The 245,361-nt window shown below is 41.3% G+C and overlaps 1 protein-coding gene and 1 long non-coding RNA gene across 2 annotated transcripts; one reads left to right on the top strand and one right to left on the bottom strand.

Annotated features, from left to right (window-relative positions):
• Nucleotides 1-50,976: 50,976 nt before the first annotated feature.
• On the bottom strand, nt 50,977-92,653 carry LOC308559601. Its single transcript, XR_013999181.1, has 6 exons — nt 92,068-92,653; nt 87,788-87,928; nt 81,299-81,469; nt 68,917-69,020; nt 54,906-55,018; nt 50,977-53,304 (listed from the first exon to the last, which is right to left on the bottom strand). It is a non-coding gene; the product is annotated as an uncharacterized lncRNA (long non-coding RNA).
• A 90-nt stretch (nt 92,654-92,743) lies between these two features.
• Nucleotides 92,744-206,734, top strand: LYPD6 (LY6/PLAUR domain containing 6). Its single transcript, XM_081142502.1, has 5 exons — nt 92,744-93,002; nt 181,457-181,645; nt 189,093-189,191; nt 201,707-201,837; nt 203,829-206,734. Exons 2-5 carry the CDS (start codon nt 181,528-181,530, stop codon nt 203,994-203,996), a joined length of 516 nt encoding a protein of 171 aa, XP_080998628.1. The 5' UTR covers nt 92,744-93,002; nt 181,457-181,527; the 3' UTR covers nt 203,997-206,734.
• The last annotated feature ends 38,627 nt before the right edge of the window (nt 206,735-245,361 follow it).

Below are 245,361 nucleotides of genomic sequence, written 5' to 3'. Positions count from 1 at the left end.
TTTAAAGAAGACAGCGTTGTCACATATGCTGCTTTTGGGGTATTCTGAGATGAAAATGCCAATTCTTTCATTAATATGCTTACTTTTTACTTCTTTTTTAAAAGATTTTTTTTTTAAATGTATTTTTATCATTGATAGTATTACAGATGTCCCCCGTTTTCCCCTCTTTGCCTGCCTCCACCTGGTCCCACCCCAGGCCTTCACTGCACTATTGTCTGTGTCCATGGGCTATGCATACACACATATAACTTGTTTGGTTAGTCTCTTCCCACCCCTTCCCCCTTCTCTCTGAGGTCTGTCAGTCTGTTCCATGCCCACATGTCTCTGGACCCATTTTATTTGTCAGTTTATTTTGTTCATTAGATTCCACATATAAGTGAGATGTGATATTTGTCTTTCTCTGCCTGGCTTATTTCACTTAGGGTAATACTCTCCAGGTCCCTCCATACTGTCACAAAGGGTAAGATATCCTTTTTCACAGCTGCGTAGTATTCCACGGTGTAAATGTACCACAGCTTTTTTATCCACTCATCTACTGATGAGCACTTGGGCTGTTTATAGGTCTTAGCTATTGTAAATAATGCTACTATAAGCATAAGGGTTGTTTGTTTTTTAATTGAGTGTTCACTATTAGGACACTGAGTGCTCCATAGAATCCATTAATGATGCTATCCTTGCTGTGCACTCACCTACAATGGAGGTTGGCAAGTTAGGACCCAAGGGCCAAATATGTCTCACTGTTCTTAATCTGCTAGACTGCTGTAACAAATATACTATTGATTGAATGGCTGAAACAAAAACATTTAATTCTCACAGTTCTGGGAGCTAGGAAGTCCAAGATCAAGGTGCTGGCAGATTGGTATCTGGTGAGGGCCCTCATCCTGGTTTGCAGAACACCATCTATTCATATCCTCACAGGGCAGAGAGCAGGAAGAGAGCTCCATCCCCTTCATGAGGGCTCTATATTCATGACCTAATTCTCTCTCAAAGGTCCTATATCCAAATACAATGATATTAGGAATTTAGGCTTCAGCATAAGAATTGGAGTCAGGGGGCACAAACATTTAGTCCATAGAACCAGCTATTTTTGTGAACAAAGTTTTATTGGAACACAGCCACGTCTTTTCGTTTACATCTTGTCTACAGCTGCTTTCATGCTACAACAGGAAGGATGAGTAGATAGATGCAGCAGAGCGTGCATGGCTACAGAGTCTAAAAGATTTACTGCCTTGTCCTTTGCAGGAAAAATGCTGACCTCTAACCTGTGAAATGGTCCAAGCGTGTGGGGAGAACGCTGCTTGCTTTGCAGACACTGCTGCTCGTGGTGGTTACTCCGCCTGGGAAGGGTTTGCCAGATCACGTCCCTTATTTTCTTCATCTTTTGCATCAGTGGATCCTCCTCTGTTTTGTTCGTTCCACTCATTTGATTCTATCTCTTGGTCGCTCTGTGCTGCTGGCAGGGGCTGGGCTGTGTGTTGCTCCTCTGACGCTGGGAGCGCCTGAGCGTGGGCCCCTCGGCTTCCAGTGAAACGCGGAGCCGGCGACATCGCTACCTCCCTGCCTCCGGTTGAGCCTGACTCACCTGGAAGCACTGTTTCGAAGCCCGATAGAGATTTATCCCCCCTTTCACTCAGCACCTTGTAGTAGTTGAGTCTCCGTAGCTGTGCTTGTTTGAAATTAATTATGGATGGCTTCACTTGGAGCAGTTTAATAGCATCTTTGCTGTCTTTTTACTCCTCAGGGTGTCTTTTGACTGTGTAATTGACGAATCGTCTGGTAAAAACCATTAGCAGACATTTTCTTTCTGGTTTTGTTTCTGCTGTCTAGATTAATGAATTTCCCTTTGTGTGTGTGTTTTCTTTCCTGAGGAAACATCTTAATTTTCTCTTCTTCATCCGCATGGGCTTCACTCCTCACCGCCACGCCCGTAAGCATTTGAACTAGGGCTGTGTTGAGGGACATTATGAAAGGGGATGCGCAGAGGAAAGGAACTCCTGGCAAAGATAATCTAGTAAGTAGAGGTGCCAGATTTCCAAATAAAGACATGGAACAAGCCACTGAATCTGAATTTTAGAGAAACAACAAATACTTTTTTCGTAGAATTTTTTTGTGAACTCATAAGTCTGGCTAGTCTAAGGCAATGCTTTCAAGTCTTTGTAATAAATCAGAATCTTCTGCATAACTTCAGAACAATAAAATTCCCAGGGCATCCTGGGGATGTTGATTCAGTAGATCTGGGGTGAAGTGCAAGCCTAACCTCAATAATTGAATGTTAAAACAACTCTCAGGTGATTGTGATGTTCAGCCAGGTGTGTTACCCTGCTCCTAAGAGGCTACTCCTGCCTCTGAAGCCCAGTCCTTGGCCACATAACAGAAATGCTAATGATAATAAACATGTGCACAAGTAACCTGGGTTGCAGCCTGTGGTTCTCAAAGTATGGCCCAGACCAGCAGGATCAGTGTTACCTAAAAACTTGTTAGAAATGCAAATTCTCCATTTCAGACATTGAATCAGAAACTCTGGGGGTTCAATCTGTAGTTTACTAAGTAAGGCCTCCAGGTGCTTCTGATGCCCAGGCAAGCTCAAGAACCACTGGACCACTGGAACAGAGCCATGCTTCCCAGTCTCTTTGGTAAATGGGTCCCTGGTGGCTGCATGAGAATCACTCAGGGAGCTTTTAAGAAAATAAAGAAGAAAAGAAAAAGAAAAAAAGAGAAAGAGAAAGAAAAGTAAAGAAAAAAAGAAAATGGAACTCCAGAGAGTTAGATTTGTTATGTTTGAGTTGTCAGAAAATCTGCATTTAAAATATATATATATATCTTTATTGATTTCAGAGAGAGGAAGGGAGAGGGAGAGAGAAACATCAGTGATGAAAGAGTCATTGATTGGCTGCCTCCTGCACACCCCCAGCTGAGGACTGAGCTGGCAACTTGGGCATGTGCCCTGACCAGGAATCGAACCATGATCTCCTGGATTCCTAGGTCAATGCTCAACTGCTGAGCCACGCCCAGCCGGGCAGAAAATCTGCATTTTTAACAAACTCCTCAATTAATTCTGATATTTAGCCAATTTGGGAGCCATTAAACCTAGAGAGTAAGAGACAGGCGTAATGTTGGTGACCAGAAGGCCCAGATGCCAACACCTGATGTTTGAATTCTAATATGAACATCCTATGCATTATAAGTTGACTCTTTGTGGTGTTGCCAATGTAATTTACAAAAGATAAATCTAGTCATTAGAGTCTGTTACATGATTTTTTTTTAGCCCATTGCACAGGGACCTGGGATGGCCAAGTACCCCAGGCCTCAGACCAATTTAATTTGCCTCTAGTGAGCAAGAAATGAAAACTACTTTGTCGTCCAAATGTCCAGTGAGAACTGGGTAGTGGGGGCAGGAGAGGAGGGGAATTTGTGGATTTGTTGTTATAAAAAGACAAGGGGATTAGCTATGAATATGAGGAGGGTCTGAGGAATTGACCGTCCAAGGACCATTTTGAATAGATCTGCATTCCAGAATAAACTTTGAATTCCCATCCATCAATTATTTTCTAAACAAACAAATGAAAAAATGGTACCAAAAACATTTTTCCCCCAGCATATATAAACTCTCCTTAAACCTAGCTCAGGGAAGTTAGCCATCAGCAATTACAGGTATTTTCCATACAACCTGCATTCTGTCATGTCAGTCACTGTAAAACATATTTCATAAGAAGAGGGAAGGTTGGTTTCACTTTCTCCCTGGGAAAGAACTTATAAAGCCCTGCAAAGCATGAACTGGTCTGGACTTGGGAGGTGAGGAGTGGAATCAGAAAAATATATTTCACATTTGTGAAATTACTAACTAGTACACACAATTTTGTGATCATACTAGTAGATTGCCATTTTATAAAACCTTGCTCTGACCTTTGGGGTTTGGACGTTTTATTTTTGACTGAGACCCTGTGATTTGCGGAGGGTTCCATTGTGATGCTGGGTGTGCCTAGGTACAGATTAGGCCAGAAGACAAAGGCTGGTAGTGGATGCACACTGGAGAATGCTGTAGAAATGAAAGCAAATGGCTGTGAGAATTTGAGTCTGCCTTTAGGCATAGCTCCACTACTGTGAGCCCAAAACATCTCTCTGTCACACTTTCCTCTTTTCCCTTCTCCTTCATAATTCCGCCTTTTTCCCAGCCCCACTCCCTCATTGCCTTGGCGTCTGAGCTGGTTTTGGAGTAATCCAGATTGGGAGATAAGGGATTAGGCTGTGAAAAATAGGGCTTTCAAAGCCTGATCTGAATTTGAAGTTTTAACAAGCATCTGATCACAATACTGGTGATTCTGATACTGGTAGTCTTGGGGCATCATTTTAGAAACTGTGAAGCAGGGCCTCAGCATGAGGCTGGAGATGCTCAAGCTGAGAGAATCACACAATTCCTAACCCTCCGCACATGCTCTTTTCTTCTGGTCTATGAACATTGGTCCCAGCTGAGGGGCTGGGAGCACCTGGAGGACACTGGCTTGGCAGAGCTGCCATGCTAGGAATTGTCCTGGGAAGCCAGGGACATGTGGGAACTGTGGGAAACCTAGGGGCTCTCCCAGGCAAGCAGGATGCCCAGGGTTCCAACCATCGACTGGGTTCCCTGCGAGTCATGGCTGAGTGAGGCAGTGAAGAGCAAGGCAAAGGCAAGGTAAGCCCATCCACAGGGGCTAAGCAGACTAAAAATATTCTCCATAGAGGGTAAGCAGCTTGGGGCAAAGAGTTTCTGGAGATAGATTCTGACAAAGTTGTCAAGGGTCTACAGGGAGGGGACCTTTTATAGAGTGTGGTATCTATCAGGATGACATCAGCTATAAGTGACAGGTGCCCCGATCACAGTGGCGTAAATAAATGAACTGCCTCACATAACTGGGAGTCCAGAGGGAGCGTGGGTTCTAGGGTGGACTTAATCCGGTGGTTTCAGCTCCATTCTCTACTATTCTTCTGGCTCTCACCTCCCTCCCCCATGTCCTCTGGTGCGGAGATGGCCACAGCTGTCGTCTACTGCCCACCCAGCGTCCAGGGGAGCAGACGGAGGGATACTACTGGGCACTCGCAGGAAGAGAAGGTCTTCATCCAGGCTCCCAGGGAATCGCAAACAAGATGTGGTCACCCTCAGCTTAGTACAGCTAAAGGGAGCTCAGTGTCCCCTGAGGCATGTGCGGTGTATGTCCGCAGGTAGATATCTGAACAAAACAGGAACTGAAAAGGAGGAAGGAGGAAGGAAGAAGCAGTTCTGGGTGCGCAGTCAGAAAGGTCTGCTCCAGTTTCCTATAGTCAGAGGCTTTGTTGGGAGGCAGTTGCTTGCTAAGGTAGCTGAGAAAATGCTCTCACATTAGAGATAAGGGAGCCAAGCCCTCCGGAGCTGTGCAGACTTGTCCTAACCACAGCTAGCCAGAAGCAGACCCAGCCCGGGGATCTCCCCTGCCTCCTGCAATTCCTACCAGCCTTTCTTTTGATTAATGTTCATCGTAAATCCACAAGGAGTGGAGAGTTTGCAGCACTTCCCGTCTATTCCACAAGGGCGGCTTTTCTTCCCCCAGCATCTGGGTTCCACAGAACACGCCTGTGTAGCCAGCACCGCTTTCCAAGTGTAGAGGAGCATGAAGGCCTCATGAAGAACGTGCGGGTGGGGAAGACACCGGCTCCTAGAACTCGCGGCACATCCCAGGTACCTGATGGCTGTGCGGAGCGCATGAACTCGAACCCTTCAGAGACACCCGCTTCTCCAAGATCTTGGGCTCCATCCTGAACAGGCCTGTTTCCACCATCGTTAGGTGAGGCAGAAACTAAGAGAAACTGCCTCAACATGGGGCAGCTTCAGTGCCTTTTTTGTTGTTTTTGTAATTGTTGTTCTTATATTTGTTCACTTATTCAGTGTCGTAAACTGATTTTAATCCCACTCATGGCATTTTCCTCTAGGAAAATCGCTCCTTAGGACTCAACTACAGACCAATCAAGACGACAGTGTTTTCCGGGAATGTTTTCTTGTTTGTTCCCTTTCCATATGATCCTCTGAAGAATTACCAGGAGTAGTTAGTCATTTGGTATTTCTAAATATTTTTGCATGTATTATGAAATTAATCTTGAGTCAGAGATGAGTCCTGACTATTAAGTATTTATTCTCATTTTTAACTGATGAACTTAGGCCAGAATTCATTAATGACTGAAGATGCCTTTTTTGTCAGAGGTGTGGACAGATTCTTTTTTTTTTTTTTAAATTTTATTTTTATTTAAAATATTACAGATTCCCTTTTTCTCCCAATGACCCATTCCCCCCCGTTCCTTCCTCTCCCCAGTCCCTCTCCCCATCATTGTCCATGTCCTTGGGTTGTGCATATATGCATGTAAATTCTTTGGTTACTCTCTGCCCCACCCACCTGCCCTCCTCCATCCCTCTGACATTCATCAGTCTCATCTATGCTTCCATGTCATTGAATCTATTCTGTTCATCAGTTTATTAAGTTCTTTAGATTCCACATATAAGTGAGATCATGTGATATTTGTCTTTCGCTGCCTGGCTTATTTCACTTAGCATAATACTCTCCAGGACCATCCATACTGTCCCAAAGGGTACGAGATTCTTCTTCTTTACAGCTGCGTAGTATTCCATGGTGTGAATGTCCCACAGCTTTTTTATCCACTCACCTACTGATGGGCACTTGGGCTGTTTCCAGATCTTAGCTATTTTAAACTGCGCTGCTATGAACATACGGGTGCATATATTCTTTCTGATGAATGTTTCAGGATTCTTAGGATACATTCCTAGGAGTAGAATCATTGGGTCAAATGGCAGCTCCATTTCTAATTTTTTGAGGAACATCCATATGGTTTCCATAGTGGCTGCACCGGTCTGCATTCCCACCAACAATGTACTACGGTTCCCCTTTCTCCACACCCTCGCCAGCACATGTCATTTGTTTATTTGTTGATGGAGCCATTCTGACAGGTGTGAAGTGATACCTCATTGTGGTTTTAATTTGCATCCCTCTGATGATTAGCGACGTTGAGCATTTTCTCATGTGTTCCTTGGCCATTCCTACGTCCTCTTTGGAGAAGTGTCTATTCAAGTCCTTTGCCCATTTCTTAATTGGGTTGTTTGTCTTCCTCTTGCTGAGTAATATGAGTTCTTTGTACACTTTGGAAATTAGCCCCTTATCAGATACATCCTTGGCAAATATGTTTTCCCAGACCGTGGGGTTCCTTTGTATTTTGAGGCTGTTTTCTTTTGCTGTGCAGAAGCTTTTTAGTTTGATGTAGTCCCATATGTTTATTTTTTCCTTTGTTTCTCTTGCCCTAGGAGTTGTATCAGTGAAAAGTCCACTACGTAGGATGTCTGTGACTTTACTGCCTATGTTTTCTTCCAGGATTTTTATGGTTTCTTGACTTACATTTAAGTCTTTTATCCATTTTGAGTTTATTTTTGTGTATGGTGAAAGTTGGTGGTCTAGTTTCATTCTTTTGCATGTATCTGTCCAATTTTCCCAGCACCACTTATTGAAGAGACCAGAGGTGTGGACAGATTCTTAAGGAAAGTCCTTCTATAGCTCTTCCAACAAAGGAAACTGAAGATATAGCTAAGTTGACAGGGTAAAGGAATGACACAGTATTTTGCCTAATGTAGGCAAACCCACATTTCTTTTGGTGGGTCTTTCCTTGTAACTAATCAGAAATCCAAAGGTCTAACATTGATTTTGGAATATATTTTCTCAGCACTATTCAGCATCTGGCTCTTTCATACCTACCTGGCCTTAAAAATTCTGGAATTTGAAGAAAGACAAGAGAAGGATTTGATCATAGTTGTAACACTGTTTCATCTTTAACTACCTGGGGGCAGGGAGCAATTATTTGACTGATTTATAACAGATTAGTGAAATAATTCTACATGACATCAGTATTTTTCTTTTTTAATGCAATGTTTCAAAGTGAAAAGTGAGTTTAATTAAGTGGAAAGATAATCCATGATTTAATAAGATAATTATAATGAAGCACATATTGCAAGTAAAGGAACAAGGCAAAAACATGGAGTTTATGGTTAGGGAGAAAACAGTTAAATAGTTTGAGGCAAAACTTTGATTACTAAAAAAAAAAAAGGCAAGAATGCTAGATCATATCTACTTTTTGAGCAAGGGAGGAGGCAAAGGCAAATCTTTCCCATTTCTATATCAACTGCTCTGGAAATGCAATTACCTGAAGTGGTTTGAAGTCCCTTGTCAGACCCTTGTCAGACATGGATAAGTGTTTGTGCTAACGACGCAAGGACTGCACCGAAGTATGTGGGTGCAGTTAGCTCTCAGGGCGCACGTGCAGAATCCTAATAAGTATTTAATTTTTTTCCTCAAGCCTGCCTGCCGTGCCCGGAGGGGATGCGTAATCTGAGATTTGCACAGACAAGTAGGAAAACCACTCGTGCAGAGGGGCTTCGCAGCGCCTGCTCTCTTGGGGTCTCTGCTGGGTTCGGTAGCACTACCTCCGATTCAGGGGGCCAGCCTGGCCTGCCAGGCTACCCTGGAGGAGCTTCGGCCATCGCAGCTCTGCTCGGAGAGTTTAGCTTTATAAGCAGCCAGGGTTTAGGATGCCCTAGCATCCTCAGCCACTCGGGACCAGGTTAGGCATGAGGGTGGCTTTTACCCCTGTGGCTCCCCTGGATGGGGAGTGGGTGAATCACCTTGTGGGGTCACTAGGTGTGAAGGTGAGTTATTTATAAGACGGAAGGGGGAAATGGTTTTGCAATGTAATACCTGATCCTGTTTGAGAGTCTGGTTCTTCCCACCCCTGTTTCGCTCCATGTAACTGAACTCCTGCCTGATTTTTATGATAAATTCCGACGACTCTGAAACTGTACAACCTTGGATGTATTCATCCGTCATAGGGAGCAGTTAGAAACCACCCTCTGGTAGAAGAATCTTCAATAAAAATGAACAGGCAAGAAGGAATGGAAAATAACCAAAGAGCCTAAGCACAGAGCCTAGCAGTGCTCAAAGCAGCGTGACTTAGCCCTCAAAGAACTGCATGTGTCCCAGCATGTGACAAAAGAGGTATGATTATCAATTTTAAAAAAATCTGGGCACAGGAGGTCCTCAACTCTCTGTCCCCATCACCTCCCACTATGCCCAACGTTGATTCCTGTAACAGGGCCATGGGCGGGCAAGCCAGAGCTTTGCCCAATAAGAAATACCTGTTAAAATGAACCATGGAACACTTTTCACAAAGTCTTTAACCTCACCAACATTTGCTGTCCCATTTGTGCATATTATCTATCCCCCATCCACCTCCTAGTCATTGCAGAAGAATTACACAATGGCCCCCAAGCACTGGTAGTCAGCAAGTGCTGCAAATAAATATGAACTTGTATTACCTCCATTTCATTTGAAGTAATCAGCTGTATGTTCTGTGCTACCCTTTATATTTTCGGTGCCTTTGAAGTCATTAAGATGCCCCTTCTGCACCCATCAAATTGACTTCATTGTATTGACAGAGGGAGTCTCATTTCGTTTTCATTAACTGGTTAGATTTCATCAAACTTCAAATGCCTCCTTTTTTCAAAACAATAGAAAGTATGTGCTTTATATTAGGTAATGTGGAGGGCTTCTGTTTCATGCATTGTTTGGCTAAAAGCAAATTAATTTATATAAGCCATTAATACCAATTATTAATGCGTTTCATTTTGTTGGTTTCAGCAATCTTTGCACAACACATACTGCAACAAAATGGAAATGATTTCACCAAGTTTGGCAGCACTGCGGTGTTTTGTAACCTTTGCAACCATGCTTATTTGAAAAGCTGAGTTTAATTATCCTTTTTTTTTTTTTTTTTTTTGCCTGCTTCTCAAGATGCTGATGGTAACAGTTCTATTGCACTTGACAGTTACAAGTAAATTCATCTTGAGTGTTCCTACACTGCCCTTGATTCTTGTCGCATAAGGAGACTTTAATATGCCCACCAGAAAAACATCAGCCTAGCTCCTCTGCATCTTAGTTTCCACATGTGCAGAAAACTGAGCAAGTATCTCAGCTACAAGGCAGCAGAAGCGTGTGCTCAGGCAGAACAGAACCTGACCTGGTCAGTTCTCACTGGGACAGGGGTTAAAGGCCCACTGGATTCACAGCCCTTGGAAAGCAGGAGAGCTTTGGTCTTCTCTGTACTGCAGTGCCTTTAACGGGACTTTCCAATTATACCTCTTTCCGGTGTCTTCTCATTTCATCCGCCTTCCTGAGAACTGGCTCCCTGACCCTCTCGCTCACATTGGAGTCCTCTGTGACTCTGGCTTTCTGGACCCGTGTCCCTTTTCTACCTGCTTTTACTTCTATGGCACAATCCGAGTTGCTCGGTGCTCTGTTGCTCTGGAAGTCATTTCCACACCTGGCCCCCACATGGCCCCGGGTCCAGGTTAGAGGTTGGTTACCTCTGGTCCAGGGGAATAGGGCCCAGTAGCGGGAGGAAGAGCATGGCTCACAGGCGAGCAGGCCCGGCTGCCGGACGCGCCCCTCTGTAGGGCAGCCAGGCCGGGCTGTCTCCTTTATAAGTAGTGACAGGTGGGCTAGGTGCTATGACCTGTTGGGACTCCAAATAACATGTGAGAATACACCTTTGAGACTCTTTTTAAAGCTAACTGTAACAATATAGGGACATATTTCTCTCTTGGACTCTCTTTTCCACATCCTAACCTTTCCCAATGTCAAATTTATTTCATCAGCATTTGAATTTCAATTAACAAGACCATGTCTTGCCAGCGATCACATTTCAGTGGTATAAAATTTTGAGGCTAAGTGGTGTGGGAAACATTTTGTGATCCAGTGTTCTGGACAGTGAGGGCTCTGTTTATAAAATGATAGAATCTACAGAGACACATAGAAGGTGACAGAGGTGACAGCCCAGAATGGTTGTTTTTCCTTTGGGCCTGTTTTATTAGTTGCTCTCAGTTTTCAGATCAACACCTGGTCATGCAGCAGAGCAAGAGGCTGCAAGTCAAGGGTTCCTCTGACTGGGACCGGGAATTAGGACGTGTGAGATTATTTCTATGTAGAGCATTTAATTAAATCTCATAGAGGTGAAGTCCACCGTGAGTGCATTCGAGCTGTAACTCACTGCACGTTTGCTGGTGTTACTGTTGTGATAATTGTTATAACATTCATCAGTCTCTCCGAGTAGTCGCACTAAATCAGGACACAGATGTGACTCCACTTTCGGAGACTTATGATCTAAATATCTTATTGTAGCATTTCCAATTTCCTGCTAATCTTGCTGGTAGGTCTGCCAGACAGAACAGAAGCCAGGCTGATAAGGTGTGTGCTTTAAGAAAGAACATTAAAGAATAAGTGAGCTAGCTTTCCTTGATCAATATTCAATTAGTCCCTTTTGTCTTCATCCTGAATTTTTAGATGGTGAGGTTGCATTTCTTTCTTATGCTCAAGTAGGATGTAGTTTTCCTGGGGAAAAGTTCTGAGAAACGTCTGACACTGACAGATAACCAGATTTTTTAAGAACAAGCCATAACAATAAAGGCGTTTAGTAAAATGATGGAAATAATGGAAACAAAAACCTGATTAAAAATGTACATTCTTGCCTCTGCCCGATGCTGTGGTTTAAGCTTCAGTAAAGCTTCAGGACAAGAAACAGCCTGGAGGCTGGAAGCCAAGTCTGCATCAGAAACAATCTAAGCAGCATTTCTCATTTCTGGGGGCGTGGCCTCCCCCCCCCCCCCCCCCAACCATGACATTACAAGGTCTCTGTATCACTAAAACTGGGCATGCTTGGCTGGTCCTCTCTCCTCCTTCTGCTGTCCCTCCTCCCCCTTGTAATGGGTGAGGGTCTTCCCTGCTCTTTGGATTTGCCAGTGGGTATGGGAGGGGTGGCAGTTCAAGTGGAGGTCTCTTATCATTCCAGTTTTCCAGATCATTTGATTTATTTAAGTACCTACAATGCCAAGACCCCTGGGCATTCATCCAATGAACCGCTTATGTTTCCATAAATAATGTCAGCTCTGGGACTCACCAGAATTAGGCCAAAGGCTGGCTACAGGGTCATCTCTCCTGCTCCCTAAAGGCCAAGAGATTGGGACTATCAGTGTACAAAAGCATTTTCAGAAGAGTACTCCCAGATCAGCATTTTATAAACAGCCTCACTCAATATTCAAATCTCAATGCATTTCAGTAATCTATGTGTGGGTTTTGTTTTGGTTGGTGTAAAAAGTGAGCCCTAGAAATTGAATTAGAATTTAACACCTATCGATTAACCCTAACAGATTTGCATTGAAGAGGCAAAGTCTAACAAACTGATGTCCAAATGGGAGTCAAGAATTCACAGACTGATGAATTACAGGATTTAATGCTAAGGTCAAAGAGAAATTCAACTAGATGTCTGAAAATTCAAATTCCTTAATATTTGTTCCTGGATCCTAATGATCAATATAAATGCATCATACTAGTTAAAATGAACAAATCATTAACCTTGGTCCTTGCTGTGAACTGGCAACATAATCAATAAATGATATTTGTTTTTTCCTGCCAAGTAGTTGGGACATAAGTGTCTGGACAATACTCGCGATAGATACTCAAGAGAGGGAGCAGTGCCTTCTAGCTGGCTTAGAGGGATTCTCTTGGGCACAGTGATGCCCACATCACCATGTAGAACATAGATGTAACCAAGATATCCACGAAATGCTCAGCATGCCCGCTCTGAGGAGGAGCAGCGACCAACAATGGAAGAGTGATTCTAGTTATTTCTAAAAACTCCCTCAAAGTGCCATTTTCTGTAGCAACTGGTTGTCTAAATCCTTCTGCTCTATTTCTCCCCACCTAAGAAGACAAATTGCTTTCTGCTTGTCTTCTGCCTGCTCCTAACACCACTTATAGGGCAGGGTGTGGCCTCCCCGGCATTAACCCTTTCCTTAAGCCTCCCTACTGCCACCTTTGAACAAAACTCCACGGAAAGTTGGGCGATCTTGGAGAGGTAATACAACACGGAATGACTGACCACTGAACTGGGAGTGGCTGCACAGGGTCACTCCACAGGGCCCGGATGCACCCCTGGCCTGCCTCCCTGTGCCAGCCGCTGCCCCATTGCCGCTATTCATCTCTTACCTGGCCCACACCATCTCCAACCACCAGAACTCCACTGGGCATCTGAAAGCTTTAATTATTTGAGGATCCATCTGTGCCTTGCACAGAGAAAGATAAGGTGATTCTTCCCCCTTTTGGTTTATAGTATGTCTCCCAGGCCTCTGATCGTATCCCAGAAGCTGCCTCATCACAGGATGACTGCACAGGAATATCTGCTTCACTCAGGAGTCCCCACCCCCAATTCGTATGGTACATTATGGCCCAATGACCTCAAAAATAATTCTAGAAAAAATACTGTTAGCGGAGAGTTAAAAATCAAGGATATACTGATGTTAGACCATTCTTCAACCTATTACAGATGTGGTAGAAAGAGATAGAAAGATGCAAAAATTAGGGGAGGAGGAAGGCATAGACATTACATTAGAAGCTATTTGACTGCCTTTCAGGACTGTCTTGGATATTCCTCCACTCTCACAGCAGCTAGTCAATTAAGAGGGCAGGCACTACCTGCTGGGTTGTTCAGTGTTTAACACTTTCTCTAAGTGTGTTTGACCAGCCTGGATGGGCTTTGCTGAATGTTTTACATGGAATGAAAAGGTGGTGTTGCCTTGTGTAGTGCTGGGAGAAGCCATGTGCATGTGTGTGCATGTGTGTGTGTGTGTGTGTGTGTGTGTGTGTGTGATGGGTAGCCCTCACCTTTGGTAGGCCTAGGCTGTGAGGTAATCTTTGTTTCTTATTATGATCAAAGCTAAGTGGACATCTTTTTTAGAACTAGGTACCACTTTTTGGTGGTTACAATAATTGTCACCAGTTTGTTTTTACCCAATAAACTGAGCATGTTGCTTATAAGAAGGAAAGTGTCACAGCTTAAATGGACATTTTCAGGTACCCAATCTTTTATTCAGCAAATATTTAAGTATCTGAAAAATATCAGGATATGGAAGGTGCCAGAAAGGCAAACATATTCCTTTTCCCCAAGGTGCTGAGACTAGTGGAGGGCCAGACTTGCAGAAAGGCACATCCCTCTTCACACTTTACACTTGTTTTAATTTTCATTCCCCAAAAGCAGACCCTGAAAAAAGGATTTGGGTGCAAGTCATTCTCTCTCCCTCTCTCTCCATGCCTCCCACCAAGATCGTCCCAGGAGACACTGGGAGGGAGTGGGGAAGCCACTGAGAACACGAATGAGCAGGTTACCGCTCATGGGCAACTGGGACCTTGTGAGAGACCCTGTGGATCTCACCTCAGAGCTGTCTCCTTGTGGAGTGAAGAGGCTGAGGCGTTTTCCCACCCGTTCCTGGGTGCGAACACCCTGCCCTTCTGGGCTGCGCTGACGGGACATGCTCTGGCTCCTTCCAGAGAAAGCTGCTCGAAGCTCTGCTGGGTGCAGGAAGTATCTGCTGTGACCCTGGGTTGGCCAGCACCTATAGGGAGGACAGTGAGAGCTTCAGCTCAGGGCATAAAACAACTCACTACTTTTAATATTCACATTAAATGTCACGGAGTCTCATTCCATCTGTCACAAATAATATCGATCTCCTCCTCTCCCTCTCTGTCTTTCCTAGGATTTCTCCAAGAACTCCAGCACTGTTCACTGTGCCCCAGAATCGAGGCCTAATTTAATAATCTATTGACAGAAGTCCAGGAAACATGCTCAGTCTACCAGCAGTCCTGTTATTTTGGAGTAGTTGTTGCTGCCTGGATGCCATTGCAACACTGATGATCAAGCTCCCCAGTCCTAGGCCAGCTGTTGCTGGAAGCTACAGTGTTATGGCGACAGGATGGCTCTCAAGTTCAATGCCTGGCAGCCTGGAGTGAGGTGTGCCCACTAACGAAGAGGTCATCATATCACTGGTCCTGGGTTAGAGATGATAAGTCTTTATTTTTAATTGTTTTATTCATTTAAAGTCACAGTAAGCCTCCCCAGAACTGGGCTCCCAAAGTTACCGGCTCTGTTGGGTTTTAAGTACAATAGTCCCCCCTTAGCTGAGGTTTCGCTTTCCATGATTTCAGTTACCCATCATCAACCACGATGCAAAACTATTAAATGGAAAACTCCAGAAATAAAAATGTGTAAATTTTAAATTCTGTGGCGTTGAGTGTCGTCATGAAATCTCACACTGTCCACTCCGTCCTTCATGGGATGTGACTCATCCCTCTGTCCAGTGTCTCTGTGCTGTATATGCTCCCACCCATGAGTCACTTATTAGCCCTCTTCACTATCACATCAGTTATGAGAGAGGGAGAGAGGGAAAGAGAGAGGGCACATTCACATAACTCTTATTATAGTATATTGTTATGATTGCTCTCTTTTATTATTAGTTATTCTTAATCTCTTACCATGCTTAATTTATAAATTAAGCTTTACCATAGGTATGTATTATGGGGAAAAGCATAGTATGTGTATGGCTCAGGACCAGCCACAGTTTCAGGAGCCTCTGGGGTCTGTAATGTATCCACCGTGGATGGAGGGCCACTACCATACACACGTTCCCCTGGCATTCGTTTGGCGCCCTGGCAGGAAGACGGGTCTGGGCAGTTTGGGCTACATACCACATTCTTGATCTCTGTATCCCAGCCCTCGAGATCAGATGTGATCTTTTCTTTTCAGTTCCAAGCCTGACATTCTTTCCCTGCCCCAGGGGAATGACATTATTTTAAAGCTAACCCACCATTTCTCACAGGGTTTTATATCTCCCAGGAATGCACTGAGGAAGGTGGCAGCTGAAGTAAGCACTCACCCAAAGCTCATTTTTGCTGATCCTTCTGCATGAATGCTTTTCCCTGTACCCAACAAAGTTCTAAGATTACAAGAGAGCTAGGGATTTAAGGGCGAAGGTGAGAGTGTGGTAGGAAATAAGGATAGAGACATATGAATTGAAACAACCCCTTTGGAGACTTAAATAAAAAGAAAGATGAAAAAAAAAGCTGGAAAAACAGACAAGGAAAGGCAGAGACACAGAAGAAATGGAAGAGAAAGTGGAAGCACATTGCCTTCTGTTGCAAATCTTTACTATGAGAAAAATAGGACTCACCTGTGTGAAAATACCTTAATGTCCCCCGAAAAGATGCATAAGTGAGTGCAGAGTGCTCTGGCTGCGGGGGCCGCGCACAGAAGTGCTCGTGCATACAGGCGCGTGGCGGGGCGCAGGAAAGGGGTTACTGTCGCTCAGTGTAGCCGTGTCATTTTTGGAGGCAAAATCTGGGTGTTGTCCTTTAAAATTGCTGCCACTGTGATTTTTATAAATCAAATATATTGCCAATTCACAACACATTTCTTTTTTAAAATGTATGCTTCTATGCCAGCTTTCTCCGCGAACCTTTTTTGTTCTCTGCGAAGCAAGTGGAAAGCTGTTGGTGCGTGTGGACCAAGCCAAATAGCAGCCGTGAGGAGGGGACTGTGCCAGAGACTCCCAGTGGTCCGGCCAGCACCAACTGGGACACACCGGCTTGATGAGGGTGGAGTCCTCGTGAGCCAGCCTAGTGCCCTTATAAAAGGACCCCGGAGAACTCAGTCTCCTTCTGCCATGTGAGATACAGTGAGAAGGTGGTGGTCTGCAATCCCTAAGGCGGCTCACCAGTGCTTGGCCACCCCGGCACCCTGATCTTGCACCGCCAGGCTCCAGAACTGTGAGGAATACGTTTCTATTATTTATAAGCCACCCAGTCTGTGGTGTTTTGTTATAGCACCTCGAACTAACTAAAACAGAGACCAACCATCAAACGCCTCCATATTTCTACAAATGCTTCATGAACTTTTATAAGCTTTTGATCTAGTCAGTTCCTTAGCCCATGTTGGTGAGCCAGTAAATTGTTATTTTCTTTGTCCTGGAAGCATTAAGACTCTCTTTTTCAGGGTGGTGCTATTCAAAACTTAGTTTTAAGAGTGAGTCTTGTCGTTTTTCTTATGCATGGCATTATTTTAACTCTTACTTTTCATGAGAAACAGATGGAGAAGATGAACTACCATTTTGTCACAGATTTTGGATTCAAGAGTTTACAGCTTTATTTTTCTTACTAGGCTACATCAGTTGTCTCCTCTTGCCTGCCTACACCCATTCACTCAACAGGTCCTTTTTGACTACCTGCTGTATGTCAGACACTGAGGGCGTAACAAGGTTTTATTGGTCTTTGTAACAACAGGTCCTACCCCGAGAGCAGCGGGGAAGGACAAAAGGAGAGAGATATAAAAATTCACACTGTCGCCCAGCCAGGCGTGGCTCAGTGGTTGAAAGTCGACCTAGGATCCAGGCGATCGGAGTTCAATTCCCGGCCAGGGCACATGCCTGGGTTGCGGGCTCGATCCCCAGCAGGGGACGTGCAGGAGGCAGCCGATCAATGACTCTCTCATCATTGATATTTCTATCTCTCTCTCTCCCTCTCCTTTCTTCTCTCTGAAATCAATAAAGATATATTTTTTAAAAATTCACATTGTCAAAAGTCAGAGTACGTGGAAGGAGCATCTACAGTGTTATAAATGGGACTGGCTTCACCTTCAGAGGGTCCTTTGGGAAAATGTATATGAGATTATCATCTTACGGTGCTACCTTTGTGTAACTATGATATTTTTCTTTAAAACCATGCTTCAGGTTGCTTGTCTAGCTTACAAGCATGAAGGAGGCTGGCCTGCTTGCTTAAGGAGCTGTGCTGGACATGTTGAGTTCAAGTTCTAACATATGTGCTCCTCTTCTCCATTACTTCATTTGGTCCAAAATATGAAGAGTACAGAAAGTTTTTCCAGACTACGTTTGTAGACCACATTTGAGTGTGATAATCCCATTGCAAAAGGGCCTCTGGGTACATGCTGATGATTTGTTCCTGAACAAACTCAGATGCATGCTGATTGATAAAAATAGTTAAGACTAATTTCTCCTTTAAATTGAAAAATGTCTTCATCTGTATAGTTATTAAAGTTATTATGTTGACCTGGTTTAGGCATACATGGGGAACTTCAAAGCTAGATATATGACATGAGTTTAAAAAAAACTCTTTTGGCAGATTAGATATTGCCACTGAGGTAAGAGTTTATCCTCAGCCTACCCAAGCCTATGTTGGAGACCTTCAGAAGAATTGTTCATAGTTTTCACAAATCGTTTTGCTGTCAGAACAAACATTTTTGTTTTTGAGCTGTAAAGAGCTAAATACTCAGGTCCATAATTCTAGAATTAAGTTCTCACCCTTTAAGGGACCTTCAAAATTTATCCCGGTTTATTTCACATCCTTCCAAAAGCGAGAGCACTTTCCCAAGTATCCATCGTTGCCTAGACTCTTGGCTCCATGCTGCTCGGTATCTCATTTCTCTCCTCCTTCCAGTGTCCTTCTACTATACCCAGTTTACTTTTGGCTCATAGAATTTCTCACCTCCTTAAGCCCTATTATCCATTTGACACCCTAGCATCTCAGTTCCTTGACCTCCTCCACCATAAACTCCTCTCATATTCATAGCTTAAATGTTTGTTCACTAGAAACTGTACCAAATTTAAATTCTCAGATTTAAACATCTCATCCTTTCATCACTCCCAACCCTACATAGGCTTCTTGGTGCCTCTACCCTCCCTACCCTCAGACTCATCATGATCTTCACTTCAGTGATCTCAACACTTTCTCACAAGTGGTCAGTTCCCTTGTGTCTCCACTTTGCTCTCTGTGCATCTTTTTGTTCATACCCAAACTGAGTATGAAGGGCATTTAAACCCTTTGCCATGCTCTACTTCTCTCTCACCTGTCTGCAAAACTTCCAATGATCTCTGTCCATGTAGTTCAATATTGTGAGAAAATCATGAAACAATAAACCCTGTTCATTTCCCTAATAAAGAAGATATTTGAAGATAATGCCTTACCATCTTCTGTTTCCTTAAGATTCTCCCTTATTTTCCAGTTGACAACATACTTCATATTTCACTGAGAAATCAGAAGCTATCAAACAGTTCTGAAATCTCCTCATGATAGAATCTAAAAGTCGATCTTCATCTGCACTTGTCTTCTCCTTTTCCTCACTTTCACAATGGAATTGCTCGAGGTAAATCTCTCTCTCTGTTTTTTGTTTGTTTGTTTTACTAGATCTCATTTCCTTTCTCTTCTGCACCATCTATCTCCCCTTCTATACTATATGAAAATCTAGAACTAAAAAGTATGATAACTAAGATGAAAATTCACTGGGTCTACTTACTAACAGATTGAAGATGGCAGAATAGAGAGTCAGTGAAATTGAATACAGATCGATAAAAAGTATTCATTCTGGAGAACACTGAGAAAAAAGATTGAAGAAAAATAAACAGAGCCATGGGGGACCTATAGAACATATTAAGTGGTATAATAAATGTGTAATTGGACTCCAAGAAAGAGAAGAGAGCATGCGGTAGAAAAAAATTGGAAGACATACTCATCTAATTTTTTAATTTGATGAAAAACATCACCATAAATATTCCTAGAACTCAGTGATCCCCAAGAAGATAAATACAAAGAAAACCACACCTAACCTCATGGTCAAACTGCTGAACTCCAAAGATAAAGGGATCATCTTGAAGGCAGCCAGAGGAAAATGTCAGGTTACAGATGAAAATGATGATATGAATGGTGGCCGGATTCTGTCAAAAACAATGGGGAACAAAAGACAGTGAAATGGCATCTTGAATGTGCTGCAAGTGAGAGGAAAAATCCCACACTTTTATGTTCTGTATTTTATACCTAGTGAATATATTTCTTAAAATCGTGGGTGGAATAAAGACTTTTTTCAGGGCAATGGAAGCTGAAAGAATAAGTAACCAGCAAATTGTACCATAGGAAAAGCTAAATGCCTCTGGTTGAAGGGAAATGAAACTACATGGAAACTTGGATCTACAGAAAGAAATAAGAAGCACAAAAACCGGTAGATGTGTAAACAGAAACAGATGTGGTTTCTCCCTTCTAATTTTCGTAAGATGTTTGACTCTGCAAAACAAAAAGAATAACAGTTTAACGTAGAGTTTATGGCGAACATTGAAATAAAAGATGGGACAACAATGGCGTGAAGGATGAGGGCGGGCAGATAGAATTACACAGGTAAAAAGTTTGACATTCACGAGTGGGAGATAGAAGGTGTGAGGTGAGAAGTGTGAAATAGGAAATATGAGGAAAATGTGTGAAATATCAGAGTTGAGATCTAGGTTGATATGACAGTAACTCTAATGAGCAGCTGATTGAAAAGCACTGATCTAGACTTTCTCTTAGATGGTTTAACCTGTTTGCAAAGCTTTCACAGTCATCTCTAGGCTGCTGTATCTCAGATTCCAACTGTCCTTTAGATCTCTCCTCCAAAATCTAAACTCATCATTTCCAGTTGTCTAATTGATATAGTATATGGCTCAGTGGCATTTGAAACACAGACCAACCAAAAGAAAACTCTTGATTTACACACTTTCCTCCAATTCGCTCCATCTTTAGTCCTTTCTAGCTCAGTAAGTGACACACCATCCACTCAGCTCAAACCAGAAATGAGGATCCACTGTAGTTCCCTCCTCCCCCATTCTCTCCATCCTGTGGCATCCATAAGCCTTGTTTCTATCTCCAAGATATATTTCCGCCACACGTACCTAGGGCAACCCCTATCTGAGCTCCTCCCTAGTCACCCCCCTTCTGCTCTTGCACCCATAGTGTGAATGAACCTTTTAACATGCCAACAAACACTTGCTGCACTGTTGCTTAAGTCATCTCAACGACTTCCCGTGGCCCCAGGAATAAAACCTGTACTTCTACAATGGCCTCACGATTTGGCCCCTGTTTCCCTCTCCTACTGTTCTTCTCTCACTTACTACGCTCCAGTCACACTGTCCTGCTTCTGTTTCTCACTTTCAGGGCTGGGACTAGTGCGAGGTGAATGGCTCACAGAACATCAAAAATGGAAAACTAGGATTAGTTTCAGTTACACTGGAGATTGAAACAAAAGGAGAAGTCCAAAATAATACCAAATCTGCCCTTATTGGAAATATTGATATTTTGTTCATCAAGGGGTTTTTTCATTGAATTTGATTTAGAAAATATTGCATTAAAACATTGTTTATCTGATTACTGAGGTTTTTTATCTCTCTGCGCCCCCTTGACTTTTGCACCCTTGGTGAGTGTGTCATGCTAGTCCCAGTGCTATTCAAACTATCAGGTTTATTCCTACGTCACGACCTTATTTTTTTCTCCCTGCCTGGACTCTGCTTTCCAGCAGATCACTGCTTGGGTGGTTTCCTTCTGTCCTCCAGGTCTCAGCCTATAGGACACCTCCCTAGGGAAGGTGATCATCCTGTCTTAATACGAATCCCACCCTGCCTCTTCACTCTTTATAATAGCACTCCACTTTGTTTTCTTAAAAGTGTTTTTCACAAGCTATAATTACTTGGTTTGCTTATCTATTTATCCGTCCAATGTCCCCCACTAGCACACACTCTATATGAGGTAAGGAGTTTAGAATTATGCTCAGATCGTAGGAGTCATTCACTACATACTTTTTTTTTTTTTTTAATATCTGTATTGATTTCAGAGGGAGAGGAGGGGAGACGAAGGGAGAGAGAGAGAGAAAAACATCAATGATGAAAGAGAGTCATTGATCGGCTGCCTCCTGCACGCCCTGACTGGATCGAGCCCGCAACCCAGGCCTGTGCCCTGACTGGGAATTGAACCTTGATCTCCTGGATTCTAGGTCAATGCTCAATTGCTGAGCTACGCCCGGCTGGGCTCACTACATACTTTTAAATACATACTTTTAAAGTAAATGAATGTGCCCTAGCCACTTCTGCTCAGTGGTTAGAGCATCAGCCCTCGAACTGAAGGGTTCTGGGTTCGATTGCGGCCAAGGGCATGTGCCTTTGTTGCAGGTTTGATCCTCCGCCCTGGTTGGGGCATGTGCAGTAGGCAACCAGTCAACGTCTCTCTCTCCCTTCCACTCTCTCTAAGAAGCAACGGAAAAAATATCCTCCGGTGAGGATTAATAAATAAATAAATAAATAAATAAATAAATAAATAAATAAAGTAAATTAATGAGCAGGCTGAGCCCACATAGACTAATGTTCTTCCCTCTCTTCCTGGTCTTTGGTTTCCCCTCTGTTATGATCTCCTCTCTATCCTATGAGAGATGAAACAAATACCCTTGGAGTTTTGTCTAAAAACAAAACAAAACACACCAAAGGTTCCATGGAAACCAAAGCAACTTACAAGAGGGAAAAGGTGGACCAGGGTTCTCTTGGGTCTGCCCCAGACTTTTAGTTGTTCAGGATTTATGAATTAGTAGTTATTTCCATGATTGCACAAAGGCTTACAGCTATAACTGCTGAATCCAATTAGCTGCTGAGGCTATTTGGTACATTCAATAGTTTTTTTTAAAAATTCGATCCTAGGAAGAAACTCTTATTTAAAATTTTCAATATATAGAACCTGGTTTCTAGTTTTTCCCTTTGCTTCTAAGATAATAAATCTAGCAATAGTTTATTCACTCAATAAGTATTTATTGACTGTCCACTATGCCGAGCAGTGCTCTCAGGCGCCGGGCATACAGCAATGAACAAGTCAGTCTTTGCGTTATGGAATTTATCTTCTACAGGGAGACAGTAAGCAAGCGAACAATGCGGGAGAGATGTTGCTAGGAAGGAAACTAAAACAGTGTGAAAGGAAAGAAGAACCCTGGTGAGGGTGTGCTGATGGAAGGGACCTGTCTAAGGAGGGAGGCAGGCAGTGAGGGTGTAAAGATGTGACATTTGCACAGAGGCCACTTTGGGGGTACATGCTCTTGATCAGGATCAACACCTATGAAAGGAAGGAAGGGGGAGGCAGATTTTGGCAGAGGGAGATATTGAAGTGTCATGTCTTGGCTCACCTGTGTCTATCACAAAGGCCTTCTTACAAAAGCATTTTCTTGTTAAAGCTTTGTTCATCCAAAAGTAAAACAATCAATACACTGTTAAGTGAGTCATTGAATGAATATTTAATAAATATCAACTATGTACTAAGCACTCTGAGTAAGACTGAGTGGGAAGGAGAGGCAAGTGCTCTGCCCTCATGGAGCCCTCATGTCTGGAGTGATAGACGTGTATGTGAATAATTTCAATCCAATGTGGAAACTGTATTTAAAAGAGGCTCTTGGAGTGCATTGGAGGGCATGGTTAAATGATTTACCTGCAAGTTCATTTTGTAGCTAACTGACCTGGCAGGCTTATTGGTATGCAGCCTTCCTCAAAATCAAGTATTCTACTGGAATAATATTACAGTGATATTTTGGGAGAGGCAGAAGGTTGATAAACCCTGCCCTCAGAATCTCCCAAATCTAGAACAGCTCTTCCACACTTTATAATTCAGGACTCTTGGGCTTCAGCTGATTAGTTTTTGCAACATTTGCACAGATAATGAATAAATAAAACTGTCTTTTAGGTAGGAGAAAAGGTCTTATATTATTTTTCCACTTAAGCCTTCATAGTTACCCCTGCACACAATGCATAGATAAATAATTTCCAACCCTTGAGACATTTCTCTATAAAGGAGAAGTACATAGATGCTTGGAAGATATTCATATGTTACCACCGTATATATGACCAAAGAGACAGCCCTTTCCAACCTAACAGAAATCTGGAAGTTCTAAAGAAATGAAAAATAGTGAAATAAGAAGTTGAATAGAAAATAAACCTACTGAAGGGAACTGCATAAAATTTGCATTTAGAAAAATCCAGGAGCTTTATTTTTGAAAGAGACTATATCAACCATATAGTCTTTTGTGACTTTGTTTTTCATGCACTTATTTTTCTTTCTGCAAATAACGTACTCACTGAAGAATTCTAGGAATAGTTGAAGAATAGAAATGTAAATACTACCCATAGTTTTACAACCGAGAAGAACTACCCTTGTCTTCCAGTCTTATTTCTATGTGTCATATTTTTCCACTGAATTTGTAAATCTAGGGTCTTTTTGTGTCACTCAGTGATACAGAGGTGAAAGGGCAACTCAGGTTCTAGAAGAAAGAGTCATGTAGCTGCAGAGAAGCTATTTTGACACCCGTCAGTTTCAAGGGCCACCTGGCTGTGGAGGTCTTCCATTAAATGTCGGCATTGCTACCTCCAGGCACCCCAGTCTCTGTTTAGTCTTTAATCCTGTAGGAGGGACTTGATTTATATCTAGAAGAGGACAGGGTGAGCTCATGCGTGGAGAACAGCTGCACTTATTTAGGGATTTTAGTTTTTAATCGAAGAGTACAATCTGGGAAACAAAACCTTGTTATTGGGATTGTTTTATCTTCGATGCCTTGGTCCTCAGCTGCCTTCCTGGGTTAGACTTGCCTTTACTGAGAGCCCCTAGGCAAATCGTCCATTGTCTGACAAAATTGCCCTCAAACTAAAATAATATGCCCATTCTCATGAAGCAACACAGTAAGTCCTCACTTAGTCACCCATTGGTTCTTGGAAATTGCACCTTTAAAAGAAACAATGTATAATGAAACCAATTTTACCATAGGCTAATTAACACAAACAGGAGTTTAGTTCCTAAGGCATATTTCTGGACACAAAAACATCACCAAACTTCTAAATGAAGGCCCCAAACACTTCTAATAGTAAGCATTTAAATAAAAGTGAGCTGTACATACATTTAAGAAAGATAATACAAACAAGTGAGAAAATGATTTTCCAATTGGGCCACAGGGGGAGGGGGGCTGAAGCCCATCCCGGCACCGTGGGGCCCACCCTGGACAGGACGCCCTTCCATAGCGGGGCACACTCACCCACACTCACACTCTCTCAGTCTGGGACAGTTTATGTGCCTGTACCTCACGTGCACATCTTTGGGATGTGGGAGGAAACTGGATTCCCCAGAGAAAACCCAAGCAGACATGGAGAAAATGTTTAAACTCTACATAGACTGGCCCAGCCTGAAACCCATTTTTTCCCCCTCATCAATTATAACAAATGATGTTGAATGAAACATTATCCAAGGGCCTGCTATTTTAGACAAGATAAATGGGGCATGGTAAAAGCACACACACAGAACATATATCTGTGGCTTTTAGAGACGATAATTGAAGAAAAGAAAGATTTTACCTGCAAGTATGTTTGACTGTTTGTCAACCCTCTAATATTCTTGGACAGAATCCAACACCTAAATATTCACTTCTGTATATTTCTGGGATGACATGTTTGATATGTGGTTTTTGCATGAGAAACTGCAAAGCACAGAAATCGACAAGGATTTCCAAGGTGGAAGGTGGACTTCATGTGGTGACATTAAGGTTCAATCTGAGAATTTAGAGAGAGATAGTAACAAATTTACTTAGTAATGTGCCAAATGAAAATCCTTTTATCTGATAGTTACAAAGCCGCTCTCCCCACCCCTCATTAGCAATTATTTAAGTCCAGAAAATAACTTTCCCTGGAAAATACCTTCCTAGTTAATACATTTCCCTATGACATCAATTCTTTGTTGCTACATGAAAAAGGTCAACCTTGCCTGACTGGAATGGCTCAGTGGTTGAGCATCAACCTATGATCCTGGAGATGGAGATCGAGGTTCAATTCCCGGTCAGGGCACACGCCAGGGTTGGGGGCTTAATCCCCACCAGGGGGTGTGCAGGAGGCAGCCAATCAATGACTTGTCATTGATGTTTCTGTCTCTCCCTCTCCCTTCCTCTCTCTGAAATCAGTAAGAAAATATATTTTAAAAGAAAAGGAAAGAAAAAGTCAGCCTTAAAGGGAATCACTATAAAGTCAGCTTTGCCCTTGTCTTCATTACACAAGGAACAGAATGTTTTTTAGTGTTTGAGTTGATTTTTTGTTGTTTTTGAACAAGTTCAAAGTGGACCAAAATGATGAAATACAAAAGATTCGGTTAAAATAGACTAGATTGATTAGAGTCTATACACTATCATTTGGGAAGGACATTTTTAAAAAATTTATCTTTATTGTTGAAAGTATTACAGATGTCCCCTTTTTCCCCCCATTGACCCCCTCCACCTGACACCCCCCTAGGCCTTCACCACACTATTGTCTGTGTCCGTGGGTTATGCATATATGCATATATGTTCTTTATAAGAGCACCAATCCTCCTTGGTAAACAGTCACTGGAGCCAATGTCTAAAATATAGTTGGGTCTCTCTCTTCTTTGAGCATGTTATACATTCATGAAAAGGGACATGTTTCTCTAACAGACTCTAAAAACAGAGTAGAAGCCAGGACTTTGGAGTGATGGGATTATAATTATGCTAAAACCCATGAAGCTTGTCTGATTTCCACTGACTTCTACTTAATTAGGGATTTTCAATATTTCACAAACTGAGAGGGCCAGCAGTTGACATATAGGTTAATTTCCTGTCCTCAGGCATTTCGGAAATGATGCTCTGGGAGGTGTGGAGATTGGGTCTAATTCTCTCTGAGTGATCAGCATCATTTCCCCAACATCTGCAAGTGCAAGTGCACACATCCTACATCAGTCTCCACAAGCCCACTGGCCCCAGCAGCTTAAGTCGGCCATCAAACTTAGGTGAATGTAAAAAAGCTTCTCTTCATCTCTCCTCTCCACTTTCAATTATTCCAGATAGAAATGAAGATTTAAGAATGGAAATATAATAAGGGTTTAAAAGTATTTTTTTCATGCTGTATATCAAAGCCTTGGTTTTTGGATCTTAACTCTCACACTGTATATATGGAAAGGAAAGTCTAAATCTGACAGTATTTCCCCTTTGGTTGCAAAAATATTGAACTCAAACTAGGTCAGCACCCCCAGAATTCACAGTTTTTAAGTCATATGACATATATGTTCCTACCATAAGAAACAAAGGCTTAAAACAGAATGTTGATTTTATGTTTTCAGATGCTGCCAAAAAAGATAACAAAGATCTTAATTGCACGTCTGTTAGACTACTTGCCAACCTTCTGAATAACCTCAGGACTTTATGGTGTTTTGGTTTAAAGGTGCATGAAATTATTTTTAAAATGGGGTAGTTAGAGATTACATGAGGTAGTACTTCATCGTTATGACTTGGAGAATGAAACTAGAATAAAGTCTCAAGGTGTTTATCCTGGAATTTTCAACTTTGAGAATATCAATACCGTTCAACCTGACACTCAGGCTGAAATATGCCTCATGGCATGAGCATCCTGGCCTCCATGTGCCTGCTTATGCTTTGGGCTAAAGAACATTCACTCATGGAAAAACCAGTTGTAGGCTCATGCTAAGTATAGAGTGTTGCTCTATGCACTTTGAGAACACGAACTCAATGGAACAGTACAGAGTTTTGCCTCTAATACTGGGATTTGTGAGGATTTAAGTCTGGAGGAAGGAGTGTTACCACCGTGACAGCTCTACCTCCTGCTGTAGGTTTGTTTTCAGAAAAGCAGGCCCCCTTCTCTCTTTCTAGGACTTGAAGCAGGAGTTCGACTTTATTGTCACAGATTGGATTGAGGGCTGGGATTACGGCAGATATAGTATGTTGCCTTCTCAACAGCTAACCCATCTTCTTCCTTGCTAACAGAAGCCCATAGGAGAAGCAACATGCTCAGGGAGGGGGAGCCCCTTCCAAAGCCTCAGGGCTTCTGGGAAACGCCTTTGTGTCTAATAAGCAGGGCCAACATATAGCCCAGTTTTCCCAAGATAGTGATGGTTTATGTGTATTTCTGGTTAAAGTTACTAATAGTGCCCTCTTTCACTTAAAAAAAAGTTCTAGTTTCTAATGACAAATTATATGATCTTCTTGTGAATATGAGAGAAATCACTGCCCTACCTTCGTTTCTGCCTCTGACAATCTGAAGTGAAGCTATGATGCTTGGAGCTGACACAGCCGTTTTATGCTTATGAGATTAAGAGCCAAGAGAGAACCAGAGATTTAGATCCAACTGATTCTGGAACTGCAATGCCTCTGGATTTGACAGTACAAGTGAAGGTTTGCCTTTCATACCTAAGACACTTAGGGAAATAGTCTGTTACTTGCGAGGAAGGGTATGGAGGAAAGGAGAAACAAGGAGGAGGTCATTCCATGGAAAGGATTTTGAATTTTGGGAAGGTAATATTCCTCAGCTATATTTAGTATTGTTTTCTCTATTCCTATTTAGGAATTCTGGAAATTACATCTGGTTGAGAGGTAATGGTAGAAGACAGAAGGACCCTGGTCTGCTGCTCAGTGAAGTGGGGTGGTAATTGAAAAGAAGACACTTTTTCTCACCCCCTACTGTGGGCCCCCCTTTGGGACCAGTGGAAATAAATGGCAATATGTCCAGGGATAAAAGTTCTCATTTTCCACAATCGAACCACCATGACCCTTGCCCATTTGTCACTAGCTAGCTCTGGGGACTCACAGTTTGGCTTTTACATCGCCAAAACGGCTATGTTCAGAATCTACACTTTCTTTATAGTCATGACATTCCTTCTGTGCTATTTCAGAGGACATTTAGTTGAGAAACTCTGAAAGCTGCTTTTGATTCTTTAAAAAATGTATAGAAAAGAGAATATATTTCCCTCTACTTACTTGAAATCACTTTAGGAAAATAACGACTGAAACACAAAAATTCCATATGGCTTTGACAAACGACTCATTATTAAACTAACCTATGTTCATGCAAAGCAAACTGAAAGATTGTTTTACTTAATACCAAACACCGTATCACCATATTGTTCAGGTCTCCTCCAGTACACACACACAAACACGTAAAATAATAACTTCTAAAGCAAAGCTACTCACTTTCAAGGGAGAAACATACAGGGAAAGGACCAAAATACATAGTCTCTAGCACTACGCCTGGCACCTAGTTCCATGGGGCATTTCCTTTCTTACCATCTTCCTTACTGTATTATCAGATAATGATGTGATTCTGTGGTTTTGGGGCTTGGTAAGGCCTGGATGCTTACGGGATAATTTTCTTTTTGCTTTGGATAGTACATCCTGCCTCTTAAAGAGGACAACGCTCTTTTTATTTCTTCATCTCCAGAAGTCCTTGGAGACTTTCTTTAAGTCAGTTGAGGAGTAGCGGGTCTGTCCTTGGGAACTGATCTGTCTGAATGAGTTCAATATTTTTAAATGTCTGTGGTGATCTGCGGCAACTAAGGAATTAGTCTTCCCAGCACAATTTCCCATCTCATTATGTTGGGTCCTATGCCATCTTGGGTTTACCTCTGTGGCAGGACAGACATCACAACTGACAGCCCACTTCATGTAAGACTACATGGGCTGAAGAGAATGTCTAGTATTTGACACTTTTACTAGCAGCATGTAAAAGTGCTCATTTCACTGTACATGTGCACAAATGGATATTGCTTCTTGTATCCAAGTGGCAAGGATTTTTAAAAACCAGTATCTCATTACTATTTTAAATGTATTTCTTTACTATAGAGGGTATATTTTTGCGACTTCTTGATTTTAAATTGCTCTGCCTTCTTACTTTCTATCAGAGTAATGTATATTTTTTCTTTTCAGCTTAAATTTCGCATAAGCAAACTTGTGTGCATGTGTGCGTGTGTATGCGTGCACATGCACGTGCGTGTGCTAAATTGGGCTTAGGCTTGAGAGAGTATTGTCAGCAGCACCTGCCTCCATGTCAATATATCTGACTGGGGAAAAGAGACCCAGGTAATATTTTGAAAAAGGAAGATATTATGATACCCCAGTTAATTAATTATCTAATCAATCAGTTTACCCATTTGTCTTTCCACAGATATATTTTGAGTGCTTACTGTGGTAGGCATTCTAGAAGCTGGAGGAACAGCTGCAGTAATATGACACCCGGCCTGCATTGGAGCTGCTTACATTGCTGTTGACAACCAGCAAATAGATGGCTGATATATGCTAATTTCCACTCTGGGTAAGCATTGTGAAGAAACTTTAGCAGCCTAAAAGGATCAAATGTGACAGTATTGGGGATATTTTAGACACCACGCTCTTAGCCTCACCATAAATATTATGCTGCCTTTTGGACAAAGAAGGAAGACTTGCCATGTCTCCGTGGTCCCTCCATTCTTCTCTTGGTCCTGCCTTCCTTTGCCCCTTCTTTCCCTCCTCCTTTCGCAGCTGCAGTTAGGGCAGGTCAGGCAGGCAGGCCCAGTGGGGAGATCTAGGGTTATTATTTTCTTTATCTTCATGGACAATCTTATTCCTGCTGAATAGTTTATTATTCAAGGAGTTAGTTCAGTCTTGGCGAAACTGGCTTATACTTGGGATGAATAAATACCTTCCAGGTCCCATCAGCCCTCTTTCTTCATCGCCCAACTCCCAAAGGTGGCGGAGGTTCGCACTGAGCATTGCATGACCTCGGAGCTTTTGCATTAACACCCTCAGCTAATGAGCCTTTTCTTGGGCTGTCTGTATCGGCTCATCTCCATTTTTGAATCGATGTGTAATTAATTTTCAAGTGTTCTTTTTGATTTAGTCACAGAGCTAATGATGTCGAGGATAAAAATATTTCTTTTACAGTGAAATTCATGCCAGTTCACTTCTGTCCGACAGTTCTTCACCATCAGGCTTTTTCTTGCAGCTCCTTTCAAACTCAGTCATTTAAAATATCTTTGTCCTCATTTGAGCCTGTTTTAAAGGAGTAACTTAGAGGCACACTTTGATAGTGACCCTAACTTATTTACCTGTTAAGTTCAAAGCATTCAATTAAGTGGACTCTGCTTATATGTATTTATATACATTAGCATAATGTTCTCAATGAATCCTTGACCCTTAACTTTTTTTTAAATGCCTTTTTTAAAAATTAATTTATCTTTATTGTTGAAAGTATTACAGATATCCTCTTTTTCATCCCCCATTGTTTCCCTCCACGCCACATCCAGCCCACCCCCAGGCTTCCCCCATACCAATGTCTGTGTCCATGGGTTATGCATATAAGCATGTAAGTTCTCTGATTAATTTCTCCCCACCCACTCCACCTGCTTTCCCTCTGAGACCCCTCAGTCTGTTCCATGTTTCTACGTCTCTGGATCTATTTTTTTCATCAGCTTATTTTGTTTATTATATCCTACATGAGTGAAATCATGTGGTACTTGTCTTTCTCTAACTGGCTTATTTCACTTAGCATAATACTCTCCAGTTCTATCTACGCTGTCCCAAAAGGTAAGAGATCCTTCTTTTTTACAACTGCATAGTATTCCATTGTGTAAATGTACCAGAGCTTTTTTATCCACTCATCTGTTGATTGTCACTTGGGCTGTTTCCAGATCTTAGCTATTGTAAATTGGGCTGCTATATGTCTTTATTGATTTCAAAGAGAGGAAGTGAGAAGGAGAGTGAGAGAAACATCAATGATGAGAGAGTCATTGATCTGCTGCCTCTTGCTTGTCCCCTACTGAGGATCCAGCCTGCAACCCACATATGTGCCCTGACCCGGAATGAAATTTCGATCTCCTGAGTCACCGATCGATGCTCAGCAGCTGAGCCAGGTAGGCTAGGCAGCCCTTAATGTTTTTAAGCTTAAACAGTTAGACAGCCAGATTGAATAGACAGCCAGATATTTCTCTGGCAAAATGGGTTTATTCAGGAACAAAAAAAAATTGCAACTGAGCACACAGGCGGGGTATAGTGGCAAAACCACATGCAAGTCCAGAGAAACAAGGAGAGGAACCCTCTTTTATAAACTTGGGAGGCCTATTGTAAACAAATAGTCCATTGGAGGAAACTGAAAGTTCCAAGTGTAGTGACTTCTCATTGGCTGAATTACGACACTCTCCCATTGGCTGAGCTGTTACTGGGCAAGGAGGAAGCTTTTCCTCCCTCCAAAGTAGTGCAGTAACATCACTTCTTGACAGAGATGCAAGGTATGGCTCTTTCTATTGGGGTCAGTAGTTGTGTTGAATGACATGTGTGTGAGAGTTGTCTCTTTTCGCCTCCCAACTTCATTTTTAAATGAAGTTTCTGTTTATATAAATTCTCCCAATTTTTTCTCTAAAAGTTTATTTACTGCTTCCTTGAGATAGCTGCAGAGTGGTATATGGGCATTTATCCTAATTCTTTAAAATTAAAGTACAATTTATACAATCCACATTAAACACGTGGCTGGTGCACTAATCCCATTATCTTCTTACTTGAGAATAGAGAACAATAGCAAAACATAAAGTAACAAACATAACTGAAGATACCTAATACTCCTGCCTACATATTTGTTTGTTGGAGTTACCTTGGGTGCAACATCAGCTTGCAGCAGTGAAATCAGAAAAAAAAGGGTATTCTTTTCTGTTCCTTTGTGGTACCCAAACTTTGAGCCTAGTATTGTTTTCAACTACTCTTTAAATTGTTACTATTTACATTCAAACCTTGATTGCCAGTGCTAATGGTGGCAGATAATTTAAGAGTGTCCCTAATCCAAAAATAACTAAAATTTAGCTTTAAAATGCATTTTGGTGCTTTAATTTTAATGTGGGATAATTGTGATTAATAATATTTCACACAACATGGTGTACCTAGTTCTATTATTTAAGGAAATTAAATAAACTAAAGTGTGAAATGAGTTAAATGAGTTAGAGTGTGAACAGTATCAAGCATATCTGAATTCACATCAAGGCTCTGCAATTGGAGAGATAGGGCACCTCAGCCAGTTGTTAAACTTGGAATGGTGATAATACTTACCTTATGGGATATTTGAAGGTGTTAAAAGAGATAAAAGCATGTAATCACTTAACAAGGTCTTCAGTACATGATAAGCTCCAATGTTAGTTATTATTATTATTGACATCATTTGGATAAGTGTCAAGTCGACTACTGGATGTATGTATTGGATTTTCAAATGGTCATAGAGGTTTCATATCAAAATTTTAAAAAATATAGACTTTGGAAAATATATTACCAAGGATAAGAAACTAGAGTAATGTCAGGAAAGGTAAACTAAGAATTATATTTACATATATTTCTCTGGGTCAGCAAGGCTAAATGTAGGGTCATACTGGAGCTGATGCTGGGCTCATGCATTTTTCAATGGTTAATAATTGTTTTGAAAGCAGGAATGTACATTGATGTCAACTTTGCAAAGAGAATCAAGAAACTCTAGGAATCTCTAGTACCATTCATTTTTAGAAACTTAATGGAAAGCTCTGTGAGTGGTCCAAAACTGAGGTACATAGACCAGTTTTCATGCGGTAAATACAAATAATGTATTTCTCATTAACATATTTGAAAAGTGAGCTAAAATCTTTCACTCTGGCCAGCCAGAGAGGGCAGTTGTCATCTTCCCTAAAACTGCCCAAAAGGCACAGAAATCTGGGCATGGGAGGAAGGGATGCTTAGGCAGTGCAGAGCTCACCTGCTTCACTTACTGCACACTGAAACCTTAAGAAAGACATAATGAATGCAGAGTAGGTCCAAAGAGAGCAACTAAAATGTCAAAAGCCAGAAGCATGTGAAAAAAAAGAAACTTCAAATCTGAGGTTCTATCAACAGAGCTTAAAATCTTAGAACTGTTGAATTTAGAAGTAAGAATGTGGAAAGACTATACTAAACACATTGACAAAATAATGATATATAAAAGTGGGCTTACTGATTAAATTTTGGTGTACTAGGATGGGTGAGATACACCTTGAGACTTAAAAAAGATAATTTAATACACAGAAGAAAATATTTTTCATAGCAGTAATGAATATATGAAACTGGTTAAATCAAATAAATAAAAATAACATAACTTTAAAAAAGGTAATATTGGATTATTAAAGTAGAGACTCAGAACAGGTTATTTGGATAAAGATGTTTCAGCTAAGCCAGGGAAATGGGGACTAAAGCCTGGGGTGGAAAGGGAAAGCATGCTCTCAGAGTCAGAGAGGAGCTGGCTTATATAGACAGAAGTCCCTGCCCTTGCTCCCTGATTGGTCTGTCCTCATGCACATGAGGACTCCAAATCCTTGCAGTTTGATTAGTTCAAAAGGCATTGTACTGATTGGTCAGAATAGAGCTGCTCTGGTTGGTTGGAGCTGCATAGCTGCCGTTGGGTGGGTAAAGCCTCAGTCCTCTTGGTTGAAATAGAATTCCAGGAACTTTATAAGGGCCGGCTCAGATGGCGAAAGCACAGTGCAGGCAAGCAGCTCAGTGCAGGCCTCTCCCTGAAGTGAGGTTTGCATGAGAGCCTCTGTGTAGAAATGGCTGCTAGACTCTGTTCTTGCTTGTGTTTTGTTTTTAATTTGAACCTAGATAGCCACCAGGACCCCTTCTTTGTAAGTGTCTTCTTTCTTAGGGTTTACAGTATACTCACGAGGCAGAGTGGGTTTAGAGTAGGATGTATGGGTGCCATGTTGTTAGTGACTATTTAAATGCAACTGAAGTAGTACTTTTTAAAAAAGTTAACATGCTTTAAAAAGGATTGATTTGGCACTCTCTAGTTGGGGATGTCTGACTCCCACGAGATTGGTATATCTTGAGCATTCCGTTGCAAGTTCACTTAGCGTTAATACTGTGAGTGCTTAAGATATAGGAACTTACTGCCAAATTTAATCTTGTATCTGATTTTTGAGCACATGCTCAGTGTTTCATAGGTAATCTCATTTAATTTTCTAAGCAACCCTATGAGTCAGATGCTACTGTTATCTCTTCTTATAGATGGGCCAGTGGAGACTTACAGAGGTTATGTATACTTCCCAATGCTAAGTAAGTAGCACCAGTTGATGGCAGTATCAGAATTCAAACCCAAGTTCTACAGACTGCTACTGAAATTGTGAACCACTTTGTACACACTCTCCCTGCTCTTGGTTTCCTACCCTCCTGTTTTGGTCCTTCACTTGTGATAAATCTAGTCTTGCTTCTTGGTTAATAGCTTGGCAGCATTTAGGACTCTCTCATGGGACTGTCATGCACCACCTTCGTCCTTTCTGGCTTCCTCAAGGCATTGCCTCAGAATTCTCTCAGCCAAGCAGGTTGATGCTGCCTCTGTTCCCAATTTCGTCGGATTATAGTTGGGCACTTTTGCGCAAGGGCATATCTAGCACATAGGTTCATCTCTAAAGGTTTCTGTTTATTGGTCGATATTTTAAGACTTGGGCCTATTCCGGGAAGATGCCACACACAACAGCATGTTAATGGTTTGCAGGAATAGAGTATTTTACATGTTATGTTAACATCTGAGAATGAAGGGTATGATGTTAAGTAAAAATCAAAACAAGCCCAGCCGGGCGTGGCTCAGCGGTTGAGCGTCGACCTGGGATCCAGGCCATCAGGGTTCGATTCCCGGTCAGGACACATGCCCGGGTTGCGGGCTCAATCAGTGACTCTCTCATCATTGATATTTCTGTCTCTCTCTCTCCTTCTCCTTTCCTCTCTCTGAAATCAATAAAGATATATTTAAAGAAAAAAATCAAAACATAAAGTGGTATGCAATAGTTAATTCCAATGTAGAGTTGTGTGCCTGCACATTAATAGAGATTGGAAGATAATTTGCACAAGGCTGGTATTGTTTATTATATTCTTTGTGTGTGCTAAGTTGCTAAAGTTAGTAGAACTAATAAATAACAGATTGACTTGGAAAAGTGATGTAAAAAGAATGAAAGGAAAACATAAACCAAGGATCCGAAGTGGAATTACATTAACTACCTTTTTTGGATATCACTTTACAGTTTATAAAATGTATTTGCATGTATTTTCTTATTTGAACATTGTACCAATATGCGGAATTAGGGAGTAAGTGTTTTCTGCCTCATGTTACAAAACTAGGTTTGCAGTTTTTAGCTAGAATGGCAAAAAGGAAGGTGCAGACTTGTGGAGGTAGTGGCTGAAACTGCACAGGTCTGGAGTTGGATTACGGGAGCGGGGAGGCAGGAGCAGTGCTGTCTTTTAGGAAGGTGGTTGCTCCTACGGAGATGTATCTGTCAAGTCCAACCAGAAAAGCAGAAATCATTGTGAGCATTTAAAACAGAGGGAATTTAGTTCAGGGAATTGGTTTCACAGGAGATGGAAGGGGCTGAAAACCTAACCAGAAAACATATTTCAACCCAGAGTGCTGACTGAAGCAGAAAAGTAGGGAGAAAACAGTCCAAAGCAGAAAGGAAAGGAGAGAAACAAGCTGGCTTCTCCCTTCCTCCAGCCAGGTCTCCCGATGGCCAAACCCAGCCAGAAGCCACTGGCCTGGGAACTTGGGAAACAGAGCCATGGGGTGGGGGTGGGGCAGGGAATAAATCTAAGACAGGCCCAGGAGGGCAAGGTGTACTTGGGACAAGGGTGCTGTGCGGGATACTAACAATCCCCTTCTGCTTTATTTGGACGATTTCAGCTATTTTTGTGCATGTCATCTGCTGGGCTTGGCAGTGCCCCTTGAGTGCTGCTGACTAGGCTTCAGTTGGAAAGGATAAGACTTGACGTCAGGTTTGTCCTGAAGTCAAGGCTGTGAACATCTGGGACTAGAGCAGCTAGTACAGATGGACGACAAGGGAGGGGCAAGCACCCAGTGGCCAAGCTCATGACTGTGGCTGAACGGCGCAGCCCAGTAATTCATGGAAAAAGCTTGGCTTGTTGGTTTGGGACGGTCAAGAGCAGGGTGCCTTCTGACAGCGCATCCAAGGAAGGCAGGGTGGGGGATTTCAATATTACAACATTTTGAAATAACTTTCTTCTGCACACAATGAGGATTCATCTTATTTTTCATTTTAAGTCTTTATGTATATATTTCCTTATATATAGCCCTTCGATAGAGTGGGCCACAATGACTTACAGAAAAACACTGAAAAGTCAACATTATACTTCTAAGACATTACAGGGAGTGGGCAGAGGTGATAAGGCGGGAAACTGAGGAGAAAGGGAAAACAGCAAGGAAAAGAAGTGCACGGGGGGAGAGCAAGGTAGTTTAAGAGAAGAGGGAAGAGGTACTGAGAGTCGAGGCAGTGTGCGGAAGATAAATGATAGGAAACGAGAGAGAGTCAAAAGAGAGGGGAAAGGGAGTTAAAGAAAGGCAGAGGAATTTTGAAGGTCAATTATCAAGTATATTAAACTGGGCACTTAAAACTGTGTACACACCTTTAATTTTCACAACTCTGGTCCCTCTAGCCACTCACTTCTTACAACCAGCTGGGATGAGCTAGGATAGTGGTGGGAGCTGTTAAAATACTGATGTAGCAAATGGTCCCAGCTCTGAGGTATCCCGCCCCCCACTACTTTCTCCCTGAAGTCCCAGCCCCATCTTTGGGGACCATGCTGAACCACTCACCACCCAGTAACTGAAGAGCTTCAGATCCCTGCTCCAAGGTTTCATGCCAACTGATTGGCAAACATTTTGAATATCATCTTATTTTATTGGGATTGTCACTGGACACAGCAAAGAACGAATTTTAGCTGTACCGATCAAAATATTGTCATTCCACAGGCTGGAAGAAGTTAGAACAAGGAATAGATGTGATCTGAAACCCAGCCATCTGACTCTGGCCTACATGAAAGAGAAAAGTTCAGCCAATAATACAGATCATTGCCAGATATTAGCTTGACTTTGGTGTTAGATTGATATGCTCTTCTGGGGCACGTTGCCTACTAAAGAACAAGGTTGAGACAAGTAGTTCAGCTGAGCATAGAATGTGGACAGCTCTGAACAGCACCTTCACCCCACCTTATCCCGTGATTTGTTCTCTTCAAAGAATTCAAGCTATTGATCAATCACTCAAGCAGAATTTTACTCAATAGAGTTTTATATCAATAAAAGCATATACTAAGAGTTACGCCATAGGTTGGCTCTGTGTTTCAAAGCCCTGACCAAGTTAAAGCATCTTTGATGTGTGTGTGGTTGCTTTGGCCAGTCACCACTTCCCTTTGATAGTTGTATATTATGAGTAGAAATTCACAGTGACCGGTAGTTCAGTAGAATCAAAACCTACCATTTTGATACGGTGACACCTCCCAGTACTAGGGTGTTTGGATCTTAAATTTGGACTTTAATCCTTTTGTTCCCCCTAGGAAGTTATCACTCCTTACATGACTGCCCAAAGTTCACTTTAAGTATAAAATTCACTCACTACAAAAAAAAATAATCTGTCAATAGTCACATATTACCTAATTTTTCATTTATCTACTTTTTTTCCCCTTTAATATGGCCTCTTTTCCCCTGAATGAGCAGTTCTTTTTCTGTCTGTGCTATGGTGGTAGGAGAGAAATCTTGAATTATGTTCTCTTGAACAGAAAAAGTGACTTTCCTATCGGGGTGTCAGCTGAAATTGGCCTTTTCGCCCCAGCATGGAAACAACCTTTCTGGAGAACCCTGGTGAGAGCAGCAGTTTAGGGCTATTTCCCACCCACTGCTCCGTGGGTTTCATTTACACAGGTAAAGAAGAAATTCCAAGAGCACAGTCGGACCTGGCCACTGTTATGCTGTTCCCATGCTATTTACTTGAGGGCCTTCTGTCTCAGTCTCATTGCCCAACCTTCGTGACTATTTGCTGAGCCTTTCTTTAAAGAACGAGCTGATTGAAAAGTCACCTTGTTCTGTTCTCCTGCAAGGAGATTTCTAGAGAGACAAATTGAGAGACTCTCAACCACGAATTTAACCGATATACAACCTGAGCCTGCCTCCTGCCGATTGCATTATTTTTTCTGGAAAGAGAGTGAGAGCAGAACGACCTTAGCAGCCTGAAAATGACAAAGCAACCAAGAGTCCCTGGGAGATCCTACTGTGGAAATGGCTCTGACTGTGTGTTTCGCTGCGCCTGTCTCAGATTAGCAGGTTTCAGTGGTTTCTCTGAGGCCTGGGCTTTCTGCGGAGGAGGCCCTGCTGAGACAGCAGCTGAAGTTTGCCTTCAAGATCAGAAAGCAAGCTTGTTTAGGTTAAGGTTTCAAAGTACTAGCTTTTATTACATTTTAATGATCAGAGTCATATTTTATTCATGGGGCTCACGCTGAGCTCCCTAGAGTTAGTAAAACACGAGGTTTCCATTTTACACTCAGGCCAGCCTATGAAAAAGTTTGAACTGGAGGGAAAATTTGGGGATTGGGCATCCTCATTAAAAATGAACATAAAGGATTTGCTGAACACTGACAATAAAATATGTGGAGTAATATACTTATGAAGTTTTTGATAGTTTATGTTGAATATGTCAATAAGGTACATCTAGTTTGTTAGAGACCTCACTTCTCATGAACTTACTTGTATTTCCAGACCTTCACTATATACCTCTAGTATAAATAGAACTCTCCCTGCAATTCCTCTCTAACTTTAAAAGTTTTAGAGCAGTCTGGGTTTTACCTTTTTCTTTTTGAAAAGAGGGAGGGAGCAGGCACCGAGTTGTGCTGTGTTTCTACATATAATGTGGAAAAGATTGAATGAGGTTCTAATTCATTTTGTAGGAAAGAATGAAGAAAAATTTAATTTTCTCTTTACTCTGCTGCTAGATGCAAGTAATGATAGGGGGTGATTAACTTTTATGTTTCTGAAGCATTTTCACATGAAAGTCATTTTCAAAGAAACAGCAAGTAATCCTGGTAATTTAGGGTTTGTTTGAGGCACTTTCAAAGTGACCTCTGTATTATGGGGAAGATTAAGATAACACCCATGGGAGGTGAGACTAAGATGTATAATTGGCATCCAGTTGTGATTTATCTGTAAATCCACCTTGAACTCTTTGGCCAAAAGTCAAAGCCCTGAGTGTGGCCAATGTTGAGACCCCACCCTCTCCTTCACTTTTTACAGCTGTACTTAAAAATCAAAGGATGCCTCTGGAAGGAGACCCTAGGTTAATGGTGATAACAGATGTTCAACATCAATTCAGCATCCTCAGTTTTGCATGATATGCCTCAATTCAGGGCCCAATTTCTGTGTATTAAGCAGGTTCCCTGTAATTGTGGGGTGAATGCATAGAAGAGAAGGGAATATGAATGAAATACTTCTTAATAGCAGATAACCCCAAAGCCATTTTCTTGACATTGCAAAGCAGTGTTTTTTGTTTTTTTTTTCTGTTGTGGATTTACTTCCTTAATTACATTTTCCTTGGGTTAATAAAATTCATGTCTTTTAGTATTTTCACTCTAATTATGTGAATTTAAATGCCTCAAGGGTGCTGAATAGCAAGGAGACATCAAGAGTAAACAAAAAATGTTCTGGTGCTAATTCTTAAATAGGTAACTCACTTAATTTTTCTTACATGCCAGCATATGGTACCTATGTGTTTCACCAACTGCTATCACCTCCTAAATATCTGGACTTCAGTGGAAGGAGATACTGTATGTGTATGGTTTGCACATCGCCAATGCTTTGCCTGAAAAAAAAGGAGGGGTTTAATTTCAAATGCTTTCAAACTATTTTCTATAGACTCCTTTATTTTTGAAACCGCAATTCTGGAGATTCATCTATATAGAGAACAATAGGTCTCATTCTTAAGTTTCAGTTTTCTTATTTGTAAAATGGGAATAAGCAGGTTATTGAGAGGATTAAAGGAAATAATCCTCATAAAAAGATTTGGACAGTTCTTGGCTTACTAAATGCCCAAAACTAGTGGGTGTCATTATTACTCTGTTACATGTTCTGTAGAGTAAATTAGCATTGATTTTGGCTTTCCAATGAAATTGTTAGTGATGAGGATACCTTCATTGATACTAAACACACGTGCTAGTGGTTTTCCAACTTTTCATCACTAAAGAGCTCTCCATGCTTTGTAGTAAACGAAATGAACATTTTTTATTAGGTGATTTAAAAAACTAATCAAAGATGCTTAACTGCCAATTGGAGCTTCTGATTGATGTGACATGATCAGAGCTATAATAAATTGATATAGCCATATTTAAAGACCCTGATTTACCTGCTGTTTTATATTTCCTTAGGGTAGAACATTGGACAGAAAGAGGTATAGCAATTAGTAGTTCAATGACTTTATTTAACAGATGGGGAAACTGAGGTCCAGAGCGGTCATGTGATTTCTAATGTCCCAGTCAGAATTGGGACAAGGGTTAGATCTTCCAGTGTCAAGGGCTATATTTTTCCTAAGGTACCACACGAATGTCCACTAAAGCATCCTGTGAGATCTTAGCACGTTTTTATTCCAAAAGGAGAGAATTAAGGTGTGGCTTCCCCCCCCCCCCCATAATAAAGATAATAGCCAACAATTACTAGGAGCTTCTAAGTAGCAGTCATAATGCTAAGTGCTTTACAGGCATAATGTCATTAAATATTCCTGGCAACTTTATAAGGTAAGTACAATTGTTATTCTTATTTGGGAAAGCTATCCCAGTTGGGAGAGTAAGGCTCAGAGAGGTTCAGAACTCTGTAAATTGTAAATTATGAGCCAAGGACTCCAATGGGGCAGCCAGGGCTCCAGAGCAGCCCAGACCCTCCTCTTTGGCGCCCCACTGAGCCGCCTCAGTGCACAGGATCCCCGCGCGGAAGGGATGGAGCACTGTGCCTGTGGCTGCCAACCTCAGGAACTTAGGACAGCTATGTAAGTAAACACAGAGCCATGAATTCCAGGCTGCGAAAGCCAAAGAATTTTTCTTTCCCATGTTCGCAGTTTGCATTCTTAGCCGAGGCTCTTTATCTTGTAAGTGTAAGTCTCAGCTTAATGGAAGCCCAGTGAAAAGCCTTCTCTACTCATGTGCTTTTAACTGCCAAACTTAACCAACAACCAAGAATGGGGACTGGGGAAACCATAAAATTACCCAAATAGCAGCCCTAAAGCCTATGTCCATGTATCTCTTTATTTAGGAGAGTTCCTCTAATTCTTTACTCTTGGCAGACGCATTTTTCTCTATAAATTGCTTTTCATGTTCTTTGTCCATTTTTCATTTGTGTGATTTTTAAATTGCTTTGCAGGAACTCTTTACATACTGAGCATATCAATTTTGGGGCTGTCATAAATGTACAGCTATTTTTCTGTTGATTGCTTTATAATTTTATTCATTCTTTACATGTAAATTATTATAGTTTTATGTAGTCAAATCAATCAAGCCTTTTCTTTATTATTTCTTCTTTGAGTATTATAGAAAGTAGACCCCATCGTCTGGCCACTATGCTATACATCTGAAACTAATACAGAATAAAATCACATGTAAACTATGATTGAAAAATAAGAAACAGAAAATATACCCCCATGCCAAGAATACGTTAATATTCACATATATTTCTTCTATTGTTTTTTTGTACTTTTAAAACTTTAATCAAATTGGAAGTACTTTTGGCATTTGGTATAAATAGGGATACTTTATTTTCCTCAAATTTTTAATCTTTTAACCAACTATTTGGTGAAATGCACTTGAAATATTCTAATTTCTGATGTATATAATTTTTTCCTGTAATTTCTATGGTATTTCATTAATACATTTTGCATCAGTGTTTTACTAATTTCAGTTATTGTTAGGTATGCACTTAATTTACACTTATTTATGCAACGCTGGACTAGGTCTCTAGTTTCCTAAACCTTAGCAAATTGCAACAAGCAACCTCAAGGCTTTTAAAGGGAACATGAGCACATCAAAAAATGACTGTCATTAGCTTGACTAAAAGGTGGGAAGTAGAAAAAACTACAACATATTCTTTAAAACTCACTCAAAGTTATTTGGGAGTATTTAATATAAGTTAAAAGTCCTTCAAGATCTCAAAAACCTCTGAGACTTTCACTAAGTGATTGATATTCATAAAGAACTCAAGTTATAAAAAATAAATATTCACATATTCATAGAGTCAAAGCCAATTTCTTGGACTGAACTGGGTCACAGTGAAGTATGGAGGAAACTCAGACCCTGCCTGCTCTGCCAGCTGCATGTTATGTAATAGGTTTCAGTTCCTACTTATGATCTGTGCAAAATATAGAAGACATAAACTGGAGTTAAAATTTAAATCGGCTCACAAATAATTGAATCAGTTACTTGGCAAGTGTGTATTTTTCTTTTTGGAAAACTAATTATGAAAACATGCAAATTTTATAAAGATTACAGAATGCATCACTACATAAACCAGGTTATTTTAACCTTGAGTTCAATTGGGTCAGCTGAAATTCTGGAAAAAATAACTCAGCTATGACATGTGCATAACAACCAATTCTACCTTTTCTAGAATTTCTTCCCTTTTCTTCCCTCCATGCTCTCTCATAAATGTGAGGCCTGAGAGTGGGTATAAACACCTAACAGGGCTTGGGAGGTTCACACTCAGCTTGCGTGCTTTTTGATTGTTCTGAGTCTTGTGATAGTGTTGGGACAACAGTGAGCTATCTGTTCACATGGAAAAGGAAGTGACTGACCATGGCTAGTTTTATAGTTTTATTTTAAAATTAAAAAGTCTTCATTCCATAAAACATATAGATCTTAAGTGAAGAGTTTGATGAGTTTTGACAATATGTATACCCATGTAACCAACATCCAAATCAAGATACAGAACACTTCTGTCACCCCAGGGAATTCCCTCATATCATATACAGATTTAGTACAGAATTAATCTTTAGTTACTTGCAAAATACATCATATTTCCAAACAATGCTGCAAAACAAGGAATCATATGCATTATCAATATGGTGACATAGGTGCTAATATTAAAGCACATGCCGCATGCTTAGGACTTTGCATGCATGAAACTCATCTAATCCTCACAATACTACATATGAGACAGACTATGATACTATAAGAATATACATGTAGGAACTTGAAGCTTAAAGAGGTTAAGTAATATGACAGCTATGCCCATGTATTTCCTCAGAAGCATCATACTGAAAATAAACTTCCTCTGAATTCCTAACGCCGAATGCACTGTCATTGGATCTTAAAACCTCTCCCAAGTTAGAATATGGCCAGACCTAGACTGGTTAAGGCTATTGTTGAGGATTTAGCATTTGCTGCCAAGCTTCTGACCCCAACTTCCCCCTACCAGAGAAAATGTTGTGTAATAATATGAGCAGCAACTTTAGGGTTACCTTGCTACCATCCAACAACTCCAAAAGGAAAATCCCCTTGGTACTCTGGTGCCCATAGGAAGATTAATTACTACACAGATCTGTAACTCACACATAATTGGAAAAGATGCATGAGTTTCAAGAAAGAGAAAGGGAAAACTCCCAAAGACATGGTTTTAGTCTAGTTATGCTACCTTTAGGATTTATAATAAAGCCCCCCCAACACACACACACTCACACACACACAGGGATAAGTTGCAGATAAGCCTAGAAACAGTTCCTGGAATTACAAGAAAGATGTCGGTCACGGTGAGATTAAGCAGATGTGCCCTCTGGGAAAGGGGTTCATCTCATGCTCTGGTCCTTTGGAAGCTGCTCAGCCACTCCTGGGAGTTTTGGTGCTGTGATGCTCTATTTGGTACCCTGATATTACCATTTTCTGATCTTTGCAGCCCTGAGTTACTTTGCTCACAGGTATGGGAATTCCTCTCTTCAAAATCTGTAAATCTTCTGCTTCCACAAGAAAATATTAGAAACCTCTCCCATGGGTTCATTGACTTCTGATGATCTTGAATTTCTTCCCCAAATCCCAGAAATTGGCTCATGCTTTATTTCCCCAAGACTCAGTTTCTCTCTTTCTCTCACGCCAGTAACTGTAACACTGATTTAACCCATTTTCCATCCACTCCGTCCCTTCTTTCCCCATCTCTCCTAGGTTCGTTGCTGAAATGCAGTTCCTGTGGCAGCACAGTTCCACTTTCTCGGGCCTTCTTCGGGTCACCTGGGGCCTGTTGGGTGCTCGGGTTCTGGCTGTCCACCGGCAGGTGGTCCCATCACACGCACATTCAGTCGGGAAACATGAGCGGGGGCTGGAGGTGGAGAGGGCCCCAGGGCAGGCTGCCCCACAGCCAGAGCTCAGGGCTGGGACTCAGGCCGCGCGGCACAGGCTCGTGCGGGGCCCAGATCACCACCGGCTGCATCGGAGGACGGCTTTGCGCGGGGGAATAGCAGGAACGAGCCGGTGGGGCAGGGCTTGATGTTACAGGCCTCCGCAGTTAGCTGAGGAATTTTTAAATTTTTTTTTTTATGAAATAGGCAGAACCATTGGAAATGCTTGTGCAAGGGGGTAAAAGGATGAAAGCAGAGCTTTAAAAGATTAGTCTGGCTCTTGTGGTATGTCGGATGGATTGGAGGCAGAGAGACTGCGTTTAGGAAGGTTTTAGAGCAACAAAAGAATGCAAAGCCATGGATCACACTTATGAGAATGAACAGAAAGAGGAAAAACCAAGGAATTCATTGACAGAAGTACGAACAAGAGATGGTGACGGCATCTGTATTCATAATGCTAAATGGCTGGGAGAAAACGGAGACATGGAGCTGAAATCCAGATGTTTTCAAATACATATTAATGTTAGATGAGCCATACATCCAAATTTTAAAAATGGTTTTTGTTTTCAGTTTTCTGATGGTTGATGGCTATTTTATAGAAACAAACATGCTATGTGTACTTGGAGCCAACAATGTTCCAGAACAAGCTAATACATTTAAACTAAATCCAGGAGTTAGTGATGGCACTAAATTGTAAAGATAGTTTGGATAGAGGTCTAAGTAAACTTTAGGAATTAAAAATAGAATGATTTTATAAAGCCTTTTTATCATGAATATTCATGGAATGACTTGCTTGCCCCCACTCGCCTGGGAATAATACGTGGCAGGCCATTAACAAAGAATGTGAATTTTATTTATTATTCTGGCTTGGATGGCGAGGGGGTGGTGGGCCTTGTTCTTCTGTTTCTTGAAACTAGAATTGGTTTAGGGACAGAATTGTAGACAAAATAACTGTTTTGAAAGTCCGTAGAAATGAAATTTCATCTGCCTTGGGCACTAATTCCATCTCTGCTATTTAGCAACTATGTAATTTGGGCAAACTTGTGAGGTGGTCCATTTGTTATTGCAAAATAAGGATGTAATGCATGAGGCTGTTTGCAACACTTAAATAAGTCAACGTGGTATTAATGACAGAGGCAAGGAAAGCACTCAGGAAATGTTAGTTCCCCTCCTTGAAAAACTTCGAGAAAGGCTCAGTTGCTTAGCTAAGTTATCTTGATTAAACCTGAGAGAACTAGCACAGAATTTATTGGGGGTTGGAAAAATGTATGTGTAACCAATGCTATCTGACTCTTATGAAATTGCTGTGGGGTGTTGACTCTGGTAGACAAGCAAGGACAAGGAGATGGTCTGTAAGCTCATCCTCTGCTCTTAGAAAAGTGAGAAACTAATCAAGAAGTCAAATGAAGGGATACATTATAATTCCATTTCAAGTTTGGGCAGATTTATTTCCATTTTTGAAGCAAAGTAATTGTATCAGTGAATAGATGGAAGGGTCAGTAACACAAAGATGAAGAAGGGGCCAAATCATCGTAATGGGGCAATAAATCCAGCACTTCTGAGGAAGCCAAAAACGAAATATAAAAATCAACAAAAGTAATATGTCTGACTTTGGTTTTGGAGGCAGATGTTATTGTGGATAGATGGCAAATCCTTGGCACAGCGTGAATGATTGTGTCTCTTGCTGCCTAGGAAACGCTGATTTAGTATTTGGGAGGTTTTTATTAAGAAATTTAATCTAAGGTTGGTAGGAAACAAGAATGAGTGATTAATAATCAAACTGAAGAATGAAAAAGTGTCAAAACAAGTTTGAATAAAGGAAGAAAAATGAGGCAAAAACTTATTTAAAGAATCCAGGCTAAATTATGTCCTTCAAGCCTGCATAAGTAGCTTCGAAAAGGGATAGCAATTAGTGAGCAATGGCCTCGCATTTAGAAAACAAATAACTTTTCTTTTGTGTGTGTCCTGGATGTAGACATACCAGCCCAATGATATAAAATTATTAGTTGTTAAAATGGAATGAATGTTACATCAAAATAAGGGCAAATGAAATAGCCAAATATCTATATTGCATTGTATCATTTAATTTGTTCATAAACCCAGCTTGAGAGAAAGGAATAAACATACTAAATGACTGTGGGAAGTTTGTGAAAAGATAAAGAAGCACATAAAAGTGTTTGTGGGAGATATTAATCAAAGAACTATCTGTGTATATGCACAACCCATGGACACAGACCATAGTATGGGGAAGGCCTGGGGGTGGGGCTGATACAGGGTGGAGGGGATCAATGGGGGAAAAAAAGGGGACATCTGTAATACTTTCAACAATAAATTTAAAAAAAAGAGAAAAAAGTGAAGACTGTAGAGATTTAAGAGGAAACCTTTCTTTGGAGACATTTTAATACTAAGAAGAGAATTTCTGACTTCATACAGACCAAGGGAGAAAGCCAAAATCACTCTTTGGAATGGCAAATGAAGGCCAAGAAATGGAAGAGACTGATTTTTGAAGACAGTTTGATGGAAAATTGTTCAATTTTGTGTTCCTTGAGAGTGAAGACCATGTCTCTTTAACATGTATGTATCAGTCATGTGTTTGGGATGCTCATTTGGTGTTTTCTGAATGATCCTAATCCCAGAATTTGAAACCTGAAAGGAGATGGTACTGATTTGAAGAAATTCCAGTTCTCTATTATTTGAATAATGCTCTTTATGATGCCAACTATGAAATTAAGCCAAGTCTTAGGAACTCAATTCTTTGCTATTGGTATGTTTTTCTTTCCATGTCTGTCCACTTGAGACGGAAGAATGATTAAGAGGATCACTATGTAGACAAAGACCTGTGGATTTGTCCACAAAGAGTGTCATATCTATAACAAGTTTTATTTTCAGAATTTAAATATGCAATTAGTAAGGGGAAAGATCTGGAAAATACTAAGGAGTTAATTATAAATGGACTTCGTGAATGTTGAAGGAATGGCCATCAATATCTGCCCTAGGAATGCCATAGGAAAGGGCATTGAGTGACAGGCACACTCACCAACCTCCAGTACCCTTGCACTTTAATCCCTCCCCCCCATCTCCCCTCCTGCCGATGTTTGATGGGCTGGCCCACAGGCAAGTAGCAAGTAGGGAGTAGCCACAGGTGAACCCCTCTCAGGTAACCGAGAATTGACTTTAACAATGACTCAGTTTCTAGCTCACCAAGTTTATGGATATGAACCCAGTTTGAGACCCAACCTTCAAAAGAACTTAGCTGAAATCATCTCATAAATCTTTTAAGATAAGTTAGGAAGCCAGATCTGAAGAGGTTTCACGGTGAACAATAAAATAACAGGCGCCTGCACTGCGTGCCCCTAAGGAAAGCAAGTGAAAGACGCGGAATGCGAACCAAACGCTGTGTGCACTTCAAGGGCAACAGCGAGCTCACCCCACAAACTCTGCAGTCGCTGCTGCTTTTACTGGCTTGTTTATGGGGTTACAGGGCCAGTCCTGTTTACTCTGTCCCACAGTTAGTTATCATTATATACAGAAACTCAGCCAATGAATTCTTCCAGTGAGGAAACAAACTTCCTCGTTGTAATGGGGTAGCAGTTTTGCTTGTCATCGGGTTACTGAAACCAATCATTATTTGGGGGGACTGCTGAAATTATTTAGGAATCCCTTGTCCCTGGGCAGACAGACCCGAAGTTTTCGGCTGACCTTCACTGCTTCTGCCATTAGAGCTGTAAATCTCCCTGGGAGGCAGACAGCCCTTGGGTAATTGCAGAGAGGGCAAGGCACAGAATTATAGGTTGTCTGGGAAGGGCTGAAAGATTAGACCTCGAGAGGGGAAAAAATAAAATGAATCATCATGAAGGGCAACTACTACTTAGGGTCAAAGTTTAAATGTCTGTAACCCATGTTTTTGTTTGACTTGCTGCTCGGATAATTAATGCTCTTAGGTCTTAGAATAATTGAAAGTAAAGCAGTACATTTAGAACAGATGAATTCATTTCAGAAAACAAAAAGGACATCCATTTTAAAAAATCTATAAGTCATTGAACACATGAAGACAAATACAAATGATCTAACTTTACTTTTCTAAAATGAGTAATTTCCTTTTTTTAGACTATACAAGGATATGACAGGTCTCTTTAGAATAAAAATGGTGGCATAATATTAGGGTAGATCCTCAACTTCTTTTTGTTGTTGTTTTTTGTTTTTTAAATATGTCTTTATTGATTTCAGAGAGAGGAAGGGAGTGGGAGAGAGAGAGAAACATCAATGATGAGAGTCATTGATCGGCTGCCTCCTGCATGCTCCTTACTGGGGGTCAAGCCTGCAACCTGGGCATGTGCCCTGACGGGGAATCGAACTTCAATCTCCTGGATCATAAGTCAATGCTCAACCGCTGATATGCCGGCTGGGCTCAACTTCTGTTTTTGAAGGTGTATCTCTGCATGTAGCTTAATTCGTATACTCTTTAAAACTTTGATATAGAGCCAGGGAGGATTTTGGAAGGAGTTAGAGGCCTCTGTCCTGCTGTCTACGGAGGTGGTTGCAGACCCTGAACTTGAGGCAACATATCAGAAACGTCTGCCATGTGCTGTCTCGTGCACACATGGCATAACCAACCAAGGTGGTCCCTTAAAGTTGCCTTTCTCCTCAGCAGCAAGAAGGTTTACACTGCATGTTTAACCATCCACTTAGACAGATTTTAAATATTTCTAGTTTTAAAAAATTTAATACAATGTCTGATAACTGAAGAACTAAATATAAAGTATTTTGTTATATTAGGAAAAAAAAAGATTTTTCTGGTCCATCAATAATATGGGTATTTGGATCCTAGTCTTATCTATTAGTCTGAGTTATACTGGAAAGAAAGATTTAGCATTAAGGCTTGGAAATGGGAAACTTTAAAAATTCAAATATTCCAGATATTCCTAATTCTCTAAGTATTTGAAATCAACTTGATAATGTATAAATAAAAAGCATGAAGTGGAAATCCATGGCAAAAGAAGGTGGTGGTAATTCATAGATTTGCAAACATGGTTGTTATTTTCAGGTGTTTGCTGAGAATCATTTTAATTGAACAGTGAGCATCTTTGTGGGTGACTAATCCCAAACACCTCTGCTGACAAGTATGTGACTGCTGACAAGTATGCACCTGGGATGGATGACTCTGATTCTGGGCAAATAATTCTTCAGCTCTGCCTCAGTTTCCCCATTGTGCAACATCTCAGAGTAGTTATGCCTTTCAAATGTCATGTGGGAAAACGCAGTGGAAATGAAATCTCTTGTTATCACATCTCTCCATGGGGCTGCTATTGCTCCTTTTAAGCCAGGAGAGCCGAGGGAATGTATGGCCTTGATCATGGTCAAAGTAACTGCAGGTACCTGTATCAACCTTGGGTTATAATGAGATCCCCGTGGACCTTGAAAAGGGGCCCTAATGTCTAGTCTGTCCCAATCAAGACCTAGCAGATTCAATCAAAAGCAATTATGCAGATAAAGCTAAAAAAACAAAAATCCTCCAAGAAACCAACAAACACACTCCTCATTTCTGCCATCTAATTTCATCAGACATCTTGAAAGAAAATATTTTAAAAAAAATTCTCCAATATCGCTATATATCTCAGTTCTTTGCTTCACTTGTTTTCACACTTTTCATGAAGAAAAGCTCTCTGCTATCTCCACATTTAGTAGCCAAAGTGGAGTTTTATGGAGGCCAGAGAGAGAGCTGCCTGTTTGCTCGTGTGAAGACCCATCTCTGGGGGAAGACTTGGCCAACCCAGGGACCCAAACCCAGCTGTAAGGAAACAGCCAGACGATGGCCGTGATCTCAGTTCATCCGTAGGCTTAAACCATTCCTTGAATGTGTCCAATAGGTAGGAAAGTAGTCAAATTTTGTTGACTGGGGCTCCACGTGTTACTCGTTTCATTCCACATCTTTCTTCATCTTGTTATTATACTAACTTTCCAAAGAGAGTTGTGCCCTCTGAGAATCTAACAAATCTCCAACTCTGAGTGACCTGATCGACCTGAAAGTTACGTTTGCTTGCAGCTTGCAGAGGTAAACCTTCTGTGCTCATTAGAGCTAATTGTGCAGGGATACTCTCTCGTGTGCTGCCTGAAGCCCCATGCCAGGTACAGGATGGTATTTAAATCCTCTGATAACATGATTATTGAGTATTAAAAAGTAATTAAAATGGCTGCTTGTGACAATCAGTTTCATCAGCAACACTGAAGGAAGCCTGCCTGTGTTCTTAAAGGTGTAGACTGTGCTGATGTTTAGAGATTTGCTAGAATGAATAAACCAGCTCCCTTCCCAGGGTAGCAGGTAATGTCATTTGGCTGCGAGTGGGTCTTTAATTATGGTGAGACTGCTCAGTGCACCCCAATGGCCTTACTGCTTGCTCTTTCCCATTAATTTTGAAGTTGTAACCCAAGTCCAAAGCTGTCTCAGTGTGACCCTGAGGTTACTTGAGTTTCCCATTTGAGTCTAAGTAAATAATTGTGATCAGTAATTTCCCTCTGGAACCCTTAGAGTGAACCCTTAGAGTATGGCAATTACATGAAATTTGCTTGGCTCTTTCATGCATGCCCAGAGTTAGAAATAAGTGCATAAGGCATTTGGAATGATAATTTCCAAGATATGCCTGAGTCCCTCAATAGCTCTGTGTTCCCTCTCTGGCTCATCAATATCCCATTGTCACTTTTAACTGCACAAACTCAAGGAGATAAGGCAAATGGAGGGTATATTCTTTTAAGCCACAGAAAAGAGATATTTCTATTCTCTTCTACTAAGCTGAAACCATATATTTGTTCCAAGTATAAAAGCTAATGCTCGGGGCAATATTTTTTGTTTGACTTTTTTTTTTTTTTTTTGGCTGAAAAAATATATTGCTATTTTAAAGTAAACTATGCCGTAGTTGTCTAGGAGATGGCTGGGTTTGGGAAATGAATTAAATAAAGTGTTATGTCTGAGAGTACACATTTAGAAGAGTATTCACATTCTCAACAGATCTAAAGGAAAGGCAATACATAATCAATAATGATGTATTGTTCGGTTTCTCTGAAAACCAAACCCTCTGTATAGTGACTGCACACTTTTCTGAGAAATCAATGGACATTAATTTTGCAGAACCACAAGTCAAATTTACAAGTGGAGAGAAATAAAAATCTTGACACATCTACTTCATAGAAATTGGGTAAATGTTTAATTATGCAGCTTATTTTGTTACCTTGTAGAATTTCTAGAAAGTCTTGTGTTCTAAAATACAAATAGTACTACAGAGCTTCACAATGACTAAACCATAAACTGATGTTATAATCTCCAATAATTTAAGAAATGACAAAACATAATAAAGTGGATAAAACACAATAAAGTAGAAAGGCTCTAAATTTGCTAATGAAAAACCCCACAATTATGTGTCAAATCTTTACTATGCAACTTAAAACCTTCACTATGCAACTTATTAGATATTGAGGAAGTCCCTTAATATCTTCTAACTTCAGTTTCTTCATACATAAAACAGAGATCCCAATAGTATGCTCAGGTCACAGGGTTGCTGTGAAGATAAATGAAATATTTATGACAGTGAATTATAAACCATAATGTGCAATGCAAATGTTATTCTACCAACAGTTAATATCACATGGCAAAAGCTCTTTAAGGATTGTAACCTTTGTTAGCTCTTTAAAGACCTCACTAGGATGCTGGTCTTGGAAGCTCACATTTTTAATTATCTCCACAGATATTTATGCTTATAATTTGGATCGATGGTTGTAGTATGATAGTGGTGATTAATCATCTAAATAGCTTAGCTTCTCATAGATGTGGATAACAGAAAGAGTTAAATCAATAAGCTTTTCTATACATATATTCCATACATTCTTTTTGAAAACAAATAGAAATGGAAAACTATTAAATTAGCTAATGTAATAGATTTCAGCAAGGCACATGGGAAGGCCGGTGCACAGCATAGTAAAGAGGCTGAGGATGCCTTGGCTGCTCTGTCATTAACTTGCTGTGTGATTTCTTCTAAATCCCTTCTGATTCCCAGTTTCCTGTGTATCTGGATAAAGACAGGGGATCGCAGCTATGGAAGTGCTCTATAGGAAAAATTTATTAAGGAGGGAGTGAAGGGGGAAACGTAGGCCAGGATGTGGCCTCTGGTAAAGCTGAGCCTCAGGGCTCCTGTCTCTGGCATAATCCACTGCCCCTTGGTGTCGGGAGGTGTTGGGAGGCTATTGGGAGGTGTAGGAAGGGGCGGTGGTGAGCTTTTAGCAGGCCACACTCACAGCACTGGGTGGCATGCCCCAGCCCAGTAAAGGGCATCAAGGTGGGGCACCCAACAGCATCTCTGACAGCTGGCCACGTACTTTCTTACAACAGAAATTCTGACAGAAATTTATCTAACAGAAATTGGGGTAAATGTGTCTGATGAACAAATTCTCCCTAAAAGTGACTTGCTTCCTTTCGTCTCATGTTTGTCAAGCCGCTGTAGACGCTGCCTTTAAAACCCGGTGTGCTTTTCTTCCTCATATACATCCGCCACGTGGCCATGTCAGTCACAGAGTCACCTTGCCTTACAGGGCAGATTCCAAGAAAAAGCCGACACTGCAAGAAAAATGCTGAGTTGATTTAAGTGGCTTTGAGAACTAAGATATTGCTTCTCATTTTTCAAGTTTTCTTCCAATTATCCATTTTCCATAAATCTGATGTTTTACTCTCTGATTGACTGTGGATGGCCAGAGGGAAGAAAAACTCTCATCAAAAACTAAGCATCAGGCATTTAATTATGTAAATTTCAGACCAAAATTATGTAACCAATAGTAAAAACAAAAACAAACAACCAAAAACAAGAACAAAAAAAATCCCAAAACCCCAACTTAAAGTGGTTTCTCTCAAAGAGCCCTTTTCTCCCTAAAAAATTTCCAGAAACAAAGGTTTCCGAAGCTAGATAATTTTTGTTCGGGACATGCTGCGTGTTTACCCTCATCTGAGAACTTCGTCACAAACACTGTGTAATGAATTAGTTGTATTGACGTACTGTTTATTGTCTGCTCTCCACTTGGCTGCAAGTATAAGTATAGGGGTCTGTCCTGTTCACCGTAGTATCCCCAACACCCAGCCCAGTGCCTGGCTCATCAGAATTCTCAACCTTAACATATCACAGCTTTGAAAATTCCTGGAGTGGTGAAGCCCATTTAAATGTGTTAATCCAGTGTTTCCCAAATAAATTTATGCACAGACCTCCCTCCTCACAAACCCACACAGCCCCCATCTGGAAAATATTTGGGAAAATACTACTTTCAACCAAGAAAAGACAATTCAGTAGAGGTTGGCATTTGGACTGGGTCTCTAGATGGTGACTGCTGATCATTTACCTTTTACACTTCCCCAAACCCATTCTCCATCTCCCTCTATCCTGACCTTATAGGCTGTATTACCTGGGCTTCATTGACCTCTGGTTTCTGGTTGGATTGGGCCAATGTGAGGCAACTCAGATGGTCAAAGGGCAGGAGAAAAGAGAGATTTAGAGCATCTCACCCCCCTGCCCCCACCCCCACTCCCTCTGCTTCAGCACTGACATTCTGTTCCTGGCTGCATCCATTCAGGACAATTGCTCCTCTGCAGTGGACTCCCATTGATTCTTTCAGCTCATCCAGGCTTCAATTACATGTTCCCTCCCTCCTCCTGCCAGTTGTCAGGGTGATAATGACTTTCCCGGTGCTATACTTGGGAGCCTCAACTTTTCCTATAGGATTCCTTAATCATCTCCCAGCCTCCGTAAAGAGTCCTTTCCATTCATTCTCTCCAGAATCCCTCCAGAGCATGCCTTTTGTTTTCTGTGGGCCCCTAACGACTACAGTGATAGCCTCTTCAGCCTGGCAGGGACTGCCAGGAAGGAATCGAACACCCTCCTGGCAGAGTCGGAGCTTCACACAGTGGTTTTGTTATTTTGACTGAGGTTTTATGAATTCTCAAAATTTCAGCCACACCTGTAGAGGGGAGTACAAAAATAAATCCCAGAACCAAAGTAAAGTACTCCTGTGAGTTATCCATTTTTCTAGTTCACAGCTGGGAGGTGAACTATGTACTAGATGGTTTTAATCTATTCCTTATACAGATTCTGAACTTCAAAGGAAATAGGAACTTATTCCTTGGGGTCATCACTCCTCATTTTTAATATAGGTCTGGACACTGTAGGTACTCACTGCACATTAATTTAATTCATATATTCATTTATATGATGGCCACAGCTGCTGAGAATAGACGAAGTGGAGGCATTATCCATTAGCTTCAGAATAGAGGGTAACATTTGGGAGCACTGTGAACAAAAGGAAAGAGGGACACAGTTGTGAAAAGAAGGTACCAAATCCCTAGGTGTAATGTTTAGCATCTTTTTGTGTGATATAACTATAGACTAATATACTTACCTTTTATTATAACAGATTTGGCAATAATTAGGATCAGTCCAGTGGTGGTAGAGTGTCCTTTGGGCCCAAGAACATATGCTCTATAGATGGGATAATTTTGTCACTGCATGAACTATTGGCTTTCTAACTAGCTTTAGTATGTATGTTTGCCTTGGAAATCAATGGATATAGGATACAGCAAATCAAATAATATTGCAAAACAAAATTCCCTAAAATGTGTGGAGAGAAAACTTCCCATTCTGATGGTGGGGCTGTAGAAACCCAATGCCATATGAAGGCCCCCACTGTATCTCATGAGCGGTAATGGGGGGTTATGACTAGGGAGGCAGACTTGGCCCTCCAAACAAGTGCCTGGGGCAGGAATCATTTAGTAAAGACACAGCATCCACCATAGTTGCTGTGGTTGAGGCTACTACTTGATTACTTTTATGGTGGACCTTCATAATTTGCCATAACCTACTTGGATTTTTCAAGGACTACATGAGTATATTAAATGCAGAAATCAGTGTAGTAAACACAGAAAATACCCTGCATATTTATAAAACACCTCATGAAGCCTCCTGCAGCATTAATATAAATAAGTGACCATCTCACTTAGCACCAGTCTGCATTCCCACCAACAGTGCACGCAGGCTCCCTGTTCTCTACTTCCTCACCCCCACTTGTTGTTTGTTGGTACATTGATAATATTCATACTGACAGAAAGACAGGTGCCGTATGATTTTGCTCATGTGGAATCTAATGAACAAAATAAACTAATAAGCAAAATAGAGACATAGATAGAGAGCAGGCTGACAGCTGTCAGGGAGTGAGGGAGCTGGGTGGGAGGGGTGGAGGGATTGAGAAAAAACAGAAGGAAAAAACTCATGACCATAGGCAACAGTGTGGTGATTTCCTGGGGGAGGAGGAATGGGGGAGGTGGAGAAGGCTATTAGGAGCATAAATGGTGATGGACGGAGACTTGACTTGGAGTAGTGAACACACAATACAGTGTACAGATGATGTGTTGTAGCATTGTGCACCTGAAACCTGTGTAATTTTGTTAACCAGGGTCACCCCAATAAGTTCAATAAAAAAGATAAATAAATAAATAAATAAATAAATAAATAAATAAATAAATAAATGCATGACCATCAGTTATAGTGGGTCTTTCCCATCAAAGATTTTTAGAGGAGTAAACCCCACATGACCACTGCTTCTGTTTTTATCTCTTTTGCTGATTTCTTATCTTAGACCTTAGCTTCTTTCTTGTTGGCCTGCTTTCCATTACCTTGGAAATTATTTTGCAGGATCAAATGGTTGCTTTCTAGTTGTGTGTGTCTTTGAAATGGGTTGTTGTGTCTCCTTTCGGTGGAACTGGTTCATAGGATTTTGGGCTACAGCTATTTGGGCAGCTAAACTTGTAATGAAAATAATGACACCCTAGTTCTCCTATTCTTGCTTATAATTACTTATTTTAATAATCATTTGTTTATATGCTTATCTCCTTCTCAAAGTATTAGTTCCTTGAAAACCTGTCTCTTTGGTCTTTATCTTGTCTTAGCAGCTGACTCTTCCTAGGATGACTGAAAGTAGAAATGACATGTGTCCCCCCACCCTACCCCAGGGAGAGCCCTGACCCTGGCTTTTTATCTCTACCAGAAAGATGACATCAGAAACCACAAGTATATCCCCCAAAGTCTTAGCTATTCAGTCTTAACGCCAAGTGTAGGACATGAACAGTCAAGATTAAGCATTATCTAGCCTGCTCTGGAGGTGACTGCCATTATTCCTCCTGAGTGAGATTAGGATCTAGGCTTGTCCTATTCTCGCTTCACACTTTGAGGTCCCAGCTCCATATATCTTCAGTGTTTTCTGGTTCTGACATAGGTAACTGTTTAACAGTTTAGCAACATATAGCCAGAGAATCTCAAAACCCTTATTTCTCGTATAACCCTTATTTCACTTGCATAAACCAATAGTCATTTCAGGTGTTTTTTCCAAAGCAAAATGATAGAATGCTGCAGAGTAGATCCAAGTCTCTAACTCTTGCCAGTTGAAAGAAACTTTGTTTTCCATTCCTACTATCTCCATTAAAATTTTAAATATTATGTAGGCAAGCTTCAGATAGAACACAAACCCAGAGTATTCATTCCATGTGCTTCCCACACTGGTTTCTGCATTTAATATACCAGTGTAGTCCTTGAAAAATCCAGGTAGATCATGGCAAATTATGGAGGACTACCATAGACTTGATTAAATAGTAGCCTCAAGCAACTGTGCTGACTGCAGTATCATTACTAGAACAGCACAGCCTCTCGTACTTGGTATGTGACCATTTATTAGCACATAAATTCTTCAGGCTGCATCAGAAAGTAAAAATAAAAAATATAGGTGAACCTTAAACAACACGAGTTTGAACTGTGAGGGTCCCTTTAGAGGCGAATTTTTTATCAATACAGACCTGCACTGTCTTCAATTTGCGGTTGGGAGTTCATGGGTTCAGAGGGCCAACTGCTACCCCATTATATAGGGGACTTGAGGATTCATGGATTTTCATATCTGCAGGGGATCCTGGAAACCAATTCCCCATGATACCAAAGGACAGCAAAGTTTTGGGGGCACCAAAAGTTATATGCAGATTTTTGACTGAGTGGGGGTCATCACCCCTAACCCCCGCATTGTTCAAGCATCAGTTGTAGTTTCCATCCGTCTGGGATGAGGCAGCTGCCTCAGGGCTAAGTTAACTGTCCACCTCTCTGACAGACTGTAATTCCAAAAGTTTTCAGTAATTTTGATATTCCACAGCACGTCACACAAATCCACTGCTGCCTAGTTATTTTGGGCTCCACATTCCAGGAGTCTTGCAGGTAAAAAAGGAGTTACTAGTGTTTCCTACTGACACTGACATCTGGAGGGGAGGGTATTTGAAACACTGGGGAAGCTTCCCTACACCTGACACCATGAAAGGATGTTCCTCCGCATGTTCCCGGGGAACTCAGCGTTCCCTTATGCGAAGGCCTGCAGGTTCTGCTGTAAGGCCTGCTGCTTTCCGTCCGAGGGTGGTCCTGGCTGAAACATTATCGGCCCATGCACCGGGCAGGCTGAAATGCCAGAGCATCCTTTGGTGGATAAATACCCCAGCTGCTCCCCTCTCGAGAGGGGGCCAAATATTGCTTTCGACAGGTGATTGTTATATAAATTTAGAGAGAGAATGACCGCAATGGGCTGGATGTAAAAGGCTTCATGGAAGAGGCGGAATGTGACCTCCTAAAAGAAAGACCAGGTTTTGACCAGTGGCCAAGTGGATGGAGGATGTTAGGGTGGAGGAATGACGTGGGCAAGGTCTAGGAGTGTAATTGCTTTATCTTATTCCAAGCAGGTTAAGCTAGTGTTCCTCTCTTATATGTACCAAGCACTGTGCTAGGTTACTTACCTACTGTACTAGGAAAGAAGCAGATCGATCTGACTGAGACAGAGTAGAGGGGCGTTCAAAATGTACTAAGATCCGGCCTGAAACTTTGGATTCCAGCAACAGGAGTTTGAGGTGTATTGGTGGGATTTGAAGATGAAACATACAACATTTGAGAAGCTAATTAGGAAGTGTAAATAGCAAAGACTAGATTAAAATGATATTGGAGGGAAGACCAGTTGAGAGACCTTTGCCATAGACCAGATAAGGTGTGACCTGAGCCTCATTAGGATGAAGGCCGTGTGGAGTGGGCAGGAATCTTCAGACACGAGGCTGCCAAAGGTGTGCGTTAGGGAAAGGGATCGGTCAAGGACAACCCGGAGGTTTCCTACCTGCTGGTGGAGGGGGGCAGATATGAAATAACAGACAAGGACTGGTAAGTCTGGAGAGTGAAAGAAATCATTAACTTGCTTTACCGCACACCTCTCTCTTTCTGCAAATCCTTGCCCCTGGGAGCTTCTGAAACCTAATACCAAATTCAGTTCTTGTGGACTGGAGTCACTGAGGGAGGAAGTGTTGAACCCGATTCTAAGCCTCTCTGAGCTCCTTCCTTTTGTATTTTTCATGTATCATAATATTTAATGGAAAGGGAATTGTACTTTCTAATTCCCATTCCAATTTGCCATCCTTATGGAGAATCTTATTTTCACAACACCAGGGGTTGGAGACTTTCTAAATTTGGAATTTCCCGGCTCCCATCAGGATAAGTGATACTTTTAATGTTTCTTAAATATAGTGTTTGGGCATTTAATTATATTATGCAAAATTAGTAAACAGCTATTTCCAGACAGGGCTGATTAAAATGAATCTGCAAGGTGTGGTATTTATTAGTATTTTGTTTTCAGGACCAAGTGATATAGTGGCCTAGCTCTTGAAGTTGAAAGATGAGTGGCGCCTAGAAAATGATATAACAGTGATGACAGCTGGTGTTTAAGTTTCAATGAAATAGTTGTTTTGATGATTTCTTATGGAACCGATTAGTCCCCTGAGGGGTGGGTGAGAGACACCTGTACGCCCCATTTTTCCTTTCTATTACTCAGCCCTGAGGATGCTCCTCACCTATTTGATTTTTTGCTCTTTTTCACATGGCTAGATGTCGTGTCAGCTGAAAGAGTTGCTGACCAGGGAGAATCCAGCACTGTAGATGCTGTAGATGAGATGGCTATAGATAAGGGACTGGGGGATTGTGGAGGAAAGATGATGAAAGAAAATGTTGTAAATAATATACATCTTCCCATTGGTCCTTCAGCTAAAGCCATGGTGAGCACCCTTCTATCACATGATTATTTGTCAGCAGAGTCCCATGGCTGCCATGTATCTTAGGGAATTCAATGTCTGTTGCTATGTTAAGTTCTTTCTTTGCGAAAATAAGGTTTTAGTTGTAATATATTCTAAAATACATATTTTTTCATTCTCTGTATGCCCCTCCCTGTTTGTATGCCCTTTCTTATTTTTAAGGGATTCTGAAGTGAAGAAACCTACATGCTTGCTACTGGATGGTTTCTAGTCTATGAAATCTGCCTTAATTCTAGATGCCTCTCTGTAACAGGATTCCACAGCCAAGCTGCTGTTCCAGAGACTGACTGGCGAGATACCGGTTTTGGATCTGATTGAAAACCTTTGGTGAGATTTCACGAGACTATGTCTCAAGATCATCACCAATATGGAGATTTTTTCTTTGTGTTTTGGCCATGCTGGATATTACATGCAAACACTATGTAAGGCTGATCATATGTAGATCCCACTGGTAGCCTGCTTCCATAAAGTGACCACTGTTGGCCCATGTCCCTTTCCCAGAGATCCTATGAACATTTTAAAATACGGATATTCTGCATAGAAATTTAATTTTTAGGAAATAATAGAAGACACATCTAAAATCTGTGAATTTCTTATGTACACTTTCCCTCTTTTTAACTCAGATTCCAGTCTGTAAAAAGCCTTCATTTTTCCTTTGGGACTGAAGGGGGTGAAGCCTTGGCCTGTGTAGCCCAGGGCCTCAGCTCTGGGAATCATTTCTATACTTTCCAGAAACAGTGGGTGCCTACATTGTCTATGAAGGCATATTTGCAATTGTGTGGTTGGTTCTTTGGTTATTTTGGAATCAGCACAGTTTTACCCTTTTCTGTTTTTTGTTTTTTTAAAATATATCTTTATTGATTTCAGGGAGAGAAAAGAAGAGCGAGAGAGAGAGATAAAAACATCAATGATGAGAGAGTCATTGATCGAGCCCACAACCTGGGCATGTGCCCTGACCAGGAATCGAACCCCGATCTCCTGGATCCTAGGTCGACGCTCAACCACTGAGCCACTCCCGGCCGGGCCCTTTTCTGTTTTTTATCATCCTAGGATTTTCCTTCTTTCTAGTCATTCCTCTGCACCCCTTGTATCTGTACATCTGTGTATCATTTCCATTTCCCACTGGTAAAAGCCTTCGATTAAATTATCAACTGATTATGTGTTCTTCACTAAAAGGGACATAAGTTACTTTTTGTCATTTGGGCCTCTTTTCCTTTAGGAACTAGCTGCCCTTCCCCTATTTGGTGGGGCTGACGGATCATGTGGTCTCACTCTAGTACCCAGCTCTGGCGTCCAAAATATCCCACCCTTTTAGCCTAAACCCTGATTGGCTCAGGTATGGCCATGTGACCTAAGCCATGCCAATCATAGTTCTCTCTAGAATTTTTGTGATAGCTTTCCGGAAAGTGACCCTTTCTTATGTTTTCTTAGTGATTATTAGCTGTAAGGAGAGTAAAACTTAGGACTCATAAGGACTATCTTTGCCACAGCATGGGGGAGTCTATCTAAGAATGAAACCAACACTTCACTCTTAGGTAGACTCCCAAGCAAATCCAGGAGAGGGGGGGTTCTGCATTGAACCCTTAAGACATGGTTGAACCCCAGGCTTCTAGCCAGTACTTTTCAGATACATGGACCAACAAGTTCCCTTTTTTGCATGCACCAGTTCGAGTTGGGTTTCTGTCACATCATCTGAAAGATTTCTGACTAAAACACAAGTACAAAATGCCAGTAATAAGTCAAGAAATATCACCTTAAACAAGAAAAGGTTCTCACAAGCCTATGACTAGAAATATAATTTCACATATATTAAGTAATATATTATGAATGAGAAGGGCTAGATTCTTGTCATACAGAAGGTGGGGACAAGAATCCGAAGAGTGCCGGTTATGTCAGGTCCTTTGGGGTGCTGTCTAACCAGTGCTCAGAACCGGGTCCCTCCCAGAGGCCCCAGCATTCTTTGTTCCTTGCCCTGCTGCTGCCCCACTGCTTCTGACACCGTTTTAAAGCCCAGGACTCTTGTCTCTTTCAGACCAGCATCAAACACCCATCTTGCTTGTGAGGTCTGGGGCTGCTCTTCCCTTTTTCAGTCCTTCTCAAACCTGAGAGAAGATCCTTCTCTCCACCTGGACCCCGTAACTGTGAGCAGAGCACAATTTCACCACCATGTTTAGATTGGCCATACTCAGAGCCCAGGCCCGGATGCTTCCTGCTTGGCTCTCAGCCTGGCCACAGGTCTCCACGTGTGTCCAGCTCTCAGAACCAAGGCTCAGGGAAGGGATGAGCTTTTTAGTTCCTCCAGCCTAAGACCCTCCTCTCCAAACCTTCTTTCCTATTCCAAAAGCAACTTACTTCTTAGAAACATGACAAGGGAAATGCCTTTTCCATTAAGGGAAAACCTACCCCACCCTCAAGAGTATGGTCTTGCTCACCGGCCCCTGTGGCATGGTGACTCAGTACATATTGAGCAACACTGGGCTTTCAGCCTTCAGTGACACCCTGCGTGGGAGAGCGCCAGGCCAGACCAGTCCTGTGGAGGTGCTTCCTCCGGTGCCTTTCTCCCGGCAAGAGGTGAAGGTCGCTCCTTAGCACATGGCACTCTGCTTGATGGTGCCTAGTTAAGCCCACCCCTTAACACTGCCTAGAATTAACTTTGACTTCTGCTTCTGCTGCTAAGTAGCTGCATCACATTTCAAAGTCACCCCAATAAGCCTCCATTTTCTTCACATGTAAAATGGAGACAAAGATAGTACTCACAGGTCAAAAGATTAACTGATTTTATATATATATATGTCACTTGCTTGAGAACTGAGATATATATATATCTCAGTTCTCAAGCAAGTGCCTGCCTAGTGGTAAGTTCTTGATAATGATAGCCTCTGCTTTGCTTGCTTCAGTTAGCTTTTACATGCGAAAGAATGAACCACACCTTTGAAGGAGTAAGAGACAATGGCAGGCTAAGTGCCTATGGAGTCTGCACGATAAAACCCTGTTTCCTAATCCACAAAAGGAGAGGGCAATAATGTTGGCAGTTGGCAGAGATATCACTGTGCCATGATTATACTCAGTGGGTCAGATCACCTGGAGCACTAAGTATTGAGACTAAAACATCTGCTGTTACGTCAATGATGACTTCAAAGTCTTCCCAAAGAGCACTTGGTTGGAACTTGCTTTTTGAAACATGAAAGTAAAGAGCCCCTTCTAATTGTGCTCCCAAATCAGAAAAACTACCTTCCCCAGAGATTCAAAGCACTCTTCTACCTTTTGAGAAACAGGTAATTTCTTGCATATTTTAAGACATTTTCTCCAGCTTCTTGTCCCAGTTTTAAAAGTCTTTACTAGGGCCGTTATTGGTGAACACACAGTGATAAGCAGTCCTTTTTCATTAGAGGAATGGAGGTAGTTTGATGGGTGAGCCTGTTTATTGTGCATCTACTCTGCCTGGCATTGTGTGAGGCACTGGATTTATGCTGGGGATAGAGAGGGCCACCTCTCTTCCCTGTTGTATCAGTTGGGGAAAGGCAAATGGTGACTCAGAAGAATGAGAAAGGCCGAGGGAATAGAGTTCCTAAGAAGAAATAAAGAGGAGTGCTTTTCAAACATTAGTGTACAAGTGCACATAAAAATGCTGGGGAGCTTGTTAAATGGCGGATTCTGAGTCAGCAAGTCTGGGGTGGGGCTCAAGGGTCCACATTTCTAACAGTTGCCCAGGTGATGTTGGAACTGCTGGTCCAGACACCACTTTGAACTGCAAGGGTAGAGCGAGGAGGGCTATGCTTTTAATTAAAGCAATAACATTTTATTTTTCAGGTTTAACATTTCCCCCCTAGTTTAAACCCAGAGAACATGAACAGCTGCAGAGGCTGGAAGGGATTACTATCTGAAAATTTTTAGTTTCTTAGTAAATTATAAGAATGAGGGAGGAGAAGTTTGAATGGGAAATTTCAGGAGAGAAAAGAGAGCATAAAAGTCATCTCCGAGAGTGGAAAAGTGAGCCCTAAAGAGACGTAGTTAGATTTTTTTTGGCAGGCTTGAGGGCCCATTTGAGATTTGCCAGCATAAACTTAATGTGAAATCAGTCTACAATATTTAGCAACTTTGGGATCCACAAAGGAAAGGGGGGTGTTTGGATTTCTTTGTTGTTGGGGTTTTGCCAATTGAATATGACAGAGGGAGTAGGGGTTAGAGAGGAGAAGATCTTTTCAAAACTGATTGTAATGATGGCCGTGAAATCTAAGCTGGACAAGAATAGTGGACTTATTGTTCCTGCCAAATGTATGCCAGTTGAGATAGCAACATTAATTTCAGTGAAGAGACGTGTCAAGGTCATTCTGGAAAAAAGTACTGGCTCATTATATGAGCACATGCTATTATCTTTAAAAGGCATGATTCTATAGAAAAATGAGAGGTATGGAATAGCTGTGGGTTTTCTGTGATTCCTGTGTATTAGTTAAGCATGCTACTAGTAGCTAAATAACATCTACTATAACAGGAAATCTAGAGATGCTCTTTTAATTGCTCAGGAATGCCATCTTGGACCCAGTCTCTAGGTGTCTTTTTTGTCCTCAAAGTTATTGCCTCCTACTTACAAGACGGCTGCTGCTGCTCCAGATAGCCCTTCCATGTCCCAGTCAGGAAGAAAGGCAGATGGGATGACGCCAATTGCAAATGTTTTTTTTTTAATGCAAAAGCTTTCTCAGAAACCCCTTAGCAGACTTCCACTTACATTACGCTGGTCAGAATCTCATCACCCATTCGGCAAGGGAAGTGGGTAAAGTGAATTTAACTTTCTGACTTTCCAGGATAATTGAGAAGAGTTAAAGGGGCGAGAGTGAGTGTTGGTTCAGCCAATTTACAACATCTGTCTCATTCAGGGCTGGCTGTAGAGTTTACCTAAGTATCTCTGTTTTAGAGTAATCAGTCCACCAATAAGATCCTATCATGTTAAATGTACTGTGCTCAATAAGAAGAACTGTCTCCTCTTTCCCTTGCTAGCATGAAGGCCTCAGTTTGAGAAGGAATATGGAACATACCAAGAGACCTGTTATTCTCTGGCTTGCCACCACTCTTACCTGGCTCATGTTTCCATGCTAATCCAGTGGTTGCTTAAAGGAAAGACAGAATGAAGACTATCAACTGTATTTAATTCTAGGGAGCAGTCAATTCTGGATCATCTAGCAGCTGATGATTTGTTTAAGGATTTTGACATTGAGAAGGAAAATTTACTTCCTTCAACTAAGTCATGTGTTTTCTTTTTCTTTTTTAATCCTCACCTGAGGATATTTTTTCCATTGCTTTTCAGAGAGAGTAGAAGGGAGAGAGAAAGACACAGTCAGAGAGAAGCATCAGTGAGAGAGAGAGACATCGAGTGGTTGCCTCCTGCATGCCAACCGGGTCAGGGATCGAGCCTGAAGCCGAGGTACGTGCCCTTGGCAGGAATTGAACTTCAGTCTGCGGCCAACGCTCTAACGACTGAGCAAGACTGGCTAGGGCTGTCTGTGTTTTCAATCCTAAGAGTAATTCATGGGGCTTCTCAGCAGAGCACAGAGAGAGTTCTATTACTTCCTAACCAGGTTATTTGAAAGCTTTATTTTGTTGTTTTTTGTTTTGTTTTTTTAAAATATATCTTTATTGATTTCAGAGAGAGGAAAGAAGAGCGAGAGAGAGAGATAGAAACATCAATGATGAGAGAGTCATTGATCGAGCCCACAACCCGGGCATGTGCCCTGACAGGGAATCGAACCCCGATCACCTGGATCCTAGGACGATGCTCAACTGCTGAGCCACGCCTGGCCGGGTGAAAGCTTTATTTTGTAATTCAGTGAGAGGGCAATGCTTTTCATCTAAGGCCATGATAAGATGAGATTCTGAGGAATTCTGAGAAAATCAGCAGAAAAACCACATACATAATTGGCAGCCTTTGGGATGGGCCTCACTGTAATTGGCAGCCTTTGGGATGGGCCTCTGGCTCTAGGACATGAGGCTCCCCTGACAGCCTCCCCAGCTGCAGCTCCTGCCTCTGCCTCTTGAGCTCCTCCTCCAGCCATTTGAACTAGTGGCAGTTTCTGAAATGAGCTGTGTCATTTCACATCTCCTTTGCATACACTATCCCCTATGCTCAGAATACTATACCACATAGGGTCCCATTGGGGAGCCAGTGGACTGGAAAAGGTGATAGAAGACAGATCAAGAGACTCTTTTATAGAGGTTTGGGCAGCAGAGGAAGGTAACTACCCGGGGGCTAGGAACAGTGGGAAGCTGCAAAATTTGCCCCTTCTGGTAACTGTTCCCTCCTCTCACTGGAATGTAGGAGGGCTTTGTAGCCTTGGACGGAGGAACACAGCTACTGCTGAACCCGAGCTGGGCAGAGAGGGGGAGCTGGAGAAATAAACACTTCTCTCTCCTCCTGTCCTGCAGGCATCTCCTCTTAGCAATTCAAACCTGAAAGACAGAGAACAAGGGAAGATACAGTCCACAGAAGTTAAACTTCCAGGCTATAGAGCAGAGAGAAGGACCTTAGAGATCACGCTGGGCATTCTCCATTTGCTCCCACAGATCCAGTGGCTTTCCATTTGATGTTCCATCAAATGCGTTGTCACCTCTTTAGACCTGTGTAGCATGTCTACTGTGCTGCCTTCCTTAACTTTCCCCAGGCCCTTCCTTTGCTTCTACGTACACATAGCCCCACCTCTCCTGTGACACTTACTGCTGATCAACGTGTTCATTATTTAATAAGCCAGCTCCCTACTAAACTGTGAGAGTATTGAGGTCAGAGACTATATCATATATATGTTTTATTTTGTTTTCTCAACTCTTGTCCTACTGTCTGGCACACAATCAATATTCAAATAATGTTTGACAAATTAAGAAAGATGGAAGAGTATGAATTTAAGAGATCCCTCAAAGGTCTGTCTACGGAAACACAGCTCTGTTAACACTTCCTTGGACATCCATTTGGACTAAGATTCAGATATTCGATATGTAATTTGTAAGTCCCAGGCTTCACACAGTGATGATTGTCCGTGTATCACATTTGTATAAATAATTTAAATCTCAAAGCTCCAAAGCCTCTGCCTGCCTAGCTAACAAGATGTATGATTTCCTCCTATGATCTTCTTTCCCGTAGTAGTCAAGAATCTCTAAATGTGCTTATAAGTGTCACACGAGTGTCCCTAGTCCCCTCCTTTCTCCTTCTCTAGGACTTAAGGATCAAAAATGAAGTCACTCTTCCAGAAATTCCAGGTAGGGATTCATCTCACAGATGATCAGGGTCACTGCTTGCAGATTTGCAGCCCCTCTTCTGCGTTTACCACTTTCAGGTTTCTGCTGTCGCTTGGTCACCCCTTGGGCATTGCCCTTGCTGTTGCCTGTATTGATGCCAGTTCCTCTCTGGACTGACTACATCTACACCACCACCGGGAGCTGGGACTATGCCACTGACCATGCCCCACCTGCCCCAGAGACCACTGACCTCCACCCTGCCCACAGGTTCCTGTTCACCCAGCTCCTGACTTCCTCGAACTCGCCAATCGCCATCGCTTGTCTTCCCTGCCATCCGCTGGGGAAGCACTTTCTGCTTTGCCTGACCAGGTGTTTCGGAAGGGCTTCCTATACCAGAGCTGTAGGGCTCTATGGACGAAGCTCTCTATTCCCCACCCCCATCCTTCACAGAGCTCCCAGGCATTCTGGGGTCGAGACGGATTGTATATAGGTATGTGAGGATCTTAACCCCCACCCAGAACCGAAGTGTCAGTCCCTCTTGCTTAGTTGCTTACACTTGACAGGCTTCTTCCCTCAAGGTGATTTTTCTCCAAAGGTTCAATTTCCATTTCCTGTACCTTGCTGCTTCTTCTTTTTTTTTTTTTTTTTAAATATGTCTTTATTGATTTGAGAGAGAGAGAGAGGCAGGGAAAGGGATAGGGAGATAGAAACATCTATGAGAGAGAAACATTGACTGGCTGCCTTCTGCATGCCCCCTACTGGGGATCCAGCCCCCAACCCCGGGGCATGTGCCCTTACCAGGAATTGAACCAGTGACCTCTTGGTTCATGGGTCAGTGCTCAACCACTGAGTCACACCAGTCGGGCTAGCTTGTTTCTTTTTGAGGATGTCTAGCCCATCCTGTGAGACTGTAATGTCTGAGCTCTAACTGTACATAGGATTCAAGTTCTTTGATGTGGGTCTACAGGGTTCCATCAAAATCAAGGAGAATTAGTGGGCATTTGTTTTAAATATCTTCAAATACTGTAGGTTAAGTAAGAAAATCACTGAACACCTATGACAGGAGGCATTCTGTCCAGAAAACCCAAAAGACTTTTAGGGACTGATGTTGTTTAAAGCCATAGTCTACCAAAATAGTCTTACACCCAGCCCAGACAAGACACCCAGTGACATCTGGAAGGGATAACACTTTCTAATCTTACACACATGATATGATTTTGTTTGACAGGGCCAGGCCTGCTGCAGGCCCAGTGACACATTTAGTGATAGAACTCAGAGGTAGGACTGGGGCAGCAAGAAACCCCTTACGTGGTCATAGGATGGCCCTTACATGCATACCTGGCCTGCTCCAGGGCACTGCTGTGTAACACGTCTGCAAGCCTGTGAGTCCTGGGCCTCCAGCTTCACAGAGTCCTAATGCCAGCTGGACCACTGGTTTTCACAGAAGGAATTCAGTCTGCTCTTTTTTTTTAAATCCTCACCCCAGGATATTTTTTTCCCTTGCTTTTCAGATTGGAAGGAAAAGGGAGAAGGAGAGGGAGAGGGAGAGGGGGAGGGGGAGGGGGAGGGGGAGGGGGAGGGGGAGGGGGAGGGGGAGAAGGAGATTGGTTGCCTCCCACAGGCGCCCAACCAGGCTTGGGAAACAAGCCTGCAACTGAGGTACGTGCACGTGGCCGGAATCAAACCCTTCAGTCCCCTGGCCAATGCTCTAACCTCTGAGCCAAACCAACTAGGGCTCAGAATGCTCTTATGCTTGTGTACGTTATTTGTACTTTTCTTATTTGCTGGTTTGGTAGGAAAGAGAAGTGGAAACCAACTTACAATGAGGCAAATTTGTTATTCTTGTCCAGCTTCATAACTGGCTCAGGCCTTCTGGTGTGACCTGTCTTTGCTGTTTTCTGTTGGTTTCAGTCAAGTCATCAAAGCTGTGGTGCATTTTGACAAGTGGAAGAGATCATAAATATTCAGACATTTGGATGCTTCCAAATAGGCCAGAGCTCACTGGAAAACCACAGGGCTTGGAGTGCATAAGTCCCGAACCTACCACATGTCATTTAGTGATATATGAAATAGTAAGAGCAGCATTTGCCCTTTGTCTACCTTTCAGGCTTTAGATGACTGATGGTCAATAAGTGAAAAGTTATATTTATGCTTTGCAAAATATATACACAGGTGTAAGGATCATCAGGGAACATTAAGAGTATAATGGGAGGAAGTTGGAGACAGGGATCCATGGCACCAATAATACTAAACAGAAGCATTAATGAGCAACTTTGACCACCTCCTAATCTTAACCAATATTGACAATCTAGGGGAGTATTAAAAACATGGACTTACTCTTTAAGTGAGATGGGTCATAACTGTTCCTTATTAGTTATAGGTCTGTGAACAAATTAATTACTTCATTTAATCTTCAGTTTTTTCATTGATTAAAAAGTGTTTCTATTGATACCCTGGAGGCTATGCATCTATGGCGACAAGGGGTATATGAGGAATCTTGTGTGTCTTCCTCTCAATTTTGCTGTGAACCTAAAGCTGCTCTAGTGCAATGATTTTAAAAAATAAGTAAATCAGTGATTAAAAAAATAAATCAGTTTTAAAAATTGACTCTAAAAAAATAAAGTCTTAATTTTTAAAAATCTACCTGGAAAGATTCATTTTTAATTAATGATATTGGTGACATAAAGTATCTAACAAATACAGTGGTCCCTCGGTTTCTGAATGTCATCTGTTCCAGAAGACAGTTCGGGTTCTGAAAAGTTTGAAAACCGAGGGATCCTCAGCCGACAGCTGGGCCTCAGGGTCTCGCCCTCAGCGGAAGCTGTGGGGCGTGTTCGACTTCTGAGGTGTATTCGAAACCGAAGAATTTACTCCCGGGTTTATGGCATCCATAAACCAAAATGTTCCTCAATGGAGACGTTTGAAAACCGAGGTACCACTGTAATTGGTATTCAATGAATGATTTGGGAGGAAAAGTTGCAGTCATCTGTGTTTCTCATGTACACATTGTTCAGAGTCCTTTATTAAGTTCCAAAAGGGTGACGGGCTTTGAAAGCTGCAGGAACAGAAGAAATTCTCTTTTGCAGTATAGCTAAAAGGATGAATGAACATATACAGATAAAGCCCAAAGGCAGCACACATAAAGCAAATATGCCAAAAGCTCAGATTCAGGAGCGAGTCTTCCTGGGTTCAAATCTCAGTTCTGTTACTTGCTAGATATGTGACTTTGATCAAATTACTTAACCTCTATGTGCCTCAGTTTCCACATCTGTAAGTTGGAAATAATATTCATATCTTTCCTACAGTGTTGTTTAGATAACTGAATTACTTAATACATATTAATATATGTAAAGAGATTACTGCAGTGTGTGGCCCTTAGTAAATGCTATGTAAGTGTTTGCTATTATTATTATTATTATTATTATTACTCTATCTATACTTTTTAAATGACTAGACAGTGTCTTGGACATGAAAGGCATTCAATAAGCATTTGTTGAAATGTTTCTTGAAGGAAAAAAGATGAGATAGTTAGATGGTAAATGACAAGACTTGTGGTATCTATTAACATGATACTAATTTTTAGCCCAAGGAACAAGATTAACTAAGAAACTGGTACATGAAGACAGAAAGAATGGCTTGCCCTCTTAGATGATAGGCTCCTGTATTCAGAGAAATTAAACCCTTGTGTTGCCACTTGCTGGATCACTAAAACCCTCTAGAGTGGTGACTTTTCTGCCTCTAACCCTGTACCTGTGTGGAAGCTGTTTGGGCTGCTACTGTGGGGAGAGGAAGCCCTGTTCATGGGACCCGAACTCAGCCAGGGCAGCTCCACTGTCAGCTGCTTTAAAGAGGGTTTTTTTTTGTTTGTTTGCTTTTTAAATCACTGCACTAGATGAATCAAGAAAAGGTAATATGCAGCTATCTTTCAGGATTTCTAGTTCAGGCCACCCAGACCCAGCACATCATGCCATTCCTGAGCTCTGAGCTGAAAACGAAGCACACCACATGCTTGTCTAAAGACCTTTCTTCCTGTCTTCTCCTCACTTTCTATTTCTTACTGTCTCTTTGTGCACCAGTTATGCTCTGCATTTTCTTTTTGTATTTTTATGGCTGCTGGGGTTGCTCTCAGGGGGATACCGTAAGAGCGGGGAAATTCATGCATCAAAAGACCTCAAGCAGAAAAATCCATCTGACCTGGTGACAGTTGGTAAGTATTAGAGAAAATCTCATTTACTTGAAAACCATAAGTTTGGCAATTTCATTTCGGCTTAGCTTCGCTGTCCTTCCCAAAGCCCGGGTTCAATCAAAGAGGGGAGGAAAAAGCAGCGTCACCGAATTTGGTCGGAGAGAAACTTTGAAGCTCGCAGCGAGGCTGTTTATGTAAGAAACATATCTCATTGTTGGTCCAAGCCCGACTGCCTGGTGCCCTATTGCATTTTAATGAAAACTTTAAGCCATGTCCCAGATTTTCCTTTCCAGCTGATGGATGGGGAGTATTGCTCCATGAGGCATACATTTTTTCCGCCCTCTCCTACTTCCAGCTGCTTTATTGGTGCTTTATCTCAACCATTTACAATTGTTTTATGATGAAGGCTGCATTCCAGCTCATCTTGAAGTGGAATGTGCTCTTCCACGTGGGCAGGGCCCAGGAAGAGTGGAGGAAGAGTGGAATTTGTCAGTGATGCAAACCAGACAGGAAGGGAAGGAAGGGAACTCTGGCTATTCACAAAAGGATTGTAAGACAATGAAAAGTGAGCCTGACAAGTTTCCATCAGCAACTGAGGTCATCTGCCTGCAATTCGGTGATCTTGTCTCTAATCACAGAGCAGATAGGACCAGGGCCTGCATAGGGCCGCACACACTCTGGGCTTTGAAGGTAGTGACAGACACTGAGGGTTTCATCAGGCAGAGTGATGGCGCCTCTTTCTTGGGAAGACCTTTGACCTGGGTCATGTTCTTTGTATCTTTAGTCTCCCACCTGCCCCAGACTTAACTCTTCCAGACAAGCCTGAGAAATGTTTCCACCTTTTTCAATCTAATCCATCCAATTTAGGAACTCAAACTAAAACTGAAACATTCCATTTGTACGAGAAAGTCCATTGCAGCTTTGCTCTTCTCTGATGTCACCATTTTTCTGGGGCATTGTACTTTCCTGAGCAATGTTTTCTAAAAAAGACTTTTAAAAGCAAAAAAAAAGAAAAATGATTTCACAACAAATAAATAATCTATTGTGCAGTACCTCTAAGGTTATATCTAATTGGGGGGGAGGGGGGACTAAGAGCCCAGTTTTGTTTACTTTTAATGTGTGGTTTAAACTTGAGTCAATTAATTATCCATTGTATACTTGTGTAGCTATAAGGTACTTAGGCCTAGTTTAGTTTTTATTGTATGCCAAAGAGTTTCAACACTTTTTGTTCACAAAAAGTTTAAAATTTACTGCTGGAAACAAAACAATCTCAAATAGCAATTAGTGGGGAGACAGTGTGATAATTAACTATATTTTATACTGCCAAAATAAAGTGCTAAAGAGTCGGGTACTATAGAGAACAGAGTTGGATAGAATGAGGTGTTAATTGCATGGTATAGATTAAAAAGCAAAAGCAGTTACAGAGAGTTGACTACAGTGCAGCTTTGTTAAGAAACTACTGAGGAGGCAGCTCATGCAATGTTTAAAAAATATTTTTCTTGGTTGTATGGCATTGCTCTGAGTAGTTTATGATTCTTAATAAGTAGTTTATGATTCTTATCAGATCCTCTTAGTTACCCTAATGTCTGGAAGAAAAGGAGTATACTAATGCTTCTATGTGCTAGGCTGAATTTGAGTGCTACTGGGGAGCTTTACCATGGGGAAAAGAGGCGCTAATTTAAGCTTTTACCAGATAGCTTTTACCCCACTAACTAAATGAATCCTTTTCTCTTAAAAATGTTTCCTAGCTTTTCCTAAAATAGCTAACAATGTTCATGAGGACCAGTGACAGGAAGCTTTTAAAAGGAGTAGATTTTATTATGTGATTTCCTTTACCATCAGCAACGTTTCTTCTTTAAGTGGCATAACGCTGGGCTCTTCACCTTACACACTCAAAGCCCTGAGGTGTGTTACCCTTCCTCTGGAGTAATAAGGATTCTTCTTCACTCTAGAGAGTGTTTTGCACTCTATTTATGGAGGAAGTTGAAGAAAAAATGATAGCAATCTGAATGATATCGCTTCAGGAGATCTTCCAGACTTTCAGAAGGGTTCTCATTAGTTACTGCTCGGTGTTACCAAAAAGACCACCAAGGATTTATCTCTTATACTAGTCTTTCCTTAGACTATGTCGCAACTCATTCCCTTTGTCATCTATTTGATCAGGGGCTTCTTAGTAAGCTTGGGTTCGTTATAAGGATCTATGCAGTTTCTTTAAAAGTCTTAATTAACCTTACATTTCCAATTTGTGAACTGGGTGGGAACAAAGTTTCTTGGATGCTTTGTTGGATCTGAAACTGTTAAAGCACATGCAGATTATTTGATGCGCTACCAGGGACCACCAACGTTCTTTGGATCCCACTACGGGAAACACTGCTCTAGGTCCAGCTGAGGAATGGGATGCCTTGTTTGAATGGGAACAAATGGAGAATTGCCGCTCTGTGGATGGAAGATGAATGAAGCCTGGGCATGAGGTGTGGTTAGTTTTCCTGAAACTAGGCAAAGGATTGAGGTGGCAGCAATATAATGTTCTAGAGATGGCAGAACCTCAGATGGGAAAGACTGTGCTGTGGAACTAGGAGCCAAGCAGCATAGACTTGGGAGCCCCAGTAGATTTCCCTTAGCTGAGCTTGGTGAGGGTGTGAAGGATTGTTCAAGGGCCTATAAGCAGTACTATTTTTTTTTAATCCTTAAAGGCCTGTGAAATAAGGGGGAAAAACGCCTCCATTTTCCTGGATGACATAAGCTTGGGGTTCTGGTAAGATCCAAGAGTGGCAATGAAGCCCTGATAATCAAACTTCTCATCAACCTTGTGGAAGGAGAGTTAAAAGAAAATTTAATTTTGTTTAGCAAAATTAAGAAATATAAACGTTATTGCATTCCAGAAGTCATGGGCAATTCAGATCTGTTAACAAGTCTGCAACAGATCACTGCAAAAAGACCTACTTCTGTTGGTATGTAGATTTCTCTGATTTAACAGACAAAACAATTTTGTTTTAAATCCTCACCCAAGGACATGTTTATTGATATTAGAGAGAGGAAGAAGGAGAGAGAGAGAGAGAGAGAGAGAGAGAGAGAGAGAGAGAGAGAGAGAGAGAAATCAATGTGAGAGAGAAACATCTATTGTGGTTGCCTCTCACACGTGCCCCAACTAGGGACTGAACCAAAATCTAGGTATGTGCCCTGAGTGGGAATTGAACCTGCAACCTTTAGCGTATGGGACAATACTCAACCAACTGAGCCATAACCGGCCAGGGCTTAACAGACAAAGCAGATTGAACAAACAAAAATGCAAGGCAATTAGGAATTGCCTAAGCCACAGTCCCACTTGGTAAAATGGAAAAAGAAAACCTTAATTAAACGTGTATTTAGTAGAATTCATCACTATTTCTAAGCAAAGGTGACCAGCAGCACTGCCTACTTCTCTGAATTTTCAATAACTGAATATCTGGCATTTTAAAGACCCTTAGTGGACCTGAGCACTCTTGTAGACTCCCCACTTATATCATATCAAGCACATTAAAATGAACTGACAACCCACATTTAATTAAATGCATACAGAGATAGAGTTGAGTTGTAGTCACATGTTACCAAATTGCGTTTTAAAAAATACTAGTTTTAACTTTATGATTATTGTTTTTATACTTGGAACCAATAAATTTCTTTTCAACATCTAAAATATTTCCACAGGCTCTTGGAAATCTTGAAGGTCCCACATGATTGTACTTACGGTTCTTAAAGGATTGAAGGTCTTGACCAGATGAAAAAAGAATGATCAGATGTATGCTTCCTGTGGCAACTGACTTTTCCTCCTGTTCCTCATAGAACAGCAGGGAGGTGACCTTAAGCCAGTGTCAGAGTTTATTACTTCACATGACACAATACTTTCCTTTCCAGATGAACTATAAACATATTTCATTACAGTAGAAGGCATACAAGCAATTTTGTCTCTAAAGTGTCTATAAAGAGGTTAAAAAAACTTTTTATAATGGTACAAATAAATAAAACCAGTGACTGTTCTTTATGGCTTCAAATGCAAAGGCATTACTATTTGATCAGTTATATTTTATAAGAATATGAAATGTTTCCTTTTAATTGGCAGGTTTGAGATAGCTTGAAACAGTGACATATTGACAAGAATGCTGTACATTGTGACAGGGAAATGAATTTTGTTTTATTTTTCACACAAAGGAATTGTATGAACTTCACAGCATCTTTTGTCCTGTGTAGGCCTCAGTTACTTCTGTTGTGTCGGGAACGATTTTGTAGTGGGCAGATTATTTTCTAAACTTCAGTCATTTCCAAAACACTTTCATGATATTAAATAACTTGTGATACTTTTCTTTATATAAATTTCCTTCTTTACTTTAAAAATGTATTTGAGGAGACTTGTGCTTCTGGTCAAGATGGAATAACAGGGTGCTGATTTACCCTCCCATCTGAAACAACTGACTACATCAACAAATTACATAAGGCAAGCATTGTGAAGACACCGACAGTGAAGGCCAGTGACATCTGAGAGAGAGTATACAAATGAGGTCAACCCTGCACTTGCCCCAGGTTATTGCCTAGAAAGTGTTTCCAGATCTGGAAGAGGGAAGGAGAACCCCAGCAGAGTGTGGCAGTCCTCTTGAGTTGAGTCAGGGGAGACCAGCGTACTGGAGAGGAAACAGCTGCACACAGAGTAAACTAAAGATCTGATGAAGTTTCCCTCCTGCATTCAGCTTAGTACTGATCAGTGCTTGAAGCTGAGAAAAGAACCATCTTAGCAGGAATAATCAGTAAGGATCATAAAGGGCTGGGAATAGTGCCTATTCCTACCAGTCAGACCTCATAATTCCCAGAAAATCAAGTATTCAGAAAGGTATTGTCTTAGTCATGGGAAAAGTTAACCCTAGGTTAAACTCCACTCTGGTCTCACCTAAAAAAGCTTAAAAGCAAAACCTGATAGGATCAAACTGTTCCCAGGTAACTTAACTGTGTCTCAGAGCAAAGTTCAAGAATTTTTATTAAAAAACCAAAATATTCAACATAAACAAAGTAAATTCCAATTTCTGGTACCCATTCAAAAATTACCAGACATGCAAAGAGAGATAATGAGGAAGAAGAAAAAAAATAATCCAGAACTGACACATATTGTAAAGTATACCGACAAGGACTTTAAATCAGTTATTATAACGATAATCTGCATGTTCATAATGCTATAGGAAAGACTAAAAATTGTTAGTAGAAAAAGGAAAGATACAAAAAAGATGCAAATTGAACTTCTAAAGATGAAAACTAGAATGTTTGAGGTGAGAAATATACTGAGTAGAATTAATGGCAGATTAAACATTACAGGAGAAAAGAATAATGGACCTGAATACATAGGAATAATAATTATCTAAATGAAACAGAGGAGGAAAGAAAATAAAATAATGAACAGAGTTTCAGTGGGTTATGGAAAAAGTTCAAGCATTCTAATACTTGTGAAATTGTAGTCCCTGAAGGGGTAGTTGAGAGGAGACAGAAAAAATATTGAGTGATAATACATGAAAATTTTCCAAATTTTGTGAAAACTATGAAGCCACAGATGCAAATAGCTCAAAGAATCAAAAGCACAAGAAAAAGAAATAGAGCTTCACTAAATACATAATAATCAAACTGCTCAAAACCTGTGCTAAAGATAAAATCTTAGAAACAGCCAAGCAATAAAGACATATTACATACAGAGGAACAAGGAGAGGATGACAACAGATTTCTCATAGGAAACAATGCAAGTGAAATGACAGTGGAGAAATATTCTTAAAGTACTAACAGAAAAATTGCCCACCTAAGATTCTCTACATGATAAAAAATATCTTTCAAAAAGAAAGGATTTTCCTCCCAGTCATACAAAGGTGGAAAGAATTTAGTTGTAGACTACCAGTAGAACCGCAGTACAACAGGTATTAAGGAAAGTCTTTTTGATAGAAGGAAAATGATACTAGGTAGACATATGCATCTACACAAAGGAATGATAAGCCCCAGAATTGGTAACTACATGGGTAAAATATACAATATTTTTCTTATTATTTATGTATCTTTAATAAATAATTGACTACTTAGACAAAAACTAATAATGTAATCTGGGGTTTTAAATACAGATAGAAGTACAAAATATGAGAACAACAGCACAAAGCCTGGAAGGGGAAAAAAATAAAACTATGATGTTTTTAAGGTTTTTAAATGTGAAATGGTATTATAGCAATTCAAGGTAGACTTTGATAAGTTAAAGATGTATACTATAAACACTAAAGAAGCTTCTTACAAAATGAAACAAAGATTTATTTAAATAAATGAACAGAAGAGATAAAGTGGGATCATAAAACATAATCCAAGAGAAGACAGGAAAAGATGAAAAAGGGACAAGTAGAAAACAAATAATAAGATGGTAGATTTTAAACCTAACCATATTTATCATCACCTTAAATAAAAATAAACTAAACATTCTGATTAAAATGTAGAGATGATCAGATTGGCAAAACAAGCAAGACCCAACTACATGCTGTCTCTAAAAAAACACACTTTAAAAATAAAGACAAATAGGTTAAGAGAAAAAGGGTAGAAAGAGATGCCACGTCAATATTAGTTAAAAGAAAGCTGATCTGACTGTATTAATATTAGACAAAGTAGATATCACAACAAACAATATTACCAAAGATTTTTAAATGTCCATTTCTTAATGATAAAGGGGTTAATTTAACAAGAAAATATATCAATCTTAAACACTTATACACCTAATAACAGAACTTCCTTCAAAATATATGAAGCCAAAATGGATAGAACTACAAGAAGAAATAGACAAACACATAATTATCATTGCAGATTTCACCACCCTTCTCTCAATAATTGATAGATCAAGTGGGCAGAAAATCAACAAGAAAACTTTACCACCACTCCAAACCCACTTGGCCTGATGGACACATATAGAACATTCCATCCAGCTATAGCAGAATATGCATTCTTCTCAAGGACACATAGAACATTTGCCATGAAAGACCATATTCTGGGCTATAAAGCTAGTGTCAATAAATTAAAAAGGATTCAAGTCATACACAGTGTGTTCTCTGACCACAAAGGAATTAAAATAAAAATCAGTAACAGGGTGATGTTTGGACAATTTCCAAATATTTGGAAAATAAATAACACCCTTCTGCATTACCCATGGGCCAAAGAAGAATTCCAAAGAGAAATTAGAAAGTGTTTTGACTTGAATGAAAATGAAAACAAAACATATTATAATTTTTGGAATTCCTCTAAAGCAGTACTTGGGAGGAAATTTGTAGTGCTAAACTCGTATATTAAAATAAAACAAAGATCTCAAATCAATGACGTCAGCTTCTACCTAAGAAACTAGAAAAAGAAGGAGTTAAACTCTAAATAAGCTAAAGAAAAGATTGGGTTTTATTCTGGCAACAGTTAGCTGTGTGACCTTGGGAAGCATTGTTCTCTCTGACCTGCCTGGTTTCATCATTTGAAAAATGAGGACTGTAAACAATATCAGGGCTCACCAACTGCTGGGTCTGCAGCCCAGGAATCACAAGGGAGCTCCTTAGAAACACTAATTTCTAAGCCCTGACCCAGATCTAGGGAATCAAAATTTCTGGGTAGAGCCTGTGCACCTGTGCATTTAAAACACAGAAGTGAGAGGACTGTTCTGAGAGTGGTAAAATCAGTGTCCTCCTCTTTGCTGTCATGCTGTTCAGTGACATGACTTCTGAGGGGACACAAGCTAGGAAGACTCAACCTTAGACAGGGGGGCTCTCAGCTAATGCATGATCCCCTCCCCCTGTAACTCAAGTAACGAAGTCATCATGGGAAACTGTAGGACCCTGATACTGAAGATATTAGCAATGCCCAGGATGGGCTAATGATAGAGATCTTCCATTCATCTTATAATGTTATGGAAGCCTCAGAGATTTTTGGTTGCTTCCCCAAATAAGTGAAAGAGTTGATTATGACCAAGGTTGGATTCCCAGCCCTTCTAGCCACATGGGAACTCAGGAAGTAATTTAATTTGTTTCATTTTCATTTCATTTCTTCCTGGTTCTGTTCCATAATTTACTTCTTTAGTCATAAATGTCTTTATATATGTCTTTGAACAACCTCAACAAATTTATGCTGGCATCTTTTCAGACTGTTTTCTAAAATGAATTTCATTTGGAGTGAATTGTTCTTCTGAGTCTTTTGTTTCTTGGCTGTCCTTCCAGAAATCAGACCTTCTTCCTATGCTTTGGAATTTTGGTTTGCAGACTCATTTCAAGTGTCCCCTCCAAACATTTCCCTCCCTCACAGTTTGGTGGTTCTCTCTACCACACCCAGTCCTTCTACTCTTAAACCAGAACCAGGTTTTACAATTCAGCTGGGGGTGCACTGTCCCTAGGGGCCACCGAACCATGTGGCAGGTCCTCTTACAGAGTGTAGGCAGTTGGCTCAGTTCCTGCAGCGTAGCACTTAGTCTTTTCCCTTTGTCTTCCCAGGCTTACAGCTTCATCTGTAGCCATAGTCCCAGTAGAGTAGAGAGCCCTGTCTGCCTCTGGCATCAAACAGGAAGCCTGGCTCTGCTCCAAGTCTCCTTTACATTTAGAACCCCTTGTCCCACAGGGACCAAGTTGCCAGTCACCGGTGCCTACTTCCATAGCCCAGACAACCCACAATTTACACCTTCCTTTTGTGTCTGGTCCATGGAGGTTTTATCTTGTACCTGAGCCTGGCTGTATCTTCCTGGTTTTCTTTCTTTTCTTTCTTCCTTCTTCCCTCCCTTCCTCTCTCCTCCTGCCTTTTAAATATTTCATCTGTCATTGCTATGTGTTCAGAGCAGAAAGGTGAACTCACTGCCTTCTGATCATTATAAAAGTCTGAATGAATTCATTTGAAATGGTAAACAAGTGACATTTCTTCCAACACCAAGTCTCAGGAGTAAGATCTACATTCTCTACCATGATTGACTCTTATTGTTTCTCCACTTGACAGAGCCTGAGCATTTATGTCTTTTGTTAACACTGTGGTATGTTTTACAAGTTGGTACTTATTGATTTGTTGGAAATGTTATGTGAATATGTCCTGTTCGCCAAGATAATCTGCTAACTGCTTAAAAGCAGGGACCATGACATATCCTTAAAGTATTCCCCAAATCACACATTCTCTGGCGGTCAAACACCAAAAGCCTCAATAAATATGAATCATCAGATTGATTTCCTCCCCTCATCTCAAATTTCCTTAATTCCTCCATCAAGCGCCCTATGCTGCTTAATAAAAATATTTATATATCCAAACGTAATGTTGAAATATAAAAATGGACAACTGTATATAATTTACAAATATGTACATATTTGACATTTTCAAGCTTTTTTCTTTTCCTGCTACGTGCTTTGAATGTTAGTGCCTACTGCCCTTTCAACTTGAAAAATATTGTACAGTTGTCTACTATCCATTTCCCAGTGATGGAGAGAGAGACATTCCCCATGGAAGGGCCTCCGGTCCTGCCCATCAGGAAGTCAGCTACCTGTGACCAGACAGCTAGTACATTCTTTCTTGGAGCAGGTGTTAACCCAGCCCAGCTAGTTAAGAGCCTGCAGGGTTTCTACTTTTGGGAATTAAAGAAACAGCCTGTGTGGGGTCCCTTCTCCACCCCCACAGACCCATTTGTTACTGGGGATACACGCCCTCCAGGAATCTTTCAGTGCTCTTCAAACAGTGGGCACGCACAATGCACCTGACCTCGTTCAAAGACAGGGGCTGCACTGCCCCAGGCAGAGAGTGCAGAAATACAGAAAATTACATCTTTCTCCAGGCTTTTTTACTTCCTTGCATGCAAAGGCTCCTGTGTCTGTAGACCAAAACACTTATTATTTCTCCCTTTTTCCTCTTCAGTACATTAACTAATGCCCAGCATCAGTTGTTAATGATTCAGCAATAAGAATCTTTGCTTTGATAAGAGGCAGCCAGTGGGAAAAATGCAAATCTTTGTATCCTTTATTTTTCAGATCATTTATTTACCTTGGAGAAGAATGTTTTTCATGCCCCCTCACTGAATCAGGAATGGACTTTGTGCGAAGCATGTTTTATCCTGCAGCAAGGCTCTTCGGAGAGGGCCGTCGGCTCAAAGGGAACAAATGCCTGCAGGATATTCTCACGGAGGTGGAGGTGGCTGGTGACAAGATGTGACATCTGCAGAGGAAATATAGTCAAGCACTTTAGCCACCTGGTACTTCCCAATAGACACAGGACTCACAAAGCTGCAGTAGAAATTTGGCTCATGTTGGAAGGCTATTTTCTCAGAATTCTACCCACCCAATGGCACTTGCCTTTTAATTATAAAATGAAGAGAAAGATGTGAAATCTGTGAGGCCACCACTGCCACCATGTACTCATGCACACACACGAAATTCCTGGCCTAGAGTGGCAAAGACTGCCATTAAAGAAATCCATTATAAGACATGTGTGTCCACATATTTGTGTGAGAAAATGAAGGATACTTAACAAAATAGGTAATTTGCTAAGTAATTGAAATGTTATCTTTATACTTTGGTTTCCTTTCAAGTTTCAGCTTAGGCTTAAAAAGACAAACTAGAAAGTGACTACATTCCTAAATCCCTGTAAAATGAACTAAAAACCTGATTGGCACATTTTAAAGACTTGTGTGAGTTGGGGGTGGAACACTAGGAAATGCTTTAATGTTTTTTTTCAAGTACATACTCAAGGTGAAATATATTAATGTGAGTGAGAGTAGTCACAGAAAAGAGTACTGTTGAATATGTTTGCCCAGAGATTTAGATTAAAAAAAATAGAAAACTTGAAAGGCAGGGCACCAGCTCTGTTTGGCCTGGAAGGAGCTTGGACTAATTCAGTGAAGCCCACCACCCAGTCTCCTAGAACAGGGAGTGTTATGTGTTGAATTATGTCCTGAAAAAAATATGTTGAAGTTCTGACCCCTGGGATCCCAGAATGTGACCTTATTTTGAATTAAGGTCTTTGTAGTTGGTTATAATTAGGGTATCAGGATGAGCCCTAATCCAGTGACTGGTGTCCTGTTTTTCTAAGAAGAGAAAACAGAGGAAACAGAAGACACACAGGGAGGAAGCCATGGTTACGATGGAGGCAGAAATTGTATTGACACATTGACAAGCCCAGGAATAGCAAGGATTGCTAGCAACCACCAGAAGCCAGGAGAGAGGCATGGAATGGACTCTCCTTCAGAGCTCTCTAGGAGGAAGCCTTGGTTTTGGACTTCTACCCTCTGTAGAATAAGTTTATGTTATTTTAAGCCAACCAATTTGGGGTACATTGTTATGGAAGCCCAAGAAAACCAATACAAGGTCATGTGTCTACTAGGCTTCTGATACATGAGGGGGAAAAGGGCTGAGATTTCAGCTTCAGAATACAGATTCTCACTGAACCCCTTGTTTTCAGCATGACAGATTTTGCTTTGCTTACCTTTCAGTACTTCAAAGGAGTGAGGTGATGAGGACATGGCAGGAGGGGTGATCAGGATATTATTATAAGTTTGTATATGAGTAAACTTTTTATAACAAAGTTAAATTAATAGATGTCCAAAGAGAACTGGGAATTACTGTATCTGTGTAACAAAAACAAGCTACCGTAAAATCAGAACAAAGGACTTAAAAGAGCTCTTAGAAATGAAAAAGAAGTTGGCAGAAGTTTTAAAATATGATAAAAGGATTGAAAAATAAAGTTGAAGAAATTTCTCTGAAACTAGAACAAAGAGAGAGATTGAAAATAGGAGAGAAGATATACGAAAATTAAGGGATAGATTTAGAAGGTCCAACATCTAGTAGGCATACTGTGAAGAAATAACATAAAAAATAGAGTATGGGAAGATTTCACACCAATCAAATTTTCCCAAACTGAAAAACATGTTCCCAGATTGAGGTCTCACCACTCTCACCACTGTTAGGAAGCACAGCATAGTGAATGGAAAAAGATGAACACCAAGGCATCATTGTTGTGGTTTTAAAACGTGTTCTCAGATTCTTTGACACTTCTCTCATTGAATAACGGAATCTAGTGATATGCCTTGAAGCAGTAAATTTTGGCAAAAGTGATGCTGCATGGCTCCTGAAGCTAAGTTACAAAGGGCAGTAAGTCACAAAGGGCTTCTACCTGGCTCTCTCTTGGGGCTCCCCATTCATAGCCAGCCACCACACTGTGAGGGAGCCAAGCAGGCCCTCAGGCGTAGGTATTAGGGACCCAGCTGAGGTCACAGAGGGCAGCCATCGAGTGGACGCGTGAGGAAGTGGGCCTTCAGATGATTCCAGTTGCCAGCTCTCCTTCCAGTTGCCCCTGCTGATGCCAAGAGGAGCAGAGACAAGCTGTCACTGCTTTGCCCTGCTATGTTTACCATTTATTTTTGCATATATTGCAAGGAAAAAAGTGAGGAGAACAGGATGCGCCGTGAAAGAGTTTTCATCTATTCAGAAAAACAGAATATATAATCTCATAGAAAAACCTGGAATATTTAATATCTGTTATTTTCCTCCATTGGCCTCTGTACTTAGTCTTGGGTTGCTGTACAGTGATTTATTTGAAGAGCTTTTAAGATAGCAGAGTTAACTTGACATCTTTCCAGGAATTTATGTTTAGTTTCTGGATTTTTCTAGGCCTTGTCATGGTTTTTTTCATCCATCTGTCATGTTAATATTTTTTAGTATCTCCTTGGAATGTGAATTATTTTCTTTAAGTTGCTTCATTTCAAGGTCATTAGGGTTTTCATTTGGGTTTGTAAAAATAATGTCTTTAATCCTTTGGGTTACTTAAGCAACTTGATGAAGTAGGCACAGTTTCAATTTGTTTTTCTCTCTATTCCTCCCAAATTACAATTTTTACAACACGTTCAAACTACACATTTCTTGGCTTCCACTTGCCTGTTGGATTTAGGTAAAACTTAGTCTAAACTCTAAGAATGTATAATTTCTGAGAAAAAGTAACCACACCTTGGTGAGTTGCGCTGATTTGGGTGAAGCCAGCGGCTGTTCTCTGGCAGGACCACTGCACTGCACCAAATGCCCATTTTCCCCATTACTCACAGGACTGCTGCCCATCTTCCACCAAGAAATACCGCAAATTTTACTTAAAACTAGGAATAAGGGGAAAAGGTTGGCAGCACATCCTTTCAGGGCCACACAAGGGTAAAGCCACCCAAAAGTTATGTGAGGAAATGAACTTAGTTGCATTCAGCGTTTATTACTGATTTAAGTTCTCACGTTAGCTTACGGATTTTTGTCCGGTAGGAAGATGAATAACTTCTGTGCAGTGAAAAAGATAACCCTTAATTTATAGTTTATGGTTTATGAACCAGTTTTGTATCCAACTATCTTATTCCAGTATTTCTTTATTAAATTGCGCACACACACACACACTCCCACCCAAATGCTCTTTGGGTTACTTTTACTGTCTTACTTCTCCCTTAATAACTAATAAGTTGAATAAGATATTTGATACATATTAATTTTATGTTTGTGTCGGTAATTTAAAAAAATATATGTTTTTATTGATTTCAGAGAGAGGAAGAGAGAGGGAGAGAGAGATAGAAACATCAATGATGAGAGAGTCATTGATCGGTTGCCTCCTGCACACCCCCTACTGGGGATCGAGCCTGCAACCCGGGCATGTGCCCTGACCAGGAATCAAAGCGTGATCTCCTGGATCCTAGGTGGAGGCTCAACTACTGAGCCACGCCAGACGGGCTGTATTAGTCATTTTTTAACCTTTTGAGAATTATACTTTAGCAAAACTTGCAATGTCTGAACCAAAGACAGCCTTGGTGAGCTACCTCCAGAAGGTCAAGGCCTCCAAGTTTGCTGGGTACAACAAGGATTTTATGAACTGCAATTCCTTCTCCTAAAGGGTTTTAGGGAAAGAGTGGTATTAAAGAGAGAGATCAAGAAGACATCCATAGGGTCACTGTCATTTAATAAGCCAAGTCTTAAAGTACTTTCATAGGTGGATCAGGGACTGATTGACTGCAATTTTCAACTTCCCATATGAATTCACGTGAGAGCTACCTGATCCTTTAATAGTGGATTTTATACACAACTATCAAAGCCCTATGATTTTTTTCTGGGGGTTACTGGTTATATAGTGGCCCTATCCATACTCTCCCCCCCAAACTAACACACATATTGTGGAGGTTCTAGATGAGACAAGAATAGAGGGACAACTCCACACCCATCCCATATTGATAGCTAGAGACACATCTATCATTAAGCAGTGTATAAACCCAAGAACCAAGACCTTGTTGCCAGGTTGTCATCAAAGTTAGCAAGGAAGAGATGACTTGTCACACCTGGAATCCTTAGAGATTTGAAACCAGCACAAGGAGAGCTGACATCGCAGAGAGGCCAGTCTTTCATCATCTCATAGACCCTGATCTTCACCCTCTCCCACTAGCGAAGCCTCATACATAACCCTTCCTGGTGCATACATCCTGGAAATAAGGTCTAGCCCCGCACTTCTACTCTTCCAGAGTAAACAGCACCGGGCAGGTCCCCATGAAAATCTGGCAAATAACATTTTCTTCATTTCATCAAACCTTATAAAGCTCGATGGAGTTGATGTAGACCGTTTATTGCAAAGACAAAAAAACCCATTTGAATAGAAAGGCAAGAAGAAACATGGGGAAGAAATGAGCTCAGTCAGTGAAACAGAAGAGGATTGCTGGGATATAAGAACCAGAGGGCATGGGAGGGAGAAGGCACCCTGCCTGCCAGTTAGGAGCACTGGGCATTTGATGAGCATTTCCCAGTCCCTGGGGCCACCTGGTACCTTTGAGGGGCACACGAAGCACCAAAGCCTGTGGCATGGCCCAGCCCTCCCTACAGAAAGCCTGGGGAGCTCCTATTGTTATTCCTCCAGGGAACAGAAACATTTCTACAATGTTTCCATTGGGGAATCTTTATGTAAAAACTTTATATAGTTCCTCCTCCTCTACTTTCTTTTTAAATTTTAAAAAGTATAGGGGTTGTAAGTAAAAGAATCTTACTTGTACATTTTCTTCCTGTTTCTTACTATCAAAAGAAAATGATGTAAGCTGCAGGACAGAGGTTATCCTTTTAAAATGACTGGAAGGAGAGAAAGGTGACGAACGTTGTTACTTTGAAGATGACACACTTCACATCTATTGACCTTGTTTGACCTTTGCAGGGAAAGGGCCCATAGCTGCTATCTCTTTAGGATGATTTAGTTCACTCCCCTAAAGTACCATTAGGTCGGTTGGAAATGTGGTTTACAGGTTGGAAATGTGGCTTATAAGATTAGCCGCAGTTAACAACTCTTGCGTGATACTGAATGAGCGTGGTCTTAATTTGCTTTAACTCAGCTTTCAGAGTCACCACTTCACCTCTCCATTGTGACTGTTGCTTTTGGAGCATGGCATTCTCAGGCCCACTACACACACACACACACATTATAGGGCCCCACTCTCCAGCACTATGGTGAAATAGTCTAGTAGCAACTCTCAGCACAGTGTTCAGCAGCAAACTGCTATGAACTGTCCTTGCATACAACTCCTGGGAATAACATAGAAGTGTCTATTTAGTTGATTTGGTTCCAAAGCACTTCTCACATCTCATTTAATCCTTACAACCACCCTATGACGTGGGCACTTCTTTTAGCACTATTTTAAAGGGGAAGAAATTAAAATTCAGAGATGTTAAATTATTTCCACAAATTCAAGGAGGGAGAGTTGGAAGCTTGGACTAAGATTTTCTTGTTTATTTTTAGTTATTATTTATGTATAATTATATACATCACATATTATTTATTTTTATTTTATTCAACTGGTTATCATCTTTTGCTATTATTACTTATTTTAATGTTCAAATTGTTCCAAATTTGCCAGTGGCAGCCCCTTTCAGCTGACCCCCGTGTCCTTTTGACATGGCCCTTTTATTTTTTCAGGCTTTATGTACTTTCTATCACAACACAATGTTTCAGGCTCCCCTTGTCCTTTCCATGCCCAGTCCAGGAATCAGGCATTTTTCTAAGGAGCCCTGGGAACTTTTGTGCAGGATAGAACTTAGAAACCAAAATCTGGTGCTAGGGTGCTCACTGTCCTTAGATGTGATTGCTTCCAGGCCCTCGGTGAATAGGATTAAAGGGAAAAGTTTGCAATATTGGTATGCATATCTGTATCTATATCTGTATCTAAAAACAAACATATAGCCATCTACATATATATATATATATATATATATATATATACACACATATACTTTTTATATTTCTATCTAAATTTAAAAATCAGTTCATATCAGTACCTCAAGTGCTAATTAATTTCCTCAGAGTGCAATTCTACTCTTCTTTCCATATTTGTAAATCCCATCCACAACAATGGGGAACCTGGCAAATAGTCATTATGTTGTGGTTAATATATCCTGTCCCTATCTTCCTCCATTCCTCTCTTGAACTTCCAACATTTTCATTGTCAGATGGTCATTAAGAGAGAGCTTTAATTATGTGAAGACTTACAGTGTTGATTCCATGTAGGATGGTATCTGAGTCTATGTGAAAATGCTCCCCGATAGAAACAAGGTGTAAAGCTCAATGATGTCATAACACAACTGAGAGTGTCTCTGCTGCAGCCAGGGTTACTGTTTTCTAGTAGAAAACCTGGTAGAGAAAATTGAGTTCCTATAATAAATTTCGTAACAGCAACTTAGCTGTAAATGATTTTTAAAAATTCACTTGATTGTGCAAACTGGTTAGAGCAAAAATATGTTAATGATATTTCAAGAGCTTAATGTCAACCATTGGTGTCCAATAAATGAAAATGACTTTTAGTGATACATCTGGAAATACGATGTTTTTTTGAGCCAAAATCTCATAAGGTTTACATAAAATATGAATTTTTATTTTTACCATGCGCCTGTTATATCAACTTCTGATATTTGGGACAGAAGAAAATAAAATGAATTAGATACTACTTGAGACATTGAAAAATGAGTAAAATGTTAAGACATTAAATTTATTGCTTGCTCATTGAGAGAAAGGAAGTGAATATTTAAGGAAAACAATTTTTCTTAAGGACAGGGCAATGTTTTGATAAGGAAAAAGGGGGAAGAGAATATATTTTGATATTTATATCAGCATCACTGGAATAAAAAATGTAATGTGCCAAAGTAACTATTTTGAAGGGGAAAACCCTCATCTGAATGGAAAATTCTGTTACGTTTCTGTAAGATCCCAACTCTATCTTCATTCTCATGTTTATTCATTTCACTAATATTTACTGAGTGCCCACTCTGCGTCCTACATTTTATGAGGCATTGGTGATATGTCAGTAAATAAGGTAACCACAGTTTCTTCTTTCATGAAAGCTACATTTAGTTGAACTGTCATTAGCTGATTAATTCATGCACTCATTATATTAGGTAAAATGAGTTTAGCTCTGTGTGACAGGAAACTTGAAATAACAGGGGTTTAAACAATTGCCTCATGTAAAAATAGATCATCTAGACCTCAAATTGACTCCATCATTCTGGAAAACCTTAACTTTTATCTTGCTGCTCTGCCATTCTTTTTTTTTGAAGTTATTCCATACACTTAAGTTTAATAAAGTTCTAAATATATAGAATCACTACCTGTGCACATTAAGTAAATGCTCTGCCATTCTTAACTAGTGTATGCATGTAGCCTTTTGAGTCTGCTTCCTTTAACTTAGCATAAAGCATTGAGATACAGAATGTTTGTATCAACAGTTCATTCCTTTTATCTCTGAGTAGCATTGCATTCTACGGAGGTATTCAATTTGTTTATTTATTCTCCAGTGGAGAGACTTTTGGGCTGTTTCAGGATTTCAGCTATAAAGTTGCTATAAATATTTGTTAACAGGTTTTTGAGTGAACATAGGCCTTTTATTTTACTTGGGTAGATATCTAGGAATGAGAATATTGGGTCATAGGGTTAAGTGCATATTGAACTTTACAGAATCTGTGAAATTATTTTTAGAGTGGCTGTTCCACTTTGCATTCTCACCAGCAATGTATGAGAGTTCCGGGGGCTCTGCACTCTCAGCAGAGTTTGCTATTATCATTTTTTAGCCATTCTATTAAGTGTATAGTAGTATCTCATCGTTTAATTAGCATTTCACTAATTACTAATCATAATGAGCATTTTTTTCATGTGCTATTTGTCATCTGTATATCTTTTTTGGTAAAATGTTCAAGTTTTCTGCTCATTGTAAAATTTTGGTTGTTTTCTTATTGGTGAGTTTTGAGAGTTCTTTATATATATTGGCTACAAGTCCTGTGTCAGATATATGATTTGCAAATATTTTCTTCCAGTCTGTATTTGCCTTTCCATTCGCTCAACAATGTTGTTTGCAGAGCAAACATTTTTAGTTTTCGTAAAGTCCATTATATATTGTTTTATGGATTGTCCTTTGTGTCTTAAAATTGGATTTTTATATGTTAAAAAGCAAATTTATTTAAAAAGACTAAATTCCTCCTAGCAACAATAGATTATCTACAAATAACACATTAGCTATATTTCCTAAATGTGACATCAAACAGGAAGAAATTAGATAATTTATGCCAGAAGAACCAAATTATTGTTATAAGGATCTAATACTATTCATTTTAAAAACAGATTAAAGTGTTTCAGATTTTGTACAAAAGTAGCATGTCAATACATGAAAAAAAATGCTTCATCAGCATTTCAAATGCATTCACTTATTCACCTATTTATTTATTTAAAAAATTTTATCAAGCACCTAATATGAACCAGACACTGTGTTCTAGATGGGGGTACACAGATAAATATTACGGGATACAGAACCTTTGGACAAGTAAATCAACAGATTTTAACATAATATTATAAGAACTATGGTTGGCATATGTTCAAAGTAAACCATATTTTTCCCATATTTAGTAGTGGTTTCATTACACTCATCTCAGTTTACAATTACTTATTTGTGTGACTTGATTTAATGTTTGTCTCTCCCATGGTGTGCTCCAGGAGTATAAACATGATGCATATTTTCTTCATTGTGGGTTGCACATAATAGGAGTTTGGTTAATTGTTGAATAAACAAAGTGGTTGCTATTGGAGTACAGAGAGGAGGAGTTGCTAATTCTGGCCCTGTCAGTTTTGAAGATTTCATTAAAAAGGTGATATTTTCAGCAGAGGTAGGAATTGCTAGTGGGCGTGGGGCTAGTAAGGAAGAGAAAGGTGGCATCCCAGTACTCTGCAGTCTTAACCATGGACATGTGAGGTCACATAATACATGTGCAAAGAACAAAAAGTTGCAGTGGGGCAGGATCACCCTGTGGAGGGAAGTGTGAAGGCAGGAGGTGAGGACAACAGGGAAGGCTGAGGTCAGGCTGGGAACGAAAGGCCTTGCCAACCAGGTACCAGGCTTGAACTTCAAAGCAATGCTGTTGGGGAGACTGAACGATTTTAAGTTTTCAGTGACATAATCACCTTTGTCATTCTTAGGGAGATATGACAGCATTGTGGCTGACTAGACAGTAGAACAGTCAAGGCTGTTGCTGAAACCTGGGTAAGAAACGATGAAATTGAGGCAGTGATAGTACAGATATAGAGGAGGGAGAGCTCTGAAAGCTATTCTAGGAGACGGAATTCAAGAGACATGGTGATTGATAAGATGCAAAGGGTAAAGTAGGAGGGAATTTAATATTTTAGCTCCTCTGATGGATACCTGAAGAGTATTGTATGTTTGAACATATTTTTTAAAATTTCCTGAATAATGTTACATGTTCTTTAGAAAATATGGTAAAGAATAAAGAAGAAAACAAAAAAAATCATCTATTATCCTGCCATACAGAGATAACCCCTGCTGATATTTAGAGTGTTAATCTTTCTATCATTAAAAAAATAACATTTTTAAAAAGAGGTCCTAAGGATTCTATCTCCACCAGAAACTGACTTCCATAAACTGCAGTGATATATTGAACTTCATTTTGAACCCAAATATTAAGTTTTTACTAAACTATGAGCTGAACCAATTAAAAAAAAAAAAATCAAGAGAACTAGGTACATGGACAGAACTTCAGAAGAAGGAATTTCTTCCCTGGAAATAAATAAGCGTCAGCGCTCTTCAGTACCAGGTCCTAACTCACAGGGTCACTGAGAGAGAGTTCCAGGTTCATTTTGATTAATTCATGTTCAATCCATTTAGCCCCGCAGGGAGTCAGCCCCGCAGTGAACACCTCGCGTGTCCAAAGGTCTAAAGCAGGGCTGCTATTTTCCCACTCGAACCCTGAGCTTGTGTTTATAAACCTGTGCACATAAACTAAGTAAGAGAAAAACCTTCCGAAGGCCAGAGGTCTCAACCAAAATATATGTTATCCGAGGCACTTCCAAACAGAGGGAATGGAAAGGGTGTTTTTAGTTTTAAAGTGATATTTTTATGTTGAGAGGGAGCAGGTGATGGGGAAGGGCAGAGGCAGGAAGTTTCGGAGGAGGCTGCCCCAAAAGCAGCTCCAAGCACAGAAAGTCCAAGGAGGAGATGGAGGGGCCTCCAATTTGTATCAGTGTAGCCACTGGGGGGCTACCTGGCGGAGGTGGGGCGGTCCCCAGGCCCTGGCTCCCAGGCGGACCCGCCGAGTCCTAGCTCCAGGCCCCCCCCCGCCCCCCCGGGTCCCTTCCCTAGTCACCCCTCCCCCGCCAGCGCTCGGCGGTGCTCGGCGGGGAGGCGGTTAGGAACGTGCTCCGCTTCCCCTCTGAGGCTCCGGGTTGAAAAGTCCAGGAGAGTCAAACATGATTTATAACAAGAGAAAAATCAATACCTCGTGAGAGGCTGGGAGGAAGAGAAGGGCTTCACTTGGGGGAAAGGGTTCGGCAGAGCGTGGGAGAATCAGGCTCACCAAGACCCACACCCGGATTCCCCCTTCCTCACGCAGACCTGCCTCGCAGCCTCTCCTTCCCCTTCGCGGTTCGACCCGCGGTCTAGATGCTCTACTGCAAACGTCAAATGGTCTAGGTCTGCCCGGGTTCGGCGCTCACTAGCTTTCGGAGCGGGTTCCCGGGGCACCGGGCTCCGCGCGGCGTGGGTGTGGCGGGGGTAAGGGCTGGCTGGGCCGTTTCCCACGGCCGGGCTTCCCGTCGCCAGCCCGGGTGAGCCGAGCGGCGCAGGGGTCGCTCGCAGGAAGGAATCGCTGCAACCTGAGCAAACACTGCTCGTTTCGGACGCTCACTGGGAACGGGAGCCACGGGCAGGTCTCAAGCCCTCCCGGTTCCGCCCGCCGGCCGCGGCCACTCACCCCGCCAGCCGAGCGCAGAGCCGAGCGCAGAGCCGGGCGCCCCGCGGGTTCCCGGCGGGCCGGTCCCGCGGGCCGGAGTTTGCAGACTTGGCGCTCGGGCGGACACTCCGGAGTTGGGTCGCGCGCGCCGGGCCAATGAGCGTGCCCCGCGGAGGGCTCGGCTCCCCCCGCACGCGCTGATTGGTCCCGCGGCCTGTGAGACCGGGCTGGCCAGCGGCGGCCGCAGCCCGCAGCGAGTGCCCGGCGCGAGTGGGAGTGGCGCGCGCCCCTCGCCGCCCCCCGCCCCTCCCCGCTGCGTTGCCTTTCCCTCCTTCCTCCCCCCTCCCCGGCTCCCTCCCCGCACTCCCCGGCTCCGGCCGCGCGCTGGCGGGGCTCCGCATTGCACACGCCGGGGGCGCCGCAGTGTTCGTGGGATGGGGCAGAGGGCTGCCGCTGGCGGCCGGAACCTGCACGCAGCCTGGGTGAGTAGAGGCGGGCTTCCCGGGAGAGCACAAAAGGACACGGGCTTGGTGCCAGCGGCCCGAAGTAATGCGAAACCGGGGCCAGGCGGGGAGTGGGAATAGCCCGTGCAGCCGCCCGGTGCTCAGACGGCCCCGGTCCTCGGCTCTGCACCCCGCTCCGCCGCGGGCCCGGAGTGGGCAGCCGGCGCTGCGCGCAGCCTGGCAGGTCCGGGGGGGCGTGTGTGCCTGCGTGCAGTGCGGGCGCGCAGCGGGTGGCATGGGAATGTCAGGAGCTGCCAAGTTCAGCGCTGGAGAAATCTTCCCCAAGAGTAATTCCGCACCTTCCCAGGGCCAAGCGTATGTCCACCAGGAACTCCAGTCGGAGGGAGTTCCCGGGCGGTGGAGTGGCAGCGCCCCACATGTTGCTGCCTGGAGGGCGGGGGTGGGGGTGGGGGTGGGGGTGGGCGGCGGCGGCCCGTGGCCTGGCTGCTCCCCTCCAGAGCCTCTGCCCGAGGTGCTGTGAGCTGGGGCGCCTCCAGCCATTGCGAGGGCTCACCAGGCCCTTCGACCACCCATCCGGTCGACTCCGCGAGGGGCTGTCCACCTACCCAGCCAGGGCGTCCCCTGGCCTTGACTTGGCGACTTTCTTTTCTCTTCGGTAACAGCAGTTAGATTGATTTACACTTGGCTAACCAGTCGGTGTTAGCCTGAAGCTCTCTGTGGGTGTTTCTGACTCGCTCTGACCCCCACTACGTTCTCACTAGCCCCCCTCCCCTCCCCACTCCCCCCCCCCCCCCCCCAGGATCGATCCTGCTCCTCGCTGAGCGATTCAAAACTTGATGTTTGAACATGATTATATCCGGTCTGGTCCCTGGCATCTTAAGTATCACAATCATTTTTCATTTCCTCGGGGACTACAAGGACTTGTTATAATTTTTTGGTGGGGGATGTGTGTGTGTGGAGGGTGGGAGCAGCTCTTTGGTAGCGATTTGTTGGTAGAATGGCATTGACCTCCCTAAGCGTAAGACAAGAAGAATGTTAAGCTTCTCCCTCTGGTAACCTACCCAAGGTGTGACCTCCAAAATTCAATTTTCTTTGTGGGAGGCTAGGGAGTTTTGATTCTCCAGGGGGAAGCTTATTTCTTGTTAAATTGACTTACTGTGACATACTCTCGGTTTTGCTCTGCTCTGGCCAGCCATTGCAGATGCCATGACATTATTAGAGCAATTCCCTTAAAGCCATTACATTTTCTTTCAAGTGAGAGGACTCGAGGTAGCTGCTTAAAATTTTGGATCTGCACCTTATTTCTCTAGAAGACATTAATGGTTACTGTATATGTGCTCACGTGTACCAAGTTTGCAGAAGATATTTGTGCAATCGTCCATGAAATGGCTTAATGCACATTTATGTTAAACCCATTTAAATGTAAAACATCTATCTGTTTTCAATTTTAGTTTCCACCTTGACCAAAGGCACCAGATTGAAACAGGACTTAAAAGAGGCTTTCTTGTTTAAATAGAGGTTTTACAGAACTCTAGTCCATAGAGCACACAGTAAGCTTCCTGAGCTTGTAGGCACACAAAGGCTGTTAAATTTGTGAATTGGTTCCTTGGGTTAAAAATATCAGAAATGCTTCCAGACCAAAAAAAAAAAAAAAAAAGTAGCTATGATTCATGGGTCTATATTTTGAAGCTGTTGACAGTCTTTGTAAGATGAATGTTTATTTCACAGAATGCATAAATGGTCTGATTACAAGCAAATAATGCTGAGCAAAACACCACACTATATGTTGCATTGTGCTGTGCAGTTTACATGGCACATTGAGATCTGCTATTAAAGTGTCTGTGAGGAAGTCATGTTTTATCCCCATTTTATAGGTGGAGCAACTGAGGCTCTCAGAGATTAAGTGACCTTTTCAAGGTGAATAGCAGAGTTCTAGGCAAGTTTTTTTCCCTATTTCCTCTGTCCCCTGCCCTTCGCCCATCTCTCTCTCCCTCTATGCTGGGCTACTTTTTTGGTGTCTCTACTTCTAATTTCTGCACCCCTTTTTACTATTCAACCCATGGCTTCAGGACCATTATGTGCCATTTTCAAAAGGCTTTGTTCTCTGCTAAATATCACTTAGCTCCTACTAAGGTGTGGGCTAATAAAGATTTAAGGAGAAAGCTAATAATGGTTTTAAGGAATTACCTTTTTCAAAGGGGTATATTATTTTTATTAATGAGTTGTTAAATATACAAGTAATCAAAACCCTAAAGAATGATGTACTAGTAGTGATATTTCTGGAAATCAGGTGACTAGCAGTGGCAAAGATGTTTGAGAGACATGTAAGTCTCCACTTTATAAGCAGATTACTCATAAACTCTATAGACAATTATAACGAAGCCCCAATAAACGATTATTTTATTAGGGCCATTCTTATTTTAAAAATAATCAACAAAACAGATTACTTAGGCCCGGCCAGCGTGGTTCAGCAGTTGAGCATCAACCTATGATCCAGGAGATTGCGGTTTGAATCCTGGTCAGGGCGCATGCCCGGGTTCGGGCTCCATCCCCAGTGGGGAGCATGCAGGAGGCAACTAATCAATGACTCTCTCATCATTAATGTTTCTATCTCTCTCTCTCCTTCTCCCTTCCTCTCTCTGAAATCAATAAAGATATATTTTTTAAAAACACAACAGATTACTTATATAAACCCAGAACTGCTCGGGGAGGGGAGGGAGACCACTCACTTATTAAAAGTCCTGAAATCCTCATTACCTAGTGTACAAATGCAACAGTAGACATTGATGAATGAGAAATCATGTTTTTAACTTGCATAGTTAGCAAGGAGCTTACAGATATCTATCTATCTGATTACTGTAGTTCCCTCTTATCTGCAGGGTATATATTTCAGGACCCCCAGTGGATGCCTGAAATCATGGATAGTACCAAACCCTATATATACTCTGTTTTACCCTATACATACATATCTATGATAAAGTTTAATTTATAAGTTAGGCATAGTTAACAACAATAACTAATAATAAAATAGAATAATTATAACAATATACTATATTAGAAGTTAAGTGAATGACTTTGGGGCCATTACTATATAAAATAAGGGCTACTTGAATACAAGTACTGCAATATTGAGGCAATTGATCGATCTGATAGTTAAGAGAACTACTAAGTGACTAATAATAGGCAGGGAGTGTATACAGTGTGGATTCGCTGGAAACAGGGATGATTCATGTCCCAGATGGGACAGAGCAGGACTGAGAGAGATTTCATCACACTACTCAAAATGGCATGCAATATAAAACTTATGAAATGTTTACTTATGGAATTTTCTATTTAATGTTTCAAACTGCGGGTAACTGAAACCAAGAAAAATGAAGCTGCGGACGAAGGGAAGGGGTACTGTATTTATTAAAAACTCATCATTTGCACATATTTTCTTGGAAAATCATTGCTCACAATATTTATTCTTGACGTTGCTTACTATTTATTAAGATGAATATAATTAATTTTGTTTGAACTAATATAGGTAGGTATTGAGTTTACTAGTAATAAATCCTGGTTAAGTATGTGGGCTTTGGATCAAGTCCTGGCTTCACATATACTAACCATGGGACTTCAGAAAGTGAGTGAACCTCTCTATGCTTCAGTTTCCTTAGGTGTAAAGCATGAATAACATTGGCATCTAACTCATGCAGATTTTCAGTTTATTCAGGCAGCAATAATTAGTGAGCACCTACTATATGCCAGCATTGCTCTAGGTGCTAGGAATACATAGACAAACTCCTTGCCAATGAGGTGTGCAGTCTAGAGCCTGAAAGTTAATGATGTGATGCATGTAAAGTGCTTAGCATGGAACATGACACCTGGTAAATGTGCCATGATTGTTAACTCTTGGTATTGAACGTTCAGGAAATGTTCACTGAGTGCCTAGCAGATGCAATGCAGATGGGAGCATATACTGATTCCATTCCATGCCATTCCATTCCATTCCATTCCATTCCATTCCATTCCATTCCATTCCATTCCATTCCATTCCATTCCATATTCTAATGGGAGAGAGCACTCCAAAGACAGACATGAAGTACATAATCAGTTCTCTAAAAGAGAATTCAAATTCAGACATGTAAGGGGGAAAAATGGAAAGAAATACTTAAATCAAATTACCCATAAGAAAGTGAGGAGTATGTGAATTTCCTTATGGGGGCTTATAAGAAAAAGAAAGGTCTTGTATTCAAGCTCTTGGAAAACATATAGGAAAAAATTAAGGAAAGAAAAAGAATGCTTACTTAGACACATGTAATGAAAAATAAATATTTGAAGGGTCAGGTTATTAAATTGAGCCCATGAAGAGCATCAGACCCCAGGCACGCTAAAAATGAGATAGCCAAAATGAATTTGAGAAAATCCTTGCAATGGATTTCCAAGACAATAACGAAAGACTCTTAAATACTGTGAAATGAGAATTGTATGAGCACTTGGCTTGCATTGTACCAAACATATACTCAGAGATAAAAAGAATATACAGTGTAAATGAATTCTGTGCTTCTGATTTTGCTGAGTAATAATTCGCAACCAGACTTTCTCACGCAATAAACACATTGGAGGTAATAGATCAGGAAATGGCAAGTGCTCAAGATATTCCAGACCTAATCTATGGACTAGATGCAGATAAATCATCAAGACTAGATGGCTACCACCCAGGTGTGTTGAAGACACTTAGTGTGTAAGTGATAGCTCTCGGGGGCATTGGCTGGCATCCTTGGGGGCTCCTGTCAGGGAAGGGTTTCAGGGAGGACCCTGGAGCCATCAACCAGATCTACACATCCCCCTCTCCCCCGTGGACAGTGGGAGATCAGTATTCAAACTTAGATTACAGCAAATACCACTTACTTTGTAGAAAAGGGGAATAATGTGTTAAAGTTAAAAGACAAAATATATTTGCAGCTCCAGAAAATGTGATATTTTTAAACTTTCAAAAAGCCTGACCAGGTTTGAAATCCCGTTGCTTCCCTATTCATGACCTTTTAGCTGGCGGAGAAAGGAGAAACAAAGAGTGGCGATAGACACTTCTCTGAGTGGACAAATAGGCTCTTCCAGGAGGTAGTTTGGGGATGGTTTTCATTTAATTTTATAAATGTTTACAGAAGGTGTGCAGTTCTTATGCATAAGTGAAAACCAAGCTGATGAAGCTGAACCATAGGAATAACTTGAAGGACAACCTAAATGGGAAGAAAAATAATGGAAGATTGGAGATAAGTATACTTGGGAAAAGCCATGTCAAGCACATTTGTAGGAGATGGTTTTAAACTGTTTCCATCAGCAGTTAACATGGCTGGATAATATTCTCTCAGCTCTTTAAAAAAAGTGTGTCCACAAGTTAAAGTCAATATTAAGAAAACAGTAGGCAATAAAATTCTATACTAGAGAAATACCATTTAAGACTGAGTAGTTGATGTAAATCTTCTCTACTTATCTGTTCATCTATATAGAAAGAAATGTCAACATATTAACAGTGACTATCTCTAGGTATTAAGGGGTTGCAAATGTTTTTATTATCTTACTACAGTATTTCCCAAATTTTCTGCAATGAACATGTATTGATCTTATAAGAAAAAGGGCTAGGAAAATAAGATGTAGTATTATAACCTCAGATTTCATATAGTCTAACTATAAGAAAAGCTCATTTGCTTATAATTTCTATGTCTTCTACAGATCTGTAGTGGAAAATTTTGCTTGTGCTTTCCCCTGAATTTCCTATATATATAAAAGGCAGCATGTTTAAATACTTTTTATTAAGTATTACATTATATTTGGTATTAGGAAAAAGTATGCTTTCTTTAGATAGTAAGAACTGAGAAATCGAAAGGTGTTTTATTTTTTTCCATATCTATCAGGATATGAAGTACCAAGTTTCTGGAAGGATTGCTGAGTTCTTTCTAGTGTGTAAGCCCCATGAGGTCAGGGACCAAGTCTGTTTCTTTCCTTTCTGACTCCATAATGCTTGCCTTGGTGCCTGGCAGGTAGCAGTCTCCCAATACATACGTTGAATGTTTTTTGAATTGAACGAAAGGACTGAAAGCTCCCATAGACTTACAGAGATTTGAAATAAGACCCTCAGGCCCATTTTTTCCTTCTGAAGTCCTGTGACTCATTTAAGTCTTAATTTAGTTGTGATCTGTAAGTCATTGTGACATTCCTTGTACCATGTAACTGGTAGGCCACAAAAATGGTTTGTGTTGGTCATCTAGGATCCTCTAGCTTATTCTTGAATTTTGATCCAGGTCCTGCCACTTGCTTCCATCTCTTATTTCATGTTCTTGTGTTTTTGGACTGGTGTATGCATGAATGCTTAACACCTAATGGGTTGCTGGGTGAAATGAAAGTATTGGGTGTGAACTCTTCATCTTTTGATAAACCTTTTAGAAGCCATAGATGTAAGAATTCATAAACTCAGGATTATCCTACTATCTCTGTCATTTTTATTTGAAATCATGATTGTTACTTGAATTATCAAAACAAATATCTTTAAGCATTCAAATGGTTAAATAACAATATAGTTAATGTGTTTGGGTGGTAGGATTTGAGGTGAACATTTAAAAAATATTCCTTGTAAAGCAGGAAGAATAAAGATTGGATTATTCTTGGTTCATTTGTTTTCCTTTTCCAGTAGCAAATAGTGTAACAAATTAGCAAATATATACATTATTTAAGTTTCCATCAAGACATCTAGAAATACTAGTTCTTTTCTGCCATTAAAGCAATTTTGATAATGTATAAACTTACTTGCACTTATAATAGTAGCATTTATTACCCTCTCCTTTTTATACATATGGCTTTTCATCTACAGGACCCTACTTGCTTGTGAGGGATTCTGTTCATTTTTTATTGGCAGAGAGAAAGTACAGAGTAAAGGTTAAAGGCCTGGGATATCCTGTGTTATAATTCTGGCCCCACCAGTTGCCAACTGCGTGACCTTGGGCAAGTTATTTATTTTCCTTTAGTTTAACTGGTTACCATTAACTAGCTGGGTGACCTTTAGCAAATTAGTCACCCACTGTCTGGGCTTCATTTGCTTGAACTATAAATAAAGGGACTGCCCTAATTAAACTTTAAATTCCCAGATGAGTCGGAACCAACATATATTTTTTGACATTTAAAAGTGCCCATTAATGCTGATCTAATAAAATAGTTTTGAACAACTGAAAGTGTCGCATAATATTGGTATTTAGACCAAACTAAGTTAAACAGATGGAGTCCTTGGTTTCTAAGACCATGAGATCTGTAATAAATAATTTAAAAGATCCAGCACCTCTCCCTTGAATTCGTTCTCTTCTTGCTGTGCTGTTCTTTGACTTATTTCTCCATGCAGAATACATTTAATGTCTTAGAAGTTTTTCATCTTGATGATGCAAAACTTTACTTTCAAGTGTTATAAAAATATTACCACTTAAAAATACTGACTTTAATAAAAATACTCTTCTGTATTTATGCAGTGTCTTTTTGTACAAGATCAAAGGAATAGTATTAGAAGTGCATGATTTTTCTTTTATGTATAACTTTAGAGAAGAATTTTCTTTTATGGAACTCTTTTAATTCCTATTTCCAGTCACCCACCCAAGTGAATTCACAGAAACTTTTGCAGCAATTCCGACTTGTTCTTGGTCAAACATGTCCTTGGCCAGGAGTGTCCTCCCATCTATCATTTCTCAGTTGACAGTCCTTTTTATTCTTCAAGACCTGGTTCCAATGCTATTTCCCCAAAGAAGCCCTTTCTCCCGATTCCCCCATTAGTGTAAATTTTGCACTTTTACTTATACTTGCATTTTTTACTGACACGGTGTCTTTTTACAGTCTAGCTTATTATTTATATACTGTCTTATTTCTCTGGAATGCCAGCATGAGCATACTGTCTTGCACAGAGCAAGCCCCCATTAAATACAGAATTACAACTCTCATAGAGAAAAGGCTGTAGAGATTGGGGAGAAGGTGGCAAGTCACAAAAGAATGGTTGAAATGGAAGGAATAGATTTTGTATTTTATGACAACTGCCACCTAATTTGAGTCTCTCCATCCACAAAGAACAAGTAAGTTCCACATGCTGGGACCTTTTCCCCGTTTCCTCCGAGACACTGCCTTGCTGTTGTTTCTTAGAAACAGACTATCTTCTAGGTGAGCCCATAATCACCGGGCCTAGGGCTTGGGAAAGTTAGGAATGCCATCCTCGCCGGCGGAAGTCAAAAGCTGGCTTCTTTACACTTCCACGGTAAGCGCACTGTGCTCTTGAAAGTGTGTACATAATTTCTATTAAACAGAACACAGAAAATCTCAAGGAAGAAAAGAACCATTCCCTTTCCCGTCACCCAGATTTAATTAGTCATATGTAATATCTTTCTGCCTTAGTGGTATCTTTTTCTCAGGGTTACATGGTGGCTACCTATCAAGGTATATGGCATCTGCTCAACGTTCTTGACCCTTTATTCTAATAGAATGAAATACAGGAAAGTATATCAAACTGGGTGCATATAGGTGAAGATATACAAAGTGCTTCTATGCTGTGGAAAAAACCATCAATTGTCTAGTAGAAGAGAACAGCACATGGAGCTAAGGCTGGCACTTCTTAAACTGAGAGCTACACAGGCTAGATCTGTTCAATGCCTAATAGCCGGTGTTCTTCCCGTTCCCCTCGCGCAGGTTGGAGTCACACCAGCTGGCTCGCAGTGTTTTGAGGTGTTTTGAGGAGCACCGGGTGAGATGCGGCTGGCTCAGCATCAACCCCACCCAGCTCTGAGAAACAACTCAGGGGTCATCGGCTACTGTTGCCAGTGTTGTTGGTCTTAGGTGCAGGCAGCCCGGCAAGTGGATCAACAGGATGGAAAAGATATTCTCCCCGCCAAAGCTATGCAGAAGCTGAACTTTCTAAAGGAAGGGCAATACTACCGTATAATGGAAAAGCATTTTAAAGAAAGATACTCTTTGTAATGGTACTTTCTTCTTGGCTTGGGAGCTATATAGGAGAGACCTTTGCTAGAAGGGGTAATTTTCAGCTAGGTCACTCACACTGAAGAAATGTGCAGTGCTATCGCACCCAGAAGACATTGAAGACGGGGGAGGGGGTGTAAACTCATTTCTTATAGCTTCTGGGCAGTGGTGACATTGCGTAAGGGTTTCGGATCTTTCCAGGAGAAGCAGTGTACTGAATAAGATTGAACACGGACAATGAAAAGGAAAAGAGTGCAGCAAAGAGGAGCTAAAGGACTTCCAGTAAAGACAAGGTCACCACTTTATAATCGGTTTAAGAAAACTTTCTGATCCTGTCTGATTCTGATCTTATCTGTGAAGCCCTAAAATAAACAGAAATAAATTTGAAGAGAACCACCAAGCTCTAGCTGTCTTAATTACGGGCTGTGTTCCTGCCCTGGCCTCCATTAAAGCCACTCCTTTGGTTAGTCATCATCTCAACCCTAGAGTCTGAAAGATCACAGGTTTCCCAGAGGGGATGGACATGCTTGCTAATGAATGAATCCAAGCTGGTTAATAGCCATATACATTGGTCAAGTAGGCAAGTAAAGGTTGAGGGGATATAAGGATCCAAGGCGACTGAGACAGACACACAGAAGAGGCAACTACGTTGCAGTGGGGTGAGAGTAGAAAGGAAAGATGTTGGGATATTTGCTTATTTTTATTTCCCACTTTTAATATAAACTCTCTTCATGCTATTTGCTGAATTATCAACCGGTAATTAGTTACCAGATTTTGGCCAAGCCAGTTAACTTCTGTGAACATCAGTTTTCTCATTTATAAAGTGATTGTATAAGATCGGCATTTCTAGAGCAGGATCTGCAAGAGAAGATACTGTTGTGTGGGATGATGCAGGGGAAAAAGTATGATGGTCGAATATGTCTGGAAACAATGGGCCAAATAATGTTTTTTAATTGCAATGTTTAACTGTTAGAAAATTTCTGCATCTATTTTAAGAGAACAGCACTGTTGAGATAATGCAAACCTGCAAGCTATGCATTTCCCCCTCTACTTTTATATTTATTTAGATTACGGAAAGTCACAGGACTTTATAGCACCTGAATGATCCACTCTAAGTATCTGAAAGGAGATGTACCATTCAGTGAATCCCAAACCTGTTGACAGTGGAACTCATTTTGAAGGCTCATCTTGAGGGTCAGGTGTCCTGTACAACACCAAATATTGGACTAGCGGTGTCTGAGGCCCTTCTGGTTTTGAAGTTCTAAGAATCCACAATTAGCTCGTCTCTCCTCCTGTTTATTTCCTGGCTAGCCTTGCCTCTTCTCTAGAAGAGTTTGTGTTGCCTATAAACCTTCAAAGATGTGCTCTGTTAGAAAATTTCTGCATCTACTTTAAGAGAACATTACTGTTGAGATAATGCAAACCTGCAAGCTACGCATTTTCCCCTCTACTTTTATATTTATTTAGATTACGTAAAGTCACAGGCAGTCAAAATACAAATAGTAAATTCCCGAACACACATACATACACCCTAACAAAAGTATTGAACCATTTATATTAATAGAGGGGATAATATTTCAGAAAAGAGCAGTTTATAAAAGACCCAGATTTTATTCTGACAGAGGCATTTCTGAGCAAAGCAATGCAATTAATCACAGAGCTGTAACATGAAGATGAAAGACGAACCTGAACACATACAAATGTACACTGTTCTTCCCTTCATCTTCAGGATCACAGATGTTTTCCCACGTCGTCCCACCAGTACTAATCTTGGATTTCCTGTTTGGCTTCTGCCAGACTCACCCGTGCTCGATGAGGAACTGGTGAAAGCTGGGGTGCTCGGGGTAGGGGAGCAGAGGCAAGTGTAGAGGTCCAGGGCACAGCACGCCTAGGACTGGACTGCGCCTTCTTCTACTAAAGCAGATCCATTTCTGGAGGTTGTTGGGGTGGGAGAGTACAAGGTCGTCCTCTGTAATCTCTTGGGTTAGAAAGAATAAGAATTCACAATGGCTGTTTTTCATATTGTAATCACTGTAGTTTGTGAATTCTCTAAAATTAGAGTAATCTGCATCTCTATAGATAACCTATAGATAATCTACAGCAGACAATTTACAGTGGGCTTTGAGTTTGGTTTCCTTTATATGCTTTTAAGAAATAGATAATTAGGTAACCTTAGGATACAGAAGCCAAAATGAGAGACTAATTTCTCTTTATAAATACAGTTTACATGTTGTTCTGTTTCTAAGGTTTGGTTGTCTATTTCCACCTGTATTTAAAATTTTTAAGACTCTTTGGGAAAAGTTCTGTTAACTGAATCAAGCTTATCTCTGAGACATCAGTATTCTTATTTCATTTTTCTTGTCTTGTTAAAAATTGGAATTAGTTATATACATTTATTATATTTTTAAACTCTAAATTGAATTTTGAAATTTGGTGAACAATTGATAGCTATTTTTTCCAAGTGATAAAAGACGTATTATATTATTGGCTTGATTCAGAGGTCTCGTGGTTTCTCACCTCCTTGAGTTGTCTCAGTGAGGGTTCCAAACCATGCTGTGCTCCAGTTTTTTAATTCAGCACTCTCATTTTTAGGGCCACTTTTTCTACTCCCTTAAACATATGAACAGTGCATGAGTTCATCACTCATTGCAGGCCCTCGCACAGAGTAGATGCTCAGTGGGTAGGTATTTGATGAGAGAGATTCTCCTCACTCAACCAGTGTTTGCTGAAAAAATGAACAGATTAGTTAATGAGCAGTGCTTCCTATAATTGTCTCCACTGTCACGCCAATAATGTAACCATCACTGGCATACAACACTATTTTTAACAATTAAAAGTAACTTTTTATAACCCACAAACATGATGCTAACTAGCATTTAAATGTTTATTTTCCTGTTTTTATAAAAATACACAGACAAAAGAATTCTATAGAAATTTTTATACAGATTTCACAAAACAGAACAGATGTAGCCATATAGCTGGCTCTGTACTCCTCGAATGAGATGTTCTCCATGGGACTGAACTATGGGAATTATGGGACTAAGTGCTGTAAAATCACGAGGTAGGGTTTGTTTTGGCGTGTTACAGCATTCATCCTTTGGAACGCTCAGTCATTTATGGACGAAGTATTCTATAAAGCTTTCTGCATAACCTTTTCATATGAAAAAGAATCTAGTTTGCATTTGGTCTGTACTTGATTGCTGGTGTTTTATAGGCAACACTCTGGGTGTGTAGAAAGAGTCTTCTCAGCTATTTCTCAGACTTTTTCACTAGTAAGTCTTCCCAGTTAAAGATGAGTTGTTTGGGAGATGACAGTGCATACACCCTTGTCTTTTCAGACAGTGGAGGGGAAAGGCTCCTCTCTTTTCCGTTGTATTCCCTAGATTTCCATGATTCCCTAACGGTTTGTCTAGGTCATCACCAACATTACCACTTGCCAAAGTGGAGTTGATTTATTGAAAGCACTTGTCCATTTTCATAATCATCCTATCCGCACAAGAACCCAAATGACTTGTTTTGTGGCTTGGCATTGACACTGATTTTATTTGCTGTAATTTACCCATTACATGATAGTATTGAAGTTTCCTTTCCCATCTTTATTGGGTAGGTATTTGTCATTTTTTTTTGGAACACTTAAGAAACTGTCTCTTAGGGTGATTTTGAGAACTGTTCATACTTGAATAGAGATTATGGGCTTAAGTTTAAATAGCTTTGAAATGTTTTAAAAATAATTGCATATTTTAATATTGCATCAACACTGTCTACATTTAACAAGTCCAACAATTTGAATGACCTAATATTTTTACATTTGCCAATGCAAACATGGCAATAATTAGGCAACAAGTACTTTTTTCTGGGCCCTACCCAATGATATAAAAAGGAAGGATAAGACATGGCATCTGTTCTTATGAAACTTGGAATTGGCTTCTCTTTTTGTCTCTCTTTAAATGTTTGAGGACCAACTCATGCCAATCATAGTTCAAGGTGGAAACACAGTAGTGAATGAAATAGGCAGAAGTCTCTGGAGATAAAGCAGTGAATAAAACTCATAAAAATTCATAGAGGAGTGGAGGAAGAAAATAAGGAAATAAATAAGAAAATATGTAGTGTGTTAGATGGTAATAAGTGCTATGGAGAAACCAAAGTGAGGATGAGGGAGAGGGAATATCAGAAGGGGTGGAAGACAGTTGGTAACTTTAAATATGGTGGCCATGGAAGACCCCACTGCGAAGGTGTCACATGGACCAGGTAAGGGGGAGAGCCATGGGGACCTCAGGCAGAAATACAAAGGTGCTGTGGTGGCATCATCTCTGGCTTACTCTGAAGACCACGGAGACCAGTGGCAGGAGTGGAGTAAGCCACGGGGAGAGTAGTAAAAGGTCACAAGGGGGCAGGCCATCCATCACACTGGCCTTAGAGGTTATTACAAAGATCCCTCCCTCCCTCCCTCCCTCCCTCCCTCCCTCCCTCCCTCCCTCCCTCCCTCCCTCCCTCCCTCCCTCCCTTCTAAGTTGGGGAGCCATTGAAAGAATTTGTACTGAGGAATGACCTGATAAAATATATGATGTAAAAGATCACTGGCTACCTTGAGAATAAATAATAGGAGGGAGGGGGCAAGATTGGAAGGAGGCTGTTGCGACAATCCAGATGATGTTGGCTTAGATCCAGGTGGTTACAGTGGAAGTGGTGAAAGGGGGCATTCCTTGTCTATTTGGAAAGAGTGGAGGAGATAGGATTTACCAAAGGGCAGGAGGTGACACATGAATGAGAAAGCGGAGTCAGAGATGGTTTTAAGCATTGGGGTCTGACAACTGGAAGGGTCAGGTGTCATTTATAGAGATGGGAAGGCTGAGTGGGGGCAGGTTTGGAAGCGGATCAGCTCAGCTTTGGACACCTGACATTTGAGATGTTTATTAGGCTTCCAGATGGAGCTATGGAGAAGGTGATTGGCAATATGTATGTGAGTTCAGGTAAGGGAACTGGGCTGGTAGATAATTTTGGGAGCTTCGTTATGTCTGTATAGGCCATGAAACAAGAGCAGAACCATAGGCAAGAGGAGAGGGGTTTCAGCAGGCAGAGCAGAGGGAGGACAGTCAAGTGTCAGTTGTGGGGTCCTTTAATGTTTGCTGTAGGTGCAGAGAAGTAGGGATTCGTGGGCTAGAAGAGATGAAGCCACTTTCATGGAAAGTGAGAGTTGAACTGGTCCTTGCAGATGGGTAATATTTGGAGGGTATAGAAATAACAAAGGGAGGGCGTTTTGGTTAAAAGGTACCAGGATTAAACACATGGCAGTCCCTTAGTAGGGAGGTGGTAGGGAAAATGTACCAAGTTCATGGTAAGTTTCTCACACGTGGAAGAGGAAGGACTTCCAGTCTCAGGTCCATCTGTTTCCTAGGATCGAGATGTGCAAATGGTAGCGAGACCTGGGTCCCATTAAAATCTCGAGCATTTTCCAACACTTTGCTAACAGCTTTTTCTCCTAATCCTTGCAGCTGGTGCTGCCTTATATTTTATAGTAACTTGAAACTGACATGTGGGGAATTTTAAACACATATGTTATCAAAACAGATGTTTCGCAGACTTTATAGATGCAAGAGGTCATCTCATCTTTCAGGAAGCAGCCTGGAATTTGAATTTAGTTCCCCTCGTAATTTTATGTTCTCCAACGTAACTCGGTGGGAAATTTAAAATTTATTAGCAACTTTCTCTTATTCTGGGATTTTAGAGGAATGGCAAGTTCAGTAAACCTGAGCAAAATTATATGCTGTGTTACCTAGAGGCGGATTGTTGAAAAGCTTGACCTGCCTGGTGATAAATCTAAGGCACGGAAGTATGCTATCCCTGGAACTCTGGGGTCATATTTTATAAAGAAAAAAACAACCCTATTTTTTTTTCCTGATGCAAAGTGATAATTAAAGCAAAACTTAATAAAATAATACAAAGGATGCCAACTTCAGAATGGAGAAATTTTGCCGTTTGTTCCCTCTCCCCCTATTTTTTTTGCTAGAATCTAGACAAGAATCAAGCCCTGTTTTTATTCTGTGTAAAAGTTTCTCATGGGGTTGCAAAAGCTGTGGACTTTGGCAGAACTCCCTGAGGTGAGAGCAAGTTATGTATTTCCTTGTTCATTTTATGTAAAGAATGCCTTTAAAACAATGTGGTGTCGATCGTTGGGCATAACCAGGTGTGGCAGTGCCGTGTTCCCATTTTTCTTCGCGCTTCAAGGAGATACGGAGTACAACCCCTGCAGCCTCGGCTGTTTAGGGGTCAAGCCCACTAGGCTTTGGGTGCAGAGCAGTACGGTGAACCCCGTAGCACTGCTGGTAGAACTTTCTAGTCTCTTCTGTGGTGATAGAAATATTCTCTATCTGCATTAGCCAAATGGTAAGCACTAGCTGCATGTGGCTACTGAGTTCTTGATATGTAGCTAGTAAAGTCTAGGAACTGGATTTTTAATTTTACTTAATTTTAATTTACTTAAATTTAAGGGGTGACATGTGGCTAGTGCCTGCTGTATTGGACAGTGCAGCTTGAGCTGATGGCTTACCTTGCATTTTCTGGGGCACGGGGTGGGCAGATGTCCACCCTGCCCTTGCTGGGGCCTCCCCACCACCCTGGTGAGAGTCCACAAACATATCTTTCATGTATAGACACAAGGCCTGTGCTCACTTGTAGTGATTGGGGGTAGTGCGGGAATTTGTGAAATGTCTCCCTCCTGTCCTTTGCTGGAGTGGGGGGAAGCAATACAAACAGGTAGAATGACAATAAATGAGATGGGGGGATTGTTATGGTCTTAAAGATCTTTGATATAAAAAAAAACAACATGATATTCAAAATAGCCGATTTAAATATTTGAATATTTAATTACTGATTGTGAAAGAGAATAATCCTGAGGAGCAGGCTTTAGAGGTGACATTTTGAGATACTCATTTTACTAGTGTCCTGATAGTGGGGATTCTGTGAGGGACCAGTTTCTGAGCCTGAGGACAATTGCTTATTTATAAGAAGCACTCTTGAGGATTTTATTAATTTTTGAAATTTAAGAATGGATTGTTGAAGGCCTACTGTGTGCGTTCACATAAATGCCAGCGGTATGTGTGGTGCTGTGCTCTGGGGTGGGGATTATTAAGGAGAAGGATACAAAGCGCGGGATAGTAAAGTGACTATTGTAGGGCTGCTGAACCGCAAGGAGGAAGGTTGAGTGTGTGACAGGGACAGACCATGGGCCTAGCCTCAGAGTTCTCAGCTGGAAAGCTGGTGTTACGGAGAATCCACATTAAAATTATATTCCAGGATCCTGGTGGGTGGTCAGAAGAGACGCCTTTGTCTCTGCGTGATCAGTTTTACACCTGAAGAAGTTTGACAGGCTCCCAGTCTCAGTCTCACTGGTGCTATGAGGAGCTGTCCACCCCCTGTATCAGGAGCAGTCCCTCTTGAATTCTTGGAGAAAGATGTTTAAAAAGATTGGTTGGTGGATATTTCTGCGGTCATTCTGCCACTCTCACCATAAAACTGAATGGAGCTTATGTGCCAGGGACTATGCTTCGCTTGCCATCTAAACGAGGAGGGCAAACATGAGTAAGTGGGAGAAGAAAACACACAATAAAAACACCGCGGGATGGATCCCAGATGAGTGGTGCAGACAGTGAGCGCCGCATCCCACAGTTGTCTGCAAGCACATAAAGGGCCCTCAGGTCCAAGGGGTATTACACATACTCTCTGGGGCTCCAGAAGGCAAACGGGTGTTATTTTCTGTAATAAAAGAAATGGTTTGGAAGGACCATTTATGAGAGCACTCTGGGGAGGGATAATGATTTATGAGAGGACGGGGCGAGTGGAAGATGAAGATGTGACAGTGGTGACAAGTTGCTGGGAGATTCATTTCAGTAAAAAGAAGGGAAAGCTCCAGAAAACAGAAGAGGCTGCTAGGAGTGGGTTAGGCCTGCTCACTGGTGGTGATCCCAAAGAGACTCCCAGGACACTGAGTGGGAAAGAGGGGACACATGCAGGGAGAGCAAGGGTCAGCAAATTGTTGACCAGGGGCCAAATCTAGCTTCCTGCCTCCTTTTATAAATAAAGTTTTATTGGAATCCAGCTGTGCCCTTTTGTTGGAAACCCGTGCATGGCTGCTTGCACACTGTAATGGCAGAGGTGAGTAGTTGTGAGGAGACCTTGGGGCCCACAAAGCCTAACTTATTTATTGTCTGTCCTTTTATAGAAAAAGTTGTCTGGGTCCTGCAGAGGATTGGATCCAATGATATGTAAAATCCTTTCTAATTCTCTGAATGAAAGGGATTCCAAAATGAGAAAAGCCTCTTAGGAAATATGGAAATGGGTCCCTCTGAGAGACAGCCTTTCAGTTGGACACTGAAGGAAACCCTGGCTGGTCCTAGCAGAGAGGTAATTTTACATGACCACTTGGGCATATCCCAAGGGGATTAAGTCAGTGTTTCTTGGATGCAGTGTACAGACTCATTCCAACATTGATTCATTCATTTGTTCATTTATTCATTCATTCATTCATTCATTTATACCGTACGCCTCCAGCACATGGTTGGCCAATGTAGATTGTAAATACAAAACACTTCTCTGCCTTGATAAAGTAAGCACAAACTCTGGCATGAGCTGTTGGCATTTTGATAATAACTTTGCTACTATGGAAATGCTCATTACGTTCAGTGTTTATAATTAAGTTTTATGGAGTTATTTTATTTTAAGTATAATGGTCTCACCTAGACACAACTTAGAATTTATTCACGTGTTTGGCTTAATTGTCGGATGTAAGAAATGATTGTTCCAAAGTGAAAACCTGACCGTATTGGCAGGAGATGCAGCTCGCAGTGTTAAGGATAGGATGTACATTACTATTCATGCCTTTTTAATTGATTAGCCTTTAAGGCTTCTGAAAGCCTTTAAAAGTTGTTTTGTCAACATTAGACCAGCTGCTGTGTAATTATGGTAGCTCTTCTTGCAGTTAAATTCTTTTAATAACGTGTTCAATCTGCCGATGCCAAAGTGCTTTGAACCTGTGATATATACTACAGAGAGCTTTTGTTTTTACTTACAGATGGTTGGTGCCATTTTCCGGGCAACTCTGTAGACTTTTCACAGAAATTTAAAAGATAAATTACTTCAAAATGGGAGGAGAATGAATTTGAACATCAGGTTACTCCTCCCCCTATAAAAATTGTGTATATGTGACTTGAATTTTGAACTTGACTCATAGCAACCTAAATATGCTCATTAAAAAAAGAATTCTCCACCTTGAAGCCTTTGTAAGGCTCTGTTCTCTGACTCTTTAGCTTGTAAATGAAAACTTTTGGGCCCCAGTCAAATGATGGTGAAAACAGTGAGTCTGTGATGAAGATCATTGCTTAACAAGGAAGCGGGCTCAGTGGTTCTGCCTTCTAAGCCAAGGATGTGCTTAGAAATTTGAATGTATTTTGCTATCTTTTGAAGGAGTTTTATTCTAAGTCTGGCATGAGAAGGTATAACTAGGAATGGGAACTGTTGTCAGAAAGAGGCAAACAGAAGGTCTTGGGCTTATTCCCTCTGGTCGCCACGGCCCCCTTGCTCCCCTCCGCTTTATGCAGTATTACTGTGGACAGGTTGCACTGGTGCTTAAGGCAGGTCAGAGGTGGACAGTGATGATGGGGGCTGTGGCGGTTGCTCCTTGTAGCTCAGGCCATCTAGGGTAACTTTTTTGCTATAGCATATTGATAAAGACAAAGCCATTTGAACTAGAGGCACAGCTCTCCAGCATCTGGAGGAACAAGAGACTAGACAGGGCTACAGCTGGCTCCTTCTGGCCCCGTCGTTTCGTTTGTATTGAGGAATGCATCTGTGTTATTGGGAAACTGAAGTGAGTCCCTCAACCACCTGTGCTCACCCTTTCCCTTCACTTTGTGTTGTAAGGAGGCTCGGAGAGAAGTTGGCCTTTAACTGTATGAGACAGCCAACCTGCTTCGTGTTTGAATAGAAGTTCAGGAATATGAGTGATCTGCAAAATCTGGAGAAGCAGCTGACCTTGACAGTCAGGGCTTACATTACGGCAGGGCTAGTTGGAAATTGTGCCTCTGTGCTCACTCACTGGGATGTGCAGATTTCTTCGCCTTGGTGCTCTTGAGCCCTGAGAATGGAGGCATTTGGGAGGTGTGAGGGAGCATGGATGTGTAGGTGTAGAGTACTTGTGTGTTATGAAGTAGCTGTTGAGATGCTGTTATAAAGAGAACTAGAAGGTATTTAATTGAAAGCTGCCTAAATTAATTATATTTCTCTCCTGTGGGACAAAACTTGTTTCTGGTAAATGACTTCATCTTTTTAAAGTCATATTACATGTCAATTCAGAGTGTTTTTAATATTTCAGGTTGGTAGAATAATCTATCCATATGTGACCAAGAAACCTAGCATGAATCTTAGTGTTCTCTCTCTAAATATCAAAACTTTTTAATATCATTATACATATTTTGGTGACATCACCTTTTGCTAAGTTACATAGTTTACATTGATATGATCAGAATTAAGTCTGCCTTCAAGTGTCAATTCTAATTGCTTGCATGACACCTGCTCTTCTAATCAATTCTACCATGTAAACATTTTATATGCTTTCATGTATAATGTTTATCACATTAACATTTTATATGCTTTCTAAAGCCTGTGTATACTTTTAGAAAATTATAAACTTTCAAAACTTTTCTGAGGGCTGCAAAATTGTTTTCGTTACTCTCCTATAATAATCTCACATTATCTTGAGACTGCATTGAATCAGGGAGAGAAGATGTTGACTTTAACCTTTGGTGCTAAGAAAAGCCCTTATATTCATAAATCTACGCACATATTTCCATACATATGAGTTATCAGTTCCCAAAGAACCCCACTATCAGCAAGACAAAGGGCTTGTGCAAATGTCATGGAGGTCTTTGCTTGTCAAACTAATCATTCTTCTAAGTCTTCTATTATATTCGAAGATACTCAAGGATAACATTTTTTTAGATATATCTTTATTGATTTCAGAGAGAGGGAGGGAGAGGGGGAGAGAGAGAGATAGAAACATCAATGATGAGAGAGTCATTGATCGCTTGCATCCTGCATGCCCCCAACTGGGCATGGAGCCCGCAACCTGGGCATGTGCCCCAACTAGGAATTGAACAGCAATCTCCTGGATCCTAGGTCCATGCTCAACCACTGAGCCACACCCGGCCGGCAGGAATAACATTTTTTTAATCAAATATTTAAATCATTGTACATAAGGAGCAAAAACCCAACTCAAATTAACTTAGGAAAATTTGTTTTTAAAGGATTGTTATGCATGGAGCAGAATGGATCTTTTTCTTGCCTTTAGTTCATTTTCTTTAGACTCTGCAAGGATGTAAGGATTGGCCTTTGCATTCTGGGTCTGTGCTTAACTCACAGGACTGCACCACTGCTTCCATAGATGATTAAGGGTACAATAATTGAGTGAAGAATCAGGCAGGGAATCTGTGGGAAGACCAGGGCTATAGATGGGCCTTGAATGCATTTAATACTCTGTCTTCATCTCTTGATTTTTCTGAACTTGTTGGTTCATTCTTTCTCACTGCAACCAGGTACAGAGAAGGCGGGAAAGATTTCCTCGGTGCTTCTGAGAAGTACACATCTCACAGTGTATGCATGCTTCCATGTACGACTGGCTCATGCTCTCTTTGGTCCCGGAATCAACAATCCTAGGAAAGAGAGCTTATTGGCTCAGCCTGGGACAGGTATCAACTTGGACCAATCAACTGCTGCTGGGGGTAGGACCACATTGTACTTGTTGCCGGTGGCCCCTTTCCTGTGTGTGAGGAGAATCAATGTGAGCTGGAAAAGCTTCATTCATATGAGATGTTTTCCTTCGCCACACGACACATCACTTCTCCTCAACCAGGACTACCTGGCCTCTTCCAGACACTTTCTTTTTGCCTTTCACTTCTGCCTTGCATGCCGTTACTTTTCATGGTTTGGTAAAGAACATGGGGCACAGTATGGACAGGAGGAGAGCACCTGGGTCAGTAATTGAGAGCAGATCTCTTCTGGACTTTTCTCTGGAGCCCAGTGATGCTCATCTTCCTTTTCATAACGCAGGGAGAAGAGGCCACTTGGGAGAAGGCAAATGAAAAGGTCAGATGATGAAGCCCAAATCTGCTTTTGGCCCAGGAGACAATGCCCTTTTCTAAAGGCTAAATGTTTTCTCAGGATGAATGGATCAATCATGAGTTCAGAATTTCATGACCACCTTAGGAGATATTTGATTCTTTATTGGATGTATAACATGGATAAAAATGTTCTTTTGATTTTTCTTCATTTCCTAATTGGTTTTCATCATCCGAATTCATTTGTGCAAACTTTTTAGCCTAAGGAAGTTTCCCAAACCCATTTAACATGTATCTTCAAAACTGTACTGGTTTTCTATGTGTATTCACTTAAATAGGAGTCATTCTTTCTCCCCCAAGTTAATGGTGCTAACTCATTTACGTTCTGCCTCTGACAGCCATTCAGTAGTAATGCATTTCCAAAGGAATTACAGTTGATTTCTAAATCTTCTATTTTCAGCTGCTGCCTACTTATCCTACCCTGATTGGCATTTAACCATTGAATTAGATTTTTCTGCTATTAAAGAGAGCTTTATGAGCTTTAACTTCAAGTGCCTGTATCACAGCCTGACACCGAGTAAGCACTTTTTGCTGGAAAAGGCATTGTCTCCTAGGACTGAGGGAGGATTTGGATATACAGTTACCTGACATTCTTTCTCAGGGTTCAGTTTAGTGTGCTTTGGGGTGGCTCTGTAGATGAACACATAATTAATGACCTCACCTGGCACATGTGTGCATGCTTGCTTTATTTCTGCCATCAGTGGTGACCATAGTCCCCGAGAGCCGTTTCTCTGTGCTTGTTGACTGATATGGCGCCATAAATACACCCCTGAAGGGTAAAGCTGTAACTGTTTAGCACAGATGGAACAAAAATAAATGTTCACTGTTTTAGTATTACAAATTATAATCTTACTGCAACACACAATTCAAGGTGTTGATAGTTCAATTTCTATTCTTTTTTTAAAATATGATGGCCAAGTAAATAGAATTTTAAACATTTTAATCAAACAAGTTTTGTGGACCATGTTGTGTGCATGGTTCATTCTTTGCTCCCTAAATTGTGGAGTACGTCATATTTTAAAAACACTACCTTTAGAAGTTCTCATCTTTAGTTATTGATAGTAAATAAACAAAAACTGGTTCCTGGACCTCTAAATGAATTTTGAGGACAGGAATATATGTTTGCCTTAGAGAGACCAAATAATGTGCTTGTTATGTCTTCCTCTGTTATATTCATTCAATCGGCGAACATCCTGGCCTGTTCTACCTCTGGAAACTTCAAACTCAGTAGGGAGGTTTACGATAAGGAGTCACAGAAATCATGGTAGAAGGTGCAGTGGGACACAAAGGAGGAGTGGTCAGTTGAGAGCAGGGAAGGCTTCAGTAGAAGATGACAGCTGAAGCAGGCCTCCTGAGCCAGGCGGCCCTCAGACAAGAAGAAAAGGAAAGAAGGTGAACCAAGTCACAGAGCGTAAAGCAGTGTGGCAACTGCGGGAAGGCAGGAGCTGGAACAAGATTAGGGGGAAGGCTGCGAGGGGGGGGTGTAACCAGAAGCGGGCAGGATAGGGGCCTAACCACATATATATAATACATATATATTTTAGTTGGACACGCACATGTATATGGGTATATATACATACACATGCATACACACATGTACACATATGTGTGTGTGTGTATCCAACTAAGGAATATTTTATTTCAGATGTCAGTATTTTTTAGTTTTCTTTGTTGTTCATTCCTAATTTTAAGAGGAGGATGACTGCTCCTGGATTCATTCTGGGGAAATCTAAGAATCTTGTGGGATGGAGGAAAGGGGTGCATTAATAATTTGAAAAATCTGCAAGGTGATTGTGCTGTCTCTGTGTCCATGCCACTGAGAATTATAGCTAAACTTAAAGTCTCTAAAGAGTGTTATCTGGAGACTTAAATTGTCTTTTAATATCAGCGAACTCACTAGAGTACTATCTCAATTTATTCTTCTTTAAATAAAATACTCTAAAAATTACTGACTTGCCTCTTCCCTCTCTAGGCCTTCATGATTCCCCCCTGTAAATTTTTAGTACCCAGTAAGAAAATTCATTTGTTGGCATGAACCTTTTAAAAGTCTAATAGGAAAGGAGTATTTGGGGATAGAACATTAAAAAAACACACAGCAGTTGAAAAAGAAAATGGAAGATATTATTTGTGGCTTCACACCTTTGATTTCCATGATGCAAGTCATTTCCAGGACCGTGTGGGGAGTGTCCAGGCCAAGTGGGAGAACAGTGGGAGGAGAGTATTCTGGCATTGTGCCTGGTACATAGTAGGTCTGCAGTGGTTGTTAGTGCCCTTGTCTTCCCCTTTCAAGCTCTAGCTCATTTTTTGACAATCAGGACCCATCAGATTTTCTGTTAGTGGCTAATGTTGAGAGTGATTGAGAGAAGGGGTTGAAACTGAGAAGAAAATAATGACTCAGATATTGGGCCCCTATAATGTTAGAATGAGAAGAGAATTTAGATTATCTAATACTTCTCACCTCAGAGACAGGGAAACCAAGGAGAGATTGAGCAACTTGTCCAAAAGTCACAAAGCTAATAAATGTCAGAAAATGACCAAAGCCCAGGTCCTCTGACTCCAAATACTAGATCTTTCCAGATTCTGAGACGTCAATGTCATTTCTACATGGTTTTTCTTTTGACTAAACAATCAGAGTTAGCCCGATTGGAAGTTCTCATCAGCTCCTCTGAAACGTATCCCTCCATGAGCTGCCACCTCTTTCTCTGCTCGTGGGATCCCTTAGTGGCATCAATATCTAGTCACTTTAGCATCACTCTTGGCTCCCTCTTGTACTCAGTTGGCCACTTGGTGGTGTTAATCTCACTTTAGAAATGTGTCTGAAATCTTTGTTTTCATTCCCTGCATTCCTTCCTTCACTTTATCTTTTTTCCTTTTTTCTCTAGACTATTAAAGTAGCTCTTAAATTAGTTTCTGCCTTCTGCAATCCACTCTCTTCACTGCCTCTGGAGTTTTCTTTGTAAAACATAAATCTGAGCGACTGGCGCAACAGCCTTCGATGACTTTTCTTTCTGTAAAGTTCCTCTGCTGGGCAGTGGCCCTTCCCAATATGGCTTAACATCTGTCCTCAACATTTTCTTGTGTCTGTTTTCTCCCCCCTTGTTCCCCAGGCTCCAGTCACACCAGCCCATTCAGCATTCTGAGCTTTTCCATGTTCTGTCCTGGGAACCCTTGATCATCACAAGTTTAAGTACATACCATTGCCCAATTCTGTGCAGGAATCACCTTATCACGAGGCCTTCTCTTCTTTTCTTGGTTGAGATAAACGGATCCACCCTGTTACCCCAGAGTACTTTGTTTACACTTCTTTGATAGCCCCGTGTTATGTAGTCTGATGTGCATTAGTGTTCATTTTCTTAAAACAAAAAGTTTGTTTTACTCAATAGCTGTGACCTGCTTGAGCTTAGCAGTTGGACCGAATTCATTCTTGTATCCTTGGGACCTGTGATAGACTGAATAATGGTCCCCCAAAGATGTCCACATCCTAATCCTTGGAACCTGTTAATGTTACCTTATGTGGCAAAAGGGATTTTGTAAATGTGATTAAGTTAAGGATCCGGGGTGGTTATCCTGATTATCACGGTGGGCCCAATGTATTATAGGATCTTTATAAGAGGGAGGCAGAAGGATCAGGGACAGAGAATATGATATGATCAGGGAAACGGGGGGAAGAGAAGATAGTCAACAGAAGCAGAGGGTGGAATGATGCTCTTTGAAGATGAAGGAAGCATCCACAAGCCAAGGAATGCGGGTGGCCAGTGGAAACTAGAAAAGGCAAGGAAACGGATTCTCTCCTAGAGCACCCAGAAGGAACACAGCTCTGCTGGCACTTGGTTTTAGCCAGTAAGACCCATTTCAGACTTCTGACCTTCAGAACTGTGAGACCATACGTTTGTGTCATTTTAAGCTACTCAGTTTGTGGTAATTTGTTATAACAATAATAGGAAACTAATACAGCACCTAACACACACCTGATAGGCAGAAGGACTCAGTCTGTTTGCATCTTATCTTGATTAAGCAGAGAATTGTTCCTGATCCTCAATCACTGACTCTCATAATTATGGTAGGTTACATTTATTGAACCTTTTGCTGTGTACCGGTCACTGGGCTCAGCACTTTATACATGATCCTTATAATCACCCTATGGCTAAGTGTATTATTATCCCCACTTGGCAGATGAGGAAGCTGATGCAGAGAGTGTATTAATAATTTACCTAACTTAAAACTACCCATAGGTGATGGCACTGGGACTTAAGGTGAGCATGTGGCTCCTGTGTCTTGGTTCCATCAGTTTATTTTGTCTAATCATGTGCTCATATCGCATATGTAGAATTTATGTATGCTGTCTTAGTGTGATAATGGTGGAAAGAAACCTGGAAGAGCTAGCTTTGAATATTTTTAAAAAATATTTTTATTGATTTTTGGAGAGAGAAAAAGGGAGAGAGAGAGAAAGAGTGAGAGAGAGAGAGAGAAACATCCATTGAGAGCTGAACACTGATTGGCTGCCTCCTGCACTTCCCCTACCGGGGATCAAGACTACAGGCCGGCATGTGTCCTGCCCAGGAATCGAACCAGCAACTTCCTGGTGCACGGGACTCTGCTCAACCAACTGAGCCACACCAGGCAGGGCTAAGTATTGATATTTTCAATAATTAATTGGATCTGTAAATGTAGGCATGTCAGCTAACCTAGGTCTGGGTGCCCATCTTTGTTAAATCTTTCTTTTTCTGTTTACCTTATGGGGTTAATGTGAGGACTGAATCATAAATCATTACCTGATGCTTTAGGAGTATCAGGCACTATACATATGCTATTTATCGCTATCTATTTGGTTGTGTGTGTATTTTCCACAGATGCCCCTGTACCAGGGTTACCTGGCTGGTTAGCTATGATGTCTGACTGATCTGGTAAGCAGATGCTTGATAGTACTTTGTAAATGCTTTTGATAAAAAAGCTGTTTTACTCCCTTGGTTATCATTCTCATATTTTGGATCATTGATACTAAAAACACGAGAGCTCACAATTTAAATTTAGTCTCCTGCATAGAACTTCAAATTTTTTCTTTTAAAATTGAATCCTGATTGCACTCCTGAGAGAATATTTGTATCTCCTAACCCACAGGAAGATAAGACTTATAGAAGACTTGCAGTGAATTCAGCAGCTTTTCAGTGTTTTTGGGGGGGGGGGGGATACGGGAATAATTAATCCTTAGAGAATGCTTGTCATTTGTGGTAGAGAATCTTAGTTGGTGATGAGTTGCAAATCCTGGGGAGTCCTGACTCAAGAAGATTGGGAGTTTAAAAAGAAAGTCGGTAAAGTGAATTTTATTCTCTTTTCCACTGGGCCGCCTTAGCCTGCAACATTACCTGTTCCTTCAAGATGCTTTAATTGCTAATTGTTTGCCATTTGATTTTGAGATTAGTGGAGATCACCAGGATGGTGGAAGGCAGACCTGACCTGACCGGACCTGCACTGATTGGCAGGGTCTCAACTTTTTGAAATATTAATGAGTTGCAGGGCTGCTGGTTTTGATTGAGATGACATCTGACTCTTTACACCTTGTTTTGATTTATTGTTTCTTTTATTTACCTGTCAGATATTCCCGCCTGTAACATGGAGTCTGCAGAGCACAAGTGTTTTATGCAGGTTTGAAACAACTCAAGCTATTATCAATGGTATATGGAGAACATCCAAATATAAAATCATACTGTAATAGGCATCCTTATGTATACATTTTTTGTACTTCTCTTTGATATTTTCCTTTGGGTTGGATTCTTAGACATAGAATTATTAGACCAACTGTATGAACTTAAAGCCAAAACAAAATTAAAACCGAACTAAACAAAAAAGTTTTTGACATTGCTTTCTCTAAAGACTATACTAATGTACACTCCCACCAGCAGTGTATGAGAATGCTGATCCCACTGCAACCTTAGCAAGCTCACTTATTCAATAAATATTTGTGGACGTCTCACAATCTTCCAGGTTCAGACATTTTCAAAGGTTTTCAAAAGTGTCCCTGGTGATTCCAGGACCACTGGTTTAGTTGATGGGGGAAAGCTAAGTAATTTTTTAAAAAATATATTTTTTATTGATTTTACAGAAAACGAAGGTGGTGGGGGAAGAGAGAGAGAGAGAGAGAGAGACATAAATTTGTTGTTCCACTTATTTATGCATTCATTGGTTGCTTCTTGTATGTGCCCTAACCAGGGATCAAATCCCCAACTTTAGCATGTCAGGACTACATCCTAACCAAATGAGCTATCCAGCCAGGGCTAATGTTTTCTCTCATCACTTCTCTGTGTGCTGAATATCTCCTACTATCCTCTTAAAATAGGCTAGATCAGTCTCATTAGGTCATTCCTGTTTTTGTTTTATGTTTTGTTTATTTTAAATAGGACATGCTATTTCTAAACAGCAGCCTCTTCACACTCAGCCTAACACCACCTTGAAGCAATAATTCACAGTAGTGTCAACTGTAGGCTTATCAATACAGCCCTCTGCCAGTGCAGGCTTTCCAACATTCAGATAATTCTGCTGGATGGTGTTGCCTTTCAACTGAACAGCCAAATGTTTTATCAGTATTATCTCATTTAACTATTGCCATAACCTTGTGAATCTGATATTTTTATTCTTTTTACAGAAAAGGAAAAATAATGCAAATAATAAGTCACTTTTCTTCAAGGTGGCACAATTAGTAATCACGTGTTAGGAGCTGACTTCAAGGCAGGAGTTTCTAATGCTGTGTTACAACCTGCCTTTGGGATTTCTCTACTTCTGCTCCTGTTTTAATACACAAATGGATGTGGTTACTAGATTTTATTAGGGTTATTTTGTTTAGTGTCTGCAGGTTTTACCCTGCCCTCCTTATGCTCGGTTTCTTCTCTACATGCTCATCTAGAATTCTAGGCATTTAGAGTGGTATTTCTCAACTTCTTTTTTCATAGTCTCCCCCTCACCCAGGGAAAAAAATAAACTTAGTTTAAATTCTTCCTAATGAGAGAAATTAAATACTAAGGAATAAGATCTTGTTGAGTAGCAGTGAGTTTTGGAGGGCCACAAACTATTGTTATGTGTAAAGTGGTGGTTGTTTTTTTGTTTTTTGTTTTTGCCTCCTAACAACCAACTTTTATCTTCATGGAGAGCTCACAAGTGCTGTTAATGGAAAAACCAATTTAGATAAGCTTAACCCTGGTTTTTGGGACAGAGAGGAGGTTGTAGGACTTACAGATGGAGCTGGCATATATGTGTGACTGGTGGGACATGTATAAAACTGACATTACCCTTTAGCTGAAGGCTGTTTGGAAAACTACAAACCAACCAATTACTTACAAAGAAGCAGTGCTTTAGTGTGAATTGCTAATTATTTAAAAATACATTCTGCATGATCAAACCACCTGGAATTTCCAACTTGCCATTCTTTTCAGATACGTATAGGTCATATAGATCCTGTCTCCCCCTCCACCCAGTGCATGCTTTTTTATAAGTTATGTATGGGCTTTTGTCTACTTGTCTCAGTTTGGGGCTGAACTTTTAGGTTTATTATTTTCAGATTTGTGGCAGTTATATATGTTTCTATTGAAAGTTTTAAAGAAATAAAAGCTGGCATGTTCAGAGGCAGAAAAACACTGCATTGGTAGATAAGGGCTGTCTAATGCTGGGCTTGACTGGCTGCCACCAACCCTGACATCCTCTGACCCTTGGCAGGGAAAGAATGTAAATGAGGTGGAATCAAAGGCCTCAGGTAGCTTCTGTTTGTTTTTGCAAGCGAACCAGATCTGAGTGATTTGAGTGGATGCCAGCTTTATAAATGCAGAGCCAAAGTAAAGAACACGGGTGGCAGGGAGGGGCCCAGGAATTGGGGGAGATGTACTTGCAGGGGTGTAGTAGGTGGTGGCAAATGAGGCTTTCATTCATTTCTATGGGTAGAAATTTTAAGATTAATATGCTAATTTCTTTATTGAAGTCGACCAAGGTTTTAAGTCATTTATCAGGGCTCAAAGAGTGCCTATTTATAGAAGTCAGAATAAAACTAAATGAACCACGAATGCTAACAAGCATCAAGCAAATTTAATAACATTTAAAAGTTAAAGAAACCAGTGGAGCCTTCAGTTTTCTCCAAAGCCCTTTTACAAGTTTTAACCATATTTCCTTTCTTTCCCCCTTCATTTTACACAGTGTCTTGTGTGGATTCTTTTAGCCTCAGCTTTTAGAATACTGAAACAATTTACAAGCTTGTTTTGAGAAGGAATTTCATTCTTAGTTAAATATTTAGTTGATGGTGGCTTTTTTCTTTCAATCTACTGAAAAATGGAAGATTTTTTTCTTCAGTAGAGATAAAGTAAATTGTTCGTTATCTTTTGTTGCATAAAGAACTGCCCCAAGTGGGCAACTTAAGACAACACTTATTGATCTCACATTGTGGGCTATGGCTTGGATGGGTTTTTGTTTCAAGGTCTCTTCCAAGGCTGCCATCAATTGTTAGCCAGGGCTGGGATCTCATGGGAAGGCTCAGCTTGGGAAGAACCCACTTCTAAGCTCAGGTGGTTGCTACATAATTCAGTTTTTCGAGGGCTTTTAGACTGAGTGCCTCAGTTCCTAGCTGCTTTGGAGGCTGCCCTCAATTCTTTATTATGTGGGCCTCCCAGACTTTGCAACTTGCTTCATCCAAACTAGCCCGAGATGCAGGCAGCTATGAAGAGATCCCATCACCCTTGCCATATTTTGTTGGTTAGCAGCAAGTCACATGGCCAGCACATACTAAAGGGGAGGAGATTGCACAGGGCATTAATACCAGGAGGGGCTACCCTAGAATACTGTGCCAAATAGATATAGGCTCCATTCCAACAAACCTTTAAGTCTTGTGTTCTTTAAGGGATGGGACCTTGTCTTTTCTGAGTTAAACAATTTACTAGGTGGGGGCCAGTACTTTCTGCTGGGCTGGGTTCTGCAGCCCTGAGCTGGCACTGCTCAGGGCATTGTGTGGCCACTCTGGAAATAAGTACACAGAGAGAACCTCCTCAAGATGTCTCAAGCAAAAGAAAGCAAGAGCCTCAGAGCTCTAACAGAACAATGGCAGAGAACACACCCTCATTTTTTCTTTTCCAGTTTCAAAGCCGGAACAGAAGGGAGAGAGCCTCACTTTTTTCTCTCATTAATTTCCTGTTGGGTGCTCCCAGAAAAGATATCCAGAAAGCCTGCTTTGAGTGGCAGGTCCTGCGAATACAAATAAAAGAAAGGCATCATTTCTTCCCTTAAGGAACTTCCAGTCTTGTGGAAGAGACACAAATGAAAGTGGACGATTATGAAATAGAATCAGAGGCCTGTGCAAAAGTTATGCAAAAGGGACTGTGGGAACACAGAGACGGTACAACCTAATCCTGAAGTGTAGGTGAGTGAGCTTTAGGTGACATTCAAGGAGGACTTCTTAGAAGAGGTGATGCTGAGTTGAATTAGTTGAGTTAACCTTTGAAGAAATGCGGACAGGCTTTGCAGAGAGGGTGGGGCATCAGGTGTCAAGGCTTATAGGCAGGGGAAAGTTTGGGATCTTAGGAAACTGCAAGTTGTTCGGTGTGGACAGGGTTTCAGGGCCCACTGGGAGGTGATAAAAGTTGTGGCTGGCAAGGTAGGCAGGAGTCTAATCATCAGAGTTCTTGGATATTGTTCCAAGGAGTTTGGACTTTACCTTGAAAGAATCAGGGGATAATTCAGTCAGGTTTGTGCTTTAGAGAGGGGTGTTAGGAGATAAGAAGGCCAAGTAAGATCAAGTGATGGGGTCTAAAATACAGTGAAGTCAGAATGGAGAGGAGAGGATGCCGCCAGGAAGTCCTAAGGATGCAGAATCATGAAGACACAGAGACTGAATTGACTGTGGAGGGTGAGGCAGAGGGAGAAGTGGTGTCTCTGACTTAGGTGAACGGTTAGATGGTGGGGAGGCTCATTAGCCTAGAAAGTATTGGGAAAGCAGTAGGTTTGAATTCAGTTTTGTAATTACTCAATTTAAGGGGCTTGTGGACATCCAGGCAGAAATGAGCAGTGTTCCAGGGTACACTGGTCAGTAGTCTGAAAAGAGATCTGGCCCAGTGCCTTAAATTTCAGTGATCTGCCCAGAGGTGGTAGTTACAGCAGGGTGCATGAAGGATACTAAGAGAGACTATACAAGGCAGAAGAGAAAAGAGCTAGGGTGGGGTCCCATGACACCTGCAACTAGGAGGAAGAGGAAGCCGTGAGAGAGGAGATGGTGTAGTAATCCAAGTTCCTGTGGTTGAAGGTCACAGAAACCTGCACAGCTACTCACACAAGAAAATAAGTTTCCAGAATTTATTGGAAGGCTGAGGAAGTATTTGAGGCACTTGGGGTTCTGGATCTGGGGACCACAGGGCCACTAGGAGCACGGCAGAACTCTGTCATTCTGTTTATCACATCTCAGCAAGGGCTGTGTCCGCCTCTGCTGCTCTGTGCAGGTGACACACCCCATAACTCCTGAGTTTGAACCTCTCTCAGTAACATCACCAGTCTGATCGGCTGCCCCTCTACCCGGGGAGAGTCACTCTAGTTTTCCTGTCTTGGGAAGGTGCCCGTGAGGCCATGAAGTACAAATATGGCTAACAGGGGCCTCTCCTGCTGGGGTAAGCCTCTAGAGAAAGAGGGGTGTGGAAAGAATCATATATGTACTGTGATCTGCCCCAAGACAGGAGGACAACTAGTAGAGGGTGGGGTCAGGAGGGACAGCAAGGAGGGAGTGTCAAGGGGGAGGAAGTGGTCCATGGCGTTAGATGCCACTGGAGATGGAGTTAAGAAATGGAGGACAGTGAGGTGATGACTGACTTAGCTAGCTCTGTGAAAATGAGAGGGAAGGCTTCTGGTTGGCTTTAATTTACAGTGGGAAGAGGTGAATATGCCTACCTGTAGAGGAAGGGGAAGGAAGCCATTCAGCTGGAACTGAACGCGTCATTGAGGGATGAGGCTCCTGAGGATGTGGGAGGGTCGCGGGTGGAGGGGTGAGCTCGGGAGAAGGGGCCATCGCTCTCCCCAGAGCAGGAGGGGAAGAAGGGTGCAATGTAGATCATTTCAATGGTGGGGCAAGGGGATGGGCAGCCAAGAAATTACGTCCAGGTCCTCATACCAGGAATTACTCATACTCTACAAAACCCCAGCTTCTTCTCTCAGTCCTTAAGTACAGTGAATGTCTTTGCCAACAAAAGTATTATGTGTCCCGTACGCTAGGGGATTGACACGGAGAGCTGCAGCCAGGACTGAGTGTCCTTATACGACTTCCCAGTGGGACCCAGGGTCCCTGTCCAATGCTAATGCCTCTACATTCCTAAGTATGCCCCAGAGCATCCTGTGAAGAGCAAACACAAAAAATGTGAGTGCAGGTAACAAAAATACGGATCGAGGGCAGGTTGCAGCTGTACATGTTAAAAAACGTGCCTTTCTCCTACTTCACCATGGTTTTTCCTCTCACTGGGCTGCCGCTTGGCTGCAAGAGGACAGTATAAGGCTGGGATCCTGTCTTAGGTGGGCTTACCTCAGGTTCCACAACAATCATTGCTAAAAGAGCGTCGCTGAGGATGCCTGGCTCTACCTGGGGCTTGCACTCCCAACCATTGATTTATTTACCGGAGGATCTGGAAAGCTTTCCCATGCATCTTATGCCAGGTTAAATGAAATTTACTACCATAGGGTCCAGGGGAAATTTAAATACAGAAAGGAAGAGAAAGTGGATTTATGATATATGTCATTCCACATTCTAAAGAAATACATAGTTTTTTCCGGTAGGTAGTGCTCTGGCTTAGTTCATCAAAAAGGATGGGTGATGGTAATTTTACCCAAATTACTTTCTTATCCTCTGCTTCCCTCCACCCTCCTGACACTTCAGACCAAAAAGAAAGCAATTCTTTTTCTCTTTCATGTTCAGGAAGCAAAACTGGTTTGTGGGAATTTCTTCATGGTAACAGTCACCAGTGTTTTTTGAGTGCCTTCCATGTGTCGGGAATTGTGCCATCAAAACCCATCCTGCCACTTGGCTGGCTCCAGCAGGTCTCACCAGCTGATATGCTCAGCAGATGTCTAACTGTGGTGCCAAAGGGTGCAGAGCACAAGACCCTCCGGTAGAGGGATGCTTGGCAAGACTTACTCTGTCAATTCTTCCAGGCTTTAGTCAAGTCTCCAAAATGCTCTCAGTCAATCCTAATTTTAACTTTAGGATTTCTCTTCTTGATCCCAGGGAGGGGTATTTGGCCATCAGGGGAGCAAAAACAAGTCCCTGTGCCTCTACTTCTGCCCTCCCACCCAAGCTTCGGAAATTCCAAACCCAGGGGAGAGGTCTCTTTGGATTCGGGTGCTGTAATAAGCTCTCAGGAGAGACTGCTGTGTTCCAGGATTCCCTGTTGTTTATTGGAATTGGCCAGGGGGACAAACCAGGGACTGCACCTTGAAAGTAGAGATTTGATAGCCTTCCTCTGGGTGAAATTTTAATGGTGAATGAGTGCAGGTGAGGCTTCATTTGGCTTTAAGGTGCCTCACCACAGCCCATCCTCATTAATTCCTAATACTTGTAACACAACTCTCCCGGTAGGACTTGGCCTAATAAAGTCCCATTCATCTATTTAGACTGTAACTGTACACTTTGCTCATGTGTCACATTTTTGTCACTTTGAAGTCTCTGTTTGAATTGAAAGAGTTCTTCTCTTTGGCTGAATTTGCCTAGCAGATTAGCTATCCAGACTGGCTCAAAGCCCATGAGTAGAAGTAATAGTCCCTGTGTCATCCTAAATACTGAAGGACAATTCTGTACTTAATCTGGAGTGCTATGTGGATTTCATTCTCACTTGTTAATTAACAAACTGTTTGGGGGAGTTGAGACTTTAGAGCTAACACCTGACTTCAGGTGACTTCAAGATGTTTTTGTTTTAAAGCTAATCGTTAATTTGCAGGAGCATTTGAAGAGTTTAGTTAACAAATTTCATGTCTGTTAGCCACCTTATATGATGTTCAAGAATACCCCAAACTAATCCATTGTAATAAAGGCCAGAATACGGATTACCTCTGCAGAGGGTGGGGACAGGGCAGGGACATGAGTTTTCCAGAGTGCTGGGAATGCTGTGTCTTGCTCTGGGTGGTAGTTCCAACGGGGCATATATATGTAAAAATTCATCAGTGAGAGAGGAAAAATATTCTCATCCAGGAGTTTATTCCATCATTCTCCAAGGTCATAGGCTTTGTCATAGATCCTCAGTACAAACTTTTGGAAGGTGTTAATATTGTACAGGGAGTCCCACAATCGGATTTGTTCTTTGAAGAACTCTCTGCTTGTTGGAGAAAGGATGGGAGAGAACAAAATTGAAAGCAGTGGTAATGGCTTGGGCTGCTGATGCAATTCAACAAGTGACAGTGGGCTCTTGGGTCAGGTGGTGGTGGGGGAGAGGAGAGGGAGGGATGAGTGGGCTGAGTGAGAAGGAAGCATCGACGGTGACTCCCAAGATTCGGGAGTAGTGTGGATGGAGGGCCATTGCCTAGAGATCAAGAATTCAGCTGGAGACATGTTAAGTTTCAGATGCCTGTGAGCCAACCTTAGAGATGACAAACAGGTAATTAAATTAATGAGTCTGGAGTCAGAAAATAGGTCTGGGATGAAGTTATAAATTTGAGAGTTGCTGGTGTGGTATTTAGAGCAATGTGAACGCACGAGATCACTTTGCAGACAGCAGAGTTGGAAGAAGAGATTCCAGGACTCTGCCCTGGGGGATTGCCACATGTAGAGGTCAGGCGGGGGAGGAGTCGGAGCCAGAGGTTAAAAAGGCGAGGTGGAAGGATACTAAGGAGACTGCGATGCACCGCATTCAAGGAAAGAATGTGTCTAGAAGCTAAGGGAGATCAACTGAATGGTGTTGAAAGTCAAGTAAGTTGAGGACTGAAATTCTCATTTAGATTTAGTAGCAGGGACCCCATAGGTCCCCTCAGCATGAATTGTTTATGTGGAGCTGTGATGGTAGAAGCCGCACTAGAGTGAAGCAAAGATGGATTTTTTTCTTCTGGCAGTATATTTATTGCTTTAGCTATATATTCAAAACATCAATCGCTTATGTAACATTTAATTGTGCAATAACAATTAAATTGAAGTTTAATTCTACAGCACAATGTAAAAGGGACTAATTGGGGTCCCAGTTTCTCAGTTGTTTTAGTCAAAGAAATTGAATTTAGAAATTGCGGTGGGAAATTATTTTCGAGTCCATATATTTACTCAGTAAGATTTTTAAAGAGATCATTTTCACGGTCCATTCCCGCCCCCGCACAGAAGTGAACTGCATGAGGCTTGATTCATTTTGCTTTAAAGGGCAAAGTACTGAGCGAACTTTCTTGGGAAATTTAGAGTTTCTCTACCTGATATTGAAGCTAAGTATCCCCCTGGGCTAAATGACCAGCATCCTTTCTTAAACTTATTTCAGAAGTCTCAATACTGGAAAGAAACCAGGGCAGTCGGTGCTGATGCGCATCATTTCAGAAGTCAAGCATACTGTTTTGTTGACCTAAATACATAGGTTGAAAAAAAAGGAAAAAACTATTATGTCTTGGTCTTCAGTGTAGGAAGTGATTTGTGAATATGATGTGTTGTATTGATTTGGTCAATAATATTGAAAAGTGCAGAGAGTCTGGTGACACCTGGCCTTGGACCTGCTTGCTCCACAATCCTGGGAATGATGGCAATGACTTGAATATTACCTTGAGCCCAGGAAGTAGTGGATGCCCAAGGGATATTAAATCTTGAATAATATTACACAGAATAGAATATATGTCCCTGCCAATCTTTTTTCTCTTACTTTCTTTCCAAGTCTCAGGCCCTTAAGAGAAATGATTTGTATTAAATTTTGTATTATTCAACTTCGGAAGTTCTGCTGAGAATTGCAAAGCCAAATCGACAGTGAGGCTCTTTATATACCAGTGTTGGGGAGAGAGTAAACATCCTGCTTAATGGGAAGGTGGCACATATTAGGTTTTCACTATACATAGTTAATATTTTTAGGATGAAATTTGATTTTATAGAATAGTCATATATACAAAATATTATGTATTTTATATATATACAGATATAGGTATAGATATAACCTTATATTTTTGTATGCTTTTTATTTTTTGCATCTTATCCTGAGATGACCTAGGAGAGAAAATGGCAAAAGAAACTGCCTCACTCCTACTATTGGCAGAGCTTACTTGGTTTTGGCACTGTGCCAAGGTTTCAAGGGAGGTTGGGTGTCCACCTTGATCCAGGCGAATGAGTCTTCAAGGATATAGGGAGACTTAGGGTCGTTTCCATGACCCATCAGAGGAGCTGTTTCACAGACCTCTGGGTTTGCTTTAGATTAGAATCACAGGATCTTTGCACATCCTTCTTAGATGGGGTTGGAGTACTTGTGGATTTATTTTGGAGGTGGTCAAAACAAGACTTGCCTTGATTTCTTGAGGATTTTTCATCAGCATGAAAGAGCCTTGCAAGAAAGTGCCCTTGTGTGTGGTGCTGTGAATTTTGACATACAGGGTAGCATCAAACCAAAGTACTCCAGGACTTGGAGAGGTTGAATCATGGAGCTGTTGGAGGCACATATGGGTTTGAGTGGGGAGGACCTTAGGTGAGAGACTTCTTTTCCTTTGATAGTAAGTTGACAAGAATGATGTCTCCTGCTTTTTGATCACCTGCTAACGATGTGGTCCTGCTCTCTGTCTTGGCATGATGAAAGTAAAGCCCAGGAAATGCAGGTGTTCTTGGACCAATGATCTCAGACAAGATTTAGAAAGTATCTTTTCCTAAACAGAATCAGGAAAGTGGAGTTCTGCTCTTCTACCTTTGCACACTTTTTTGTTTCCTACCCTTCCCATCACGCTTTCTTGTGGGCCCATTGCTATGACTGGTACCAAGACATTAGAAATTCCCTCCTAAGTGCCAAGAAGGGACCATTTTTTTATTATTATAGCTCTTGTTGGTCTTTAGTATTGCAAAGAGTTAAGGAGTTGAGTTTGACAGATGGAAGTGGGTGGGGTGGGACTCAACAACAGACCGTGGCTGGGATAAAGGGGAGCCCTAGGACTGAGATAGGAAAGAGTTATACAGGATATTACTAACGAGAACAATGTCATAAATATGCAAAGCATACAGAATTGGGCATCTAGTTCCAAAAACGCTACCACTGCAGAATTACAACTGCAGCATTTTCTCAGTACACAAGCCAAGTGTTATTTTAGCCCGAGTGGAGGCAGCTGAACTGGAGATAGTGAACACACCTAAACAAACGTGGCTCAGGATAGAGCTGCAAAAACACAAAAGGGCTGCACGCTGGCATGGAAACCGCCTCGGGGCTGAAACAACAGAAGCTGGAGCCCAGCAGTGTCTGCCTGAAATGTGTGGTTTGCTCTGGGTCTGTTTTGGAGACCTTGGGAAAACAGCCCAACAGATAGACTCTTCAGATTCGCAATCTAAAACCGGTACAAAAAACCCAGCTCTCTCTAACTAGGCAACACGGAAGCGCTTTCTGGCTGTTGACTCACATTATGCAATCTATTTGTATGCCCCTCAGTTCATCTGAACACTATTAAAATAAATAAGGATAGCAGTCTCCCACCAACCACACTGACCCAGCACTTTTTTCCTCATTGCTCAGCAAGTGGGCCCCTTCTAATCTGGAAAACCCACTGGAAGAATGGTTAAGAACACAGGTTCGAGCCAGGTAAGCCTGAACCCCCGTCTGAAAAATGCTGCTAATAATAATTACTTGGCAGGGTTGTTATGCTAATTAAATGCAATTAATTGTATTATTCAAATGTAATGCAAAAATGTGTTCTCATTAGATGCCATGTATCTGTAAAAGATCTAATAACAATACATTGCCAGGTGCTCACCATGGCTCCCGCCACACACACTGCCCTGCTTTGGCTTTCTATGCAGTATCTCATTTGGGGTAAACAACTTAATCCAGGATCACACAGCTCATAGGGAACAGAACTGAGATTTGAGTGTGATAGGTGCGGTGCTGACTAACTGCATTTAATTAAATACAGAACAGTCCAAAGTTGTGTGTTCTTCTTTCTTGGTTTCTTACAGATTGTACACAGTGCAGTCCCCAAACACCGGGCCTTCCTGTCTCCTTTGTCACTCTGGTGCCAGGAGATGGCATGAAATCAGACTTCTACTGCACGTGGTCATGCATATATGAGCCATCCACTGCAGGGTCCCACTGTCTTAACTGCGTTTAGGTCACTACTGCGAAGAAAATTGATGACCCTGGTTTAGGACTTTGTCTGCAAAAGGGATGAAGTCTATTCTACTTTGAATTAAGCAACTGATTTTCTCCTGTGGCAAAGTAGATAACTTTCTTCCTTTTTTGAGAAACTTGCTGAATAATGTGGTCTCTTGGGTCTTTTAGCAGGTTTTGGTGCAAGGAGATCAGGCAGGAGTCTGCCTGCTTTGCTTAATGATGTGAGAAAACTGTAATTGCTGAACAGGTCCCAGGTTGTGGGGCACCGTGCACAGGAGCTGCTGTATCAGACCGTGAGGGGTGCTGCCGGAGACCAGAGCTCTCTCCCAGATGCGGGCTCTGGCCTGGTGAAGGCACAATGACTCTCACAGGCCCAGTAATAATGTAAGTGTAGAAAGGCAGAGCAAGGGAAACTATGTTAGGGCCCCTCTGATCCTTTCTTTCGGTCTGGTATCATCATCTTTGTTCACTGGCTTTGTCATTGTTCTTGCTCTGGAGCCGCCCTCAGCCTCTGCATTCATTCATCACACAGGCCGGCAGCGTCTCCCATGCACAGTGCCCAGGGCCGCACCCTGGGAATCCAGTGGACACAATTCATGTCTACATTTTCCTCTTGTTTTTGTTATGTGCCTTCTAAAGCTGGTGATGCCTAGTTTCACCCGTTTCCGGTAACGACTCTCCTAGCTATATCTGATTCACGGTAAGTGTCAACAGAGCTGACATGATCAAATTTTAATAATAGTATTAAATAGTATTTGTCACTTCGATTAAGTTTTCTTGTTTTTAAGTGGTCAGGTTAGCAGCAATATTTTAACTTATTGTAATCTTCATTAATTTATTTACAAGCATTTTTGAATGCCTTTTATCTTCGAGGTATAATATGGGTCCTGTTTTTGATGAGTGGTTATGTTGATTTGCTCGGATCTTAAATGAGAGTTTGCGGAAGTTACCAGGGAAGTCTCGCACTCAGCAGTTTGCCTTGCATTTAGTGAGCCAGCCACCTTATTTCTTTTCCTCCAGTGACATAGCCCTTGGGTCACACTGCAGTTGCTGCATGAAACCTTCTCTGACAGCCCTGCAGTTGCCATCTCCATCACCCAAGCCCGCTCTTCCTCTGTTTCCAGGGCATTTCTCGCCCACCTTTGCAGTGTTTTGTCTTGCAATGTATGTCTTACGGCCCCACCCAGGAATCTCGTGCCTACATCTTTATTTTCTCCACAGTGTTTTGCAAAGTGTCTTGTAGAGAATATAAATACACAAAAAGTACTGATTGTGTAATTAGCTGAATTTTGTAGGACAGTGATTCTATTTGAGGATACTAAGTATTAGGAACCGTTTTAATGATCATCTTGGGCTAGTTGGAGAAGATACTCATTTACTGAATTAACAGAAATCCGCTCTCCAAGGGGCATTTTTATAAACCAGAGTTTGGGTTGAGCAGGTCGCAGGGTGTGTATATGTGATACAGGGGCTCCCTCGACTCGGGGGCAAAGAAACATCATCAGAGAGTAAATTTAGGCCACAGCCGGTTTGGCCTCAGATGAGCAGCCGTAAAATGGGAGCCAGTGGGGACTGAAGGACTTGAGCCCAAGGGCAGGAGGGAGGTAGCTGAAGCAGAGCCTTCAGCGACCACCGGGACCTTTGCATCAGCATCCTCCTTGGGCTTTCTGTACAAAACCGGTAAGCCACCAGGAGCCCAATCTTTACAAACCACTCACCTTAAACATTTAATGGTAAAATTATGGGAATAAAAAATATCTTACCAAAGGATGCCCTGTGTGGAATAGACCTCCATTTAAAAATTAATATTTGAAAAAATTCTGGATCAACCTTCTGTGAGGTTCAACCAAAATCAGCAGAAGGGGAATTGATCCTTGTGCTCGGGATAAAGCTCATCTGTGCTTCAGGTATGTGTCTTCCCTGTTTCAGGAGAAGCCCGGAGCAGGCCCTGCTCTGAGCTCTGCTATGTCCCATGCCAGCATGTACCTTTAGGTTTGAGGTGTGGCATGGCTTTTTTAGGGTCAGCTGTGTTTTAGAAAAAGGGACGCTGTCTTCTTACTTGCTTCAAAGTAAGGGACTTGACTAGATCTCTGAGATCCTTTATGACTAATTCCATAATTACTTCATTATGATTTATTAATGAGTGATTCTATAATTTAATTCATTAATTCAACAAGTATTTATGAGGCATAACCTACTAAGTGCCAGGTATACAGCAGGGAACAGCAGACAGAATCCCCACCCTTGGGAAGCTTACCTGTGCAAGATCGGGGGAGGCAGCAAGCAAAACAAACCAGCACATGATATTGTATGTTGGGAGGTGAAAATTAAGTACTGTGGAGAACTACCTAGAAATCAGGCAGAGTAGGAGGATGGGGAGAGATTTGCTGTTTGCCATAAGGCCAGGGAAAGCTTCACAAGAAAGGTGGCTTTGAACAAAAACTTCACGGAGGTGAGGAAGCAAACCACATGGATCGCTGGGGAAAGAGCATTCCTGAGAGAGAAAGGAGCAAGTGCAAATGCCCTGAGATAGGAGCATGTTGGCAAGTTTGAGAAATAGCAAGCAGTGAACAGAAAGGTCACTGGGCCTGGATTGTATTGTATCTTGGAGAACTCTGTAAGACCTCTGGATTTCAGTCTGAGAAAGAGACACAGGAGTGTTGTAAGCAGAGGAAGGACATCAACTGATGTCTCTTTTAAAAGAATCACTCTGTTTGCTGTGCTGAGCAGAGACTGTAAGGGGGCAGAGTGTGGAAGCGAGGAGACCAGATGGGAGGCTATCACAGTATTCTAGTTAAGAGGTGATGGGGCAGTGGAGTGGTGAGTAGAGGTTGAAATATAGACATAGTTTGACTATGTGAGAGTGGGTAAAGTATATGTATGAGACCGAGAGTGGAGTCAAGAACACTCCAAGTATTTTGACTTATATAATTGGAAAGGTGGAGTTACCATTAACACAGGTCAAGTACCCTGAGAGTATAGCAGACCTTTTGAGACTGATCAGTAGATCTCTGTTGGACTTTTAAAGTTTTCTATGTGCACTAGTCCTTCAGCAGGAAATGTTGAGTAGATAGCTGGATATAGATGTGTGCAGCTCAACGGAGAGAGCTGGGCTGAAAACATATAGTTTTAAGTCATGAGAACATAGATGATTTTAAAAATCATCAGCCTGGAAGAGATCAGCAAGGGATGAATGAATATTAGGAAAGAGAAGAAGCTTAGGGACTGACCTTTGGGACCCTGAGTATCATCAGTGTGGGACATGAGGAGGAAACAGCAAAGGAAAGTGAAAAAAAGCAACTATCAGAAAAGAAAGAAAAGCAGAACAGAGAGGTGTCCCAGCCTCCAAGTAAAGAAAAGCTTATGAAGATGATGTGCTGAGTTGTGTCAAACGCTGGGACTAGATCCAGATGACGCCTGAACTGACCACTGGATTCAGCACCCTGGAGGTCATAGGTGGCCTCCACAAGAATTGTTTTGGTGGAATGATGAAGCAAATGCTTATTTGGAGGGAATTTAAAACAAAATGGAACTGCAGACAAGCATAAATGACTCCTGAAGAGTTTTGCTGCAAAATGAAGAAAATAAATAGGGGAACTGGAATCAAGAGGACTCTATTGGGTTGTTTTATGTTTGTTTGTTTCTAAATTTAAATGGGTGAAACAGCATTATCTTTGCTGCTAGCACTGATCTGGAAGAGAGCAAAAAAATGACTGATCTTGAGAGGAGAATTCTGGAGTGTTATGCAGGTGGGAAAAGAGAACTGGAGAGGTTGCCCTGTTTTACGAGTATGGACATTTCATTCCTGTAACAGAAGGAAGGCCAAGTGGACACAGATTCTGGCAGGTGAGTAGAGGTGGTAGTGAGAGCATGTGGAAATTGTTATTTGATTTCTTCTGATTTCTCAGAAAAGTGAAAGAACAGGTCACCAGCAGACAGTGACACTAGTGCAGAGAATGGTAGATGCTGGAGGAAGATAGAACATTGAAGAGAAAGATAATAAAACATTGTCACCCAGGAGAACAGTAGCACGAATGGACTAATGTCTAATACTGTGGATGAATTTTTAATCCTGGTGGTGGGTGTTTTATCAGTAGTAATGGATTCGTCAGTGCTATTCTATTTACCAAGTGCTTTTTCATGTGCTGCTGTTCCAACAACACAATGGGGTGACAGCGTTGGGTGTTCTAAAGTCACACAGCTTGAAATCAAAATGTGGGACTCAAATCTAGGTCTTCTGAATGGCAGTCCAGAATTCTTTTTCTCTATTAAGCTTCTGTTTTTAAGTGAGTGGTAATTAGTGATGATTTTCAGGTATGAAAGTACTTCACCAAATTTCTATTTATTCTTTGATGTTTTATCGCTCTGAATTGTCCTGGAGAGTAAAGATCAGATTAAATATTCGTTGTCCATAACTATGAAATATTGAGTTTCATCATCTTCAGTCCTAATCCAGTGTACAGCAAGTTTAATGGTGAGAAAATTCTTGCAGAACTTAAAAATTAAATGGACTTAATTTAATAGGAAAAACATAGCTTTGTTAATGGAAATTCTGGCTGCTTTCCAGATCATAAATACATCTTAAAAATACTTTTGTTAACATGGGGAAGTTATAATTTCCTTAAGTGCAAAGTATTATTATAAATAGGAAAGAGGTATGAAATTATTCTTTTTACTCTGCAGTTACATCTCCTCTGATGCTAATTGTGTCATGTGCATAAGTAATATTGGGGTAAAATCTCTCATTTTGCCTTAGGTATGATTAGAATTTCTAAGGTAGAATTGATGATTTCCCTATCGTTATTTGTTATATTGTTTCCTACTGTTACACGTAATTCCTGGAATTATGTTCCTATTCTAGTTATTAGAAGTGGTTTAATCAATTTCAACTGTTACAGCTCCTCCTCAGAAAGTGGACTCTTAAAACTAACTCTTCAGCATACTTCACTTTCTGAATATTCGCTTACTTCTTTTTACCACCTTTTAGACCTGATTCTGTGGCCCTAAATCACATTTGTGAAATCCACGTGGGCATCAGTCAGCATCTCCGTTTGGTGTTACTGACTATATTATAAATCACCGGAGTTTCTAAATCTTTCAGCAGTGTGATTCTTATCTTGCATAAGATTTAGTTAGTGTCAGAACAACTTAACTGTGCACCAAATTTGGTCATACATAAAAACTGTAGAAATTGAAATAATCTCTGAATGTCTGTGGAAGAATCGTAAATACTCAGATTGATAGCCTGTTTTAATGATTAATTAAATTTAAGAGAAATTTATGAAAATATTGTGGACTAGTCTCCCTCCAGAATTCTAGGTATTCTCATATTGTTAAGACGTTACACATGGTTTTTTTGGATACAAGGCAATAATTAGAGAATTGTTGGTGATCTTTTAAAATATTCTCCAAGGAAAATGATAAGAATAAAAAACTCTGTCCCGGCCGGTGTGGGTTGAGCATGGTCCCACGCATCAAGAGGCCGCTGGTTTGATTCCCAGTCAGGGCACTTGCCCAGGTTGTGGGCTCGATCCCCAGTAGGGGCATGTGGGAGGCGGTCAGTCGATGTTTTTCTCTCTCCCTCTCCCTTCCTCTCTCTCTAAAAAAGTCAGTAAGAACATTTTAAAAATAAGTCAATAAATAACTGTCAATATCTGGTTTATAAAGACAATATTACAGTGAGTACTCTTTTGGGTATTTTGTATTGTGGTAAAACGTACATAACATAAAATTGACCATTTTAAAGTGTACGATTCAGGGGCATCCATTACATCCTCACTGTTGTCAAACCATCACTACTATTGTACTTCTGAAACTTTCCTATTATTCCAAGCCTAACAAGTGCTTTTTAAATTACATGAAAATATCAAAAGTTTTCTGTACCAGATGACTTATCTTGAGTAATGCCTCAGGTTTTAATAGGACTGTAAATAATTTTGGATAAAAAACTATCCAATATGACTGTTTGCCTGGTAATATGCTCATTTCTTACTAGGCTGAACTCGGCCACATCTTTGGCCTCATTAATTATTGTTAAAATTCAATTTTTCAGGTAAGGTAATTGCTTTCATGAGCCTTCCTGTAATCCTTTTCCCAAAGTACCATGAAATTAAACTTGACATCTGTTAGTTTGACATTAGAGAGACGAGATCATGTGTGTTGCCACCTGTACTATACAAACATTAAAGTAACCTCAGCCTGAAGAGACCCCAAATAACAGATGACTAAAGGAGGACGCGCCTGGAAACTAGAATAAGAGAAGCATTTGTCTTACTCAGTCGTTACGGGTCATGGCCTTCCATGAACTATGTCAACACCATAGAACTGACTATACATGGAGCAAATTTATAACTTTTCCATTTAAAGCATAGATGCATTTGTTTTTAGATAACAGTGGTGATGATTTCCTAGTAGATAATATAGACCAGTAAATAATATAAGTGAGTGTCCCCACGATGGTGTGCTTACTATGACCTACACTTCTTTCTCCAACTGTAAAACATGTATTCATCCTTAAGGATCTAAATTAAGTGCCGTTTCTTTTCCGAAGCCTTCCCCAACTTCCATAGACAGCCATTGAATCTTCCTTTATGGCCCAATAGTACTCTGCAAGAAATCCATATTGTAGCAAACATCATATTAAATTCTCATTGCCTCCACACTAAGTTTCTCGGGGAGGGGGAGCGGGGGGCTGTGTCTTATTCCTGCTTGTGTTACCACTGCGCACAGTGGAAACCTATTAAATATTTGTTGACTGACTGGATGCAGGAGCTAATCAATCTAAGCATTCACATTGGAGTTTTCATTTTCTGACAGCATCGCAATTATAAGATATTCACATTTTATTTACTAAGAAAATAGACAAATATATAGGGAGAGAGCCCAATTTTATGTGTTGAGGTAGCACACATTTCCATTTGTGACATAAACTGAAGACAAAGTTTTCTGATCACCAACTTCTAGACATTTGTCTGTGACTGTAAGAAACTGAAAATGACATTCATTATAGAAACTCTTGGATGCCTGGGTTTGTTTGTCATGAGAATTAGGATGGCAGTGCTAAGGGATGTGTCTCCTCCAAGTTCTCCCTGGCAGAGTATGAGATCTCCATTATCTGCTTTGTTCCTGTAAAGGCCCAGCACTGGTCCCTCCCGGTTGTGGGTACTGGGCAGGGCAACATTCCACTTGACTTGATGTGGAGCTTGCCACAGTTGGGCACCAGTGTTGGCACTGAAGCTGGCACCACAGGGGAAATAGTCCCAAAGGAACAACCTGTCTTGAGGTGTCACCAGGGCTGACTGTGACTAGACCATGGGACGTCTCCCACTCCTCAAGAGGCTCTGTCCAGGTGCAAATACAGTGACCCTCTACCTTCAGGTGGCTTCCTGGGACCCATTCATTCATTTTCTCTCTCTTCCCTTTGCTTCATGCTTGATCCCCCCTTTGCCCTGAAAGAGAGCTCACGAAGTTCCAGGCGGCGGAGCGTGAATAAGTGAGGTTGGCTATCCATAGGTGCCTCATTTTACTCACTACGCGTAAACTCAGCTGACCAACCTCACAGGCCTGCTCTGCGTGCAGCATTCAGAGCAGATGCATCTGAAAGGCAAGTTTCTTCCATGAAGCCCCCGAGAGGACAAACCCAGGAAGGACATATTGAAGTTATGTGAATTTTACAGTATTAGCCAGAGACAAGCCCTAGTTGGCAGAAGAAACTGGAAATTTGGATAACTAGCAGCAGAGTCCTAATACCAGTCACGTCTGTGTAGGGCGATCTTGGTGAGCTTTCTGTTAAGAATTCAGGGAATTAAACTCATCTTCTCAGCCAGGCGACTGGGGAGATTTCTTTCCTTAGACTGAAATGACCAGTGAATTCAGTGAAAGCAATCACACTGCTTCTGTAAAGGTGCTGAAATTTTTCTTTCCCCATGATTACCAAAGAGAGAAATCAAGCCTTCTTTGTTTGTGCTCTTTCCAAAACAGAAGAGCTATGGGAAAGTAGGAGGGAGAGTGGGTTGACTTTTTTCGGCACTAAAAAAAATTGTACATTTGTCTTTACACATATAAAGTGAGAGTGAGAGCGAAAACATGAGAACTTACCTGCTTTGGAGATGGGTGGGCTGGGGGGGCTTCTTTTCCAGGAGTTGGACAGTTAAGGCAGCGCTTGGTTCTAGAACATGGCCACTGCTCCCCAAGCCTCTATTCCCCAGGTGCAACTAAATAAATGCATCTTGGCAAAAGATCAAGAATTTCCCCCAAAACCTGTAATTAACTATTATAATTGCCTATGTTTTCCAAAATGAAAATGTCCTTAAAACCTAAGCCATATATTTTAACCTTTTGAATCTTCTGTAAAAAGATAAATAGCATGTGGGGGAAGTTACCCCTGCTTGAAGAATGAAGACTAACCTGAACTTAGTTATAATTACAAGGAAAGGAGAATCTTCAGAGCAGTAATGGCAGGGTAATGGGTTTTGTTTCCGATTGCACTTAGATTTAGAGCATTTTTGTTTCCATTACAGCCGCCTAGGAATTTGCCCCTCGTTGGAAGATGGTTTCCAGATTTCTCATCTGCTGGGAGCTTTAAATTTTAATAATGCTTATTGACACGGAAGCTCCTGATTTTCTGCTTCGCACTGATAACATCCTCTTGCCTTCAGCTGCGACAAACTGTTCTCTCCAAAGGAAGCCTGATTGCAGATTGGAGCCTTGAGGGTGGAAACAGGTCCTTTATTATCAGCCTCAGAGTGGGGATTTGAATACCTGCTTCCCAGGTGGAAACCGCGGGCCTTGCTCATGGACATAGTCCCGCCTGCTGAAAACAAGGAGGCGGGTAGCAAGGGAGATACTGGCAGCGTGAAGAACCGTGCTTTCTCATTTAGCAAAGAGCAATGACTCAGAAAATAGGCATTTTAGAACAAATCTGAAGGCTAATGGAATTTCTGACCAGGGAGAGGATGGATGTAAGGCACGCTGTAGTCAGAACTGAATGGAAGGTTCTGGTAGAACAAAACTAACACCCCTCTCTGTGCGGCAGCTGGCCGCCAAGCAGCAGATGGCCCATGCGATCCTCATGCACGTTGGCTACCTGTTGAGTATAAACAATGAAATAAATTCAGAACATGAGGAGATATGTTTATCAAAACTCAGAGTCTGTTCCAATCACCTTTGCATGTAGTCACAAAAGCGAAGGCTGATCCACCATCATCCTGCTCCCGGTTATGACACTATAGCACTCTGCCCCACCCCCATCATAACTGCGTGTCCTGGAAATGCTAGGGACTGCCCTGATCATTGACAAGACTGAGTGGAAAAATGCCCGTGTGTCGGTGTGACAGCGACACTACCCCTCCAGCAACACGGAGGTGTCTCCCAGAAAGACAACTCCTTCCTTAGTTTGAGATTCTCTGTATTTGTGTTAACTCTCAGTTCCCATATCAACATCTGAACAAAATGTTTTTTGAAATGAGTAAAATCAAGGGCAGATTTCGCGATTGGATAGTAGGAGAGGGAAGAAAATGCTTTAATACTTCTAGTCCTGTGAATTGAGTACTCGCTGGCTGACTCATTCTGAGGCATGGGGGTCCTTGGTTGGGTTGCAGGTGGAAGGAAGCAAACTGGCATCTACTCCCATTCCCTTTCTCACTTGCCTTTATTCAGGTAGCACTGACCAGTATAGGTTAACTTCACTGATTCATTAAATACTCACATAAGATTTACTACATGGGACTGTGTTAGATGCTGGTAATACAAAGATAAATAGGACAGGTCCCAGGCTGGAGGAGCTCCTGGCTGGGTGTGGAGGCCTGCCGACAAGGGCTACAACACTGCATGTGCTGAGAGTGGCATTAGGGAAGCCAGGAAGATGTGAGCCCCTCGATGAGAAAAGACTGCTTGAGCTGAGATAGATGGACATTCACTGTGCAGATGGGGGTGAGACACTCCCAGCAAGGGGAACAGGGAACAGTGGATAAACGAGGCAATGTAGAGAGAAACTTAAGCACTGTAAACAATGAAATAAATTGAGAAAATGGGACGACTTCCTTTTTCAAGACTTGGAGCACCTTCCCAGTTATCTTTGCATGCAATGAATCAAACCAGTGCTCATCCATTATCATCCTTGACCCATGGAAGGTGGAGCCTAGACTGTAGATGACTTTGATGCTACATTAAGGATTCTGGATTCTCCATAAATACTTGGGGAAAAAGTAGATTTATAGTTGCAAGTCTGTGAAGCACAGAGTTTATTCTTGTGTTATTATTTATTAATTATTGTATTATTTTACATATGAACAACTGTAAGCCTACTTTTGCCCCACCCGGTATTTGATAGAGAGCATGGAAGGATTCGAAGTTGAGAATCACACGTTCATATTTTTATTTTGGAAGGTGTTCAGTTACAAATGGCTGAACCTAACTTAAACTACTTGATGCCAAAGAGGATTTTTGGCCTCTCACATAAGTAGGAGGTCTGAGGGGTTTGAGGCTTCAGGTGCAGTGGAATCCAGGGGTTAAAGTGTCATCAGGATTCAGTTCTCTCCTACTCTTTGTGTCTTACTCTCTCCTTTTATGCATGTCTCTCTGTGCCTTTCTCTCTACAAGTCTGCACCATTCTTCCTCTAGATTCTCTTTCAGCACCTCTTTCATATGAACTGGCTTGATTCTTAGGAGGCCATCTTCACATGTTATCTGGGATGGTCATTGACTTCCTTAGGGTTATGGATAGATAGTAACACTACAGGGGAAAGAGCTTTAGGACAAAAGTGTTTGGGTGTTCGCTGGTTGGCTTTGGTTGGTTTGAAATGTTTGACATGCCCTTTCCTGAGCCAACATTTGACGCTAAGGAGATACATATTCCATCTAGGTCTGGGTCAAGTGTTGCCCCCTTTACATGTGTTGGGGGGAGTTAACCTCCCTAAACTACTTGAGATAGGCTTCCCACTTGCCCCAGGATTCTTTTGGCCACAAAACGGCAATGGGAAAGTAGAAAAAATTCTAACTTCCACATTCTCCACAGTATTGAGGAGAAAACAGGGAAAAGAGTAAAATTGAAATTCTTTTTCTTCTAAATGTTTCTAAACAATAACTTCTGTTTTATTTAAATAATTAAATGTGTTGAACTGCCTCTCTCACCTTAGTTTTTTCTAAAGCTGATCTACAAAAACAAAGGAGATTAAAGATTTCAGTGAATCTCTATGGAAATAGAGGACAGTGTAAATTGATGCTCACGGTGCACCACAATACACAAAAGATTAACCTGGTACAGCTTCCTGAAGCACTCATTCCACATGAATTCAGAAAACATATTGTTTCATCTGAAAACAGATGAATATATTATGTAGAATGCAATGATATTAAAAAAAATAAAACATGAGGCATCAAGGAAATTTCTGTTTTCTACCTTGGGCTGAATCCCAAGCTCTCTTGAGTAGGCATTTGCTCTACTTTGCAATTGGTGGGTAGTTAAGAGAAGGTTGAGAAGTACTGGGCTCCATCTTCCTGAATTAAGGAAAGCTTCACATAAGGAAGTCCTCAGGAAACATTGATGTGTCAGGAGAACATATCTGAGAATTGTTTTTGTTTGTTTTAAATATATATTTCAGAGAGAGGAAGGGAGAGGAAGAGAGAGAATTGAAACAACAATGATAAGAGAGTCATTGATCGGCTGCCTCCTGCACGCCCCCAACTGGGGATAACAACCCGGGCATGTGCCCTGACTGGGAATCGAACCCCGATCTCCTGGATCCTAGGTTGATGCTCAGCCGCTGAGCCACGCCTGGCCGGGCTGAGAATTGTTTAATGCTTATGAAATTTTCACAACTCCACAGCAGGGATGAGGGGGATGGGAAGGTGGAGGAGTCAGGGTTGTGATGGGAGGCAGAAGGGAGGGAGAATCATGTAATTCTTGCTGAATGCTTGGGTTCTTTTTGTAAGATGATTAGCTAGATTTGAAATCTGTTCTTTACATATTTTTAGCTTTACTGAGTCAAATAACTTTCCTCCTTCTTATGTTGTTATTTTATGAGCTGCTCAACTAAACCTGTTTTCAATAACATTCAAGTTAATGGTACCATGACTTACATTAAAAGGAAGATTAAAAAATTTTCAACAACCTGGTGAACTTAACCCTTCCCAGTGCTAGGCACACTATCTCTCGTCTCTCCTGGAAGGACTGGGAAAGTTCCAGAAAGTTCCTTGTCCAACAGAATGGGTTGGTCCTGTACTGCATACTTTGTTAAGGTTTACAGTGGGCATTGCCAGATCAAGGTACAGCAGAGGACTTGAAGGTCAATTATGCTAGGGGGAGGGGAGAGTGTCTGGGAAGTAAAAAATACCCTAAGCCTCAGCTTTTAAAGACTTACAAAATTGCAGTTGCTTTGTGACATTTGATCGATCACTGTTCTTAACTTCCCTGTTAACAGTCTCCCTTTTCCTAGGAAGGTCTTTCATGGCAGAAACACTGTTCTGGGTTTAATAGAGGGACTAGGCCAGTTATATAGGGTGGGGAACAGGAGTGGGGAGTGGGAGGGCAAGGGGAAGGCCCCCTGTCTCTGTGAGTTGATTTGCTAATGTTTTCCTTTACTCATATTAAGACATCTGAAGAATTTAAAATCTTAAGACATAAAAATGTTATAGTCACAAACAAGCGTGAAGCTGGCCTCAGGGAGAATGACCGAGTTAGGCATTTAGAGGGTGAGAACCAAATTAGAGAAATATGAAAATAGGAACAGAGAAGCCAAAATAGCCCCGTGCATTAATGAATGGCCTCAGGGACATCTGCGCTTGTCAGCCCTTGGCTTACAAACTGAATCCAAGCATATTTTCCTCACAATGGCTGCATTTGAATAGCAGGGAAGGTCACCTGGATTAAGGGTTTTGACCTGTCATTGCAATGGGGCTTTCTTTGGTTTGCTATCTTTATTTTTGGTCTGTAAAGTCTTTTGTTCAATGAAAAGTTGATCTGTCTGAGCCAGGCCTTGAGTGGAGGTGGACCAGCTTCAGGTTTCTAATTAGTCCCTCATCCTGCTCCCGTCTGCCTGTGTCCTGTTAGGACAGGAACCTCAAGCCCTTTCTTGAGGCTTCGGTGCAGGGGATGCTCTCCAGTACTGGACTGGTGCATTTGTATGGCTAGCATGGTGGCTCCCTCTCTTGGGATCATGCTAGCAGACCCCCTATCTATCCTTGGCTCTTGACTATGTAGCATTTAACCTCCTAGCATTTTCCCAAGTAGAATTATATATGTATAAACACTTTGGAAAGCATTATGTGCTGCTGGTTAATTAAATACAATTGATTATAATTATTTTGCTTTGAATTCCTTGTTAGGAGATAATCCATGCAAGTAATTCACTCATATTTTGGACCTTGAGTAATTTCAAAATGCTCTATATTGAAGATCTGAAAGAAGCCATGGCCAGTTATGAGAATCTTTAGCTTTGCAGCTCCACTGTTTAGTCTGGCTTTCTGACTCCTTACTCTTAGCACCTAATTACTTCATCTCTACTTTGAATAATCTCTTGGCCATTCTTTGGAAAGGTGGAGGGGGATACCCTTGTCCCTCAAGGGGCACCCACACAATGTAACTGTGAAGCTGTTAGTGGCAGTGTGGGCTCTTGGTTCTTGAGTTTGGCAAAGAAAAACTTCAGAGCCAAGAACTCTAGTGTAAGATGAAGTTTATTTAGCATGTAAAATGAAAGTACACTTGAAAAGAAGATTTGAGCGTTCTGCTCAGAGAGCTGCCTTGGCATTTTAGAGAGAAAGTCACAGAGGCAAAGGAAGTGAGCCAGCTGGGCTGCATGGACTCAGGAAACAAGTTATAGAGGCAAAAGAAGGGCCCTTAGAGCTTAGGAGAAAGAAAGCAAAGATACACGCCTGAAGAAGGAAGGGGTGGGCATGCTCTAGAGAAACCGTGCACACTGGGTCCTTTGTCTTAAGGGTTTTATCTGTTTTTTTAAAGGTGGGGATTTTAAGGAAGGTCTCAAGGGAGGATTTCAATAGAATGTTCATCAGCTTTCCAGGTCCTTCCCTACTGCTTGGCCCAAACATCAGGGTATATATCCTAGTTTATGTTTTAAATCTCAGGATCCAAGGACTTGTGATAGCCAATTCTATCTTCTTCTAAGTACTATGGATCATTGACGTTTAGCACAAAATATTATAATCTGTTAAGTCGCAGAATAGTGTAGACAGTAGTTGAATGACATTACTGCCAAATGTAGTTTACAAAGAAGTACAGGTTGTGACACAATGTGGTGGGTTAAATAGATTTATATTTAGACTCTTCTTTGGAGATATTCATCAATAATCACAACCTTTATTATTGAGCACATACACTATATTGGACAATGCTGTAAGTGCTTAATGTGCATTTTCTCTAACAGTATCCCCATTTTATAGATGAAAAAAATTGAGACACTGGCCCAAGGTGAGTGAGAGAAACAGTGTAATTGTGCAGGTACATTCAGTTTCAAAGCCAAAGCTTTTCATTGTGCTCTGCTGCTTTGTATTTACAAGGAAGAATCCTAGGTGATCAGTATAACCCATTGTCAGCAGCAGCAAACACTTTCGAGCATTCTCTTGAGTGTGGCACCGCATTTGTTCATTGAGTGAGTGATTTTTTTCTTGCTATGTGCCAGGTATGAAGCACACTCTGGAGTTTTAAAGGTGAGTAAAACTTGGCCCCTGAGAATCTCACATTCTAGTAGGGAACCTCTATTCAGTGTCACTGAATTAATATCTGTTGTCTGGTATAGAAAGTTCTTAAAACCTTTTTTTTTTTTTTAGCTTTCTCTTATTCTAAAGCTTTAATTTTTTCTGATTATGGAGAACACGTCTTGCCCTAAAGTTATTTGACTTCGGGGATGATATGGACTGTTGTGGACTTGTGTGTGTTGGTATGGGACTTTAAAAAAAAACAAAACCCAAAGCACCTTATTTTGTTACTGGAGCTTTTTGCATTGAAGTCAGATTCCACAAAAGAAGCTAAGATAGTGTGATTATGTTTTACATTTATATGGCCCCTCACAACCTATGCAATGCTTTCCAGGAATATCATTTGATTTCCTGTTTATAAGAGCAGGTATTTGACCCCTGTTTCATATCAGTGTCTCTCAGAGGCCACTCGAGAGTATGTGCGGAACTGGATGTGAGCCTGTGTTCTCTGCCCATGACACTCCCACTTTCAGTGTGTGTGTGTGGGGGGGGGGGAGGTCTTACTGGTAGGAGGAAGCTTCCTGGGAGAAGTTATGTCGAACAGAAGGAAATGGGGTTATAAGTACCCTGACTTGTTTGTGGGGAAGTAGCGAACAAGGAATGTGTCTTTTGTAGGACAAATGGTTTCACTGGCTGGAGTCAAGGACCTGAGCAGAGGGAAGCCACAGGAGGATGTTTTAGTCAGCTCTGACTGTCATAACAAAATACCGCAGACTGGATGTCTTCAACAACATAAATGTGTTTCTCAAAGTTCTTGAGGCTGGGAGGTCCAAGGTCAAGATGCTGGCCTGGTGATTTGGTTCCTGGTGAGGGCTCTCTTCCAGCCTTGTAGGTGGCCAGCTTCTCGCTGCGTCCTTCCACGGGAGAGAGACGGGAATAAGCTTGGTGGTGTCTCTCCTTATATAAGGACACTCATCCTATTGGAGAGCCCCGCCCTTATGACGTCATCTAAATCTAATTACCTCCCGAAGGCCCCACCTCCAAGTGGCATCACATGGAGGGGTGGGGTTTCAACAGATGAATTTGTGGGGGACACAGTTCAGTGCACAGCAGAGGGTGTGACCGCAGAGAGGTTAGAACTCACAGAGCAGGCGCTCACTCCAGGGCAGGCAGAGCACAGTCTGAGGGGGTGCAAGTGTGGGGTGAAGGTACCCTCTGTGGGGTTGTAGAAACAATTCCTAGGTGATTGGACTGAAAGTAAAAGGAGGGTAGAATTTGTGAGTGTTCAGCATCTCTCAGCCTTTCTCCCAACTCCTGGGAAATTGATGCGGTGATTTTAAATCCCCACAAGGAAAACGGAAGCTGTGATCACATAGTAGTGAGTGTATTCCCATTTATATAAGCAAGATGCTGCCATACAGAAGTGTTTTGTCACTTCCTTTTAGGTTATACAGAGCTACTGAATACCTATTCTTTTGAAATTATTGGGTCCAAATTTGATCCCCAGGGAAAGTTCCCTGTCAATGGAGAGGACCTTGCTTTATATAGGGCCCCACTAGGAAGAATAATCCTTGCACACTGGCTCAGGTGCATGATAAAAGTATACAGTCTGTGTTTTTGATATACCACCTGATTCAGGCATCGCCCCACAGAAGTTTTTTCTTACTTCCAAAGTTGGGATGATTCAGTGATAACTCTAACAGCTCCTTTTCATGGTAATTATAATCAGAGTTCTGAATCCATTTATGCATCTATAGCCCTTCAGTGTTACACTTAAATAGATGCCATCAGAAGTATTTTGAGGGCTGTTGTAGCTTGAAGAGTTTCCATTTAAAACCCATTCTTGTGTTTCTAGCACTTTTTAGCAGCAAGACTAGTGAAGTCAGTCTGGTCATAAATGACTATGGTGAGCAGATGAATTCAAAGCTCTTCACTGTGTGAAGATAAGAGTATTTTCTCCTCACAACTACACAAGCATACATTTTGAAAATAAATAGCCTCATCTTGGCTCTGGCAGGATATTAGAAGTTGCTAAATAACCAGATTATGGAGAATTAAGGTCCACACAGTTGGTGGGCTTAGAGGACAGAGGGTAAGCAGGGCAGCCCACCAAGAAGGGGCTGAGCCAGCATGGTCCTGCTCTCACTGTGCGGGCTGCTGGTGGGCTACGGACCCAGGGGTGCATTAGGGAGCTGCTTTTTTGGACCCGGCATTACTTGAACATTAGAGGGTATTATGCACAAATCTGAGGAAGATTAAGGGATCTGGGTTGCACTGCTCCGTAAGAGAAGATGAGATTAGCTTTCCCCAGCTAGAGAGACTGGATACATTTTAAAAAGTATTTTAGCCACAGGGATTTCTAAGTTCCCCTGGAATCTATTACCATCTATTCGTGCCCAGGGCTTTGAAGCGCTGACTGCTAAAGATTGGGCAGTTACAGGGTGATTTGCTTTCCATCGCGGTCAGGTTTGAACACCAGGGTGCCCAGTGAGACTGAAGGCTGCCCAGACATGATGCTGGTGGCAGGGAGATAGCACACAAAGGCCTCTTATGCGCCAGGTCACTCGACTTCCGCAGTAAAAAGTGGGCATCTCCATCAGGGTGACGACGGTGCCTAAGACCTTCTTGGAACGTCAAAAGCAAATGTTTTTGCTTCGACTCTTAGTTCATAATGATGCCATCTCTTCTCAAGGTGCAATTATATTGACGAAATCAGCCAATATTCTTTCCTCTGCATGAAAGTGGCTTTAGAGCCATTAGTGACTCTATGAGCTTCCCTTTGCCCCGGGTCCCTAAGGTTATACTTTTAGACAGAGTTGTCAACAGGTGATCTCTAAAATCTGGATTAGTCCGGTCAGCATGGCTGAGATTGAGCATCGACCTAGGATCCAGGAGATCGCAGTTCAATTCATGGTCAGGGCACATGCCCCAGTTGCAGGAGGCAGCCGATCATTATTGATGTTTCTCTCTCTCTCTCCCTTTCTCTCTCCTCTTCCCTTCCTCTCTCTGAAATCAATAAAGACATATTTTTTAAAAACATTTTAAAAAAATCTGGATTAATGATAATAGTAGTGATCATTAGTCTGTGTCAACCATGTGTTCTGAGCTTTTACTGTCCACCTTATTTAAACTTCACAAAGACGCTTTTGAAGACCCTTTGACTTGGCATTCATTTAAAATATATTTTAAAACTATGTTTATATCTACATGTTTGTACTTTATAATTTGGAACCATTTATTGATAATGAAACTTATTTTTCCTTGGTTGTATAAAGTAAAAATCATTTGAAATTCATGCCCCTCTAATAACCATGAATAACATTTAGGTGGCCACACTTTCCTATCTCTGCCCCCCCCCCCCACACACAAATTAGATAAGTTATACATTCTGTATTTATTGTTGGTACCCTTTAAAAAATATGTTGTTTGTTCTTCCCCCTGCCCCTTCTCATCCAGGAGTGCCCCCCTCCAACAGCAGCGAGTATTGAATGAGTATATGTAACTCAATTTTTCTCACCATGTTTATATAACCATCACAAATGCATATATTTATGTCTTGTTTCATACACAAAGGCATCCTCCAAAGCAGTGTTAGTCATGTCCTCAGGATCCATTATCCACAGTTCTGAATGGTGGATAAGACATACCTAAAAATAGAGGGATTATTGTAACACATCCTCTGAATCTTACTTTTCTTGCTCAGCAGTACGCCATAGATTTCCGCACGTGAGACAGCATAGAGCTAACTCACCCTCTCTGATGACTTCATATAGGTTTGGGGGGGAAGGGTAGGAGCCCCACCTACTTCTTTTTTTCCATATGCATAGTCAGTTATGCATGTATCATTTATCAATAAGCTGTTCCCTCCACAGCAGATCACAGTACTCACTTTGTCATTCAGAGACTTCTAATCTGTGAATATTGCCAATGACCAGCTGGGGTTTACAACAGAAATGACTCTGGATTCATTTCTAGCTCTTCAGTCTGTTCTGTCATTTATTCCCATGCCATGTTTTGATTCTGATGGGTTTAAGTCGGGTATGGTCCACCCTCATTCTTTTTCAAAAATTTCTTGCCAATTTTTGGACATTTGATCTTATCTAAAATTTTATTATATCCACATTAATTGGCATTGTATTAAATGTATGTATAATATTTGAATTTAAGTAATTTTTCTTTTCATTTTGATGCTGCTATATTTTTAAAATTTTCATTGCAAATGTGAAAGAAATGCTAAAATTTTCCAGCCACCTGATCAGATTCCTTCATTGATTCTGTTTTTTTATTTTAAAACTTGTATAAAATCTCTAGGCATATAAACAACATTAGCATTTAAAAGGAAAATTTTTATCTTTTCATTCACTCTATTTATATCAACCATTTTTTCCCCCTTAAATTTACTGTTGAATTGTAATGATCATAGCAGGCATGCCATCTTATTCCTGGCATTTGATTGTTTGAAATGATCTTTGCAATTGGTATTCAAAAAATAGACATTTTCTCATTGAAGAGGTTTCTTCCTACTTATATGTTACTTGGAGTTTTATTAAAAATGGCTGTAGAATTTTACCAGGTGCTTTTTAAAGAGCCTGTTGATGTAACCAACCACTTCTGCTCCATGCATTTGTTGCCATCATGAATGACATTAATGGATTTGCTGGTGTGGAAACTGCCTTTTGAGTGTACACTCCACTCGATCATTGGCAATGCAATATTCACTTGGTCTACTTTTGGTTTTTACTTGCTAATATTTTATTTAGATTTTTGCAAATATTTATTAGCGGGATTGCTTTATAGTTTCTTTTATTGGACTACCTTTATCAGTTTTGGTTTTAAGACTAAACCAGTTTTATAAAGTGGATTTAGGGGCTTTCTCTGTTTCTATAGTCTTATATAACTTAAATAACATATTACGATTCTTTATAAGTTATATGGGCCTCACTGTAAAATCCTCTTTTTCTGCTCCCTTTTTTAATGGTAGAAATTTAACCACTTTCCCAGCCCCTTCTATGGTAGTTGGTCTATTCAATTTTCTAAGTGTTAAGCCTGTTTTCTTAATTTATATCTTACAGAAATTGATGCCAAGAACTTTAGAATGCTTGTACTTCTTTTTCTAGCTTCAGCCTCCAGCTTTATTCCTCCCCAGCTCCTGGGTTTTCTTTCATTCTGTATTATTTTATACCCTTGCAGTTTGTCTCTTATTTCAGAAATCTTTAATGTTTAGTTTGTACGTTCTCAGTAATGGTATCATTAGCCATTTAGATTTCACAATATATTTAAATGACACACTTCTCACCAGTGTTTTTTTTTCTTCTGCTTTTTCCCTTTTTCTCTGTCTGGAAGTCTGCTCTGGTTCATTTTTGTTGCATTAGCATCTTTCTCAATATTTTTCATTGAGAAAATTATGAAGCATGAGGTTTATTTATTTTTGAATCTTTGCATTTCTCAAGGATTTACTTTTTAGCTATATAACCTTGGGAACATTGTTTAACTTCTCTGAGCCTCAGTCTCCTTATCCATAAGATGGGGATACTAATAACCGCTACCGTACATGAGTATGATGATGATTTTTTCATTTTTTAAAAAATATATCTTTATTGATTTCAGAGAGAGGAAAGGAGAGGGGGAGAGAGAGATAGAAACATCAATGATGAGAGAGTCATTGATCAGCTGCCTCTTGCATGCCCCCGACTGGGTATTGGACCCGCAGCCTGGGCATGTGCCCTGACTGGGAATCGAACCCCTATCGCCTGGATCCTAGGTTGACGCTCAACCACTGAGCCAAGCCCAGCCGGGCAATACTGTGATGATTAGGTGAGTTAGTATAGGCATTCTGGTTACCTATTGCTAGAGAGAGAACTACCACAAAATGACAATATAATCAATAATTTATTATATTCTCTCATGTTTCTGTTGGTTGGTTGGTTGGTTGGTTGGTTGGTTGGTTGGTTGGTTGGTTGGTTGGGCTTAGCTGGACAGTTCTTGTTTGGTGGTCCTCGTGCGGTTGGAGTCAACAGGCAGCAGGGTCTGGAATCATCTGAAGATTCAGCGGGGCTGGGTGTCCCAGATGGCTCCTCATTCGCCTGTTTCAGTCCTTCATGCAGCCTCTCCCTCCATCAGGCAGCCTGGGCTTCTTACATGGGAACCTAGGGCTCCGAGAGGCAGAAAATGGGCACTTAGAACTGGTACAGCAGCACTGCCAGACTCTGTGAGATGGGAGATAGACTCCGCCTTGAGTTGGAGGAATGGTGTGAATGAAAAAGGAGGGGAGAAATTAATTGCAGCCACTTTTATAGACAAATGATCACATAAGGGAAATAATTAGACTAGACCCTGGCACTAAATAAGGTGCTGTGTAAGCATTAATGGTACTCTTGTTGTTATTAAATTACCTTCAATGTTTCCTTTTACTCTGAAAGTTGAATGATACCTCATATGGGTACAGAATTCTGGGAATGCCATTCTTTTCTCTCAGTACAGTGCACATGAAGTCTGATGCCAGGCGAATTCTCTTTTCTTTATAGGTAACTGGTTACTTTTGTCTAAAAGCTTTCAAGATTTTTCATTAAAATCAGAAATGACAACTATTACCACTTTTTAACAGACTTTTGGAGGTTCCAGAAAATATAAAACAAGAAAAGAAAGGGGGAAATATGGAAAAAGAAAAGATAAACTTTCCTCTTTGTGTTGATGATAATAACGTTTAGAAAACCCAGATGACTGTATTAAGAAAAAAATAACTAACTAGAATTAAGGAGGAAATATAGTAAGATGAGTGTTTATAAGATAAATGCATAAAATCAACAGCTTTTCTCTATTCGACAAGTGCCAGAGTTTGCACCAATATGTGTCTTTTACAATCATTCTTGACTTGGAACTGGACGAGCTCTTCCACCCTGCCAGCTGAAGTCTTTCTGCAAGGCAGGGACATTTTCTATTTTTTTTTGGTAGTTTTTGCCTCTCCTTCATTGGCTCCTTTTCTCCACATGTTCTTATTGTATGTAGGATTATGATATGCCAACTGCCTCTTCTTGGGAAGATTTGCCCTTTTATTATGAGGTTTTAATTTTCTTATTTTGGAAGGTTGTCCTTTATTTTATGATATGATGGGATGGCAGAAGGTGGCTGTGTGTGTGTGTGTGTGTGTGTGTGTTTTGTCTTATGGCTGCCCTGAAAGTGCTCCCAGTGGGATTTCAGAGGGTGGCTGCTCTCTTCTCATCAGAACATTCTCTTTTGCTTTTGAGGAGGCTGGGGTGGTGCTGAGAGGTTTTCCTGGGGACCTCAGCAGAGGACAGCCAGCCAGCCAGTTGGACCTGCCCCAGGAGTAGTTGCTGTTCAAAGTGTCCCAATAGCTTGACCTGAGCTCAGAGGGTGAATCAAATAACAAGTAAGCCAGGGAAACCAAGACAAGGGGACCCAGCCACCAGAGAATAATAAGCGGAAGATAAGTGGTGCTGATCAAATAAGATGGAAGAGAGAAATAATAAATCTAAAAAAAAAAGATATACAGTCATTTCATTGCAGAAGAAAGTTTTATATCATTTAAACAAAATGCTTCTTTAAATGAAACATTCAATAGGTGGCAAAAATACCCAAGAAATTGGTTACCATGATTGACGCTGGGTAGGGGGTAGGGGGATGCCTGGGGGACCAGGATGAGAGGATGACCTCCTTTTTATTGATGTTTGCCTCTGTGTCAAAGTGACGCATCACATATGTATGCAGTGATGCAGTACAATGGGGCATGGGATGAGCTATAAAAAAATCAAGTGGTGTTAGGATAGGGTGGGAATTTTCTGTTTCTGAATTATAGGAAACTATAACATTTAATTTGGAAGGAAAATGCATTTTTATTTTCATTATCTTCTAATGAAACCACAAGAATGTTAGTAATACCTGTGACTTTGTCATCAACAGAAATCAAAAATATTTTCATATAAGAGAGTTGTTGCAGATATCTTGAGATACCATTTCTGCTCATCCGTGCTTGAAATTATAATCATTAGTGTCACCACTAGAGCTTGATATTTAATGTAATAAAAAGCATATATATTTGTTGTATCATGAGTTTGTGGATTTTAGTGTTTTGATATTGGTGCTTAAATATAATTGCTTTTCTTTGTAATGTCATGTATTTCATTTTATGCATTTAAAAGTATTATTTTGGGAAAGGGTCCCTAGGCTTCAGTAGATGGCTGAAGGATCCATGCCCCAGAGAAGGTCAAAAATCTACTGGATATAAGGACTGTTTGGGTGAACTATTGGCCTGGAAGATCAAGTAGAAAAAAAAAAGTTTCAAATACAGAAGAAAAATATATAAATAAATAAAGGATCAAATCATTAGAGGGACATTAAGAGACTTGGAGGATGGTCCCACACTTCCAAAATAAGCGGAATAGAAATCTTTCATCATAAAAGGGCAAATCTCAATAAAGGGTGTCTGGGCATGTTATTTCTATTTTGGCTTTTGTCATTGCTTTATTTGTATGTCTTTTCAAAGAAGAATTTAACATTGGCAAAGCTTTGTTGGACTTCAGTTCTTTATTTTCAAGTAGAATTGTATTGGTCCACAAAACCCCGCAATCTCAGAATTGCTGATGCAGGTCAGCCGCTGGCACAGGTGGAGAAGCCAATGTGACTGTCCTAGGGGGACAGCCAGTTAGGGCAGGAGCCAGGACTGGAGCATCCCCACCCCAAGTCTCTGGGCTGTTCCCAGCTGAAGAGGGCTGGTGGAGCTGGTGATGAAGCTCCAGGACAATGGCCTGATGCTTTTAAACCCAAAAGAACATTGATGATCTGTCCCTGCAGCAGGCAGCCTCAATAGCATTGTCCTCTGAGCAATTGCTTTTCCACCCTCAAGGGGTAACTGGCTGTTAGCATTATTACTGGGGTAACAAAGAAACAGATTGAAAAACTCTTGCATGGTTTCCTGCCCATTGTAGCTCTCGGGCCCTGTTTATGTAGCAAATGGAGAGCAACGTGAGTGCTTGAGACTACTGATTGTGTGCCAGGAAACAACAAAAGGCTGTGTGTGTGTGTGTGTGTGTGTGTGTGTGTGTGTGTAGGAACAAATTTTGTTTAAACAAATTTTTTTTAAACCCTGGGATTATGTATTCATGTGAATTTTTTTTTTATTACTGGTCATTATAGTCTTATTTTATTAGCTCTTGATTAAATAAATTTAAACTTTCAGGTAACAGTTAATAGTGTTTGTATTTTTAAAAAGTATCAGGGCAGTCTTAATTTCATGTTTTGATAAACGTGAAGGATTCAGCATGTAGTGAATGGATGGTAGCATTTGTGCTAAGATTTGGGGCCTTCCCCAGAATATGCAAACAAGCAAATAAATAAATAGTAATGTATAAATAGTGCTGTCTACGTGTATGAGATTGGTTTCTGTTTTGCATACATCTGGTGCATCCTCACTGCAGGGGCCGAACTAAACAAGGATTTACTTTTCTCAGCAACAAGTAAACTGGAAGAAGGCAGTCCAGGGCGATGTCACACCTCCAGAGACCAGTCTCATTCCATCTTATCACTCCTCATACTTCCAAAGGGACAGCCATGCCTCTGGGCTTCTCATCTATATTTCAGGCGGCAAGAAGGGCAAGGGGCAAAGAAGGGAAAGCAGAAACTGAATGTGAGCCCACGGCTTTCCTAGAAGCCCCGCTGTGGCTTCCACTGCGTCTCCTTAGCCAGGACTGTGTCACATGGTTGCCGGGGCTGTAGGGAGTTCTGGGAGGTGTATTTTGAGTCAGGCCAGATGCCACCCTGAGTAAAATTGAACTTGTGTTTGTAACAAAGAAGGAGTGATAGGATTTTGGGTATGCAACCAACAGCCTAACACAGATCCTTCACCGTACTCCTCTGTCTTCATTCTGGCTGATTCCTGATCATTTGTGAGGTCTCCATCTGTGTCTTCTCCTCCAGGAAAGCCCCTGGGGACCCCATGGGGAGTCAAGTGGCCATTCTTTGAGCAGTGATGCCATCCTTTAGCCATGCAATTAACACCTAACTTATCCCTATCATCCGAAACTGTTTCATATAAATGTCACCTCATTAGACTTGTAAGTGGCATCATAGTAGGGTTTATATACAACTTTTACTCCCAGCTCCTAAAACAGTACATGGCACACAGTAGGTGCTTATTTAAAGTTTGTTGAACTGACTTGCTGATAACTAGTTCAACTTAATGAAATTTAGTACCTCAGAGCACTTCTGTGTTTTTTTTTAACTCTTGTTTCCTTTCCCCCCTTTTGAGGTACAATATCCATTTTTAAGTGCATCTGGGTGCAGTAAACACACCAGTTATTTCTTATGGCACTAAGGGCTTTGACAACCACGAACCAATTAGGGGTTAGAGACAGTGCTCTCAGACATAGGATCCCAGTGCTGTGACAAAGATGCAGTTTACCAACCAGGGATTTTGGAAGACAAATGAGGTTGTTGATCTGCAAAGTATTTGGAACTCTTACCTCTCCAGAAAAAAGGTCCTATGTTAATTCCAGGTACAGTTAATCCTCTGTTCCCCGTGTCAATCTAAAGGTCATCAGGGTCTTGATATGGGATTGAATTATAATGCATTTTGGATGTTGGCAGGAGACCAGCTTCCTGTGTGGGTAACACGAGGCCATTGTTAATGCGAGTCGGTATGGCGTGGATTTGCGTTGTCAGCTGCTGTCTCAGCCCTATCAGGGGCAGGCGACGTGGAATGCATCTGTATTAGGAAGGGCCAAGGCGTGTGCAACGCATTTCCATCTGCCTGTTTGCATATCCCATCTTTATTATCTGATTAGATCATAAAAAAGAGCTATATTTGGGCTTCATTAGCTTTAGAAATGCTTTCACTGGGTTACATTTCAATGTTTTACTGAAATGCTCCTGTGAAGAGCATCTCCAGATCTTCAGGCAGACACTGGTGAAGACACTGATCAGTAAGGGGTAATGAATGAATGGCCGATCGAAGATCCCAGTGTCCCAGAGTGTGGTCCCAAACCAGCAGCATCAGCACCACCTAGGAACTGGTTAGAAATGCACATTCTCAGGCAACCCCAAACCTACTGGATCAGAAACCGAGAGTGGGCCCAGCACTCTGTGTTTCAGCAAGTCCTCTGAGAGATTCTGATGCAGGGTCAGATCAAAATGTTTTCAGAGGGTCTGGAACCATGCCCTTCGAATTCAGTAACAAGTAAGAAAAGTCATCTTTGGTAAACAGGCAAGAAATCTTTTGACAACGAGAATGACATCATCCCGTGTGTTTCCATTTTTGCCGTTTCCTTCAGGAAACTTGGAGCTGTGCTGACCACTCAATCATAGTCAATACATTTGCCTGGGCCTTTTAATTTCCCCTTCCTTTCCATGCCTTTTACTTATTTTATTTAACAGCCTTTGATTATAGGCCTCCTCAAACCCATTTTCACATAAGTGAGTTGGCATTGTGGGTAGGATATAATTTGAAATAAATTGGCTTACATAGTAATTGACTGTAGAAATATTTGACCAAGAAATGTACTAGACAGAAGCATATTGCTTTTTTTCTTTATAATACATTGTGTGTATCTTTCATTTTGAAAGCTACACAATATTCCTTTGTGTACTTGTACTTTAATTTCTAAACCTACCTCCTATTACTAGATATTTAGGTCTTCATGAACATTCTCACCTATATTATCTTGACACACTTTTGAAATATATCTGCTAGGTAAATTGTTGGAAATGGAATTTTTGGATTAAAGAGCACACACATTAAAAAAAATTGATCTGCTGGGTAACTACATGTTACCTTTTAAAAATGATAAACTAATTTACTTCTTCAAATAAGACTGGCTCTTTACTCATACACTCATTACCATAGGCTATCAAATCAACACAATTTTCCCAGTTTTATAGGTGAACAAGTTATATTGTTTTGAATCATTCTTTTGATTTGCCTTTCTTTATCTCTGATAAGGTTGAGCATTTTTGTTTTTATTATTGATTGATTGATTGATTTTATTGATTTTTAGAGGGAGGAAGGGAGAGGGAGAGAGAGATAGAAACATCAATGAAAGAGAACCATTGATCGGCTGCCTCCTGCACACCCCGCACTGGGAATCTAGCTCACAACCTTTGCATGTGCCTCACCAGGAATTGACCATGACCTCTTGGTTCATGGGTGGATGCTCAACTACTGAGCCACACCGGCCGGGCAAGGTTGAGCATTTTTAAAAGATTTATTAGCAAATATTATTATTATTATTATTATTTTTGGTGAATTACTGTTTAAAGATGATGTTTATCTATGTTTTTAATGGCCTAATTCTAAGATTTTCATACCTGGAAATCCTTAGAATTGCCAAAGAAGCTGGTTTTTGTTTTGTTTTCTGATTTTATCTTAGACTTATTGAGTCTGTTTCTCTAATAGTTTACTTTCTAAGATAATGTTGATGGTCGATCAGGTTGAGACTATGGTCTGTGAACATTATAAACACAATGTTCAGGAGAGGTCTCTCACATTTACAGTGTTGGTTTGTTTTTATGGAGTTAACAGAAACTAGGTATTCCATATTGCATTGTGGGCACTATTGTAATTGGGAGCCAAAATACTCTATCTACTTTTTCTCTTTTTTATGCTAAAAATTATATGTAAAATGTTATCTCATATTAGGATCCAAACTGTCTCTCATGCTGGAAATGAAAATGGAAGATAGAGAATTAATATTTCCAGGAGAATTTCTATTTGTGAATTATATGCCAATTAAATTTAGTTCTTTCAAAATCATTAACTCATCATGCTCCCCATATTATTGCCTTTTGAGCCCGGAGGCCCTGAGCTGAATTTTAAGACCCATCATAGTAACAATATATTAAGTTTCTGGTATTTTTAATTTCCCCCTCATTTCTATTGTTTTTCACAATGTTACACTCATCTCAGAAAACCTCTCCTATGGCTTGCATTTTCCTGTTTCTGTGACTTTACAAAGGATTAGCATATCTTTAAGCATCAACCAACATTTTATTTTTATCCTCAATATTTCTCATTGCTCAGAAATCCTGAATCCAGCATCCTTGCCGCCTTCTCTGGCCCAGGTGAGGCTGGAGTGGGCGAGAAGGGGTCAAGGTTGTGAGTTACTGGATGCATTTTCTACCTTATCATTTGTCACAACATTATATGGGAAAATAGACGAAGAGCTGAAACAAACCCAAATTGTCTTACGTATTAAGAAAAATGAACCTCAGTTAGAAAGAAAAGGAATTAGGTGAAAGGAAGACTTCCGTCTTCCTCCTGTGTTATGCTCTTACAAACCATAGTTCCTGCGCCCCAGTTCTCTCGTTGTTCATCTCCCACTGATTCTGTTCTCCTTTCCCACCTCATTTCTCTGAGGTTTGCACTTTCCATTTGTTCTTGAAATCAGTTAACAGTTAATCTATTCCCTGGCATTAGGGCCTCCCCTGGGGATTTACCGATTGATTGGCCTTTTAATCCAGTAGTTAAAATTCTCCCAGTACTCACTGACACGGAGCAGTTTCAATCTGTGTGTTTTCAAGTGTTGGCCAGAGTCATTAGGAGAGTGAAGTTCACACATCTGCCTGAAGGGTACCAGGCAATTGATTTGCAATTTGATTGTTGGGCTGGTTGGAGGGTGGGGGGGGCGACGGGAAGCGGTGTTTGGATCGGAACAGTTGCCAAGTCCTCTCTCGTTCTGGTCTCCGTCCACATGCCACCCCTTACGGCACGATGACAACACACTCAGACCAGGTTGGTGCAGATGTGCCTGAGTTGGGGTCAGGAGCCCAGGGGTGGCCAGTTGTATTTTCACAATGTATAGGTGGGTCTTCAGCCAAACCAGAATGGATGGCCGAGCTTCCCTAGAACGGTTATGTTTATGTGTCTTTACAAACTTAAATCATTAGAAACAGGACTTACTAATCAGTGGAACTTGGATAGATGTTCAGTAAAGAAAATTGTATTATACTTTTTGTTTTTCCGCACCAAATTAATTTGTGTTTTAGGCCACTATTCAGAAGAAGAAATCACTGAGTGTGGTACAGTTTTGAAGTGATTTTATTAAAGCATTTACTGGCCACTTACTAAATGTTTATTGATATATTTTTATAAATGCTCACTATTTACGTTTCCTAAATCCTTGTTTACTTTCTATAATTTTATAAAGAAAAGATTTATCATCCATTAAAATCTCTTAGCTAACCAGGTTATGGCTTTAAGAGGTTTCTTAAAATTGTTTTGTTGTTATTTATTTGTTCAAAATATGTTGATATTCTTTGAGAAATCAAGATGTTTGCCTGTGGTAGAGAATAAATGTAATAAAGCCTACTTCTCAAATAATGGAATACTGTATCTTTAAGATTTCTTTCTTTCCTAATAAATTATGATTTTCTTGAGTCTAAGACTGGCTCTTATACAAATCTGAATCTCCCTGCTTAGTACAGGGCTTGGCCCATGTTAGGGCCTCAGTAAATATTTGTTGAACAAGATAATGAATTAGTTCCCTCTTTGGTGAGGTTAACACAGTCTGCAGCAGCACGGGCTTAAAAAATACCCTATGAACGGAGAGGGTAAAATTCAAAATACAGTGATTCAGTCTCTTAAATGAGTGAGCAGCACAGCCTCTTCGAGGCATCACGGTGTGCAGAGCTCCAGCATTCGGCCCTACAGGGTGCACTCCGTGGGAGTCATGGCCAAGGACATTGAAGCGTTTTAGAATGATGGGCACAAGCTGGCAGGCTGAACCACAGCATCATTGGGTATGCTTTGTGTGCCCTGCTGTTGGATTTTATTTTAATTTTGAATTGGTTTATAACATTTAAAATGCAGCAATTTCACAATAAAAATTTGGATTTCTGAGGTTTCTTAAAAACCCAACAGATCTCTCCTCATCAGCTCTCATGACAGTGTTCCTCTGGAGCTGGGTAGTGGCTGTTCCCTAGATGGACACACTCTAGACCCTATCACTGTCTCCTGGGAGAGACACTTTGTGGGCCCTGTGAATAAACATATGGAACCTCACAACTAGTTATAGGACACGGAGCAATCTGTGCCCCTTGAACTGGTCATGCAGAAACTGAAATGGTAAATTCTGCCAGGCAGTGCTTATACTGGCCCCAAACCTAGAGAGAAGGCAGAGGGGGGAGGACTTTCTAGACAGAGGGAGGAGTATAGCTTTTCCTAGGCTTGATGCAGGAAGGAGCATGCCCTTTAGTGTGGTGTCTGGGGAGCACACAGCAGGCAGGGGGTTGCTCCGAGGAAGGAGCGGGATGAGCCTAGAGAGATGGTAGAGGAAGGGTAAGAAGGACTGTGAAGCAGATGCTGAGACAGGATTAGATGTGCAAGACCCGTGTTGCACATCTATGAGGGAAATGCAGATGGAGCTAGGGAGGCTGGGGGACTGTCAGACTGCAGTGCAGAAGGGAGGGAGGGAAGATAGGTTGGGTAGAAGGATCTTAGACGGCAGTGCAATTCCAATAACATTTCGTGCAGAAAGAGGGGAATCCTTGACCCAAAGTCACCTATCACAGGAGTACCATGTCTTCTCAGAATGAGCCAGCTCTAGCATCTCTGCCATGCTCTGTCACTGACTAGGACCAGCCTTTTGCAAGTGTCGCCTCAGTATGAGTGTGGTGATGGATTTTGGAGCACAGTAGGTGGGGCCATAGGTTAGTTGTGCTCCCCACAGTCAGAAATCCTGAAGCTTATCTCATGGCTACTACAGTCTGCCCTTTGTGCCACATAGATCTCCACACAAGTTCAGGGAGCGGTATCTCCATGGTTCCTGTGGGCAGTCTTCCCCAGATCCCTCAGAAGAGGGGGTTACTGGGACAAACTGTATTCCATCTCACTGCAGTTGATCTGGGGGCTGCAGCTGGGACTCTTACTCTCCTTGCTACGATATCCATTCTGAGTTGCTCACACCCTTGGTTATCACCTTGGTAGGTCTTGATGGTCTACCCAAGGGTGTGAACCAAATCTTCTCTCCTGGGGAGGTGTCTGGAACTTTAGCAGTCATTCCCTTCACAGGCTGGGACTGCTGCGTGTGTCTCCTCACAGTCACAGTGGGCAAGGGAGTACCAGGAAGCACCCAGGTGGATCACCCAGGTTTCATACGGAATTTTCCCTTCCTTCGCCATGTAAAAGCAGCCTGCCTCTTCCTTTTAATTAGGGCCAGTTATCCCTGAAAGTATGGTGTTCTGTTGGTCCTTAGGTACAGATTCCAAGGTACCCTGGTGACAGCTGAAACCTGTAGTTCAGTAGGGCCTTTGATGTGTCCTTTGTCAGAGTGTGTTCTCTTGGAAACCGGGACCTCCAACCTTCCAGAGCTCAGATGCATGGGCGGGAAGCACAAAGTCTCCCGATGGGTCATTGAGGGTGATAAGTGGGGCCACTCCTGCTTCTACCGCTTGGTTTTAGTTCACATGTATTCTTCCTATTTGGAGCACAGCACCATATGGAGGATTCTGATCCATGCATATGCTGTGTCCTGAAGGAGGGCACCCCAGCCTTTCAGAGTATTGCCTCCGAGCTTGTGTTCAGCTGCACCTTTAGAAGGCCATTCCCGCATCTAGTGAGGCCAGCTGCTTCTGGGTGAAGCACTATGTGGTACAACCATGGGTCCCGTGGTCTTAAGCCCAATGCTGCACCTCCTTTCTGTGAAGTGGGTCCTGGTCAGATTCTGTGCTGTGCAGGATCCTATACCTGTGGATGGGATATTCCGTAGCCTCTAGATAACTGTGCCAGCTATGGCTCTGCTGGGTATGAATGGTGTAGACTGAGCAGGTCCAATAGAGCCCATAATGGGTTAATCATGGGTAGTTCTGGATGCATGATCACTTGTCATCACATGAGCAAACATTCTGTCTTCAGCAGGACTCAGTAAAACACCAGGGGACATTTTTCAAAAAAGGTACATTTTTCTACTGTAGATGCATGTCCTTGGTCCAGAATCCCAGAGGCCTATCTTTAGATTCTCCCACTGGGCTTGCTATATCTCTGTACTGTCTTGTATGTACCGATAAAGATTTTAAACTTTGTCCTATGATCAGTGGGAACCATTCACAGTTTCTAACTTTAGAGGTAGAAGATTAGATCTCTGCTTTTGAAAACTGTAAGACAGAAAGATTTAAAAAAAGGAAACGGGAGGCAGGCAGACCAGTTTAGAAGCCATTGTAATAGTCCAAGCAAAAATTAAGGACCTGAACCAAAGTTCTGATCATAGGCATGACAAAGAAGATGGGACTGATTGGAAAAATATTTAAAAAGTAAGATCAGGAAAACTAGGGAAATTGCATGTCAGGAAGAAAAAACTGTCCAGAACAATTCTGGGGTTTGGGGATCTGCTGAGTAACCAAAAAATATTTTCATGTGTTAACATTTTTGTTGTTGCTCTTAGAGTAAAGAGTCCCCAAAGACTATAGCACTAAAAAAATCTTGAACTGTGCTGAGCCAAAAATGTTAATGAACTACATTTAATCATCTGGATCTTGAACTGAACCCCAATATAAATTTCTGTTGAGTCAGTTTTTTCTTCCAGAAATACTAAGCTGGGATTCACCAGAAATATATTGAGCCAGAATATCAAATATTGTTTTCATCTCTTTTGTTTACTCTGTAACCCTAGAACCTAGAACAAAACCCAGTACATATTAGACACAAATATTTATTAAATGAATGTATTCTCTCAACTAAACCAGTAATTCATTTGGAGTTTATGATCTTTTTGCCATATTTACACAGTGAGTTATTACTGGGAAATGTTGAACTTGCAGAGTAAATGAAGGTTGGAAAAGAAAAACCTTTTTCACAGTCTTATGATAAGTGGAGATGGGTTGTATTAAGTCCTGGGAAACTCAGATGCTTCTTAATTTTACCAGGACTTGATAATTTTGGCTTCATTAAATGCTATAGGAGAAGAGGCCCGAGAGAGATACTTTTCTTTCCCTCTTGATTCCAAACAGAGAAAAACAAAGATTCCTGGGAAATTCTTACCTCATCACTTAGTGACATAATTGCAGAGAAGGGAAACCTTCAGCCTTCTTCCTGGTCCACCCAGTGCAAGCCAGGGTCCTTTCATTTCCTTTTCCCCGACTTCTAGGAGTTTATTCTAAGAAAATAATATGGAATAGACCATGTGATGCAGTAGCAAGGATGCTACTCGTAGCATAATTTAGAATATAAAAATTTGTATCCATCCGAAATGGGTAATAATGGGGAATTGAAATGGGGAGACATAGCCCCTTAGAATTACCTACATTTTGATCTGTAAGGATAAGATTTGATTGTTAAAGTGAACTGAGCCAGAGACCAACTCCCAGCATATAATGGAAACACTTCTTTCCTCTAATTCTCTCAAGACCTGCACTATTTGTCACATCTCCATCTACAATTATGCCATTGCCATTGACTTAAATGACTTGAAAAGAAACCAGCAAATTCAGAAAAGGCTTGGGGAAATGGGTGGTTGTCCGAGTGAGTCTTCCAGAGCACATGGTTTCCATGCCTGCTTCTATATCTTCACCCTTCCTCTTCATTCAGTACCTGGTGCTCACATGCTTCCTTTATACCTCTGAAATCACCATTTCCCCTAAAGTGACACAGTCTTAATATGTCCAAGATACATTGAGCACGCAAGCCCCCTCTCAAAGGCGTCTCTTTTACTCACTGTAACTTCTAAATTACTAATGGCTCTTTGAAGCATAGGGTCTGATGCCAGACCACCTAAATTCAAATGTCCACTCTCACACTTTCTACCCAGGTGACCCAGGAGCAAGTGACTTATCCCTTTTCTTCCTTAGTTTACTCATCGATGAAATTGAGATGTAAAAAATTTCTTTCCTCATAAGATAATTGATAGAATCAAATATAAAGCATACAGATAATTCTTGTCACATAATAAGCTGACATTTTCAGCCATCAACTAAAAACAAAATAATGGTGCAGGTAGAGTAGTTCTTTGTGGTACTCCTGAAAGAATGACACCGAGGTTTATTTCACTTCTTTTTTTTATCTCTGCTGGCCCCTGTACCAGTAATCAGGCCGTCGAAGCAGTTGTGCAGTATTTTCTGACTTGATTTCATTGACAGTGATGTGTTGGTATTTAGCTGCATAATAATCATTCTATTTCACCCTAGCCTTAATTGGTTCTGAAGTCACAACTTCAAGTGACTATTTTTCATTTATCGATCATTAATTTAGAACAGCACTTTCCTGCACTGTAGCCACTGTCCACATGTAGCTGTTTAGTCTAGATTACAATGAAATAAAATTAAATTCAGTTCCTCAGTCACACATTTCAGTCTCTCAGTAGCTACGTGTGGCTAGTGGCCCCCAAATTGGCCAGCGCCACTATAGAACATTTCCACCTCTGCAGAAGGGCCTGCTAGCCAGTGCTGACTGAGACCCTTGATTTCGCCGCCTTGTGCACATGGCCTCATTGTAGCATTTACCATCACTACTTACTAAACTCCTGTGCGTGCACCGGCTGGCTGGAAACTTCAGATCCCTGTAAGTCTGGGAACAGGAACTAGAGTAACCATGATGACCAGAGTCGTCATGTCAAATCCCAGTCCTTTCAATATCTTTGATCCAGCTTCTTTGCCTCTTGTTGGATAATTCTCGGTTTTGTTCCCCCACCCATACAAAACAGACCTGGCAGGATACAGTCAGACTGCATAAAGTGTCTGGTTTTGACACAGCAGCTGTGTTATCCTAACCTTACAGAGTGCAATCAGGATGAGTGTATTACCGCCTTGCTTGTTTCCCCCCAACTACATTACTTATATTCGTTCCTGTTAGCTTTACTCTCAGCCCTGCTTTCCTTCTATGAGTAACATCAGAACACATCACTAGAAAGTCAGAAAGGATGGAAAATGTACCGCCTCTAAAGAGATGGGGTCACTTAATAATGAAAGCGTAGCCTCATAATCATAGGAACAGTGGAGATGTCTGTGTGGGGTCCCAGGGAATTGAAGCAGCTCCGTGTGCCAGCGCAGAAGAGGAAACTGGAGCTCAGGCGAGTTCTGCTCAAGGTCACCTGGCTCTGGGTAGCAGAGCAAGAGCTGAAGCTCAAGTCTGCAAAAGTCCTTCTCTTCTTAGCACTCCATCCTGCCTCTGAAAATGTTGACGTATTTGTTTCCTTTTTCAAAAACTCATCCATCTCTCAATCTACCTTCTGAGTAATGGTTTTCAGTATGTGTTTTTTTCCCTGGAGAAGGCCTCACAACATTTTTTTCTTTTATTGTAAAAGTTCAGTCTGCTAGGTCAGAAAGCTGGAGTGCACCACACCCGGGAGCATTTCAAGGGCAACGTGGCACAATCACTTCCTTAAGAGGCTGAAAACCACTTTGGGGCAGTTATTACCAAAGAAGCCAGGACAGTGTTGCCAGGTTTAGAGCCAGAGCCTTGTAAAAAGCTGTGGGAAGCTGTGATCTTTGTATAGGTCATGACTGGCCTACTTTCTTTCTCCAAATAACCCGAGGAGCCCAGGAAGGACAGACAGAGGAGACCTAGCAGGATAAATGACACCGATCGTGCTGGACTGCGTAACAGTCCCTTCACTGAGTGCTACCGTGAACTTTCCAGTGGGGTTTGCCGGCACCTGTAGATGAAAGGAATGCATTTTGGGGCTGTTTCTTTCCGCCAGCAACTTGCAGAGCGTGCTAAAGTGTCCTAAACTTTGCTGCAAATCAGAATCACCCTGAGGGTTTTAAAAATCCTAGTACTGCGGTCACACTCCATTGCAGTGAAACTGTGGTGGCTGAGAGCAGCATCAGTGGTTTGTAAGATCCCAAGTGGTTACAATGTGCAGCAGATTTGGAAACCTGAGCCCCCCTTTCCTTTTACTGCCCCCCCTCTCTTACCCTCACTTACCCTCTCTCCTTAGGCACCCCCTTTCCTTTTAGCAGCCTTTCCCCCTGCTTTTCTTCTTTCAGGTTTTCACACTAACTGTTGTTCCCTGCTGCTGGCTGGTGCGTGACCTCCTTGGGAGTACCACCTAGAACATAAACAAAATGACACGAAGTCAAGGTGGACTTCGGGGGCCCCTCTCCTCCAGCACGAGACACTGTTCAGGTCTCATGTCCTTCGAGGGGTCATGGAGGGCCCTGAGCCCTTCGCTGGCTCGATCTCCATCGCCCCACCCAGGGATGCGCTTCGCCTCCCAGCTCAGAGCTTCCAAATGGCGTCTGTCGCTCCCGGGCAAGCGTGTCCTCTGGCAACTGCCTGTTGCATAGGAGATGTAAAAACACATGTCTCATTTCTTGGTGTTCCAGTTTTGTCACCTGTAAAATAGGGTAATAATATTATTATCTACTTTGTAGGAGTGCTGGGATTGAAGAAGCACTGAGGCAGTGCTAGCACATGCTGGGTTGAACCCTATGAAATCACCATTTTTATAGGTCAAAAGTGGTCCATTAGAGGCAATTTCCTATTGTTCAACCTTTTGATCAGCGCCCAATAAGTGTTAGTCATTACTGTTACTTGTCCATTTTATGTACTTAATCTGATTAATTTGATTTATATTTGGTAATTTTTGTTTAGCTTTAAAGCTGTCACATGGGCTGTAAGTACAGGAGCTTAGTCCTAATTTTCTATCTGTGTATATGTAAGTAGCATTATAATTACTATAATTAGGATTAGTTGACAATGGGGGTAAGTGAGGTCCTGTCTGAGAGACTGTTTTCCCTTTAAAGGAGAAAGCACTTTTAGAATTTGAGAAATCCTGCCTAGGCCTTCCCCAGTCTGCTTCATTTAACCCGCTTGCCCTGTGTTTTTATCCTTACTGAAGGATGCTGATCTTAGCTTGGGATCAGCCAGAAAATCTGACAAGCAAGCTGGGCTTTTGATTCCTCCTAATAGAACACACACTCCCGTAGGTGCCTTTTGAAGACCTTTCACACCTCCTGGAGAGCAGACAGTGCTGAACAAGTGTCTAGACCTAAATGAGTAACTGGCATCTTCCCAGGCCGTGCAAGTGGATTTTGAGAATTGTATTAGCAGGCAGCATGTCTAGGTCTGGTTCAGAATGCTTTATGTGTGCGTTATCTCCTTTAGTCCTCACAAGAGCCCTATCATGAAAACTTTCCCCCATTTTGCAGATGAGGAAACTGGGGCACAGAGAGGTTAAGAGACCTGCCCAAGGTTAATCAGCTAGCATCAGCAGAGCCAGAATTCTAGCCTGGCTGGCTCCAGAGCGACTGCACCACACTGCTCTCCAGGCATTATCTCTGATTGTCCTCATAGTAATCTGAGGAGATAGGTAGAGGGTCTGGGGTCTGCCTGGCTCTGGAGCCAGCACTTAGGGTCCTCTCTGCTCTATTACCAGGCCTGGTCAGCCTTGCGTCTGCTGGGTGTGGTTCCATTGCTGGGCTTGGAGTGGCCTCCTTTCCAGTCCCAGTGCCTCTGCCCCTTCTTTGGGTTTAAGATGAAACGATTTCTCTGACCCTTCTTAAAATAGTTTTTAAAAACCAGATTAATCTAAAGCTAGAGCCTTTCTCTTGACCTTAAGTGCCCTGGGGACATCTAGCACCCTTGATTCCTGAGTGGTTTGCCCACGGGCAGTGCTGGGGGAGGGCCCAGGGGAATGCCGTTAGGCGGTTGGTTGTTTCTCTAGCTTTAATGCCACTTCCCCAGTTTTGAGAAAGCCTGTGCTTTGTCATGTGCTGGTTTTCCATCTTTTGTTTTCTTTTCATGAAAGTAGAATGACAGTATGTACGTTTATTCATTAACTGGACCCCTCTCAGAGAAAAGACAAGAGTATTACTACTACTAATAAAAATTGTTTTTGCATTACTGTGGCCAGGATGGCTGATCCAGGTTATTAGGGAAGAGCCCTCTTTAGGAAAAAGAGTACATATGTTACAATTTTCACACTAGGAGCAGGGCCTGAGCACTGGCCCGTGCAGCTGGGGACCCTGTTTACCCTTCCCTAACTTCAGGAATAGTCCACTGCTGGCTACAGCACTTTGGGATTTTTAACGTCTTTTGTTTTCTGTAATCTCTCTCATTTCCAGTGTCCTATTACTAGTATACCTCCTTGATTATTCATATGAAACTAAACATTTGTCTTGATCTTTATAAAATGTTGTAATGGGTCAAGCCTGTCCCCATTTCTTCCTTCCGTTCTTCCAGATGAGCTGCCCTGGTTGGTGGGAAGGAATATGGACCTCTTGTTGAGTTTCCCTGATAATACCTTGTTATCTGCTGCCTAGGGGCCCTTCGTAGGGTTGGTATAGTTGTTATGTCACCTGGCCCTCTACCTGGCATCTTGCAAATATGTGGCCTCGGTTGTAAGACAGCAGGTCAACCGCACAACCAGGATCACACTTGACTAAATGGCTCAAAGATGCATCATCTCTCCTTGTGGACCAGACAAGTCAGCACTTCCTCTCCCGTGTACTTAGCAGCCTTTGTGGGGATTTATAAGAACTACATTAATGAATTTACTAATAGAGTTCAACAATTTGGTTATTAAGCCGAAACTGTTAGCAATAACATGTATAACATAACATTATCTATACTTACCTCCTAGAGGATAGTGAATGAATGAATGAAAAAGTGAAACAGAAACAAAGAAAACAGAGGAACAGAAATAGGAAAACAACATAATAAGGAGAAGAAAGGGGATCTATGTGGCTCTTTCAGCATCAGTGGTCAGGAGTTCAGATCCCTATGTTTCCGTATCCACGAGAAGCTGACGCAGTATCTTTTCCCCCTAAGAAGGCAAATAATTAAATGCAAAAACAAGAAGTTTCTATTACCAAGGGCAATCTACTTTTATTAATAACTCCTACATCTTTTTCTGCCTGAATGAATACTACATAAGATCTTATTATATTTTGTTTTGCTACAATAATAGACTTCTTTAATAACCATTATTTACAGAGACTTGTAAGTGAAGATGGTGCAGTTCGTAGGAAGGACTCCAACCTCCATGGAACAGAGTTAGGAGAGCAACACATTCTTTTGCCTTCAGACCCAGGGTGACGAAATTTTTCCTTCCTTAAAATAATTTTGCTAATTTGGAAAGTCAAGGTATAGTTTAGATTGTGAGTTTTAACACATCCCCAACACCCTTTCACAAATGAAACTGTGATGGTCTTGGAGCTATCAAGAGATAGTGTGTATAGCTCAAAATATTGGTTGATCAGAAATTTGGAGAATTGGTGCATGGAAAGATTTAAAAAAAACACATATTCTTTATTCAGTGAGAAGCATTGGTTAAGATTTAGTGGTTAGCTGCTAAAGAATCCAGTGATTTGAAAAAAACTATAGCCATAGCATTTTTATGTAAGTCATTCTTTTGATGTTGGGTTGTTGTTTTTTTCCTTTTATAATTTTTCTCACATTAAGAAAGAGCACAGGTGGGCTTTCTTACCCTATAAGAAATTCTGAAAGGCTCTCCTCACCTCTCAAATGAGCGAGTACATTTTTTTGAACTTGAGTATATCGAGGGCGAAATAGAAACATTTTCAAGGTCTTTTGACATAAACTTGGTCAGGATTCTTGGAACCATGGGCAAAACCCTCCTCCATGCAAGACAGGAAATAAGATTTAAAGTGGCTTGGTTCTTCTCGATCCTGAGTGAGAATCAAGATTATGTTAAGTGATTAATGATTAAAGGTAGGCCATGTTCCTCACAGCCTCCATCTACTTCCTGACAGCCACCTGGGCAGGTGGTTTAGCCTTTGAGGTGAGGAGGAGAATTGTTTGAAGAGAAAAGGCAATGATTTGTAAGCTACAGTGGGAGGGAGAAGAAATCTGGCCTCTTTCTGCCCCCAGGATCTGTGGGACTTGAGTGAATGAGCACCCTCCAATGTAGATAGTCCAAAGAGAAGTCAATCATATGTTCACTGTGAGCCAGGCTCACAGAGATATGAGGGCCGTTTGCTTACACTTCGCTTTCAGAGAATGGGGTGAGAGGAAGCAGGAGGGCAGAGAGCACTTAGGAATGTGCATGAGCATGGCAGTGGCCAAAGATGAGTGGGAAAGGTGATTTGGAAGAACTAATAGGCCTCAATGCCTCAAAAGTGACCTCTAGCACCAAACGGAGTGACCCCAAACACCATGCAGTGGTTCCTACCAGCAAAAGTTGGCAATTCCACTTCTGGGAATATATCTGAAGAAACACAGAACACTAATTCAAAAGAATATATGCACCCCCCTGTTCACTGCAGCGTTATTTACAATTTACAAGATTTAGAAACAGCCCAAGTGTCCACCAATAGATGAGTGGATAAAACAGCTATGATACATTTACACAATGGAACACTACTCAGCTGTAAAAAAGAAAGAAATCTTACCCTTTGCGACAGCTTCGATGGACCTGGAGAGCATTATGTTAAGTGAAATCAGCCAGTCAGAGAAAGACAAATACCGTATGATCTCACTTATATGTGGAATCTAATGAACAAAATAAACAAACAAAATAGAAGCAGACTCACAGATAGAGAACAGACTCACAGCTGTCAGAGGGGAGAGGTGTGGGGGGCTGGGTGAAAAGGTGAAAGGATTAAGCAAACACACACACAAACTCACAAAAAACTCAGACACAGACAGCAATATGGTGATTACCAGAGGGGAAGGGGTGTGGGGGAAGGTAGAAGGAAGGGGGCAAAGGGGGGATAAATGGTGATGGAAGGAGACTGAGAGGTGAGCACACAATACAATATCCAGATGATGTATTATAGATTGTACACTTGAAACTTATGTAGTTTTATTAACCAATGTCACTCCAATAAATTCACTAAAAATTAAAAAAAAAAAACTTGCTTAAAATAGTACTGAATATGTCCATGAATTCACAGCAGGTAGTGCCTGCTTTATAATTGATTATTTCTGGCACCTTTTTGTTTCTGGAGTTTGGGAAACACCCTGAATTAGCAGAGGAAGGATGAATGCACCACTAAATACAGAGTGGGCCACCTTTGTGCCCTACCAAGGTAAGTCCTCATTGGTCAAAAGATGGAAGGCATGTGAACAATTTGAATGTTACATTTGGAACAGGGTAATTTTGAACACGAAATTAAACTATTTGAGATTTAATTCATTTATAACTATTGTATTGTTTCTGAGTACATTTTTTACTTCCACATATTTAGAAGGTTTCTAAGATGAAAATTCCTAGAGAAAAATAAAATGAAAACAGGGCATTCTTAAACATGTAGAAACATTTGATAAAAGACACAAAAGCAAAAATTCCTCCAAACTGCCACTCCCTTCCAAATAAATAAAAAATAGCAGGCTGTGACTGAAATATACCCAATGTTTCATTCCTGCCTAGGGAGTTCTTTGACTCCATCCCCTTATGGCTGTTTGCCCTTCAAAATGCCTTCTTGTCACTACTCGGGAACCTTCAAATTGATAGAGGAAGCAACAAGCATATAGCCTACAAGCAGAAGAGAATTAATCCAACATCTTTTAGAAATGTGAATATACTGCTAGGCATACTCGGCCAAACATCCTTCAGGAATTGAAGCATTTTTGATGCAGTTGACCTTTAAATAAGATGGGGACAAGGTAGAAAGGCAGCTCTTTTCTGTAACTCTAGTCTTGCCAAGGGGTTCCAGAAAAATAAATACATTTAAGCATTGGTTTTGATGCAGATAGATCCTCAGTTCAGATTGGGAATGTGTGAACATCTATCTCCCTGTAGGTTTTGGAAAAGAAACACCAGTGTCTACGAAGTCTGAAAGACACAATCTCTGAGTTTTCTATCAGTGACATTTTACAAACCAACTCTTTTTAGTGGATAACCCTTTAAGAAGTATTAATGCAAAGCTTATTTGTTACAAGGGGAAAAAAGGCTAATGGATGGACCCTTTTGGAAGACTCTTGAATTGATCAGAGCTTGAGGTTGCAAGGGACAGAAAGCCACCTCAAATTAGGTTGGGCAAAAGGGGTATGTATTGGGTGGAGACTAAGGCTTCTAAGGAAACAGTTAGAAGTTGGCCAAAAAGGCAAGGGGTGCACATAGGTGGGGATCTTATCTTCATCTCTCATCTCTGTCTAGCTTGGCCAGCAAGAGTCATTCTCTTCTTCCTTCTTTATATGAGGAGGAGCGTGCCACATACATCTACCTGAGTTTCACTTCTTGGGGTTTTCTGTACCAGAGAAGGCTGATTGTCCTTTTCCAATTCTGGCTTGAAAAATACCAAGGAAGAACTCTGATTGTCCTGACTTGGGTCAGATGTCCAACAGCAGTGACCCGTAGAAAGGACCATGTAAGAACATGGTGCTCTCTAATAGTAGGAAATGATGGGTGTCCACTAGAAGAGCCATGCCATATGAAGGAGGGAGTACAAGGCATAAGAGATCTCAGATGCACACTAGAGCTATTGTTTCAACTGTATATTTTGATTTGGAAAGTTGTAATGGAGCGGTATTCTGTTTTTAGAGAAGAAAAGCATGTCAATAGTTAACTTTCCCACCTTCTCGCATTTGAAGAGATATTCATTTGAGCTACCATTAGCTTCATTGTGTATTTGCAGGCTAATGAGGTTATTTCAAGCTCTGTCTTATTTATTGTAGTGACATCTGTGTAACTTTTTTAGTCCGGCATTTAGTCCTTCAGGTGACAACACCTACGTTTTCTTTTGAGAAACCAATACCTCTATTCTCAAAGCATGTGATTTCCTTGAAGATACAATGTACTTGTCCCAGTGACATGCTAGTGACTCAGCTCTGGCCAATGGAATGCCACATTTCCCTGGCGGGTTATGGTCCATGGATGGACTGCTTTACTTTTTTAGGGCTTTTTCTGGAAGAGTTTAAAAACAGTCTGGGAATGCTTCTGAAGCAGCTGGCCACAGATTGGGAAGACCTGAATGAGAGTGAAGGCAAAAGATAGGACAAAGCAGAGTTGAGGGATGGAAATTCCTAATAATAAGTTTGAAAGTCCAGCTGTATCCAAACTGGGCAGTCAGGAAAAACAGTAAAATTCTTCTCTCTCCCTTCTTCCCCTCAGTTTTGGTTACAGCCTGTTTGATTTGCATTTCTGTAACTTGCATCCAATGTGAAAACTGAAATTGTCTTCATGAGTGGACCTATAAGTCCTAGTTAGCTCTCCTGCTCCCGTTCTTCATGATCCAGATACATATTGCTACATCACAAATCACCACAAAACTTAGTGTTGTGAGGCAATAACAATCATTTATCCCTCGTGGTTTCTGTGGGTCATGAATGTGGGAAGGGCTTGGCTTGGTGGTTCTTTCTTGAAGTCTCTCTGCAGCTGCAATCAGACAGTGGCTGGAGCTGGCACAGAGAAGAGGAGAGGAGGTTGGAGCAGCTGGGGCTGGAAGGGCAGCTCTATCTCCTGAGGAAGTCTCAGTAGCTCTGTGTGGGCTGCTTGGGCTTCCTCACAGCATGGCACTCAGAGCACTCACACATGGCTTCAGTGTGAGTATTCCAGAGCTCTGGGTATAAGTTGGATCACCTTCTATAACCTAGCTTTGAAAGTAACACAATGTCATATCCACTACACTCTGGTCAACCGGTCAGTAATGTTGGCCCAGAATCAAGGGGAGAGGACATAGACCCCACCTCTTGATGGAGACATGTCCACGAATTTGCAGGCATTATTTACTACCACCACGTATTATAAGCAATTCCCAAACTGTGAGAAGGAACTAAAATCAAAATGACGTATTTAAGTAGACTTAGTTTTGTGAAGACATACCTTTAGTTTATAATTTTGGGAGCTGAAGTGACATTTTCAGGTTATTAAGTCAAGTCTTCATCAAAGTCTAGTCTCTACATATTAAAAATGAAATCAAGATTTGTCATGATGTTTTAGGCTTCAGAATTCCATTTTTCTCTTGTATTAGGCATTTCAAAATTTAATATGAATATCATTGAGAAATATTTAGATTTGCATTAGTTCTCTGCTTTACAATTACTTATATATTGATTTAGTACTGAAATGTTTTATTTACTACTTGGTACCTTACTCAGTGTAGCTTCCAGAAGTGCTTAATTGTCTTCCAGTACCCAGTTTGAGGAGTTGAGAGTATTTTATTTTATGAACTCTATATGAAATAGCAATTGGGTGTGGATTTGTAAAACTCAGCCTGGGTTGTGGTCCTCTTACTTTTCCTCTCTGAAGGTATAGAAGTCCTCCTTTATACTATCTAGTACCGTGGAGTGGAAAACAGAATGCAACTCTTTTCAACTTTCTCTCAAGTGGAGGAAGTCTAATAGATCTCAAACTATTATATATTTTTTTCTGTTTCAGAATGTAGCAAGTAATCCATTGGAATAAAACCAGCAGTTGAGTAACTCAGGCAAAGGTAATTTAGAGCACAAATTAAATCTGTCAGAATGGTATTAGATTTGCAAAAGCTCATAAATAACAAATGAAAGGTCACAGAGCTGTGAAAATGAGAATGTACTCTTCATGAAGAGAGCTGTAGTCAGGGGCGGAATCCTCAGTGCATATTCAAACAGCAGCACATAAAATGGAAACGCAGCATTCTTTCTAAATGTCTAGAACAGTCCAAAAGCACAGTGGGCTCCAGGGAAAAGTGTCAAAGTCCTAGAAAAGACCCCACATGTTATCTGAGCATGTCCAGCATCCTATCTGTGAGGTTTAGGGATTAAAGCTCCATCAACTACTGAGAATATGTATAGAAAAGATACAACCCCCTCAGCAGAGTCCGTATTTCAGTAACAGACTAATTGTGAATGCATGTCACTCATTTTTCATTTTTCAGTTCCTAGAAAATACTAATAGAGTGAGCAGTGGTTCATGATTTATTGCAGGAATGTAAGCAGTTGGTGATATTGATAAACAGTCCTGCCCATCCAGTTTTTCTCGTGGAAAAGAGAGAGGGAAAATCTAGCCCTGATACTACAAAATATACAGGTTCTTTTACTGTGAAGTGTGTGTAGATATTTATTTTTAGTGCTGTATTGGGCTTGACTTTTATAAGGGAACAAAAACTTTATACAAAATAATGTATGGGCTTCATCAAGATTAAAATTTTTGTGTGTCAAAGGACACCATCAAGAAAGTGGAAAGTCAATGAGGAGAATGGGAGGGAAGATTTGCAACTCAGGTATCTGAAAAGAGTCTAGAGTCCAGAATACAGAAAAAATTCTTATAACTCAACAATAAAAGGACAATAGCCCAGCTAAAACATGGGCAAAGGATTTGAATAGACATTACTCCAAAGAAAATATACAAGCACATGAAAAGATGACCAGTACCGTTAGTTACTTGGGAAATGCAAATTTAAACCACAGTGAGATACCACGTCACGCTCATTAGGATGGATGTAAAATATATATATAAATGAAAAGTATTGGTGAAGATGGAGAAATTGGACCTCTGTTATTTTGCTGATGGGAATGTAAAATGGTGCAGCTGCAGTGGAAGACTGACAGTTCTTCCAAAAAATTAAACAGAGTTACCATAAGAACCAGGAATTCCACTCTTAGGTATATAGCCCAGAAAATTGAAAATATATGTCTACACAAAAACATGTACATGAATGTTAATAGCAGTTTTATTCACAATACCCCAAAAGTGGAAACCACCTGATCAATGGATCAACTGATCAACTGATCAATGGATAAGTAAATGTATATCATTCAGCCATAAATATAATTCATTCTATAACATGGATGAACCTTGAAAACATGTTAAGTGAAAGAAGCCAGGCACAGAAGGCTATATGTTGTTTGATTCCACTTACATAAAATGTTTCCAATAGGCAAATCCATATGAACAGAAAGTAGATTAGTGGTTGCTAGAGAGTGGGGAGAAGATGGAATTGGCGGTGACTGCTAATGGGTGCAGGATTTGTTTTGGAAGTGATGGAAATGTTCTGGACTAGGTGATGGTTGTACAATATTATGAACATACCCAAAACACTGAACTGTATTATTTTTAATTGGTGAATTTTATATCAATAAAAATGTATAAAATAAAAATAAACCCTAAAAGAAAGCAATGGTATTGATAAGGTTTAATAACACAAACAAATGTAGAGGAGTGCGTTATTTGTGGAGTGAACCTTGATCAATGGGGAACAAGAGACAGGAAGCAACCAGGCAGATAAATTCTCCCTCCTTTCTCCTTCCATGGACTATACTAAGGTGCAGGTCTTCCTTGCAGTCCTGTCTCTTTGTGGCTTGGGAAGTGTGAGCAGCATAGTAACCTAGGATTAGGATCACATTGTTTTATGTGTCTAGCTTCATGTTCTCCTGGCCCACCTCTCTCTCCCTCCCACCTTCCTCCCTTCATTTTACCCTCAGTTTCCTGGGCTTGTTGCTCCCAAATAAAGTCTTAGCACCTTTACTCCCTGCCCTAGATTCCTCTATGAGGAGCCCCTGGACAAAGACACTAAGGGAAGGGCATGGTAGAAGAGGGAAGGAGAGGACAGGCTGTCAAATGCCATTCTATTATTGTAGGAGAGACAGGGACATTTTTGAAGTTCTAGTCATTGACTGCAGGTGAAAAGCTGAATTTCCTTTGTAGATAAAAAGTGAAATTATTCTGTCAAACTAATTTTTTGAGGAACACTATTTTTTAAACAACTCTTTTCCTCTTTATAAAAACAAGACATACTCATCGAAATGTTCTAAGCATGCAAATGGAACCAAAAAAATGACATTAAATATATGCAAATTGAGCAAAAGGAACATTATCCGAAATCCTACGCCATTTAGTGTCTATCCTTTCAGTCTCTTTTCTAATCACACATAAGCCTCAAAATATATTTTTTCCCCCAAAGAAAGAATAATTTCCTGAATAAAATGTGTTGTGATAACAGCGTCTTAATTACTTTAAGAATTTGGAAATTCTTCATTAAACACATAATATTCATGGTTTAAAAAAAGTAGTTTAATCCCCCAAATTTGTAAACTTGTGCTCAACAAGCCAGGCCTGAAGAATTAAGCTTGCCGTTTCCTGATCTCTTTTATCGAATGAAATGATTGCTTTAATTTAATCCGTGATCCCCATGAGTACTATGTGAGTGTGCACACGCTGCACACAAGGAGACAGGAGCTTTGGAAGGGATGCAAGGTGATGTACTCCTGACCTGTGCTCTCAGCATCTTTTATACAAGTAAAATCCAACAAAAGCAGATATGTAAGGATCATGGGGCTGGAACAAAGGCCCGGTAGGGTAGCTGAGGTGAGGTACAGGGAGAGTGTGGAAGGGCAGCACCCACCTGTTTGCTTCACTGAGAGGGATGGCAGGAAGTCATGTGGGTCTCCACGAGCCTCAGTGTATTAAAATCCTGGTGGCAGGAGGTACCCTCCCACTGTCCTCCATGGGCCTCATCCCTGCCTGGCTGGCCACAGGGCAGATGTTAGGGTGGAGGAGACATATGGATCGTTACTTGTCTTAGTAGTTTTGGAAATTATGATTTAAGGCAAGAGAGCTGTGTATTGGACCACAGTTAATTGCACCATGTTTACTTTCACTTAGAAAAGTATATTGACTGATTTTGAACAAAACATTAATAGTAAAAACATTGGAGAATATTACACGGCACTTACTCTGTGACAGACGCTGTTCTTAGTGCTTTATCTATGTTAACTTATTTAATTCTCATTTTGCAGATGAGAAAACTGAGGCACAGAGTGGTTAAGTAATTGGTTCAAGGTTGCACAGCAAGAAAGTGCTGGAGTAAGGTTTCAAACCCAGGCATCTAGCTTTTTACCTCTGTATGTTACATATAGTCAAACATGCTGCAAAATGAAGGCTCATGGCTGGGTTGCAATAAGGTTAATTTCAGATGACATTATATAACGCATAACTCTTAGTGAAAGTACCGTGCAGAGGGAGACTTTTAAATCAATAACCAGAAGGAGTGCTGTGGTTAAGAAATGCTTTAATAAAAATGTGCCACTTGCATTGTTTTATATATTGAAGCACTGGTATGGACATCAAGTTTCACATTAAAAAGAACTTAGGTTGGCAACTAGTTGATATTTAATGTTAAATTACATCAAAATGGAGCCAGATAGCTTTCCTCGCACTGAGCCCTGCTGCAGATAGTAAGGAGGGGGTGTTGATGTGCAGTGGGATCTCCATGAGGCCCTGTGCAGGTGTGTCCCTCAGGTGCAGCCTCACCTGACCAGGTGGACAGACAACGAAGCACTACTGCATCCATTCATTCAAGAGGAGGCGACTTTTGTCTCTGTCACTCAGCGAGGGGAAGATACTGATATTTGTTTTCTCATCACACTGTTCAACCAAGTGGCCAGCACGATGCCCAGCACTCACGCTCATTAAGGGAACAGGCTGCCCATTCTCCTCCTGAATGCAAATTTGCATGGGGAGCCAAACTGTAAATATGTCGAGAGCATGAAATTGGCCCGGCTGGCATCATCAGACTGCTACAGGCTGGTAAGAACTCTACTCTATTTCTTTAACAAATTGTCTATTTAAAAAAAAAAATAACACACCAATCGATCTGGAGTTAATGTTAGTGTATTGCTCATTATTTGGTTTCAATTCACCTTTTTCAGAGTTTTTAATCAAGTTATCATAATTCTTTCCATTTGATATTTTTCTCTTCTGTAATTTTGAAAAATTGCTTACATTATGGAAATAGTTGGGTGTATTTCTGAGCTCTTTAGAGTGTTCCATTTTCTGTATTCATTTTTATACTTTTTTCTTTTGCTGTGGTTAATGTTACTCTGTAGTGTATTCTAATATCTGATTAGTTCATATTGATTTTCTCTATCGATTTTGTTTTGTAATACATTACTCTCAGTCTGTTTGCTTTGACAAAATAATTTTAGAATTATTTTGTGATGCTATTTTATGTTTATTTTATTGAATTTATTAGGGTGACATTGGTTAATAAGATCATATAGATTTCTTGTTATGCTATTTTAAAAAGCTCGTTGAATATTGGTATTAAAATTTGTAAACAAAATGTCCAACTCATGTTATTTTCAGCATGTTGAAAATAAAGTGACTAATTTGACCCCTTGCATGGGCAATAGAATGATGGTATTTGGAAAATAGAATGTGACTCTCAAGGAAAGCAATGTTGGCAAGCGAGTAGCACATATAAATTAAGATATATATCTACATGCTAAGTAAGCTGGACAATTCAACCATAGTACAAGGTTTTCCTTCCCCCGGTTTTAATTGAAAAGCGCAGAATCAGAACAGAAGATAGAATGATGATTGTTAGTGCTACAGTGATATCTTGATCTCATTTCATCAGTTTTTGTTTGTATACCACAAAACAGTCTCTGGAATAACACAGTATCATCAGTTTATTAAGTTCTTTAGATTTCACATATAAGCGAGATCATGTGAAGTTTGTCTTTCTCTGCCTGGCTTATTTCACTTAGCATAATTTTCTCCAGGTCCCTCCATACGGTCCCAAAGGGTACGAGATCCTTCTTCTTTACAGCTGCGTAGTATTCCACGTGTGTAAATGTCCCATGGCTTTTTTATCCACTCATCTACTGGTGGGCACTTGGGCTGTTTCCAGATCTTAGTGGTGGGGGGAGGGACTGGAAAGGGGGATGGGACAGGGTGGAATGGGTCATTGGGGAGAAAAAGGAACATCTGTAATATTTTAAACAAAAATAAAAGAAATTTAAAAAAAAAGAGCACAGCATCAGCTAGTGTTTAAAAATGTGGATTCAATGATCAGGCTGCCTGGGTCTAAATCAGCTTCTCTATTTGCTAGACTTCGGTTTACTCCAAATAGATGATAATAGTAATTAGTGTGTGTATTATGTATATATGACTTTATATATATACATATATATATTCCCCAAAAATGCATACACACACTTTGAATAATTATAAAGGCAGTGTTTATTAAAATACATTTCAGTTTCAAAATTGAGCTATCAGCTGTTAAAGTGTATATACATTTTTAGGGAACACCCTGTATATGACTTCAACAGTACCTGGCCAATGATGTTACTTATGTTAAGGATGTTTTGAGCTAGAAAGGCACTTTTTAGTTTGGAAGAGGCCCATTTACCTACATTTCTTTTTCCCCCAAATCTGAAAGTCTACCCTGTACAGGTTTGCGCGGGCAGTGTGACCCAGTAAGGCTGTACTCTCATACTTGGCCCTCACCGTTAACAAGGAAATGCTTCTGAGCTTTTGTACCTGACTTATTTATTGTTGCATTCTGGCAGCCATCCCCTGGCCTCCTGGCAAAAATAGCTGGGTTTCATTAAAATTCAATCTCTCTTGATAGCATCTCTGCTGGATATTAGAGGGAACTGCTACCAATGGAGCTGCAGCGACCTGATTCAGAAGAGATTTGGGCTGGAATTTTCGAAGTGCTCTAAAATTACGGTTTATAAAGTTTCTCTCCATGTCTACCCACTTCCCTGTGCCCTCAGCTCCCTGCCCTCCTTACGCCATCCCCCCAACACGAGACCTCAGCCAAGTCTCCCGTGTGGCTTTTTCGAGTTGGACACTGAGATGAATCTTGCTTCATATTTCAGGTGCGAGCTTTCTCCTGTTGTCCCGAGTCCCCGCTCCCGGGTGCCCTGTATGAGTGACACCTCGGCCTGCCATGGAACCTGGCCCTGCCCTGGCCTGGCTCCTGCTCCTGAGCCTGTTGGCTGATTGTCTGAAAGCTGCACAGTCCCGAGACTTCACAGTGAAAGACATTATCTACCTCCACCCTTCAAGTAAGATTCTGTTCTCTTTGCTGCAGAAATGTCACTTTACTTCAAATAAGACATGAGTTGAAAATGGCCAGGAGAAGGCAGCCTTCAATGCAGGGGAAACCTCTGCTGATTTAATCAGGGGGTGCGGATGCTACCAAAGATGCCGTGTGTTTCACCCTCACTTTTTATAGTGTGTTTGGTTTTTATTTTAAGGCAAATTATTAGGCTTATTTTCTCTGTCCCCTGCCCTATTGCCCTGATCTGAACACCCTTCCCTTTGAGTCATGCCAGCCTCAGTTGATTATCAGAGTGAACTGCCAAGTCCCAGAAGGAATGTTTGTAGATCAGTCCTTTGTAGGGAAGATAATAGCTGGTCTTCCTGTCTGTGCATCTCATTCTCACTCTCAACTAATTATCTTCCACAACTTCCTGTTCCCTGCCCCTTTGGGTTTCCTGTGTTTAGGAGTTATCTAGAGAGCGCACAATCATGCAGATGCACAATCCTTCCCTTGAGTGTCTGAAAGCCTATCTGGCTGCGGCTGTACCTCTGGTGCCTGGCTTTTAGCAAGAGTTTCAGGTGCCTCTGCTGCTGGTATTCTACGGATCACGCTTGGATCACTTGGTACTTTTACTTTCTCTTTTAGTCTCCATCTCTGTGTTTATCTCCTCTCTTAGCTTTGTCTGGATTGTCCCTTTGGTGGTGAGAGCTGGGTATATTGTGTCTATTTTGACCTTTATCGTTTGCCCCAGGGTGCATTTCTCTTTTGAAATAGCCTGTTCCACCTACATTTTTGTGTCTCCTATGTGTCAGCGTTGTGATAGGCAAGAAAGACATAAAGGCAAGTAAAACATAGTCTCTACTTTTGAGGATCTTCAAATCTACAAAGAGGAGGCAGCTCCCCAGACTCCTTTAATGTCACGCGGTTAGACTGTTCAACTTCTGCATGGTCCGGTCTAGAGGAGAGGTGGGTGGAGGAATTCACAGGGACTGTCTGTCCAGTCAGCCCGCCCATGGGTCAGCAACTAGCTCAGCTGCTTGTAGCCTTCTGGCTTGAAATGAGAGCCTTAACTCTGTGAACATTAACTCAAAGAATGCAAAGTATTAGCACTGAATATGAGACATAGTAAATGCTCAATAAATGTTAGGGGAATATTTTTAAATGTTAATTCCCACATTTCTAAAGTAGATAAAATAACACATACCTTGTCACATTGTTTTGTGAACTAGAAATAATAACTGTAAAATGCTGGGCACATACGTAACAGGCAATCGGAGACCTGTTGCTTACGAGGTTGTTATAATTGGCTTAGAGGGTAAACTGAGGGATGCTAAAAATACATTACTCTAATTTTTAAATTCCAAACATGCTTTTGAGAAGCAGCAAAGAGTTTCTTTAGATTTACTGCTACTGCACTCTGTCACCAGTATGGTCCAGTGCCTACTCATGAATTATATGGGAAGCGTACCTGGCTGCCGGTTTTCGCAGGGCTGTTTATTTTAATAAAATTCATGAAGAGAAGGTGTTTTGATACTTGCTCTGTTTTCTTGGGTTGCATTTTGTTCTTTTCTCCAAAAAGCCATGCTTTTTTATCGGACTTGGTGAACAAAAACCTAGATTTCAGGCTCTTAGGTTTGATTGCCAGGATTTTCAGCCTCTGGGGGGCTCTCTGTCCACTTCAGTGACAGGCTCACAAGTCACCAGGCCACAAAACAGGTCCATGCTTGGCTTTCTCTGAGGCTTTGATTGTATACAGGGTGGGAAGGAAAATTGAGGGGACTGGATTTAGGTGAACATAAGCAAAACAAACACACACACACACACACACACACACACACATCGCTTCTGCCTGGGCGGTATGGCAGGTCCTGCAGGGTTGAGTGGGTCCCGATTTGGAAGTCGATTTCAGAATGGGAGCTTTGAAGGATGAGTTCTGCTCATGCGACCTACATTAATCAAACAGAGCCATAGCTTAATCAAAAGGAACTCACCATATAGAAAGAATTGGTGGGTTTTTCTGATATGATTTTGAAATATGCAGGAGGATAGAAGCCGTTCCTAAGCTGGATTATACATAGATAATTCACCAGCAGGTCTGGGCTCAGTTCTGTTTTGGACTCTCCGCAACTGGTCGTGGGGAGTAAAGTCCTTGCTGGATTGAAGCTACCGCCCATGGGTCCTACTGGGCTAGAATTTTGCTTACTCCTGCCCACTTTAGAGCAGAGTTAACTTCCCATTTCTGTGCACTAGTTCAGAAGTATTTGGTGTTTTGCTTGTTTTTACACTTTGATTCCTTAAACGGTCGCTGTTCTCTGCCCACTAGACCATGTTTAGATGGAGCGATCTCCACAAATCAGCAGGTTTCTGTAGAATATAGTCTATAAAATATATATGAGGGAAGTGTGGGATGATTTTGATCTTGAATTATTAATATAATTGCCTCACTATGTAGATGGAGGCACAAACAGCTTTCTTGGGGTCAGGGAGCGAGCCAGATCCCGTCACCGTGACAAGGAGAAATGCGATATGCTGGAGATGTGGGAAGACACACACGTTTCCTACACCAGACAACCAGGAACTCCTTTCTGCTGGGCCCTAAACAGCCTTCAGAGATAATAAGTGGCGTGAGACTGGAACTCGGGTTGGGAAAGCTCAGCCTCTGTGACTAATCTCCTTTGCTCTCTGATTCCCGAATCTTTGAAGTTTCTAAGCCCTTCAGAGAAATAAACTTTATGGCTTTCAAACTTGAGGTACTGTCCTCAGTAACATTCTTTTCCATAATCTGTATGTTTCTTTTTTTCTTTTTCATGTGAAAAATGATGAATTTCTTCCCAGCCCATGATTAAAGTACCAAAGCCTAATAGCTCCTTTAAAACAGGAGTTAGTATTAAGAGAAATGGAGCTTCTCATTTGGTCATTAGCGATGATATGTGATAGCAGAATATAACACCCAGCATGACTTCAACCTGTTCTTGGCCTCCGTCTCTTTCCTTTGTAATAGAAATCTTTCCTGAGATACTCACTTTTCCACTGGTTGCATGTGTTCTGAGCCTTTCTGTGGGCCAAAGCACTATATCCCTGCAGGGGGCTTTCTTATGCCTACATAGAGAGCCAACTAATTTTTTCATAATTCTATACTGCATAAATCTTAGGGAGTATGGGGACTTCCTAGAAAGATAGCAGGAAATGCATTTCTATTAGAAATATGGTCATGGTATTAAAATTATACTGACAGTGTTTTGTAGGCAAGTAATCTGAGAGGTAGATCGATTTATTAGATTTCTAAAAAGTTTGTATTTGCTTCCAGTTTCCAAAAACAATGGAAATTAATTTGGCAAGAATAAAAAAAAAAGTTCAGCTGCATTACAGAGAAGCATGTATTTTAAAACAAGATTCTCTTCTCACCATGGTTTTGATAACTGAAGGCCTTTGTCCAGGCAAAAGTTCCAAGAGATGGAAACAAAGACGAAATCTTTTCCGATGCCTTGCAAATGAATTATGGTCGGTTGAACTATGGCTGACCATGCGAGTTAATGGACAGATTATGTTACAGGAAGTAACTGGGCACTTTGGCGTTTCTTTTTTTTCTTTACAATCACCTTCTCTTGAGGGACCAAGGACTTATGCCCTGAACTGCAGAGTACTAAGCTTATTAACTCTGTGATCAAGAGCCAAATTAGATTCATTCACAGCTGGGGCCACAAGTTTGAAACTCTACTTGCTCTGTAATGCTTTGAAGTAACAAAGAAAAATAGAGCATCTCTTAGGAATCTCTTTCCAGTCTTTTTTAAAAAACACTTATCAGATACAGTATCAATTAGCAAGTTACTGGAGATAGTTGTTCAACTGTGGACCTTATTTTTGGCTAAATATTTCCAGAGGGAAGAATTTAACCATTACTTGGTATTGTGCTGTAATTATCAACTTAAAGCTGAGTCTGTCTCCAGAGGCCTGTCACCGAAAACAGTCTGGTCATTCACTGATCAGTACTATCTGCCAAGATGTAAGTTCAAGTTCCTATAAGCAGATATTAGCGTGTCATTGCTGGGAATGCACAGATATGAAGTTGTAGGTTTAAAAACAAAACTCACTGCTAATGAGACCGTTTGGTTAATTGTCAGTGATACATGCTGATAAACACTTTCAGAGATAAAATGATTTGAAACAAAGCTGCATTCATTATGCTACCTTAGTGTTCTAGCTCTCAGTCCTGTTTAAATTTTGATATACTTTGAGTTAATTTCAGAGTTCAGTCCTACTTGTATAAGAAATGACAGTATTTAATTTAATATGTCACTAGTCTTGCAAAAGATAATTTTGAAGAGTCTATTAAATAATCCAAGTTTGAGAACACTACGACTTATTAGTGCTAGGTTCTCAAAAAAAGTTTATTCATGGAATGGCTGGATTGTCAATCTTCATTCAGAGTTCTTAATTTATCTCTTTGATGGGAAAGCTTCCAGGAATAATTAACCCAACATTTCAACTAAAAGTTCTACTGGCTAAGGTGATAGACAGATAAAATTGGATACTCTAGGGAATTAATCATGGAAGCTGAAGTGCTATGGCTCCTGGCAGTCATGAACCTTGCTATACATGATCATTTTTTGAGAAATACTGTTCTTTGACAGAGTTTACATCTGTTTTTCAAAACTCCTACTCTGATCATTCTACTTCAAGATTTACAAATTATTTTAAAGTCCTGTCCTTTAAACATATTTATATATTCAAAATTTTGAAGTTGCTAGTGAAACTAATATTTTTTTAATATATCAGGATGATTCCTAAACTATTTTGTATGGTTTTTCTTATAATAGTATTTATAAAAATAAGCAAATTAAAATGTCTATAAGAATATTTGAATGGCTTTGGAATATGAGAACCTATTTGCTTTAATTCTTTAGACAGGCACTTACCTAAACCAGACTCAACTTAAATGGAACCCACCTATCTAAGTAGTGGGATGTAGAGATATAAACATTATTTGTGTGTAGTTTTACAAAATAGTTTACTTCTGTTTTATTACAACTGTACCTAGGGAAAAGATGTTTCCTCTTAGTGAAATTTCCTCTTTGGGAATGAAGTGGTTGGATGGTTATGTCTAAGTTGCTTCCCATCAAACTTTTCTAAGATGATCCATGCACACACTATGATTCTGTTGATGAATTTGGGTCATCGATTACTTAGAGGAACATGGAACTCTCACCTGGGCCCGTACAAAGGTCCAGTTATCTGCCTTTTTTGAAGGACAGTTTATTACTTTTGATCTTGCTATTTTCAGCGTCAGCTCTGTGAACTATTGCAAGCAGGTGCAAGGATGGGCAGCTCTTCCAGGCAAGGTGAAAATCAAAGTTATATCTGGCCCATAATTCTGGCCTTAAGCTGCTGCTTCCTCCTTCATTTATTTTTGATAACATACTTAATTGGTTCCATGTGGGTAAAGCAATTTACCCTGAGATGATTATTTCCGCCAGTGGGATATGCAGGCTCAGCCATCTGTGAGAGAGAACAGTTGGCTTCTGCAGATGAAGTGGTTGAGTGTTTGCAGCTTTCAAAGAGGCCAGGTAATTTTACAAATTAAACACACACACATTCACAAGTTCTGTTTATGGAAGGCAAAACTCTAAGTGGCAAAGCAAGCACATGATTAGAACTAAGCAGCGAGGAAAAGCACATCAGCAGATCGGACAGAGATAACCTGGCCTGATATTCCTTGTGGGTCTTTGTCCTTAAATGCTAGCGAGGCCCCAGGGAGCTGGCATTCGATGGAGCATGGCTCCCATGGGACAACGCCCTGCCTGAGCATAAATGCCAGGCAGAGAATACCAGGACCTGGAGGACAGTCTCTCCAGAGGGCAGGAAGAGGCAGCCCAGGGGTGAGGAGAAGAGGCGATGGAGAGGAGGGGCTTCGGGAATTGCATGTCCCTCAGGCTGGAGCTAGGAGCCTAGAGTGCATCCGTGTCCCCAGGGGCCCCCAGCGTGCTGCCCCCTGAGCATTGGACATGGGCCTGAGAGGCCCCTCAGGGGGGTCACCTCTGCATAGGCAGGGTGTATTTTAGCAATGGAGACACTTTTCTTACCATCCCCAGCAGATAAAAATATTAGATGGAACTAAATAAATTGCCGTCATAGGTACAAAATGGTCAAACATCAGGACATTTTTTATGATTGAACCCAATGTTTATACTTACATGTGAATGTTGACCGGTCTACGTACAATGACACATAAAAGTAAATCATTGGAAATCCAGAGTGCCTTTATCTAATTAAAATTTTATTGCGACAATTTTAGATTCACAAACAGTTGTAAGAAGTAACAGAAAGAGTCCATGTATACTTCACCCAGTTTCCCCCAATGGCAACATTATGAAAAGCTGCAGAATAATATCACAATCAGGTTATTGCCATTGATACATCAACCCACCACTCTTATTTAGACTTCCCCAGTTTTATTTGTATTCATTTGTGTGTGTGTGTGTGTGTGTGTGTGCGCATTTGTGTACATAATTTTATCACATGTGTAGGTTTGTGCATTTACAGCCAAGTCAAGACACTAAGTAGTTTCTTTTTTTTTTTTTAAACCGCACCTGAGGATATTTTTTCCATTGCTTTTCAGAGAGAGTAGAAGGGAGAGAGAGAGAGAGAGAGGGAAAAAGAGAGAAATACATCGATATGAGAGAGACACATTGATTGCCTCCTGCACGTGCCCAGACCGGAGTTGGGGATCGAGCCTGCAACCGAGGTACGTGTCTTTGGCCGGAACTGAACCTCGGACCCTTCAGCCCTCTGGCCAACTCTCTAACCACTGAGCCAAACTGGCTAAGGCAGGACACTAAGTAGTTTCAATAGCACAGTGATTCCTCTTGTTGGCCTCACACTAAGCTCCCTCTAAACCTGTTTCCTACCATTCCTGTCCCTATCGTGGCAACCACTAATCTTTCCTCCATTTCTAAAATTTTCTCATTTAAAAAATGTTACGTATAGTAAATGTTATATTTAATATATAAGCTTTTGGGGTTCACTTTTTTCACTCAGCATAATTCCCTGGAAATTCATCCAAGCTGTTGAATGTATTAATAGTTCACTTTTATTGCTGACTTGTATTCCACGGTATGGATGTACCACAATCTGTTTAACCTTCACCCATTAAAGGACATCTGGGTTGATTCCAGTTTTTATTACAAATAAAGTTGCTGTGAATATTTGTGTACAAATTTTTGTGTGAATGTAAGTTTCCATTTCTCAGAGATAAATGTCCAAGAGTGCAGTTGCTGAGTCATATGGAACTTGCATGTTGACTTTTTAAATAAACTACGAAGTTGTTTTGAGATGGAAAAAAATAAAATAAAATAAATTAATAAGAAAAATAAAATATAAATTTTTTTAAAAAGTGAAAATGTCTAACTTCACAATGCAGGATTCTGTGCTCAGTCTAAAAAACTACCCTTTTCTCTTGATCCTTCTTGTAGCCACACCATATCCTGGTGGATTTAAGTGTTTCACCTGTGAAAAGGCAGCCGACAATTATGAGTGCAACCGATGGGCTCCGGACATCTACTGTCCTCGAGGTAAACTCTCAGCAGACACATTGGGTTCCCCAGAGCTGTCCAGGAGTGAGCAGGCCTATTTGCCTTGATGCATGTAGAGAAAGAGGCATGCTCATAATGTCAATTGCTTCTCTCGTCTAAGGCTATTAGTAGATTGCTTATACCACACCCATAACTTATTATCAGAGACTTTGAGTCATAAACTGATCCGTAGGATTGCCCCCTTTCTCATGAAGTGTCCTTGGAGCTCCAGAAAAGGTGAGTGATACTCACCCCCAGGCCCAGGCACATGTAGGACATAAAGAGAACAACCAGCCTATAATCCACTCTTTGAAGCATTAGTCATTGCTTTGTAACTTCCTTTATGCAAAGTATGAGTCGATGTTCATATAAAGATTCCATTCATTGCGTATCTTGCCAGAGGCTTCTATCCTGAGACTGCATGAAAGCCAGAATTCTAAATGTCATCATTGCATAAATAAAAACCCTGAGCTCTTTAAACTGTTCAGTTCTCTTTGAAGGATGAGATGGATGCCCAATGGAAGCATGAAATTTTGACCCAAAGGCCCATTTCAAAATGAAGTAGATGCTTCATAATCATATTTCGGTTATACTATTGAATTTAAAAGGTGGTTATATTTGGCTACAGAGTCACTGTTAATTGGCTAGCTTATTTTTGGAAGGAAGTCCATTCATTTGATGGGGGAAGGGGGAGGACAGGGCATTTTACGGACCATTGTTTAAGCTAGAAGTTCAATGGGCTTCACTGCTAGTCTAATTTAGTTGTTAAAATGACTGAACACACCAACACCAAATCTACTATTTTTTAACATAGTGCAAGAGTTCTCCTACTCACCCCAGGAAAAGGCACTCTATTTCTCATGGAAGGTTGGACACTGAGAGAGCCTGGAAGCTCCAGTTAAGAGACAGAGTGCCAGCTACCTAAACCAGTACTGTTTAACCCATGAGTTCACACCTAGGCCATCCAGCAGGAACTCCTGTGAGTATTTTCAAAATCACTGGAACCTGTGCCCTGCTTACACCAGTGGTTCTCACACTTCAGCATGATCATCATTCCCTGGAGGGCTTATTAAAACACTGGCCAGGTAGCTCCATTGGTTAGAGGGTCGTCTTGATACGAAAATGGTTTCGGTTTTGATCCCAGGCCAGATCACATATAAGAATCAACCAATGAATGCACACACACACAAAAATCAATGTTTTTCTCTCTTTCTCTCATTCTCTCCCTCTCTCTCCCCCTAAAATCAATCAATAAATAAACATTTTAAAGGCATTAAAAATAAAATAAAACACAAATTTCTGACCCTGCCTCTGCCCTCCCTTCTTCCAAGTTTCTGATTCAGGAAGTCTGAGATGGGACCTGAGAATATGCATTTCTAAAGAGTGTCCAGGTGATGCAGAAGCCACTGGGCTCGAGACCACATGTTAAGAACCACAGCTCTACACAAACTAAGCCAGCATCTCTGCACAGTGTATTTAAATATCCCGAATAATTCTAATGGACAGTCAGGGGCAAGAACCACTGGGAGCTCCTCTCCCCACTAATAAAAAGTGTAATGTAGTGTTGTCATCTCTAGATGCCTCTTGTTTACTTTGAGCTAGAGATGCTAATGGGAAAGACCACAGGGAAGAGGAAAACATGGAGACACTAAAGACTGGCTTAATCACAAGCCAGCTGTCCAGCCATCCGGGCGATCGCAGATGAGTCCTGCCCGAGCTGCCTTCTGCAGTCACATGCTCGGTTGAGAATGAGCCAGTGTTTTCTAACATCCCACTGCAGAATGAACGCTTGGGTAGGCTACTGATGGACCTGGTGAAGCCACCGATTCTCAAACTTGGCAACACATTCCAATCACTGCATAAAATTTAAAAACACTGATGCCTGGGTCATTCCCGGAGATGCATGTTTAAGTGGTATGTACTGTGGCTGAGCATAAGGAGTTTTAAAAGCTCCCTGTGGTTCTCATATGTAGTAATGTTAGAGAACCACCGGTGACTCTGGACTCAAACAGGATGATTTGCTTGTGTAGCCAGTAACTTGGGCTGGTTCCTGTTGGGACAAACCTGGCAGATTAGCTTTTGCCACGGTTGCCAGTGCTCAGAGCTGCTGTGGAGTAAATGGGACAGTAATTCTCTCAGCGTGGACTTAGCAGAGATGATGAAAAGAAAAGGAGGGACTGTGGACTGTGGCTTGCTCAGGCCTTGGGCTTTATTTCAGAGAGACCCAGTCCAAGTCTGATGACATACAGGTATATACCTGTCACAAAATGAAAAACGTGACTGGTGGCACTCTGCTCGAGTTCCTCACAGGAAAAGAGGAAGGTCCCTCTTTATATTTTCTTTTGAGGTCAAAATCTATCCTTCCAAAGCACAGATATCCAAAAGTATCATTGGCACAATTTCTCCTTCCCCCTTTTTCCTCTCCTACTTTTATCTTTTTGTCCTTAAATTAATAGGGATAAGTGGAAAGTGCCCCCCCCCTCCCCAGGTTCATGACACAGAACACAGGCCCTTGGGGGATTAAGCACGGAGAGATAGGAATCGGTTTCTTCTTTCAAGGAGCAGGCAGGTCAGCCGGGGAGATAAGATCTGAACATCTTAAATGTCAAAAATAGCGGGACAAAGGCAAGTGCCAAATGAAACATGGCATTAAATGCTGTGGGAGTTTAAGGGGAGATTTGCTCTTTGGGGGCTGAGGTGGCCAGTGATAGCATCGTGGGCCAGGAGGACGGCAGCGGCCCTACAAGGGCGCAATGCAGGTAGAGGTGCAAGGGGACGGGTGTGCCGGGAAGTCGCTCAGAGCAAAGGCCTGGGGACAGGGTGCCCCACGGGTGCTCAGTGGACTGGGAGAGACCTCAGCTGGGCATCGCAACTAGTTCGTATCAGCGAATAGTAGGAACCAAGAGGGGAGCCAGGTTATTTTTGTGGGACCTTGGGCATCAGGTAAGGAGTGGAGACTACAATCACAGTTAGCTTCTTTCTTTTCCTCTGGGTTTTCTCCAGATTTTTCTAACAATGAAAATGGCATCACTATTATCAGATTAAAATATAAAATGTGTCTAACTACCAGACACTACTGACTAGCCCTGGATTTGTTTTTTCTGTTTATTATGAGCTGAAGCAGCTATAGGACTACCAACAGGCTTAATAAGGGCAGCTCAGTAGCTGCTATGAGAAAAACACCGCTTTCTACAACATTCCTGGGTTTTTGTTTGCTTATTTGATGGCATGTTTAACTAGGTTTTTAATTGTTACATGATGTGAAAATAACTTGTTGAAAGTGAGAAAAAATTTTATGCTAGTATTTAATCTTATCTCTATGGGATAAGCTCACATCCCAAATTGCTTCGGGGAATGCCTGGATTTCAAGAAGGTTCAAAAGCTAAACTCAGTCATGTGGATGCGCAGAGAGACAGACTGTGTTTTAGCAGCTGAGGTAAAGCATGCCTACAGATTCAGCAGGCTGGTTGGGAAGCATCATTTGGTCAAATAAACATCAAGCAAGGCTTGCCCTAACTAGAATCACTGTGACAGGCAGTGGTGGCATCAGCCAGCCCCCTCTAGCTAACTCAGGTTCCCTGTCACTCCTAACTCCAGAAATGTGTGTTATATAAGCACTTCTTCCTCCATCACTTTGTTATTGCCTCTGGCACTTACAGATTCCTGGTACCGTGCACGCTCCCTAGACATGAGAATTTAAGACGCCCTTCATAACCCATCACATTGCCTCACTTGCTAGACTTCTACTTAGTCGTTGGTCCCTGAGCACTTCCTTTGCAATAAACTCAATTTCATCAACTGCTCATTATAAATCTGTGCAATTTCCTTGACTTTGTGAACCAGAATGGGAAAGCATCTTGAAATCATATCCTATGAGAGACCGGTTGAAAGAGCTGGTAAAGAAAAATAGGAGTTGAATGTCATCAGATCCATGTGTTCTCTTGCCTGTGACTTTTTTTCTGTGTTGCAAGATTAAAAGCTCCTTGAGAGAAAGGGACCGTATAAGTGTTTGAGTCTCTCGAATTAAATGTCAAGTAAAAAACATCACAATTTTTAAAAAAGGCCTGGTCTGTGGAGGCTACGTAAGGCGAGAGGGTTTAATGTTCCTTTTTAATTATGAAGTGCAGATGTCTCCCTGTAAGGCAAATTCTTTATTTGGAATTATTGCTGATATAAAATCAGACCAAGAGAAATCTTGAGATGGAGGGACATGTACCCTTTTGGTTCCAGCTTCTATGCTGATCACTGTTTCTCTGTGAAAGTGAAGACAAACCTGGGGATGTCCCTTAATAACACTTTCTATATCCATTATCTGGAATAAGCAGGAAATATAAATATGATCCCCAGCTCCACTGAAGACAGGCCCATGGTTACAAGTTTTTAGGAAAGATTCTTATTGTTGACTTTTTTCAGACAGAGTCCAGGCTGAAACAACCAACCTTTTTGTTTAACTTTACCCAAGGGTGGATTTTTGTCTCTCTTACACTCAGAATATAGTCCTTCAAGGTTTCTACCATTCTACAGGGTCTCTGTTCCAGCTCTAAACCCCAGGGGGACCCCAAGCCTTGCATCTTTTATAGCTTATCTATTAACACCCCCAACTCTTCCCAGGGTAGAGAAATCAGTGTTGATCTCTGGGATTTCCCTTACTTTCTGGAGAGTTCATTTGTACCTTTACAGATGCTATTGGTTATATGTTATTCAGCACTGGTGCTGCTATGTAATGATGCTATTCAGATGATCTATCTTGTCACATCGCTAAATGGAAGTCTTAGACTTCCTCCTTTTTATAAAGCTTAAAATTCTTTTTATTAAAGTTTAACATACATACCAGAAAGTGAATAGATCACATGTGAAGAGCTCATTGAATTTTCACATAATGAACATGCTATGTGTTTGATGTCATGTTAAGCAGTTGAACCCCAGAAGGCCACTGGAGTCCCCCTGGTCATTAAACCCCACCTCCCAAAGGTAACACAATTGTGATTACTACCACTGAGCTTTGTATGAATGGAATCATACAGAACATTCTCCTTTCTCTCCCACATTATATACATAAAATTCATTCATGTTTCTGTGAACAGCAAAGCTATTCTTTCTCATAGATATATTGTAGATTGCTGTATGATTATACTAAGCCTCATCCGTTCTACCATTGATGCACATTTGGAGTGTTCCCAGTTTTTGAACATTCTTGCCCATGTCTTTCAGTACACACTTGCGTCATTTCTGCTGGGTCTACTCCAGGAGTTGGGGCTCCTGGGTATGTAGCATATATGCTGTGGCTGTACTAGTTACTGCCTAAGTTTGCCAGAGCGGCTGTACCAATTTTTGCTCTCCCAGCAGTGCCTGCAAGTGCCAGTTGCTGCACAGCCTTGCCCACATTCAGTACTGACAGAAACAGTAGAAGCTGGAAGTTAATGGAATTACATTTTAAAAGTGCTGAAAGTAACTAGCTGCCAACCAAGAATTCTAAACTGAGACTGTCAGCCTCATTTCTCTGCATTTCCTTTTGTCCTGGCTGCCCTGTGAGCTCTGGATTCCTGTTTGTTCCTCTCAATTCCCTTGAGACTGACAAAGGCTCTGCTCAGCTTCTCTGCCCCTTAGCAGGGCTTTCTGCTCGACTACTCAGCCTCTCTTCTGCGCAAGTGCCTCAAGGCGAGAGCGGGTACAGAATGTCAGGCTCAGCTCAGTGCTCTTCATTTCGCTTCTGCCTTGCTCTTCAAATCCATTCTGCCTCGGTAGCTCTGCTGCCTTACTATTCAAATCCATTCTGCCTCGGTAGCTCTCCCGTGCTTTCACACAGATTTTGGGTGTTATTTTAATTTTATCCAGCTCTTTTCATTTTATTCTACTGTTTTGTTGTTGTTGTTAAAAAGGTACAAGCTAGTTCATCTCAGCTGGCACTGTAATTTTTATATTTATTCTTTTTTTTTTTTCCCTCTAGAGAGAGAGAGCAAAACATTGATTTGTTGTTCCACTTATTTATGCATTCATTGGTTGATTCTGGTATGTGCCCTGACTGGGGATTGAACCCGCAACCTTGGCATATCAGGGTGACTCTCTAATCAATTGAGTCAGCCAGCCAGGGCCCAGATTTATTCTTTCATTAAAATGTTCCAAACAATTTTTAAATCAAATGTTCTGCTATCAGCCGTGACGAGGTGTGTTTTTTGTTTTTTTTTTTCTTGTATTCTGAGAGCATCTAACCTACTTCAATTCACAGTGTATTTTCTGTTAACACAGTTGCCTCAAATAGGAAGCATCCACTTGCTGCTTTTGTCTTATCGCTTTTATTTTAACTACTGACCCCTGTAAAGTCCAGTTTATCCACTTTAATCCAATGTATTGCTGAAAGTTCTACCCAATGCAATAAGGCAAGAAAAGAACATAAAGGGCATACAGATTGGAAATAAATAAAACTATATCTTATCACAGATAACATGATTTTCTGTGTAGAAAATCCAAACAACTGTACAAAAAACTTCTAGAGCTAATAAGTAAGTTCATTAGGGTCACAAGATATTAAGATAAACTCACAAAACTCAACTGTACTTATATATTATCAATTAATGAATGTGGTCACTGACATTAAATATAACATCATATGTAATTTTTCAAAAAATAAGTATACTTAGAAGTAAATTTAACAAAACATGTACAGGACATGTGTGCTGAAAACGACAACTGTTAATAAAAGAAATCAAAAGAAAACTAATAAATGGACTTATCGTGCTCATGAATTGAAAAACTTAACATAGTAAATATGTAAATTCTCTCCAAATTGATATATAGATTTACTACAATTCCTGTCAAAATCTCAGCAAGATTGTTTATAGATATAGAAAAGATTATTATACAATTCATATGGAAAGGTAATACAGTAGAATAGCTAAAACAATTTTTAAAAAGAACAAAGTGAGAGGAGTTAATCTACTCTCTTTTCAAGATTTATCACATGGCTACAGTAATTGAGATGGTAGTATTGGCAGGGGGTAGAAACATAAATTAATGACATAGAATAGGGAACTCAGAAAGAGACCCTCGAAAAGATGCCCAACTTATGTTTGATAAGAACACAAATGCAATCCAAAGGAGGAAAGACAGCCTTTTCAACAAATGGTATGGGTCTGGAGCAATTGGACATTCATGGGCAAAAATAAAATAAATAAATAAAAAATGAACCGCAACCTAAATATAACACCTTTTATAAAAGTTAACTCAAAATGAATCACAAACTTAAATGTTGAATATAAAACTATATGACATTTAGAAAAAACCCTGGAGAAAATCTTTGGGATCTAGGTCTAAGCAAAGCATCCTTAAACTTGATATATAAAACACAGTCCATAAAAGGAAAAATGGATAAATTGGACTCCATCAAAATTTAAACTTTTGTACTGCATAAGACCCTGTTAAGAGAATGAAAAGTCAAACTACAAACTGAGAAAAAATTTACAAATGACCTATCTGACAAAGGACTAGTATCAAAATATATAAAGAATTCTCAAATCTCAGCAGACAAAAATGTTAAGAGCAAAAACATGAAAAGATATTTCATCAAAGAAGATAAGCAGATGGCAAATAAGCATATGAGGAAATATTCAACATGATTAGCCCTTAGAAAAAGGCTGATTTAAAACATGAGATATCACTATACACCTATCAGAGTGGCTAAAATTTAAAAAATGACACCACCACCAAATGCTGGTAAGAATGAGAAGAAACCAGATGGCTAATACATTGCTGGTGGGAGTGTATACAGAACAGCCGCTCTCGGGGACGGTAGGGCAGCTTCTTAAACAACTAAACATGCCTGGTTGGGGTGGCCAGTCGGTTGAGCATGGTACCATTGGGGAAAACTGAATGAAGGGCACATGAGATCACTCTGCACTACTTCTTCCAAATACATGTGAATCTACAATTATCTCAAAATCTGAAGTTTAATTAAAAAACAAACAAAATCAACCTGTAAAAAAACACATGCTAGTGTGCCAATGTTGAGAAACCGTAATCTAGGAGGAAAGACAGACAGACCAACCCAGGAAGCTAAGGAAGGGCTGTGAGCCTGGTTGGGAGGAAAATCAAGGAAGGTTTCACAGAATTCACGTCATTTGGTTTGAGCCTCGAAAAACATCAGGTTTCTAGGAGCAGAAGATAGGAAAAAATGTTTTGTTGTCAGAATGGTCAAAAATTGCGTCCTGGTGTCTCAAGGTACCGCGCAGGCAATGGTGAGGTGGTCTGGGCCTAGATCAAGGAGTCACTGCGGTTCTTGAGTAATAATAGGTGCTGAGTTTCAGGTGCCAAGCTCGGAGTTATAAATGTAATTGATGCGTCCAGGAGTGAAGCACAGTTACTCCTCTACTCTTGACAAAAAGATCCAAGGGCAGAGAGAGTCAACGGAGTAGCCAAGTAAACCTAGCGGTAAGCAGTCAGGGCTCCTTGACACTTAGGTGTGACTCTTGATTTTAAGTGTTAGCCACGCCTTCGTAGGCAGTGAGTGGCACGTTCTGACCTTGGTTTCAGTAATCTATCTGGTGGTTGGTTGTCTGGCACCTGCTTTAGAAAGGAGAGAGATCGGGGACAAAGAAGACTGGGAATGAACGAGGTCCTGAATTGGGGGAAATGGAAAATGGCACAGAAAAGAATAGACGGATAATGGTGACATTTCAGAGGACTTGGAGACACCCAGCTTGGCAAGAGAACCCTGAGCTGATTCTGAAGTTTCTAGTGCAAGGTAGAGGTGCCACTTCTCAGGATGTCCCTTCCTGAAGTAGAAACGCAGGAAGATAAACAGATCCAAGGGGGATGGCAGCAGTGATGTGACTGGTTTGAGACGTGCGAGGTGCGAGGTGCTGCTGGTGATTTCCAGGAACTAGTTAGAAATTTGGTTCTATAGCCCAGGAGACAGGGTCAGACGGAAGATACGTCGTTTGATGTTGGATGAGGCTACTTGAGAGGAGCTTCCAGAACTTAACTTGGTAGAATAGCGACACTCAGGTTAGGGCAAGTTAGAAGTAAAGAGAACAGAGATGCCGGAGAAAATCTAGAAGACAAAGTGCTGAAGTGTAGGGCGAGGAATCGCAGAAGAGATTATTCATGGCAGGACTTGGAACCTCACAGAAATTCTGCAGGATCAGACAGGGGAGAAAAGCATTGAATTGAACACTCACGTGGACCGTCCCTGCGGGGGGAGACCAGGAGGGAGCATGTGGGATGTGAGGGTTTCATGCACAGAAAGAATCGGGTAGGAGTGGGCGGCAGGTGCCACTAGCCTTTATTTTCCAATATATTTGGTAATATTGTGATTCACGTTATGTTCCTCCCATTACATTTCTTGCACCTGGTGAATTGTTCTCTAGCATCACTTTCATAATTATATGTGTTTGTCAAGAAACCAAAACTAGTGGAGCCACACAGAGTTACTACTGCACGGTGAGAAGGCCTTTTACTGGAGACTTGGTCACTTTTAACATCTCATTTTAATTCAGATCATTTTATGTCTATTTTATTTACATACAGTTTCTGTTACTGGAAACTGAATGTTGATGAGTAAGTGGAAATTTACATTTTCACTTTGGACTTTTTAATTTTCAGAGCTAGGTTAGGGAATGTGTGTATATATGTGTGAATTTTGTGAAAATTATATTTTGTGCCTTCCAATAGTTGATTAAGCTTTCTTACTCAGTTCTGATTTTGCTTGAATGCCTGTGAATCTCACAGTAAAAGACTTTTGTTTCACAACCTCTGGGAATACCATGCAGTGCAGAATATGAGATTTTTAGAGGCCCAGACTAACTTGGTAGAAATTCAAATCCATCTTTTATCTTTTGGATAAAAGCCTTTGAAATCCTTTTAGTGTGAAGTTATCAGCAGGCTTGATTCTCATATAACCTCATTACTAACCCAAGGATTATTCGCAATGCATGGAGAGCAAAGCTCTGTGGCTGAAACTCGTTTTTTATCAGTTCTTCAGTCCAGGGATAAGCCACATGTGGTCCACCCCGTTCTGCTCGGGAAATTCTGCCTGCCCTACCCCCACCCCCCTTGGACATAAAGCGCAAACTCAGGGCTCTCATAAATTGTGTGCTGAAGAAACCTGTTCAACTTTATTTGAGCATTTCTCAAACTTATTTAACCACAGAACCTTTTTCTACCTTAACATTTTATAACTCACCTAAGGGTTTTTTGTAAGATAAGAAGTGGAACGGATACTTTTAAGGATTGATGCTTCAGATCTAAAGTCTGCTGCTGGAAGTAATAAGCTATTCTCAATATATCTTTGCGTTGTGGATTGGACTTGGTAAGTGTGAGGAACAATTCTCATCCAGCTTCATCACTGATCAGCCTTCTCTTCCGAGAATGGCAAGAATTGGCTTATTAGGCACTGGGCTTTCTCATATTTTCCCGAAGGAAAAAAAAAAAAAGAAAGGTTCATTGGTGGTTGTCTCTACTTTCATTCAGTGGAATAAGCTTCCAATCAATAAATTAAAAGAGAGTTTGTTATGGATTGAAAAGTATGAACAAAAGGTAGTTATATCATGTTCACTAGTTGTTCTTCTCAGGCTTAGTTAAAACAAAATAATTCACTATTTGAGGGACAAATGTAGTTTCCAGAATTGATACCATGTGATGATTTACTTGTTCCATAACTGTGTGATCTTATCGGCTGAGATTTACATTTGGAGCAATAAAACCTCTGGCAGCTGCTCCTGGTTGTCTGCACATAGAGGAGACCAAGATAAGAACATTCCTTTCCTATGGCTGTCTTGAACATCTGAAGTTGGGGTGGGGATGGGAAAGGTTTACCTATCAGGGCCATAAGTGACCAAGTCTGATGCCAGAGAAGTAAACCAGTCCTCTTTGGAAGAAACGGTAAATCTCTCAAGTCATGGCCCTCCATATGTTAAAACCTGTCAGAAGCTTAAAAAAAAAATCAGGGGACAGCTGCCACCTCCTCTTCATCAGAAAAACCATCACGGCAATTTAAAAATATTATGGGCTTTCAACTTTTCTTATGAACTCATAAGGTGACCTAACTGACCCCACTCTCTAGGATCACGAGCAATGTAGGTCTGCCTTGTGACCTGATTCCAGCTGACAAAATTCTGGGCAGGGTGCAGTGTGGGGACAGCATTTGGGGGATGGCACAGACACAGATTCAGCCCACATACACCCACCAAGAGTGTAACCATTGGGAAAGTCGGTGTCCTTAGCAAGACTCAGTCGGACGGAGGCCACTCAGGTTCCTGGCAGGTGCGGACATCTAGGGAGATTATTAAAACCCCTGAATTTTCATGACTCCCAGGATGTGTCAGTGTGCTCCGTATGAGCTCATTCTCAGAGCCTGAAATTATTCAGCTTTCTTCTTTGGGCATTAGTACTTCGGTTAAAAGCTGCCAAGATTATGACAGAATCTGGTAGGGGGAATTTTTATTGCCTAATAAATAATATCATAGAAGGTCATAATTCCATATTAGCCACTAAATATCCAAAATGGATAAAGTATGCAAAGTTAGGTCCAAGATGTGGATGAAAAACAGCTCGGTGACATTTCTTGAGAATTACTCATTTTCTTTTTCAATCTGAAAGTGGAACAGGAACATTCAGCTAAATCCCAGGCTTAGAGAGCTGAACACCGCCTGGAGGCTTAAAGAATTACATTGGCAAGGCCATTTTTCTTTAGACTTTAAATTACAAATTAAAAAAAAAAGTTCTCCATGGAATTTTGACTGAAATCTCCAGTTTTCAGGCGTTTAAGACTTCGACCTCTAGAAACTCACATTATGGCCTTTCTTCGCCTACCCCCTGGAATAACACTGAACTCATGCTGGGGAGACAAGGCTCCTCAATTTGGGACTGCTTCCTCGTAGGGTCAGTGTCTTCGACAGTGAATTCTAAGATCCAGCTGTGTTCCTCGGCAAGAAATTCTTTCTTTTGAATGAAGTCCGTTGCTCCAGATACACTGAATCTATTTTTCGTCTTTCTGACCTTACTCAGGAAGAGCTGTTAGAGCTGTTTTACACACGCGCTCGCACACACACACACTCGTGGACAATCGTGTGCACACACACACAGTCTTTTCTATAGTCTTTTATCCCCTTGAAAATCGTTTCACCTGCCTAAGTTCTTGTCTTTTAACCCCATTCTTTGAACTTTTTCACCCCTTCATCCCCCTGAAAATTGCTATGACTCTCACATCCTAATCACCCCTCCAAACCTCTCCTCTCCTAAAAATAAAAATCAATCCAGTGGTGAATGTGTTGAAAGGCATAGATTGATGCCACTAGGCCTTGGTTTATGGGGATTACGATGGGCAGAGACCACCTCCTCCTACCAGGGCTCGGTGGATCTCCAAGGACACCTTTGGGATTGGCCATAAACCCACACAGCGTACACCCCATGTGCTGTTAGATCCTTTTAGCACTTACAGGGCTGACACTCCTGTTGTTTCCCTTTCAGGCAGGTTGGGCTAACGCTTTCTATGTCAACTGAAACATACTTTTTGTTGACAGAGACCAGATACTGCTACACTCAGCACACAATGGAAGTCACAGGCAACAGCATCTCCGTCACCAAACGCTGCGTCCCGCTGGAAGAGTGCCTGTCCACTGGCTGCAGGGACTCCGAGCATGCCGGCCACAAGGTCTGAGCAACAAAGCGCGTGGCCCTGACAGCAGAGCCAGCCCCCTCCCCTCAGACGCCGGCCAGTGCCCATGAGCAGTCTTCCTTCCCATGGCGGCTGGCTGTTGACTGTCTTTATAGGATTAGGAGAAAACGCTTCCTTTCCTGCTCGCTCTAAAAGAATCAAGGCTTATACCAGGGTATAGGATAAATTATGTAAACACAACGCCGAGAGGGTATTGGAAATTATCCTAAGCCCTTTCTTCACTCAGAAGAAAGCAATAAAACTTCCAGGAGCAAGGGACCAGTTAGGTCCCCATGGCCAAGCACTGCAGGTGCAGCAACAACTCATTGAGCTGGGGGTGGCCAAGGCAGCTTAGCTTTGACAACTTTCTGTAAAGTGGGGCTTGCCCCTTTGTGGGGTGCTGATTTGGGGAAGGTATCCACTGGCTCCTGGGCCATTTTATTGGGGGTTGAGAGAACCATCTCTCTGTGGGTTTGCCCCCCTGAAACTTCAGCTGAAGCCTGTACCAAAGCACTCAGTTTAAAACCAACTTCGAGGGCAGCCTTGAAAGAGAACATAAAGAATCAGAAAGGCCACCAGTCTGGCGGTTGGAATGGGGACTGTCGCTGACTCTCCTGCCGGTCGTTCAGAGCTGGCTGCACAGTGAGCATGTATGTCAGGCCTTGGCCTTTATTTGGAATCCTCCCACTTCACCCATCAGGCTGCCTTCCTGCGGGTGGGGAGCAGCGCCCGCTCGGATAGCCGGCCATGGTACTGTCCATGGGCACTTCTTTCTCTCCAGAAGATAGACAGTTAATTTTTTAAGAGACTTGTCAAGCACACTAAGAATTAAAGTGTAATCTGCTCCTGGTTTGACATGTGAAGGTAAACCCATGACCCCCTGACCCCCTAGCCGGCTGGGCTTGGTTCTCAGGCATTATCGTGGCTGCTTCACCGAGGAGGAAGTTATAGATCAGAGAAGTGACATCATGTTCTAAGGTTGCACAGCTAGTAAGTGACAGAGACAGAATTCCAACTCACTTCTGACCCATTTCTCTCCCGACTTCATAGCATCTCCCTAGCCCTTGCAAGCCGTGAGCAGACTGAAATCTGTGCAGGGTGATGAATGTAGGATATTACCCATCACGGAGTCTTCACACATTACTGTGTATATGGATCAGACATTACTGTGTACATGGATCAGACATGGCTGTGCATGTGGATCAGACATCACCGTGTATATGGATCAGACATTACTGTGCATGTGGATCACTTGGGGATCTTGTTAAAATACAGATTCTCGTTTGCTAAGTTCAGGGTGAGTTTGAGATTCTACATCTCCAATTAACTCCCAGTTGATGCTGAAACTGCTAATGGTCTGTACATGGTCTGTACTTAGTAGCCATGACCTAAAATAACTTGTCAGTAATTCTTTGCATTTATTTGTGTCTCATGATCCACAAGCAAAGCTGTATAGAGCAGGAATAATTGAATAAATGAAAAACCTTCAAACCTTAGCTCACCCATGAGCATGGAGAGCATGACACAGACAGTTCTAGTGAAAGTAAATATTTAAGTTGACATTATCTGGGTTTCTGCCACTTCGCACTCTCTGTTAAAACCTGGCAAGTGGAAGTTGCCCTCTTAGCAGTTTCCTCAAGTGGTCAGAAGGAGCCTCTTTGGAAAGGTAGGTAAGTATTATTTATAATCCCCACTTCAGAGGGAGAAGAGCAAAGATCTAGGAAGTGTGCGAAACTGTAATAGCCACAGGGTGGATGTCAAAAGCAGAACCCATGTCCCTTGAAGCTTAGCTGGGGGCTTTCATTTGACCACACTGCTTCCAGACGAGATTTCATCCCAGCCCTGAAATGCAGGGCTGGTGTCTCCTTTGTAGAACAGGTTATTCTCCTCTGAGTCTTGCTGTGAGGGAGACAGTTCCTTCAAAAACCTCCACCTCCTTCCAAGACCTGCCAGCTTCTCACCACCCTTCTTCTCTTTCTTTTCTCCAGGTCTGCACTTCCTGTTGTGAAGGAAATATCTGTAACCTGCCACTCCCCCGAAATGAAACTGATGCCACATTTGCCACCACGTCACCCATAAATCAGACAAATGGGCAGCCACACTGCGTGTCAGTGATAGTGTCCTGCCTGTGGGTGTGGCTGGGACTCACGTTATAGCAGCTCAACGGCTCAATGTGTAGTAACGCTCCTTGGGGATCTCGAGGGCCCACAGTCTTGCATGAGTCATTGGCCTGCCAACAGTACACATGTGAAACCACAGCACTCGAGGACGTCTTCCTGGTCAGCATTCCCGCTTCCCATGAGGAACAAGCATTGCTTCAGTGTAGTCACTTCAAGTCCAAGGCCTCATCAAAGCCAGCCTGCCCCTAAAATAGATTGAGTTCTATACCACAAACCTTTGTTTTCATTCCAAGAAATAGTACTGCATTTATTGAGATGTGGGCTCTTAACTTGGAATCTGCATGAGCCACAGGAGGTCTTGGGACCCTCTGAGATGTTATGCGACATGAATAGTTGTGAGTTTTCAGGAGAAAGTTAAAGGACCATTGGTTTAAATATAATCATGAACTCACTTATAGCTTTAGATTTTAAAACTTTAATTGCAAAATGAATGAACTGTTTCCTCGGAGATCCCTACTGAGTCCCTAGAAAAGTAGTGAGCAAATTGTCCAATTTAATTTTTCTAGCATTCTTTCCCCAGTGGTGGGGATCATGTTCCCTCTGCTCTGTGTGGAAGATAAAAAGGCAATCATAAAAGTTTGTTGTTGGGGAGAGGGGACTGGAGAAGGATTTTTCCTAATTTATAGAACTGGCATCTGTAAAGTGGCTATTTGTCCCTTCCTCTAGTTGGGGAGATTGGGCTTGATTTGGTACCTTGTTGTTCTCCACGAGATCCTGGTTCTACTTTGACCAATGGGTGTTCAAGGAGTCCTGCAGTAGGATGGGGTCATTTCTTCCAGTCATGGAGTTCTATTCAGACATAGCTGATTTAGGCAGAGAGAGGACTTTAAAATGAAAGGAAGGAGAATGAACTAGGTTGGTCCTAGTTAATTGTGAGAATCCAGCCAGATCTTCCTCCATCAGCAAGTCATGTTGCCCAAGAACCCTCTCTATTCTTCCTCTTTCAAATCCCCAGTGTCTTTAGGGGGAAGGTTCTACATTAAATTGTCTGGAGATTAATAGGGAAAGAAGACATAATATTGTAGGGTGAAAAGTAGGTAGACCAATGGGGTGGTGGTGAGAATAGTAAGGAGACCCATTGGGAAGTTTTGATTTCTTTTAGTTGGTTGCTTTTGAAGTAGACAGTAAAGATTTCACCATCCTTCCTATATTTTTGGCACCCCAAGTTACAATTTTTTCTTCTTCCTTGTAAATCATTTATACAATATTTATTTTTGTATGGCATAACTAGAAACTAAAATATATTGTAAAAGATTCTTTATTCTGAACAAAACGATCAAATCAGAATACTTATTTTTCAACAGTGGTAGAGCTTGTAATATATGTGCGGTGAACATTATCTATAATACTTGCACCAGTGTTGAAAAAAGTTACTTCTGTTGTGAGCAAGAGTAATGGGTTGGCTTCAAGGTTTTGCTCATGGTTTCCTCAGTGGTTGTGACCATCACTGGTATGTGTTCCTCTGCAGGGTTATGGGGCATATTTGCATGAAATTTGGTGGAGGCATGGCGGATGAAGAGGACAGTGTTGTCAGGGTCCATCTGCTCTGCACAGGAAAATATCTCTGGCTCATAATATGAGACCTCCTCAGGGACCAGATATGAACTGACAGTGGTAACTCTGATACACAATCATCTAAATTGCATCATATGGCCTTAAATCAGAGTTTGGCAGGCTTTTCAATAAGTTGCTTATAATTGGGGTGGGTAATTAGAGGGAGAGAGAGCAAGACATTTATTAAGCACCTCTTATGTGCCAGGCACTATGCTAAGCACTTTACATAAGTTAGATCATGTAACTCCTACAAGAACCATATAAGGAAAATTACTGCTATTTATACTTTATAGATGAAGGTACCAAGGGTCTAAGAAGCTCAGTAACGTGAAGCCTTTTCCTTCTGATTTAGGATATATGGGATGAGATGGGATTGAAGAGGGAGGGGAGGTAGAATTACCACCCCTAGGAAAATTTGCAGGCTTGACTTCATGGGAATTTGGCCATTTTATCACTTGGAATTTGTCCAGTCCTGCCTCTGCAGGGTGCCATTTGCATGTGTTCCCAGATGTTTTTCCTTTGGGGGGTGAAGGGATGGTTTCCTCATTCATTCCTCTTGCTAAAAGAGGAGACAGGTTGATTCTACACGTAAAGATGCCATAAGACAATGAAAATGGGATGTTGTACATATCTACAAATACATTTTGTGCATGGTCACTCTCCGCTGACACCTTTCACGTACTGCATGAGAATTCAATAAGAGACAAAGTCCAAATGTTGGTTCTTAACGAGAAAATAAACACTCTAATGCCTCCCGGGCTGGTGTGCAGGGCGCAGGTCCACAAGGGCATCATCTGCTACCCAGGGGGAACAATGTGGCTGTGTGCACCCTGTATGCCTGGTCAGAATGGCTGGTGTTTTATTCTCTGAAAAGAAAGTGATTTGCTTGCCATCCCAGCCTCAAGGAGCCAAGGAAGGGTCGTTAATGTGGAGGACCCAGGACTGGTCATCCATCTGACTTTTCTACCACATTACACCTCCCGATAAATCCCACCATTGGTGATGGCTTGAAGTGCAAAGAGCCATGAAGTGTATATGAACTTATGTGCCACTTATTTATTTTTAGACTCCCCACAGCATTCATGTCAATATGGGATTAATGCCTAAATTTTGTAAATATTGTACATTTTGTAAATCAATGAATAAAGGTTTTAAGTGTATCTCTCCAGGCTCTTCCATGCAAATGCACATGTCAGTCAATGATTTGGGCTCCCAGGTTATGTACAAGGCACTGGGCTTAGTGCCATAGGGAACTTCCTTCCAGGAACTCACTTTCTAGTGGAAGGACAAGAAATGCATGTATGCAAAGATACATAAGACAATTCACTCATGCAAATGATTCATATAGACAGTAAGTGCTGCTGAAATCCAAGAAAGATAGATTACCAGACTTTTCAATCGGGTTTGCAGTTTCCCCAGGACATTTCTTTGTTAAATCAGGCGATATAAAAAGATCATGTGTGCATGTATCACCCCACTAACAATTTTTAAATTTTATTCTATTCTTGGAGGGAATGATGTTGATGATTCAATAGAAAGCATTTTCCCTGAATTGTTTCTTCTGCAACAGGAAACAAATATTTGAATAGCATAAATGCCATTTTCATCTATACAATGAATTCATTCTATTTTTCATAGTAAAATGATAGACATTGAAAGGGACCTTGAAAAACTCTAGCTTGTTTGTGATTCCTGGTTATTCTTTAACACCCTATATTTTGAAATTTCCAAGGAAATAGAAGTATTCCCCAAAGTTAAAGGTTTTCTCTTAGGTTCTGGATCAATGGTTGGTGCTCTTATCACTAATCTTTCTGTATAGCTCTGTGTTCAATGGACATGGCACCTCAGGTAGGCTGTGCTTTTAGAAAATCTGATTCAGTAGATGAATGGATTAAAAAGCTGTGGGACATTTACACAGTGGAATACTACACAGCTGTAAAGAAGAAGGATCTCATACCTTTGGGACAGTATGGAAGGACCTTATTATGCTAAGCAAAATAAGCCAGGCAGAGAAAGACAAACATCATATGATCTCACTTACATGTGGAATCTAAAGAACTTAATAAACTGAACAGAATAGATTCAATGACATGGAAGCATGGATCAGACTGATGAATCTTAGAGATATGGAGGAGGGCAGGTGGGTGGAGGGGGAGAGATTAACCAAAGAATTCATATGCATATATGCACAATCCAAGGACAAGGACAATGGTGGGGAGAGGGACTTGGGAGGGGGGTGGGACAGGGTGGAGTGGGTCATTGGGGAGAAAAAGGGACATCTGTAATATTTTAAACAAAAATTTAAAAAGAAAGAAAGAAAAAAAGAAAACAGACTTACATGGATCCTTCACTTTATAAAGGCACTTTATATCTCCTTCCCAACACACATAAGATTTGTCCTCAAACAAGATCCAGGGCATACCAGTTATTGAAAACCAGATGTGGTGCCTCAGTTACAATATGGCAACTTCGATCTGAAATACCTAAAGCACTTTCACAAATGTTTTTTAATAAATGGTCTTTAATTTGCCTATTAGGAGTGAAATACTGAAAGCTCTTTGAACAGCTGTTATTAACCCACATGATAACTGGGAGAACTTGACCTTAGAGATTCAGCCATTTTTCTAAGCTCACATGCCACTTAGAACTGGACTCAGGCATGACTTTAGCCTGGGGTATTCTCCACTGAATCTACTGGAAAACAGGTGCTGATACTTTTTAAATATAAAAATTTCTAACTTAGCCCAGCCAGGCGTGGCTCAGCAGTTGAGCGTCGACCTAGGATCCAGGCAATCGGGGTTCGATTTCCAGTTGGGGGAGTGCTCAATGACTTGATGTTTCTATCTCTCTCTCCCTCTCCTTTCCTCTCTCTGAAATCAATAAAGATATATTAAAAAAAAAAAAAAATTCTAACTTATATTTGGTGTTACAAAGTCAGTGCTCATTTCCAGAATGTCTTTCTAATCAAGACTTCGTTCTCAGCAGTTGCTCTTTTTAGCTAATTTTAGATTCATGGCTTTTCCCATTAGAAAATTACTATTGTCTTGCTGTTTTTACTCCATTGTAATTGCTGGAATTGGATGGGGGAGGAGGGGTACTTACGTAAGAATATTTTAAGCTGACTAGAGGTCTAAAATCCAAAGGCTGAGAAATGATTTCTGAGGGAGGCTTTGTTGTTCCCCTCATAGCAGCCCCTGATTCTTGTATGACTACATTTTGAAAGCACTTTGCTATATTGCTTCAGTTGATCAACATGTCCCCATTTACAGCTTTCACAGCTAACCAGAGCTTTGGCCTGGTTAAGGGAGGTCCCACTGGTGGTTTACACAATGACTTGGGTTCCTGATCCACAACTCTTTGTTCCACACACGCTGTCACCAGGATGACATGCGTGATGGCTCCACCCTTCTCTGGCACTTTTAGTACACAGCCATTTCTCAAGTCACAAAATCAGAGGTAAATAGGATCTTAGAAAACATCTAGTGTACCCCCTTTATTTTATACAGGAGGAAAAGAACCCCAGAAAACTCATACCATTTGTCACTGAGAAAGCCACATTGTGTTAAAGAAAAAATAAAACTCATCAAAATGTCCCTTCTTTGATGCATGAAGCAATTAAGACATGGGTGATGGAAACAGTTTGGAGATCTCCTCTCCTCCTCCTTCACACTCACTGGGGGATTGGCAGTACCACGAGAACCTTCTACACAGGAAAGGGTGGAGAATAGATTTGGAGAGGGCAAACAAGAAAGCAAGCTAGCCTGATGAAGACCTATAGATTCTTCATTCTAACTTGAGAAGAAAACATTCAGTGGAAATAATCATGTTCAGATTCATGTCCTAAGAAAGCAGAGTGATTTATGTAAATTAGAGATGATTACTTACTCAGAAAATGCTTTCTCAGATTTTATGGCAAGTCCAGTGTCAGACACCAGCCTCAAAAGCTATATTCAGGCCTAGAATTGAGGCCTCCAATGGGGAAAGTGTGTATGTAAAGCAACTCTTTGTTCAGTGTAGGCAAAATGAACAAAATATCACCAGAATATAATCATGATGCAAAAGAAAGTGCTAAAAATAAGTCATACCCTCAATAAATCCATTCATCTTTGAGAATACCTCAAAATAGACTTACTGTCTGACCCCTGTTCTCTTTACAGAGAAGCATGACTGTTGGTGTCACAAGGAGTTTGCACCCAGAGTCTGAGCACACCCCACACCCTGTCTGCCTTCTCCCTGGTGTTCCCTGGACCATGGCTACTGGTCCAGTTTCAAGGCTACCCACCAGCTTTGCCTCCACCCCAGCCTCTCCCAGTGATAAAATAGGACTGAGTGAGCAACCAGGACCACATCCCACATGTGGCATGTGAAGGCAGGTGGTTTGAGGAGAGGGGTCATGTTCCAGGTGTTTTGCATTGAGGTGCTTGGGTGAAAAGAACCTAAGTAGACCTCAGTGGTCTGGAAGAACACATTTGGGCTTCCTTGTGACTCACTCACCTCCTTGGCCCTGAACATGTCAGAACTTGGCTTATCCCCACCTTGAAGTCCTTCTAAACACTCAAAGGGTTGGGCCCATCCCTGACTTTAATATCATATTTAATTAATTAATGACCCTGTGTACGTTTTGCCACCGACCTAAATACCAAGTGTGCTGTGTAGAGACACGCTCTTCTTGATGCAAGGCAGCCCAAGACCAGAAACTCACTTTCTTCAAAGGCAGCTAATCTACAGAACTGAAAGGTCTATTTTAAGTATTAAAAGTCTAGGAAAGTTTAGGCCAGGCTAGGGTTGAACATGTTAAGAAGAGCCAACATGAGTACCTATTCAAACTAGCTGGCCCATTGCCACCTTCATTTTATATGAAGGGGACAGTGAGGGCCTCTCTGTTTACCCACCTCAGGTGCTCCAAGCTACTCACACAGCCTACTAGGAATCTGATTTACACAAGAGTTCCCAGGTAGGCAAATACTGCCTCAAATTCGCAGAAGACAAGAACCCACCCTTTGGTACACAGAGGTGAACATTTGACTCAGCCTGGAAATGCTTCTTTCACCAAGACTGTGGCTACTTTTGCTTTGATAGTTTCAGCCTAGTATCTGGGCAGTTTATTCCTGATACTTGACACAAGGGAATGATATAGTTGAATAGGGCAAAGAGAGCAGGTTGCATGAAAGATTGTAGATCATTGTCGACAACACACTCTTCCAACTTTTGGAGCCATGGAGAAAAAATCAGTAAGAGGGAAGCTGAGGAAGCACCACCCACTGCCCCACCAGCTGGAGGGCAACAAAGGCCTCCGCAGGGAGGGCAAGGTTGGATAGATGGTTGGAGTCCTATAAATGAACTAGGCAAGGATTTAAAGCCCAAATTACTGAGATTAGCAAAAATTTCACAAAAAGAAAGGGTAAGAACATGGTCAAATTCAGACATATGCAAAAATTAAATCCCTTAGACCTGCTGGAAGCAGGAATGCCTGGTGGTACTTTTCTCAAGAGTGTAGAGTTGAAGAAAGTAAATGCATGTGCCCTAAATCGATGCCCTCACTCTGAGACCTCAGATCTGCTATCCTGAGATCAAACCCAGTGCACCCATATCTCCCAGAGCACCATAACAGTGAGCCTCAAAGCCAAATACACCTTAGAATCACCTGGAGGGGGCATACTTTCTAAAAATAGCAATGACCAGGTACCATGTCCAACAATTTTAATTAGTTGGTCTGGGGTGCTTTAAATCACCAGAGAGTTAGTAAAGTCCTCCTGCCCCGGGTGCCTCCAATGGGCAAGCATCAGCCAACACACATGAAAAGTTAAACATCCATCAGGGATGATCAGTAATAATGACAGAAACAAACTTGGTGAAGATCAATCTAGATAAATAAATCATGTACTGGTCCACTGGCACCCAAGTTTCATTCCATAGTCATCTATAACTAAGTAAGATTGACCTCAGAGCTTTCCTAAAATTTAATGTCATGACCCTTCAATGCCCATCCCCTCCCTACCAGCTAACTCTCTTCACTAGTCAAACACCTGCTCATTTTTCATGTCTTGGATTATATACATCTTCCCTGGGGAGTCTTCCCTCAGCCTCTCAAAGTGAGCCCTCCTTCTATTAAGTGCTATAGAACTCTAAACTTCTCCCTCATGACACTTAACTCACTTATAATTATTTAATTAGTTGTTATTATGACTCCCCACTACTCTGTAAGCTCCACAAAGATGAGTAATCTCTCCTTTTTATTCTCTGCTCTACTCCAAGTATCTACTACACAAAGAATACAGAATAGACATTTATCAGCTTATCAGATCAAACTGCTATTACCAGACCTTGCATATATAATATTCCCTGTGGGTGTAGTTTCCCTAAAAGAATAATTTTGGCCAACTTTTTGTGTATGAGTTGGAAGGTTATCCTCCACTAGCTGATCCTGTCCAGTGATGATACTAACATAGCCCAAAAGGAAGAAGTAATTCACTTAAACTTGATTATTGAGCAACAGATCTAAGAAGTAGGCTGGGGGGGAGGGGGGGTTAGAGATATATATTTCCCTCTAGTGCAAAGATCTTGACCAAGAGATCCTTGCCTTACCAGTACTGGCCTATAGAACTAGCTCAGTGCTCAGCTTCCACCAACACTATGTTTTATCAATGACTTGAACTTGGAAATTGCAGGCATTCAATGCTGGAGGACTTTACAAAGTACTTAGTCCAACCCTTTCAATTTCACTGTCTTCAAACCTCCAACTTTTCTTCACAAATGGTGCTCTTCCTACTTTACATGGAAATAGAAATAAGCAATAGAGAACACCTCAACTGACAGCCACTGAACTGTGCACTTCCTTCCATCTGCCTTGACGCTCTCTCTGTGCCCCCAGTGATATAGATGAGGTTAATCCCTCCTCCTGTACACAGGATCCCCTTCCCTCCACCCTCCTCAGGGACCTCACTGTATAGATTACTCCCTACTCCCACACCTTCAGCTTCTTCCACTATATTGTATTTCCATCCACATTCAAATATCATAAAAGCAAAGCAAAACAAAATTTATTTGCACCCTACTCCCCTTTCATTTACTCCCTCTCTCATTACTACGCTCCTCAGCCAAACTTCTTGAAAGATGGCTATGCTCACTGGCTTCATTGCCTCACCACCCTCTCATTCCTCACCAACTCAGCCTGTCTTCTGATCCCACAGTTAATTCACTAGTGAAGGACAGTGTGTTACTTCTCAATCCCATTCTCACCAAACTTCTCAGCCTCATTGGAAACTTCCACTGCTCCCTCCTTGTTAAATCACTTCACTTGGCTTCCATGACCCACCTTCTCCCAAGAGCTTTTCTACTTTCCTTTTTTCTAAATCTCCTTTGATGGTTTATTCTTCCCTATACAAATTTAAATGTCAGAGTTCCTCAAGGTTTAGCAGTAAGCCTCCTTTCCACTCTGTATTATCTTCTAGCTGACTTCCCCATGCCCATTATATAAATTTCCAGCCATTTTCTAGTGATTGACAAATGTTATCTCCTCCTCACACTCCTCCAGTGAATTCTAGAATGTTCTTCCCAAATTACCTTCCCAAAACATCATTTGTATGTTACCTGAAATTCAAGAGTAACCCAAACCAAATATATCAAGTTTGGGTTACTCTGAAGCTCACCTCCTTCCAGGGTCCCCATCTCAGTGAATAGCACTGTCACCATCCAGCTGTACAGACCAGAAACCTGGGGTTATTCTTGACACTCCCTCTTCTTCACTGCCCAAATAGGATCCACTACCAAGCCCTACCTATTTCGTTTTTTTCCAGATCTCTCTATTCCTCTCCATGTCCACTTTTGCCACTCTGGCCTAAGCCATGATCATGTTTTTTAACATCGTAATCGGTCTCTCCTATCCTCTCTTGCCTGATTTGAATCTATTTTTCACAGCCAGAAATAGTTTTAAAAATACAAATTGGATTATGTCACTCATCTGTTTAATACCCCAAAGGTTTCACATAGTTTATGGCGGTAGAAAGACAATGTTCTCCACATGGACTGGTGTTGGTCATGACCTTCCCATCTTCATTCCTGTCACACTTCCTTTGACTCTTAGCACACCAGCCACCCTGCTTTTCTTTTAATTATGTGAGCCTCCGCTCCCTCCTGCCTCAGCTCTTTGCACAGTGTTCTTTCCTCTGGCAGATGTACTCTTCGCCCTCCTTACCTTTGACCCAGTTACCCCCTTTTCATCCTGCATATCTCAGTTCACATGTCATTTGCCCAAGGACATCTTCGTTGCAGCCCTCAGATTAGACCAAGGCCCTTGTTCTTCATACTCATGGGATCCTGAACTTTCCTTTCATAGTGTTTTCAGCGTGTGTATGTGTGTGTGTGGCATCAGTGTCTGCATCTCCCCTTTCGGGGGCACGGACGGTTGTCTGTTTGCTCACCACTCGTTGTAGTGCTGTGAGGTAACAACCAGATCTCCTTCAGGAATGAAAGACTTATATCCTCAGCTTCTGGGAGAGCTGCCACCCACTGCCCGTAGGCAGCAGTCCTCCTCATTAACTGAAGAGGCTAGAGAGTCGCCTCACCCAAGGTCATGTCCACTTCCCAAGACAGCCTGCACCCAGCCATTGAACAACAATGTGGGCATAAAGGTCCCAACATGGGACCCTTGGAAGGCATGGTCCCAGCCGCACAGGACTGGCTGTGGCTTCATTCACACTTCGTTGCAGCCAACTTTCTCCTCTGTGGAAACCTGCATTCTTCATCTCCCTTCCACGGGTGTTGATCCCCAAAGCACTCCTCAGTCACTCTTTTGTTCACTCATCTCCGTTTTAGAGCCTGCTTCTCAGAGATCCCACCGCATTCGCAGTACTGAGCAGAGTGCCTGGGACCCAGTAGGTGCTGAATAAGCGTTTGTTTAATGAATGCATGAAATGATGAAAAAGTATTAAGGAATAATCTCAAAGCATCACAGCTGGCTAATGACAGAATAAGAGTTAAAATCAAGGTTTCCGCTCAGCCGGGCATGGTTCAGTGGTTGAGCGTCGACCTAGGATCTAGGAGATCAGGGTTCGATTCCCGGTCAGGGCACATGCCTAGGTTGTGGGCTCGATCCCCAGTCGGGGGTGTGCAAGAGGCAGCCGATCAATGACTCTCTCATCATTGATGTTTCTATCTCTCTCTCTCTCCCTCTCTTTTCGTCTCTCTCAAATCAATGAAGATATATTTAAAAAAAAATCAAGGTTTCCTTTCTACCGGTTCTGGCCTACTTCTGACACATTTTCCCATTTAAATTTGTGTCCATTAGTAGATGAATGGATTAAAAAAATGGTACATTTACACAATAGAATATTATTCAGCCATAAAAAAGAAGGGAATCTTACCCTTTGCAACAACATGGATGGACCTGGAGAGCATTATGCTAAGTGAAATAAGCCAGTCACAGAAAGACAAGTATCATATGATTTCACTGATATGTGGAATCTAATGAACAAAATAAACTAACAAACAAAATAGAAACAGACTCATAGATAGAGAACAGACTGACAGCTGTCAGAGGGGAGGGCGGTTATGAGGTTGGTGAAAAAGGTGAAAGGATTAAGCCAAAACAACAACAACATAAACCCTCACAGACAGAGACAACAGTGTGATGATTGCCAGAAGGAAAGGGGGGTGGTAGGGGGAGGTGGAAGAGGGTGTGTGGGGGATAAATGATGATGGGAAAAGACTTGACTTGGGGTGGTGAATATACAATACACTTTATAGAATTGTATTTTATTATATTATAGAATTGCACAGCTGAAACCTATATCAATTTATTAACCAATGTCATTTTATTCACCGGTGTCACCCCAGTAAATTCAATAAAAAAGTAAAAAAAAAAATTATAAGCTGCCCACCCAGAAGGCATGCTGTGTGACCCTGGGTGGTGGAGCCTGCACTGCCTGGTGGAAGTCGGTGCACCGAACATGTGACTTATGATAGTCTACAGACGGAGGTAAAAAAGATGCTATCTCCTCCCCTAATGTTGGCCCCTCTACCCAGCAGTGAACATGAATTGGAAGACTCAATACTGGTGTTAGTCGGGATTCTCCTGAGAAACAGAACTAATAGAATGTGTATTTAAAGAGAGGGGTTTTGGGGATTGGAAAGTCTGAAATCCACAGGGGAAGCCAAGCAGACTGGAAATTCCTGCAAGAGTGATGTTGCAGACAGAAGGCAATCTGAGGCAGAATTCCTTCTTCCACATGGAACCTCAGTCTTTTCTCTCCAACTGATGGGATGAGGCCCACCCACATTATGGTGGGTGATCTGTTTTACTCAAAGTCAATGGTCTTAAATGTAAATTACATCTAAAAATGCCTTCACAGTAACATCAAGACTGATGTTTGACCAAATAGCTGGGCACCATTGCCTAGTCAAGCTACACAGAAAATTAATCCTCTCAACTGGTAACTTGTCAATGTTCTTCAAACTGACCTATAGATTCATTGTAATCCCAGTTAAAACCCAAGAAAGCTTTTAAAAAAAAATTTGATAGGCTGGTTCCAAAATTCAGATGAAAATGCAAAGGAACTAGAGGAGTCAAAACAACTTTGAAAAAGAAGATCAGAGTTGGAGGATTCACACTACCTGATTTCAAGAGTTCCTAGGAAGCCACGGTGATCAAGATAGTGTGGTATTAGTGAAAGGACAGACACATAGATCAATGGAACAGAACGTAGTCCAGAAACTGATTCACACAAACTGGTCAACTGATTTTTTTTAAAAAGGTGTAAAGGCAATCAGTGGAGAAGAAGTAGTCTTTTCAACAAATGGTGTTAGAACAACTGGATATCCATATATGAAAATCTAAACTTGTTTCATATTTCACAATATTTTTTTTAAATAGCAGTAAATGGATCATAGATCTAAATGTAAAACCTAAAGCTATTACACTTTTTAAAGAAAACAGGAAGAAATCTTGTCACCTTCGGTTAGGAAAAGAGTTTTTAGATATGACACCAGAAGCATAATTCATGAACAAATTGATACATTGGACTTGATAAAAATTAAAAACTTTTCCTCTTTGAAAAACACAAGTGAATGAAAAGACAAGCTACAGGCTGCTGGAAGAAAATATTTAGATCAGTTAGGCTATGGTAAAACTGATATAGCTAAAATGATATAGCTAAAAAAGAGCTATCCAGCATATATGAAGAACTCTCAAAATTCAATAAAAGACAACCCATAAAAAATAGGCAAAAGCTTTCAACAGTCATGTTATCAAAGACGTACCAAAGATGTGGATGACAAATAGGAACATGGAAATATTAATCAGTAGGAAGATACAAAATAAAACTTCAATGAGATAGGACTATAAGAACGACTAAAAGCTTAGAGACTGACCATACCAGGCATTGACAAAGATGTGGAGGAACATAAAATGGTACAATCATCTTTGAAAAAAGTTAAACAGAAACCCATGCTGTGACCCAACCATTCCACTCCTAGGTATTTATTTACCCAAGAGAAATAAAATAATATGTCCATACATTTGTTTGTTTATAGCAGCTGATTGATAAGAGCTGAAACTTGGAAACAACCTAGATGTCTCTCAACAGGTGAACTGATAATAAATTGTGGTACAGCAAGTCCTCGCTTGAGTTATCAATAGGCTCTGTGACTTTAAGCAAAATGACATTACAAAACCAGTTTTACCATAGCCTAACTGATCTAAACAAGAATTAAATTCCTATGGCGTCTCATCAACCTTACAAGAAAACAACGTTCATTATTCAAGGACCTGCTGTATATCCACACAACAGCATACTACTCAGAATAAAAAGGAATGAACTGTTGATACATGCTACAGCATGAATAAAGCTCAAAATAATTATGCTGAGCAAAAGAAGCCAGATAAAAAAGACACACACGGGCATAAGTCCATTTATATCAAAATCTAGGAAATGCAAGCTAATGTGTAGCGACCACAGATTAGTGGTTGCCTGGAAGAGGCGGGAAGGGGGAGACTATGAAGGGACAAAAGGAAAATTTGGGAGTGAGGAATCTGTTTGTTATTTTGATTGTATCCGATTATAGGTCAATAAAGCTGTTGCAGAGGCAAAGCACACAAAAAATTTATGATGTCAAATGCTGCAAAACTAGCATCTCTTGCTGGTGGCAGCATAAATTGTTAAAGCTCTTTTGCAATGTAATTTCACACTGTGTGTTGAGGACTATGAGAACATGCATACCCTGACTCAATAATCTTACTTCTGTAAATGGCTTGAAATATGGAAATACTGCTATGAACAAATTTGTATTTTGCAGGATACTTGTAATTCAAGACAATCTAAATGTGCAAGAGTAGGGGAATAGTTAAATCAATAATAGCACATCTACCTGCTACAGTATCATCAAAAATGATTGCTCGGAAGACATTTTCAATGTCAAATGAAAATAGCAGCACTAAAGTCGTGTGTTCAATGTAATCATACTATCTAGGAAGTAAAAACATACATTAAAAAATACATGGCAGAGCCCGGCCAGGTGTGGCTCAGCGATTGAGCATCGACCCAGGATCCAGGAGATCGGGGCTCGGTTCCCGGTCAGGGCACATGCCTGGATTGCGGGCTAGGCAGCCGATCAATGACTCTCTCATCATTGATGTTTCTATCTCTCTCTCTCCCCCTCCTTTCCTCTCTCTGAAATCAATAAAGGTATGTTTAAAAAAAAAAATACATGACAGAAAAAAATAAAAATACTTTCATTGCATATGTTATGGTAATAACTTATTCTTTTCTTTAAAAATAATTCCATATTACTTGTGTAATGGAGACCATAAATATAATATGAACAATTAAGACTTCATATATATAGTTAAAGTAATGGTTGTTATTAATTTGGAGGCTCCTCTTCAGTTGTTAACTGGAGCAGCCTTGGAGTCCTAAAGCCTGATTCTCAACCCTGCATGTCTGCTATAGTCCTTGGGGCCCTATAAAATCTCCCAATGCCAGGGTTTCACCTCAAGAGATTGGATTATACTGGTCTTATATAAAAAGAGCATAATTTTTAAAAACTATTTTTTAGCTGTTTATCTCAAAATAGTTGCAAACTTACAGAAAAGTTTCAAGAAAATTCATTGTTTTAAATGTTATCACATTTATCATTTTCATTCTCTCTAATAACATAATAATTTTTTATTTTCAAACCATTTTAAGGAATGTACATACCCTTAATACTTTAGCATTTCCTGAGACAAAGATAGTCTCTAAGATAACCACAGTACTGTTATCAAAATCAAGAAATTTAACATTGATACAACACCTTAATTTGTAATCTGTGTTCTAATTCTAAAATGAGCACTCGATAAAGAAAGCAGTTATTATGGAGAAATTGGCTGCCTTCTAGTTGTAATAACTGCAACAAAAGCCAAGAGCTGTAAAGCAGCAGGAAACAGCTTTATACCTGGAGCCAGCCCTGTGCTTTCTCATGTTTTTTTTTCACCTTCCCTTCAATTCTGTGAGCTCCCCTATATCCTTCTAGCCAACCCCCTTTATTACTAATAACATCCTTAATTTAGCCTAGACAGTTTCTGTTGCTTGCCACCTAAGAACCCTGTGGGAGCAGCTGAGCTGGGACTGTTTATAGAATATATGGGTCCTTTATGAGTTTGAAATGCCCTGTTCTAGGACATTTCCCCCCCACACACACATTTTTAGGACACAAAATACCCCATGATAATGAAACTGGTGGAAGATAAGGGTTATAGCAATCCGCAAGAGAGCGTGACTGACTAGAGCTCCAGGGATCAAATCCTGATTTAAGAAAAATCCTGTCTAGGGCTCTGAGTGAGCAGAAAGTATGGCTGAAAGTATGCTTCTCCCAACACCTGAAGAAGCCATGGCCTGGGGCCTCCTCCAAACACAGGAACTTTAAAGTGTACTGTATCAGTGCCCCTGCCTGGGGAGCTTGCCAAATGGAAGCCCAGCAGAGACTTGTCAAGTCTGGGCCTGTTATTGGCGTGCCCTCAGGCCTGAGTTGGACAGAAAGCATATCTGCGGGCCCAAGGGACCCACTCTGGCCTCCAGGCAGGATTTCAGAGCCTACTTTTGTCTGGCATTACAGTATTTAGGCATTCAGGTGCAGGACACCTGCCTGGTCTTTGATAGGGGAACTTTAGACCAGGGAGCTTCTGTCTCAGCAAGTCTGCTCAGCTCCTGGAGTGGGGAGTTACATATTTCCCTGGAGAAAAAAAAAGATGCTAAAAAATTTGCATTTCCTGCCTTTTTGCTTCTCACTCTCCAACCTATACTGGCTGAATATGTGGGAATGTTGTGCTAAAAAAGGAGGGGACGTTTTAATGTTTCCATTGAACTTAAAGCATTATGTTTCTCCTTTCTCTCCCCCCCTCCTGATCTCCTCCTTCTCCCAAAGTTTGGGACCACTGGTCAAGAATGATTCAGAAGTCCCATTAAAACAGAAGGAAGGTTTAGACTCAAACTGGATAGAATGTAATTGAAGGGGTAAATGTATGCTATTTACCAATGGTATTGAACCAATTGTACATCTTGCAATCAATGCTACAAATCCAGAAGATATGGTATATATTGCAGTGAAAGGAAGATTTGTGAAATGGAATGAGCATCAACTGTGGATCAACAAGCTTGGACTCAAGTCACAGCTCAGCCACCAAAAAGCGAAGTGACCTCAGACAAAGTTATTCACATTGTTTAGAGAATTAAAAGAGATTGTAGAAAGCTCATAACACCGCATCTAACACACAGAGGGCTCACTATAAAAGTTATTAGCTTTGTGCATGTGTTGATCTCCCCTAGCTGACTTCTTGAGGATAAGAAACATCATCATTGAACCTTCTGCATCCGGCATGTATTTGTCACATAGTAACTGTTTAACTTTTGTTGACTCGAATAAACCTATAACTGTGCCATCTGATTTAGGTTTTAAGTTGGTAAACTATTTGACGTATTTCAGATAGTAGGGAAGTGAACTAAAATAGAAGGGAACCCGCCCTGGCTCCTCAAGAGTTGAATGATCATTCCTAACCTTTATCTTATTGCAAAAGAAGTGATCCAGTGCCAGTCAATGCTGGTGGACCTCATTGGGGGTAGAGCTATGATGTTACACAAGAATCACCATGATCCTCAATGGGAAATATATTTTCAGACCAGACACTGAAGAGAGATCTAAAATGTCTTTCATGGGAACAGAGAACAGAAAACTTTAATTCCATGGGAATATCAAAAATGGCAGAGAAAAATCAGATACAAATGCAGAGGCTCAATAGATCAGAGCTACTTCATAATCCATACACACCAGCTCTGCAGATCACACACACCAAAGTCTTCCTTAAAAAAAATCAATGGGTCAAGGCTTTCAGGTTGTTCTTTGAGTGAGTGTCTAAGCAAAGATTAAAAATAGCATTAAAAATGGACATTCTAGCTCAGACAAACCTAGTGGGACCAGAATAAGGTAGGATACGGAGAAGCACATCTAAACCAAAGCAGTTACAATGAACAAATGGGTAACTTACGCAAAGAAGGTTGTATTACATTTTTAGCATTATTAGTTCTCTATGTCCCTCTAAGGATATCTTAGCACTGCCGATGCCCAGACCACATGTGTCTGGGCCAATAGTGGTAAAAAAAAGTAGAAGTTGGAAAGCCATCAATCAAGCAATACTTGGTTAGCATCTTAGTTTCGTTCAGGTTTTGGGTGAGGGCACCTTGTCTTCAGATAGACAATATCCAGCCACACTGTTTTGACTGTGGGTCTTATCAGGAATCCTACCGGCTGAGCCCTCACTGGGTCCATCTCCTCAAATCAAAAGGACTCATGGCACAAGTGATCACAGGTAAGGGCCAGGAAAGAATGAAATGCCTTCACCTTAAGCTGGAGAAGAGAAGGGCATTCCCTATGTTCCTGAGGAAGAGAAAAACTTTCATAATTCTTAATGAAGTGTTGCATTGGTAGACTAAAGAAAACCAATAGTTTTCAGTCAGGGCAAAGCTGAGTACAGTAATGCATTCAATTGGTTTACAATGGCCACTTGTTATGAATTTAATACACCTGTTGAGATGAAATAGGTGTAGTCTGAGCAAGAATTGGACTTGAAAAGGGAATTGTTTTTAGGTGTTTGGATGACAGTGATGCTGGCTGTGTGACTATTACTTGTCATATTGCACAGCTGATGCTATGCCAAATGCTCTCTCCCTACCTGTGGGTCGTTTATAACTTGGAAACATTCTGGTTGGCCCATCAGCATGCATGGACATGGAATTCTCACCTGCCAGGGCAGCAAACCTGCTTTTGTTCATCTGACACCACGGTAGTGACTATGGGCCCTGCTCTAGCTCACCCTGTAGTAATAACATGGTAAGTCTTAAGGAATGTACTTCCATATACAGATGTTCCTTGACTTACAGTGGGGATACGTCCTGATAAACCCATTATAAATTCAAAATGTCATAAATCCAAATGCCTCGAATACCCCTAACATATCAAACATCATAGGCTAGCCTAGCCTACCTTCAATGTGCTCAGAAAACTTACATTAGCCTACTGTTAGCTAAATCATCTAACACAATAAACACACTGTAGAGCCATGATTTTCAACCTTTTTCATCTCATGGCATACAAAAACTAATTATTAAAATTCTGTGGCACACCAAAAAATATATTTTTTGCCAATCTGACAAAAAATAAGTACAATTTTGATTTACAGAAAGAAAAAAAAGTAATTGCCTACCTTTTTTGCTCCAAAGTCACTTTTTAAAAAATCAGTAGCCTATACTTGAATATAAGAATTTCTGGTACCAAGAATTAACTAATCAGACGCAACCTTATGCACGTGACCAACAAGACGCAACTCTATTATATGACCTATACATTTATGGTTCAGACAGGGCATTCACACTGGACAGCTATTGTTGTGTTGGCTGTCGTCATTTTTTTATTTGACAGTCTAAGGGAAACTAAATCAGTGCCCCTGACTAAACAGTCAGGTGTTGCATGTTTTTTGTTTTTTTTGTTTTTATTGATTTCAGAGAGAGGAAAGGAGAGGGAGAGAGAGATAGAAGCATCAATGATGAGAGAGTCATTGATCGGCTGCCTCCTGCACACCCCCTGCTGGGGATAGAACCCAAAACCCAGGCATGTGTCCTGACTGGAAATCAAACCACAATCTCCTGGATCATAGGTTAATGCTCAACCACTGAGCCATGTAGGCCGGGCAGGTATTGCATGTTTTAAAAATTCCTACGGCACACCAGTTGAAAATCGCTGCTGTAGAGAATTGGTTGTCTACCCTTGTGATCACGTGGCTGACTGGGAGCTAGGGCTCATTGCCACTGCCCAGCATCACAAGAGAGTACCATACTGTTTATCGCTAGCCTGAGAAAAGATCAAAATTCAAAATTCGAAGTACGGTTTCTACTGAATGCATATCGCTTTCACACCATCTTAAAGTCAAAAAATCATTAAGTTGAACCATTGTAAGTCAGGGACCATTTGTATGTACATACACTATCTTTCCAAAGCACTTTAAGGTGATTTAATTACCCTAATGGCCCTGTCAGAAAAGGTGAGCTCAGTAAGATCAGCCCCATTTGAAAGATGGGAATGTTAAAACACAAAGAAGGTAAGTGGGAAACACACGATGGAGTAAGTTCTGCAGACAAAGACATCATGGTCTTAGAGGAACCATCTTCCCTCCAGACCTTAGGGTCATCATCTGAGGAAGGAGTTGACATGGAATCAGTGGTTTTAAAACTTTTCTGGCTGCCAACCATACTAATACTTTGCAGTGCAACTCAATGCACACATTTCTAGGTATCTAAAAATATAATTGAAATATGTTTTACAAAAATATATAGACCTTCACAATATTCATCATGTCTAATATTTTCTATCCAGAGTGGGGCAAAGGTAGGTTTACTGAACACAAAACACAGAGTTTATTCTTGTATTATTATTTATTAATTATTGTATTATTTTCCATATGAACAACTATAAACCTATTTTTTGCCCCACGCTGTATTCCATTCTATCCTGTTTTAAAAGAATCCTGATTGTGACCCACTACATTGATTTTAAGACCCACTAGTGGGTCCTGAACTTACAGTTTGAAAAACAGTGAGGTATGTGACGACTAATGACCTTTCCAGTGTTTATTTCCTGTTATAGGCCCGGTCTAGAGCCCATTCCACTCACTGCTCAGGTGCTATGATAGGGTAAGGGTTTCTCCCTGAATTACGAGTTCCATATTCCCTGCTGTGCTAGTTCAACCGGGCCTAGTCCTATGACCTTTCTGTGATTCATCCTGTCATTTCTGATTTGTTGACTGACTCCACAAACCTGGTTTTGGAAGACATATCTGGGTTTAAATCCAAGGTTCACTAGTTAAACAACATCCCTAATCTTCAATCCCCTTGCTTGTAAAATGGGGATAAATGAGGCTGTTGTGAGAATCAGCCATGAACAGTGTGAGCCCGGAGCGCGGTGCAGGCACGTAGTGAGCATCCCACAGATCAGTGCCTCTGTGACCGGTGTGCTGAGCACCGTGCGGGCACTGGTGTGACAAGGGGCTCAGCCCAGAGTGTGTCCGTGAGATGCCAGTGCTTCTCTGGGTTACCCTCCTTCTCTTTCTGTTTTGTCAACTGCTCCTTAAATGTAGCAATACATCGCGAATGTTTTTCTGTCGGCAAGTAGAGTTGTAGGAGATAATTTTTAATGGTTGGTTAGTATTACATTTTATGGTTGTGTCATAATTCACTTCACCATTTGCTGTTTTAAAAAGGTTTCTAACTTTTTACCTTGAACATTTTTACATAAAGGTAATGCGTGAGCATTGAGATAGAAAGTAGTTAAACAGAGAAGTCTTTCACCTGAAAAGTAAAATCTTCCCCCCTTTGTACTCCTCCCTTGTCCCATTCTACACAATGACCTCTATTAATCATTTCTTGAGCATGCTTTTATATATTTCTAATGCACACATGAGCAGTTTAAAATACATTTATATAATTATGTAAATGGTCTCATATATACATGTAGAAAGCAAGTTCTGCAATATATTTTAAAATGAGTACATTTGCCATCAGTACATAGAGATCTACCTCATTATTTAAGAGGTCGTACGCATTCCACTATGAGGCTGGACCATAATTTATTTAACACACCCCCGCTGGTGCACATTCATCATATCTTAAAATTTGTTTCTAGATTTTGCCCTCACAGACAGTCATGCAATGAACACCTGTGCACCCTCTTGAGATCACTCCAGGATAACTAGCAGAAGTGGAATGTTTTTATGTATTTAAATTTTGATCTGCACTGCCAAATTACCTTCATAAATTATGCCAATTTACCAATTATACAAATAGTGTATGAAAATGTCGATCTCTGTATAGTGTCTCTAAACTTGGTATTATCAGTATTTTATCTTTGGGACCTCTCTTTTTTCTCATTAAGAAACACTCACAAGAATGTTTTAATTAATTCAGTGGAAGAACGAAGGAGATGCGTGGATAAGAAGGCCTAATGGCCTTGCCAATCCTGGAATAATTGGGGGCAGAGCAGCTCACGGGACAGGTCACTTTACTTTCCAGGAGGGATTTGACTGGCCATTGACGACCTGCAGGTCACACTGTTTTCTGAAGGCTGGAGGCACCCACCGTATTTCAGATGGTGACTCAACTGGTATAAAATAAGCCTGATACCATTTCTCGGTTCTGTCGAACATGGGCCATGTTGACTCTGATGTGACTGGTTTCTCTGCCTGTTTTATCCCACCAGCTGAGAGGTAAATGTAACTCTGCCACCTTCTGTGTCTAGGACTTGGCTTATAAGGAAAATTTGGGAGCACAGATGGAAATCAACACTCTTGGCTTCTGCAGACCAGATGCTGAAATTTTGTTAAGAGTAGCTTTTGGTCCTCTGGCAACTCGTATTAACTCACCTGTCATCTTTAGGCAGAAGAAAATTTGTCCCCACCTCTACCTCTCCCCTCCCCTGAAGCCTGCAACCATGTATTCTGGACTTTTTTTTCTTAATCTACCAAGTAGGAATATTACCATAGGGACAATTGGTATTATATTTAAGTATAAAAAAGCAACTTTTGGATGAAAAAGAATACTTATTTTTAAAGCCCAATTGTCAATAATAAGAAGAAGAAATGGCTTAAGAAAACTATAGCACATTCAAACGTATATTGATAGGTACAGAAGTAGAAAGATCTATATTATTGAAAAGTTGCAATAGACCCTAGAAATAATTAAACCAAACATCCTCAGTTCGTTTTATGGATGAGGTCATGCATACCCAAAGAGGTTATGTCGCTTACCTCACCATGAAGATTGTTGGTGGCAGCAGTAAGACTCAACCTTAACCTCTGAGGGCTCTAAGCTCAGAGCCCCTTCTGTTGCACCACAGCCCCTCTTAGGGGTGAAGAGATCAGGTGGATGGTGGAGGTGGGAACTGGACACCAAGCAAGAAGACTGCAGCTGTCCATAGCGAAGGGTAGGAGACAGAAGAGAGGAAAAGCAAAGAAGAGTATAAAAGAAAGCAAAGGACTCAGGTGGGGAGAACCCAAAAGACAGAATTGATACCAACAGCAAATTATTACTGCTAAAGAGCACACCCTACCTTATTTCTAAAGAAGCTGAAATGCTATTTGTTACTAATGTTATAATAATACTACTTAATATTCTAAAAATTAAAGCAACAATAATAGGCACATGTTTCTGTTTTTTGTTTAAAATGTGTACCTATAATAATAGCAAATAGGAATGGTATGCTGGATTCTCAGCAGCATATACATTCTGACATTGAGAAAGTTATTTTGATACACAGAATGTTCCTCTGTGCGCTGAATAAAATGATGCAATGATTCTACTACAATTAAATGGTTACAAGACCCAGACCATTCCATGTTTCCAGTGTTTATAGAGCATTTTTATCACCTTCCCTAGTTGGTTTCTGTTTCCTCCAGAACAGCACCTGCCAAGCACCATGTCTGCATGAAACTCTCCTTGTTTTTCTCTCTCTTTCTCTGTAACTATGAAATTCTTGTTTGTTCTTGTACAGTAGATGGCCACAGGCAGGCTCTTGGCTATACCCGCATTCAAGGAATATTTAATGAAAGGTTTTCTGTCTTCCTGGAGAGACCGCTGAGGGTCACTAACAGCAAAATCAATAGGAAAAAAAATTACTCTAATTTAGGAAACTCTACTTTTTGTAACCAGTGATACAGAAAAGATAGGAAACAATCTGCTCTGTTCAAACAGCCATGGTCTCTTGCAACAGGATGAGAAATTTGTTAAAGATCTTCCTTTGAATTTGTGAAAGTTAGCTGGAACACTGGAGCTTGTTCTGGACTCAGAAAATTCTGGAACTCTGAGATTAATTTTTAACATCCCCCCCAAAACCCCAAGAGGCTTCTTACCAGGTTGTGTACCAGAAAGAGAATATCTGCTACAACTAGCCTTGCAGAAGAAAAGAGCCAACCTATGGCCAAGTTCCCGCACTTTCTACAGACCACCTGCTGTTGCTGACCAAGAGGAGGCCGACCACAAGCAGCCTGGTTCCTCTAATGTGTAGGCATATTTTTAATTTATTCTAACTTTTAAATTCACCATCTGTCATCGTTCAGTAGGTCACGTGGTGGTAACCAACCACCCTAAAATCTTAGTAGCTCCAAAAACAAAGCGGTTTTGTTTTGTTTTCCTCTTGCTCACATCACAGATCAGCGGCAACTTGGCACCATGGACCTTCTTTACTTTGGAAGTCAGGCTAAAAGAGCAGCTTCTTTGGGGAATCTGTTGCTCTTTGGGAGATGGAAAGGAGAGGAGGTCGGGGTGCGGCGGGGGGGAGATTGCCAAGCCTCTTACAGTTTTCTGCCCCATCCAAAGACTTTCACTTCTGCTCACATTTCACTGGCTAAAGGAAGTCACTGGGCCAAGCCGCCTCCCACAGGGACACGCGGCGCACTCCTCCAGCTGAGCGGACACTCAGGAGCGAGCCGGCAGCCTACCCCAGGGCCTTAGGCTCGGCAGCCTGGGTGAGTCCCAGAAACACGTGTTGTTCAAAAGTCAGAGTGGACGTCATACCTTTAGACATGTTCTGAGTGGTAGCTCTCAAGCCAAGGGCATGAATATTCAGTTATGAGTTTAAAACCAAGAATGGGTTAAGGCCAAGACTGACAGGAGCATGGTTTTCATCATCTGTCTTTTCCAGCCTGATGTGGTTTCTAAATTTTCCAAATTGGACAGGATGTCAAAAACAGGAAAATATCTATAGGAGGTTTTCTGCAGGACTGAGGCTTGGCTTTTTTTATGTGGAAAACTTACGTGGAGGAGTTTGAAGGGAGGTTGTAAAAGAAAAATCTAATTTTGAACAGTTTCTGAGCCAACTTTCCCCACTTGTGTGTTTAGACAAAACAAGGAGGAAAGGTGAGCCTAAAGATCAGCTGCTTTTTTTTTTAAAATTGAGTTTCCTTTTTTTCATGACAATCCGCTTCAGACATTAATGATTCTGGAATGTAAGTCCAGCTTAGGTGGAAGGTTTTCAGTAGCTGATTTCCTTGAATATTTCCTACTGGCACCTTCAGGCATTCGGTACCCTCTTTCTGCCCTCTGCCAGCGGATATGCCCCCCTGCGGTACCCTGGCTGGACCAAAATCCATAAAATTCAGCAAAAAAGTAGGAAGCATGTACTCAGGGCTGGGAGCCGTGGCAGCTGGAGCTCTCACAGTGATCCCACGCAGCCCACCCCTAAGGAGCCAGCAGCAGTCTCAGAGGGGACACAATCAAGGAAGCAAGAAGTTCCACTAGAGTGACAAATGCTGCAAGGTTGAGGTGCACACAGAGGACTCTGAAGTACAAAGGAGGGATCATAAGTCACTTGTGCAAAATAGGAAAGACTTCATGGAGACAATGATGTGTAAACTGAAAAATGAAAGTGATGGGGAGGAGCGAAATTCATTTTGGGACTCTGATTGCGGACCCTCCAGCAGGAGAGAAATGGTGAAGGGCCTTGAGGTTCCCTCACTGCCCACTGCACGGCCTTGGCGAGATCATTATAATGGCCGATGCCACCCTGTTAACAGTCGTATAAAACCTACTCCAGTTCCAGTTTCAATGTTTATTAAATGTTTATAAATTTTTGTAATTTTTATTTTGAAAACAATTTTAAACACCAAAACGTTTTAGAAGAAGGATAATAAAGTAAGATAAATAGCGCTGCAGCAACCCCCCAACATTAATATTAGGTCACATTTTATTTAATTGTTTAAGAAATAAACTATTACTAATAAGTTGAAGTCTCCTCTATACCTTTCCCTGGTCACATTTCTCTTTACTCTTCTCTTCAGGGTTAACTGCTAACATAAATTTTGTGATGCTAGCCCTTGTTCTTCTATGTTTTCTAAATCATATAATAAATAACACGGATTGTTTTATGTATATGTAAATTTTATGTAAATGATTTACTGTACGATAAACAATCTCTGTGACTTTAATGTTTTTCAACATTATGTTTTCAAATAAATTTTCAAGATTAGTTCTATACTAACGAAGTCCATCATATACATATACTGAAATTAATTTGGCTGTACCACTGCTATGGACATATAGGTTAGCTTCGAATTTTTGCTCTTCTAAGAGGACTGCAGTAAAAGCCTTTACATGAAGTTTTAATCTAGTTATTTATGTTTACATATTTCACTTAGGTAATATTGGGTAATAGCAGGTAATATTACCTAAAAATGCAGTTACTGGGTCATTGAGAATATATATTTTAAATTTTGCTAGATATTCATATCTCTTATACTAAATTGTTAGTTTCTAGTTATGTTCTTCTTAAAGTCTTGATAAGGACATTTCTTTCCTCTTGAACGCCAGTGATTGTTTGAAGGTCCCATAACAATTTCATTTAATTTGCAAATTCTCAAATGAGTGAAGATCTATGCAAATATTCTCTTTGTCAAATGATTGGATATGTCCCTCTTCATCCCTCTCATTCTCTTTGGTTTCATTGAATTCATTTCACATATCTGCAGATCCAGCTCACTCTCCCACTCTCTCAGTGGATGACTTCATTTCTACCTTCATGTAGAAAATAGAAATAATCAGAAGAGCACCGCTTGATAAACTGCCTCCAGATTTACTAATTCGATACTGTTTGTTTACTCCCCTTACTTTTACTCCAGTTACAATGGGAAAATGTCTCTGCTGCTGCTAGTGCCTCCATTTGTACCTGGGTCCCATTTCTGGTCATCTCTTTAAGTCCGTTGTTCTTCCAATTTTCCCCTATCTACTTTATCAGGGGTCAGCATACCTTTTCTGTAAAAGACCAGATAGTATTTTAGCTTTTGTGGGCCTTACAAATTTGTCACTCTTTTTCCAATGAAACTTTATTTTAAAAAGTAGGCAGAAGTCCAACTTGACTGGCAGGAATAGTTTGTCCATACCTGTCTTATATCATCAATAATTTCTCCAGCTCTACTGGAGTTTTCCTCCCTGGTATTCAAGTATTCTGTAAACCCATCTTAACAAATGCTTTTTGAATTATAGAGCTTGTCATATTTTCTCCTCTGCATGAAAATGCTTTGAGGATTTATATGGTAAAATGGAAAGTGCATTATGAAAGGAGTGAGGAGAACTGATTGTCTCTTCTAATTCAAAAAGAAAAGAAAAAAAGATATAAATAATATAAATCTAGACACTTGTTTCTCTCTAGCTGCTTCCTCACTTCTCTGCTTCCCTCTACAACAAAACTTTCTAAGAGGTGGTCTGTAGTTGCTGTCCCTACTTCCACTCCTCTCTTTCTCTCTTGAACCCACTCCTACCACTGTTTTTGGTCTACTCTTATATGAAACCATTCTTCTTTCCAAGGTCAGCAGCCTCCATCTCGCCAACTCTAACGCCAATTCCCAGTCCTCACCTTCATCTCTTGGCAGCATTTGGAACACTTTCTTCACTTGTCTTCTAAAATACTGCCCTCTCCTGCATTTCCTCCCTTACCTCATTGCCTGTTCCTCTTTCTCTCCTTAACTAAATGCTGGTGTGACCTAGGCTCATTTTCTCTAGCTCTATTCTTAATTCCCTAATGATCTCATCAGTTACGTATCTTTAAATTCTAACTCTATGCTGCTGATCCCCAAATTCATATCTCCTGCCCAAATCTCTCCCTGAGCTAGACACACACACACAACACACACACACACACACACACACACACACACACACCCTTAGATTGGATGTCTAAAAAAGAGCTCACATTAGACATATCTAAACCAGAATCTACATATTTCTAAGTTCTAATCCCTCTTCTTCCCCAGATGTTCCCATTTCAATAAACAGCACCACACTCCCCCAGTTGTTCTATTCTAGAACCAAGGAGTCATCTTTAATGCTTTTCTTTCTCACATGCCACACATCCAGTTCATCAGCAAATCTTATCACCTCTACTTTTAAAATATGTCCTGAATATGACTATTTTTCACCGTCTGCGTAACTGCTACTCTAGTCCATGGCAAGCCCATCTCCTGCCTGGACTGCTACAGTAGCTTCCTAACTGGTTTCCATCTTCTGCTTCTGTTCTCTTTTCATAAATGTGTAGCCCTAGTCAATGAATATTTCTTGCCTTCCTCCTCAGACCCCTAATTCAAAGACAATGAGTAAGTGGGCAGAATTTATAGGTTTTATTCAATTGTTTGTTTAGCTATTTCTTGAAAATTACTTTCAGAAGCGTGAGGTTTTTTACACTAAAAGGAAATTAATTCTGAAGCTCACATTTTTATGACTCTGGGTTTGAAATAAACACACTTACATGGTGAGAATGAGAAATGACAGGTGGCACATTCTGGGGAGATAGGCCATGTTTTTGCCTGTTAGTCCCTACTCATCCTTACCCCCATGTGGATATAGCAGCTCTGTCCTATAAATATATATGACAAGCAGAGACACAGTCTCTTTCTAGGACTTGATACTGAGGAATCCTCTAGCAGTGGATGCATTTCTGTAGCTGAGGGACTCAGCGGTGAGGGAAGCAGCTCATTCAAGGGGAACAGGTTCTCCTGCTGTAATGGAGCTGGAATGTAGATGTGGGATCTGTCAAAGGAGCTTCTCTGGTCTCCACACTGACAGCTTGTGTTCGCTCATGACACGTGTGCTGCAGAAACTTGACCTGGAACTGATGTATTCTGGCAGAAACAGGCTGGGAAATTTCAGGCTCTTACTCTTATTTTTTTCTCTTTGCTGATGGTACTGAACTGTTGAAGGGATGGGGGCATGTAGTTGTCGGAAGAGAGTTCCCAGCCCCACCATCAAAGCGAGCTCCATGGCCCACTGAATCCACACAGAGGCCGTTCCTGAGATTCTTGGAAGATGACAGTGTTATCTGCACGTGAAATTTTATTATACATCAAATGTAACTCTGGGATGGTATATCTGCAAAATAGGGAACTGAAAGAATGGAGAAAACAAAACCAACATTGTAGACACAAGTAAATATGGTAACCAAGGTAACAAGAAAGTAATACAGAAAAAGGTAACAATGGCCTGGCTATTTAGTTCTGTATACACAATCAACCTTGGTGTTGGAAGATGAAGAGGCTATTGTGATCAGACTTAATTGCCTGTATTCATAAAATTGAACTCTCTGGTGTAGCTTTAAAATGTCTCTTTGGGAGTCAGGAGAAATGAAATTTTGCTTTGAAGAATTCTACCCAGGTCACGTTAAGCATCATGTTGATCAATTCATTGGACAAATATGTTTTCTTCATTTTTTTCCAGTGAGAAGGTGGCCATCTGCAAACCAAGGAGAGATGCCTTACTGCAAACCAACCCTGGCATCTTAATAAACTTCCAGCCTCCAGAACTGTGAGAAAATAACTTTCTGTTGTTTAAGCTTCCCCGGTCTGTGGTATTGTGTTACCGCAGCCAAGCAGACTAATATAATGCACAAGCAGGTAATTATCATGTGATGTGGTGTGGTCAGTACAATGATAGATATTTACAGATGGGCACACTTCAGAAGAAGCCCCTTCAGTGATTAGTATGGTAAAGCCATTTTACTGTAACCACAACTCACTGTGATTCTATGTTGGGATTCAGAACCCAGGAGCATGGTCCTGCCTCTACTTGGAAGCAAAGATTCAGGGGCATTGGGCAGCTTCAACAACCAGTCATTTGACAAATATTTAAAGAGTATTCACTCTGTGTTAGGTACTGGGGATGCAATGGTGTAGAGAAGGAAGATTCCCACAGGCTTCTCTTTATCAAAGGCACAGACTGATGAAAACAAGTACACAAATAAAATAATTACAAAACTTTATAAGTATAAGAAGGAAACTAGTGAGGGGCTGAGAAAGAGAATATGAGTGAAGGGTAGGGGACTTCTTAGGTGGATAATAAGGTGAGATTCAAAGGACATGAATGGAGTAGTCATGGGAGGAGAGGGGGAAGAACATCCAGGTAGAGGGGAGAGTAAATTCAAAGGCCCTCTTAAGCCCGGCTGGGTTTGGCCCAGTGGTTGAGCGTCAACCTAGGATCCAGGAGATCGGGGTTCAATTCCAGTCAGGGCACATGCCCGATTGCGGGCTCGATCCCCAGTCAGGGATGTGCAGGAGGCAGCTGATTAATGACTCTCTCATTATTGATGTTTCTCTCTCTCTCTTTCTCCCTTCCTCTGCCTGAAATCACTAAAGATATATTAAAAAAACAAAACAAAAAAAAACCCTCTTAAAGGAAAGAGTATGATTTGTTCAAGGACCTGAAAGAAAATGAGTGTGGCAGTGTGAGGGGGGCAAAGGGAGGCTGGAACATGAAGGGTGTGGTAGAGAGTTCGAGTTTTGCTCTAAGTGTGATGGGAAGCCCATAAAGAGTTTTAAGTAAGGAAGTGGCATAACCTAGCACACACACAGACACGCACACACAAATATACTCATTTGTTAAAACAATTTTAAATTTAAAGTGCAGCATTTTCTCCACAACCATTTGAGAGTAAGTTGCAATATAATAACCTGCATTAGTTACCTGTTGTTATGTAACAAATTTAGTGGCTTAAAATAACCTTTATTATCTGAGAGCTTTTGTGGGTCTGAATCTGGGAGTGGCTTAGCTGGCTCCTCGATCTCAGAGTTTCTCACAGGCCGCAAACAAGGTTGGATGGGGCCATGATCATGCCTGAACACTGTGCTGTAAGAGGGTTCACTTTCACGCTCACTCAAGTCGTTGGCAGCAGGATTTGGTTTCTCATAAGCTATTGTCTTAAGACCTGCTGTCCCTTGCTAAGGATTCAGCTCCTCACAGGTTGCTGGAGGGAGGCCTCCCTCAGTTCCTTACCATGTAGTTCCCTCTACAGTGCAGCTCGCCACATGGCAGCTGACTTCTGTCAGAGTGAATGAGCAGCCCTGTTGGTCCATTAGCATCTCCACCACCTCCTGTGTGGATATTCTTCTTACCCATGCAGGCTTGGGCAATATACACAAAGCCATCTCTCTACTGAATGACTTCCTCAGCTCTGCTTAGGTTTGGTTTTTTTTAATCCTCACTTGAGGATATTTTTTCCATTGTTTTTTTCAGAGACAGTGGAAGGGAGAGAGAGAGAAAGAGAGACAGAGAGAGAGAGAGAGAGAGAGAGAGAGAGAGAAATATTGATGTGAGAGAGATACATCAAGTGGTTGCCTTCCATTCCAGCCCTGACCGGGGCTAAGCCAGCAACCGAGGTATGTGTCCTTGGCCATAATCAAACCCGGGACCCTTCAGTCCGTGGGCCGACACTCTAACCACTGAACCAGACTGGCTAGGGCCCTGCTTAAGTTTTGATCCCCAGTTTTAGGTCATAATGGCAAATCTCCCACCACTTGGATGCTTACCTTGCTTAGCATCAGTTAATGGCTTTTGGGATGAATTGTTGAGGAAAGGCAGGGAAGCAAAGGAAAGAAAGAGGGAGAGGAAAAACTACAAGATATTTTAAGCCAATATTTCTTATTATTACATGGTGTATGGATTGGAAAGGGCAGGAACTGAAGCAGGGAGACCAGGTGAAATGCTACTACACAAAATCTGATTGAGAGATGATGGTGCATGACTTACAGGGCTGGTGGTGAGTGAAAAAGAAGCATTTGGAGTTAACATCACTTTCTCTTGGATTGTATGTGGGAGAGGAGGGAAAGGCAGAAACATGGGAGTTGTCCTTGGTTTATAGTTTAAGCAATTGATTGACACATAGTGCCTTTTACTAAGTAGGAAGGGATTGGGTTGAGGGTGCAGTGTTTTGAAAGAATCAATCATTATTTTTCAAACATGTCAAGCTTGAGACATTTAAGAGAAGATGTTAAGTAGGCACATGAATATTGGAATAAATTCAAAACCAAAGTCTGGGGTGGAAATATAAATTTGAGAGTCATATTGAGAGTCATAAAGATAGGGAAGGGGTTGAGGGAAGGAGAGTATCCAGGGCTGACCCATAGCAACTGCAACAGTCAGATGCCGGGAACAAGAGACAGACCTTAGCAAAAGAGTTTGAAAAGGAAAGGCCAGTAGCACAGGAGAAAAACCAGATAAACAAATGTGTCACCACAAAAACAAGAGAGAAGCATGCTTCAAGAAAGCAGGAATAAGTGGTTCTACCAAATATTGTTGAGAAGATCAACGTGAGCATCCAAATGTCTATGGCTTTATCAGTAAGGAAGTCATTGGTTGACAATATTAAATTCAGTGGAATGTGTGAGAGAAAAACCAGAGTGTAGTGGACTAGTAAGTAGTTAAAGAGATTCAGGAAAACGGAAATGTGTGAGACAAGGCTTCTGAGAGGTCCGCTCTGAATGACAGGGGAGTTGGCAGCGTAGCTGGAGGAGCATTTGGGGCCAAGGAGGAGTCATGATAAGAGGGCGATAGGAGAGCCTGTCTGTGTGCTGAAGGCAGCAGCCTCAGAGGCAGAGGCTGATCGGGCGGATTGAAGGGCAGAAGCCCAAACAGAAGCCCTTGAGGGTGGTGAGGGCTGTTGTTGTAGGACAAGTGGAGGACTGACCTTTGATAAACAGATATATTTGTAGTTTAGCAAATCGCACATCTAAGGAACACATTTTGATATATTTTTTCTTTCATCTGATTTTTTCTTCCCTTGCTGATCTAAATCACAAATCTTCTTGCCCCCGGGGAAGAAGTGAAAGATACTGCCTCGGATACAGCACAAAGGATAGAAGGGAAGAAAATGATGGGAGGGGAGCTGCCGCAGGGCGGATAAGGGAAGCTTGAAAGGAGGCCAGAGGAGAGGGCTTGGCTGAAAGAGCCAGCCACGGGCAGGCTCCTGAGGTCTCACCTCAGGGTGTGTCGTGTTGGAAAGCTGAGGACAGGTTTGAAGGAGAGAGGATCTGTATGGCTGGTCCTTTCAGGGGGGATAGCCTGGGATGGCTGACAGCCTCTCAAATAAGTCCTGCATTTGCCATGGCATCACGTCCGGCAAGGAACAGGACGGGGAGAGAAAAGAGGCTGTGAGAGACGCCTGGGCGCTGCCCCGTGGAGCCTCCCCAGCAACCTCAGCTCACGCCTGCGGGCTGAGAAAGCACCTGGAGAGATGGAGGGGCTGAGAATGGAGGCTCAGAACAGGCCTGGGGCTGGGAGGAGCAGCCTGAGGCAAGAGACCAGGGCATGGCCTGCGGATGGCACAGGACAGCCAGGAGCAGACTAGAGCGAGCCAACCCGCAGGAGCGGCTGGAGGCTCGAAGGACAGCGAGCGCCCAGGCTCTCGCCCACCGCTGTAGTTGCAGGGGGCTTCCAGTATGTGCAGGTGCTTCCCACGGAGAAGAGAAGACGACAGGAGATGCAAAACACCGGGAAAGGGAGCATCTACTCCAAAAAGATTATTTAACCGAAGACTTTAAAACGGAAAGTAAGCAAGTTACTTTCAATAAACTTGTTTTTATTTTCCCCAGGGAAATGGGAACACCAGGGAAGACGAGGTCAATTACAGAAAACAAAAAAGTCACCGTTTCCCTAACATAGCCGTAGTATAAATGTTGACAGCAATGCAGTAGGCTTATTGGTGTGAAGATGGGGTTGCATTGAATGGCTTCTGTTTTACCCATGAAATATGAAGTGTGAGGGCCAGCTGAGAGTCAGGGTTAAGAAAGGTGTGGGAGTTTCAGAAAAAAAGGGGAGTGTATAAAATTATTGAGGGGGATTCAACACACATGCTAGTATCTTAAAGTCTCTAAGAAGCCCTGTTTTATAAAGAGGACACCTGCTCAGATTGATATACAAACTAGGGAAGATGCAGGTTTAGTGGAGCCTGAAGCTTATACAGTTTGAAAGCTCTCTTTAAGAGAAAGAACACAGAACTGTGAATACAAAATTCAGAACATGTTCCTTGGAAGGGACTCATGTAAACAAGGGTCCCCGAAGCTCTAATTTTATTAGCTTTACAGTAAATCCACCTCCATTTACATGTTAAATGACTATATTTGCTCATGCGAAGACATTTTCTTCCCCACACATGCTAAGAACCCCTGGAACAGGCTGGCTTCACCTCAAGCTGGGCTGAGCTGGCGTAGACTTCTGTGGCTTCTCCAACTCACCTCCCTTCCTTCCATCTCTCACCTCTCTTGCCTCAAGTTTAAAGGCCTCAGTTCACAGATGCTCATTATTTTCCTAGGATACCGGCCTCATACCCACATTACATGTCTCTCTCCGACTTAGGTTCCAAAAACATTTCTAGATGGGTGATTTCCAAACTTCTTAGGTCACAGCCTATAATAAGAAACACATTTTATATGGTAACCCAACACCCATCCGTATTACCAAAGGAAGTTTCACAAAATGCTTCTGAATTTTTCTACATGCAATGTACTCTAGTATTTTCCTGCTGATATATTGCATATATAAAAATAATTCTGGTTGGGCCACACTAAAATGATTCCTACAGCCAGCAGGTCGGCAGACACTTTCTGGCTGGTGCTGTCCCCCTAATGCTTTTCCATGCTGCCATTCTTTGCTTATGTGTCTCCATCACTCCGGATTGTCCTTAACCTCTGCTATGACTTTAGACATTTTCATCCCTCCAGTTTCAAGTGAAATTCCACCTTTTCTTTAAAGCCCTCCATTAAATCCTCTGTCCTCTCATGCATTTCACACTCATGTTGCTGTGGCAGATATTTTATTCTGCTTTAATTAAAGTTGATTTTTTAAAATTCAGTCTTCTTTACTGAAGAAGACTTTACTGAAGACCTTATGGGCAAGATTGTGTCTGATTCTAACGTGGCCATTTCTATGAATCCTATAATATCCAGCACGTAGTACCCTGCAAATTTGTAAACTAGAAAACAATTATGGTTCACAAGGTTGTCCTGAGGTTTAAATAAAATGATACACTTAAATAACAATGGTACAACAAGCATTTATTATATCTTGTTTTATAGTTAAAGTAATTGGCTTAAGGTCACCCGAGTAGTAACTGGTGTGACCAGGACACAAGCTAAGCCCCACATTCTCAGCCACCATGTATTTGGTCTTAGTTCAGTGCTTAACCCATAGGAAGCACTCAATAAGTAGTGACTATTTTTATCACTTAACAAAAGGGTGTTGGATCAAAACGGAATACGTGCATTGGCAGGAACTATAGATTATCTGTAATAGCCTTTAAGTCTAGGGATAATTCCATTCATCATTCTGCTATTAGTTTGCTGTTTAATCTGCTGTTTTATTTTTCTGTGTGAGTGGTTGTGACTACATGATTAAAAGTCACCACATCAGGAAAATGAATTTACTGTCTTCAGTGGTCTTAATGACCATATCAGATTAATTGCAAGACTAATTCAGCTATGCACAAATTAGATATTAAGATAGATGAAAAAAATCTCATTTGACCAAAAAATGATTTTGAGACTGCATAGATCAAACTAATTTTGTTCCTTTGTGCAATTTAGTTCAATTCAACCCTTCAAATATACAGTGCAAGGCACTGCAGGGGAGAGCAAGAAAAATAAGCAACATCCCTTGTTGCCAAGGAATTCGTAATCAAGTGTGAGTATCTTGGGGGTGGGGGCAGGGGGAGTAAGAGGTCTATACAAATATCCCTAATATAAGGCAGGGTAAGATCTGTTTTATGAGCTTTCAGTGAATCCTGAGGTTCCAAGAGGGAAGAGGAGGAGAGTGGTTGAAAGACTAGAGGTAGATGAGTGTGATTCTGGTTCTCAAAATAAAGAAGATGGGGCATTTTCCATATTGAAGATCTGTGGAAACCTCATAGATTTTAATTAAGGTTCTAGGATTACTTATTAACAGAATGGTAAGGATAACTTATTTATGAAAGAAATCTGGTGATTAGTAAATGTTATTGAAGAAGTCATATCAGACTAATCTTTTATGGGAGGTCATGATTATTAAATTGGTACAAATGAGAAATATGCTACATATAGAGCAGCTGAATTTCAGGACAGTCTTGGGGGCAAAACAGAAGAAAAATGAGGAACATTAAAATTGATGAATTGAACAATTGTATCCGAAGGATGCTGATTAATAGATAGATGTTAACCTGAAGGACATGCTTTAGTGTCTTTTCATGGGCCTCTAACTTTAACACTGTTTGATTTATATTTAATCAAAAACTTGAATAAAGATACAGGAGACATGTTCATTAATCTGCAGATGAGCTGGAGCTGAGGAGAATGGCAAATAAACTGACAAAATCAGGATCTAAAAAGATCTTCATTAGGTTGAAATCATGGTTCATATCTACCAAGATAAAGCTCAGTAGACCTGATCTTGGTCCAAAAGCCAACAGCACATGAAAAAAAGATGGGAGATATATGACTTAGTAGCCATAAAACAAGCTTCAATTTTTAATTAGCTGACTGTGATGAGTTACCCATATTACATAATTACAGAAAGCATCACCACCACCGCCTCAACCACCATCACCACCATCATTGTCACCACCATTCCAACAACAACTTAATGAGCTCTTAGGCTGTGTTCATGGAAAAACTGTCTGTGGGAGGGAGGGGAATAGCTCCACTAACCACATCAGACTTAGAGCAACGTGTATAGTTCTGTGTGTCACGTGTACAACCTGGAGAATGTTCACAGGGAGAGTAATTACCTGGGATAAGAAAAACCCAAATGTGTTATATTCAGAAAATGTAAAGGCCCTGGAGTTAGTTAGCTTGGAGTAGAGAAGTCTTAGCAGGAATATGATAAGTTTGCAAATGATCCAAGGGCTGCCATTTGGGAGAAGCAATTTAACTTCTCTGATAGAGCTTCAAAAGGCAGAACTAGAACCAGTAACATTAATTACAGAGATATAGATTCCAGCTTATTAAATATTTTTCACATAACTAGAGTTATTAAAAAATGGAAAGCATGGCTCCTATATAGTGTTTCTTATTGCCCAAGTATTCTGTGTGACTCATCACCAACTGGGGGTTAGACTAGGAGTTCAAGTGTCTGATAATTAGTTTGGGTTTAACATTTTTAATTCCTAGACTGACATCACTGGGCATGCAGGAAACCTGGCGAGAGAGGCTGGTGAGAGGATCCCACTGGGTGGTGGGACCACCAAAGGAGGCTGTTGAGGAGGCAAGGCCATGGATTGACAATATGGAGATGGCTATAAGAAATTTTCTGACCCCTGCTCACAGCTTGGTGATGGGGTATAGATTGGGAGAGATGGAGAGAGTGGTACCACTGGAGAGATTCCCTCTATTATAAAGGATAAAGGGAAAGGCAGGATTTAGTAGAAAATATATATGGAGAAAAGTTTGATTAACCAGGAAACTATTTGCAATAAAATAGAGGTACAGAAAGTAGCTAGGGTGGTGGGGGAAGGATCTGCATCGGGTACAGGGTGTTGTCTGAATTGGAAAGCCTGGGAGTCCGGAGCAAGCAGCAGAAGTGTTTGGGACTGGGACAGCAATCCTGGACAGCGAGAGTTAAGAGGCAGCCAGCAGCTGGAAGGCCAGTTTGAGTGTCATGCAGGCAAGAAGGAAGAGTGTTGAGAGCAGGGTTTAGTCAATGGAGATGCTCTAAGACACACCTCCCTATGGTTCCCCACTCTCACCCTCCGTTTCTACACAGCAGGAAGGTGGGGCCCACCTTGCACCAGTTTGAAGAGTGCTCTGAACTCTTGGCCTCAGTAAATACTGGAGCAGAAAACTGATTTCAGGGGCCTCCCCTCCTGTTCTTACAGAATTCCCATTTGCTAGGCATGAAGTTGCCACTCTTTAAAGATTGATTCCCTAAGCAGATCACCTTCTGGCCAGCTCCGCCAGTTCCTTTCCCTCTTTACTTCAACCAGACGTGGGCGCTGCAGTCTAAAACGCTGCACCTATGCAAAATGTGATGCCCAAAGCACAGATTCTGAAACAAGAAGAATTCACAAATAAACAGGATTTCTTTTTCTTTTCAATCATGAGGAATTCTGTCCTAGGAATAGTTGGATTTAGTAGCGAACAGAGGATATTTGTATACGATTCCTCCTAGAAGGGTCTCTTAACATTTTAACATATATGTGGTCTTCAAAAGAGTCCGTGTGCAGTGTATGGCTTTGTAAAACAGTGGAAGGCCTGCTAGAAGCCATTTAGATGGCACTTAAAGAAAAAATGAATTTTCTTCTCAGATTCAATTCAGACTTCAATTCCTCTTAGCCATAGGGCAGAATTTGCCTTCTCTGCTAAATAGCCACATTTTGCTTGTCATGGAATCTGAAATAATATTACTTTGTGTACGACTGTGTAATGAAGTTGTCGTGGACTTTAATACATTTTCTTTAAAATACGATTTTTATAGATTGTTCCCATCATTCTTGTGGCCCCAAATAGTCAAGTTTAAAAGTATAGAAAGATTGCATGGGGACCTTTTGTCATTTTAATTTGTCTTCAAAAGTTGTTTACATGAACGCTTCACAAGAGTATTCTGTTCTGTGCACTGAGTGGGCAGCGATCACCATACCTGCTGGGCTGTTAGGAAAAAACATCTTTCCTAATATCACTTGGCCTCTGGGACAAATAAGCAAGGATGATACAAAAGATTACTTCCTGTCTCCCTTCTGCCTGTGTGCTTTTCAGTAAAAGAAAATCATTTTCTTTTCTGTGGTCCAGACTATGAACACAAATAGTTGCAGACTGTATGTTTTCTACCCATCAGCCTATGTCCACTACCTGGCCCGGTGCCTGGCACATAGTAGGGCTCAAGTAATATTTATTTGAGTTGAGGGAAGTCTACTAGATCAGGTTCTACCCAGAGGAGCTCTTATGATTAATCAAGAAACTACTTTTTATTATTAGATTTATATGAAAACTAGACTTCTCATGAGACTTAAATGCATGAGACAAAAACAAAAACAAAAAACCCAAAAACCTATCTTCTTGTTTATTCAGAGTCAGAAAGGCCTGATTTGGAATAAACCTAATAAATACTATCCCACAGAAAGTGGCTTTGTTGGTCATTACTTTGAATCATCTTGTGACTGCTAGGGAACCCTAAGAGCCTAATAAGATGGATAACAGGGGAGCAGAAAATCTGATTAGACAGATAACCCAGCCTAATCAGAAAATAACCACACTGGCTGAACACAAACCTGCTGTTCTCAGCTGATTACTGCTGGAAGTCCTGCCCCATGAGCTTTTCCTTTTCTTTTTTTTCACTTAATCTTTATCCATTTTCTTTCTCTCCCATCCTCTCTCTCTCTCTCAATATCCTGGTCTTAGGTTCCTAACAAAATTGGCCTGTTATAATTGTGATTTTGTTACAAGATGCAAATGCAATCCTGGCTGTGTGCAAGGCTAAAAAAGACATCTGTGTAAATATGTTTGGATTTGTAACCGCATCCCACCCGCAGCCGACAACCTTTGATAGGATTAGCTGAAAGATTAGTGCTCAGGTACATTTGCACTGACTAAAACCCAAGTGAGCCCCCGGTGGGTTAATCAGACCATTGTAATCATGTCCCCAAGCATGAGAGGTGTGCTCTTTGGAGAGCACTGTGGGGTGAGAGCTCTCTTTGTGCAGAGGAAGTAGCGAGAACCATAGGTGACCTTCATGTCTTTCATCACTGGATTATTTTCTGAGATGAGCCATGTGCAAAGTGGCCCAGAAGAGCTGGGAAACAAGCTGAGCCTTGGGTTAGACCGAGGCCAGGGATGGGGAAGGGTTTCGCTCCTGGTAAGTTCAGGAAGCTGCTAGCAGAGGCAAAGCTGTTGACATGTCTTGTTTCCAGCCAGAGGTGGTAGAGACAGGCTCGCCAGCCCTTTCAGCTCACACCCCTACTCCCTACCTGGTGCACCTTCCACTGTCATGGACAAACGGGAGGGCACTGGATGTCCTGGCAATTGAGAGAACTTGGGTCACTAATAATATCTTAAGGACTTGCCTGGACTCTGTGAATATCCCTCAAATAGGACAACTGATGTCATGATCCAGATATATCAAAGTCCCAGAGATCTATTAATTGCAATATCCAATTAACTGGGAGTTAGCCAAAAGAGATCACTGTCCTGAGTTGCCTGGGCAACTGACCCTTCTCTCGGATGTGCTGACTGCAGGGCACATGTGCTAAGCTGCCCGCTCAGGTCTGGCCTGCAGTGCTTATTAAAGAGCTGGCTATAGCTGCTGGCAGGATGCCGCACCCCAGGGAAAGCAAAAATGATGCCCCTGACAATCATCCTGTGTATTCTGACTTAGCTCATGGAAGGGAATTTGTCTGTGACTTTAGCCTCTTGATTGAAAGCTTGTTTGTAGGACAGATGCAGCCTTATGAGACCTGAAGCTTATGTAATTTCAAGGATTCTCTTTTTAAAAAAGAATGCAAAATTGGGGGCAAGAATTTCTAATAAAGTTAAATATATACCTACCCTGTAACCTAGCAATTTCACTCCTAAGTATATACCCAAGAGAAGGTTACCATATGTCCATAAGAAGATTAGTACAAGAATATGTATAGCAGCTTTACCCATCATAGCCCCAAACTGGAAAACAGCCCTAATGCCCATCAACAGGCCAATGCATAAGCAAAAGAGGCATATTATGCAATGGAATACTACTCAGCAGTGAAAAAGAATAAACTGCTGGTATGTATATAATAACATAGATGAGTTTTGTATACATTATGCTAAGCAAAGGAAGCCAGACAAATGATTCCATTTATATATTGTTCTAGAACTGACTAAATTAATCTATGGCACTATCTATTAGAATGGTTAATTTTTTAAAAAAATCTAGAACTTTGGTGAGGATGGGAAATGATAAAATCACTTTGGAAAACAGTTTGAAATTTTCTAGTTTCTTACAAAGTTAAACATGCATTTCCCTCACAACCCCACAGTCCCACTCCTCGTTATTTACCCATGTGAAGCGATGCCTCCATTCACACAAAATCCTGTACATGAATGTTCAGAGTGGTTTTGTTCATAATAGCTTCAAACAGAGAGCAACCAGGTATCCCTCAGCTGGGGAATGAGTGAGCAAATTGTGATATAACAATATAACAGAACACAATTCAACAGTAAAAAAGAACAGGTTACCCATACAGGCAATAACAGAGGTGTTTACATGCTCCATATTAATGAAAGAAACCACACCCCAAAGGCCACATGTATACTCTATGATTCCATTGATACGATGTTCTAGAGAAAACAGATCATGTTCTGCAAGAGGCTGAGGGTGCGGGGCATGGGGGGGGGGGGCTGGCTGCAAAGGCCATGTGGGAAATTTGGGGGAAATGGAAACGTTCTATATCTTGATTGTGATGGTGGTAACATGACTCTGTTCATTTATCAAAACTCATAGAATTGAGGCCTTGATTTCCTGAATGTTCTCCTTCAGCAGAAGCTGTATATGCTTTAGAGACCCTGAGGGAAACAGCCTGGGGAGAAAAATCAATAAATCAGACACAGGAAAATATCCACTAAGAGACTTAGCCTTGAGCATCCACAAAAAACTCCTTTCTATCTCTAAAGGAGTCACCAGCTCTTTGGGCTGGCAAGAGTCAGCAGCCATGTCCTTTCTCTCCAGGAATTCTACCTCATGACCTGGCAGCCTGGGCATCTGCCTATTAGACTATGAAAATCTTCCCTCTTGACTGAGAGAGACCTGGCTCTAAGGGAGATAATTTCTCTTGTTAGTCAGGTTAGACTAAGTTGAGGTAAGAAATAGACCCAAACATTAAGTGGCTCTGTACAATAGAAGGTAGCTAAAGCCACGTGGCCACTCTGAACCAGAAGGGATGCTGTAAAATGAAGTCTAAGTATGTGCCAGAAAAAGGGGGACAATGGATTTAGGTGGATAGCTGGCAGTCTCTTTCACACTCTGAAACCAACCAAAATAGAAAATGACACCTTCAACTGCTTTGCTTACCAAGGATTTGGCTTAAATCTAGGCAGCTATTCACAGCTATACTATTTTTAAAAATATTTTTATTGATTTTTATCAATAAAAAAAAATATATATATTCATTTTTAGAGAGGCAGGGAAAGTGCAAGAGAAAAACATTGAAGTAAGAGTGAAACATTGATCGGCTGCCTCCTGCATGCCTCCTACTGGGGATTAAGCCCACAATCTGGGCATGTGATGGGATGTGATGCCCAACCAACTGAACCACACCGGCTGGGGCACATGTCTACTATTTTAATCAGTCATTTTGATAGAAATATAAAGACCAGGAGCAAAGAAGGTGAATAACTTTAAGTAAGAGAAGATTCAATTGTGAAGAATCTTGTAATTATGGGCCTGAAGGAGGCTGATGAATTATTTGTGTGTTCAATGATGACACAGTTCTCTTCGTTCTCTATAATCATAGATACATGGTAGGGGTT

Source organism: Miniopterus schreibersii (genome assembly GCF_964146895.1).
Source record: "Miniopterus schreibersii genome assembly, chromosome: 7".
Lineage (NCBI taxonomy): Eukaryota > Metazoa > Chordata > Mammalia > Chiroptera > Miniopteridae > Miniopterus > Miniopterus schreibersii.
The sequence above is the reverse complement of the archived record's forward strand: the minus strand, read 5'-3'. Positions and strand labels throughout refer to the sequence as shown.

Bases quoted from the DNA above. Each gene is read 5' to 3' on its own strand.
- LYPD6 (XM_081142502.1), top strand. From the start codon at position 181,528: ATGGAACCTGGCCCTGCCCTGGCCTGGCTCCTGCTCCTGAGCCTGTTG. The intron at 181,646-189,092 runs GTAAGATTCTGT...TCCTTCTTGTAG, and splicing joins TATCTACCTCCACCCTTCAA to CCACACCATATCCTGGTGGA. The intron at 189,192-201,706 runs GTAAACTCTCAG...TTTTGTTGACAG, and splicing joins GGACATCTACTGTCCTCGAG to AGACCAGATACTGCTACACT.